This window comes from Necator americanus, chromosome V, assembly GCF_031761385.1.
Source record: "Necator americanus strain Aroian chromosome V, whole genome shotgun sequence".
Lineage (NCBI taxonomy): Eukaryota > Metazoa > Nematoda > Chromadorea > Rhabditida > Ancylostomatidae > Necator > Necator americanus.
In genome coordinates this window covers 32,702,501-32,937,038 of record NC_087375.1, presented here as the reverse complement: position 1 = coordinate 32,937,038, position 234,538 = coordinate 32,702,501, and the positions used below count along the sequence as shown (strand labels likewise).

The 234,538-nt window shown below is 39.8% G+C and overlaps 20 protein-coding genes across 37 annotated transcripts in view; 10 read left to right on the top strand and 10 right to left on the bottom strand.

The window, feature by feature from the left end:
* Positions 1–3,700: 3,700 nt before the first annotated feature.
* RB195_015930 (uncharacterized protein) lies at positions 3,701–8,561 on the top strand (the record flags this gene model as incomplete). 2 transcript variants are annotated; one of them, XM_064206873.1, is made up of 7 exons in its annotated part: positions 3,701–3,855; positions 4,326–4,430; positions 4,511–4,658; positions 4,754–5,188; positions 6,707–6,864; positions 6,920–7,028; positions 8,412–8,561. In XM_064206873.1, 7 exons carry the CDS (start codon positions 3,701–3,703, stop codon positions 8,559–8,561), a joined length of 1,260 nt encoding a protein of 419 aa, XP_064062754.1. The 2 variants fall into 2 exon arrangements, with proteins under 2 accessions (XP_064062754.1, XP_013292614.2); XM_013437160.2 differs by lacking the exon at positions 8,412–8,561 and having other exon boundaries at positions 6,707–6,937.
* A 12,463-nt stretch (positions 8,562–21,024) lies between these two features.
* Positions 21,025–21,383, bottom strand: RB195_015929 (uncharacterized protein; the record flags this gene model as incomplete). Its single annotated transcript, XM_064206872.1, has 2 exons — positions 21,025–21,136; positions 21,259–21,383. 2 exons carry the CDS (start codon positions 21,381–21,383, stop codon positions 21,025–21,027), a joined length of 237 nt encoding a protein of 78 aa, XP_064062753.1.
* Positions 21,384–23,972: 2,589 nt separating this feature from the next.
* Positions 23,973–24,284, top strand: RB195_015928 (uncharacterized protein; the record flags this gene model as incomplete). Its single annotated transcript, XM_064206871.1, has 1 exon — positions 23,973–24,284. One exon carries the CDS (start codon positions 23,973–23,975, stop codon positions 24,282–24,284), a length of 312 nt encoding a protein of 103 aa, XP_064062752.1.
* Positions 24,285–28,675: 4,391 nt separating this feature from the next.
* On the top strand, positions 28,676–57,699 carry RB195_015927 (uncharacterized protein; the record flags this gene model as incomplete). Of its 2 annotated transcripts, XM_064206870.1 has the most annotated exons (14): positions 28,676–28,714; positions 28,810–28,940; positions 41,574–41,664; positions 41,741–41,816; positions 50,085–50,191; positions 52,901–52,981; positions 53,168–53,215; positions 53,306–53,437; positions 54,962–55,098; positions 55,210–55,333; positions 56,970–57,122; positions 57,179–57,298; positions 57,413–57,519; positions 57,591–57,699. In XM_064206870.1, 14 exons carry the CDS (start codon positions 28,676–28,678, stop codon positions 57,697–57,699), a joined length of 1,455 nt encoding a protein of 484 aa, XP_064062750.1. The 2 variants fall into 2 exon arrangements, with proteins under 2 accessions (XP_064062750.1, XP_064062751.1); XM_064206869.1 differs by lacking the exons at positions 28,676–28,714; positions 28,810–28,940 and having other exon boundaries at positions 41,575–41,664.
* Positions 57,700–67,780: 10,081 nt separating this feature from the next.
* On the top strand, positions 67,781–80,978 carry RB195_015926 (uncharacterized protein; the record flags this gene model as incomplete). Of its 2 annotated transcripts, XM_064206868.1 has the most annotated exons (24): positions 67,781–67,848; positions 69,602–69,703; positions 69,779–69,860; positions 73,306–73,389; positions 73,449–73,538; positions 74,087–74,238; positions 74,334–74,411; positions 74,566–74,656; positions 75,447–75,610; positions 75,691–75,842; positions 76,701–76,847; positions 77,070–77,221; positions 77,305–77,400; positions 77,670–77,759; positions 77,867–78,034; positions 78,638–78,841; positions 78,902–78,984; positions 79,134–79,257; positions 79,345–79,475; positions 79,658–79,782; positions 80,321–80,393; positions 80,488–80,656; positions 80,725–80,839; positions 80,941–80,978. In XM_064206868.1, 24 exons carry the CDS (start codon positions 67,781–67,783, stop codon positions 80,976–80,978), a joined length of 2,778 nt encoding a protein of 925 aa, XP_064062749.1. The 2 variants fall into 2 exon arrangements, with proteins under 2 accessions (XP_064062749.1, XP_064062748.1); XM_064206867.1 differs by lacking the exon at positions 76,701–76,847.
* A 210-nt stretch (positions 80,979–81,188) lies between these two features.
* RB195_015925 (uncharacterized protein) lies at positions 81,189–88,796 on the bottom strand (the record flags this gene model as incomplete). Of its 2 annotated transcripts, XM_064206866.1 has the most annotated exons (12): positions 81,189–81,218; positions 81,404–81,565; positions 81,624–81,687; positions 83,354–83,445; positions 83,510–83,581; positions 83,649–83,751; positions 85,069–85,141; positions 85,201–85,341; positions 86,174–86,277; positions 87,502–87,594; positions 87,758–87,811; positions 88,771–88,796. In XM_064206866.1, the coding sequence occupies 12 exons, from the start codon at positions 88,794–88,796 to the stop codon at positions 81,189–81,191; spliced, it is 1,014 nt and encodes a 337-aa protein (XP_064062746.1). The 2 variants fall into 2 exon arrangements, with proteins under 2 accessions (XP_064062746.1, XP_064062747.1); XM_064206865.1 differs by lacking the exon at positions 81,189–81,218 and having other exon boundaries at positions 81,392–81,565.
* Positions 88,797–89,310: 514 nt separating this feature from the next.
* On the bottom strand, positions 89,311–89,613 carry RB195_015924 (uncharacterized protein; the record flags this gene model as incomplete). The annotated part of the gene is made up of 1 exon (XM_064206864.1): positions 89,311–89,613. One exon carries the CDS (start codon positions 89,611–89,613, stop codon positions 89,311–89,313), a length of 303 nt encoding a protein of 100 aa, XP_064062745.1.
* A 1,282-nt stretch (positions 89,614–90,895) lies between these two features.
* RB195_015921 (uncharacterized protein) lies at positions 90,896–114,015 on the bottom strand (the record flags this gene model as incomplete). Of its 2 annotated transcripts, XM_064206860.1 has the most annotated exons (29): positions 90,896–91,018; positions 91,089–91,180; positions 91,320–91,418; positions 91,593–91,767; positions 92,222–92,345; positions 92,438–92,578; positions 92,648–92,742; positions 96,429–96,517; positions 96,623–96,699; positions 97,270–97,342; positions 97,405–97,549; positions 97,612–97,788; positions 98,329–98,403; positions 98,888–98,966; positions 99,113–99,219; positions 99,278–99,370; positions 102,064–102,188; positions 102,252–102,387; positions 104,204–104,326; positions 104,473–104,588; positions 104,655–104,780; positions 104,967–105,107; positions 106,718–106,829; positions 109,395–109,509; positions 110,341–110,473; positions 110,983–111,092; positions 111,975–112,049; positions 112,368–112,462; positions 113,920–114,015. In XM_064206860.1, 29 exons carry the CDS (start codon positions 114,013–114,015, stop codon positions 90,896–90,898), a joined length of 3,267 nt encoding a protein of 1,088 aa, XP_064062741.1. The 2 variants fall into 2 exon arrangements, with proteins under 2 accessions (XP_064062741.1, XP_064062742.1); XM_064206861.1 differs by lacking the exons at positions 109,395–109,509; positions 111,975–112,049; positions 113,920–114,015 and adding an exon at positions 103,695–103,829 and having other exon boundaries at positions 110,355–110,473; positions 112,368–112,417.
* On the top strand, positions 100,545–101,072 carry RB195_015923 (uncharacterized protein; the record flags this gene model as incomplete). The annotated part of the gene is made up of 1 exon (XM_064206863.1): positions 100,545–101,072. One exon carries the CDS (start codon positions 100,545–100,547, stop codon positions 101,070–101,072), a length of 528 nt encoding a protein of 175 aa, XP_064062744.1.
* On the top strand, positions 107,717–107,980 carry RB195_015922 (uncharacterized protein; the record flags this gene model as incomplete). The annotated part of the gene is made up of 1 exon (XM_064206862.1): positions 107,717–107,980. One exon carries the CDS (start codon positions 107,717–107,719, stop codon positions 107,978–107,980), a length of 264 nt encoding a protein of 87 aa, XP_064062743.1.
* Positions 114,016–115,967: 1,952 nt separating the features above from the next.
* Positions 115,968–135,910, bottom strand: RB195_015920 (uncharacterized protein; the record flags this gene model as incomplete). 2 transcript variants are annotated; one of them, XM_064206858.1, is made up of 27 exons in its annotated part: positions 115,968–116,153; positions 116,229–116,320; positions 116,456–116,554; positions 117,812–117,986; positions 118,980–119,103; positions 119,200–119,340; positions 119,410–119,504; positions 119,814–119,902; positions 120,018–120,094; positions 120,549–120,621; positions 120,684–120,828; positions 120,891–121,067; positions 121,604–121,678; positions 122,207–122,285; positions 122,431–122,537; positions 122,596–122,688; positions 123,160–123,284; positions 123,351–123,486; positions 125,661–125,783; positions 125,938–126,053; positions 126,120–126,245; positions 126,849–126,960; positions 129,816–129,919; positions 130,393–130,502; positions 131,047–131,121; positions 131,468–131,562; positions 135,893–135,910. In XM_064206858.1, 27 exons carry the CDS (start codon positions 135,908–135,910, stop codon positions 115,968–115,970), a joined length of 2,967 nt encoding a protein of 988 aa, XP_064062739.1. The 2 variants fall into 2 exon arrangements, with proteins under 2 accessions (XP_064062739.1, XP_064062740.1); XM_064206859.1 differs by lacking the exons at positions 121,604–121,678; positions 122,207–122,285; positions 122,431–122,537; ... (1 more) ...; positions 131,047–131,121; positions 135,893–135,910 and adding an exon at positions 128,432–128,565 and having other exon boundaries at positions 131,468–131,511.
* On the top strand, positions 135,811–136,244 carry RB195_015919 (uncharacterized protein; the record flags this gene model as incomplete). The annotated part of the gene is made up of 2 exons (XM_064206857.1): positions 135,811–135,953; positions 136,148–136,244. 2 exons carry the CDS (start codon positions 135,811–135,813, stop codon positions 136,242–136,244), a joined length of 240 nt encoding a protein of 79 aa, XP_064062738.1.
* A 3,693-nt stretch (positions 136,245–139,937) lies between these two features.
* RB195_015918 (uncharacterized protein) lies at positions 139,938–150,233 on the top strand (the record flags this gene model as incomplete). 2 transcript variants are annotated; one of them, XM_013437151.2, is made up of 9 exons in its annotated part: positions 139,938–140,138; positions 144,312–144,443; positions 144,520–144,681; positions 145,816–146,025; positions 147,690–147,750; positions 147,889–147,994; positions 148,080–148,146; positions 149,193–149,263; positions 150,074–150,233. In XM_013437151.2, 9 exons carry the CDS (start codon positions 139,938–139,940, stop codon positions 150,231–150,233), a joined length of 1,170 nt encoding a protein of 389 aa, XP_013292605.2. The 2 variants fall into 2 exon arrangements, with proteins under 2 accessions (XP_013292605.2, XP_064062737.1); XM_064206856.1 differs by having other exon boundaries at positions 140,019–140,138.
* Positions 150,234–152,769: 2,536 nt separating this feature from the next.
* RB195_015917 (uncharacterized protein) lies at positions 152,770–172,396 on the bottom strand (the record flags this gene model as incomplete). 3 transcript variants are annotated; one of them, XM_064206854.1, is made up of 20 exons in its annotated part: positions 152,770–152,932; positions 152,992–153,136; positions 154,621–154,684; positions 155,154–155,329; positions 155,384–155,453; positions 155,948–156,031; positions 156,095–156,181; positions 157,882–157,991; positions 161,937–162,115; positions 162,172–162,259; positions 166,470–166,527; positions 166,998–167,074; positions 167,133–167,202; positions 167,967–168,050; positions 168,116–168,202; positions 169,292–169,398; positions 169,702–169,866; positions 170,896–171,085; positions 171,745–171,878; positions 172,333–172,396. In XM_064206854.1, the coding sequence occupies 20 exons, from the start codon at positions 172,394–172,396 to the stop codon at positions 152,770–152,772; spliced, it is 2,202 nt and encodes a 733-aa protein (XP_064062735.1). The 3 variants fall into 3 exon arrangements, with proteins under 3 accessions (XP_064062735.1, XP_013292604.2, XP_064062736.1); XM_013437150.2 differs by lacking the exons at positions 161,937–162,115; positions 162,172–162,259; positions 166,470–166,527; ... (7 more) ...; positions 171,745–171,878; positions 172,333–172,396 and adding an exon at positions 159,111–159,165; XM_064206855.1 differs by lacking the exons at positions 152,770–152,932; positions 152,992–153,136; positions 154,621–154,684; ... (6 more) ...; positions 170,896–171,085; positions 171,745–171,878 and having other exon boundaries at positions 161,905–162,115.
* Positions 172,397–176,692: 4,296 nt separating this feature from the next.
* On the bottom strand, positions 176,693–186,999 carry RB195_015915 (uncharacterized protein; the record flags this gene model as incomplete). 2 transcript variants are annotated; one of them, XM_064206852.1, is made up of 10 exons in its annotated part: positions 176,693–176,805; positions 178,779–178,903; positions 178,960–179,062; positions 180,554–180,686; positions 181,100–181,197; positions 181,256–181,325; positions 181,695–181,778; positions 181,844–181,930; positions 182,846–182,955; positions 186,993–186,999. In XM_064206852.1, 10 exons carry the CDS (start codon positions 186,997–186,999, stop codon positions 176,693–176,695), a joined length of 930 nt encoding a protein of 309 aa, XP_064062732.1. The 2 variants fall into 2 exon arrangements, with proteins under 2 accessions (XP_064062732.1, XP_064062734.1); XM_064206851.1 differs by lacking the exons at positions 176,693–176,805; positions 186,993–186,999 and having other exon boundaries at positions 178,687–178,903; positions 182,846–183,001.
* RB195_015916 (uncharacterized protein) lies at positions 185,244–186,669 on the top strand (the record flags this gene model as incomplete). Its single annotated transcript, XM_064206853.1, has 2 exons — positions 185,244–185,292; positions 186,449–186,669. The coding sequence occupies 2 exons, from the start codon at positions 185,244–185,246 to the stop codon at positions 186,667–186,669; spliced, it is 270 nt and encodes an 89-aa protein (XP_064062733.1).
* A 2,252-nt stretch (positions 187,000–189,251) lies between the features above and the next one.
* RB195_015914 (uncharacterized protein) lies at positions 189,252–202,964 on the bottom strand (the record flags this gene model as incomplete). 4 transcript variants are annotated; one of them, XM_064206847.1, is made up of 11 exons in its annotated part: positions 189,252–189,361; positions 189,491–189,596; positions 190,750–190,921; positions 193,354–193,423; positions 196,955–196,988; positions 197,106–197,197; positions 198,244–198,313; positions 198,961–198,969; positions 199,150–199,239; positions 202,790–202,878; positions 202,958–202,964. In XM_064206847.1, the coding sequence occupies 11 exons, from the start codon at positions 202,962–202,964 to the stop codon at positions 189,252–189,254; spliced, it is 849 nt and encodes a 282-aa protein (XP_064062728.1). The 4 variants fall into 4 exon arrangements, with proteins under 4 accessions (XP_064062728.1, XP_064062731.1, XP_064062730.1 ...); XM_064206849.1 differs by lacking the exons at positions 189,252–189,361; positions 189,491–189,596; positions 199,150–199,239; positions 202,790–202,878; positions 202,958–202,964 and adding an exon at positions 190,629–190,691 and having other exon boundaries at positions 198,961–198,966; XM_064206848.1 differs by lacking the exons at positions 189,252–189,361; positions 189,491–189,596; positions 190,750–190,921; ... (3 more) ...; positions 198,244–198,313; positions 198,961–198,969 and having other exon boundaries at positions 199,117–199,239.
* A 685-nt stretch (positions 202,965–203,649) lies between these two features.
* On the top strand, positions 203,650–206,310 carry RB195_015913 (uncharacterized protein; the record flags this gene model as incomplete). 2 transcript variants are annotated; one of them, XM_064206846.1, is made up of 3 exons in its annotated part: positions 203,650–203,703; positions 203,767–203,835; positions 205,480–206,310. In XM_064206846.1, 3 exons carry the CDS (start codon positions 203,650–203,652, stop codon positions 206,308–206,310), a joined length of 954 nt encoding a protein of 317 aa, XP_064062726.1. The 2 variants fall into 2 exon arrangements, with proteins under 2 accessions (XP_064062726.1, XP_064062727.1); XM_064206845.1 differs by lacking the exons at positions 203,650–203,703; positions 203,767–203,835 and having other exon boundaries at positions 205,660–206,310.
* A 257-nt stretch (positions 206,311–206,567) lies between these two features.
* RB195_015912 (uncharacterized protein) lies at positions 206,568–229,302 on the bottom strand (the record flags this gene model as incomplete). 3 transcript variants are annotated; one of them, XM_064206842.1, is made up of 10 exons in its annotated part: positions 220,882–221,074; positions 221,127–221,232; positions 223,467–223,523; positions 223,601–223,796; positions 224,760–224,794; positions 224,852–224,921; positions 224,984–225,067; positions 225,176–225,271; positions 229,097–229,203; positions 229,272–229,302. In XM_064206842.1, 10 exons carry the CDS (start codon positions 229,300–229,302, stop codon positions 220,882–220,884), a joined length of 975 nt encoding a protein of 324 aa, XP_064062724.1. The 3 variants fall into 3 exon arrangements, with proteins under 3 accessions (XP_064062723.1, XP_064062725.1, XP_064062724.1); XM_064206844.1 differs by lacking the exons at positions 220,882–221,074; positions 223,467–223,523; positions 223,601–223,796; ... (1 more) ...; positions 224,984–225,067; positions 225,176–225,271 and adding exons at positions 206,568–207,474; positions 208,013–208,187; positions 210,862–210,931; positions 215,599–215,778; positions 219,233–219,326; XM_064206843.1 differs by lacking the exons at positions 220,882–221,074; positions 221,127–221,232; positions 223,467–223,523; ... (5 more) ...; positions 229,097–229,203; positions 229,272–229,302 and adding exons at positions 206,568–207,474; positions 208,013–208,187; positions 208,723–208,984; ... (4 more) ...; positions 212,894–212,988; positions 215,341–215,512.
* Positions 229,303–232,714: 3,412 nt separating this feature from the next.
* Positions 232,715–234,538, bottom strand: part of RB195_015911 (uncharacterized protein) — a gene marked incomplete at both ends in the record, with an annotated part of 9,239 nt that continues 7,415 nt past the window's right edge. For both annotated transcript variants that reach the window (XM_064206841.1, XM_064206840.1), the window contains 2 exons: positions 232,715–232,848; positions 232,912–233,351. In XM_064206841.1, the coding sequence (XP_064062721.1) occupies positions 232,715–232,848; positions 232,912–233,351 (574 nt within the window). The remainder of the gene's footprint in view (positions 232,849–232,911; positions 233,352–234,538) is intronic.

Genomic DNA, 234,538 nt, shown 5'->3' with positions numbered 1-234,538 from the left:
TTATCATCTCTTGCGTACTCTCTCTCTCTCTCTTTTCTTTTTTTTCCATCGATTTCTCCAAATATGAATCTAAATTAAGTTCGTGGTGGAAATCTTGCAAAGAATATAAGCAAATAAATATTTTATTACATGTATTTCAAAGATTCGCTGTTAACAAGGACATCGGAAACGGAACGATAATTAAAATCCATGTTTTAGAGCTAAAATTGAGTTCATAATAGATATTCTTGCGAATTTTTCACTTCAAAACTTCTCGTACTCGTTGATTTCGTGAATTCTTTTCTACCTTAGTTATTTCTTAACTATACGTACATGATTATCTAGTCTCAAATGGAAAATTCTGCACAGGCTAAGCGTTTTTCAGGATCTGCTTACTTTTTCAAACGATTAAACTTGATGTTTTCCTGATAAGAAGGAGTCGAATGTTTTCTTTGACGTAGCCAAACTACAACGATTGATGTTCATTTCCGATTTGTTCCGATTCTTTTTTTTTCTGTTTCTAATTTTACTTGGTTCGATCGTTTGGTGTTTTTTTTTTTCACCGAGTTTTATACCTTTCTCTTTCTTGTAAATATCTCAATATTTGTAAAAAAAAATACAAAAATAAACTGATAAGAGTTGCAGATTTCGTGTCGAGACTCACTCACTTCGCTTTATGGGGAACACTCAGCTATTCCGAGGATGAATATAAGATCTATTTTCCAAGTAATTTTCTCATCCACACTTTTTGTGGATGTTTACCGCCCAAAGCATGCTCAGAGAAGCTGTCACCGAATGGTACCGTCCCTAATATCCACATTTTTATGCACTTAATTTGTGCTCTAGAATAGCTCGGATGACGTCAGCGTCAGCGTAGTCGCACATCCAGAAGGGAGGCGATACGATGTTTACGCTGACGAGTGACGTGAGCGTTCTGTGCTGTGTGCGTGCGTGTTTGTGTGCGCGCGGTGTGGGGGCTGGGCGCCGCTTCGGCGAGGCGGGGCCCCGCCTTCCCGGCCGAGGCAATTGCTCGGCGCATTCACAGCAGTCGGGCGGTTGCGCTCGACGACCGCTGCGATGCGTGCTGCATCCGGCACGGGCGAGCAGCACTGCTTGCTACATATCGCCGAGGCGGAACACGTACGCATGAGTGACGCACGGATGCCACGAACTACTTTTCGAACGGACCAAGAAATGTAGCGGAATCTGAGGATGGTTGGAGCGCGAATTTCGTCCGTCCGTCGTCAACTGACGCGATCTTTTCCGATCTTTCCTCGTCGAGGTTTCGGATCGTGGTCGGACCTAGTTCGAAAAGAGCGGCGAGCGAGCGCGCGCGTCGATTTTATTCGACGTCGCGGGGACTGGTCCACATCGCTCCGTCATGTTTACGTCCCCTTCCGCTCGTCCGTCGATCGGTCCGATCGTTGTGAAGAAGCGCTCCTCTTCAGCACTCTCCTTTCTCGTATCGTTTCATCTCTGTTCGTATAGCTGATAGATCTCCTTATGAATGTGCATTGGACATTTTCTTCGCGTCTCACAACATTATTCCTCTCGAATTTTCCTCGCTAGCGAAATTCCCCGTAGAGGATTTTGTTCTTGGGCAGCGGTTCAGTCACTCTTCACTATTTTCACATTACCCTCTTCTAAATTCCCCGTGCAGGATCTAGTGCCAGGTATGTGCAAGTTTTTTTTTCTGCTCTCGTCAACCTTAACTCTTTCCTACTAACTGGATTCGTCAGATTCAATAAGATAGAATAATTTATAGCAAGAAAACGACTAACAACATTTATTTTACATGCATTTGCGAGATTTTCGTTCCTACGCATTAAATTTGCATCCGTAGTGCAGTCAAATTCTCCATCTTCACATTTTCGCTCTCGCCTCGCTGATGTCACGGCAAACACGCTTCCGATATTAATTTGCATACGCTTCGACGCTCCTCATCAATGCTTTCGTCAAGTTATTCTATGGAAAGTTAGTCATGCGTTACAATACTGTTTAACGGACGTATAGGTACTCATTTTTCCCCCGTGAGGAATGGGTCTCTGAAGAAAGAATTTCGTCCTCCCATTCTTTGATGATTCAACTATTAGGAGATAGTTTCAGTTGGTCGGTGTTTTCATGAAATTTCTTCGTAAATTTTTCCTATGCGCTGTCCCTAATATGTTTCTTATTTTCTACATACTCTGAGTAACGTTTTAATCTAAGAAAAATGAACTAATATAGGTACAGCAGCAATGAGAATTGTTTTTTTAGGACCGATATGCCTTGCAAATGGTAATTAGCATCGTTATTTCGAAATTTGCAACTAATTTCAAAAGCAACAAGTCCCATAGGACTTCTCGAAGGTTTTGTGTGGAAGTTTCTAGAACCTATGCCGATCTATACGATAGTTGTAATACATTTCCACGATCAATACAGCAAAACGCCGTCGGCACCATCGGCCTCACCATCCCTCGACAAACACTTGCGAATCGTTCGATGGATCGATTGATCGATATGGTCGTAATGATTCCAGCGTCGTGCGACTGGTTCGGTTCTCTCCCCCCTCTAACCACCACACTCCACCCCGTGTACATCTGTGTACGTCTGCACTCCCCACCACTTTTCTCACTCTGATCCTCCTTCCCACACACCCGTCGCGGTCCGGCCCTATTCTTAGGGGCCGCCCCGATGGTGAAAGCATCGACTGCTGTTGTTCGGACTATTCTAGAAGCCACGGATGCTGCTTTGTTCCTTGGAGCGGCCTCCGAATTCATTTCGGTGGTGAGAGCGCTGGAATTTTCTAGAAACGTTCATCCGTGCACGAAATGCAACGCTTGGTTACTTTTTCATTCCCTGGTAACGTTTGTTTCAATTTAACACCACTTGAAGTGCTTGGAGTACTTGGAGCTTTATACATCTTAGCTCCTATCCTTTTTTCTCTTTTCATCTCTTTTCATCTTTTCTCCTTTTCAACTCGTCTCGGTTCCCTTTCATATATCTTTCCATCGTTTCAGTCAGTCTAAAAATAGGTAAAGTGTCATGTAAAGTTCCCATCCTTTTTACTTTTCCTATTCATTATTAGCTCTTCTCATCTTTCACCAATCATTTTATTTCATCCAATTCTTTGTCTCTTCCCATTTCTTTCCTTAATATATTCTGTTCCATTAGTGATTAACTTATATTCTGCTTGTTGAATTCTTTGCAGTGTTGTACTTGAAATCAATTTGCAGTTTTCTTTTCGATCTCACCATTCTAATAAATGATTCAGTCACCATTCAGGTGACTGAATCATTTATTAGATTTTTCTTTACACTTTTACACGCATATTGGAGGAGCGCCGTTTCTAGAACATTCAGTGATTTTAGTGTCATTCCGTTTTCGTTCCATGCTCTATCTACTGGTTCACCTAATCGCGATATGTCTTTACTATTTTATCGTAGTCATTTCGGACTTCTGATCGGGGAAAGGAATTTTCTGGATAGTTCGTGGTTCTCCGTCGATCATTTCCTCATTAATCACTGTTTTCCGCATTCATACTTTCTTCAAAATTCTATGACTTGTTTGAAAAGCTCATGGACATAGAGCTTGATTAAACGTTTTTTCGTTCAAATGTAATCCCAGATCGTTGTTGATGTCGTTCAGTTCGGTTCATGTGTTTTTTTTTTTTTTCATCGGAACAATGGAATATCCCTCTCTTTTTTTTTTACAGAGTATTTAACTATTTCGGGTCGACAACATGGTGTTATGTGCAACCAATAACTCACGTGCCCATTCCTCTTTTCTCCCCTACGACCATGACGACTACGACGATGGTGATGTCTGTCGATACGAGGTGCCTACGAGTATGCCGCGCGGTGTTGTAGTATCCGCAACGCAACCGATTTCTCTCAGGTTTGTTCCGACGATGATGAAAAATTGTGTTTCGCTGCTAAGGTTTGGTCACATGCGCCATGTGATGATACGATGATTTCACTTCTACAAGGACGTTAATCTGTTTGCGTTCTCTGAAATAGGCGCTTACACGCGTACGATTTTCCTCTGCGATGTCACGTGGGTATGAACCTTGCGATCATTTAAATAGGCGAGTAAGAAGGCGCCATCTTCATCTTCGAGTTATCGCTGCTTGCTCAACACTTTTACGTCTAGAAATGCGTATTCATATGGATATGTTGCTGTAAGTCTCATCAACATAGCCATAGTCAGGATTACAATCAGCGTCAACTAAAAGCATTATAATTACAGTGTCGAAAAAATCATGAAATATCATTTGAACTTGGTTTTCCCGAGTAGATGGGAAACTTTGTTTTTGCAGAAAAGCGCAAACTTTGGTATGTCACAGTGATTAAGGGAGTTTGTTTAAGGTCTCCCTATTCTACGGACGATGACTTGGCCGACTCGCCTCCGATGGAGCGACTTTACTCTCCGCTCTCTTCGTCGGCGGAGTCAATAAGCTCCATCAAATCGAGGTTGGTACTATTTATAATTGTTCTATGATCTTATTCTTTCGTTTTTATTGGGATACTCTAACGAGTAATTGCTCGTATAGTTCGTCGTCGCGGTCTTCGGCCGAACGCGAGATTGAGCGACAGCAGCGTCGGCAGTTGCTCGATGCCAGCCTGCTCAAGATGCGCGCCTCTAACAACTTGCCTCTGCGGAAGCATCTGCTCGTGTACAACACCGTCAAACAGCTCCAGGTACTGTTTAAGTGCGCCTGATTGTTTGCTGGACGTGCAGTTTTGCACCCTTCTTTCATCTTGCTCGTCGTGACCCTATGTCTTATCTTTTATAGCGCGATCTGGATCTGCTCGACGACGAGGAGCTCTACTGCAACTTGATGGGCGAAGGCTGCGGCGAACGCATGGATGTGGACGAGCGCCGTTGGCCGTCATTCGTCGGCGGTTCACCGTCAGTGGCAATGACGACATCTACATTGCCATTGACGTCTTCTGACGGTGTCGTGTCGGCGGCGACGGCTGCGGTCACTTCTGCGACAGCGACGGTTGCACCTCCGCAGCTAGAGGAGCGCCGCGTAGCTGAGGAGGCCACTTCTCTTATTTCTGATGATCTCGACATGGACGTGTGTCAGCAGATGCCCCAGCAACAACAGCAGGCGGTGCCGACCTGGTCGTGGACGACAACGGACAACAGCACTTCGGCGCATAGTGCGCCTAAATGCGAAGACGCCACAGCCAGCTCGGACTTCCACTTGTTCGAATCTATCCAGGTGGGTGGCTTGACCTTTCTGCTTTTGTTTGGTTGGGCATAAGTGATCTGGGCTCTCTCCCCCCTCGCGCCTCGTTCTTTTGTCGCGAACCGAGCCTATTTGCTCGCTAGCGCTTTGTCTGCCGGCATCACGCGACTCGCGTATGTCATTCTGCGGCCCTGCTGCCTCACTGTGCTTCGCTTTATGCGTCCTCTTGTTTCTCATCTTCCTCTTGTGCTCTCACCATGCGCAGAGACAACGACTGTGGCAAATGGGCTATCGCAGCATCATGTGACGGGCGCTGTCGTTCTGCGAAAATTGCATTCTGTCAGGAGCGGAGATAATTGTTGTTGGGTTGTGCGGGTGACTGTAGTTAACGTAAAGCGATCAAATCGTGATGCGAAGCAGAAAAAAAGGGATACATGATCATTTCTTCAAACGCTTGAAACAAATGTCCATCATGCTAAAGGCTTTAGGGAACCTAAAATGTTCGGGACAGCGTTTATAATTAATCGGTTCTGCAAAGAAAGGGTTTTCGAGGTGCTAATTCAAGTTGAAGTGAAGGACAAAGGAAATTTTGGTTAATTGTGTTTTCTGCGCGATTTGTATTTAGGGTTTTATGGATATGTGGCATCGTTTTTTGATGAATTAATCAAATTTCTAGCATTCTTTGGAGCTGGTCGCGAAGTGCATGAAACTCGTAGCAGTTTCTAGAATGTATATTTAGAGTCATGCAAGCTAAGCTTTTCTTTAAAGAGGAATTTTGAGGTCCTAGAAACAGAAAAAAGAAAGGCTATGGCGGGCTGCACTCTTGTTTTCGTTTCGCAATGCAAGAAGGGTTTTTTTTTTAATGAATAGGCTAACCTTGCACGTGTTATTTGTTGTTTTTTTCCTCCCTTTCATTCAAGGTCTGCGTGCGTTCTTCAAGTATCAAACGCGAATGCGCTCTAGAATTAGTTTATGAGTCATTGTTTATCTAGACACATATTTGGTTTTACTTCAAAGAGTTTTTACATTAACGTAAATGAGAACACGTTGATCATGGATACCAGCGATTCGTACAACAGTTGTCAGTAGCACCGTAGTCGTAGATGTGTCATCGGCGTATTTATTATTGCGAAAACGCATAGTTTTTGTTATGGAGTACTGTACCGGCGTCCGTATCTTTTTTGTGGAAGATAGTCAAGTGTGAAGCGAAAACTCGAAAACATTTTCTTTTGTCCTTTTGAGCACGGGGATCATTTGTTTGCGGGCTGGTGTGTCCAACTGGTGAAGGGATGTTGGTTTTCTTTATGAGAACTGAATATTTCCTGTTTCCTTTGGGTAGACGTGCTCGTAGCATGGCATAAAAGTGTTCTTTGAATTGGATGAGAATAGAATTAGATAAGTTCCTTTTGACATGACGATTGATTATGCTGAGATGTATGCGGCGCTTTTCAAGTGAAACTTACTTTGGACAATCATCCCAACATTGATTCATTCATTTGCATTGATTTTGGTTCACCTTGTAGTTAATATTATTACTGTTTATTCTTTCAGGATGCCCTGGGCGAGTCGTTTGCAGGCTGGAGTTGGGCGACGAATGAGGCGAACAACAGTTACAGCTCAGATGTTTGGTGGTCTGGCGGCTCGGGCGCGTCGGCGCCGTTTGGCGCAACATCGCGCCTCGATTCGCTATGGGGAGTTGGAGCCGACCCGTTCGGCGCCGCGAACCTGAGCCGCTTCGAGCTGCAGCACCTGTTTCCATCTCAGGTGCTCCTCCAAGCGTAGTCGCCGTCATTCACACGCAATGCTCTCGCTCACACCACGCGGAGTGTGTGTGAATGCTCTCCATCAACAACAACAGCTATCTGCAACCCACGTATGTCTATATTCTACCTTCTCATTCATGTGCATAGTGTAGTTCTAGTTCGATCTCTGGCGCTTAGCCGAGTTTCCCACACACAACCTGCCTGGTTCCGGCTTGGCGCCGGCAATCTATTCGTAACTGGTCCCTCATACCATCCTCATTTCTGATCGTTTTTCATCATCATCGGTGTTTCTTTCTGCGTTCATTTTGTTCTCGTGTATAGTAAGTGTGATTTACGGCTCATTGAGCGTTAACAGTCATTAGAGTAGTGGACTAGTGTTTGTCAGTTTGCCAAAAGTTGCGATACATCTCCATTTGTGATTGTACCAATTGTGATGGTCGGGAGGGTCAGCGGCGGTGTCCCCGCGGCGATCCCCACTGCCTTTTTCTGTCCTTCTGCCTAGCTAAGGATCGCCTCGTGTAGTTGTATACTTATCGCTGCTGACCCGCCTCCTGCGGTCTGAAACCTCATTTTCAAGCGTGTATTAGCTCTCCGGTCGAGGTCACCACCAGCGTAAATTCAGTAGCGTAGTTTTTTCTGTGGTGACGTTGGTTGTTGGTGAGCGATGTCTGTTCTTAGCATCTAGTTTAACTTAGTGTGTCTAGGGTAGTCTCTTGTTGACTTGACACAGTGTGTGTGTATAACGAGTGCAAAAATAAGGTAGAGCTGCGCCACATCTCAAAAATGAGTCCAAAATTATGTCAAGTCGAAATTATCTCCGAACGTGATCATCTCTTTTTTTTCAATGCGGGGTAATCGCAACAATTAAATTGCTCTCTCAATCTGGTAGTCAATTTACTTTGCTTCCTTCATTTCTGATATTGTTCCGCTCGTTATCGTTGTATCGATGGTTAGAAATGTGTATGTGTGTGAGTGCATTTTTCCTCACTTAGTGAGTGCTTCCCTCTACTCTCCTTAAAGCCGGTCACCCCCGTTGCAATGTGGCTGTGGCGCTACTGTAGCGTCTCGTTTTAGCACACACGCACGGTGGGCCCTTAAATGTGTGCGTACCGGGTTACTTGTTACATCCCCAGGGATTTGAACCATCTCCATCCTCCTCCTTGTCCTCTCATCTTTAGCGGGTTATTATTCGTCCATCACAACCATTTTCCTGTCATTACGCACCTCCTTCCATCTCGTTTGTGTTATATGTATGTATGTGTTATGTTTTCATGCTATTTATTTTAATTTCAGATTTTGTATTTTTTTTTCAAATAAGATTTCTATCCTAAAGTTTCTTGTCTCTCAATTCTGATGTGCATTTTTAAGCTCTCAGTCTGAACGGTGTAGCTTTACGTCAATCATTTTCCATTAATCAACCGGTTTTTGTCTCCTCATCATCCATATGCCATTCGAGATGTGAACCGTGTTCGCGTTTTGTTATACTCTTTCAGTCACTCCTCGCCCGCTGCAGGTGTTGGGGGCGGAGCTGTCCCACCCCACCCGGACGCGGCCCCCGTGCTCCCGAATACTGTAGTCTTGTCATGTCACCCTCACAAGAGTGCCCTGGCTCACTAGTGTATCTCCGTAGCCAAACTCAATGAGCCGGGTGCGCTCCGCGGCTGGTGACGTCGGACAGGAGGTCTCCTGTTTTGCATTGATTTCTACACTGAATTAACGAATATCAGCGCTCGTCCGACGTCACCATCCACCCACGCATCGCCTTTCCACTTACTTGTCAATCACAGGTGCAGCATTGTAGAGTTCTATATGATCGATTGATTGTATTTTAGTGCTTAGTCGTCAGTGTGATTTGTACATATACACTCTCTGAGCAACATTCTCCAAATTCCTAGGGGCGCATCTCATACATTTTTCTCTGTGGTGTGTGTTTTGTGCGTATAGAGCATTTGCGTAAGTGACAGACCATTAATTGACAGATTTCACAGACACCAATTCGTTTCGTATTTGTGTTTTTATTTCCACGAGACTCCTTAGGGCCTTCTTCAGCGTGTACAAAGGGTTCTCTTTTTTTTGTTTGTGATTCATTTATGTATGTGTTGTATTATAGCCTATCCACACCCCAGTCATCATCTTCTTAAACATCACCCTCTCTCTCATTTGAATTCCATACATCTTATTATTTGACGTTAAGTCGATAGTTTTGGCTAATATATCGTTATAAATATTTTATTTCAATTAAAACTCTTGAAGAATAAAACTGTTCAGTTAAGATGATTGTGAACAAGATACAATTCCCGATTTCTGCGTTACCGTGACAACAAACAAGCATCGCTGTGTGTAATTACAGTAATAATTTGTTGCTCATTTCCTATCATTAACTACTACTCAATACATCATAAATACTACGTACAACAAACCATTAGTGACCATTATTTATTGCGACTAGTCACATTGAAACTGGAAGCGATAATGTCGTTCGTCATTCGTAATAATCGTAAAGTGGGTTCGAAAACAACTGTAACAAACGGGAGGCAGGAATTAGCTGCAATAATATGCACGATAGCAGGAGTTTACAAAATAATGGTGCTGTTATGTCAGTTGCTGGATGGAATTATATTTATTCACGACGGAGATCTCCGTTTTGTAAGAAACGTGGGAAGAAAATGTGCTGGGTACGGTGGGCATGTCTTTTCTGAAGTCAACCAATGGTGAAACTTTAGCTGAAAGGTCCTGGAATGAAAACTGTGCGGCTAACTAATCATAAGGTTATAGTGCAAAGAGACATTAGATGATGTAGATAGATGCCAACACGTCTGTACGGGTACGGCAGTCTTGATTTTCTATCTAGGACCCTGTGCTTAAGACACATCCTGCTTTTCAGGGGACTTCAATCAGTCCTATTGAGACCCATATAAAGTTATATGATTACTAAACCCCATAGACTTTAGCGTCCTGCGTCTCTCAACGGTAATCGATCCCTCATGTTTACCACTGAAGGTTATCGTGTTGAAAATGGCATTAATAGCAGCGGAGTAATGGTTACCTCAAAGCAGCTGAATACGCATGAGTTGTAGCCGGGTCACGTAGGAACTCGTACAGGTTGCGCAAGAACTCGTCCGGCTTCTTGAGTACGGTATCGAGGGGATATTTTGAGAGTAGTGACGATTTCAAATGGTTTTCACTTGATTCTTTCTTCTCTATTTACTCTTTATTTACTCTTTATTTATTCTTTATTCAATTAAGTTCTTCATTCTCGTATAAATTGACTTTTTGTGTCTTACCTAGGCACAAGTCGTCAAGAAATAATCTGATCTGTGATTTTTGACCCTTGATTGGAAAAAAAGTCAGGGGTGGACGAGTTCGCTTGCAATCATGTGGTGAAAACAACCCCACGTAACTGGATTTGTGTACAGTAATGGTTGTGTTTGGAGTTACTCGAGTATTTTTCACTACGTTCTCCCATTTAGTTTCAATTGGAAAAGTTTTACAAACGTTTCTACAAATTATTATCAAGAAAGAATAGACGAAGAGTTTTCTTCCGTTGAAATTTTCTGGATTCGCTCCAGAATTTTGCTACGCGTTATTCCTAGAGAGTATGGGACTCTGGATTACTATCTTTTCGATGGTGATTAGTGGTTTTCTCAGAATAGCGATGAGATAATCGGATTTGCCTGCTGCTGCTACTACTTCTACTTATATTCCAGTAATCCAGTAATCCTGTGTGTAATCCTGGGATTCGATATGTATGTGCAGCTTCCCACGCATCGTTTCCGATTAAATGCGGTGCTTTCCTCTTATGTACCAGGGTGTTAATGGAATGATTCGACTTAGAAGACTCCCGTCACCTCCGCTGTTTTCCCGTCCAGGGTTCAGATGATCCCGTGATCAGGTTTTAGAAAAATCAAATTTTTTCGATTTTAGAAAGATTTTAGAAAAACGAAGTTAAATTTTAGTGCCATATAATTTTAGTGTCATGAGATCAGATAAAAAAGTTATTCATAGAGAGTATGGGACCCTCGGACTCCGCGTTGAATAAGGAAGGAATGAGAAAACTCGTCCACCTTGAAAACTTGAATGCTGACAGACTCCCACCACAGTACCACAACCGAAAAATCTTACCGCGGATCAGATAGCAGATTTCATCGCTGCAGCACACTAATATCCTAGGATTGAGCTCATCCTGTGAACCTCTTCGCATTCCGGACCGATTCCAGGATGCAACAAAAGTGTTCCATGTGCGAATCACGTGACCGCAATTCGCTTGTTATTTTGGGGTTGGATATTGGATATCCTTGCAGCATTAGTATTCTAAAATTGAGCTCGTTCTTCGGTCCTCTACTAGAATTTTTGCAGGCCAGCTCAAGGATGCACGTACGTATATTGCACGTGCGAGTCACGTGAACACAACTCACCTATTATTACTTGAATTGTTCAAAAAGGTTTTTACTTGTCGAGCGCTACACTAGAAGGATCAATTTCACATGCGCACGTCATTAATGATGTTCTCTGAATGCATTTAACGCGGCGATGTTGACGATGTTGATGATTCTCGTTTTACCGTCACGGACGGCCTCGTCGGTTACGGTATAATTAACTCCGCGTCGTGTCGTGGAGAAGAAAAGAAGAGGTCGATAACGAGAGGATATTCGAGAGGATCTCATCCATGCATCCAAATTACGAAAATCCACTATGGAACTTTGGAAAAATACAACTTCAGCAAAGTTTTAGAAGGAAATCTCGTTAGTACGCGGAGAAAATGTTTTACTTGTGGGGAAATCATATTTTCAAATCACATCATCAGAATTTGAAATTTCTCGCCCGTGACAGCGAATTTTCTCGGAGGAATTTTCTTCTTTTTTTTTTCTTCTCCGCCGATTCCCATCACAATCTTCTGCGAAAACGTTGCTGACATGAGGAGACAGATGCCGAAAATATTCCGAATCGTCGAATCACATTAGCGTGACGTTGCCGCTGCTGACGTTGATGCCCACATATTCCTTTATAGATAGTCGTTTATTCATTCGTATGACGAATGGTTTCTGGAATATTTGAAGCATTCGGGTAGCGGGAATCAATATTAGTATTCCACGAAAATGCATATTTTCATAGTTGGTAGGAATCATCACAGTAATTGGGTGGATATCTTCAGCTGACTGAGATTTCTGGATTTCAGTCCGTCGAAAGATTATCTACAGGATGAGGATACTGTAGAGAGAGTACGCAAAGAGAACAATTCACAAATGTTTCCAATTGAGTTCAGGAGGATCTCGAAATTTTTCAGCTCTCTGAAGACTTTCAGATTCTTTCTTTCTCTGTGGAATGTTCATGGTAGGTCAAATGTTCTGATCTCTCTTCTACACCCATGTTTTTTAAGGTTCTCATCAAGAACCACTTGCTAAGAACTGTTTCTATTGAAAAAAGTGTGTTTGGCATCTTTTTTTTCTGGAAAGGCACACTGGAAAATTGTTTTCCTTGTGGTCCAGGGATCCTATTATTCTTCTAGGGTTCCAGAAAGTGATCAGTACGTAGTGAATAGACTTTGCGCTGGTCTCCCTGTGCAACCAATCAATACATGTTCGGGAGAGGGGGAGGCCAGTCAGTGGAGAAAAATTAGAATAAAATTTGTTCCTAAAAGATCCCCAGTTATGGTGATTTGGTCGCACTTCAACATCATTATCTTTAATATAATAAAATTTTCTTTTTTTCTTCTCGAATTTAAAATTATCTAGGTGAGGATGAAATGGATGGATTCTTCGTTGATTATGAAATGTTCGAACCCAGTAATCGATCCGAGAAATCAGAAATTTATCTAATTTTGATTGAAATTGTGGATAATTTAGGATTACTGAGGTGGATACGGTAACGACAGATCAGCGATGATCTCCTCCATGATCATCCACTCGCCTTATAGGAAATCCACGGAACGCTTCCTGTTCCGTGTCGTTCTCTGCGCCGTGTGTGGTTGTTCTTTGCGCTCGTTTTCTGCACTTTTTCGGTGAAGGTTCGTTTTTATACGTTTCTCAAACATCGTCGCGAATAACAACGCACGAGTTGTTTGCACACGTTCTCATTGAATGCAATGTTTGCAGGAAATGTTTTTTTCTATGTTTGTTTATTTTCCTTGTTCTCGGTTCTCAGCAAACTATAATTTATCATAATTATAACTTTTCACACCATCGTTTCGTTCAACTAACGTCATCCACATGCAATTTAGCATTCAAATTACAAGTTTTGAACAACTAACAGCAGTTTTCTTGAAAAATGCTAATTCAGCTCCATCATTCTTCCCGAAAAACCTTTTTCTCCAGTCTTTTGTGTGTTGCGAAGAAGAGGAGTTTCCAGAAAATGAGCATAAATGTATTCTGGACGAAGAATTTTATTTTTGGAGAACCGGAAACAGAAGTTTAGAAGGAGGCGGCTGTGAATTGCGGTGAAATTCGAGGCTTATAATTTTTTTCTGGAACGGTCTCATCGATCTTTAGCGATTACGCGTAGATCCACTTGATCTATGCAGGTAAAAATTGGAGCATTTACTTCATAAAATATCTGAAAAAAATAAATGTAAAAGAATGAATATAAAAAAGAAATGAATAGGAAAAAAAAAACAAATATGAGAAGAGGAAAGTTGCCTAAACTTTCAGGCAGTGTTTAGCTGAAGCCTTAGAACTCCTTTATTTAATTTTTTTTTACCACAAAAACGCTGGATATGGTAACCTATGGACGAAAAACTCGGAATTTTCACTATGCATTGAAGTTGGAAATAGAAAATTATATTTCTGAGGAAATTTCTCTTCCTAATTGAACTACCTATTTATCAAATTCCACTTTGGATCGTACTTCCAGCCGGCGGAATTCCAGAGTTGAGTAGCTTACGCAGTTTTTCGCGGAAATCTGATCAAATTCGTCCACAGAAAAAAAGACTCAACGACTTTAAATGAAATGGTCATACGTGGGACGCTTTAAAAGTGGGAGATGACCGCCAGCTGTATCGCAACGAAGCTCTCCGCTTTCCGCGCGTGTGTGGAACGCGGAAAGCGCACACGATCCGGGAAGAAAAAACGAGACATTGAATGAAAAGTTAGTGTGTTCGTGTCCGCATGTCTACGTGCGTCCACAAATTTTTGGCCACAGTGACGGATGGATCTCCGAGGTGTACGGTACGTAAAATGAGTCTCAGGGACCGACGGGTACTGGTGGTGCGTATGGTGAATTTTTTCTCTAGCAAATTGGTGTCAAATAATGAATCCGGGTCCCGAGCGGATTTCAACAAGTCTTGATCCAATCTAAATATGTAGAATTAATTTAATAACATGAAGAAACTACAGAGGTTTTAAAATATTTCGATTGATTGTTACATCCTCTGCAATCGCGTTCCTTGTTAAAGATTTAGGATGTTTTTTTTGCGTTACATGATTCCTTTAGTATGTTTTGGATGTATTATTTTTTTTAGAATCTCTTATTTTGTATATTTTGGTTACTAAATCAAATATTTGTTCGGATATGTACATTCGAAATCGTGTCAACACCCAAGTAATTCATAAAGATCATATAAAAAAAAGACAAAATTCTGTTTATTACATTGGACTTTATTTATTTTTGTATGTTTTATTATTTTGTAGCGTTGTTTTTTATTATTTTATTTTGTATTTTGTATATTTTATTTTTTTCATTTTTGAATTATTTTTGGAGCAATCAATAACAACAATATATAGTGTTAACGATTCTTTTTAGGATAAAATGTTATTGTTAAATTAATTATTGATTAATTTTTACATTGTCATCATTATTATTATGATTAATAACGGTAATTTTGTTTTTTTTTCATCCATTCATTGACATAAATCGGGGGATTTTTAATAGGACAATCACCACCGATACATTATCCTGTTTCTTTTCAGGACCACTTTTAACGATCCATTATTGAGAGTGGTTAGTTTTGTTTTGCCTTCGATGTGTAGTGTTGTGTGTATTAGAGTATATGTGTAATATGAGAATGTCTCGTTTGAGTGAAATCCTACCCCGAGAATGGATCGGTGGTGCAGTCAACCCGGAGACTTCTAAGAGAACCCCGTATATGATGGATCTCTGATTAATTGTGGTTGTGCAGCGTTAATGGTCTTCTCTGGATATTTGTGTGAAGGGATTAATGGGATGGATGGATGGATGGATGGATGGATAGGATGGAATGGGTGGGTGGGATGGCCGTTGCGAATAGAAATCTGACTCCCATGAACATCGGTTCGTCGGTTTACTGGATTTATGCGAAAAATCCATTGGAACAAAAAAGAAAACATGCGTGACATGCGTTCAATTATCCACCCCCGGATCCCGTTTTTTTTCTTAATGGAAGATTTTCGTTTGGTAAGGATGATGTACGTAGATTTTCCTCGTTATTCTTACTTATTTTTATAGAGGAAACATAGAGCTAAGTAAGTATTACCTTAGTGCTAGAGAAAAGTTGTAAAGTTATGATTTCATTATTTTTCATTAATTAATTTATTACTTTATCACTCATTTTCGTTTTGAAAGTTTTAATTTATAAGAGAATCTCCTCTCCAAAAAAAATAAAAGAAAGAAAAAGAACTCTGCAGGGAATTTTTCTGTTCTCTTAGCTTACTTGAATATGAACTTTGTGTCACTGTTCTTAATTTTGTGACAATTTTCTGGATATTTGATTTTAAATCTGGAGAAAATGTTTCTCTCTAACTGATTCATAAATACACACATAGTGTTCATAGTTACCATCGGAAATACTTTAATTCTTTCATTTATTTTAGACCGTGCCACCACTCCTTGCTTACAATCAAAATTAGATATTTTCTGATTTCTCGGATCAAATAATGGAATAATGAACATTCCATGAACCACGAAGAACCCATCCACTTCATCCTCACCAACTGCTCATTCACCAATGATTATTAGCGAACTTATTGTGTAACAGTTTGGTTAGTTTCGGCGAAAATTTTTAGAGGATTGCAAAGTTCTTGTAAACATGACTTTCCGTCGTTATTCCCATGTTATTTTTATCGGCACGGTGATGATTTCTCGGCGGCGCGCACAATGGGCTGAGCATAAGAAATGAAAACGTCGACGCAACGCGAATACGCGTTTTCGTCGTCTCGTTGGATTGATTGTAGGGAGCTCGAGAAGACAAAAAAAGAACGAGTGGCGCCTCAGAGTTTAGACGAGTTTTTCTCACGGAGAAAGTTCGTTACATAAAAATGTCAGCTGACGAGGAGGACATCTGTCACTTTTTCTCGCCTCTCAGTCATTCGGTTCGGCCTCGCTTTATGCGTTGAGGTCGTAGGAAAGATTCTGTAAGAAAATACAAAGAAAAAAAGAAACTAAGATTAAGCGTTAACCGTTGCTTCGGTGCTTTTTATCACAACAAACCATCGCTTTCAAGATGTTGCAATTTTGTGAGAAAAATCACGGGACGCAATGTCAGGTCCTGCTACGAAAATTGATTAGAAGAGGAAGGAATCTTTTTGCATCTGGATTTGAGAATCTAACTGGGACATCGTCGAAATGTCGTGAAATATGCATTATTTTATTGTCCCACCTATTTAAACTGAATTATTAATTAATTTAAATTATCGTTCGATTCTTTTTTTGTGATTTGATATCTGTACGAGTGTTATCTGCTACAAATAGTGAAATTCTACTTGGAGTGAGAAATTTCACTCACATTTTCCTTCGCTCAATGGATGGTACTGCTGTGCCAATTTTACCACTGATATGTAATCGCCGGGACATTTGTTGACGCGAACAACCGCGACGCTTCCGCAGCAACACAAATACGGTACATAAGTACTTCCTCTGCTTCAACACGCATTTCCGAAAATGGTTCTAGGACAAAAGGACGGAAAGATCCTCAAGCGGAGGAAAAGACTGAGGCGGAGCGGTTGCGTTGCGGTCGTCAGGATGAACGTGAGTCTCATATGGCTCTAAATAATGCCATAAGATTTTAGGGCGCAAAATGTATCCACGATGACGTTTCCAAAATTTAAACAAAGCAATTATTTTCTTCAACGGTTTCTTCCATCGAACAATATTTTTTTTTGTGAAACACATCGACTGAAACCGATTCTACCAACTACCAGTTTCGTGCGATTTCCAAGGAGACAAATACGGGCTATTTTAAGCGGGCCAAATACAGGAAAGATGTGATTTAATGTGGAGAAAGGAGTGTATTTTTAGCGAGAATGTACTGACAATAAATAACCACCATAATTTTTTTTTCTGTCTGCTCGTTTGCCTCATACTGCAATTATACCAAAAAGGGTTTCCGTTGCCGATTTTTCCATTTGCAACCTTTTATCGATCTTTTTTCACGTTGCGGCAAGATCGTAAACTCGATTTTATTGGGTAAAGAGATTTATTGGGTAGCAATTTTGAGTAATCCCCGGGGAAATCGCGGTTTTTCTAGTCTGTCATGAAGGAATTAGGTACGTAACTAACGTTTGACGTCAACGAACTGAAATGAAGCTGAATATTCACGGGCATGTAAGCGATGATGCGATTTTTTTCGCATTCCTGAAGGAAGCAGACGTAAAAGCGAACGATTTGAAAAATTCAGAGGTTTTTATTGGAAAATAGCACGAAATTCCATGCGTACGAAGGATAAATTAAATTAAAAGTTGAAATGTTGTTTATTTTATTGTTGTTTACTAAAAACTAGTGAGGCAAAGACCTCTATAGCAGAGGATTTTCTTCAACTTGTTTTATTGATTCATAAATAACTCGCTCGTAAAAGAAACCAATGACAAGTTTGTCAAGAAATAACATCGTTTCACATTTTTCGTTCCTCTTATCCCTGACCTCTTGAAAAATTCCCAAAGTTTCGATTTTCAACGAAGTGTCCTCGACTTTTTCCTTTGAAGTCCGTGAAGGACAAGGACTTCAAGTAGATTTTCTCTTACCCATCTACCTGAAATGATGTCACGAATACTCTGACTACTTGTTTTTTTTCCCTCAACTTTTTTATTTTTTCGTTTTTACCTTTTCGTGAAGGATGTAGTTTATAGGAAAGAATGAAAATTTGTGAATTTTTGTCGAGTCATAGTATAGTATCCGGAATAACAGCCTCTGCGGCATATAATCGTAACCCGAAGCTTTTGGACAGGTGCTCTTGATATTTTCTAATAGGAGCTTTGTTTATGAGAGAAGAAAAAAACATCTGCTTTCATACGAAACCTCAATAAGTCTTGTTTTGTACGGTTTTTCTCCGACTATTTATAAACGAAGTGAATATTTCTTTAAAACTCAGAATTGGTCATCCATGCATTCATGTTATCCAGAAAAATTGAAAGACACTGGGACAACGAAATGCCAACGGCGGATGGGAAGGGAAGATGAATTATGAAGCGAAAATTCGAACGTGTTGGTATCCGGAAAAATTCAGAGTTTGGAGATGCGAAGCCGCAAAGACTAGTTATCCAGAGTATAAACGCGAAATTTCCACAGAAAAAAACAGACATGTTTCTGATTACAAAATTATTATCAATATTTTACAAAATTGAACATTTTAATGGTTAGTATTTACTTATAGTAAATTTTTATTTGTTTATTTATGATGTTTCGAGTTACTACAAAGCACTTGCAACAATTTGCGTACGTTTCCCATCCAACTTGTATTCCACCAGTGTCTGACGCGCTCTAATCAAACGCATATCGCGGTTGTGCGAGTGAACATAAGTACAGGGATTCTTAATTCGTCTATACCTAAGAGATATGCAAACATACTTCTCCTATGGGCATATTTTCACTCAGTTCGCCAAAAGGTAGATGAAATGACGTCACGTTTGTTCAGAACCCGTGGAGCTGTAGAAAAATCCAGAGATTTATGGTGGCTCATCCATAGATCAAAAAGTGAGTCAACACAGTGATATATGTCAAAGTATTTGGTGCGCCTTGTTTAATTCCTGCTTTCATTTTTCTTTTTTTTTGGTCCGAAAACTGTCAGCAGTAAGATTGACTTCATAAGAGGCTTTCGTTGACATATGATAGGTCTCTTATGTTATTTTTAGTAACTGCTCCTAGATTGGGCGGTTAAGTGCACATAATGATAACTTAGAGAGGTAATAAATTTTTATCGACGGTCTCGAGAAGTCAAAGTTCTGTTTTATGGTAGACAAAGAAATCAAAGTGCTATATCGTTGTTTCTTTTTTCGTCTCTGTGAAAGATCGGGAAAAGAATTCGGAAAACCCTATGATTAATGAAATTTTTACAAAGATCATCGTTTTTTATCTCATGGCGTAGCACTTTGATTTTTTACTACCGTAAGATAGAACTTTGACTTTAAAAGACCTTCGATAAAAGTTTATTATTATTTATTGTGTTGTCATTATGTGCATCTAGACCCAGTTTATTTAATAATAATAATAATAACAAATAATAATAATAGCATATTAATAACATAATAAATAATAATAAATTTTTATCAAGGGTCTTTTGAAGTTAAAGTTTTGTCTTACCGTAGCAAAAAATCAAAGTGCTAGGCCGTTGCTTCTTTTTTCGTCTCTGGAAAAGAAAACGAGAAATCCTATGATTAGTGGAATTTTTACAAAAATCATCGTCTTTTGTCGTCACGATAAGTCAAAGGCGTTCCAGGAGCTCCTTCTGTAATCAGAAAACCATTTCGGGAGCACCGGAGAAACAAATAACATGCGAGCTGAGCAACCGTCACCCTGCTTTCTCTGCACTGTCCGAAATTTCTCTTCCTCATTCCTCGTCCCAAATTTCAGATTAATAGCAGCAATTGCTGTAAATACACTATCTTTCCACCATTCTTCATTACCCAAAAACTATTTTCCTTCCGGTATTTAATCATCGGACAGAACGAAAACACTTCAACGTTGAGAATAACGTTGACTCGATGCCGGATAGCACAAATGTCATTAGTGATGGACGTTGTTTTCGAAAAACATGCACACAGATGACGTACGTGTACGTATGATGGTGTGTATTTATGTGTGAGTGAGTATGAGTGAGTGAGTGTGAGTGTGTGTGGGAGTTGAAGGAGGCACGGACACGGTAACGGCGCTCCACTTCTGCTTCTGCTGCCGCTGTTGTGCTCTTTTCAAAACAAATTCTTCGTTCACGTGAAACACATCATTTTTTTCCTGTGGTGTAAACGAATAACAAAATCTCTATCACTCCAGTATTCCATTGAAAACGAAAGAGGAGAGGGAGGAGAAGGAGGAATAGGAGGTTTTCTTTCATCGGCGCGCACACACCACACTCACACACACGCGCGCGCACACATGCATAGCTAACGGAAAACAAGTTCTGCTCTCCCCCACTAAGAGGTGTCCGCTTGAAAAACACCAGTGTGGTGTGGACATGGACAGAGAGACAGAATCGAGCGATGGAGCCTGCTGGCCGTCCGAGGCGAATCGAGGTCATTCTATGCTGGTTTCCTGTTGTCGTGCACCAACTAACGCGTCGGCGTCGACGGACGACGGGGACCAGCCCAGCCCGGCGCCACCACTACGATTCTGTTTCCTGAGTGTTCTGGTCACATACAATACGATGCAAGGATGAACAACACTTCTCAAATCATTTGGACAGTCTCAAGGAAGACAAGCTTAGCCCACCATTTTATTGACTTCGGAGGGTTCAAAGGCATGGTTGGCTTCAGCGCGGACTTAAACCATCGACCACGTAGTCACATTCCATCCACTTACCTTACCTACTAAATTACACCTTTCCGATCCTTCCGAATAATGATTTTTTAACCAAGAATTTCAGAAGTCTATCCTGGATGAACCGTTAATGACAATGACAATTTTACGACACGAACGAAAAGCTTCTTCTTATCGCATCTTGCTAGATCATAGAACTAGCTTCCGGCATCCGCCCCTACGATCCTCTGAGGAAGTTTCTGTCCTCGTCGCCCAAAACAATCCATCTTTCCTACAACATCCAACAGCATGAAGAATGAAAAATGATAGACATGTTGGGATTTCAAGCCTGCAGACAAATAAGTCACCAAAAAGCGTTTTAATCCTAAGCAAAGCAGTCACTTCCTGAGAAAAAAAGTTTCTGAAGAGTGAAGTGCACGACGTGCACGATGAATCCATTCTTCCAGGGATACGCGCCTACACGTTCGATTTCAATTCAGAATTGTTTCGGGATTTGTGTACATGGGTCCAGCGCATACAGTGGCTCGCTGGGCCGAGTGGATGTGTCCAGTCAGTGTGTTTGGTCTTCCTGAAAAGTTTCTCACAATTGTATTGACTCCGGAACAATGTTCAAAGACATGTTTGGCCCCAGAGTGGACTTGAACCCTCGATCACAAAGTCGCATTCTATCCCCTTATCTTACCGACTGACCTAAACCTTTCCGATCTTTCCGAATAATGATTCGTTAATCCAGAATTAAAGAAATACCGTGGATTAACCATTAATGACCTTCCAACGACGGCACGAACATCTATTCCGCTCTGTAACGGTGCCATTCCTGGAGAAACACAGAAGTAGAAGCAGAAAACGGGCGCAGAAGGTATATGCGCACTTCTGTGCTGCTCGTATGTATCCGAGGAAAACAGGAGAAAAATGAAATCGGAATGTGTAGGATTTTTCCCAGAATTTTTTAAAGAAATGCTTTTGGTCATATCCTCTTCACTGCGTAAGTATGTATGTAAATCTTCACAAAATATGTATGCGTCTACGTATTTTGTTTAATGTTTTAAAAATACGGATTTTGTGCTGATTCCCACGTCAAAAATCATCTCAGGATCAACCAGGAAATGAGTTCCGACGGTTCCTTTTTTCCTTTTCAAATAAAATCACCCACCAAAGAATCGAGCTGAGAAAAGAAGCTAAAGAAACAGCATAAGAGTTCGGATAATTGCCGGAAACAATCTAATAATTATATATAGGTTAGCGTACGTAATTGCAAGCAATTACATTCAGAGGTATGTACTAAATGTCAGTGTATTTTCCTCTCATGACCTCATAATCAATGAATTCCATTGAGATGTCATAGGAGATGGGATGTAACCTTTGAGAACCATTTTCTTTCTAAAAACTCTCTTTTTTTTCTCGGAATAAAACGTAAAATTTTGTTGAGAATTGAAAAAGACAATGCAAAACAAAAAAGATAAATAAAATCCCTTAGGGAATGTAGCCAGCTGTACAGTACCCCACTGAAAAACAAACACGCCCACGCTCTGACATCTACGTTCATGGTTTCATGGTTTACAGTATGCACAGTATGCTACAGCCATCTTTTTATGGAATATCGCTTTGGAATGACGTTTTACCAAAAAAATCTCCAAATAAATCAAATAATAAATCATAATTCTATAACTTTTATTCTTAGTTATCTTTTAATCTACAAAAATTAATTTAAAAAAATTCTCGAGGGATTCTTGCGTTCGCTTTTAAATAGATTTTTAAATAGAATTTGCTTTTTCAAGAAAATGACACTATGAGCTGTTAATTAATGCCGAGAACATATGAAAAGCCTCAATTAATAATCTTCACCGCTTTAATCGCCACAAGTAGCGCAAAATTAGCACTGGAGCACGTTATTTACACCAGCCGCTAGTGTTTTACTAGTGAAAATGGCTGGAAATTTAGCTGATTCACGAGAATTTCTTACCTAATTACCCAGAAATCACCCGCAAGAAATCCTTCACATCCTAGGAATTCATCTGCGTACTGTAAAGATGTCCATGCCAGTGAATTATTAGTTTTTTGTCAGTTTGAATCTCACGAAATCCTTCTAATCCCGTGAATTTCGCCAGGGAAATGGTACGATACAAATTAGCAAATATGGGAAATACATAAATAAATAAATAGATAAATAGTACGATGCAGTAGCAAATAATGTTCCGAACACCCGACTAGGGAACACTTTCTTTTCTATGACAGAAGTTTAGCGCTCGCCATAAAACGCTACGGACACGTACGATAAGGAATGATAGCGTAGACATGTTTTATTTACGGGGGTTATATGGAGCTGGACAGGACGACCGAACAGTATACGGTAACGGATCTATACGGTAATGGATTTCACCAGATTCTATTTTACTGCCTTGATTACTGTAATTCCAGACATTTGCTGTACCTCAGTTGGACAGTCAGCTGTATGTTTCCAGTAATTTTACCACACAATAAAAATTTCCCTTGTGTACGTGTTTATGTGCGTGTTCGAGATTTTAAAAATAACAATAAATAGAAATAAATAGAATAAATGTATTATGAAAATATATAATTTTCGCACAAAGAAAATCCGGATAGAAATTTCACTGCTGTTCTTCGTATAGGAATAAACAGCAATATAGTTATGGGGAACAATTCTCGCAAGTGGACCTTTTGCCCTTTCTGCAAGCGTGACATGATTTCCCATCACAATTAGGTTATGTGAGAACTGCCTTCTGGATTTTCAGGAAAAAGCCAGGCAGAAATCCTGCTTCGGTTTCAGCATAGTGTTTTTTTCAGCTTTTTTAGCTCACATTTGCTGTATGTGAATAAACAAATAAATAAATGTAAAAAAACACCAACAAACATGGATAATAATTTAAGAATAGCACAAAATGGTCCTCATAATATACAGAAGAGTGATAAAGTATGCGGAAATATTTCTCTGATAATTTTTTTCCTGAAAAAATCCGTAAATAAAGGTCTTGACAATGCAAAGTAAAGAATAGAGAGAATTTTCATACTGTACCGATTTCTTCAGCGTGTTTTTAATTTATTATTTATGTGAAAAATTTTCAAATTCCCCAAATATGTGGTGGTGGTGGAGAAATTTTCACGACTGAATGCTTGATGCACCACGGGGACCGCCACGTTTCCAGCGGCGAAGAGCGCTGAGCCGAAAAATTTGTGTGCGGTTGATGAATTCGATTGGATTTTCAATTGTGGATGGACGTAACACGTTTGAGAAAGAGAGAGCGGTGGAGATGAACGGGAAAAATCCACGAAAAATCAATACGTTACTGGATCGATTGATTTTCTATTGCGTACAACACGAAAACGTCATACATACATCATGTAAGCATCATGAGTTTTCTTTTTCCTTCTTTTCCTAGTTTTCTATGGATGATGAGGTTGAACGAGGGGTAACTGGTAATTGGCTGATGATGATGATGATGATGATTGGAGCAGAGAACCAGATCAATTTGCGATCGACCGATCGAACGAACCGATCACAGCGACCAGGACACCAGGACGTCGTGGATGACGCGGAGACGCCGACAACTAGGCGCCTACGCGATCGATACGCGCGTCATCGCATCGACGGTTTGTTATGCGCGGGCGGTCGGAACAAGCCGACGAACGTGGATCGTTGGGGACCAACTCCGGCACGGAATGCAATCGTATGGGCCCAGCTACAAGTCCGTGACTGATGGAGCTGATGGGACTTTCCCGAATCCCGAACACAAAATACTCGGAAAATACATAAGAAATCAGAAAGAATTCAGAAAGAAAATGAAGATATCATCTTTAGGAAAAATAAGATTTTTCAAAAATCAACAAAAATTAACAGCTAGTTGCGTGGTGGTTGATCAGCACACATTTTTAGCGCAAAGCGATGAATTCCCGGCACGTGATCCAGCGCTGAATGACCTTCCATGTGTGGTTTTTCCCCATAGATGTACATAGATCACGAATCGTTCATTTATGATCTTTGATCTAATTTCTTTTTCTAAGATCTAATATCTTTATTGATCAAAATGATTCCATCTCAATTTGCTGCCGTTCGAGAGTTTAAAATGTGTAAATTTCCCAATTCTTTTATTATTGATTCGTTTTTACTTTCTAATTATTTATACTTTATTTCTTATTTATGTTTTTTTCATTTCTATTTATTTATTTATTTATTTATTTATTCATCAATTCATCCATTCACTTTTTGTTTTTCCATTCTCTCTTTCTTTCCTTATTTTTTAAACTTTTATCGAGCTCTTCATAAATCTTTAAAAGTAACAAGGTAACAAATATCTGTGTCTATTTATTTATTTATTCATTTATTTATTTATTTATGTGCTTTGTCTATTAATATTTTAAAATTAGAAATTACTTAGTTTTTCTCGAACTAGGAAGTTTCTTGCCGCAGCATTTCTCTTCCGCTTCTCTGCAGAGCCTTTTGATTTCAGACTGCTTCCTTATCCGATATTCAGAAGGATTTCTGCTAGGATTTTCAAAATCAACAATGAATTTTCTGACGCTTATTTCCACTACTTTCACCAACTGAACACCCAGCCTGTTCCACGTAGGACCAATGAACTATTTTTGCTGGGGTTTTTCTTGTTGCATAAATGATAAATAAGAGTAATGAGGTGCGGACATTCACCTCATCAAATTTTTCAACCGATACTTCATTAACGAAATATAGATGAAATATAAATAGAATGAGATGAACTTTTTCAATCTTTTTTTCTTCCTTTTTTCCAATATTGCGTCAATAGCGTCTTTTTTCGGATAAATGAAGGCGAATAAATCCATTAAAATGTCTGTAACCTTTCTTTTTCCTCGTTTTTATTTGCTTGCTTTGAGCGATTCGTGAGCAGAGGAAGGGCATGTTATTTCTCTCAACTTTTTTTTTCTCTTCGAAATGTCACAAAGAAACACACGGAATTTTGCAGACATTGCAATGTTTCATCATGCACAATTTCGTGAACGTCTTTTGCAAGACAGATCGCATAGAACCTCCAAAAAAGAAGTTTTTTTTTCCCCTCAAAGGTCATTAAAGACGTTTTTAGGTAAAAAAAAATCACAAAGTAAAAAAGTAAGGTAAAAAAAGTTATTTAGAAATCATGAGGGCATTGAACATATATTGAGTCTAAGGGAAGTTCTTCTTTTTAAAAACACCGAAATCGAGATAAAAAAATTGAAAAATTGATGATTGAAATTGAAAATTGAAATTGAGAAAAAAGCCCTGTTCGAGATTTTTGGAAAGGAAATCCTCGATGCGTCAAAAGGACAAGTAAAAGATAAAGGATAAAGTGTCCGACGCTAATTAATCCTCTTGAGACACGAAAACTCGTCCACTTCAATCGATTGAAGTTTTAGGAACACCTACGTTAACGTTACGCAATGACTTGCGAGCGCGTGGTCCGATGTATCAAGTCAGCGTTTTTATCCTACTAGACAAATCTGGTACCAATTTATTGACGTCGGACAGGTGAAAGGATTGGTTGGCTCCGGGGCGATTTTGAGCTATCGATCGATCGATCGATCGTTGAGTCACAGCGAAACCTCTTACTGCGCTATACCCGCGCCGACGCTACACGTAAAATATCATATAGAAATGGGAAAATTGTTTTGTTTATTTTATTTATTATTATTTTATTATTATCATTTTGTTATTATTGTTTATTATTATTATTTATTATTTTATTATCTTTTATTCGCTATTGTTAATAAAACCACAAGGTTCTGGTGCACTCACTTTGAAACCCCTCGACATCAGCACGGAAATACCACGGATCCACCTTACGTGCAGTAAAATCGCTATTTCTGCGACAGAAGGCAAAAATGACGAGGGTCCGTGTTTTCTTCGATTTTTTTCAGCTTCTTTTTTTTATAAAACTCCTCAAATTTACCTTTTTTCTTGAATAAAATTCCATTTCTTCTCGAAAAATTAGCGATTTTACTGTTTTAGAGTTTGAGAGACCGCAAAAACATTTTCGCCTAGATCTTCCCAGAAATATTAATCTTGTCCTGCATCCTCTTGAGAATTCTCGTCCTCTTCAGACCTATAATTAAAGCTGTGTTCCGCGTTTCTTTACAGGATGCACATAGACTTGCTATTTGCAGAAATTTTGCAGCAAACTAGATTTTCTATCTTGAGTGCTTCCAGGAAAAAAAAGAGGATGACTGACGGCTTTAAAGAGCAAGCTTGCAGAAGGACCAGTCCAAGGGACATGGAGAGATGTTTCATGGGATCAACGCTGGGGGGAAAAAAACCGCACCGTACCGCGTAAACGATCAAAGATCGAATCTTTCACAGAATCTTCGCTAGAAAATGTTTTATTCGTGCGTGTACCCGTCCGTCCGTCCGGGAAACGAACGATCGCACGTCTATGAGGTGACATTGAGGTGTTCGGACGAGAAAAGTGGTTCGATCGCTTCGTGTTGGCAAGGTTTTTCGATAAGAAGAAACACAGTTTGCGCCTGCGTCTACGGGACCTGATAGGGACCGTCGCATCCCCCGTTCCGCTCACATTTCACCTTTCACCCATATACATACAAACAACCGGACAACTTTATTACTTGTTGATCGTAGCAGGTTTTTTTTTCGGCTCACCACTCTCAACGCTGTTCTATGTGTTAAGAATTCCGGTTTCGCACGATAGCTACTGTTGTTTCGTTTTGTTTGCTTTTCGGTTGTTTACATTTCACAACGTTTTCCGGACGTTTTCACACATTTTCTTCAATAACTTGTTCCCTGTTCGATAGTTGTTCGTGTTTTGATGCAGCCGCAAAAAAAAATGAATAGTGCAGGACGGTGAGGTAAACCATAGGTGATCCTTGTTCCTTTTGATAAAAGTAAAAAATAATGGAAAATGAGAAATAGAAGAAAACTGAGACTGGAAAGCATGTGTTTGAGAATTGACTGCCCTCGGTGCTTTAAATGTCCTCCTTCCTCGGGATCCTTTTTTTTGAAGGGAAAAACAAAGAAAGTGAGGGCAGAAACGATTTTTTTCAATTCCCTAAATCCAGGGACTCTTTGGACCAATCTTTGGAGAATAATTGCTGAGGGCTGGGACAGAGGTGAAATTAAAGGGAATAGTTGGGGTAAGAAACACACAACTGTGGTTTAGGGGCAGTTTTCTCTTAATCCTTAGGAAGGATAGAATATTTCGATTGCAGTAAATTCTTCTATGATCTTCAATGATTTTTATTTTTTTCTTACTTCTCTTTGAAGATTAAAAGAGTGGCGCATAGGTAAACTGGATGAAAAGGAAATTTTAGCACATGGGAAGGTTTTCCATATAATTTTAACATTTTTTCCTGAAAAAATCACTATTTAATGAAAGAACTTAGCAAACTTTATCCTGGCATTACAAAGTTAATCCGAAAATTTCAAAAAAAAAAGAACAGAAAAACTTTAGGCTTGAAAGCAGGATAGGTGAAAAATTCTCAAGTTGCTCAAATTTTCAAAATTACAAGAAAAAAACAAAAAATAAAATTTTCCTCGGAACTTTTCCGCTTCCACTTCCCTAAGCTGCTCAAAGCCGTTAGTTTTAATATTTTGTATTTAACATTATTTTATATTTAATGTTATTTTGTATATATATATATATATATATATATATATGTTTAACATTTTATATTTAATTTTGTTTAATATTTTGAATAGAATACAACACATTTATACAGTTATGCAATGTAGAGAGTTTATTTTTGTTTTGTTTATTTACTTGTTCTATATATCTATTTATTTACTTGTAATATAAAGTAAATGAGGTGTTTACAAATTCAATACAGCTCAAGAAAATCAATTAAAAACTATGTTTACAAATTGATTAACACATCGTTGAGCTGCATAGTATATCTACAGTATCTTTTTGTATACTGTACCTGTATGTATAATATAGGTGCTGATCGCGAATAGAATTTCGTTTTTATCTGCTTACCTTTCTTTCTATTTTTTTTTCTAATTTTTATCTTTTATCCATAATTTTCCTCATTTTCATGTTCAATAACTTCTGTTTTGCGAACGTTCGCGAAACGGAGGGAGAATTTCCGGTTTTTTTTTGCTCTGCTATTTTGCGAGAAAAAATAATCAGCTATGCGCTGCGGCGATCTGACCGCCCCACCACCACCGACCGTTGGGGCGCTGTTTGGTCGAACAAACAACGCTATGGAATACGAGCCATAATGTCTAGAATGCTTAGCGTTTTATGTTGACACATATCTTTTCAGATAGGGAAAAGGGAGAAAGGGAGAGACACACCACAACCACCACCGCCATCGCCACCACCACCACCACCACCACACATAAACGCCACTAAGTGGAGGAGACGATCGAGCTGGTTTTGGGGGACGAAGAAGACGTAAATTTTAAGGAAACGCTTCGCTTGGAGGTTGTCCCCCCCCTCCCCGAACAACGATGAATGGATACGTTAATGGATTGTAGCTTGACATATAGACTGAATGTGGGTAGATCTAGGGATCTCAGGAAAAAAATTACTTTATTATTTGTACTATTTACACTTATTCATTTTATTTATTTATTATATATTATATATTTATTACATATTATTTTTTTATTATGTACTATTTGTATTTATTTATTATTATTGTCATTTATTGTAATTATTCACAATCTACTAGAAAAATGAAAAAAACCCAACCTGTAATATATATAAATGGAATTACATACCTGTTCCATATAAAAATAATTCATTTAAAATGATCTTTAAAAATATATCGTTATATCAGATTTATGTTAAATTACAATTATTCCACTGTGGCCAGACTATTAAATCAATATTGTGAATGTTAATGAGTATTGATTGATTCGTTATAATGAGATCAAATATTATTGGTGTATAATAATAATTAATAGTGCCCTGTTACCATACAATAAACACAATACAATTAAAAATTACCTCTATTCTGATCTATTTTTTCTTTATTTTCCATTCTTTTCTTTTTTTTCCTTTTTTTCGTAGTACTAACTATTAGGGTGACAATTTTTTTAACTCATGCTTCTGTCCTATTAGCAAATTAGAAGTTTTCGGTAAAAATTTCCAATACTTTCCCTCAAAATTTCGATTTCTAAAGATTTCTCTAAAAGTCGCAACTGCAACATTGCAATGGATAGAATGTTTCTCTAAAATTTCAATTTCTACATTTTTTTTCTCGGAATTGTGAGTAATGATTTATGATTCCATAATTCAGTCTACTGAAGGTTTTCCGAAATTCTACTCGAAGAGTGGCAGCAGCATCAAAAAACAGTTTTCTATGCAGATTTAGGTCTAATTGGAAATTAATTGATTGGATTTTGATTAGAAAGCAATCGACAATTCGGCATAGTGGATTTTTTGGACTAAAATGCAGTACATTTGAGGATCACCTAAGAAATGCAGGGCTTTCTTGTGCAAACTCTTTGGAAGACAGAATTTCATCTGACATTTGTTTACAAAAGTCAAACGATTACCTCAGCTCGTAAGAATTTATTGATTCGCTAAAAAAAAATCAGGCCATCTCTGAGGTGACAATTTTTTTTGAAACGCTACGTGATGAGTGGTATGTATGATCTCTGGTTTGTTGCAGTACAAGAGCCCCAAAAAATGTTTGTAGATGAAAAAAAAATGATTTAGAGCATTAAGTAGTACTTGTACTATACTTACTTACGGTTGACTGAGGACTGGGCACTATATGTAATTGTATGTAGTCATATTTTGAAGAGAACGCTTGAGTTTCTCCTTAAGAGGAGTTCTCGAGGAGTTTTTTACTTGCAGCATTTTCTGGAAACTGAAATTTACTTCGTAACGAACACACAGACAAAACTAGAAATTCTAATTGAAAATCAAGATTTAGAGGAGTTTGCACGTTTGCAAAAACTTTTTCGATCGCGTCAGAAAATTCCAGAAGCATGGATGTGAAATCTTGCAAATCTTGTCAAATTTTAACTCCAGAAAATTGATGAACGCTGTCAGTCCAGTAGAGATTAAAAAAAATGGTGAGATTTCACTTTTTTTGAGTAGTGATGACGTCATCTCGACGAGTTTTTGACCGTACTATAATTAGGCCCTCAGTAATTAACAGTAGCAATTAGTAATTAACAATTAAACTGACAACTTTACATTTTCAATTTAATTAGGTTTTCTGGATCTTTCTAGAAGATCACAGCTGAGAATTTTGAAAAAAAAATTTGAAAAAAAAATTTTGCTGGATGCTGCAATTATTTTAAAATTACCCTTCAGCGCTCTAACAAGAATCCTTTAAGAATCCACTTTTAATTATAGAGGCTAAGTCATTAGGTATTCATGCTCAATTATATAATTGTTTTTTTTCTCAATTATATAATTATAGAGACTTTTTGAAGAGGGAATTTTGTGCGATCTCAAAGATTTGAACAATTTTGGGAATTTCTGAATTTCTCCCATCGTGGACATCCAAGATCTCGGATCTGAAGTCGCGAAACAGACAGATATTGCGTGTTAAACGGCACTCAGCGCCCGACCGATTCAACGCCCCAATGAACGGGGCGTTGAATCGGTCGGTCGGAGAGAATTGTTAAACGGAGCCATGGATTTAACGCTACGAAATGTGAGAGAAAAGGGAAAATTCGAGAATTTCGAGGATTTCTATGCGCGCAGTTCAATTAAATATTAGTTATGTATTGGAGTTCAGCAGCACAGACTTTGCCAACTTTGAAGTTATCCCAGAAAATTTTTGGGAAATATATTCATTATATGAAATTGAAAAATATGAATATGAATTGAAAAATTACAATCACGACTTTATCTTTTTCCCTTGATTGGACTCCCTGGATCTTTGTAGAAAACCAGAGCTGAGAATTTTCCGCGGGACGTTTCAAATATTTTAAAACTACCCTTCAGCGATCTAAGAAGATTCCTTTAAGAATCCACGTTTAATTCTAGAAGCTGAATTTTTAGTGGAATGCTTTTGAGATTAATGAAGATTTTTTTTTGTCTCTGAAAGATAATTCTTCGGAAAATTTCCCTTCTTCTTCCTCTTTCTTTCTTAAAAAAAACTAAAAAGGGCCTTTAAAAAATGAAAAAAAAAACAGAAAAAAAGCTCCTGAAAAACTTCCTTTCTTGAAAATAGCAGCTATCGGAAGCTTTTTACAGTAGTTAAGGATACTCTGTAACTTTTTTTTTTAAAACGTCAAACGCCTTTTTAAGCGGACCTCCATCAAAATGTTGTAATCTGGTAATCGAATTACTAAATTTTCGAGAATTTTCATAGAATTTATCGTTGAACAATCGCAACAATCCACTGTAAATCGTTTTTCGACTTGAAGAGATCTTTTTACGCGCAGAAATACTCTTGAAATACTCTTCAATTATGTGTGTTCATCAAGTATCCGAAGGAGTCCTGGAATTCTGTGATCTTTCAACGTCTCCACAGAGTACGAGAGTCCACAGATCATATGTAGCTGCACAACGCTAATTACACCACGCTATCAGCAGTTCCAGCCAATCTAATTTCATGCTGGTTGAATGGAGAGCACAGTAGGCGTGTTCCTTAATCCTTGAACGCTCTATTACTATCCTGCAACTTTGATAAAATATAAATACAAGTACAGAAAATACAAAAAATACATAATGAATGAAAATGGAAGTGTAGAAATGCTCAAGAACTCAAAATTTTACGCTTCTACATATATTTATTCCATATATTTCGCATTTTTTAAGTGTACAAGAACCTGAAAGTTTTCAAATAGTATATTTTGTGATAGGGGTAAACGAATCTGCGAGTAAAAGTTGTCCAACCATGACATTGAACTCAAAAAGTAGACAATTTAGAGAAAAAAAAATAGAAAGAGAGGTCATACGTAATGCGGTTGTAAGGGTAACAGTTAGAATATTTTTCAAAAAAAAAAAAACTGTTCTCTTCCGAGTGAAGAAAGTATCCAAAAGTTAAATTTATGACTTTTAGTTTAAAAAATTCGGGTTCAGCGAGATTTTCCAAGGAGATCCTTGCGAAAAAAAAGAACTTACATACGGTCGAGCTCTAACTTTCTACGTACAAAACTCACATAATTCATGCGAACAGCAAAGGTTCACGATTTTTATTTATTGTCATGATTTTGTGTGGCTTCTTTTATTTTTTCGCATCCTTTGAAAACGTACAAAAAGTCGATTTAGAAAAAAATAAAAACTTTAAATCAAATTATATGGAAAAGAAAAATTAACACACGGGTGCGTCACGGGATAATTAAAAAAGTAATTAAATATACAAAAATGAAATAAAATATATAATATATTATCATATAATATATTATTATGGTATATAATGCTATATTATTATATTTTATTATTTTATATTTTATCTTTACTATTTTATACTTCTCGCATTATTATTATATTATATATTTGTATTCTCCGATTAACTCAGCGCTCCTGTCGAACTGTTTCCTTATGAGTTAAGTTGGTTAACCCAAACCCCATTCGCCGCGGTTCACCTGTGGGGTTTTGGAATTGGGAAGTGGACCTCACTTGGGATTTTTTACCACTGGATCTCTTCCAGGAATTCTGACAAAAGAAATGCTAGGTTTGTACTTTGGAGTTTTGACGAAATTGCAGTGATTTCTGTGTTTACTCGTTTTTTTTGTTGGGCGATGAAACGCAGTTGTTTTCAAAGAAATAAAGAACCGTAATAGAAAGAAAACTCGAATGAATAATTATTTGTTTGCTGCATAAAAATCACTCCGGTCACCGTGGTGGCCACAGTTTCGGAAAAAGTACTCTGTGACTGACGAACGAAAATTGCACAACTTTTTCCTGTTGCGGACAGCAAACGCATCTAATTGACACTAATTGTCTACATCGGGGACGGTCGCCAACTCATCAAAAACCAGAAGAACTGGACAATAGCGATATGAACTAAATGATGATGATGTGAAAAGGATGAAATCACCCCGTTGAATTCATCAACAGAACCTGTCGATCCTTCCACAGCACTCAATTGGCGCATAAACGAAAAAAAATCAAAAAATATAATTCTCCCTTTAATTAAGGAGAAAGAAAAAAGTGTCGGGTTGTCCCAAAAGTCTCTTCCAATCACGATTGTCAATGTTTTAGTTCGTAGTAGCCTGAATCCTAGGCAGAAAAAAAAACCAATAATCTATCAAATCGATAGAAGGAAGTTATTTAGTATTCTGCCGATCATACTGTTGATTGAAATATCTTTGTTATTGAGTAAAAAAAAAGCAGAAATTGGAAAGAATCCTGTCGGACAACCTTCTACTTGGATTAATTGGATTTGAAGGCGAATAAGAGGGATAAAACGGTCCATATATCCTAGAAATAAATTTTAAGGAGAGAAAAAAAGAAGAGTTCACCACCAACTCGTGAAAAAATTGGAAGATTTTCGAATAAAAGTATTTTTCAAGAGTTATTATTTTATAGATTAGTGCACATATATCTGACTATACTATATTTTTAAATGAACGGAAAAATTAGATTTATTTGCGAGAAAAGAAAGCGCTGTAGGAAATGACTAGTTGAAGCTTAGAAGAAACTTAAGAAAATGTGGTCGGTAAAAAAAAAGCGAAACCAAAATTAGCCGAGGTCTCCTGAGAAACCGAGGGAAATTTTGTGAAAAAAATCGAGTGCGACACTAATTCACGTGATAAAAAATTGTTGAACCCTTTTTTCGAAACCTTCTACTCACAATCTCCCAATGTTATTTTCTAAATGAAAAGTCAGAAGTTTAAGGCAGAAAATCTCGTGCTAGATCTTAACCTTTTCCCCGTTGTTTAAAGTTAAAGTTAAAGTTTCTGGCGTTAATCAATCCGCTTGGGAGCTGGATCATCACGTTCACTTCAATTGAGAATCCTTTGAGATTTACGAACAAGTAACTAGCTTGTACAATGGTTTTCGGTGGTTAGCCGATGTGTTAAGCCAGTGTTTTTATCCTCCCAGACAAATCTGGTACCAATTTATCGACCCCGGAGGGATGAAAGACTTGGTGAGCACTGGGGCGGATTCGAACCTCCGATCGATCGTGCAGGAAGGGGAACATCTAACCACTACACTGCACCCGCCCATCCCCGTAGTTATGTAAAAAAAAGTAGTTATGTAAAAAAATATTTTTTGATCGTCAATAACCCTTTCACAGCGATATCGAAACGTTTGACGTGTTCATGTATGGATTACACCATCCAATGTACTCCTGTAAAATTTCTCTACAGGTATGTATTAGCAAATTTTTGTCTGGAATTTTTATGCTTTAAGCACGAAAAAAATCCAATTTTCAATCAGTCCACTTTCGAGTTCTGGAACTCATCGATACTGTTCTACCAAAAATTTTAAATTCCCCAATTTTTGAGGAAAATTATAACAATTTATCTACAAATACCATAGATTATGACCATTAAAACCAAATACCATAACTAATAGTTCAGTTTTTTTTGCTTATGATTCTTTAAATTATTTACTTATTTATTTACTACTTAACTAATTTATTTATCATATGTAATTTGCAAGATTTTGCCCACCAGTAGAGAAATTTCTACTACGACAATAAATGGAATCCGTCTTATCAACTACGAAATGGGGGTAACGACAATTCGTCCTCGAATTTTTCAAACGACGAAACAATGTGCAATCGGTCTTCATCAAAAGCGAAACCATTTCCCTTTACGATGTCGTTTATTCCCAGCCAAATTCGTTGATGGTTCAGATAAAAAAACGTATTTATTGAGGGACTAAAATCATCCACCACCACATCACTCAAAATTTATGACTGCACATTTATTGAGATTAATTCGTGTTTTTTCTCTCAAATAAAAAAAGAAACGAAAGAATGCAAAAAATTAATCATTTATGTAGACATTTTATTTCACGGATAATTATAGCAATTAATTTCATTTAGATAATTGTAATTTTCCAAAAAAAAAATTAATTTACTAGTTATTCACACGAAGGAATGGAAGAAATTGTTAAAGAACTATAGTCTATGTATAATAATATTATAATTAGAAGAAAATATTAAATGAAAAAATTAAGGAAAGATGAAAAAATAGATGAAAATATTTGTAGATATGGAAATAATAAAACAATACAATGTAATAAAAAGTAATATTTAAAATATCTATTATTGCTATCATCCACTTTGAAAAAACCTAACGGTTCCACTGTATACGTGTGGAAATTGAATTTTTGCTTTTCGCTTTTGAATTTTTTGAATTTTAAAAAGCACATAATTTAATGTGCTCAGGTTTTTGCAATAGGTTTTAATATTTCTTATTTTTTTATTTCTCAAGTAAATTTTTCTTATTACTGCTACTGGAGGTTATTTCAGATTTCAAATAAAATTTTGCGGCTTTTTTAAATTGTGAAATTTTAATTTTTCTCTTAAATTAGAACTTCTTCTTTCTGGATTTACCTTTTTTTCCTTTGAGTGCATACAGCTATTACATAGCTGCAAAACGCACTTTGTTTCACTAATTGAAGTTCATGCAAAATTTTAATTATACTTAATTGGGTACATCTAATTTATACAGTAAAAATAATAATATGCAAAAATACATGTAGTAAAGTAATTATAACATGCAATAATATATAATGATATAATATAGTGGATAATATAATACGAAGATAATGAAAATATAACAACGAATCAATAAATAACAAGTAAATAAAGAATAATTGGCAATGACCTCAAAATAAATAACAATATAATTATAATTATAAATAATGTTATTATAAGAATTTTATAAGAATATCTGTGATAATTAGGTTTATATGTATTATAGATGTCCTTTTCAGTTAAAATACTACTACACGGATTCTGGAAGTACGATTTTGGATGTAGTTTTGTGAAAAAAAGGAATAAAATACATATTTTATTATTTAGTAAACAAATAAACACGTATTACTATATATTTTTACTCAGTGATGCTAAAACCTGTTCATATCAGTAGCCATTAGGTGATATCTCACAAAACTTTACTTGTTTACATTCTAATAGACAAAGTAAACAAATCGATTCCATGTTTATTATTTTTTTCATCATGGATTAGACGTAATCTAATCGTATATGTACACCACCAGTGTGTACCTAATTTTGGTTGATGTTTACCGCCGTCAGCGTCGTTAGCGCAGCGCTCAAAGCACTTACAGCAGTAAAGCGTCCGACTCGTCCGACGCGTCGGCACGTCTTTGAAGCTTACGACGGCGACCACCACACACACACACATACATAAATCACGACGACGTGATGCGTGCGGCGGTGACGGAGGCGCAGCCGACGACCGCCGCCACGATTCCTAACGCGGTTCCGTGCGCGCACTGCGCAGTCGACTCGCAATCGTCGACGTTCGCGCAAAAAGAAAGGGCCCGATTGGGGCCGACGACGATGTGCAAACAGCGGAGAAAAAGGCGCCGTCTCTCCCATTCTTTGCTTCTCTCTTTGAGAGAATCTTGTCGTCGTCGTCGTCGTCGTCGTCCACGGAAACAGCGGAACTGTACACATACATACACACACGGTGTAGATGTAACGTTTTCCTGGTCCTAGTTGAGAAATATCGAGGGGTTTATGGAATCGCCAACTTTTTCTCGATCTTTCAATGGTGGAAAAAAGTGGTCGAGTCGATACTATGGCGAGGCATTATATAAAATATGATAATAATATAATAATAAAAAATGTTGCAATCAATAAATATTACAATAAATAAATATAAGGTAAATATACGCTAATGCATCAATCATATAAAATTTAATTTACAATGGAAGATTTCTGATTGCTCTGTAGGAAACTAAAATATACTTTACCTTTTATCTTTTACTATAAGAAAACGAGCCGATCACTCCAAGAAAAGTCCGGATCTTATTAGTCTCTTCGGTCATAGCTAATGGAAAAAAATGAGAGAAAAGCTTTGAAAAATATACAAATATATGATAAATGTAAACAAAATGTAAGCAGTTATGTACTTTTGAGAACCTAGGTCAAAACCATTTTTTTTTGCAGCGGTCCTGTAAAATTGGAATATTGTTTTAGGGTTTTCGATATCAGTGCGTTGGTTAACCGTTTATCATTTATTTTTTTTATTATTTATTCCACTTAAATCAAGATTTTGGAGTTTTTTTTTCTTCTTAAAATACTGCTGATGGGAGGAAATTGAAGAGGAAATGAATAGAAGTGGAAATATGCAAATGTATATCGTATATCAAATTTCATAGATTGTATTTTTTCGGGTTTTGTGAGAAATCAAGAGATTTGGTTGTTTTCTTTCCACGTTGATAAGTAATTCTGTGACCATCGTTTCCAAAACAAGGTCCCATTATAACGTTTCTGGTCCTTCGTACATTAAAATAAAGGCAGTTTTTTCAAATTACAGCTCGAATACCATGATTTTTTTTCTATTTTTGTAGGATTATCCGCATATTATCACTATACTCACCTAAAAAAATCGTGATCTTTTACTTTTCTTTACTTACCTTTTTTTTCTCTTTACTCCTAGCAAGTCAGGAAAAGATCAGAGAAAAAGTAGAAAAGATATATAAACATATAAAAATAAATAAATAAAAATAAATAAAATAACGTAAAATAAATGAAATGAAATGAATAAAAAATAAAAAAATTAAAATAGAATAAAATAAAATAAAAAATTATAAATAGAATATAAACAATTATATAAGTGTAAGACGTAAGATTATAAAGTATCTGAGTAATTAAGGTGTATTGATTGATTTAATTAATCCTCTATCCATTCGAGTCATTTAGTTTCCATTTCGTTGAGTGAATTTCGTTTCAGTGAGTTTTTCTCACTCAGCATCGATGGATTTGACGTCAGCGCGATATCCTTCAAGGCTTACTGCCAGCCAGCTGACCATAGAACAGCTGATGTGTATAGCAGTGAAGTGAAGCGGAGCGAAGAGTCGCCGCGGTTGTCGTTGTCGACGTCGTCGTCGCCGTGAATAATCCTAGGAATTTGCGTGTAAACGATGACATTCGTCATAATGACATGCACAAAGGAAGCTCCTACGTTGAGCCATCGAATAACATAGACGGGGACTGAAAATCGTAACCAAACAGCATTTTTTTAGGTCTAAAGGGTAATTATTTTAATTTTTTCATTAGAGTTCCAAAAGAAACAAATTAAAAGTGAAAGAGATATTTTTTATTATTATATTTATTTATACGTCGTTGAAAATCAAACAGTACTTTTTTTAGTTCTAAAGGTAATTATCTTGAAATTTTTTTTATTAGATTTTAAAAAGAAACATAAATTAGAAGTGAGAAGAGATATTTATTTTTATTATTATATTTATTTATATCTCGTTGAAAATCTTAATCAAACAGTACTTTGTTTTATCTCAAAACGGTAATTATTTTAAAATTTTTTTATTAGTAGGAGTCTAAAAAGAAACATAAATTAGAAGTGAAAGAGTTATTTATTTTTATTATTATATTTATTTATATTAAAATGTATTAATATTATATTCATATTATATTATATTCTGTTATATTTGTTATTATTATTTAAAATTAAATTCAGGAATCACAAGATTTACTAGAATTAAAAAAGATAGAAAGATAAGAAATTTGAAAGAAAAATCCAAGATCATGTAAAATTTTCTGTCATTTGAATGGTAGGAAAATCGGAATTGGAATCAAGTGCAAAAAAAAAAACAATATTTGAAACGACTCATCTGGTTATCTCGCTGAATATTTTGCTAAACTTGTAGTTTTAACATTACATAAATTCCTCCCACGGATTCCAATGCTTTAATGAATATCTAAATAATTAAGGTAGCTCGGAAACCTGTCTCCCTGCTCAAAATCCTACACGCCGCTAAAATCCTACCGTTCTTAAGAGTCGGTCAGGTAAAAATTGCTCTTCGACAGTTTTTTTTTGTGACAGAGCATTTTTATGAGAAAAAATCAAAGAAAAAATAAATTAAGCGGCGTAATCAATAGAAATGAAAAAATATAAATGTAATAAAATATTACTAAGATAAGAAGTAGAAAATATAGAAACTTTAATTAATATCGTAACCGTAACTGGTTATTTTCTTTTTTTCTGCTGCCCTTCATCGAATATGAAAATCTATACATAGTAGTAAATGAATAGGTTTTTTGATTTTATTGATTTTCTTTGATTTTAAGGGTGATTTTTCTCGAGTAGTAGAGGAGTGGCGATCCGTAATGTTTCCTGGCTGGGAGTGAAACGATCCGCCATTTCGAAACGTTAGCGTTAATAAAATCAGCTAACTCAGTTTACAACGTAACAAAGATCAATATACGCATTTTTTTGTGGATCGAACGTGATGTACTGCTAGCGTGATGAGGAGAGAAGGCGATTCCAGAAATTATTCCAGCGTAGCACTCAGTTCGAAACTGTGTTCTTTTTTCGATCGATTTGCACTTGTTTCTTCAGGGAATGCGCATATAATCATTGGCGGACAATAATCCTCACATTATTATTTAATTCCGGAAGATGTAAGCAAGTCTTAGAGAGAAATGCGCTGAAATTCACAAGTGATCCCTAATGGGATCGTCAAGGTTCACTTATGTCTACGTCACCGGCACTAACTTGTGTCCTAAAGTCGTTTTCCGGCAGATTAATCCGTAGGATCCGTCGGAAAATGTGGAATCCCGGGAAATTGGCGGGATTAAAGCTTGAAAATGCTACTCAAAGGCAAATAAGGCACTTATATTCAAATATGCTTTCGTTACGCTGCTTGCTTGCTTGCGTTATGGCAACTTTTCCAGCCTCTCGCTCCTCTCACTTGGATTTTCTTGGATTTGGATAAAAATTCTTCTCTTAGGTAACTACGTAGCAGACAGTAAGCAGAACGTATGTCTTAGGTATTGCGATAAAAATCTCGAAAAAAGTTTTCACATCTCTTTTCAAATTCTTCTGAGTATGTGTGATTTTTCATTTCATGGATTTTTCTTCTAATTTCCTGGATCAGCTCCTCCAAAATAAATTTCCATTAGCAGCTAAAAATCTCGGACAATTGTTACGGAAAAACAAGACGATCAATACATACACAAATACATATTTTCGGTCTTCTTTCGTTCTGTTCCGTGCTGACTCAGCCGGATTTTCCTCGGAAAAAAGAGGAGAACTAGATAACTCCCTCCCCCACCTTTATACTTATGTCGTTTACTTTTATGTTATTCCAGATTTTCTGTCATAATTATCCTGTTTTCTATCATCATTCTCCTGTTTCCATTTTTTCCAGCAGTACTTGTCCTTTAAAAAATCCAAGGAGTTATTGATTCAGCCGGGTGAACCGGTTTTTTCCCCCGTTGAAGAGAATCCAAATAACAATTGTCCGAAAACAACAACAACTGTTTCGTAATCCTTAAATTTTCTGGAAATGGCTGGAAAACCGATAGCTGCTGCTTGCGCTGATGTTTTTCTTCGGGCTTTTCGCTGCACTTCTGTTTATCATAAGGTCAACAGTGCAGTACGTCAGTTTCTGCAATCGTGTTCTTATCTTTACAGCCTTTTCACGACGAGTCGGTGAAGAAACTTTCATAATTTTATGGATATTTGTACGTTTCATGGATTATTGTCACTAGATATGACACATTTTTCACCATCTCTTTCTTCCCCGGCTATTTATATAAAATTGATTACTAATCAGTTAGTTATGGTCGGTCGGTCGGTGGTCAACGGGGGGTCAATTCCAGAAAATTTGGGCACATTTCAGGCAGCTGTTAAAATAGCTTCCCGTAAGTAATACTATAACACTGTGACGATGCTTAAATCCCAGACCTTTTCATATTTTCTTCTTTCTCTGGAATCGTGATGCATCAAATCCTTGAAAATTCCGTTGGTTCGGATGTCCGTGGTGACCCTTTCCTTATCGATCGCCGCGTCCGTTGCTTAGTCATACTGGTTCTCTCGTGTGTTCCTCGAAATTCTTATTTTCTTCCCTCATTCCGGTTGCTGTGCTGTTACGAAACGTTACATAACGTTAGGATTACGTAGGTGTTCTCTGTATTTCATGTTTTTCCTCCATTTCCAGGATGTCTCGCTTCGACTTGGTGATTTATGGTGCATCCGGTTTCACTGGTGCTTATATTGTGGAAAGACTTGTTACATCAAAATATTATGAGGTCCGTATGGGTAGGGTGCAGGAATTTTCTGGAAAATTGCAATTTGTGTTCAAGTAACGTATATGTAGTGATTTAGGGTTTGAACTTCGCCGTCGCCGGCAGGAATCAGGCGAAACTACAAAAGGTTTTGGACGAGGTGTCGAAAAAAACTGGTAGGCAAACCTGTTACGTGTTTGAAACGATAGGTTCTTGGAAGAATTGGTTCTGGAAAACTAGGGCGACTTTTTCTCGCTCGTACGGTATCTTTTAGTGTAATTGCATGAAATTGCATGAGTCTCCGACTTGGAACGCGTGGATTTCGTGCGTAAATAAAAGTTGAGAGGATTTTTTTTCCGTGAAGAACGTAACTACCCGAATGTTGCTTATTTTACCGAAACAATCGATTTTTCCTGTTTACTTGTTGAAGCCAATTCTCATATGGTTGCCTATTTTATTTTAATTTATTATTTAGCTTTAAATCTTTAAAAGCTTTAAACTAATTAATAATTAAGCAATTTTAATAATAAAGTGAAAGTTAGTAATTCCTAAAAAATTATTTTCTTTCGATGAAAAAGTGGTTTCGTTTGTGAAATTGATCGGAAAGAGTCGACGTTGTGATAGAAAAACCGTGTTAAAGAGATTTTTTTCTCGGTACAGAAGAAAAAGGGGGAGGGGGAAAATGAAAATTATTGTTTAGTTTTCTGGATTTGCAAAGATCCGAAGGTAAACAATCCCGAGTAAGTCATCCTTTAAACTGTACCTTTATAAAATTCGTAGTTTCGTCCTTCTCCTTATCGTTCCCTGAGCGTTTCCATTGTAATGGCAATCGATCGATCATTACGTATCACGTTTCTGGAAGGGAATTTCTACGGTCGTTTTTCTGTTTCTATGATCATATTTCGTGGATTTGTAGACAGATGCTGAACACTTGAAACTGTACATACTGTAACCTAATACCAACAACATCTGACTGTACTGTGAGTGTAAGATCGTTGATCTCCAAATAATCAAAGGAATGGATGCGATTGATTAACGTCCTATGATCACCGATAGATCAATTTGAGGTCATTTTTTTTTGGGGGGGGGGGGAAATCCGCGATGAGGAGGAGTTTTTTTTTGCCAGATCTCATCTGTAGCTATACTAATTCTTCCTTCACCCTCATGCGGGTAGTGATACTTTCCGATGGGCCCTTCAATGCTAGATGGTAGTAAAATTAATCCAGTATTACACGTATCCGGTATCCAGAAATTTTTAGTATGCACAGGAAGGTCACGAGAAAAAAAGGAAGAAAATGTTCTATGGATCATACCCCTCCTATATGTATGAATATGACGGAGAAGTTTGAAGCGCAAATAACAACTTATAGCCCTCGTAAAATTAAAAAAAATAGATAGATAAAATAGAAAAAATAGAGGACAAAATTAGGAGTAAAATCAGATTAATTAGAAGGTCCTTTTTTGTCTTTAACCAGTAATTTTATATTAAAATTTTTGAAATTTTTGATTTTTAAATTAAAGAAATAGAAGTGTAGAAGAAAACCTGTTTGAACCGTGACGATGAGCTGTCGGTTGCGATTTTTTTTGCACTTCCCTCACTATTGATCATTCAGAGAATGAGAAAGGGGAAGATGGGAAAATATATGTTTTGTTGTCTGTACCAAGACTAGTTTCTCCTTTATTCGTTAGCATTTTGAGGAGAATACAAAGTTACACACCTGATGTCACACAGAATTGAAATGTTGGAGTTTTTCAAGAAAAAAAAATAGAAATAATGAATAATGAACGGATTTTACTGCTTATTTTTTTTAAACCGTAACTGCCTATTTTAGAAGATTTGTGACTAAAAACAACTGTGGGTACTCGGCGTTATTCGCAGAAATAGTCACATATTAATGCGCGACGCAACCGTGAGCGAAATGGCTAGTAATGAAAAAAAATGCTGGAAAATTGTGAAAAAAATAATCCGCTGGAGGTCACGCTATCGAAAACATCAAGTCTGTTGTCATCTCTAAATGTGAGGGGTTAGTCCTCGTTTAGTTATTCATAGCCTTCGATTGGAAAAAAAATTATTATATTAACTTAATATTTTCCGTTTCATTACGGGTACAGATGTAATGTAGGCGGTAGTGTTGTTACGAGTGCACGATCAATCGATGGTTCGAAACCGATCCGGAGTCGATAAATGGTACCAAATTTGACTGGGAGAATAAAAAAAACAGTGTCTTGGTACCATTTCTCGCCCACGCAAGTCAAAGTAAGGCTGTAGACATTTCCACAGAAACCTCAAGTGATTCTCAATTGAAGTCGAGGATTCTTTACTGATGAGATCGGACGGGATGGTGTGTTTTCAACGTGATGTGACCGTAAACGTTTTATTTTCCTCAAATTCTCGCAGAGAAGCATTAGGAGTTTCAGGTGACATTGTTAGCGACTTCTAAATATGATCTAAAACAAAAGCGTTCGATATCTGGGATTTCCTAGAGCTTTACACCAAGTGAGTGTAGTTCAGCAGCAGAACGACTTCAAATTTCACGGGACTAAAGTCTGGATACGGTACCAATCGAAAGAGCATGGTTTTCGTGCTGTATTTTCGTATTTTCTGCCTTAGCCACGTTGAATATCGGACCCATAGGGATTGATCAACGTCCTGCATTTTGTTCCTTACGATAACGTTCCATTCACGACACTGCACTATCAAAATGATGAGGATGCGTGGAAACTGATTCCAGGAAAAAAACAAACATCTGAAGAAGCTCTAGAAGTGGTGTTTGTCTGTATTCTGACTGCTGTTCTGCAGCTGCAAGCTAAAAGAAACTCTGCAATTACTGCAGATTTGATTTCCACGCAAATACAAATTCGATAAATGATATCATACGGAAGTGCGAAAGTTCGACTTTCCTTGAATCTTGACATAGAGATTGCAACTTGTTGATAGTCGAATTTAAGCAACAGCCAAGATTGTTAACAAATTTTATTACGGCTAACGTTTCGGCGTTGTCGCCTTCGTCAGAGCCTGGAAAGTAAGAACATTTGTAATATATCCTTTCAAATGCCTCATCCAGAACAAGTCATCATTCCCTAGGATATCACACCTGGAAACAAAAACCAAAAAAGCACAAATCGTTGTGCCTACCTCAGTAGCCGCGTTGCCGTGATGTTAGCGGATATCCGCGTGGTGCAATCGCTCCGCTGCTACTAATTAGGATGCGACCCGCATATGACCCTGTAGATCAAACCCGCAAAGGTCTTGATACAGAGCCAGCTCGTTGGTCACGGCTAAGCACTCTTTCTTTCTATTCATTTTTGGACCTTTTGCATTTATCCAAAACGCTTCTAAAGTTCTGCGAGCTATAATTACGTTGATATCATACGTTTTGCTTACTTGAGCGCCTGTAAAAGTGCAAAGAACGAACAATTCTCGTCTCGATTACTGTTTACTGAAATGATTAAGCGATTCTTTAGTGGAAGAGCAAGAAAATTTCCCAGCGAAAAGAAAAAAAGTGAAGAAATTTGGTGGAATGCTCAAGGCTGTTATCATTTATTATTTATTATTTGAGAAATGATCACGATCAACAAGAAAAGTGAGACCTACTCTTTTTTTACATGACGTATATGAGGCCAGAATTATCCAAGGGAACTAAATCGTTTATTCATTTGAAGAAAAGGAAGAAAATGTGGATGCGATTCTCAACTAAGAAATCTTTTTTTTAAGTAATTTTATCGTAATTTCTTCCTGCGGAAAAAAATTAGCGAGTTAAATTAAACGATTGGGAACGCGGATTTTTTGTTCCAATAAGTATTCTTTATAAATTTAGCCGTTCGATTGTTGGTTTCAGTTAGGAGCATTGGCTGTTCTATGAAATTTCATGGTCTTTATTGGACAGCAGTGAATACCGGTATTACCGTACCCGCAGGCATATAAAATTCAATTTCTGACCAATCACCTGTAAAAATGCAGCCGAAATATTTATCATTTGACATATATAACTAGAACCTATAAATAATCAGGGAAAAAGAGTAGATCTCGCTTTTCTTGTTGAACGTGACCATTTCTCAAATAATAAACGGTAAAAGCCTTGATCATTCCACCAAATTTCTTCACTTTTTTCTTTTTGCTGGGAAATTTTCTTGCTCATCCACTAAACGGTCGCTCAATCATTTCAGTAAACTGTAATCGAGACGAGAATTGTTCGTTCTTTGCATTTTTGCAGGCAGTCAACTAAGCAAAAAGCAAGATATCATTTGTCGAATGTGTATGTACGAGAAAATTAAATCTACAGTAATTGCAGAGTTTCTTTTAGCTTGCAGCTGCAGAACAGCAGTCAGAATACAGATAAACACAACTTCTAGAGCTTCTCCAGATGTCTGTTTTTTCCTGGAATCAGTTTCCACGCATCCTTATCATTTTGATAGTGCAGTGTCGTGAATGGAACGTTATCGTAAGGAACAAAATGCAGGACGTTGATCAATCCCTATGGGTCTGATATTCAACGCGGCTAAGGTAGAAAATGCGAAAATACAGCACAATAACCATGCTCTTTCGATTGGTACCGTATCCAGACTTTAGTTCCGTGAAATTTGAAATCGTTCTGGATGCTGCTGAACTCTATTCACTCAGTTTGAAAGACTAGGAAATCCCAGATGTCAAAGGTTTTTGTTTTAGAGCATACGTAGAAGCCACTAACAATCTTATCTGAAAGTCCTAATACTTATCTGCGAGGATTTGAGGGATATAAATTTGAGGGGGTTTGAGGGGTCCCATCACGTTGAAAACACACCATTCCGTCCGATCTCACCAGTAAAGAATCCTCGACTTCAACTCAGAATCAATTGAGGTTTCTATGGAAATGTCTGCAGTCTTACTTTGACTTGCGTGGGCGAGCCAACGTCCCAAGACACCGTTTTTATTTTTCCGGACAAACCTGGCACGAATTATCGACCCCGGAGTGATGAAAGGACTGGGTGGCTCCGGGGCGGTTTCGAACCATCAATCGATCGTCCAGTTGCAACCAAACCTTTTACCGACTGAGCTTCACCAGCCATACTAACACATATGAATGAGTAATTTATTGCATTATTACTGCAGTATTTTGCATCCTTTCTGATAAATTTCTCAGAGGAGATTCAAAATTTTTTATCAACTTAAGATATGAATGTTATAAAAAGCGGTCACTATGGCGAAAACTAGTCCCCACAACTTTCGGGTGATATTCTGCTACTTTTTTTAGTGCATATAGGACATACATTGTCGCTACAAATTCCCGTCCAATGGTAATTTCGCAACAAATTCTGTGCAAATTCAATTCGTTCTTTTTTCTTGCCCGGCTGAAAAATTTTGCAAAGATAAAACTATAAATAAAGATTTCTTTAGCGACGGAAAAACCTCGCGCACCAATCAAATACGTTTCGGCAAGAGAAATTGGGAAAAAATTTAACGCTAATTCTTCTTGACATTCTGGAAGAAAAAGGAGGAACCGCTGAGACATTAACGGGTCGTTGTCAATGTTTATTAATGTTTTTCTCTTAACTGATGAGATTCAGTTTACTTAGGAACAAAAACTATTAGGTCGTAACGAGTTTTCTCTGCGAAAAAAAAAAACGTTTCATCGTCGCGGACACACGATCGTTAACGGATGATTTGTTGCGGTGTCCGTTGATAAATCGTTCAGAAAACCGCTTTTTTTTCTCCATGTACGGTAATGTCCTCAATGTTGGTTTCCGTAGTTGGGGATGCTGTGGAAAAATGAAGACTCGACTGGAGGTGTGAATGTGTGGTGGTGAATTAAAGTTTATTTGTTTATTTGTTCACATACACTAATGGTGCACCAAGAAAAAAAAAGAAAAAATACTTTCATGGAATCAGAAATATCTGAAATTTACGGAATTATCCATGAGAAATTGTGAAGCCGAAGGATCATTTCTCGCTAGAGTGCACAAAATTCGTTAGAGCAAAAAAATCTCAAGAAAATTTTAATCTTCCGACTTCCAGAGATACGAGTCACGATTGCCAAATTTCCAAGACACGGGAGATCGACAAAATATCGATTAGCGTGCGCTCCACCAATAGAATCGATTACCTTTAACTTTGATCAACTTTGAGTTATGTGTACATTTTACACACTGAAAAAAAATTAAAAAATAAATAACAACCTACAAATTTTTGCATAAAATACCATCCCCGCATAGCGCAGGATCGCCAAGGTGAGGTTAGCGAAAATTTTTAATTCTTATGGGAAAATTATCGCTAAATCAAAAATTAAAACAAGGCTAAGGAATTAAATTGGGAAGAAATTAAGAAATAAAGGGTTCCCTGTGATAAATATCCCTAATTTTCTTTTCTTTACGTCAAACAACATTCCTTACAAGAGAAAATTTATATCACCAATAATGATAAAAATAATAATAATAATAATAGTCATAGTAGTAATAATAGTAATAATAATAGTAAACAACAGCACAAACGGGGCTTAAATTATTCCTGAAGATTTTAACGGCTTCAAACAAATATTTTCCAAACTACAAATTAAAATCGTTCGCAGAAAGTGTTTTCAGGAACAGTTTTCGTAGGAAAACCAAAAATTAAAATTAAAACTGATGAAAATCTAGTAGGAGGGCAGCGAAAACGTACTATGAAAAGTTTCGTTTGAGAATGCTTACGCTTATGTCTTTTTTTTTTGAAGGAAGTAAAAATGAAACTATTATTTAAATTTTAACATTGGTTATTGGTTGGATTTTCCTGTTGCATTTTTAGTTATGTAAGCCAAATAATTGATTTCGTCGTTGTTGATTGATTAGTTGTTATTTCGCGCATTCATTCGATTATTCATTCACTCATTCATTCGTCAGTTCAATCAATAAATGGAAATATACGCATTCCTTGATCATTTAAACAGAAAGTGATTCCCATAAGATTTCTGTTGTAGCTATGTGTGCACCATTTACATAAAACTAATTTTTATCTTATTGAGAATTAAAAAAAATGCCAGAAATACTGAAAACTACTAGAAATGAATAAAACTTTTTGAAGTTTTTTAGCAATTAAGTTTTTGCAGTTTTTAGCTCCCTCTGCGCAAGGGTTTTTAAAAAAATATCGATCTATATCGACAAATGTTACCATCACTGAAGTAATAATTGTTATAAGCGTTAAAGGTGAACGTATCGCTTCGATTCATTCATAGTTTCGCTACCCTCGTCGTCTATTTTTTTTATTTGCTCTTATTTTTCATTCTAATTTATTGAGGATTTATTTATTTATTTATTTATTTATTTACTTATTATGTTCTGTGGCCGTGGAGGAATGGTCCCAAAAATGATGTGGCAAGGAGAAAATATTTAGAAAAGACTGAAAAGAACGGAAGAAACAGGGATCATTTTTGTTTACGATTCTTTTTTTTCTGTTTTTTCATTGGATTAATTTCAATTTTGGCGAAAAAAGAGGAACTAATAATAAATATAGTGCTAATAAATTAATAATAAATATACTACTACTAGTAGCTAATAATAAGTAAGATGAACTAATTGGACAATTTCCCGTTTTTTTTTGTCATATGCTCTAAAATGCAAATGGATTTCCGTTCGTTTCGTGACCACAAATTCCAATTTTATGCTCTCATCAACGTCATACGACTGCGTTCAGGCGGAGGCCACTTTCACCACGTAAAGCTCGTCATTTCGCTCTTTGCTCGTTGTCATGTAAATTCACATCGGCCGGTCGAAGGCCATGCCGTTTTCATAACCAAAGGCCAGCAGTTCGTTCAGTCAGAGGCGCGTAACGACGAAACGAGGGACCTACCGTATAAAGAAAAATTGCAGTTTCCTAGAATTTTTTCGTCCACAAATCTACGTGCTTCCCTAATTCACTTTCGGATGAATTTCCGGGATTTTTGGGCGCATTCGTATCAGATTTTCTGATATATGATATAGACTTTGCAACTTTTTTTGAACTTTTTTTCGTTGAGAACGGAAGGGAAGCGAAAGAGAACGTGATGAAAATTTCATGGATAATTTCTGTGAAGTTATATCAAAAATATTACCCAATCTATCATATAAAAAGTTCTTAGAATTATTAGAAATTAGAAAAGGCGGGAAAAACAGGAATTAGAATAAACGGGAAAATTTCAGATTGTTACTGCACTTGTTCTTTATCGAATTTTTTTTAAAAACTCTAACACCAGCAGTTTTTAAAAAAATATTTTTAAGAATTTTTCAAGACGCTTAAGTCAATAGTAAATTTATTTATGTTATAATGAAATTTTGTATCAAATATGACCATCTATGACCTTGTTTATGGTAGAAACACCTACAAAAATGATGTCATTTATTGCCCACACTTTCTAAGTGTGAATGAAAAAATAGCCAGTATCCTTCCGAGAATCCTTGCAAAGCTTCTATAGATACACAGGAAATCACATGATTCCCAATTAGATGCACCGCATTTCCAGGTAAAGATATCGTATCGACGCCGATAATCATTGCGGACTCAGCGGACGAGCATTCTTTGGCCGATATGGCTAGGCGAGCGAAGGTTATTGTGAATGCCGTCGGACCGGTGAGCATCGTATTTGTTGCAGCGGAAAACGAATAGAATAAGAAATGTAGCGAATGAAATTCGAACTGCCGAGGTGTTTCGGATCCTTGAACTCTCAGGGGCAGCGTGTCAGGATATCGATTATTTTGTCATACTTCCACGAATTAAAGGTATCACCCCACGAATCTGAGGTGATACGGATTTCAGGTGGAGTATTCGTATACGGGATCGTAGATTATAGAGAGAAGGGTGATTCTCCATGATTTTTGAAGTGAAAACGGCCCGGAAGATACGGCTTCGAGCTCCAGCACGCTATTTTGAAAACGAGTTCGATTCTAGCGCCCGTTCACGCACATCATTTTCAGGATTTTTTGGGGTTAGGAAAAAATGGAAGGAATTGCCACCTCTCCATAATCTACTATCCCGCATACGAAAATCCACCTGGCTGCCGTAGCTCAGATTCGTGGGTTTTAGTGACGAGTAGTTCACGGTGTGGGCTCTCACTACAATTTGGAAAAGATTATCTGATGTGTTTTTCAACACCTACGAAAGTGCTCCTACGTGTTCCACGTCAATTCAGAATCGTTTGAAGTCGATTGAAAAAAAAATTAATATAATAACTTAATATTTTCCGTTTCGTTACGGGTACTGATGTAGTGTAGTCGGTAAGAGGTCCAGCTATGAGTACACGATCGATCGATGGTTCAGTGCCTACCAAGCGCCAACCAAGAATTTTATCTCTCCCTAGTCGATAAATTAGCATCGAACGTGCCTGGGACATTAAAAAAGCCGACTTGAGAGATCGGCTCGCCTCGCAAATCGTTGTAAGGCTGCACACACTTGCCTAGAAACCTCAAACGATTCTGATTTGAAGTCGAGGAGTTTCTTTATTGGCCAATCCGAAAAAAAAACGGACGGTATTTTCAAAGTGGTGTGATCGTAAGCGTTTTATTTCCCCCATATTCTCGCAGATAAGTATTGGGAGTTTTAGATAAAATTGTTAGTGGCTTCTTCATATGATTTCATAAAACAAAAGCTGTCGACATCTGGGATTTCTCAGACTTTCAAACTTAGTGACTACAGTTTTTAATTGATTTCCTTGAGCTGTAGCCAAGATTGGTATTGATCGTCTTTATTAACCAACGGCTAACGTTTCGGCATTATCGCCTTCGTCAGAGCCTGGAAAAATCAAAGCCATTAGTGATTTATCCTCTCAAGCGCTTCATCACCCTACAGAAAGCATTCAAACGATAGGCAAACTAAATAGCAACACATCAGTTAGCGCTTACCTCATTTACTAAATCTGGTTACGCAAAGACCACCACGTACCACAACTATGAGTCACAAGGGTTTTCTATAGGGACCTCACGGCCCGCCCGGTAGATCGAACAACAGTCAAAAATGGGCAATACTTAGTGACTATGTACAGTTAAGCAGCAACTAGAAATATCCCAGATTTTATGGAAGCAAGATCTAGATACGGTATCAATCGAAAGAGCGCGGTTTTTATGCTCTAATTTCATATTTTCTACCATAGTTGCGATGGATGTCGGCCCCATAGGGATTGATCAACGTCGTGCACTTTGTTTCTTCCGTTTACGCTTTCGTTTCGTAACACTGCACTCTCAAAATGATAAGGATACGTGGAAACTGATTTTGAAGAAAAAAAATATCCGAAGAAGTTGCAGCAGTGGTGCTTATCTGTTTGTTGATTGCTGTTCTGCAGCTGACAACTGGAAGAAAATCTGAAATTACTGCAGATTTTTATTTCTATTGTGCACAGAACTAAAGAATAATATCATATTTTTTTTTACGTATTTTACGCGTAACGCCGCATTCCCATAGGGATTGATTAACATTGTGCACTCTACCCTCACGCTTTAATCCGAAAAGATTGATGAAGCAGCTTTGTGTGATCCGTCTACACAACGATGCAACTTATTACGCAATAAAATACGGGTATCTTTGCGTCCTCCAGCGTCTGCAATACAACTAAAATAAACATATAATTATAACATATCCTAGATATGAATTAAGCGGCAGAAGCTGCCCCACCCGCAGAATCGTGGACGTGTTGCGGATCGCCGTTGTTTTATTGTCCGTAATAAGTTGCATCGTTGGAGAGACGGAATCACATAAAGCCGTATCACACAGCTTCTTCTGGATTGCTATAGGTTAGGGGTCATGCTCATTAACCGCACCCTTTCCGTTATCTATTCGTGGAGAGATGCCAACATCAGCAATTTCGTGATAAGCTGCCTTTAAAGGATTTTTTTTTTCAAAATTTAAAACAACAGGAAGGTTGATCTGTGGAGAAAAAAGTAACTGGGATTTAAAACGACGCAAAATAAATATACTTTACGATCCCACAGTGATTGATAGAGGAGAAGGAGGAGGAGGAAAGCTTAGCTTGACCTATCTCAAAAAAAAATAAATAAAAAATAAATATAGATAAAACCAAAACATTCGGCTGCCTGTAAAATATAAAACGAAGTTTTATGCTTACATTTGTTGTCAAATAAACAAAATTTGGTCAAAAATCCGATTTTGTGGAGCAGCTTTGCAGAAACTCTGTTATTATTTATATTTGTATTTATGTTCTCTGTCTTTGCCATTGAATTTTCGAATGCATTTCTTTTACAGTCGATCATTCCCTTCGGCAGCTCCCAAGGCGATTGAACAACTCCAAAGATTTTGCCATTTTATACTTAATTCTTTATCTTTCTTTAGTATCGTCTTTACGGTGAAGCAGTTGTGAAGGCAGCCGTTGAGAATGGCGCCAGCCATGTGGATATTTCCGGAGAACCTGCGGTAAGCATTTTTTTTAAAAAGGAATTCATGAAGTTAAAAATGTGGAGTGGATTAAAAGTTTGGATCGGCGGATTATTCATTTGCTGCTTCATCCATTCATTAGTCTATCCATTAATTCAAGAGTAATCCATACGTTGTGGGTCAAAAAGCTACTTTTTTCTAATTTTTATGTTTTTTCTACTTTAGTTCCTCGAGCAAATGCAGATGTTGTACGGTGAGAAAGCAAAGGAAAAGGTTGGTACGAATAGGAATTTTAATACGACAAGAGAAAAAAAATTGGTTTACATTGACTCATCGCCATTGAGAATTTTATTCTTGCTATAGGGAGTGTATGTGGTTGGAGCATGTGGATGGGACTCAATTCCATGTGATATGGGAGTGAACTTCCTGAAGGAGAAATTCGACGGTGATCTTAATCATGTCGAAAGTTTTGTGCAGATGACTACCGGTCCATCGGTGATTTTTTTTTCATTCTTTTTTTTTCTTTCTCTCTCTTTTTCCCCTAAAATTCCATACGTAAACAATGTTTTTTATTCAAGCAATGTTTATGGGGATAAAATAGAGGGGAAACTTTTCTTTCGAAAAAAAAAACAAGAGACAGTAATCCACAGTAAGACAGTAATTGTACAAAACGCCTGCTAGCACGGACTACTGTAGAAGAAAAATACTGTAGATCTTTTATATCTTGTATTCATCTAGGTGCTGAAAAATAAATACTTCTCCATCGGGGAGACGTCGTGAATGTGGTATGAAGCAGAAAAAAAGTGACCGCGGGGGATTTTTTTTCCCGTTGCAGTGGCACTAGATGTGGAAAAAAGAAATTGACGGAGCTTGAAGAATATAATAGAAGTGGGACATTGTAAGATTGGTGCCCGGCGCCAAAAGCGTTTAAGATAACGAATCGGGGATCAATCGCTGGGAGGTGTCGTCCTCGAAGGCACGAATCTGACGTGGTATGGATTTCCCATGGAAAACTTCTGTACAGGGTAAGAGATTGCGGAAAACCAGATGCTTCCACTTATTTCTTCGTAGTCGCTGTACAAAACGGCCAGGAAGCCTGCTGTTTTTTTTTACGACGGCTTGCATTGCAACGCGCCACCCTTGCGCACGCGCCCCATCAGAGAGCAAACCTTCGAGGATTAATAAGGTCTCTTCACCAGCCCATTCAAGTTAAACTAATCAATAGACTGCTGAGGGGAACGGAACGTGTACATAGAGGCGTGTTCTAACGAACTTCGTAGGAACTAAAGTGATTCTCACGCCGTTTTTTTTACGACGATCAAGGAGAGATGAGCGGAACCACGTGGTTTTCTGCCATCTACGTTCCCGTGTAGAAGCTTTCCATGAGGAACCCATACCACATCAGATCCATGGTATGCTGAATTTAAGCACATCCGTGCCTATCATTTCAACTAGAACTCGTACAAAACCTACCAATCATAATCCAGACGCCCCGCGGCAAACGTTACGTCTCGATTGAGCAGCTTCTTAACGCTTAAATGGACAGTTATATGGATGCACAGTAAATTGGAATGAACATGACTAATTACGGTAGCGAGAGGACTCGTTTTCCAGACTTTTGTTACATCAATACATCATATTCTGTTCACAGGTGCGATAGAGTGGAGCCGGACCCTCCTCAGGTGAAATAGGCATAGCTCATGTGGTGCAGCTCAAATGGTGAGCCTCTCTTTGACAAGCGTTAAAAAATAAAAGGGGTGCCTTCGTGAACCGTCCAAAAATGAAGGGGGTTACCTTCGCCAACGGTCCAAAAGTGAGAGGGGTCAGAGCACCGTCTCCGACTATCGTATGTATGCTTCTGCCTGGATGAGTCCTTGATAGGGTCAATTATTTTCTAAGAATTATTTTCTTGTTTATTTTTAATATATTACCAGTAAATTTACAGTACATGTTGCTGCCAATCATTGTAATTGCGCTTGTCATATTCATTTGATCTTATTTTGATTGGTGAGAATTTAGGGTTACTCTCTCAACGATGGTACATATCAGACTTTGATCCTCGGGATCAGTGGAATGAAATCCGATGGTCTTGGGAGGATTCGACGAAGTATTATGCCTGAAAAAATTGTGAAAGGAACGGTGAAACCACCGAAGAGGTACGATTTGCGCCTCTACTGTTTCTTTGTTACTGTGCAGTAATAGTGGTCTGCGCTATGTTTTTTCTTGTAACAAAATGAAATTTTGTTGTCATTCGCGGTTTTTTTCAGAGGGCCTTTATGGCAAATCCATGAAAAGGAGCTGGACGGTTGGGCGCTGCCATTTATGGGATCAGACAAATCGATTGTGAATCGATCGCAGTACTATGATGCTGTCAACAATGGGAAAAGACCTGTGAGTAGCGATTTTTTTTTCGGTGAATTGGATGTGGGATCGCTTTGCTTGCATTGGAACCATGCAGTTGGATTGAAAGTCCGCGTCTTCCGTAGTCGTTCCATAGTAAAAGGTCAAAATAAACTTTATTTCTCGAAAACTATTCAATGAAAAACCCTACATAAATTAGTAGGATGTCGTCGACTTCCGTGCTGAAGCTGTGCTGAAACAATATTTTCAAGACTTCAATAGGTACGGATGTAGTACAGTGGTTAGAGGTTCCGTTGCGACTGCACAGCCCGTTGGTTTGAAACTGTCGCAATCCAAATAATCCTTTATCATCTTTTCTGGATCGACAAATTCATGTGCCAAACCGGCTAGATAGGATAAGAACTGCTACGTTGATTTTTTTCCACAGCTACAGTTTGGGCTTTGAAACTCTTCGTTTTCCTCGTACATTCGTGAAGATGTTCTACAAGCCGTTCATATTCATCGTCGATGTTGTCCATCATAGGTGCGATAGGGAGAAGCTGGACCCTCCTCAGGTGAAGGGGGTGTAGCTGATGGGGTGCAGCTCAAGTGAAGGGGGTCCTTTCGCCAACCGTCCAAAAGTGAAGGGGGTCAGAGCACCAGCTCCGACTATCGCATCTATGTTGTCCATAACGGCATCTTCTCAAAAACCGAGAAGCAAAGCGAAGAGCTCCCAGTCGATCATTGTTCCGGGAGTTCGCTTAGTGAACTTTGCAGCTTTTTTCCTCCCAATGTAAAAGAAAATCTTCCTCGAAGAAGGCGATGGTCCGATCCCGTATAAACTTTGGCACAGCAGTTACTGTTTCAACAGTTTACGTTGCACCCTCAGTCATAAACGTAAAACGATTTTGAATTAAAGATAATAATTTAACAGTGAATTAATCAGATGAAAATGAAAATACCAATTTATAATACAATAATAATAACTGGCTCTTGCATACGTTGACCAATTTTCTTTCCACCCATATAAAAACAGAGAAATTTATTAACAGAATGTAGAATATGATTTTAATTAAACGATGACGTGTTCCAAAAGGATTAATTAACGGTAAGCATTTTATCTTTTGTCATTAAACTGGTAGTGATTCAACTTGGACTTTGTCTCGGACTAATTAATCCAGACAGGAGTGCAGTACTGTGCTGTACTTTAGGTTTTTCGCATGAATCCCTTCCATTTTTTTAAAAACATCGCCCCACGAATCTGAGGTGGTACGGATTTCAGGTGGAGCATTCTTATGCGCGATCGTAGATTATGGAGAGAAGGATGATTTCGACCATTTCTTCCTAATTGCCGTAAAGAACGGCCCGGAAGATACGGCTCCGAGCCTTCCGGCGCACAATTTTCTACAAGGAGTTCGACTGGAGCGCGCCAGCCTCGTGCACGCGCCGCATCTTCCGGGCCGTTTTTTACGACAATTAGGAAGTAATGGACGGACCTCTCTCCATAATCTACGATCCCGTATAAGAATACTTTACCTGAAAGACGTACCACCTCAGATTCAAGAGAGGTGATGCCTTTAAGAGATTGTAGATTACGAAGACTATAGTCCCAATTTAAGTTTTTTTCTTTCTTTTCTTTCTTTTTTTTCTTAAAAAAGTTCGATCAAATGCACTACATTATTTTCAGGTTCACATCGAGACTTATCTCCGCGTTTCTTCTCTTTTGTGGGCTGTACTGCTCGCAGCGTGGCTCGTCATTTTTGCTCTACTCGCCCAGTTCAAATTCACCAGAAAAATACTACAGAAATATCCGGACATCTGCAGTTTCAACATATTCAAAGTAATATTTCACTTACTTAACATAGAATTTTTATGTGATCTACGATCTTCTTTTAGGCTTCTGGCCCAACTGAGCAACAAATCAAGGAAGCAGGATTTATCTATTGGTTCTTCGGTTATGGATATGCGAATCACAAACCAATGACTGAACAGCACCTGGGGAATCCTGATCAAAGAGTGAGTCAGATCGATCCTGGTTCTCAGATTGATCGCAAGCAAGCTTACTCCAGGACTTCATTTTTGAAATCAACTATCTTTGTTCTGAATCTCTGAAGAGTTTCCTTATTCCAGATGGTTGTTAGCTGCAAAGGTCCGGATGCTGGTTACATGGCCACAAGCGCTTGTGCCCTCTCCGCTGCCCTATCGGTTGTTCGGGACTCGCACAGTCTTCCACATGGGTACGGTATCAAATGGAGCCAAAGCTATTCCATATCCTTATTTCATATCCTTATTTTTGTGCTGATTTCAGTGGCGGAGTCTTCACTACAGCGTCTGCGTTCGCAAAAACAAACATCTACTCATATCTCGACTCGTTCGGCATCACATTCCAAGTGGAATCCGCTCAATCGCAAGTCTGATGCCGCTGCTCAAGGATTTTGGATCGAGAGATGTTTCATGTGTGACATTAAATTTGTTTGTAAGAAATGAAAAACCTTCCATTCACGTATTTTTGGGAGCTAAACTTTTTCTTACAACATGTTGTGCTTCTATTTGGAATACGGTGATTTTTGCATGAAATCTAGGATCTTTATTTTGATTGTGCTAACGCTATCCATGAATAATCAATGAAACATTGTAATTTTCCGTGCCTTTCCGATAGCGCTACTATTCCCGACTTTTTTTTAGAATATAAATTTTTTTCTCTGTTATTAGCGAGTTTCTATATCATCTATGGGTTGTCGTCACAAAATTTGAGTAAGGTCCTCTGTACAGTTCCTCCAAGAAGATTAGAGAAGAATGGTCTCTTCACGGGTTCGTCAATGACCCGACCCCATGATGGGAGAGTCACGCTCCAAATCCGAACTCTTCGATGAATTTGAGAACGATTTTGCCTCGTTTTCCGCTAATCCTACGAATTCTTAAGTAGAAGAGGGATTGAAAGCAAAAAAAAAACCGAAATAATTGACATGAAGTCCTCCTACACTGCTGTTCCTCCTATTTTGTATTTTATTTTTACTTTTTTTTCTGTTAGCAATAATAATTGTTCCCTTTGGATTGTTTTGGTTGTATACAATTAAGCCTACGCTTGGAAATTTTTGAAATTTAGATTTGAAATTTTCAAAATCCGAACGCATTTTTTCCGTACCGTGAAGTACCGTGAAGCTTTCCTTTTGATAAAACTGATTTCATAAACGCTTTTAATTTTGTTACTTCTATTTAGTATATTTTATTTTTGTTTTACTTTTCATTACTTTTACTTTATTTCTTTGTGTTATTTTTATTCTATTTTTGTTACCTTTTTAGTTTTTAATTTTTTTAATTTTCTCTAGTTTGGAAGACCTTTTTTTTTAAAAAAAAAGTTAAAAAGCTGGAAATGATCTGTTCTTCCTGCTCCCTAAGTTACATGTGGAAATTCTTTGTGAATTCTATTTGAAAAAAAAGAAAAGGAGGAGTTCTTTCCTCGAAAATTTCTATTCTGAGCTGCCGTGATCGTATTCAAAATCAATATTACAATCATTTTTCAGTGTAGAATTAACAAATAGTGAAAATAATCGATGATAAGTAATTGTCTTGTTTTCAAATCTGTGTCCAACTGTTCTGTTTCCCAGAAAAAAATGAAATTATTCAAAAACTGAGATTTCTTGATTTTTTTCACATATTGTAATTTTGTTCAGCGAGCTATAACACCTTTGAAAAATTCTTCTTTAGAAAATTTCAATAGATGCTTTTTTGATAGTTAAATCAATCACACTGCAATAAATAGAAATTTCAAAATGAATCCACAAATAACTCGATCGTTGAAAAAAAATCAATTCATTCATTCAATTCGAAAAATTCCCTTTTTTACATAGGAGTTAAGGACTAGGAACCAAGTCCAGAAATAGTCTTCCTGGTCAAAGTTTTGTTCTCCATAGACAAATTCAAATTTCCACTTGTTTAGTAATTAAATTCTTTATTTCATTGGTTCTTGCTGGAAAAGGAAAGGTGGATAGAATCTCCTGAGCAAAGATCGTTTGAAAGAGATAATTCGATCAAATCCTTAAAGTGTAGTTCCTTTCCAGGATTTGGTGGAGACTGATGTCTGTCTGTCTGCAGTGAATAAAATAAAAGGTGATGGAATTTTTCCGGAAATTTAGTGATCAGTGGAATCAAAAAGCAAAAAACTCGTCCAATGTCTAAATTCGAAAAAAACTTCTATCCGCAATATATGTACATATGTTGCGATTTTACGACCGCCTTGTTGTGGACACCATTGACGTCATCGGAGGAGTTTTCTTCACGGGACAGTATCCTTTGGATTCTGGTGCGATTCATCTGATTCACATGGATTTCTGACGATGGAGAGCGAGTTCTTCTTCAGGGTTCCTCATGAAATACAACTTTGTCTCTAAAAACTACAACGTCGCTGCTAACTTGTGTCCGAAACGATTAATCGATCGTCATTGATTGATTAATTGATTGACCTTTGATTAAATTTTTCGGAATGGGCAAAACGAAGTTTTGAAAATACCATTCGAAAGTAAATAAGCTGCTAAATTCAAATACACTTTGAAAATTTACTTCCTGATAATTTTTTTTGTTGAAAATTCCGAAAAGAAACAAAATTTCGCCAAAATTTATTTTTCAAGTTTTCAAAATTTCATCTTAACTGCTTCCCTGTAGCATATCCTATGGATATCCTCTCGTGCGAAGGTGAAGTTATTTATAGAATTGAAGCTTGTTTTCCGAAATTCGACAAAATGAATCAAATTCTTTCTAGAAATTCCTCAAAATTTCATATTACCACTTCGAACCTCAAAGAAAAACCTTTTTTCTCTGAAAAGTACCCTTGTGTTTGCAAAATGCGAGGGGTCTAAACGGACAAAAAGCTCTTTTTTCCTGGAATAAATAATAATAAAACATAATATTTTTCTGGAATATTTCTCAATCCCTTAAACACCCCATGTCCTCGGCTAATTCGCTCGCTCATCGCTAATCGTACATGAAAACGCTTGAAATCCTTGGAATTTGTCCGTGTGTGCGTATTTCTTTCATTGTTACGCAGCGGCGGCGATGGCGTTAGCCATGACGTTCCCCTTCGTTGAGTATCTTGTTTCGGCCGGACCGCCAAGGACGTTAGTTAGCCTGTTGCGCTGCTTATTCATCCAGGATGTTAGCGTATTCAAGTTTTCTGCGCAGCTGCTGCGAGGTGTGGTGGTGGTGAGCGCCGAGATGAACTCGTCGAGCGCCGCCCACCTATCTGGTCGCCGTCGCCGTCGCACGGGTACGCACGACGCACGAAACGATCAGCGACGAATCACCGGACAACGTGATATCTGCGTTTGGCAGAAATCCACATGAATTTCATGGAGGGAGAGAATTACCTAAAAATTAAGCAACATCCACTTGCTCCAGCGAAGGAATCGTTCCAAGAATCGATCAATAGTAGAACAATAGATGTAGAAGAACCAGTTAAATAGCATCTTGTTCGCTAATAGCCAAAACTTGAGTGGAATGGCGCTTAAGCTGGAAGAATGTCACACTGAAAAAGCAGCACAGCTGAATTTTTGCTGGCTGTGGCTTGGATAACGTTCACAAGGATCTTTAATTCTGTTTGACAAAGCAAGAGGTACACAATATTTGACAAAATAGCCTTTCCAATTGAATTAAATGATTTCATTCTCAGTGTCGTAATAATTTCCACCACGTAAATACATGAAATAAAGATAAACAAATGTTCGAGATATCAAAATTTAAATTTCAAAATTATAATCTTGGCCGAGTTTGGATCGTTGATCAGAACGGATACTATGGATTTCGTTATCGTTTTTTAAAGTTCCCAGCAATTAACTTAATCTTTTTACGACACCGCGAACCACCGGTGAACCACGCACAGGGTTATTGTTCTTGATTTTCTAATTTTTAAAAAAAAGTTCTTTGTTTTTAAAAGGTTTATTATCTTTGAGTAATATCACATATAATATGGTCTGTGTGGACGAAAATAGACCCAGCACGTACGCAATAAAAAACGTGATGTCGTCAATGGGTTGTTTTGTTTGAATTATCAGGAAAAAATTAATTTTAAAGGGTAAAAATAAGATAAATGAATTAATAAAAAGTAAATGAAGGGAAAAATACGGAAGGAAATTACTTAATACCATTTTATTATAATCTAAATGTAATGAATTTCAAAACTTGAATTTCTTCACTTCGAATAACAGGAGGAAAATCTGTTTTTAGTAAGTTAAGTGTTTTTTTTTGTTTTTATTAAGTTTAGATTTACTAAATTTTCGAAATTTGCCTTCAAGGCTCATATTTGAGCATATTCGTTCACCAACTCTGTGCTCGTGTCGCAATTCCACACAAATGTTTGAAATCAACGTATCACAAAGTTCAGGATATGCTGACACGATTATGGCATGGAAATTCCCTTCCAATAAACAAAAATCCCGTATCCTTGATCAGTTGATCAGCTCGATTCACCAAGTGTTTCCTTATTGTTATTGTTCGTATCTTTATTAATGTTCTTTCTCTCTTTTATCTCTATCTCTTCAGTTTTTTCGTTTAGAAGATATTAATTGATCAATGAGTGCGTCCCGGGTTTTGTTGAATGTTTAGGCAGGAAACAGGGCGAGAATAATACGAAGCAAGCTTTTTGTGATTATATCTTGTTTCGGCAGCCGATCGGCGATATTCGTAAAGCATTTCTCGGACATATGGTGGGTTTCAGCAGAAACACTAATTGTGCCAAAACGCAAAGCTCAAACAATGACAACAACAATTCACAAATGAAGAAACAAAAATAAAAAGAAAAATTGGAAGAAAAATTGAAAAATTAAAAATTGGCCAACGAGGTATTTTGCTCAAGGTGCTTGAATTAATTCGTTAGTGTTGAAATTATATAGGTATACCTGCTTCTAAAGCCGTAAATCGAACACTAAAATCCATAAATCGAAGCTTGTCTGTACAGTTTGTCAACAATTTGTTTATGAACAAACATGAAAAGATTCACATAAACACAAAAACTATTTGTCGATCTTATTTTTGTTTTATACACAAACCTCTTCGCGTGTGTTTATTAATTCAACCGTGACATATTCGAAGGAAACCATGCTTACCTGAGATTGACTCTCCCCAGCCTTTAACGTGCTCCAATCGAACGCGCAGCGCGGTTGATGAACAGGACATAAGTACTGCCCCTGACATCAGCTCATACAATTTTGCGCTGGGATTTGTGAAGAATTTGAAGTAGACATTACTTTTGTATATATATATATATATATATATATATATATATATATTGATTGGTTTCTTTTGGTGTAATACTATCGTACATAAAGTTGGTTTCAAGATCAAACTATTTATTTATTCATTTATTTATTTACACCTGTGCGTATAAAAATAAAAAATGAAGAAAAAATGAGTAGTACACATATACGTCACTCAATACAAGACAAGAAACTTCAAAAATCAAACTACAAACGCTTTTTCTGTGGGCATCGCTGATTTTCCCCTCGCAAGAACAAAATCAGCTATCAAAATCCTACAAGAAACGACTTTTTTTCCCGACAGAACGCCCTCAATCAAGAACCTCTCCATCAAGAAAAGTCCTCCTCCCTTCCCTCCTTCTTCGTAAAGCGCTTACATTTGCTCGAGACTCGCAACTAACCAGCAAGCAGGGCTGCTTTATCTCGTTTTGGTCCCGCCGACGGTGACGGCAGCAGCAACAGCAGCAGAGGCGGGCAAGCATCGCCACCCGGCCGCCGCCGACGACATCCTTTCGCGCACGCATCGACGGCTTCGCGACAACGACAGCCCTCCGATGAAGTCGCCCGGACATGTTCTAAGTGCGAAAATTCGCGCATTCTTCAAAAAGACTGGTATTCTTGTGTACAGGTAAGCGCTTCTTCCACCTGTGGTGATGGTGACACCCCATTTTGTATACTGTAGCTAGGGTTCTGTGTACTACACAATACTGATTTTACCGTTGCCATTTAACACAACGGGCACTCTATGCTGTGAGTCTGGGTTTATTCGCATTCACGTTTTCTTGTATCTAAACACACTTTTTTGTCTCTTCACTTCTTAAAAAGGTCTTTCTTACTGGTTTTCTCTTTTCTTTCTTCTTTATTCTAATTTCTATTAATAAAAATGCCCAAAGGCTATGATTTTAGTATTGTCGCACTTCTTTAGTTGCTGCCTCCCATCTCAGTCATATATTACTGATGATTCTACTTGTTTCTTTGTGATAATTTCCTCTGCTCTCTTTTTTTTTTGTTTTTTTTTAATTCGAATTAGACTGCTGACACTGGAGAAAATAGGAGTTTTTCTGAAATTTTCCCATTGTTATGGAACTAAAAGCTGAACATTTCGACCACATCCTTTGGCATTCCGTACTTAAAGCTATGGACTTTCCTAGTGATCCGACTTGAGTTGTCCTTTCTTTTTTCCTTAGCGAAGATCCGGCCGATTATCTTTACTGTAACCCATCTGTAGACTACTTGCTAACTTAATCTCTCATTTTTTTCATCTGTCGTCGGCGCTTTAAAGTCGTGCTTATTTTTTTTCCGCCGAATTTTTTTTCCAGTGGGCTTTTTGAGCACCGTAGTCTTTCATTTAATTCTTTATTTATTTATTTTAGTGCTTTCTTTGAAGTGTTGCAGATGATTTCTTGCTTCTAGTTCGTTTTTTCTTCGTTCAACATTCCATATTTTGCTTATTAATAGCTTATTGATGACGTCATGAATTAAATGGCAGTTCTCAAGTGTTTATGCCTGAATACTTCGATAATTCTGATTTTATCTTAGTAATTTCAAGGATCGATCTAGTAAGTATGTAGTAGCATTACATAACGAGTTTTTAGCGCGCCGCTACCCGCTACAATCAGATTCTGTGCTCTAATTCAAAACGAGATTCCACTTTACGAACGAAGCGTGTGTTTTTCGAACTGTTTTTCGCGGTAAACTTTAACTTTGTTCGATTCGAGTCACGTAGAAGTTGTTCTTTTTTGGATTCGAAGTAGTTCTTAGGGATTGATGATGGAAGTTTCCGTTTTTCTTGGATCTCTCAACGAAGATAAGCTTTCGATACTGGTTTCCCGCTAACGTTAGACCTCATCGCGGCGTTTTTGTTCGCTTTGCGTTGGGAAGAAAAGATTGAGAAGATGGTACGAAACACTTGAGGATGCAGCATAAAATACGAATTCGATGGGAAAATTGAGAAATTTCTCCTGCTTAGGATCTTGGAAATCGTGGAATGCAGTAATATGTTCTTCTAAGAAAAAGAAAAGAAAATAGAAAAAAATCTAGGCTAATTCTTATGAAGTGTATTTTGAATAGTGCTTTAAGGAACTGTATGATTCGATGTATGCGGATCTGCACAATATTTTTCCTAAATACAAATAAATATAGGTTTAATGTGTTATCCGCCACGAAAATTACAGCGCCATGTTTCACTGGAAAGAAATTGGGTGCCGATTTTTGTAACATTTTCTTAATCGGATAAAATGTGTTTCCTTTTTTTATTCTTTCTTTTTTGGTGCACTATTGGCGTATGTGAATTGAAAATAAATGAATAATTAAGTCATAATTATAAGTTATTTTTTAAAATCTTATCTGCATTCATTCTAACTACGTAAAATCAACGGTTCCTTGCCTGAACGACCGCGACGATCTTCCAGAGCCCTACTCTCTTGCACCTTTTTCCACATTCCCACTGTCCTCACAGCTTTGCTGTGTGAGAACGCGTGTCGCGGTCGTTCAGGCAAACATAAGTCTCAGCGTCTATAGTTTGCTTTACTCTATGGCTTAAATCTACAGTAACCTTCGATGTTCTATTCATGAGCTAATTCGGATCGAATCTTTTCTTTTCTAACAGCTGTCCTCAGCTCTCTGTCACTTGTGTTTCTATGATTCTGAAGGGAAGGCAGAACCGCTTTTCACTAAAAAAAAAGCAATGGCACTGAAATTACTTACCGAATCAATTCTTTTTCTCTTCTTTCTTCTACAAAAGAAAATTGAGATGGTTGGGTCGAAAAAGTGGAAGACCTGTGAGATTTTCTATGAATTTCTTTCGCTTCAATTGTTTTTATTTCCACAACGTTTGGGAAAAAACACATTTAATGTTGATTTAACGATGATCACGCTGTACCTTTTCCCCGAACTTGACCCCGTCTTCCCAAGACGAACAGTAGGAACAGTAAAGTGGGTACAGTAAACTTTTTTTTTTTACCCATTTTGCACCTAGCACTGCTTGTTCGTAACATGCTGAGAGCGAAAAAGGAAATTTCATCGTTTTACGATTTACGAGCTTATGGCTACGATATTAGCATATACATTCTCCCAACGAGAAACAGCAAACATTCCCGATGTCGTTCTGGTTTTTACGCAGTTATACATGCGTTGTCCAGCGACGTTACGGTTGCCGATTCACAGCGATGCGATTATCCATGCGATAGTCTGTCCGATGGGGCTTGTATCTTTAAGCGACATTGTTATTGGCTATAGTGTTACTGTAATTCTATTCATACTAATGCACGATTAGATCTAGTTATACGATAAGAATAGATATAAAGATTGTGAAAAGCTGTGAAAATAGTCCTTACACAAAACACTAGACATTTTCCGAATGGATATATCAAGGGTGAAGCGGATTCAACCTATAAAAATAGTATAGAAAGAATATCAAAAAGAAAATGAGGATAAAAAAATAGTATATAAGGAGAGCTATGGATACCATCAGGAGACGCTCCGGTACCGTCGAAGCAAAAGCACATATTTAGCGATTAAGTGAACGTGTGTATGGAAATTTTTCATATCCGCTAGAACTTCTCTTTCCACAAGAAAGTTTTCACCGAAAAATTAGAAAAAAGGTTTTACCGGTCTCTCATTACTTCTGAAAAACCTGTAATTAAATTTTATGTAATTAAGATAACGATAACGAAATGTAATTTTTGTAAGTAGGAGTTTTTTGGGGTTAAAAATTATTAAAATTTAAAATTAAAAAAGAATTAAAATTTAGGATTAAAAAGTAACGTTAGCCATCAATCCAGTGCTTATGCATATGGGATGTTTATTTTAAAAAAATTATTTAAAAGTCGTATTTCACTCAAATTGTCTTGCGAATAAGTATATCCTTCTGAGCCTCCCCCCCTTCCCCGGATCAAAATTCAATTGACTCGTTGAGAGATGGCTGATACGACCTGTACTCGTTCTGACTCTGAAAGATTTAATTTTCTTCTCTATGTTATTAAGTTAATTTGTTATTAGCTTGCAAATAAAGTGGGTTTTTTTTTCGTTACAATTTGCAGAAAACAAACTTTTTAAATGCTCTATCTTTTTGTTCTCATTGAATTGGTTTTTGCGTTGGAAAAGGATTGGATCGCGATTCTTCTTTCTTGTCTGGGTTACTTGTCCCCGACTCGTGATTTATTTGTTTTTTGAGTCCTCTCTAGCCATTCAGATGATTTGAACCATTTCTCAATTGCATCTTATCTTTCGCAGTATTTTCTTCACCAGTTCGTAACTAGTTCTTGTGGCGCCTTTTTGATGACGCCGTACGTAGTGAGATGTTTTCAAGTAAGCCTCAATAGCTTCGACGATGATCTGGACACGTTTTTAAGGTCAGAGCAGTTCAGAAATTGGTTTAGTACGATAGTTCTAGATGGATTTACGATGACTTGGATTGAAATTCTAGTTTTCTTGAGTTTGATCGAAATCTCTTGAGTTCCAAGATAATTTCTGGCTGCTGAGTTTTGGCGACATACTCTGTTGACATGAGTACTTCTTGTTTTCTTTTCCTTTTTCGAAGAAACTCTTTTGGCATGCTGCCAGATCCAGTTGAGCATATGGAAGGAAGAACTTCAAAGTCATTCATCTATAGGAGGTTTTTCTTTTCCATTTCTCGACCTGGGCCCGTCCAGACGATCTTCTAATTGTCACTGATCAAACGATTCTTTTTAATTATTATTTATTATTTATTTGTATTTATTTATTTTTATATTTATTTATTTATTTATTTATTACTTATTAGTATTATTGTTCGACCTTGCCAATTTTCTCTCCATTTAGCCCACCCAAATTTCGTGAGAATTTAATTTTTGGTAAGTTTCCATTATTTGACTTGCGCAAATGAATTTTTTTAATTTAAGAAAAAGATTGTTTTCTTTGCGCCATGCTGAGTTTGCTCATTCCTGTCAAAAATTAATCTAATGATTAAACTAAACCTACCTAGATAAACTTTAGCTCTCATTACTATGAAAAAATCGTGTAAGTTTTTTTTTCGTTCCCAGAAAATTTCAAGAATTATCAGCATTTCAATCTCTACATGTTAGTTCTAGAGAACTTCGATAATACTTTTGAAATATAGACATGTTAGCCATATTTAGAATACTCGGGATTTTCAGATGTAGAAGAATTAGGATTGGAGAAATGAGAAATTTTATAAGAAAAAACAGAAAAAATGGAAGATTTCTGTTTCACAAATCAAATACACAATTTACTCATTATATAGGAGGACTAGATGCCAAGAGACTTATGTTCACTTGCGCTGCCGCGATGCGCGTTCGATTGGAGCAGAGCTGATTATCAGTGAGTAGGTAAAAATTAGTGGAAGTGCTTGAATTTCCGTCGAGGTGTTACGGATCCCAGACAAGTAAACATAGATCATCAATGTGCAAATCATAGAATTTTTCAAACATCTACTAATTTCTCTCTTGAGTTAGGACAAAATGGCCGGTGTTACCTCTTTTTTTATTCCTCTATTTATTGTTTCGTTCTCCTTTTTAGTATGTTATTTTTACTATTTATGCTTGTAGTATTTTTTTCTTTTTCTATTTTTTTTATATCTAGAAGGAAAATTTAACTATACTTGAATGAAGAAGTAGTATTCTCTCCATGTTTCCTTCCTGATTCAATACAGTCGGAATCCGAGTGCAGTAATTTCCGTCTCCGCTACTGTTCCTTCCAGGTGTTCAAAGAATTTCCTTTAGCATTGATTTTTTTCTTCCGGAATAGCATGACGACAATCTTGTTTAGCAAGATTGTCCGATAATGTTCCTCTGTTCATAAGATCCGATCGAATATGTAGACCGGTTGCGTGGAAGACAAAAAAAAGACTTCTAAACTAGAACAGGAGAATTCGATTGTTCTTTTTTTCTATGCAGTGCGGATTCTTGATTCGTCATCGTCAGCTAAGAAATATTTAGATGCATGGTGAAAATAAGATAAGTTTACAAAAATATATAGAAGAAATGTCCAAGAAATTATAACCATAAATTTGATTTTGACTATAAATTTTCAAAAAATAAAAGAAATGAAATAAAAAAGGTAAAATAAGCTGTGGAATTGGATTTTTGTGATAATTCCGTGAAATGACGATTAAGTTTTAACACATACATAGTAATAAAAAAGGTCTCAAGGCTTTATTTCAGGATGAATTTCCGTTACTTTATTATTGATTGGTAGACAACAGGGATTTTTCAGAGGAACAACCCTTTTTATGAGGATAATTCAGTCCTTTGAAGAACTTTGCATTCAGCCGGCTATGAATCTCGTTAAGTCCTTTTTTCTGCGAATTGTGGGTCAAAATCACTACTAATTATAACTTATCTCAAATCCTGAAACACCAGGCGTACAATATTAAGAAGCGGTATTTTGTTGTTCTGAGTCTGAAATTCCGTCTCGGAGAAGTTAAATCGTTTGGAAGGCTTTAGAATCCTTGTAAATGAACTTAATGAACTTCTAAGAACTCCCATAGGAAACATTTGAATTGGTGAATTTCAAGAACAATTCCAGAATTTGAATTTCTTTAGAGACATTAAGCAAAAAAAGCGGAACGTTTCGAGTCACCTCTAGATCTTGACTCGCTTGAATATCTTTTATCTGGAATTTTTCTTCTCGAAAAAAAAAACCCGTAGATCCTTGACGTTCATTCGATTCCACTGCGACATACACTCCGATTTTTCCACGAGATGCAGCGATGTGAGCGTAATCCAGGGTATTCAGCGAGATTTTGTCCGTCCTCAGGCTAAATATCGAACTTCAGAAGGCGTATTTGAGATCAGGTGACTTCCATTAATGTTTTTAGAAGTAAATCGTGTCCTTTTGTAACGATTCTGACAATTTTCTGTGGATTTTTCTCTGGTGGGGAAAAAACCGTGGATTTTTGAAGTTCCTTCTTATCTCGATGTTGCTGTAGGGACTCAAGCTATGTAGCAACAGTACTGTACTGTGGTACGGTGTACTTATGCTGTCGAATCGCAATTGCTTGACATTTTGGACTGTTTTTTTTTAATATAAATCGGAAATAACAAAAATAAACGGAATTTCCGAATGTTTTCAGGTATCCTGCACCGTTTTTCTGGATTCCCGTCTGTGTCACACTTTTCAGTGCTTTTGGACTTCTACGATTCTATGAGGAAAATCGAATATGGTATCTATACAGGTAAAAATAGAAGTTATTCATTTTGATTCGGTTGCGTTTTTCCCTAAAGTATGCATGAATTTTGTACATTTTTAGTCCATCCGGTGCAGATTCTCACTATGAACATGCAGTTGCTAACGAATTTTTCAACGATAGAGGAGGAAAATTCTGGCTAGAGGTAGAAGATTTTTTTTTTTTGAAGGCAAAACTTAATTCGTCGATAAAGCACATTTTCAAAGGTTCTGTGCATACCCTTTTCTTGTTTGAATGATAAAATCGGAGGTTCATTTATTTTCACCAAATTCTTCCTACGTTTCTTAAAAAAACGTATTTTTTTGGTTTTGATTTTAAAAAAAATTCAGATTTTTTGTTGTCATGGGCGTCGGTGGACTATACGAAATGTTTGTTCAATGAGGTTTTGTATAGTGGTCCGCTATTCATATCTCCTAGGTGACAAAAGTGTGTATGCAGCATTTTAATTACATAACCTGCCCGATAAACACTTCCTCTGCCAACAACCGTGCTCTAATCGAACGCGCGTTGCGGTTTTCCAGGCGGACATATGTGTGTGAGCACAAGCGCTTATATGTTGGTAGCTTACTCTTGAGTCTTTCGATCTTAACTCAGTAGTAGTTTGGGTTTTTTTTTCAAATCAATTTTCCAGGTTGTTTCTCGATTACGTTGCTTTCTTATCCAAGCTACTTGAACGGGTTCATGCTCTTACGGATTATTTATTTAACAATGCACTTTTACTTTTTCGCAAAGTTTTCTAAGGAGTTAAAGATAAATTTTGTAGTTAGGGATAAGCCTCACCCTACCTCAATCCTTTTTTACAATAAGTTAGCTTCAGAGCGGCTAAACAGCATCCTGGACCGGTTCCTTCTTCTCTTAATTTTCTGAGAGTCTTGTAGGGTCATACAGCTAAGGATTACATGTGAGCTTAGTAAATTCCGATCTTTCAAAGAAAGACATGGATTTTTTTTGAAATTTTTGATTTTTTCTTTCCTATAAAGTTTTTTTCATATGTTTAGACCAGTGGTTTTTTTTAAATTAAAGATCAATAAGGGAGATAAAGAATTTCTTCTGTGCACATGGTGCTTTTTGTTTAGAAACTTAAGTCTAATACATACTTTGAGGTATTTTACAAAATCCGTCATACCGCCTAATTCAGGGGATGACCCACTCAGCGACAACCCGGTTCTCATTATCCACAAGGAACTAGCAGAATTGCTGCAATTCTTTCATATTCATAAATCAGCTTAATAGACACTTTCGTATCGGTTCTCTTTTATGCTTGGGAACATCATAGGTGTATAGTGAAATCCCAAATTAGCTTAAAACCGATCCGATCAGCGCTGTCGTAAAGAGCGAGTATCGGGCTAGCAGGAGAATGCGTTGACGATCGTGTTTCTAGGAAGACTTGAATATCGAGCAGTTTGAGAATCGCTTTGATTGTCGATTGATCGATTTGAGAATCGCTATGGATGTTTGGATGCGCGATTTAGAAGCGGCTCCAAACGACAAATTTGAGGGAATTACCTGAATTTCTCTCCCTTTACTGAAAAGTTATTTGTAGAGTAAGGCGAATGGAGAACTTTCAATACGCATACTATGTTTTGTTTTAGTAATGTATTTGCAGCTAAGCATCAAAATTTCAGATCATCCGGTCTCGAGAAGATTTTGTCAAACTTTCGTTCTCATGAATTTCTACTTCAATTTTTATTTAGCTATGGCTATGGTGTCTTTCCATGTCTTTTTTCCCATTTTTGATTTTGAACTGTTATGCTGGTTTGTTTTGAGAAATTTCTGGAACGGTTCGAGTGTGTTGCTGAACGTTCTCAAAGCCTTCTTTCAAAAGTATTAAAAAGATTTTAAAATTTTTGTGGATTTCCTTCAAAAGTGAAAAAGAAATCGAAAATGGCGAAATCAAAAAAAAAATTGTGCAAAAATCCAATATATAGGTTATTAAAGGAATCTTCGAGCATTATTTACTCACCCTGTTTTTTTTCCTAGCTCAATGGCTCCTAAGTAAATTAGTAGTCTTAAGACAAAAGAGGAATTAGGAAAAAATTTTCTTTAAAAAATCAAAATTTGAATTTTTAATAGCTCCAATAAGAAGGAAAAAGTGAGCTTTTCTCCGCTTTCTTGTTTATGGATAAAACGATAAATGAGCAAAGGAGGTGACATGAAGTACGATCAACGGAAGAAACGCGGAAAAGGATTCGGATTTTGAGATCTTGCAGAACAGCTGAAGAAACCGATACATCGACTATTTTCTGGAATTTTAAGGAGGAAGCTAGCATCCCGAGATTGGTTTGATCAACGGTGGGATGTCGGCTTTTACGTTTAAAAGGGAAAAAAACCCCGGATCTGACCCATCCGCAATGTAACGAAATTCGGACAAATGCTTTGTCGTCCACGTAAATTTTACATCTGCTGCATAAATACATTCATTATTTATAAGCAAGTTGACTTAAAAACGATGTTTGTTACTGTAGGAAGGTCACGTATTTTTGACCACTTGCAATGCTGTGACCCTGCCGGTGGGTCACACTTCAAAATGTTCTTTTTTTTGTAGACGTATGCAATTTCTTAGCAATTTACTCTATTTAATGGTAGATTTTTCTGAAATGTTAACACGTATGGGCAAAATAATGGACCTGTTCTCCCTGTCGGCACACAAACTGTACACCTACTCAAAAACCTCGAAAGCTTGGCTTTTTCGCGTGAACTCAAGCGTGAAGAACGCCTTGTCGTCAAAAGTGTTTATATATACATTCCTGTTCTGTTGAATGCACGTATGGGACAGCAATTGTTGTTTATTGCTGCCGTTGGTTCTTTGAATGGGGGACATGCTCGTTTCGTGTTTGTCAACGTTTATATTAGCAGCGGAGAGGGCCTTGGTTTTGTTAGAACAAGCGGAGTGGAAGAGTCCGATCATCATTTAAAAAAAAAGACGCTCAACAGCTCTTGAACGGTATTCATCCAAAGGGATCTCTGGAAGAAGAACTGAACAGCTAACCATAACCCTTAAAGGCACCTTAACCCCACGAATCTGAGGTAGTACGGATTTCAGGTGGAGTACTCGTATACGGGATCGGGTATTATTATGGAGAGAAGGGTGATTCCGTCCATTTCTTCCTAATTGCCGTAAAAAACGGCCCGGAAGATACGGCTTCGGGCGTTCTGGCGCACTATTTTCTACAAGGAGTTCGACTGGAGCACGCCAGCTTTGTGCGGCGCCACATCTTCCGGGCCGTTTTTTTTTACGGCAATTAGGAAGAAATGGACGGGATCACCCCCTTTTCCATAATCTACTATCCAGTATAAGAATACTCCACCTGAAATCCGTACCTAAAAATAGTTATTTCGAGGGGTGATGCATTTAAGGACTCAAAATGAACTTCGCCAGGCCCCAGACGTGGACATCCTGTGAATTAGCTCAATATTCGAACAAAAAAAAAACTATTCGTCATTTGTTCAGGCATTATATTACCTACGTTTAATTTAATTTGATTTCCTCGTCAAATTCTTGATTTTGACGATGAAAAACTTTTGCGCGAGGAAAATTAGAACGTTTTCAAAGTGGAGCTTGTAAGATCTAGTTCTTTTTTTTTTCTCAGGTGACCATCACTGCGCGTGATTTCGGCAATCTTCTAAGGAGGAGCTATTTTGACGAAGTGGAGTCATTGTCGAATTATTTGCAGGTGAAATAATTCGCAAGAAACCTATGAGTTGAATTGTATAAATATTTGGGAATTTTAAGTACAATTTCACATCGGAATGTTTCGTTGAAGGACGGAAACAGTGCACATTTGCCGAACTCTGCTCAGGAAGCAGCTGTGCAGAGAACCAGGTTAGTGTCTTCGTAGAGTTTCGTGATTCGCAAACTGATGTGTGCAGTTTAATGTGTTTTTGCTTATCTCACTTTTTGAAATTTGAGTTCCTGGTGCACCTTACTCCAATGAAATTGACGACCGATTGATGTTCCTTATTCCATTTCTTCATTTTTCATTCCTTAGTCTGTTCCACACTAGTACGCACCGTTTCTTGTGAGAACCAACAAACAACAACAAAACAATGAACATTCTCAGAGAATTACATGTGAAATTAGTATTCTGCGAAGAGCGCTAATGATTTATTATTGGCCTCAGCTAAAATTTGGATGAAAAAAGAAACTAAATATAAAAGAAAGATTTTAGAAATTATCCGGGCGAAATAACTTGGAGAGTGATACCTTGATGTAGATGTGTTTATGATTCTTCTTCTAGTCTTCTGTTATTTTCCAATCTTTGTTTAAAAAAAATAGTTATTTCTACCGGGGGCTGCTTATTCCTTAAAAATGCAGCACCGCGTATTCGGACTGACAATGCCTGCCTATTTTCTATAATTCCAATGTTTCAGGTTGTGCCACTGTTCAATCTTATATACCGTAACGCTTCCTCAAGACTTCATCCAAATTTTCGACTAACCTATCCGACAATGCATTTGTATAATGACGAATATTACGTAGGGGAACATTTTGCCGGTGTTGAAATTGACAAAAATACGAATAGGTGAGATTTTGTTTTGTTTTTCTACAATCTCGTTTTTTCGAAGCATTAAAAATGAGTAATCTTCGTTGATACTTGTATTGGCGCAGCCTCTTCAGGATTTCCTCCGTGAAAGTCATTGTACTGTATTTTCGAACAGATAGGCAGAATGATGAAGTTGCATCCAGTTTGAGAAGGTATGTTATTTTTCTCGTTTCTTTATGCTTCTTCGAATTCCTCTTCGCCTCTTTGTCTTTCTTCTCTCTCTTTTTTTCTTTTTCTTTGCTAATCTCCCTCTTATTCCCTTTAGAAGTACGAGTATCAAGTAATATTTGACTTGAATTTTTTTAGTTGGGAAACCAGTATGTTTGACTATGTGGAACATTTTCAACATCCAATTCTTAACATTACGTGCAACAGCGACGCCCTGATTGCTAGAGAAGTAGGTTTCTTTACTTCGTCAACTTAGCTGAGTGTAACCTGAAACTCCTTGTCCTATGAGGGATTTTCGGCCATTTTGCCCATTGCAGAACATACGGAATGTTTTCATTTCGTCACCTGAGATCGTTCAGGACCAAATTCCGTCTTTTTTTTCCTTTGAAATATTGAGGTGAAAATAAAACTCTTGGAAAACTTGCTTCTTCTACCACTTCTCAGTATATCCAATGAAGGACCTTTTTTCATAAAATTGGCGTGTAGACGTTCGTAGACGTGGTTACGATGAGCACACTGATGTCTATGTACATACTTCAATTAAAGGCATCACCCCACGAATCCGAGGTGGTGTGGGTTTCAGGTGGGTTATGCCTATACGGGGTCGTAGATTATGGGAAGAAGGGTGATTCCGTCCATTTCTCCCTAATTGCCGTAAAAAACTGCCCAGAAAATGCGGCTTTGAACGTTCCGCGGCGCTATTTTCTACAACGAGTTCGATTGGAGCGCGCCAGCCGTGTGCACGCGACGCATCTTCCGGGCCGTTTTTTATGGGAGTTAGGAAGAAATGGACGGAATCACCCTCCTCCCCATAATCTACGACCCCGTACAGGCATAACCCACATGAAACCCGCACCACCCCAGATTCGTGGGGTGATGCCTTTAACTCGGCGGAGGCTTATTTAAGCTTATTCAGGGCAAATTTCTAGTGGATTTTAGTTTTTTTTTTTAAATTTGTCCAAAAATACCGATTCTTCCATCTGAATTCCATTCTCCTACTCATATCGCTATTTAACCAGGTCCGAAGAAATGGATTGACATGTGTGCCATTCTTCACGATTTCGGTTGCGCTGGTCTACTGCTTTATTTTGATCACAAATCGTCGTGAGCATTTTCGGCTGGCTCATTCGATTTTCATGGCTTTTCTAGGCGTCGCAGGTCCATTGATGGCTGTTGGAACTACGTAAGTGTCCTTCCCCTATTGATTGCTTCTTTAATCCCTGTGATTCCTTTGAAATCTGCTATATCTTCTCTTCTGTCAAGGTTCTGTTTTCTTTTTCTCCTTGGATTCCCCTTCAACTCGATCACTCTTGTGATGCCTTTTCTTATTATTGGAGTTGGATCCGATGATGTGTTCATTATCATCCATGCAATGCGTAAAACAGACAAGAGAAAATCACTTGAAGATCAAATTGGTAAGTGGGGATTTTACTAGCTTTGCCGCCAAAAAAAAGTAGTAATAAAAATGTGGAATCAACGAACAATCTCGAATTTGTATGGATGGTGAGCTCGGAGCGGTGCGGCGGAGGGTAACGGTCAGAATCTAGGGGAGAGCCTTGCTGGGACCATTCCTCGCTGTAGTTCGGGATGATCTCACCTCAATTCTTACCAAGCGAGCGCAGCCGCTTACCGCAGGTGTTTATGTCAAACCTGGGTAATTAAACCTTATACAAACAAAACGAAACGAAATTACAACAAAAAATCAACAAAGCGCAGGTATATATGCATGAGGTCTATGAGGACTCTAATTCTCAAAAGGTCACCGTGATGGATGTCATGGTCCGGAAAGGACAAATTATGTCTTCGTTGCCACACAATATGCTGTTCAGCTGATATTTTTTGATGAGTCCTTCGGAATGAGAAGAGACGTCCTTCACCTTCTCTCACACCCAGCAAGTACATATCGAGTAAAAAAGGATCGCCATTTCCTACTAGTCAAAATTTCAGGAGAAAAAAAAACTTATAAAAATAATAAGGAACGCATTTTTATGGATTATATCACTTATAGCTTTCATGACATATCAGATTATATATCAAGTATCAACTAACTGGTGAGGTGACATGAAGAAACAAATGAATTAAAGGTTAAGTGAGAAAAGATCAATTGATATGGAGTGTAGTGAGCCATGTGAAATGCTCTTTACATGGAACTTTGTTTACTGCCTTGGTAGAGTGAAGTTTTGTTAAAGTTAGCTTATTGAGACAAAGAAAACTTGATAAAGAAATACGAATGCAAAACGATAAAGATGAATAGAACGTATTTGCAAAATCAGAAAATGTGAAACTCGTCCGATTGTTGAGTCTCGTCCGATCGATGCCACGCTGCTCCGAGCGCTCTTTATACAACTTGCTTGGATTCCATGCTAAAATGCCGACGATTTCTACGGAAATGGAGCTTGTCATTAAGACAAGGAGAAGCTGTGAGCAGGCTTGATCGAAAATGACTTTCCTACTGTAGATTTGCCTCTGAACTACAACAATAAACATGAAAAACTATGAAAAATAGAAAATTAAGTAGTCAACATTGTCGACAATCTCGTATTCACCGTACTATAAGTTTTTTTTTTCTGGAGTGCTCCGAGAGGAGCTACAAGAGAACTCTGTACAAGTACTTGTTGATATTGATATAAAATGAATTACAGCAGAAACTATGGAAGAAGCCGGACCATCTATTACTGTCACATCTGTCACAAATATACTTTCCTTTGGAATCGGGATTTTGACTCCTACACCGGCTATTTCAATTTTTTGCCTGTACACTTGTGTTGGCGTCGCTATTGACTTTGTGTACCAGGTTTGACTTTGGTTTATTCCTTAGTTTTTTCTTCCTTTTTTCTTTTAAGAGATCGTTGATTGATCAGAAAACATGCATTTCAGCTTACATTCTTCGTCGCAGCATTGGTGTACGAGGAGATTCGAATCGCAGGTCCAGAAAAACCGCCTATCGAAGATGTGGTGAAGAATAAGGAAATTGTGAGTTGCCCTTCGGGAAAATTTTCCGAAACACTTCCTCTTTTTTCTGTATTTCCCCTGAATTTCTGAAATTCAGGAAGTATGAAGGGGTCTGTCTTTTTTTTTCTTTTTTTTCCGCTCTCATAGAAGTACAGTTATAGTACATATTCTCACTGAGAATAAGGGTAACTTCTTATATCTTTTTATATAACTTCTGGAATTTTCCAGGACTTTTTGAGTTTTTATCATCTGAATTTGCTAAGGTCTAGTTTTGTTCCTACCTTCTTCAGATATCTGCAAAATTATCAGTACGTTCGGTATATCCAGCAGATCCCGACGGGATTGTCGCAAAGTACTGCAGGATATTAAAGACGTGGCAGGTAAACTTAAATATTATTTGTTTTTAACCTTGTATGAATAATTTATTCATGGAGAATTGTAAAATATCGGCATATATCTTTGATCTTTCTGACGAATATTCTTTTAGAGTCGTCTAGCCTTGCTTTTCATTCTAATAATTTACTGGGCTGCTTCAATTTATGGATGTCTAAAGATGGAAATTCGCATGGACACTACGAATCTTGTTTTAAAAGACAGCCCGCTGCACAATGTTGCTTACGTTTATGAGAATTTTCTGTGGAAGGAAGGCCAGCTTGTGAGTTTGTAGTTCTCTGGCAGAGGTTTATTTTCAAAAGGAAGGTTTTGAAAAAGTTGCACGTTTATCAAACAAGAAATGTTAGGGAGATTTCTTCTTTTCAAACTGTCATACAATTATAATACTTTTATAATTTTATGTATAAAAATTCTTATTTATAAAAACTTTTGTACTTACTTATAATACAAGGAGTTTCTGTCTTTAAAGGAATACAAGGATGAGCGAAGCATCGAAGTTACAAAATCCGAAGGGTACTATATTGATCCTGGACCGGAAATCATAGCCTTAGATCAAAATGGAAATTGCCGCATCGCGTTTTGGTTCTCAAATATGAAATCGAAGAGCGGAAAAGGGGAAACGATGGATGGACATTGAAAACGAAATCCGCAATTGCACTGGATACAATTACATGGGATTTTCTTTCTGATTGATTTTGAAGGAGTCATTTATATTTTTGATCGATAATACCTTTCTTCCTCTTTCTTATTAGGATTTCTTTTTTGCTTAGAACCCTTATTTTTGTACCTCTTTGAGAAACAACATCTTATTTTCAGCTTATTTTCAGATCTCTGTCACGAAATTATCCCAGCATGTTTTGTTTAGGTTTTAGTGTTCGTGAATGATCCACCAGATTTATCGAAAGAGGAGAACCAACGGCGCATGTTGGGACTTGTGGGAGAATTTGAAGATTTGCCCTATTCAATGGGGAAAAACTCGACATCGTTTTGGCTCCGGTCTTTTCTTTATCAGTCAGCTTTGTATCAAACAACAGATGGGTTTTATCCGCTGCTCGACGCTTGGCTGCAGGTTTTGTGCTAGATTTATGAAGGCTTAACCTAACCCGAAGGTGATTTTCTCAAATTCTAGGATGCAGAAAGTGGTGGATCGAGATGGAATGACATGATACGTCTCAAACGAAACATGAGTGGAATGGTCATAGGAGTGGAAAAGTACTTTTTTTGTACTAAAATCTTTGTTTTCTGTTGTTTTTTTTTTGTTCTAGAAGATAAAGATTCCTTCTTTGGATTTCTCTTCTCCTATAAACTACTACTGTTACAAGTTTTCTGTCCCCTCGTATCCGTAATATCCGAACTTTTAGGTTCATGTTTGCGACCGCGTCGGCTATGGGCGAGGAAGCCAGTTGGAACACAAGAGCTAAACTACAGCATACATGGCGAGAGGTTGCAAAACGCAATAAACAGTATAATGTGACCATATTCCAGGTATCCATCGTATTTTGGTTTCTTTTTTTTTTTCTTATAAAACATCCTGACTGATGTTTATACGCGACAGACGCTTTTCCTTTCAAGACCTACTCGTTTTACGTGGATCAATTGGATTCCATTGGTGGAAATACACTATCGACTGTAATCGTAGCTGCCATCACAATGGATCTGGCTTGTTTTCTAATGATTCCTAGCGCTAGTTCTATTGTATCTAGGTCAGTTTTTTTCCTAGATATTATTTTCTTGGCCTCCTTTTTTTGAAAGAAATAAACGCAATTTCTTCTCCTACAACTGTTAAGGAACCGAACTTTGAAAAACCATCCTGACAAATAGTTTGGCTTTGTTTGGAAAGGTCAAGATTTGTTCTAACATTAATTTTAAGTGATTACTTTTTCAGCTCTATTGCTATGTTGTCCATCAATGTCGGTGTGTTTGGCCTGCTATCATTGTGGAATGTTAACCTCGATCCGATATCTATGTGTACGACACTGATGAGCATAGGGTTTTCAGTGGATTTCACAGGTGAACTGTTTTCGATCCTCCTTTATTTCATCTGTTTGGCGCACGTGAATATTCACTTTGTTTGCTCGTAAGGCAAGTATTAGAGGTGCTCTAATCGGATTTGGTTGTGCAGGAAGCAAGTGTCACAAGATGCATAACCTAATCCAACACTGGTAAGAGCATCTCTGATATGCGGTTGTAATCAAGTCAAAAAGACCACAATCTTGGTGCTGTTACGTATGCAGGCTGCGCTTGAAGTTGCGCAGTTGGAGCTAGCGACAGCGATTGAGGTGGAAGCCTCACTAATCTCTTCAACCCTATAGCAGCATACAAGGGTTCCGACTTGACTGGAACCGCTAACTACCCCATGCCACTTCTGGCGCATCAGCGTACGCAATTGCACCATTCCTCATGTCATTTTGGTCCGACCGCACTATCCTGCTACTCATTTCCGTGCAGAGCACTTTGTCTTTCTCTCAGTAGATCTGCATTTTCTCACTCCATACGATTCTGCGCCATCGAAATTTTCTTATTGCTTCTTCTAATCCTTCTTTTAAAGCTCATATTAGCTATCACTTCTATCGAAACCCTATCTCTTGGACAACGGATGAACGATTAGCGGATGCTCTCAGGTAAAAACTTTACAACCAAATCTTTTCATAATGTCTAGTTTTCTGAGCATAAATCCCATCGGAAAGAGAGGTTGCGTTAAATGAGATGGTTCAGGTCTATTGGCTGGCCAATGATACAAGCGGGTTTTTCGACGATCCTTTGTATTTCTCCTCTTTTATTGATTGATTCCTACATGGTCTATGTGTTCGCAAAAACTATATACCTTGTTATCGGTCTCGGCCTTTTGCATGGGATTGTCTTCTTGCCAGCTTTGTTACTAAGTGTGAGTTTCCTCTCATTCTGAGTTGTGTAACTCGTGTACTTTGCAAAAATAAGTCCATCTCACAACAGATTGGCTGCGCAGTACAGCCGGTGCATAAGGTCTCTCCCCCTCCTAACAATCTCGTGAAAACTCTGGAAGTAGCAGAGTTGGACAGTACCACACAAAGCGAACAGCTGAAACGAGGTTTGTGGGGAATCGATTCCTTGATTTCTGTGTCGAAAGTAGTTTATTGATCAGTAGGTATTAGTTTATTTACATAATTTATTGAAAATTTCTTGTTTCAGTAGACGACTCAATGCAAAAAGGACGAAAGCAAGGCTGATTTCGTCGCTATGTCACGTAGCATAACAGGTCACTGAATCTCAGTTTTTAGTTTGAGTTCTTTCCTCATGCTATCTCACTTTGGTGCTCAATTCTTTTGTACATAACATAGACATAATTTACCCTGTGATGAACCATCCAGACAGGTCCTTTTTTCCCTATAAGTTCAGTTTTTCGTATGTTTCTGTCTTGATCATTTCGTTTGTTTGCTTTATTTGTAGTTGTGCAGAATTTTGATGACCTAGAGATTTTATTATTATTTCCTTAATAAATATCTGGCAATGGAACAAGTTTTTTTCTGATCGCTCCGATATTTCTTACGCTAGATTTGGAAACATAAAGGTTTACACAGATCGACTGAATGTCTATGTTAAGTATTGATCGTATGCAATGTGAAAGAAATTCTAAAGAACGTCATGTGCGGACACAATGTGTCTGCTTTGCCATTGATTGTTCAATATCGTTCTTCGTTGTTTTTTCTTCGAACATTCGAATTCCTGGAGTCGATACAACGAAATTCATCATGTTACGACCTTTCGCAACGCTGCCAAGAGTTCTTTTGTCATCAGGAACAATCGTAATTGGAATCTAGAAGTGATTTTAAAATGGAGCAGTGTTTCCTTCAATTCAAATATCAGATTTCTACCAAGTGTTTTTTGCTTCTTATGGGTTCTGTGGTATAGTAGATTTCGATGCCATCGGTGTATTTGCTGGAATTTTTCAAAAGTACAGTTTGACATGAAAGTTTTTTATTTGATCATTTGCTAAAATCTTCAAGTTTTCGTGTTCGAATCATTCGAGTAGCAGTTTCGAACGAAAGAGCACCTACGCCTACATGTTGGGATTCAAATTTCGATCCTTTAAGCGTCCTTACACAGGAGTGATGCATAAGCTACGGACTTCAAGCAGGATTTTTCGAAGCGAATTCAGGGCCTGTATTTATTACCATTTTTTCAACTGGATAAACGAGCCTTGTCGCATAAATGGGCCAGCGTTGGATATGTGTTGGTATCTAGTTAAAATTCGTCCGCAGAGAAACTCGTCACACAAAAAATTCACACGTCCACCTGTATTAGCACAGAAATCAACCGAGAGACGGTTGAGTTCCACAAAAGAGGTGTACCGGAGTGGTTTGCGCCAAGAAATCAACCAGATTGTAATGGATAGCAGGTCAAGAAACAGAAAGCGCCGATGACTCCATTTTCAAGGTATTTATCCTCGCAAACAAAAACGTATTGATTGTAGGCACAGGATACTTGGGATACTTAGTCCCAAAAGCATTGAAAGTGCTTAGAACTGAAGACTACCCAAATAAGAATAATAAGCAAAAATGCAAATGCAAATCCCTACGAGCGGGGTCTAAATCAAGAACTTTTTGGACTTTGACCAACAGAATCGATGCGAGGTGTCCTAGTTGCTAGAGATCGGACAAATCGAATACACGCCGCCCAACTAACGTCATGGATTTACGAATATCAAGGCGGATGCTAGTAGTTAGTTTAGTTTTTTCCGTTCATCTGAAGTTGTTTTTGAGTTTTGCATTCTTTGAAAGTTAGAAATTATAGATTTTATAAGAGTATAGGCATAGTTTCCTCAGACTTCTCTCTATGCATAATCTTTAGATGAGTGCTAAATTGTGGTTTTCTTTCTTCATTAGGGCGCTAAAAATTTGTTAAGGCTACATGAGCTAAGTTTTATTTTGATAGGTATAGTAGGGTCGAAACGACATGAAGGACGGTGCAATTGCGTACGCGGCTTATCTTGAGGCGGTGCGGTGGAGCGTAGCGGTTAGGAGTGTACTGGAGCCCTTACTGGCACCAAAAATCGCTGTAGTTTGCGATGGTCCCATTTCGGTTTCAGCTGCTACTTCCACCGCGCCGTTTCAAGCGCGTACGCAAATACACGAGGCTTCATGTCGTTTTGACCTGACTATGGAGGAACATACATAGATAGTTGAACATCTGCGTGTTTCGTTCGAGTACGTATGCAAATATCTTCATACCCGGGTCAAAGCGAGGTCAAAGTGAAATTCGGTGCAGTGCGGTGAAGCGTAGCGGTTAGGATCGAGGGAGCACCCTTGCTATCATCACTCGCTGCAATTTGCGGTGATCCCACCTCATTGCAACCAACCGCTACATTAGCCGCAACTGCACAAATCTTTACGTCCTTTTTACCAGACTTACCAAACTTTTACATTCAAAGTAAATGTATCAAATACTCAAATTCTGGTTTTAATTCCATGCTTCACATTTAGGATCCAGAATAATTTGGGAACAGTTGAAGCAAAGTAGAAGAGGCATCACCGGCGCAGTTATTTTCTGCTCATGCAGAGGAATTTCTTTGGTAGAATTTTCTTCTTGAGAAACAGTTACTTACATTTTCTCTTCAACGACGTCTAATATGTAGCTGACACTGAAATCGGAAGGAAGTTCAAATTCAAGCTTACTGCGTACAATTGTATGACCAGGCTGAAAGTTACTAGCATATATCCAATGTATCCGTTATTATGTACCTTTTCGAAAGAATACTAACCTTCTCAAGTATGACGACCCGAATTTGCAGAAGTTCTGTTGGGACAAGGTTAGTAGATGACTGGTGTTTTGTCTGAACACAGCTATTTAAAAACCTCGTAATTCGTTGCAGTGCATATCCAGATAAAAAGTGGGCTTACCTCAGAATTTATGCCACTATCACTGGACGCCTTTTGCCTTTGAACGATTCCGGGGCTGTGAGGTATGGCTGTGAACGGGTCGCACTTCTGGAGGGCTTCGCGCCTGTCGTGTGATTGCTTTGATTCATGCTTAGATTCAACGCGGACAAAGAATGGTAGTTTGGATGGATGAGACAGGAAGAGAATTTGCTTAGTTTAATGTTTAGTAGAAGAATTCTTCAATGATCATTCTATCTTTACGCTATGGGTTTTTTTTCTTCACAGAAACAGTCGATTTAAAACGACCTAAAGCGTGACGCAATTGTGTGTCTACGACCGTTGTAGCGTAGCGCGGTGAGACCTCCATTTAGTCTGCAGTCAAAGGTCCCACCTGGAATCTAACAGCTTACGCAGTTGGTCCATATTTCAGGTTGTTTTGACCGGCAACGTCTACAAACCTTGTGGCCGTGACAGGTCATGGTCATCTTATTTATATGATACAATATTGGTGAGAAGAGATTCTTCATAATATAGCTGTGTCCAAATTACATGAAGATCGGTACAATTACATAAGCGCTTCAAGCGGTGTGGTGTAGTTACAGTTGAGCTGAGTCGAATTAGTCGTATGAGGTAAGTACAGCGATAAATGGTGGTAGCAAGCGTCCCACCTCGATCCTGACTGCCCTGCTCCACTGCGCCGCTTCAATCGCAGGCGTTTACAAAACTGTGCCGAGTTTCCGGTCCTTTTGATCCGGTTTTATCTCATCGCTTATCTTACCTATGATTACTTTCTACCAAATGACTGCTACGGTGGATGTCGGACGTGTTCAACTGGGGTAATGTGACTTAAAGGCATCACTGCACGAATCTGAGGTGGTACGGATTTCAGGTGGAGTATTCGTATACGGGATGGGAGACTATGGAGAGGGGGGTGATTGCGTCCATTTCTTCCTAATTGCCGTAAAAACGGCCCAGAAGATACGGCTTCAGGCGTTTTGGCGCACTATTTTGTACAGGAAGTTCGACTAGAGCGCGCCAGCCTTGTGCGGCGCCGCATCTTCCAGGCCGTTTTTTACTCCAATTAGGAAGAAATGGACGGAATCAAACCCCTCTCCATAGTCTCCCATCCCGTATACGAATACTCCACCTGAAATCTGCACCGCCTCAGATTCGTGGGATGATGCCTTTAATGTGACGCGACCACAACGGCGCTGTTGATGACTGACTTTTGGCGTTGCTGATCGCCCATGAGAAGCTTCTCGGTGCAATAAAAATTAAAATAAGCGATGAGATATGTTACGCTTCCTCAAGTTTCCTATTTGTTAACGAATCGCAGGAAATATGGTCTCTTCCCACACGCTGCTCCTTTGGAGAGATCGGATTTTTCAAATAATGACATCACTACATGACTACAAACTTTTCAGGAAAAGAAGAATCACACCTATATTCAGCATTCGGTACACGATTGATTAGTGATTCTCGATAACACGTGTCCACGCAACAGCCAGGTGTTCCTGAACACAACGTACGTGCAGAATTTCTTCAATTTGAATCCTGATGAAATTGAAACAACCGTCAGGATTCGGAGCCGACTCTTCTTGATTACAACATTGTGTGCATATCACGTGAGAGCAGTCAGGATACAACATCATTTTTTGGTAGTGATGAAAGCCCTTACATGGTCCGTCGCATTGGTGCAGATCGGTGAGTGACGCTGCAATGGTTAGCGTTTATAGTCAGCGTAGAACGTGTGGTATTGGAATGACGCATCGCCTCCTCACTGGAGGTGTACACTAGCTCCTTTCCACAGATCGCAACAACTTGGGTCACCCTCATACAACACGTTTTACGCCGACTGTATATTCAGATTGGGAGATTGTCAAGTATCCACAGACTTCCTTTACGTTTTCTGTCTCATTACACCGGAGCATTTCAGATCTTCGCATCGACGTGCGGGTGATTGCTGTCTGGGCAGGTTTTGCGTGGAGGACCCACTCAATCTTTGCTTACGCTACGGGTGACCGCTGGGTCGTCTTATGAGGAGAGTCCTCGAACTAGGCAGTTTCGCCTTAAGATCCTCTGAATGGGTGGTCCCCATCAGATCTTTGAAAGTCTGTGGTCGAACGATGGAAACCTCGTAACTTAGTGATTTGTCAACTTTAACTCGCATTCTCTCTCGAGAGCCTCCTAATACCCACGCAAATATGAACAACGACTACCGTACTCAATGAGATATAGCCGAGTTAACATTACATGAAGCTTGGTGTAAGCGGCGTGATGGAGCTATGTGTTGGGATCGAGGTGGGACCATCCCGAACTGCGTTGACGGATGCCGTTAGCAGTGATCCTCCCTTGATCCTAACCCCAATCTCCACCGCACCGCTTCGAGCGTTCACGCAACTACACTTAGTTTCAGGTCCTTTTGACTCAGCTATAACGTTGGATAACAACGATAGTAGTGGCAGCACGGGGAGACAGCAACACCGTAATCAACACAGTTTAATTAGCACTAATTGAACGAAGTTTTCCCAACGAAGGAGACTTACCACTTGCAACAGTTCGATTCTTAATCGATTCTGTGATTGCTTCCCATTTTCTTTTTGCATCCGATGATGAATCCGTCCAACGAATATTAAAAGTGAATAATTGTCTGGAAACTTAATGATTGCCGGAGATTTCAAAATGTAAATGATCTTTAAGAAATTGGGATTGTTGGTAAGGTCATTGCGGAATCCTTCGTGGTTAAAGAAAGGATTTGGAAAAACTTCGGGTTTTCGTTGATTTACCCAATGAAATTAAAGGAAAAGTGTTTGCATGTCCATTCTTTAGTTCTACCTCAGTCACTATTTAATACACTTTTTTGTACTTCTCAGTTCGCTTCATCAGCTTTTCAGATGTTACGATTCCCTCTCTGTTCTAGATCCCAACCAGTAGATTCTTTATCTCAATCACTGGTCGCCAAACGTCTCAACTCAAAATCTACCCGGGAGTTACCACATGACTTCGAATAAGATACCGGTAAGAGGTATCTTTTGATATCATTGTTTTTGTTTTGGAACAAATGGCTTGTTTGCGCGGCCGACCATGTCGTATCCGCTCACCCACTCCGTTTATAGTCGGGTCAAGACGACATGAAGTACGGTTCAGTTGCGGTTGCGCTTGAAGCAATGCGGTGGATCGTAGCGGTTGCGATCGAGCGGGGATCCCTGCTAGCACCGCTCACCGCTGCAGTTCGCGATGGCTCCAACCCAATCTTAACCGCTACTATACTCTGCGTTGCCTCACTTAAAGCCATCATACCATGAATCTGACGTGGAGAGGGAATCCACAGCAAAAGTTAGAGATGGGGTTGTAGATTTTGGGATCAGGGGTGGCTCCGCTCACCTCTCCCTTAACGTCCCAAAAAACAGCGTGGGAACCGTTTTAGTTCCTAAAAAAGTTCTGGGCCACTCAACAACCTATTCATAGGTCTCACTTGAATAGGCAGCCGAGGAGAGCTCACTAGCTTCTGACCGCTGCGCAGCTGGATGCGGCGCGTATGCTAGAGTGGAGCGTTGAAGCTGAAATCGTCGTGAAAAACAAAGTATTTCACGCCGTTTTTTTTACTACGATTAGGAGAAGATGAGAGATACTACAATCTACGATCCCGTATAGAGTTTGTCCATCGGAAATCCATACCACGTAAGATTCGTGGGATGATGCCTTTAAACGTAAGACTCGGTAGCATGGAAGCAGGAATGTCAGTATTTAATCCTTTCCTCCACTGCCGCAAGCAGAGTGTGCTTTTCTTAATTCTTATTAGCAGTGGTAAAAAGGCTCAGTTAGTACCAGTATGGTTAAGAAAGAACATTTTTTGATGCAGATATAGACTTACTTTCCTTTCTCTGCACCACAGTTGAATCCCATTCCACGTAGTTCGACGTTCTTAGAACGTCTGACAAAGTTTGGCAAATGATCATTGACATTTCTAGAAATAGACGACTCTTGACTCTCAAAGTCCTTTGGAATAATTATGATGATTTTGTTTGTTTGGATGTTATTAGTGGTTTCCACGAAATGGTGAAAAGTGTTGTGACAATTTTCTTAAGGTTCAACTATTACCCGTTTACTGAGAAGTTCTTGAGACTTACACATCATCATAGAACTTTGTGAGATTTAAGTTCGATCCCCTTCGTTTTGATGGACTGAAAAGGATTTCTTTGCTGTATGACGTGTGGTTGTACGATCAGATACTCATAAATACTAGAATAACTATGAGCGGGTGTAGCGCAATCGCAAACAGATTCTAGCGGGACTGTACGATTGATCGGAGAGTCGGATCGACGGTTTGGTTTGGTTTTGGTTCGGTGCCAACAAAGCCTTTCATTTTTCCGGGGTCGAGTCCACCAGACTTGTCTGAGAAGAAAAAACACTGAATTGACACGTAGGTTAACCCCATTCCTCAAGTCCTTGTATTGAATAGACACGCATTCGTGCACCTCGAACGATTCTCAATTAAGGTGAATGCATTATTGCGTCTCGAGCGGATTGTTTAAAGGCATGACCCCACGAATCTGGAGTGAAATGGGTTTCAGGAGGGTAATACCTATACAGGATCGTAGATTGTGGGAAAGAGGGTGATATCGTTCACTTGCACCCTGCGATTTGTCGTAAATCCGTTCGGAAGAGGGCGCACGAGCGCAGGGCTCAACGGTTCCACATTGCAACGGAAGCCGTCGTAAGAAACAGTTCCGAGGTCGTCCGTCCACAGTGATACAAGGAGAGATGAACAGAATCACCCTCTTCCCTACAGTCTACGATCAATTATAGGTATTACTCGCCTGAAACCCATAAACCCGGAAACCACCCCAAATTCTTGGGGTGATGCCTTTAACGGCAGGCACTTTAATCTTTATCTACTTTTAACTACAACCCGAGCTGATGAAGTAACGATAAGCGGGTGTCTCTCAGTAGATGGCTGCATCGTTCCATAGGTGGCGCTGGCGGAGTGTAGCCGCCTTCTGATGTGATATTGACGGCAGGAATTTATTGATCGCTATATCCGTTCTTCCAAATTCAGAGCACATTTAAGATGAAGTCGTCATCGTCGAAAAGCATCCTTAACTTCGATGCAAATGATCAATACCATTTAAGTTACACTTACTCAACATTGACACAAGTAGACGACATTCTATCTGCTGCTGCAGTTTGTGCGTTTAAATGAATCCCACCGACTGCTGAGGAATATCACTACATCAACATGTTTTTTGTGAGTGTTGTTCCCTCATGTCATGTTTGCCCTAATGATGCCCTAATGATCAGTTGTGCTCCTGAGATTGAAACTTAGGCGCCCGCGAAATCGGGGCCCGTATCCAATATGTTTTGAAATGCCTTGAAAACGGTGACTCGGTGACTTCTTTTTTCAGCAGTGCTATTCAATATTATTTAGCTATTTCGCTGACGCAAACTCGGTGCAAACACACATCGCTGCTGGACCTAGCCGTGTGTTGCGGAGACATTTTCGGTGCTAAAAGTGGGAATGTACGTCCTCTGTGCAATGCGTCTGTCCGCGGACAAGTCTTTTATTGGACAGCAATGTATCCACTCAAGGCACATTTTTCCGCTACATTTATTCTACTGGAAAAAATTGGATACGGCTCAATTCACCTGGCTGGATAAATGATTGCGTTATTGTATAAGTTCCTCAACAACGGTTTTCCGCCTCATAGTGGCGTGAAGGTGACTCTGGGCGTCGAACTACGATGCACAGCGGAGGTTCGTCCTCCAACAGGATCTCCGAAGCTGAAAAGAGTTCGACACATCCAACACTCCGACTTTCCGGAGTCGGAAGATTAGCTAAGAGTAAACCACTGCTAAGATTCACCCTCGTCTTAGCAAATTGTCGCAAGGTGGCTCCCCGATCCATATAGGTTGGGCCACGATCTGTGGTGAAAGCTAAGCTCGCCGTGGCAGGGCTGCTTAGTTTGGGGAAAAGTCTTTTTGACATGCAGCATATTCACTGGCTCAGTACCCTGCACACCGGGCCCTGCCGTCTTAGACGTCGGACGGTATGACGACTGGTGAGAGGCGTTCAAATCTCAGGTTGCTCAGGACGTCTTTGATTCTGGACCAAGGCGACACACGCACGACTCGTCATGGAGACTACCTCAGATTGTGTACTTACAACGCGAGAACAGTGTGCACAGACGCTAACCTGCATGCCCTTTTCGGAGCTGCAGAGCGTATCAAATTTCACGTGACTGCTCAGCAGAAGACCAAATGCAGAAGGAGCGACGTACAACAGATGAATGACGGTACACTCATCATTCATAGAGAGAAGGTTCCGTCGCGGAATGTAGGTGCACGCGCCGCATCCAGCTGCGCAGCGGTCGAAAGCTAATGAGTTCTCCTCGACTGCCTATTCAAGTAGGTTCCCGAGGGGACCAGAACATATACATAGAGGAACGTTCCAACGTTCTTTGTAAGAACTAAAGCGGTTCCCGCGCCGTTTTTAAGGACGATTAGGGGAAGGTTTAGCGGAACCAACCCTGATCTCGGAATCTACAATTCCTTTTCTAGTTTTTGCTGTGGATTCCTTCACCACATCAGATTCGTGGTATGCTGCCTTTAATACTAACCGCGCTGAAATCGTATGATTCATCGTTTTCTTTAGGAACCGTGGTTTTCTATACTGTTACTGGATTTTATATACATCAACACACGAGGAAAAGTGTTCGAACTTTTTTTCAAGAAACAAGAAAAAATTCCAGAATTTTGGGCAACCTCCTTTAAAATTCTGTGCAAGGTTTTTGCAGGTGATTTAAGAAATCTGCAGGGAGTGTTGAGAATTTTCAAAGGTTTTATTGTATGATCTGCAGAATCCTGGACATAGGTTGACCTGCTAATTGCCTTGGAACGGGGTGCACATAATATTACAAAAATAAACCTTTATCAGGTCTCTCTTATCTACGATACAAACGTTAATTCCTTCTAACTAAAATTACTTTGGGCCAGTGACACTTATCTTTGGTGCGATGGTACCGCATCCACTTTCCTTTTAATATGATACCCCTATGGCTTGTGATGTGCTCCAATCGAACGCGTATCGCGGTCGTCCGGGCAGACAAACGTACCAAGTGCTGTATTTCAACATATAGAGTTAACATGTAATTATAAATAGAGGTGCCTTTCTCGTTACTACAATATTATGAATAAGCGGTGCTATAAAATTAGTATCCGTCGACATTTTTCTTCAACACCGAATAAGTATCATCATCTGGTGTTATTTTTCAATCTTCTATATTCATTTGTGCAGGTTCTGTACTGCTGGTAATAATTGGTTCTTGGATTGGCGGTCGATAAACTCCGCTTGCAGTGCCGAGTAGCCAATAGGTTTCCATGACCCCTTTGCCCTAGAATAGGATTAGTTTTCGAAGGTTCCCGGAGAACTACAGCCTTACAGTTGATAAAGTTCTGATGTACCTTAATTATAACCTCTCCTCTAGGCTCTGTTTGAAATCCTCCGACGACGTGCAGCAGATGATTCGCTTCTGCGGACAAATGAATCATTCCTGCTTGAGTGGAAATAATTATTTTTTAAATGAAAGAAAATTGGTTTGTTGAAAGAACGTGCACAGCAAAGACTCAATCTTATCCTATAAAACTAACTGTATCTGACTCGTGAAAAAAGCGTATAAGGCTTTTGGAACTAACGTTTTCCGTTGCTTTCCATTCGGCTCGCAGTATTCACTGTATCACCAAACAAACAATATCTCGGCATTGTTAAACCAACAACTCCAGCAACCACGGAACCTAAAACATTAAACTCAGACTGGAATATTTAATTTATTTCACTATCGAAGTGCATGAGACGGGCGTATTGTATATATTATTGAGCGCACTGTTGTGAATGGTCAATAACCACCAAAACCGCAGAGCCGCCAAACCGCGCGCCAGCGCGACTGTGAACTCTGCGGGCAGCCTTACCTGTATGAGCTCCTATCCTCAGATTAATCCGCTCCTGCGGCAAATGTGGTATTCGAAAGCCTTCAAGACTTTTTATGAAACCAAGTGACATATTGCATATCGCTTTGATGTGCTCTTGACCGTTTCTGTGGGGTAAACCACTAACGCATAGATAACCATCACCAATCGTTTCGACCTAAAATTTCCCACAATTGTTTGATAAAGAAGAAGTTGTGGCTAAATATTACAGCCGCTACTATCTCACAGTAATATAATAGTGCGTTGTTTTTTTTTTGCAACGACAAACAGTAACTTATTGGTAGTTAATTAAAGCTGCACATCAACTTGCCTTGTACACGTCGTGGGCGTCGATTATACTGTCAAAGACTGTGTACAGATCATTTAACAGATTCACTACCTAAAACATTGCTGCTACATGAAAGTGCTATGATAGTTTTGAACTGTGCGAAAAAAAAAATGAATTTCACAGAAATACTGTTATACTAAAGGTATTTCTTATTTTATGAGTATACTTTATTTTCCTAAACCTAAACGCTAAATTCTTTAAATTTAATTCGAAGGTCTTGACTGTGTTTAAGCGTTACCGAATATTACTTTTCTTTTCGAATAAAAAATGTAAAGAGACTAACTTGTAATGGGGTACCCCTTCCAGCAAGTTTGGTGAAGGACACCACATCTGAGAAGAATACGGTAACACTGTCAAAAGTCTCAGGTTCCACTGACTGACCAAGCTTTAGTTTGTCAGCAACTTGTCTGGAACCAAAAAACATCGGGTTTGAGCAAAATAAAGGTGATATGGCCACCGGAGCTATTTACGTGAATCATGCGCAATTTATTTCGCTTACTTCGGTAACATCCTATAGAGCAGTATGTCACTTTTCTTTTTCTCTTCCTTCAATTCCTTGGTCCTGTCCTCAACCTCAGATTCCAGATTGGAAGCGTACGTCTCAAGCATATTAAACACATGATCCATGAGATTGTCGTTCCTCAAATGACAGCTTATTTCACAGTGATTCTAGTTGTTCCTCCTGAAAGAAACTAGGATCTCTTTTAACCTGTTTGAATTCATTCCTTTCATGAGCGATTTGATCATTGCTATAGTAGGCCTTTCGGAGGGTCGCTCTGCCCAACAGTCACGTATAAGATGGAGCTGAAAATCACTTTGGACTTTTCCGATTCTCTTCAGTAAATTAGTGTTGAATGGGATAATCAAATTAAAGAAAAGGTTATCGAAACAGTTGTGCATAAAAACTGGGCTAATATGTTACGTATTACGTAATTAATTATGTTTACCAGGAATGCTCCAACAAAAGTTCGAGTATACTTCATGTCACGAGCTCTATTTGCCTTCTGAATTCTTCAAATCAAAGGCACATTCTGGTAAATGTTAGTACCGGCGCCTACATGTATCAATTAACCTATGAATAATGAAGGTAACTTTTTGATTTGTTTGAGCTGTAGCCACGGTTGGTACTAATCTTCATTAACATCTAATGCTTCGGTGTTATCGTCTTTGTCAGCGCCGAGAAATCCTAAACCATTAGTGATTTTTGTTCTCAAGCGGCTCATAACCCTACAGAAAGCATTCAAATGATAGATCAACTCAAAGGACAAAACATCGGTTAGTGCTTAGATCATTTGTTGAATTTGACAGCGTAACAGGCCAGTACAAGAAATGCGGGTCACAAGGGGTTTTATGAGATACCTGACTGCCCGCTGGTAGTTGTAAACCCGCACTGATCTTGATATGGGTCTAATTCGTTTGTGATCGCAACACACTCATTCTTTCTGTCCATTTTTTGAACTATTGATAGTTATCCAAAATGCATCCAGCGTTCTGCGTGCTGTGATATTGGACTCTAGAGGTAGCATCTCAGCTTCCACCTCTATTCGGAATTCTGATGGCGTATTCTGCAGTGTGCTCCGAGTGGGGTAGATAGTTTAGATTTTGTGAGCCCATTTGGATGCTCCTTTACCGAATAGATAGAGAGCGTCCCATTTCCCCTATATGATCGTTACCATACGATCTGGATGTGATCCTATACACTATCGCTGATACCGTGTAATCACCCTCTCTGCCACGTGGGCAACCCACGCAGGTGGGAGTTGCCCACGTGTTAGATTCGGTCATATACACGATTATGTACCAGCTGATGCTTGAGATTTCCTGGTGGTATTTCCAGAACCCTCACGTCGTCCTGAATACCCATTTTTAACAGACAGCTCCGCTCTGCTCAAACAATCACATATGTGTATGTATGTCACATACGGAATCCTCTTTTGGCTATCCACATCCACTGCGTTCAAGAGAGTTTTTGTGCTTCTCGACCAACACAGTCTCCAGATGGGTTCCTATTGGATATTCCCCCTCTATGGCCTGATCTACAGATGAGACAAGAAAACAGAATAGCTGAGCAACTATCTATGCCATTTCCTGCGTACAATGTGTAAATCACCGGATCCTATCCCTACTGGGGACAACAAATTCTGAGTGTTTGTAACATGAGTATATTCTGTTTCGAAGCAGCGAAAAAAAACATTGATTCCAACCTCTCTAGTGCGCAACGCCGAAGAATACGTGAGATCCGCAGTCTTTGTGCGTGTGGGAAGACTAAGGTCTCCGTTATAAGGGAGAGTAATTTGTTGTTTTATCACGTGAACTAGACATAGCGATTAAACGTCATGAGGATGACACTATACTTTCCTTTTTCCGCGAATGAATCTAGAAAGCAATATCGCCGTCCAAATACGGTTTGGCTTGAAACAGCTGGCACAGAAGAGCTACCAAAAAATCTTATTATGCGTCTCAAAAATGACTTACTTGTGTACCCAGTCCTATACACTCTAATAAAAACTCACAATCTTTCTGAGAAAGGTCTCGCTTCGAGTAACCCACATGCCTTTAAAGTGAGACCTATAATAAATGGTGTTGGGGAGGGTGCCTACAGATAGGAACTTCCTGGTTGCTTAAATGAGTTGCTCGGATATGTCCCTGCCCACCTTAATAGTTCTAACAGCTTCCTCAAACAAATTCGCAGCATCACCTTCGGACATAACTGCGTCGTATAGTCCTTTGACGTTAGGTCGCTCTATATGAACGTTTCAAACGATGTAGCTATCCAGGCTGCTCACGCAGCATCAGGCTTGGTTAAACATGTACAGATTCAACATTGTGCAGACCATGACCCTGATAAACGAGTGCCTGATTTTCTCTTTTTTCCAGTGGTCGGGAAGGTATTACCGACAAATTAGAGGGGACAAAGGCTGGCACTCACTCTAGCCATTGTTTTCATGCCTAAAATCGAAATGCCTATACTAGACCGCAAACCATTTCTGTACTGCGGTTATATTGATGATTTTTGCTCAATCTTCTCAGGTGTGCACCCACATTAACTTCGCGAGGGAGCATTCGATAGACAACTGCTTAGCTTTCTTAAATGTGCACATTTATTTGTGGAGTGGGATATTAGAGACTAAGTAGTATACACGACCTAATACGGTACGGTCTGTAAATCTGGATCATAAACTGCCAATATTCAATAGGTACCCATCTAGAGACTGTGTTGCTCGACAAGCACGACAACTCTCTCGAAGATCCAACGTAGTGGCTGGCCAAAAAAGCATTCCGTTCTGTTTACCTTACATGTGTGATAATTTTAGGAGAACGGTACGGAGCTACGCGGTCTACGGAACGACGTGAGGGTTGTGGAAATACCACCAGCAAACTTCAAATGTACGTACTGGTACTGGTACGTAATCGTGCATATGACCGAATCTACGCAATTCCCAGCTGCGTGGGTTGCCCACGTGCAGAGAGGGTGATTGCATGAAGTCAGAAGTGTGTAGTATCGCATGCTGACTATTATATAGGGGAAACGGGACGCGTTCATGAATTCATTATAGTGAGGGAGCATCCAAATGAGCCCGCAAAATCTAAACTATCCACGCCACTCGGAGCACACTACGGACTACGTCATCAGAGCTCCGAAATAGAGGTATGTTAAGTTGGTGCTTTTCGGGTCCAATATCATAGCACACAGAACACTGGAGGAATTTTGGATAACTGCCAAAAGCACAAAAATGAAGAGAAAGATTGGGTACATTGCGATCACAAACGAATTAGACTCATATCAAAATCAGTGCGGGTTTAGAATTACGGGCAGTCAGGTCCCTTATGAAAACCTTTGTGACCCGTATTTCTTGTACGTGGTGGTTTGTTACGTTGCCCAATTCAACAAATGAAGTAAGCGCTAAACAATGTTTTGTCCTTTGAGTTGGTTTTTCATTTGAATGGTTTCTGTAGGGTGATGAAGCGCTTGAGAGGAAAAACCACAAATGGCTTCCAATTTCTCGGCTCTGACGAAGGCAATAACGCCGAAACGTTAGCTGTTAAAGACATCACCCCACGAATCTGAGGTGGTACGGATATCCGGTGGAGTACTCGTATACGGGATCGTAGACTATTGAGAGAAGGGTGATTCCGTTCATTTCTTCCTAATTGCCGTAGAAAACGCTCGGAAGATTCTCGAGCGTTCCGGCGCACTATTTTCTACAGTGAGTTCGATTGGAGAGCGCCAGCCATGTGCACGCGCCGCATCTTCCGCGCCGTTTTTTACAGCAAGTAGGAAGACGGAATAACACCTCTCTCCATAATCTACTATCCCGTACACGAATACTCCAGCTGAAATCCGTGCCACTCAAATTCATCGGGTGATGCCTTTAATAAAGATCAGTACCAACACTGGCTACAGCTCACAAAAATCAGTGAAAAGCTTCGTATTCAATATGCTAAGATTCAAAAAACTCAAGTCAAGGACAAAACGTTCTGAAACTCACTAGAGCGGGGCTAACATCGAGGTCAGTATCGACGTTTAACTCAGGTCTTGCTGGCATATGTCCTCCTTTCCTCACCATGTACAAGATTTCTGTGAAAATTCAAATTTTCCCCGTTCTATACTGGCATTGATGTTGAGAAGCGCTTTCTACAGTTATACGATATGCCAAACGAAGTTGATCATGCAGAAACCTACCTTCAGGATCTTCTTTTTTATTGCTAAGGTTCCACGGCGAAGTTTTGGTGATGACTTGTGCACATATTATTCCGAAGCTGGAACAAATTCATGGATGGAAAATCTGGACTAAGAAAGAGTAGCTACTAGACGATTTACTTTTTACCTACATGAAGGTGGAGAGGAAATACGGTAAATCTTCCTTTCTGCATTTTTTTCCTGCTTACCCACTGTAGGACTTTGTTTTTTTCTCTCTTCGGATATGCGTAATGTGGGATCTTGCTACTTAGTTTTCTTCCAACAAGAATGAGAAAATTAGGAACTACTAAAAAGTTTTCAGTGCATATTTCGAGGTTTTTTATGGGTAAAATGTGTTTATTGTTATGACTTTTCATGCCTTTCGCTTCTACTCGCTGTGTTTTCGTCATTACTCTCAGACAACCTTTTCCTGCTCGATCTCATATTTAAGTAAGGCCTAATAATTCCATTCTTTAACGCTGTGATAGGTGATAAGGAAATGTCAGCCACTTCTGTCCTGATTTGAGATTTGAGTAAGGCCTAATTATATCGTTTGAAACTGCATCATGACAAGGAAATGTGCGGAGTTTCAAGAAGCATTACGTGTTTACTGGTTTGTACATTCGTAGCACCGTTTTGAATAATTTCACCTGTAAACATCTCCCTCCTGGCTGCCAGACCGATCGTTCTTACGGAGAAGCTCCGGGGCCGTCCAAAGTAGGTCTAGAATGGCAAAAATGATCCAAATATTACATTATGTGCCTAACTGTTGTGGCAAGTTTTACCTTTAGGAGCGCGGTTATCAAGAGCCCCTATTTTTCGCAATCCATAGTTGGATATTTTAATTTGCCATCGATCGTCAATCAAACAACATTGTGACGTTAAAAAACCGTGGTACTGTAGAAATGAGTTATGGATGTAGGACAAACCCTGAAATCACCATTTTTTAAAGGCGGATTTCCTGAAACTTTGAATGTATTTCGCTAACTCACATTAGAAATGTCGCGAAGCAGCGAAAATATGAAGAAATTGTCCATGGTCATAGATCCTTTCGTAATAACATCGTCGAGACTACCGCGAGCACAAAATTTCCATATTGACATCAGCTGTGGGGCGTCTTGGCACAGACCGATAAATCGATTCAGGTTGTCGTTCTCGATCTCTCGCATCTGCATAATTTTTGCAGCTAAGCTTCTGTATTTTATAGGATTAGAACACTTTATTATTTCAGAATGACATTTTGCCAGTGCAAGATTCGTTATCACTTCATTGTAATATTGTTTCCAAGGGATCATACCATGAATCTGGCGTAGTCAGGGAATTAAAGGGAAAAGCTTGAGATGGGGTTGTAGATTGCGGATCTGCCGTGGTTCCGCTGATCTCCCACTAAAAAAAACGGCGTGGGAGGCGGCGTTCTTTCCTACGAAATCAGTCGCCGTGCGCCGCGTCCACGAGCAGAAGATCAATTATTTGTCTTCACAAGTGCATTCAAATAAAATCAGTGAATAGGCTGGTGAAGTGATCGAGGCGTGTACAAGAGTGTGCATTCTCGTAGGAATTATAGCGGTTCCCACGGTGTTTTTTTTTACGACGATTAGCGTTAAGCTTGCCCTTAAAAATTCGAACTGGCACTTTCAGAAATATTTTCATCAAATTCTCCGAACAATTTCCAATTTCAAAATAATTTCTTAACTAGTGTTTATACATACCTTTCTCATCTCGTGGCAATCCTGAGACTCCATTCTTACCCTAGCTTCGTGTTTCCTGGCAGCAACATTTTCTTTCTGTACAAATTTCTCATTAGAGTTCAACACTAGACCAATCGTCGTTCATATGTTCAGTTCCCAGAAAAATTCTCTATTCCCATGTTTTCAGCATAAATTCACCAATATGAACTTTTTTAATTCAGAATGTTGGCCAGCTCGGGCAAATTTAAGCAAACTTCTGAATTGCTAGTGATTTAAAGTACTGGAACGTTTTGGCCACTTTGAGTGAAGTTTGTTCAGAAGATTTTCTCAACAGATAACCTTAAGATAAGTTCACTGAAATAAAATTATGGTTGTATCTCAATAATTAGTTTATTAGTTGACCTGGTAAAAATAATAGTTGAAATTCCTCGTTTCCCCTTGATTTTCAAATGTTATTCTTGTGGACGTTGAACTTACACCACTTTGGAGAGAACGGTGACTGGCCTCGCCCTTCTAAACAAAGTTTTGTTTCCTCTTAGAAATGTAGGTATTCCTGGAGAGATGAAAATTTAAAAGCTACCTTCTTGCTAACACTTTCCAGAGAACTAAATGGTATTTGCCACATTTGGTTTAAACGTTCAGTCTCTTTCCTTCTTGCTCTGCAAGGAAAATAGAAGGATATGGCAAAAGTTACTCAAATAAATTCCTTTTTCAGAAGAAATTATGTCCGGTCCTGAGGTGAAAAAAACGTTGACGCGTTCGTGAAAGACCGCTGGAAAAATGAAAAAAAAGCAATGTGACTGACTGGATGGAGTAAATTATCCCGAGAAAACCAGCGATTATTGCACAAAGCAAGATAAATGCAGCGACAATGAACCATGCAAGATATTTGACGAGAACATTTTCGGGGCACTGTAAATAGTCAGATAAGCTTTTGCAAGGAGGAAATGCAACGAATGCAATACGTCACCTGTTTCCCACTAAATCCGCAGATAGGCTCATCGAGCGGTGGTCCTCCTCCCCATGACCACCAAATTTCGGTTGCATTTGTAACTTTGAAAAACTAAACAGAGATGGTAATTTCTCATAAATTCTCTACATTTCCTGCTGAAGTTCCGGGTATCACAAAATCTTGGACGTTGGGCTTTCTACACGAGTAAATGGGAGAGGAGTTAGTTTATGTGAGGCGGATCGCTTAATTTTCCACGAATCGAGTAAAACGCGTTTGAAGTAGCCTTGTGCCTTTCTATCTCTTTAACAATGCAGCTTACTATAGCAGATGGGACGCGGACAGGGTGTGCGCATTCGCGAGTGGGAGGGGTAACTTCCGAATGTTTTGATAAAGCTTGCTCAAAAACTTCTCTCTGTTGGTAACTCGTGAACACGCGGAGTTCAATTTCACTTCATTGTTGCGCACCACACGCTATGTATTAGGGTATTCGGAACGTATCTGCCGAAAATTTCGCAGTTGCGCAGATTTTTTGAGATGTTCTGGAAGTTCCTGTTTTAAACGTGTTATATAAGGACACTACCGCTTGTAACCACATATCTGGCTCGCCTATTTCATCCTATAATGGCCAAACATTCCATCCAAATTCGACACGTACTCCTTTACGAGTTCGAATCTGGCCACCCCGCTGCTGAAGCCCATCGAAACTTAACATCGAAACCTCAAGGAAGGCTAATCCAAAAATGGATCGCCTAGGTAGAGGCGAAACGATCCATTTTTGAATTTTATTCTCTATTTTATTTATTTTGATTTTTTAAGTCAAGTATTCGGCACTGAAGCCCCTCCTGAGTGGTCTGTGCGCGCCTGGTTTCAGCGCTTCACAGCCGGAAACAAGATAATCGAAGATGAGCCTCATTCTGGGCGACCGACTGCAATATCGTTAGACGAACTGAAGAATCTGGCGAAGCAGCATCCATATGAAGGTGTGCGGTATTTCGTTGCCGGTTTTGGCTGTTTGCTGTCCACCGTGAGCAATGAACTGCAATCTCTCGAAATGGTGAAAAAGCTCGGTCAGTGGCTCCCACATGCATTGAGCGACGGCAACTGCCAAAGACACTTGGACATCTGCACTCAGCTGCTCCAGAAGCCGCAGATTCCACTGGTTGGACACTATTGTTACTATAGATGAAAAATGGTCCTCTACGTCACCTACACCCACAAACGTGCGTGGTGCGCTGGCGATGAAATGCTGGACCCTTTCGTAAAAGGTGAAATTCATGAGTAGGTCATGCTGAGCGTCTGGTGGGGAGTTCATCGAATCTACCGTTTTGAACTGCTGCCGGATAACACGACAGTTACTGCTGAGGTCCACTGTGCCCAACTGCAAAGACTGGCAGACAAGATCCACAAGGAGCACTCGAAGCTCGACAAAGTTTGCCTGCTGCACGGTAACGCGCGCCCTCGCATCGCGAAGAAGGCTTTCCAGAAAATTCTGGAGCTCGGATTGGAAGTTCTACGGCACTCACCGTGCAGCCCGGACCTAGACTCGAGCGACTACCACCTCTTCCGATTGCTTCAGCATCACCTGGGAGAGAAGCGCTACGATTATCGTGACCACCTCGAAAATGACCTTCAGGCTTTCTTCGTCTCCATGTCGCCGGAGTTCTACGCCAAAAGAAACCGTGATCTTGTGAGACGTTGGCAGAAGGCTGTCGATGTTGATGGAGATATTTCGTCGAATAATAAAATGTTGTTAAAAAGTTGTGTTGCTTTGAAATTTTGCCGTATTTCGGCAGATACTTTCCGAATACCCTAATACTTGTCAGACCCAAGTCGTTTAACTGTTTTCAACTGTTCAACAGTTCAACACGCGAAGAATTGAATTCCAGTAGTCTGCGCCTCCAAAAAAGTTACCGGATAGTGTTCAAGTTCGCGACTCTCACAGCAAAACCTTATAAAAACCTTATTTGTTCCAACGTGTGCGGGTGAAGCGCAGTCGATAAGATATTCGGCTGCCTACGCGTTCGACCTGAGGCTCGAATCTATCCTAGTGCAATGCAAGCCTTTCATCCCTCCGGAGTCGATAAATTGATACCAGACTTGTTTTGAGCATAAAAACAATGAATTGATATTGATACATTGACTAACCCCTGCAAGTCATTGTAGGTACGCTAGGTACGCGTTCGTAAACCTCAATCGATTCTGAGTTGAAGTGAAGGCGTTGACGCCTTAGAAGCGGATTGATTAACGCGAGATTGGTCAAATTATGTCCCAATTTTGTTTGGTATGCGTGTTTATAGTGTTTTCGTACTGTATACACGTTATTGAATCGTGCTATTTTGTGCTTTTTGGAAGGGGATGTGGCCTAGAACGTCACCTTGAGAGTTTAAAAATAGCGTAGCACGACACTGACGTTGCATAGGAACCCCAGGGCAGCATAAAAACATAAAAACTTCCCTAACTTCTTTTCTTCCACAATTTTCTTCCTTTTAAGTGACGTTCGAGACGCATTCTTTTACTTTATCAAATAGTTCCTAAGAGTTCCACGAGCTAAATTAGCGGAAGAAGCACAAATTGCGTCAAACGTGCTGCGGTAACCTGGGCAGACATATAAGTACTCCCAAGTTTGTATGCTCTATAACACCAAACGTAAACGTGCACTAAAGAACACTAGGAAGTACACTGCAGAAAAGTTCTAATATGGTCGCTTTGTTTTATTTTCTCGAATGCTTACTCTTTGTGTTCCCTATGAAAAACTACCTTCGAGAGTAGAGCAAGTGTGCAGAAATTGAGGGCAAGCAACTGACCCCATTATAACCATCTACATCAATTGTGCCATATAATACTTGTTCTCCATTCCTATCCAAGCCATCGAGGTAGAAGACAGGTTTGCGTGTACCACTTTTTCCCATTACGATTTTACCCGACACTCCTTGAACATTATTGTTGGAAATATTCTAAATTTATGCCTATTTAATTGTTAAGTAAAGCTAACCTTGGAATTCCATCACAATATTGCGAATGATCTTAGTTCCATCTCGATACGCCGATGGATCTTGCCTCAGTGTTGCGTTGAGGGCTCGTGCGTAAGCGTAGAATACGTCATTGAGTTGACCCGCATAAGCACCTGCCTGTAACGTTACTGTTTTCAGAAGTGTTTTTTACTGGTTCAAGTTCATCACTTGAAAGTGTTCTAATGAGTTTTTCCAAGTGTACGCACAGGACTACGTACATAATCACTCACTGCATACAGACGGAAACACAAATAGAAATCATTATCTGTGTATGTAAGTCACAATCCATCTATGTAGAGCAATATTTTGTCTGAGAAAACGAGTTGAGTTGTGCTAATGTCACTGATCTCTTTCATAGGTAAACCAAAGTATTAGAAGATAGTATTTCTCCCACACGTTAGAAGTTAGGGGGCGGACATCGTCAACAAGCATCCATTACTTCTCTCAAAATGTAGGGGAGCTCTGCGTCACGACCCTAACTGCTCCCGTCACCTACGCTTCAACGTTGACTCTTTACTCTTTTGCTTCGAGGCCGCCAACAGGTGCACTACCCAGGGGAGGCTGCGAGGTTTACCAATTATAGCTCAGTCCAGTTGCTCGTAATCGATCAACCTGGTTCTAGCTATAACTGCAGGATTGCTGCTATCTTAAATATCAATTGAAAGTTGTGCGAAATTCTCCGAAGTAAATGTCGAGGATGGGCGTAAACTTTTACCATTGAAAAGGAGGAATAGTATTGTCATGAATAAACAATTTACGTTATAAGTATGGCGGCTAACAATCTGCATTTATTGTGTCGTCACTGCTTTCCGAATGATACTGACTTACTGAATTAACTGGGGTAGGGCAAGTAAAAATGACGTGGAGAGAAGAGTTTCAAGTTGCAAGAAGTACGTCAAAGGAAAGGAAATACTTTGCTAAGCTACTTATGCTTTTCCTTTTTGATTGGCTGTTCACTGAGATAACAACGAATAGCTTATCTTTTCTTTATTTCTGATGAAACCTGGTTTCATCTCAGTGGTTAAGTTAAATCAGAGAAAGACAGGTACTGGGCAGCGGATAGCCGTGTCACTTCCACCATACACCACTGGATGGATCAGAAGGTTGATCTGTAATGTGCAGTGTCTGCACGCCGCATTACTGGTTCCATTTTCTTTCATCGGTCGGTGAATTCTGAGCGTTACATTTCCAACATTCTCAATTCATTTGCACTGAGGAGGAAAAGACCTAAAGTTACTTCCAAACTGTCCATTCATTCTGCCGAACCATGGGTCACATTCACACAATCTTCACACTTGAGAAAGTTGTTAGCAGAGGTCAGTCTAATCTCGGTCCTAGTTGGCCACCCAGGTCACCTGTCATTGAGCGATTACTTTTTCTGGGGGACCCCGAATACTAAAGTGTATCGCAACAACCCTCAAAACCTTCAAGAACTGCAATTGAACATTTCTGATGAGACTGCTGCCATTCCAGCAGTCCAGCTTCAATCTGCCTTCCCCAACTTGCTGACCAGGTCTCAAAGCTGCCGAGACTTGAATGCCGTTCATTTTCAACATCTCCTGTAAGCAGGTTAGCGAACTATCTCCTTTTTGATTGTGTACTTGTGTTGGCTTTGAATAATCTGTTTGCTAAGTCGTATCTCGTGGGATGACGAGACGTTTGAGAGAGTAGATTACACGTGTCCTTGATTTTTCCAGGTTCTAAACAAGGCGACGACGCCAAAACGTTAGCCAGAATAAAGATCAATAACAATCTTTGCTCTGCTCAAAAAGTAGTACACAATCAAACTCTATGATGCCAAGATTCAAAGAAGGTCGAACTTGGAACTATCTCCTTTTTGTTGATGTGTTTCTTTGTAACGTGGAATTCTTTTCCCCAGGCCACTTTTATTTGCCCCACCCTTTATACTGCTTCGTAACAAAGAATAACTCACACTCGAATAATTTTCTCCTCTGCACTCATCAGTGCAATTAAATGGAGGATCTTTCATTCGTGAGATAACAAGTTTGCCAAATGCATCATCTTCCTTGTCAAAGACTTCTCCAGCTCCCATATGCTAAGAGGATATCCATTAACGTGTCATCTCATTCCATATATAAATCTAAGAAGGGAAACTATTCACTTTTTTCCTTACTTTCTGCATTGTTTCAGGCGTTTGATCACTATTTTCGAAATTCTCAATGTTCTCATAACAAAACTCACTTCCGAAATAACTAAAGTATGCTGAAATGCCATTTTTGCTTCATCATCCCTTCCGTCTTTTGAATCCATAGTGTCTTCCCAAATACGTCTCTGCTTGCCTCCTTCGAGCATTATCGCTGTAAGTACACATGATTGTCCTACACTGATCTTAGTGACGTCAAGAACACACATTGAGAACTTACTGTATCCTTTAGATTTTGTGTCGGCAAAAATGAACACGTACTCTGAGGTTAGGAACCCTCCATCCTTCGCTGCTAGCATAAACGATCTTTTCAGATCGTTTCTTTCATTCAGGCAAACGACAATAACTGAACCAAACTTCGATATTATTTATCTTTGATTATTAGGTTGGTGCTAAAGTTTTGCATCAAATTTCAAACAATTGCAACTTTATTGTTCATAGATACCAATCAACAAAATGATGATCATCATGACTCACGTATGTCAATGATTCAATTCGTTTGTCCAGCGCTTCATCAGACTATCAAACTCACAAGTCGAGAACTCCAACGGCTGAGAGTCGAAAAAGGACGAACTTTCCAGCTCTTTCTGGTCATCGAATTTCTTCTCCAGTAGTTGCATCTTCAGTGCGCGCAACAAATGGCAGTCAGACGGTACCGAGTTAGGAGAACAACCTGCGACAGAACTTTCCAATCAAGTTTGGCATTTTCCTGGCGAGTAAGCATCACGACAAAACCCCGACCTCACGTGGCAAAGCTTACTCTCTAGGGAATGGCCAAACTTGATTTTAAAGTTCTGGCGCACCCTGCTTGTCCTCCTGACTTGACCCAGTCTGACTGCCATTTGCTGGGCATTTAAGCTGCAACTACTAGAGGAAAATTTTGTTGATCAAAAGGAACTAAAAAGTGAGATTTCGCGCTTCTTTGACGCGCAGCCGCCACAGTTCTGAACTTCTGCAATTGATAGTCTGATGAAGCGATTGACATAAGCAGTGGATCATGATGGTCATTATTTTGTTAATTGATGTCTATCGTGCGACATAATAGCGCGCTTATTGAGTCACATGTGTTTGTGTGTGTATGTGCAACAAATTTCCAGGAATCAGGGTCCCACGCCGTCGAATTTGTGCGTCGCCACCGCAAAGTGGTAAAATGAGGTAGGCGGGTGTTACGGCGTTAAAGTGATATGCCCCTGTGCAGTAACCGCTGCTATAATGCGATAAAATGGGGTGGGAGCGTTGGATTAGCCCGTCGGTGCCAGAAAGCAGTAAAATGGTCACGGCCCCAAGTTGTCGGATTCGTGCGCCGGCAGCAAAAAAATGGTAAAATGGTTCAGATGGTTCTCAAGTTGAATTGATACGCCACGGCGCTAGTACCGCGCAATAACTCCAAGTGAATTTGTGAAGAAGTAAAAGAAACGTTGTAAGCTACTTTATATCCGTGAAAGTAGCTGATTTGTGTTTACGTGCTCCTTCGCATGTCTATTCAAACGGCACTTTTGCCTCATCAGCCTGGTAACATCCATACTTCAGATATTGGAAACGCAAATGCAAATGGCTGATTAAATAGTTGCTAACAGTTTACACGATCTGACGTTAAACCTGATTTTTATCAGTACAGTGATGAAGTTCGTGTTCTTTTATGTTAGTGCATTATTCTGCGCTGACTAATGTGAAGAAAGAGAAGAAAAACTCATGCTTCGAATCATTTTTCCAAATTGTTACGGTATCGAAGGAATATACAATATGTAGTTTGATTGCCCTCCAAACGTAGTATTCGCGCGTTTAGGAAAAGAATCATGAAATCATCACTTCAATTCATCCTCATTCTATGAATCCTTAAATTTCTAAAAAAAAGGACGAAATAAGCGTCATTAGAAAAATACAAATTTAATTTCATGTAAAATGCTACTATATTAAATTTCTATTGATCAGTGAGGTCCGGCGCTAGCGGACGTTCAGACTGCACAACTATAAAGTTATAATTATGTGAAATTTGGTCTAAGATTTTTGGACAACGTAATACTGGAGGGTATGCTACGGGCTCATTTTGGAGAGTAAATGGGAGTAATTATGTTATCAGGAAAAATTATCTTATTCACAGGATGTTTGCGAAGACATTTACGTGTAGGTGCACTTATGTTCGAGTAATTCAGCTTGCAGAAAGAGTTTGAGTTGCCTGGGGTGCTTCACTGTCACTCGCGCAAACATAAGTGTAGGTAAAACGTACATGACACCAATATTACAATGCATCATATGTATAGATTAGTTTTTTCTGATTCTTACTTCTTGCACGTGTGCTGGCATTGTTTAGCGTTCGTATCACATTTGTATCCGTCATGCTCATTAGCTCTGAAGCGTAGGTGAGTGTCACATCATCTGCTTTTGAGAAGACGTTCTGAAACTTTGATTTTAGTGGAGAACTTGCAAATTAAAAAATTTAGAGGTGCCTCAATTTCAGTGATAAAGTAGACCAAAACCAGCTCCCTAAACACTTCTCTTCTCCATATATTTATGTCTATATTCTACTCTATCGGAATAGCTTCACCTCTTGAAGTACATAGGATAATAATGCTGTATATGTTTATGCACAAATTTCTCTATACTGTATTATCCTACATGCAATTACACGTTGATAGGAGAATTTTACGTTTGCTGGGACGAGCGTTCGATTGAGGCAAAAAAGTGGGACTCTGTGTATGTGTATACGTGTAAGTCCTTTTTGACCTGCTAACGTCGACCTCTGCTTGAAACACGGCAATTCGGCCAAATTTTCAACTTCTCCAAAACTTTGAAACTTTAGCTTGGAGTGGTACCAAAATGTTCATAATAACCAGCACTTTACAAATATATATCCAAACGGTGTATTTGAGTGAAAGATCATTTCATCTTAAGGTCCAGTTATCTGAGACTCAGCTCTGGTAATGCTATTTTTCAAAAAAGTCTCTGCTATGGATTCTAAGAACTCTAGTTGAGTTCAGTGGATAATTCTTGAGTTCACAAGTCGATTGATATCAAATAATGGATTAAAAAAGCCAAAATAAGCCAGTTATTGAGAAAAAAAAAAGAAAAAAGACTCCTATTCTATTTTTTTTTGTTTTCTGTCGTGGTTACTCAAAAAAACAGGTAAAAGTTAGGGCATCCGCAAAAGCAGTCGGTCACTCACGGGGCTCGGTGAATGTGGAAGATGTGCGCTAATCTCCGACGTTCCGGATAGTGCGACAACGGGGCAGCTGGGTATGTTCTCGCAGTCTTGTAACATAGCAAGCAGTCGTTAAGACCAACATGGTAACTCGAAACGTTGGCATGTTGTCAGAACGCTCGTGCGATCCAGCACCCGCACTAGGACGGATCAAAACTGCAGTCCAAACGCCAGATCTGAACGACCATGTCCGAGCAATGAAGGATGGCTGTAAATGTCATGGTGGTTTTGGTTATGGAAGTCGGGACTGGGCGCATTCTGGAGATCGCCGATTCGAACAGCCTGGTCATTGCAGACTCAGAAATCCCAAGGTGACAATTCCACCTTGCCCCCTTCTACAACTGTAGCGCAAGGACGCAAATTGACTACTCACTAATATGACATCGCGGACAGAAGTTTGTCAGCAAAGCGAAAGTCATACTTGACGAAACAGTTACAGCGGAACATTGCCCACGTATCCTCACAATCAAAATCACGCACCTAAAGCAGAACCACGATGATCGATGCTGGCCTTTTCTTATTAAGTGGTGTCGAGTAAAGGAGCAAGAAGCCGAGGTCATCTCGCGCATTCAACTGCCACCCATCCAAAACGTCTTAAGCAGGCACATGGCCGCTAGTTAATAGTGAGATCATTGAGACAGCCCGCTTAGTACTCGTTACAACACCATCTGCCCTTCGGAAGTTAGAGAAACTGATGTCGTTATGAACAAAAGAAGCAAAAGCGAAGGTCCGTAAGAGGGAGATTTTGACTCATTCTTCAACAATATGATGCTGAAAAACCTGCAAAATTACAGGAAGACGAAAAAGAACTCGAAGAAAGCGGTGCACTCCGCTAAAGCTGCCCCCTGCCGTCATATCTTTATCGTTGACTCGACTCAAACGGCGGTTCATCTACCAACTCATGAGTTCTAGACACCACCAGACCGAGGATGTCGAAACGTTTTAGGGCATCAACGACAAAAGTGGTAGCTTTCAAGTGGACTTGATAAAAGTGATAAAAGGATAACCTCTTCGAGAGCATTTCAGCAGAAGAGTTCTTCCGATCTACACCGACTTCCCTAAAACTGCCCACTGCGGTCATATCTTTAGTTGATTCGACTCAAACAGCGGTTCATCTACTAACTCATGAGTTCTAGAAACAACCTCCCCTAGCTTTATCTATAGGCGGGGCGGTTCAGCAGATAACCACTGACTTGCCGAAACTGAATCTGCTCTGAAACAACTGAAGGCAGTAAGACGGTAGGTCGATCCGATGGTAGGAACTTGTGAACTGCCTAGTGGATCTTTAGAGGCGTACCACCACTGACATGAAGCTAGCTGGCATCCAACTTGATCAAGCGTACAGACAGGCAAAATGACGTCGTATGTCGGGAAAAGCGGACCTCGTTAGTAGACGGTACGCAAGCCAAAGAAAAAGAAAGATTTACCGTAGTTATTATGTACTGCATTTGTGCATATATTTGTATGTGCGGATGTGAGAGAGGCAGAGAAGGCGAGAGTGGTTTTGCTTCTCTCGCGTAAACATAAATACCGACATTTGTATTCACGTGAGTATGTATACGTGTATGCGTGGATGACGTATGTATATTTGGCTGGTCAGCTATGTGCAAGATTGTCTAAATACCCAGTCCGTCCCTGGATTTCTCAACTGCTTCTGGCCTCGCGGATGTTAATTCACGATTCTTTACTTACTTTAGGAATAATTTTCCAGTTCATTGAAAAATCAAATTTTACCAAAAAGTCTAGAAACTGAAACATTACTTGGACGTCAGTGTTGATGACGCTGCATTTTTCATCATCTCCTAAACTTGAATAGATGAACGCAAACTGCGTCCATCCGAATGACATCAGCACGGTGTTGATCGCAATTCCAAGGCTGTAAGTAGTGATTTCTTCTTTGGGAGTAGTAGTAGAGTATTTATTCAGTGTTAAAGGAACGAAGTAGAGTGAAAATGAACGGAATTTTAAGATTTAGCAGCTTTTAAATTCTCTTTTAAGGGATAAAATTGCTGATAAATCATCTTCCACCTTCGATTAGGCTCCCTAGCTCGGAAAAATTTCAGAAAGTTGCAGAGGGAGTGTTTCTGCAAACACTTACGGAAGAGCCTATCCTCGTATTATTCACTAGAAACCGATAGCACGCAGAGAAACAAGTTGTTGTTTTTTTTTAAATGTTCCTATCAATGTATGTTTCGTTATGATTTTTTTAAATTGCTTTTAATACTGAACCTGCGGGAAAGGTTTTTGTTACCAGGACATCTTCCCTCTCTATTAGGCTCCCTAACTCCGAAAAATTTCGGGAAGTTGCAGAGAGAGTCTTCTTCTTTCATGCTCTTTTTGTTTTTTGAAAGCAGAAGAGAAAGCGTTTACTGATCTAGCTGGTACGGCGGATTCGAGTTAGAAACATAAAGTCCAGGAAGTACTAGGTCCCTGCCATAAAAAACACTATTTTTCTTATTGCGTTGGAAGAATATTCCTCGTCATTGCCAAGAGATTTTTGGAGCAAGAGCATTGATAGTGTACCAGGAAGGCGTCCCTAAGGTTTGTAGAAAATGAATAGTAAATTTTAGCTTAAGAAAATATTCATCTTAATTTTTGAAGAGTAGAGAAAGTGCGCATTATCGCATCATTTATTGAATTATCCAAAACATTCAAAACGTTTTTGCTACAATGCAGGAGAAGTTGTATACTGTACTGTGTCATTTACCTGGACGAGCTGACCGACATTATTGCTGTTGTAGGGAATCGATTCAAATTATCCAACACTGACGAAATGCTCAATCCCCATGTGAAGATCGGAATATTGTAGAAAGCAGCGTTTATGGCTGATGCGACGGCAGCTGGAAGAGCAACAATCAATTTTGGAGAGACACCACTCCTTTGAACTGAGTTTCGCCATCCATTGTGAGCGATGTATCTTCAGTGAAAAAGCCTGTCTTCACTTTTACAAGACAGTGCTATTTCAATCTCTTTTTCCACTAATTTTCCGTATTAGGAGAGCGTTTAAGCACACAATACTTTCTCCATAAATTCCCATCCATTAGCAGGGTTGGTTTTGCTGTGGTTCGGAATACTGTTCCTCGAGTTCAGAATAGTTAAGTTAAGAAAATCACAATTAAAGTGGCTTTATTTTTGTAGTGCTATATTTTGAAAAGAATCAAAATGCTAGGAAATTGTGCCCTAATCTCAAAGGGTTAGGGCGCGTTTATACTAGGATGTAGAGTATAAATTGCGCTTTTACCACTTATCGGTCAAATTCCTCAATGATCTATGGTGACTGGGATTTTGATAAACACGAATAAAAACAATCAGATTTTGATCCACATTTTTTCGTGAAAGGTGAACTCACGGTTACTGCATGTGGGTCCGATAATAGCGTCAACGTTTAGATCACGGATGAATTCGATAGTGAGCCCAGCTGCTTTCTTTTCTTCGCATTGGTCGAACAAGACTGTGAAGCTGAAATTAGTGGATTGATCTGTCTTTGCAGGCGTTCTTATTGAAGGGAAGGCCCATAGTAAGTTTTTCATTCACTTTTGTTTTAGTTGCTATGTTGATTTGTCGGGAAACTGTGAACTTTTTGCTCTTTCTTTTCTTGGAAATTGTAGAAGTTTTTTATCCAAATACATATTATAGTGTTCTCCATTTAATGTTACTGTGCCTGGATTATGTTTTTCTAGTAGTTTACAGGGGGGCTACGAACGGCATAACGTCATTATTAGTAGACAAGCACAAGGTTTGGTTGTATGAGGATGTACGATTTACTGTTGCATTTAAAGGCATCACCCCACGAATCTGAGGTGGTACGGATTTCAGGTGGAGTATTCGTATACGGGATAGTGGATTATGGAGAGGGGGTGATTCCGTCCATTTCTTCCTAATTTCCGTAAAAAACGGCCCGAAAGATGCGGCGCCGCACAAGGCTGGCGCGCTCCAGTCGAACTCCCTGTACAAAATAGTGCGCCAAAACGCCTGAAGCCGTGTCTTCCGGGCCGTTTTTACGGCAATTAGGAAGAAATGGACGGAATCACCCCCTTCTCCGTAGTCTCCCATCCCGTATACGAATACTCCATCTGAAGTCCGTACCACCTCAGATTCGTGGGGTGATGCCTTTAAGGAGTAGGAGATGATGGGAATGCAGTGAGTAGGGGGAAGTCTACCTTCACTTGAGATCCTTGCTGTTTTATCCGTAATTTGAGACAGGTTGTTAGAACTCGATCTCGTACAAGTGTTCTAATTAACTATGCTCATGGGTAGTTTTTGTGATTGTTTCTGTTCTCTATATCCTACACAAATGCCCATGAAGAACAGTGAATGGGAATAAAATTGTACATTTCTTACTTGAATTCATATCCAGGAAGCAGCGTTTCGTTAATTATTCGATCCCTTGCAATTAAAACTGCTGACGCCGTTGTCCTGAACATCACATTAGAAAAGGAACTTACACCAATGTTACAATAGGAATAAGGTGTAAAAATTAGGTTGAAAAAAGTAGTTTTCTTTGAAAGTTTCCTTTAGTACTACTTCGCCCAACTACGGTAGCATTGTTCTTTTGAAAAAAAAAGATGACTTTGTGGCTAGACACCGTTGGGGCTTGAAATACGTTAAAGGATTTGTCTTTTTAAAGAAATTCTCTGTTTTTTATGCAATGAGAACTTTGCGGGGTAAGTATGTAGCCTGAGAAATAAAATACCCATATTGAAGCTTCCTACTTTCACAATAATTGTTACTTACCTGTAACCTACAGCAATTTCTAACGCTGGTATATCTTTCACCATCAACATCCCAATATTCAGGATGCGTGCCGCACTTGGAATTGATGGACATACCTGCAAGAGAACTGCCTTCTCCGTACTTGAAATAAAAGTTATGGGAATACCACAAGTTCAGCCAGCTCCGAATACGTTCGTCTGGGTGAGCTTCATCCGCAACGCATGTGCTTTCCCTTCCACTGTTGGAAGTGCAAATGTAAAATTTCTGCGCCAGTAACAGTGTGTGTCGGTACGCTCGATTTGTGTAGAACAAAGAGAAATTGTATGTCATCCGTGAAAAGGCGCAGGAAGTGCTGCGAATGCGTAGCGGCGGTTGGCGCAGACATAAGTGCCGGCCACCACGACATTTCCACCTCGACGTCCTCACACATCTCATAATTTGTAGGTTTTACTTAGTTAGTGTCGTAGTCATTATTTATCTGCAATGTCTGCTGCCGGTTTAAAGAAAAATCAGCCACAAAGGATCTGGATCTTAACGAAATTGTCACAAAATTCATTCTCCTCAATATGTAATTGTTGAGTACTGGAGCACTAAGGTTGTAACTTAGACTGACAGATTTTTTTTGATGTGACATGACATCAAGACTGTGTTACTCGTCGGTAATTTTGGGTGGCAACGACCGCGTAACTGGTACTGGGTTGCGCTTTAGATTATCATTTTTTTGACAAGTATTCAGTTATAGAGATTTTTTCCCACTAATATCTCGAGAAAAGGGCGGGTGTGGCGCAGTCGGTTAGAGGTCCGTTGTAGCCACACGGTCAAGGGTTCGAAACCGCTCTAATGCAAACCACGCCTTTCATCCCTCCGGGGTCGATAAATTGGTATCAGACTTGTCTGGAAGGATAAAAACACTGATTTGATCATCGACTGCCCCCCGCAAGTCATTGTATGGGCCAACACGCGTTCCAAAACCTAAACGATTACGAATTCTAGTAAAACGCCTTGGCGCATCCCAAGTGAATTGATACGTCAGTGACTTTATCCTTTTAATATCTCGAGAAATCGAATATATTTCCCAGGAAAATGAATAGGAAAACAGTCAACATGAACAGTGGCGATAGAAAAACACTTCATGGAAATGCAATATATAACTTTACTTATGCACTAATTGAAATGTTATAGGATACGTCATTGTTTTTCTGTTTGATTATAAAATCCGTGCACTTACTAGGGGGACATGTACAGCAAAACTCATATTTTATTACAAGCTCTTTGTTATCTTTTCTTGCAAATGAAACAAATGAATCACCAGAATCCAGTAGATAATAATATGTAGGAACATGTAGCGAGTAGCACGTGTCTTCGGATGACATAAACAACACCGTATAGAGTGTGAGTTATCGATGAAGCCGTTTGATAGTATGTAATCCATCTATTATTGCAATGTGAGGATTCCTATGCAGATCGCTTTAGAAGTCCTAGAGTACAATTTTGTAGTATTCTAGAAGTTGGTCTTAGCGTTCACGGTGTATTATGGTACAGAGAATTAGAAAAAAAAAACTATAAAATTTACCAGCAAGAAATGTTTCTCGGATAATATTTTTGAGATTCCGTTGTAGCCAAATGGTCGATGCTCCGAAACCGCCCTCGTGTAAACCAACCCTTTCATCCCTCCCCGGGGTCGATAAATTGGTACCCGACCTGTCTGAGCGGATAAAAAAACACTGCCTTGATTATTGTCTGGCTCCAGCAAGTCATTGTATAGGGCAGCACGTGTTCCAAGACCTCAACGATTACGAATTGCAGTAAAACGCGTTGGCGCATCCCAAGTGGATTGAAACGCCAGTGACTTTATCCTTTTTATTTTTTAATCAATTTTGAGGGATTTTTCGAAACTAGTCCAAACATCTTTTCGAAACAGTACTGGTAGATAACGCCAAAAAGTTAGCCGTTGTTTAATACAGACGATCAATACCAATCTTGGCTACAGCTCAAGAAAATCAATTAAAAGTACAAGTAGAATTAAAAACTAGGTTTCCTTAACACAATACAATGACATTTTGGCTGATTTTTCCAGTTTCGGTTTGGTTTTTTTGGAAGTTTTTTTTTGGAGAGTTGATGTAGCAGTATGAGTGAGTGGAACACATCGGGAAAATCCACTCGTTACTGCTATTTTTACTTCCTTACTGAATGCAAGTAGTTTCTGGATTCACTGCAAGAAATTCAGAAGTTTCGAAACGTAGTCAAACCACTGTGATGTTAGTGTCATTAAAAATAGGAAGTAAAGTGGTAGTAGAAAGTGTGAATAAAAAGGAAATGGAACTGAAATTCATTCTGCTTGCAAACTCTCAACTTTTGTCTGTATATAACTCTGTGGTAGTGCAAAGTGATCTTCATCAGAGCTTGACCTCAGAGGTGTGAGATGTGCCTTTTCGATTGCGATCACCCTTACTCCTTACTCTACCACTATTAATGATAAGTTGCACATGAGTTTTGCGTCGTTGTTTTTTGCGTTGAAGGTGAGGGAAAGGAACACCACAAAAACTCTGTAGTTTGGCTTTAGCCGGTCGTTCAGGCCGGTTCATGACAATAAGTTGCACAATAATAGTCAAAAATGTTAAGTGTTCTACTTCCTCGCGACCTCAGCTGTGAAAGCTTTCGTCAAACTTTTAATACTACATTTATTTCCAGATTTTTTTCCAGTTCTCCAAAATACGGGAAGGATTCCCATATTGCGGCAAGAATGTCCGATTCGCACAGAAACTCAACAAATGTTTGCTGAAATGTCGGATGTGTGAAGGATTTTGTCGAATTGTTTAAAAATCGGGTAGTTTTAAGGATTTGTTGAGAGTTCTCCAGCTATCTTTGCATTAAGGCATCAGAGTTGTTTTTCTGTTAGTTGACTTTCAAAAAATTCGGTCTCAAATATGTGTAGCACAGCCTACAACTCCTAATTGAAGCAAATTGAACTTAGGGAATAGGGCACAAATAGTTTCTAAAACAAATTAAACTCAATTCCGTGTTGAACAATTGTGATTTCTCAACATTTCCTTAGGAAACAAAGAGAAATCTAAACAAAACAAATTCTTACTAACGGAAATGATTTTATTGATATTGATTTTGCAATTCTGGACATAGCTTCTTCCGGGTTTCACAGAATGTCCCCGAAATCCGACTGTTCTAGTCACAAATCTTCCAAACCTAACCTCAGTTTTGCTGCTTATGACGCCTTTTTTTGAAAAATTTCCTCTCCAGTTTTGGAGAACTTTTTCACACGACCTGCTACTTGGTTACGAAAGAAGTGGTCATAATATTACAAAAATACACCTTAATCAGAACACCCTGATCTGCGAAACAAACGCTGATTCAATTAAGAATTACTACTTTGATTAATAATCAATAATATTTTCTAATTAATATTGCATTGGGCTACTGGCACTTATCTTTTTAGTAAAGAAACCGCATCCTTAATACAATATCCGATAGGCTTTCAAAGCGCATCGCGGCCGACAGGCATAAGTACCAACTTCTCTATTTAAACATATTGAAGTAACATGTGATTATAGGTAGAAGTTCCTTTTTACAGTTGCTACAAAGTCATGAATGAGCGATGCTACGAAATTAGAATCCGTCTGCTTTTTTCCTGAACTCTGAATAAATTCCCCCATAGTCTGTTGTTATATTTCGATCTTCTTCGTCCATTTCTGCAGGTTCTGTACTGCTGGTAATAATCGGTTCTTGGATTGGTGGTCGATGAACTCCGTTTGCAGCACCGAGTAGCCAATAGGTTTCCATCACCCCTTTGCCCTAGAATACAATCGTTATTAAAAATTTCCGGAGAATTAGCGTCTGCTTTTTTATGTTAATAAAACCCTGATATACCTTGATTATAACCTCTCCTCTAAGCTCTGTTTGAAATCCTCCGACGACGTGCAGCAAATAATTTGCTTCCGCGGACAAATGAATCATTCCTGCTTGAATGGTGGTAATTATTTCTTAGATGATAGAAAACCAGTTTGTTGAAGATTGTGTGCATTGACCCAGTCTTTCAAACCCGAAGTAGTTGAGTCTGATTAAGAAGAGAAGCGCGTAAAGCTTTTGAAACTAACGTTTTCCATTGCTTTCCATTCGGCTCGCAGTATTTACAGTATCACCAAATAAACAATATCTCGGCATTGTTAAACCAACAACTCCAGCAACAACGGAACCTAAAACATCTAGCAAAGATATATTTAATTTATTTTTCTATCGAAGTGTGGATTACGGTCATTATACTTAGATAATTAGATGTCCCGTCTTTACTGAACGTGCGGGGCCCAACATCTTTTCCATTCGTTTCGTTTCCTCGTCATCGTCATCCAAGATGTTCTCAATTTTCGAGAGTGACGTTGACAAGGTCGCTGACCCATCTCCAGCTGAGTTCTCAGATGGTCCATCCGTGTAGCGAACACATCACATCATCTTGTTGGCGGGCATTTAGCATCTCTTGGGATTCACTCTAGCGTTCTTTTAGTTCATCTGTAGTTGATTCTTCTCTTAATGCGACCGGCCCATCTATGCTTTCCTTTCGATATATATTCCGCTGGGTCGCGAAGACGGTACATTGCCCATGAGTCGTAGCTGCGAAGACCAGCAAGTGCCATGGCGAGCTCGGCTTTTAGCACAGGTCGCCGCAAAACTGTGCGCTATGGCTCAGGGAGGTACCTCGCGACATTGTCCGAAATTTGAGGTGGATCTAAGCAGTCGCTCACTCTTAGCTAAGAGTGCCTAGCTCTTAGCTTAGCTAAGCTTCCGATTCCGAGAATTCGGAATTTCGGAGGTGTCTATCTCCTTCTCAGCTTGGAAGATCCTGCTAGAGGAAGTACCTACGCTGTGCATCGCAGTTGGACGTCCAGAGTCACCTCCACTCCACTTTGAGCCGGTAAACCGTTGTAGAGGATTACGCCCATTACTGTGATGGGGAGTCTTCAGAGTTGACAGAAAATAACAAGGAAATTAAAGGAAAGAAAAAGAAAGAAAGAAAAGCCACTTAATGATAAATAGAGAAATTACAGACACCACGAATTACGTTTGGCCTCACGGTTACGATGTGCTTTCGACAAGCAGAAAAAGCAAGGGAGGGGAGAGTTTGACTCAGTAGAGAATCTGAGTGTGTGTGTGCAGCGAACACAATTTGCAGCAGATGCGCAGCGGTCGCTCATACAAACATATGTCCGTGTCATATGGGTAAGTTAAACTGCAAATCTGAATTGAACGGTCCAGAACACACACATGCTGATGTTGTTTCTGCTACGGATACGTCGTGGTGGCGCAAGTGCATGCATGAGGTACCGACACAGGAAAAATAGCCAAATATCAAATTATTGTGCAATATAAGATTGAAAAGAAGAGGAGTGGGCATGAAAAAGTGTGTGTCTTAGATGTGCTGTCGTGTTATTTGGAATGAGTATAAGAATCTCACTCACCTGTATGAGCTCCTATTCTCAAATTGACCCGCTCATGCGGCAAATGTGGTATTCGAAAGCCTTCGAGACTTTTCATGAAACCAAGTGACATATTACATATCGCTTTGATGTGCTCTCGACCGTTTCTGTGCGGTAAACCACTAACGCACAGATAACCATCACCGATAGTTTCAACCTAAAAGTTATTTGATAAACAATAATTAATTGGTAATTGCTTAAAGCTGCAAAGTAGCTTGCCTTATAGACATCGTGAGCGTCGATTATACTGTCAAAGACTGTGTAGAGATCGTTTAACAAATTCACCACCTGAAAAATTGCCGCTATGTTCATATCCTGAATAGTAATAGATAATAATAATTTCGATTTGTGCGAAAAAGTTTCTGATCGTGGGTTTTCTAATTTCCTAATTCTCTTTATTGTAAATAACTTATTATATATACATATATGTGTATGTGGGATTATGTGGGAGCTGAATTCTTGGGAACGCGTTGTTGGAAAGCTCCTGAGATCAGTGGCGTTCGCAGTATTGAATGTCTTGATACGTATGACCGTGGTACCTGTGTTTACGCGTGCAACCGTGACGCGTCCGCACGCCGCTTTATACACACTCCTCGTATCCTCATCGGATTTTCAAATAAATGCGCTTAGTGCTAGTTCATGCTAGCATAAATACCGGCACCAATGCTTTTTTTTTGGAAGTTCAGTATTATTGTATGAGTCACAAATACGGCCAGATATTTTTTTTCAAAGCACGGGAAATAGGTGAAGTTTTTGTCTACGATATACGGTATTGTTTTGTCTATATAATGGGTAGAATCTAATGTTTTGGAGAGTCACCGAAATATAGGGAAATGAAATCCTTTTTTTGTTGAGATAAATTTTTGAGGAATGAACTATGCGTCATTACTTGTAACTACTGCTCTCACTGCTCTCGTTACTACTGAGTAGTAATACTATTGCATGATTGCTTCAATAATAAATTCCGAAGAAAAATTCCGAAATTTCATAGAAATAGTGTCGTACTGGAGGTATTTTTTATTCCATGAGTAGACCTAATTTTCGTAAAGTTATGCGCTAAATTTTTTAAATTTATTTCAAAGGTCTTGGCCGTGTTTAAGCGTTCCCGAATATTACTTTTCTTTTCGAAAAAAAATCTGAAGAGACTAACTTGTAATGGAGTACCCCTTCCGGCAAGTGTAGTGAAAGACACCACATCTGAGAAGAATACGGTAACACTGTCGAAGGTCTCAGGTTCCACTGACTGACCAAGCTTTAGTTTGTCAGCAACTTGTCTGGAACCGAAAAACATCGGGTTTGAGCAAAATAAAGGTGATATGGCCACTGGGGCTATTTACGTGAATCATGCGCAATTTATGGAATTCGCTTACTTCGGTAGCATCCTGTAGAGCAGTAGGTCACTTTTCTTTTTCTCTTCCTTCAATTCCTTGGTCCTATCTTCAACCTCAGATTCCAGATTGGAAGCGTACGTCTCAAGCATATTAAACACATGATCCATGAGATTGTCGTTCCTCAAATGACAGCTTATTTCACAGTGATTCTAGTTGTTCCTCCTGAAAGAAACTAGGATCTCTTTTAACCTGTTTGAATTCATTCCTTTCATGAGCGATCTGATCATTGACGTGGTGGGCCTTTCGGAGGCTCGTTCTGCCCAACAATCGCGTATGAGATGAAGCTGAAAATCACTTCGGATCACTGTGATTTTTTGCAATAAAATAATGTCGAATGGGATAATCAAGCGTAGGAGAAAAAAAAAGGTTATTGAAACTATTGTGCATGAAAAATGATACGTTACGTATCAACGCAGCTATGTACTTATGTTTACCAGGAAAACCACAACGCGACTACAAAAATTCGAGTTCTACTGGCATTTTGAATTTCTCAAGTCGGTAACACATCCGTGCAAACGTTAGTACCGTCGCCTACACATTATACGAATTAACCTATGTACTTTGTAACATGAAGATAATGTCCTGAAACTCACTAAAGCAGGGTTAACATCGAGGTCAGTATCGACGTTTAACTCAGGTCTTGCTGGCATGTGTCCTCCTTTCTTCACCATGTACAAGATTTCTGTGAAAATTCAAGTTCTCGCCGTTCTATACTTGCATTTTCATTGAAAAGTGATAAAGCGCTTTTCTACAGTAGATAGTATATGCGAAACGAAGTTTGTCACGCAGCAACCTACCTTCAGCATCTTCTTTTCTATTGCTGAGGTCCCACGGCGAAGTTCTAGTGATGACTTGTGCACATATTATTCCGAAGCTGGAACAAATTCATGGACGGGAAATCTGTAGACAGAAAGGAAATTTGCTAAGCGATTCACTATTCACCTTCGTGAAAGTGGAGAGGAACTAAGGTAGATCGTCTTTGTATGCATTTCTTCCTGTTTACATACTTTAGGACCTTGTTTACTTTCTTTACGAGAAGCAATTTGCATTTGCAGAATTTTTCTTTGGTTAACCACGACCACATACAGTCAGGACGGATGTAACGTGGGTTCTTGCTGCTTAGCTTTCTTCTCACAGATCTCACAGAGAGAGGAAAGTGACCAAAGAGTTCTCAGTTCATATTTAGGGTTTTTTATACGAAAAATGTGTTATTGTAATGATTTTTCGTGCTTTTACGCTTCTACTCGCTGTGTCTTCAAGGCGAGTTTCAAGAATCAATGCCTTTCTACCGATTTCTACATTTGTAGCAACGTTCAAAATATTCTCACCTGTAAATATCTCCCTCCTGAGTGCCAGACCGATCGCTTTTACGGAGAAGCTCCGGTGCCGTCCAAAGTAGGTCTAGAATGGCACAAATGATCCAGATATTACATTATGTGCCTAACTGTTGTGACAGATTTTACCTTTAGGAGTGCGGGTATCAAGGGCGCCTATTTTTCGCAACCCATAGTTCGACATTTTAATTTGCCATCGATCGTCAATCAAACAACATTGGGACGTTAAAGAACCGTGGTACTGTAGAAATGAGTTATGGATGTAGGACAAACCCTGAAATCACCACTTTCTAGGGGAAGATTTCCAGAAACCTCAGATTTACTCCGCTAACTCACATTAGAAATGTCGCGAAGCAACGAAAACATAAAGAAATTGTCCATTGTCATAGATCCTTTCGTAATAACATCGTCGAGACTACCGCGAGAACAAAACTTCCATATTGACATCAGCTGAGGACCGTCCAAGCACAGTCCAATAAATCGGTTCAGGTTGTCGTTCTCGACTTCTCGCATCTGCATAATTTTTACGGTTAACTCGTTATTTTATATAAGATATGAGCATTTTCTTACTTCACAATGATGATATGTTGTCACTACAAGATTCAATGTAATTTTATTTTTCAGGCGTCATACCACACACGAACACCGGGAAAAGCTAGGGTTGGGGTTGTAGATTGTGGGATGCGCTGTGGTTCCGCTGATCTCCCCCTAATTGCCGTAAAAAACGGCATGAAAGACGGCGTTGTTTCCTATGAAATCAGTTTCAACGCGCCGCGTCCACAAGCAAGCGGTCGAAAATCAATTATTTGTCTTCACCAGCTTTTTCAAATAAATCCACTGAGCTCACTCCGTTTTTTACGACGATTGAGGAGAGATGACCGGTACTACCCCGGACCCACAATCTACAACTTCATCTCTAAAATTCCCCGCAGATTCCGTCACCACATCGGATGGTATGCTGCCTTTAAAACTCGAACTGGTAGTTTCACAAAAAATCTCATCAAATTTTCTCAACAAGAAAAAATTTTCTAACTTATGCTCACACATACCTTTCTCATCTCGTAGCAATCCTGAGACTCCATTCTTACCCTGACTTCATGTTTCCTGGCCGCAACGTTGTCTTTCTGCACAAATTTCTCATTAGTGTTTAACATCAGACCAGTCGTTGTTCATGTGTTCAGTTCCGAGCAATTGAGAAGAAATCGAGAGCAAAATTCAATCTTCAATTTCATGAGAAACAATTTTCCCGGTTTTTGACATCAATTCACTAATATGAGCTTTTTTAAATTCACAATGTTGGCCAAATTCGGGCAAATTTAAGCAAAGTTCTGAATTGCTGGTGATGTAAGATATTGGTACGATTCAGCTCCTTTGAGTAAACTTTGTGGAGAAAATTTTCTCAACAGATAACTCTAAGATAAATTTGCTGAAATAAAATCATGGTGGTATATCAATAATTAGTTTATTAATTGACCTGGTAAAAATAATAATTGAAATTCCTCGTTTCCGCTTGATTTTCAAATGTTATTCTTGTGGACGTTGAACTTACACCACTTTGGAGAGAACGATGGCTGGCCTCGCCCTTCTAAGCAAAGTTTTGTTTCCTCTTAGAAATGGAAGTATTTTTGGAGAAATAAAAATTTAAAACCTACTTTTTTACTAACACTTTCTAGGGAACAAAATGGTATTTGCCACATTTGGTTTAAACGTTCAGTCTCTTTCCTTCTTGCCCTAGAAAGAAAGTACAAGGTTAAGGCAATAGTTACTCAAATAAATTCCTTTTCTAGAAGAAATTATGTCCGGTCCTGAGGTGGAGAAAACGTTGATGCACTCGTGAAAGATTACTGGAAAAACGAAAAAAAACAATGCGACTGACTGGATGGAGTAGCATATCCCGAGAAAACCAGCGATTATTCCACAAAACAAGATAAATGCCGCGACAATGAACCATGCAAGATATTTGGCAAGAATATTTTCGGGGCACTGTAAAAGCTCAGATGAGCTTTTCTTAGGAGTTAAAGCTGCGAAACCAGAACGCCACCTGTTTCCCAGTGAATCCACAGATAGGTTCATCGAGTGGTGGTCCTCCTCCCCATGACCACCAAATTTCGGCTCCATTTGTGAGTTGGAATAACTAAACAATGACGTTAATTCCTCCCAAATCCTCCGGAATTTCTGTTCAAGATTTAGATACAACGGTAATTTTCGATATTTGAGTTTCTGTAAGGTTAGGTGGGAAAAGTGTTAGTTCGTGGTTGTTGGATTTATCACAACTTTCCACGGAACCAGCAAAACGCGTTTGAGGTAGCCTTGTGCGTTTTGTTTTCCCTAATAAAGCAGCCTACTTCGGTTGACAGAACGCGGGCAGAATGCAGCGCATCCACGAATGAGTTTGGCAGCTTTTCTTCCTGAATATTTTAATGAAGCCCGGCTAAAAACGAACGTTCGGTTTTTCTGACACCTGAGTTGTTCAAAAGCTCCATACAGCAGAAATAGCATTGGATGGTCATTATCCTACTTTTTGAATGATTTCTTTCTCTGACTCTGGCGTGGAACTACCTTTGAGAGGAAACAAGTTGAAACAAACAAACAACAAACAACTCACCCCATAATAACCATCTACATCAATTGTGCCATGTAGTACTTGTTCTCTACTCTTATCCAAGCCATCCAGGTAGAAGACAGGTTTGCGTGTACCATTTTTTCCCATTGCAATTTTACCCGAAACTCCTTCAACATTATGGTTGAAAATTTTTTTTTAAATTTACGCCTATTTAATTGTTCAATACAGCTAACCTTGGAATTCCATTACAATATTGCGAAGGATTTGAGTTCCATCTCGATACGACGATCTATTTTGCTTTAGTGTTGAGTTGAGGGCCCGTGCGTAAGCGTAGAATGCGTCGTGGAGTTGACCGGCATATGCGCTTGCCTTTAACGCCACTGTTTTCACGAGTGATAATATTTCCTTTTTATTCATCAGTTGAAAGCGTTCTAATGAGTTTTTTTTTTGAATGTGAAGGAACAGGGTTACGTACATAATCACTCATTGGATCATACGTTTGAATGCACACCACCCATCCACGCGGGTCGTGTTGTGGTCAATCCAAAGTGGAGCAGATTGCTCAGAGAAGTAAGTTTTCGGGTTTTTTATACTCTAGGGACTTCTATAAAGCTGTCTTAGGTTTTCGCTATTTTTTTTTACAAAGCTGACCGTGAAGTTTTAGTTCCAGTTGATCTTTTAAGGTTATTTGCCAAATTTGTTGGAACGAAAAGGTAGCATGGAGAGAATATTCGAGCACTACATACGCCAGAAGAAACCGGAGCAAAATTAGTTGTTGTTCCCCCGATGCGAATACAACAACACAAGAATAGGATTAAAGCTGAAGGATTTCAACCACCACCTAGGTGAAGCGATATTTAATCTGAGAAAACAAGAAGAGTTCTTGCTAAAGTCATTGATAGCGTTTATAAGGGAAAGAGGTACCCGCGTGTGCCGCTACATGCGCTGCGCAACTAGTACCTAAAATATTTGACATGTGGTTGGTCACGTAGCGGAAGATTTGGCGACAAAATTTACTTCACATTAGCGTCCTGTTTATAGGTGCTTGAAATCTACTTCATTCTAAGTTTCTAAGAAATAGCGATAGGTGTGAAGTTCCTCAAACGAAGTCACCAGGAGACCCAGGGGGTTAGGCGGTGGTGCTCTCTAACTCATAGCCGATTTTCGTGTGTACATGTTGCCGCGCACTGCCTTTATAAAGGATAAAATGAAGGATAAAGTGTCTGGCATTAATCAATCTGCTTAGGATGCGGCCCCACGTTCACTTCAATTCAGAATCGTTCACGAACGTGTAACTGGTCTATACAATGACTTGCGAGGGTTAGCCGATGTGTCAGGTCAGTGTTTTTATCCTCCCAGACAAATCTGGGGCGAATTTATTGACCCCTGAGGGGTGAAAGGCTTGGTGGCACTAGGGCGGATTCGAACCTCGGATCGATCGTGCAGGAAGCGGAACCTCTAACCGCCCACTACACCCTCTTTATAAGTAAGAAAAATGTTATTTCAGTGATCTACATTTCAACGTTGACTCCGTCTTGCTCCAAAGCAAGCAAAAGGCAGCAAACTACGCATTGAAGCCTTCGCCCTTTACCAATTATATTCTGGTTCAATTGCTTTTAATCCTACAACTGCAATGGAGCAAGAGTATTGTCAAGGCTGGACAATTAGCATTGTAACCAATTAGGATCCAAGCTCATCGAATGCATCGCGGTTCGATTAAGATCTTCTGTAACTAAGAGCGATGTAGGATAACAGCAATCCTGCAGTTGCAGTTGGAGATAAATTGATCGACTTGCTGCTAATTTATTAGAATCAGCAGAAAGAAGGCACAATTGTTAAATAGTATGGCTTTCTTTGTGAAGATGACCTCGCGGCTTTATCGCAGCAGTAATATGTCAGAGGCGAATAGTAGGAAGTAGTTAATTAGGCGAATGACCCAGAGTTGCCTTAAAGGGATCACCCCACGAATCTGAGGTGATACGGATTTCAGGTGGAATATTCGTATACAGCATAGTAGATTTATGGAGAAGAGGGTGATTCCGTCCATTTCTTCCTATTTGCCGTAAAAAACGGCCCGGAAGATGCGGCGCGTGCACAAGGCTGGCGCGCTCCAATCGAACTCGTTATAGAAGATAGCCGCCGAAATACTCGAAGCCGTATCTTCCGGGCCTTTTTTTTAAGGTAATTAGGAAGAAATAGTCGGAATCACCCTTTTCTCCATAATCTACAATCCCGTATACGAATATTCCACCTGAAATCCGTACCACCACAGATTCGTGGGGTGATTATTTCAATTCTTAAACAAAGTGGGGTACGCCCTCTTCAAGATGTTCTGCTCCCAATCCTTACTTTGGGCTGAACAACTCCTTAAATTTTGAGGTAAACAAGGGAAGTTATAATACAAACGAATTAGTAATGTAAATAGTGTACGTATTGAAGTATTCAAAACAACTGTTGTTTTTCAGTCTATATTTATATACCTATACCAAAGCAATTAATAGAAAAACAGTCGAAAGTTTTACTTTTCATTACTTATAACTCACAATCGAATATTGTTCTCCTTTGCACTCATCAGTGCAGTTAAATGGAGGATCCTTCATTCGTGAGATGACGAGGCTACCAAACGCTTCATCTTCCTTGTCGAAAACATCTCCAGCTCCCATATGCTAAGAAGATATCTGTTAATCTGCGCCTAGTGAAGTTATTCCATTGAAAATTTTAATTAAGGAAAACCCTTTGCCTTTTTCTTACTTTCTGCACAGCCTCAAGTTTTTTTTAAGCTAATTTTGAAATTTTTTATACTCTCAGAATAAAACTCACTTCGGAAATAACTAAAGTATGCTGAAATGCTATCTTTGCTTCATCATCCCTTCCGTCGTTTGTATTCATAGTGTCTTCCCAAATACGTCTCTGCTTGCCCCCCTCGATTAGTATTGCTGTAAGTGCACGTGATTATTCCACACTGATCTTAGTGACGTCAAGAACACACATTAAGGACTTACTGTATCCTTTAGATTTTGTGTCGGCAAAAATGAACACGTACTCTGAGGTTAGGAACCCTCCATCCTTCGCTGCTAGCATAAACGATCTTTTCAGATCGTTTTCTTCGTTCAAGCAGATGACAATAACTGAATGAAACATCGATGTTATTTCTCTTTAAAGGCATCAACCCACGAATCTGAGGTGGTACGGATTTCAGCTGGAGTATTCGTATACGGGATCGTAGACTATGGAGAGAGGGGTGATTCCGTCCATTTCTTCCTAATTGCCGTAAAAAATGGCCCGGAAGATACGGCTTCGATCAGTCTGGCGCGCTATTTTCTGCAATGAGTTCGATTGGAGCGCACCAGCCATCTGCACGCGCCGCATCTTCCGGGCCGTTTTTTACGGCAATTAGGAAGAAATGGACGGAATCACCCCACTCTCCATAATCTACTATCCCGTTTACGAATACTCCACCTGAAACCCGTATCACCTTAGATTCATGAGGTGATGCCTTTAATAAATTGACGTAAAATATGCTACAGTCTCATTTAGTAAAGTAAATAGGAGTAATTATGTCGTCAAGAGTAATTATTTCATTAGCAAAAGGCAGCAGAAGGCAGACTGTGAACTGCGACGGATGTTTCACTTTCAATTGCTCAAACATAAGTATTGGTAGAAAAACGAGTGTAGATAACACCAATAGTACCATAGCCCTTATGTATGGATTTTTTTTTTCTTATTCTTACTTCTTGCACGTGTGCTGGCATTGTTTAGCGTTCGTATCACATCCGTTTCCGTCATGCTCATCAGCTCCGAAACGTAGGCGAGCGTCACATCATCTGTCCTTGAGAACACCCTCTGAAGTTTTGACTTTAGTGGGAATCTCGCACACCCAGTAATTTAGAGATGTTTGTTTTAGATTCAGCGACAAGGTTGAGCTGAACTAGTCTTCTAAATCCTTTTTTGTATATATTTATTTTTTCAATTACTTCGAAAACATCTCAAGAGTCCTCGCAGCTTTCCACCAACTCCACTAACTCTCCCAACGTATGGGCCTGTTCAACAGGGAAATAATCACGATGCTGAATCGGCTCTGAAACGAATGCAGACGGCGAGGTGACGGGTCGATGCTGTAGCAGGAACCTAGCGCCTAGCGGGATTTCTGAACCGAGTCGTGAAGGAACTAGAATAAGAAAGGGAATGCGAACGAGTGCTTGAAATACTGGCTGATTCGACCTGCTGCCTCATTGCACGAAGATCGTTGAACGGGAATGATCGTAATAGACCTAGATGTATCCGAAAGCGGCCAAAGGGACGGTGGAAACAGCGCTGACTTGATACTCTTCATGCAGACATGAAGTTAGCTGGCGTTTACCCTGATCAAGCACACAGGTGGGAGAAATCGCGTGTAACTAGAAAAGCGGACCTAGCTACTAAAACATACAACGAAGAAGAATAGTCATGATTACTACGTACTGAGTACTGGTTATTTATATCTGTAGATGTGAGATAGGCAAGTAGATAGGCAGAGATAGCGGCAGAGTGATTGTGGATGCATCGAAATCCTCCCCCCAAACATATATGCCGACATTTGTACCCACGTGTGTGTAAATGTGTATGCATTCGGGGATTTATGTTCGGGATGGTCTACATATTCATTCCCTTAGTGGAATTCTCAAATGCTCCTAACTTTTGTGGATGTTTATTCACAATTCTTTATTTTAGAAATGATTTTCTATTTTATTGAAAAAATTGAATTTTACTGAGATCCCAGAAATAAAAACATTACTTGGACGTCATCGCTGATGATGCTGCATTTTTCATCGTCTCCCAAATTTGAATAGATGAACGCAAACTGTGACCATCCGAATGACATCAGCACGGAGTTGATCGCAATTCCTAGGCTGCAAGTAGCGACTTCTTTTTTTTTGGGAGTGGTAACAGATTACACAAATATTTGATGTAAGAGGCATGAAATAGAGTGAAGATGTGCGGACTTTTGAGAATTGACAGCTTTGGAATTCTTTAGGGGTCCTTAGAGGTAGTAAAATTGCCCTTCTTTAGAGGTAGTAAAATTGTTGCAGCATACATGTATAGAAGAGCTCATACTCGTATTAATTATTAATTACTAGTTAAAGGCAGCATACCACGAATCTGAGGTGGTGCGGATCTAAATTGGAGTATCCGTATACGGAGTGGTAGATTATGGAGACCGGTGTGGTTCCGTTCATCTCTCCCTGAATCATTGCAAGCAGCCAACCCATGAATGCTGTTTTGTACGATGCCTTCTACTGCAGCGGGCCACGCCTGCGCGCGTAGCGTCCCTTACTGGCCTATCCGGGTAGTCCGGATTGATTTTCGACGAATCGCAGGGCGGAGGCGGCGCAAGGAGTGGAGCGTTGCAATAGATGGCGTAACTACCCCCGTCTCCATAATCTACGACCCCGTATACGGATACTCCATCTGAAATCCGCACCACCTCAGATTTGTGGTATGCTGCCGTTAAGCGGCTAGGCGGGGAAAAGATTGTTCTACCATTGACAGCTTGTTTCGGAACCTTCCTTCACACTTCTTACAAAAAATCAAATTGAAATCATGTGTTTGTTTTTAAACAAGAGACATTTGGTGCAACTGAATTGGAAAAACAAGAGATCATGTGAAAATTTAGTACGCAAAGAAGCCTTTCATTTCCTCGAGTTCCTAGTGTTCAGTGTATGTTTCTTTCTGATTTTTTTTTCCAGGTTACTGTCAATATTGACACTGTAAGAGAGGTATTTGTTACCAGAACATCTTCCAAAGTCGGTTAGGTTTCGTAGCTCTGGGAAATTTCGGCGCGGTGCAGAAGGAGCTTCCCTTTTTGTGCTAATTTTCTTTTCAGCAGAAGAGAATCCGTTTACTGATACTTAATACTAATAAAGCGGATTTAAGCTGAAACATAAAACTCGGGAAGTATTGTGTCGTCGCACTACGACAAAAGTTTTCTTTTTTGTATTAAAAGAGTACTTTTCGTCACCGGAAAGCGAATTTAGGAGTAAGGGCATTGAAAGTGTAGCAGAAAGATCATAAATGTTGTAGAAAGCGGTACTACGTTTTCGTTTAGGGAAGGTTTCATCTTAGTTTTGAAAAATAAACTATGTCTCATCACAATTGTAGCGTTTTAGTTATGGAATACAGAAGAAGGGGTTGTGTAATGTACTGTATCATTTACCTGGACGAGCTGACCGACATTGTTGCTGTTGTAGGGAATCGATTCAAATTATCCAACACTGACGAAATACTTAGTCCCCATGTGAAGATCGGAATATTGTAGAAGGCAGCGTTTATGCCTGATGCGACGGCGGCTGCAAGTGCGGAAACTCTTTTAAGAGACGAATTACCCTTTCGAACTGATGATCGTTATTTGTTGTAAGCCACGTATCTTTAGTGCCTAAGGTTAAAGGCATCACCCCACGAATCTGAGGTGGTACGGATTTCCGGTGGAGTATTCATACATGGGATCGTAGATTATGGAGAGGGGGGTGATTCCGTCCATTTCTTCCTAATTGCCGTAAAAAATAGCCCGGAAGATGTGGCGCGTGCACAAGGCTGGCGCGCTCCAATAGAACTCCTTGTGGAAAATAGTGCGCCGGAACGCTCGAAGCCGTATCTTCCGGGCCGTTTTCTACGGAAACTAGGAGGAAATAGACGGAATCACCCTTCTCTCAATAATCTACCATCCCGTATGCGAATACTCCACCAGAAATCCGTGCCACTCCAGATTCGTGGGGTGATGCCTTTAATGTCCGCCGCACTTCCGCTGTTGTTGGATTGATTACTCCTAAATTAACAACCAATCCAATCACTACAAACTGTTATAATTAACCTCTTTTCCACAATCAACCTTGTTACAATCAACCTCGAATTATGGCTGTGGGAGATACTAAGTTCTTCACAGTAGACCACGAATATGTATCTATTATTTAACTTTTCAAACAATATATTCATGTAAAAGATCATATTTCCTCACGGCGAAATTATATCGGATTCAGTGCACACGAATCTATTGATGTCCAGAGATAGAGAATAGAGATCAAATTGAGACGAGTTACGGAAAAATACGTGCAACCGCGTCTATCTCGCCTTCTGTCAAAGAATTAGCAATTTTACTGCACTAAGTTGTAGAGTATGAATCGCGCATGGATCATTTCTCGGTACATATCCCTTAATGGTGTACGGTGACCGGGATTTTGATAAATACGGATAAAAAGAGTCAGATTTTGATCCAGATTTTTTCTTGTAAGGTGAACTCACGGTTACTGCATGTGGGCCCTATAATAGCGTCAATATTCAGATCACGGATGAATTCAACCGTGAGCCCAGCTGCCGTTTTTTCTTCGCATTGGTCGAACAAGACGGTAAAGCTGAAATTAATGGATTGATTCGTCTTCGTAGGCGTTCCTATTGGAGGGATGGTCCACAGTAAGTTTTTCATTCACTTTTGTTTCAGTTGCTATGTTGATTTGTCGGGAAACTGTGAACGTTTCACTTTTTTTTTCTTCAAAATTGTAGAAATTCTGGATTTTATCCAAATACATATTCTATTGTTCTCTATTTAATGTTACTGCGCCTGAATTATGTTTCTCTAGTAGTTTACAGGGGGCTACGAACGGCATAATGTCATTAATTGGCAGAAAACCGCTAGACACCGTTGTATATGAATGGATTCATGACGGAAATCCAGAATGCTTCCAATGCCTTCCTAGGAGATATTTCTTTCTTGTGGGCTAATGCTCATATCCTATATTATATTTTATGTTTTTGATGCCTAAATTGTCCAGTAATGCTTGAGTGTACTATTTCCCGGAAACTGCATAGAATACATTGGGAGTATGCTTATACGGTAATAAACACTCTATTCATGAAAAAAAAAACAATAAATGAAAATGAATTTAGAACATCACTTACTTGAAATCATATCCAGGAAGAAGCGTTTCGTTAATTATTTTGTCTCTTGCAATTAAAACCGCTGATGCCGTTGTCCTGAACATTACAGTAAAAACGGATTTTCTACCAAAATTACAACAGAAATGAAAAATGAAGTGTAAAAATTTGGTTGTAAAGATAATTTCAGTTAAAAGGTTTGCTTGAAACTACCATGTGCAATTGCGGTAGCATTATTCTTTAAAAAAGATATGTGGATTTGTAGCTAGATATTGAATTTGATGGCTAGAAAGTGCTAAAAATATGTTATAGGATTCATCCTGGATTCATCCTGGATTCATCCTAGAAAAAACTGTTTTCTGATACGATGAAAATTTTACCGTAACTACATAGCTTGAGCAAAAAGCTCGTATTGAAGCTCTTCCACCACAATTCCTCAACCTACCTATAGCCTACAGCAGTTTCTAACGTTGGTATATCTTTCACCATCAACAGTCCAATATTCAGGATCCGTGCTGCACTTGGAATTGATTGGTATGGCTGAAAATAAAATTTTTCGGTATATTTGAAACAAAAATTGCATGTATGGCAAGAGGTTCAGCCACCGGCCTGGACCAAAATATTCATCCGAAAGGTGGCGACGCCTCCACCACAACGCGTTTGTTTTCCGTGCTCCTGCTGGGAGTACAATTTTGTGGAATTTCGGCGACAATAACAGTGTGTCTCGGTACGTTAGGTATTCGAGGAAGGAACGGAGAGAAAGTATGTGTTGCGCAGAACGGTGCGAGAGTTTCTGGTAGCGATGTCAGTAGCGGTTGTTGATGCAAACATAAGTGTTGGCCACTACATCATTTTCATCCACAATTTCTTCGGATGCTGTTCAAAAATTGGACCAAATAACGAAATAGAGTAATGTTGTAAGTTTGACACTGGAAAAACCAGGCATTTTCAAAGCTAGAAACTTACAATATAAACTATTGTCAAGTACGAATTGTTCACTGAAAATTTTCCAAGGAGATTTTTCACAGCTCGGAAAATAATGGTTTTTATTAGTCTTCGATGGGGCACTTTCGTCAATTTCTGATGAAGGAATGGAAATTTCGAACCAACATATGATGTGGAGCACCAAAATGCTCTAAATAACCTCCTAATTACGGATGTAATATATATTTTGTCCAATTTTGAGAAATAAGCGGAAATCCTATGAATACCCCTTCCTTCCATGCAGATGTATCCGCGGGATATGCCAATGGTAGGATTGCGGAGCGGAGGTGTGAAAGTAATTAACGGAGCTTGAGGGAAATTTGCCCGTTTTCAGGCGACACATTTGTCAAAAGTAAAAGTTCTCCGAGTATATTTGAAATCAGCAGCTCATTTACTTTCAAGTGGTATTTTCAAAATTTAATTTTGCCCGCTTCCAAGAATTCCGACGGTTTGCGACGGATTAATCCGTCGGCGATTTGGGACACAAGTTAGTAGCTGTGTTGTAGTGCAGTTCGCGGATTGACGGATTTTGGCGTGGTTATTAGTTAGTAGCGGTGTTGTGGTGCACTTTGTAGATCTTACACAAATTCTTCCATAGTAGTGCATTTATTATATATGAGAAATATACGGTTTATTTTTTGCTTATTCTAAAATTTTTCCTGTCACAAAGTGTTTAGATATAGACGAATTTGTGTTTAGATTTTCTTTAATTGGCCTCTCAATACATCATTGTTCAGTAGTGAAGCAGAAAGGTTAGATAGGTTTTTTTTCCCTCCAACATCATGTGACACCACGACTGTATTATTCGTCGGTGCTTCTGGATAAGTAAAACCATGTGACCGGATGTGGGTCACACTTTACACGCCCATTTTTCAACTACTTGGTTGTCGGCAGTTTTTCTCACTAATCTCCTATGAAATTGTTGGAAAACTGCCAACAAACATTATGAAGATTGAGCAGCACTTCATAGTAATGCTACTATATATTGAGTCTTTGCATATTTTTTCCCGCTATTGAAAAAAAATTGGATTTCTACAAATTTTATTAGTACAAATAAGGAATTAATAATGTAATTTCCATCACCATTGTCGGCAACAATTAGTCACCTATTAGGAAAACTCTGCAAATCCTTATACCAGAAGGACAGGGACTGCGACGATAAAAAGTCGTATTGATTTAGAGTATTTTTTTTGAGTTCATCACGATTTTTGAAAGTTTTTTTTTTCGCTCAGATCCCGTTTAAGAGCCCTAAACAGGTGATATTCGGATGAGGCAAAGGCAAGGGACGAGCCATAGATAGGGTGGGGCACGGTCGTCCAGCCCAGGCTCTCCAGAAATTGCCGCATGAAAATTTGAGGTCCGTATGAGGTTCCGCGTTCTCGCGCGGCACTGCGACTTCGACGCGTTTTCAGCGTTTTTCACGCACTGTATCGGCCAGCTTCCGGAGTTACCAAATGCGGAGATTACCAAATGTACCAATTGTACCCACTAACCGTTCCAGAATTTTCTCGAAACAAAATACGACAAAAATTTTAAAGCAAAAGTGTTAAAAAACGACATGGAAAAGCCGATCATACAGCGTAATTTAATTAATGCAATTACATAATTAAAATACGAAAGATTGAAGATTGGGCTTATGACTCGTTTAGTTTTATTCGTTTTATTATTATTATTATTTGTTTTATTATTATTTTATTCGTTTTTGAAGGTGAAATATTCGTGCTCATTTCCAGATATTCGGTCCAAAAATCGTTTTTTTTCCTCATCATAACTATTTTTTTAATTTCTGTAAATAAAAGGAATGAATCACCAGAATCCAGAAAATAATAGTATTTGCGAGCATAAGTAGCGAACAGCACATGTCTTCTAATAAAATAAACACCCATACAATATGTAGGGTGTGACTTATCAAAGAAGCCGATTGATAGTATGTAATCCATCTATTATTGCAATGTGCGGATTCCCATGCTGGTGGATCCAGAAGCCTTAGATTTTTTCAATTTTGCATCTTAGATGAGGGTGGAGTGCACCACTTAGTGCACCGAAGCGTATGGTAAAGAGAATTTTTTGGCAAAACCTATGAATTTTACCAGCAAACAAAAAAATTCAGATAATATTTCCTAGACAGCATTATTGCGTCCACATACATGATTTCCCAGTGATTCACGCATTCTTGCTTGTGTAAATTTTAGGGATGCAAAATTTGACTGAAATTTTTCAAAATTTTATTTTTGAACACATTTTTTTTTCAAGCAAAACAACACCAACAACTTAATCATTAGATATTAGCTTATTTCAATTATTTATTATTTACCTTATTTATTGGCTTATTGATATTTATTGGTGCTTTATCAGTGGTAAAAATCAGTATTTTTGAAGTTGATAGGTTATTGATTGACAGTTGTTTGTCAATTGATTGCATCGATTGAACTCGAGAATAACGAGATATAGAAAAATGTTTTAAAATCTGAAAACCTAACTTTCAAATATTGTCCTAAAAGCGACAAAAAGCAGACATATAAATAATAAATAAAATATTAAGTACCAAATAATTACAAATAAATAATAAACAAATAATAAATAAATAATAAAACAGTTTTTGAATAGTTTGTGGCCTTGAAATTTTCCAGAGGAGGCATCAGCTAGCTTTCATAGTTATCATGGATCTCTGGATCACGTTATATTGTTTTTTAAAAAGGAGTTCCATATTTATTTTCATTGAAAAATAAAACACTTTTATAAGGGGATTTAACTAGAATTTTCTTTCCTTGCACATCTCCATCCATTAGCGATTTTGGCAATAACTGACTTTTTCTGAAATATTTTGAAATTTTCAGAAATCTCACTGCAAAATTACAAATTAGAAAGTATTATTGCGTTTCAATAACTTTTGGAATTTTTTTTTCGAGACGAAAACTAGTCCCAGCATCTTTCTGAAACAATTAAGGTTAATTTAAAAATTAAACTTTTATTGCATAGGTTTTTTATATGCTATGACATTTCAGTTACCTACTCTATATAGCTTACTTTATGTACTTTACTTAATAATACTAAGATTGAATAATAATAATTAATATAATATTGAAACGTAATAATACCTTATACTTTGCTCTCTGTTTGAGCTTTTTATCGCTTTTTTGAGCACAATGTTGATGCGGTGGTATGAATGAATGAGTGAATAAATAAATAAATAAATAGATAAAATATAAAATATAGTGAATAAATAAATAAATAAACAATAAAATAAAATAAATAAAATAAAAATATAATATATAAAATATCGAGAATCCAACCGCTGCCCTATTATTACTTACTTACAGGATGCGAGCGTTCTAATAATTTTTGAATCTACTGCAAGAAATTCAGAGGTTTCAAAACGCAGTCAAAAACAATGTAATGTTAAAACTATTAAAAATTGAAAGTAAATGCAGTAAAAATGATGAATAGAAATAAATTGGAACAAAATTCATTCTGCTTGGAAATCCTCAACTTTTCTCTATCTATAACTCAGTAGTATTACGAGACGATCATAATCCGAGCTTGACCTCAGAGGTGTGAGATGTGCCTTTTCGGGTGCGTTGAGCACACAGAACACTACGATGACTGTTTGCTGTGGAAAAAGAGACGGCAGACAGCTTTCCCGGTCAGGCGATGCTAGTTAGTTCAGCTGGTTCAGGTGGTGTTGTGGAGAAAAGTGTCGAGACATCGGGGGCCGTCGGATGTATCATCGTCCTCGGCGAGCGTTCACAGAACCCTCACTCGTATTCTATGCATACAAGGCGATATAGGGGCTACCGCTGTCGAATGCGGCCGACTGTCTCCGCATCCCGACGTGACCTCCGTCGACCTGGAGTATCCGATTGTTCAAGCCACCATCGCCACCTACCATCACCACCACCACCATCACCGCCGCCGCCGCCGCCGCTACAGCGTAGCGGTCTCGATCGGTCAGTCGACAGTCTCCTGTCAATACGCCTATTTCGGTCGACTTTTCTCGTTGGAACGATTTCTTTTCGAGCGTCGTCGTCTCACTAAACTGTCGACGAATCCTCGAAAACGATCCACTGCGCCCGTCCTTCTATCAATTAGTGTGCTTGCGTTGCATGTTCTTTAGCACTAAGCGCCCTTCTCGGTCCTTTAGCCTTTTGGGGACAGTTGCTGTTTTTGAGAGGACGAGACCAGTCCGACGTTGTCCTGCTGCAGCTGAGACGAATTTCCTGGTCATTAAAGCTCTATAAGTCCTCGTTCTTTTGCGCGGCTAGGAATTGTCGTCGTTGTCTATTCCATTGTATTTAGATACGTAAAAATATGTAATTCTCCTTATTGAAGGGGGTTTAATAGATGTTCCTACAGTCATCATTATTTTACGCATTTTCAGTGAATTGCATAATTTTTTACCTCCCTAATTTGACAATTTTTTCTTGAATTCTAGTAGATTTCAGCAATACTTCAGTATTCTAAATCGTTTTAAGTGTATGTTTGTTTTTGTTCAGCGACGCATATTGGGCGAAAATTCATTTCTTTTCTCAGATATTTTCCTTCCTTTCCTTTCTGTTGACGCTAAGAAGTTATTTGGTGCTACGTATGTGAAATTGTATGAACTCTTGTTACTTCCTGTTTTATTTGGTTTAGGAATAATTTCTGGAAATTCATCGTAGAACTTCCTTTAATGTTTTAAGTTGAATCATGATTATTTGGACAGGCCCCACCGTTTCTTACGCTTCTCTTCGTCGATCTAGTTTTTGTTCTTTCTATTTTCAGCAATTTTCAGTGAAAAGTGGTCTCCCAAAAGAATTTAAGAGGGTATTTTTCATTTTATTCTGTATTTCCTAAAATAACATAAGTTGATGTACACCTTGAACCCTACTAAAGTGTTTTTATTTTGAAAGTTTGAAAATAGTCAAGAAATGAATAGTATGTACATAGAACATCTAAAATCACCTTCATATCTACTTAATTTTCCAATGGAAGTTTTTTTTTCCTAAAATTTATTGACTTATAGGCTGCGTATATGACTAAGTACATTACAACATTACATCCATACATATTTGATAAAGTGCAAATTCCGGCGGTATTTGAAAACACGGTGTGGCTGGATTTTTCCATCATGTTTCAAACTGTTCAGGATATAACGTTCGTTCCCTAAGGACACTGATTTTTTTGGGCAGTTAGCCTGGGTAATACCCAGTAGACAATGCTAATTATTTGCTGTGTGGGTTTGACTGATATCCGAGTTTTTGGCACTTCCACTTTGTCCAGTGCGCTTTGTTTAAATATCCTCCTTTTTTTAGCATTAGTGAGATCCTAGAAAACTATTATTTTATCCTCTATTTCCATTATTTGGTGTGTAACGTAAAAACGTAACGTAACGTGCAGTTCCAGCTCCCGCATTTCCAGTAGGTCAGAACGGGTGCTGCTCTGCTGGTGGCCGTATCCCTGTGGTTTCCGGATTTTCAGCCCGGTTTCGATAAAGTTGTTAAAGGCCGGCAAATTCCAATAAAAAAATGCTCAGGCCCCACCTTCACATTGGCAGGTAGTTTCGGTAGTTTCGCGCATATCTATTTAGATATGTATCATTTATTTGCTTATTTATTTATTTACTGCTATTATCTTTACCTATTATATTTATGACTCTCTCCTTTTTGAACTTTTATTTATTTGTTTTATATTTACTCTCATTTATTTATTTCTATTCACACTTGCCTACATTTATGTATACCCGGATGACAGCGACACTTCTCCCAGACCAGATCTTTTCTTCTGTTTGACATGGTCTTACAACCTTTCGTCCTCTTCAAAGCCTGTATTGAGGCTGTTCCCCAGAAAATTAGCGTAAGTAGCGTATAAAGAACTAAATTTAATTTATTCAGCTGAAAAAAAATTTACTGCTATTGTTATTATATTAATAATGTTATTATAACATTATTCAACTAAACTAAATTTAATTTTTTTCAATTTTAAATTTGATGACTTCCGTACTTCTCTTTGTGCTGAGACTATTTTATCATGGTGGAATTATCTTGGTGTAGGAGAAGAAATATTTCTGAAACTAGGAGAAGCAAATTTGCAGGAAGTTTTTGCAACGAGCAATGTTTTTCTTTTTGCGATTTAGTTCCATTTTTTTCACTTTGAAAAATGACGGGAAGGATATTTCAGAGACTGAAATTTGCATCAGGTTGCAACCTCATAAGCTCATAAAAGGATACAAGGAATTTTGAAAAATCCACCTCTTGTGTCCTTAAATGCATCAAAATGGAGATTACTTATTCATCACATTTACGTATTTATACTTAGGAAAGACGCTGAAATGTTTTTTTTTTCGCGCACGTCAATATTTCGGATCAAATTCCCTAACGAACAGTCAGAACAAAAAATAGTACGATAATGCGTCCATCCCTCTTCGTATCCTTAATTCTATTAAATAAATCACATCCCTATTTCGTATTAAATCCTGTAAAGATGGCCCAAAACAAAAAAAAAATAGCGATAATGCAGTCCTCCATGCTCCTACATTAAAAACATTTCTTTCGATCACTCAAAGACGAGACTCTGCGCTAATCGACGTGAGAAATTTCCATGCGAATGCCAATATTTTTTTTATTCGATCCTCTAATACTGTCTGTATCTGTAACTCGCATACGAATGTATGCACTTTCGGATAGTTCGTGTATTTTTCCCTTGTGCTCTCCTCTATGACTCTTGATCTATTTTTTCCTTTCGTCGTGAGCTTCTTTTTTTTCTAGGAATAGCCGATGTCTCGAAAAGTGCACTTTTTTTCAACGAAAAATGGGGACTCAAAGCGATTTTTATTTATTTTTCACATCATTGGCTAAAATATTTATGCAAACAGAGTAAGATGAATCAAGACTTAGCGATTTTCGGTTGGATTGATTTGGATTTACTTTCTGATGAATACTACTAGAAAGTTCCTTCTTTGCAATTTTCAAAATTCTTAGGAGGAAAAATTGCTGTGGATATTTTAATCTTCATATTTTCTTTTGCTACAAAGCCGTCTACAATAGCTTCAAGTGCCTTAAATTAGTCCAAATTTGATGAAGAATGTGGTCCACTTTTTGTTGTATGCAAGAAATTGTGGGACAACATTCTTCTCATATTATTTACAGTACTATGCATAAGAAATGCGGATGCAAGAATTGCTGTGCGTGAAGTAAAAAATCAACGACTAAAATTTTTATCTCAATATTACATGGGTTTTTTTCTTCTACTTCGTTTCTTTTTTTTCGGGTTTGCTCCTGCTTAATTTTCTGTTAAATGAGATCAACTTTGTTTCACACTATTGATTTTCCTTATTTCTGTCCACTTTTAGGTAACAAATAGATAAGTAAATATGTAGATGAGAGATATCTGCGCTTAGCTCAAGAAATCTTTCCAAGAATCAAGGTCAGGATCAAAAGATTAAAAATCAAAGTGAAGAAACTTTTCCATATCCTCGTAATTCAGACATTATTGTCAGATGGATATTTTGCCAGAAGTCTTAACTTTCATTTGGCTACTAAAAAACGCATTCCAACAAATCTAGCTGCAGTTTTTTCTATTTTTTCCTATTTCTTTTGAACTTTTTTCCTCTGAGAATACTTTTTCGGAATTTGCGCCGTAGCGTTGCCCTAAAATTATTAGTGTCGGCAGCGATTTTAATTTTTTTTGACACTTTTCTACTTCATCGCTTTGTTGTTTTCATTATTTTTATGTTACTCATAACTGACTTATCACATTGTGCCCTATGGATTCATCTTGTCGTCGATTGAAAAAAGAAAATTTATTTATTTAAAAAAATCAGGTTTTAAATACTGTTCCAACTGATTTTAAAACAGTCCGTTTTTTTATTCTACTCAAATTTTTCGGTGAATTATTTCCTCAAATTCATCACAATCATCGCAACTAATAGAATCCTTTTTTCTAGACAATCCTAAATGCTTTCCATACTAATATGGATGGCGTCTGCGTTACTAGCGTATTTTCTGCTGAAACGTCTAATCCTCGAACATTTCTATATGGACTATGTCGGGAAATATGTGTTCATCACCGGTTGCGATAGTGGTTTTGGACGATTGTTGACGTTGAAATTGTTGAAAATGGGTGTGAATGTGTTTGCCGGCTGTTATACAGAGCAGGTGAGTATTTTATCCTGAAATTTGAACTGATATTCTCATTTTTAAAATGATTTATGATGTTTGAACTATTGTTACATTATTATGATGCATATTGTTACATTAGTTGACTTTTGGTTTCCGGACACGGCCGGGAAAGTATCAAAGTATGAAAGAAATTATTCTTTGAATGATCCATCGATGTTTCATTTTGATTCATCGCCCTGTCATCGTTAACCGCACAGTTGTTGCATTTTCTTGAGACCATAACTCATTCAATTTTCAATTCGACGAGAATTTTTATGAATTTCTTTGTTCTTTGCTCAGATAAGAAAGAAATCAATGAAATTGAAATGAAATTGTCAATGTGATTTATAGTTCTCCAGGAAAAAACAGGGTCAGTTGTGTAAATTACGAATACGTACGTGACCATGCTCAATTTTTCCTGATCGTACTGAAAAATGGCGTGGGAAACGGCCATTCGAGTTCAAATTTCCCTACGAAGCACCCAACGCGACACCGTTATGATTTCTCCAACGTTCTATTCAAGTAAAGCCAAATAATTGACTGGTGAGGTAATTGAATCGCGCGTTGAAAGGAGGAGTTATAAGTGAAAACGGAGTGGCTTGTAGGAAAAAACGTACGAAAAGCCATTTCCCACGTGGTTTTTCAGGACGATTAGGAGGAATTTTGAGCTTAGTCACGTACATACTCGTAATTTACACCACTAACCCTATTTATCCTGGAGAATTCACAACATCGGCTGCCTTTGCACTGCTGCCGTTTCCAGAAAAATAGGCACTTTAAAAAAAATAATCTGACGTTCTTCATGTCAAATGCACCGCCTCAATTCTGGTTAATTAGCGATTTGATACGAGTTGACGGTAATGAAATCTGAAATATAAAAAAAATTGAAAGTAACTGTTGAGTCCTCTTTTAATGAGAACTGGATTTTGTTTTTTTGCGAGTGCCTCTGTTCTTCTACCTCTTAGGTTGTTATTGAGTAGTTAACTGGCATCATTATCCAGCTTATGGTCATCTTCGGAGGGTTTAAATTAGTTGAAGGTTTTGAAGTTTGTATGTATTTCTAACCCAACCAAACCCGTAGGTTTGTCCAATTTTTAATTTTCAATCAATACTTATGAGATCCTTTACTTTACTTGAATCAAATGAAAAAAAAAAATCGAAAAAAGAGGAATTGGACTTCATTTGCCGTTCTAACCAATGACCGATTACTATCAGAAGGATTCCTACAGCCATATCAACGACTGTTGAAAGATCAGCCCAGGATTTCGTGTAATTTGACTGGATAAATGTGAGATTTTTCAAAACTACCTAGTTTCAGGTGTTTGAAAATGACAGGGATGATTTGCCAGTATAACACTGGAATTTTTCTTACACTTTGTAATCCGTACTATACTTTAGTGTATTTTGTAGTAAAGTTTTTTTTTTAAATAAAATAAATAAACGACCACGGAAGCAGTGATACCGTTTGTGGGCATATTTTTTATTTTGTGACTCGAAACGATTTTCTCACGTCATTTTTTTTTCTTTTCCAGCTTTTCGCATTTTTCATCATCGTGCATTTTTTAAATGTTTCAAACGCTTAGAACCATTTCCAATCTGTAGCTGAGGTTCAAGCAACAAATAAAATTTGAGAAATATCGCGCAACTCTCCATGGTAGATTCTTTTATACGCAGACACGCGGATGCGGAACGTCGCATAAAGATTCCTGTAGGTTTTAACCCCGAATTTAGTTCCAGTATCGGACGACAATTTTTTCTTTTTACTGGGTGATAATCAATGAGTTGGTTGTAGTTGTCAGAAATTGATAGCGGTTCTTTAAAGGCAGCATACCACAAATTTGGGGTGGAACGGATTTCAGGTGAAGTATCCGTATACGGGGTTGTAGATTATGAAGAGGGGGGGATTCCCCCCCTTTTTTCCCCATTTCCGGAAAAAAAAGGTAAAAAAAAGGGGGGGGGAAAAAAGGCGCACCCAACAAAAAAAAAAAAAAAAAATAGCGCAGCCTATTGTTTTCGCAATTAATAACAAATGGACGGAATCTCCATAATCTACGATAACGTATATATGGAATGCCTATGAACAATACCTAAATACTTTTACCTGAAAAAATTGTTCAACTAAAAACTACAAAAATTAAGGTGGAGTATTCGTATACGGGGTCGTAGATTATGGAGAGGATGGTGGTTCCGCTCATTCTCCCTGAATCACTGCAAGCAGCCGCCCCTGAATGCTCTTTTGTACGATGCATTCCATTGCAGCGCGCCACTGTTGCACATGTAGCGTCCTTTACTGGCCTATCGGGGCAGTCCGAGTGGATTTTCGACGAATCTCAGGGTGGAGGCGGCGCAAGGGGTGGAGCGTTTCAATAGATGGCCTCGTACAAAACAGCATTCTGAAGGCGGCTGTTTGCAGTGATTCAGGGAGAGATGAGCGGAACCACCCCCGTCTCCATAATCTACGACCCCGTACACGGATACTCCACCTGAAATCAGCACCACCTCAGATTCGTGGTATGCTGCCTTTAAAACAGGAATCCATATCTATATCGACATATCGATTTTTTCGCCTCAGTTCATCAGTCAGGAATGGTAGCCAGGTTTCACGTGAGCTGTGGTTTAGAAAGGAAAGATCATAGATTATTTTGACACGGAGAGGATCAGGAAGGACTCAGCTCAGAAGCCATTTCTACAATATGGGTGCATTTATCCAGCCGATTGGACCAAAGATTTCGAACAATCTACTTCCGAAGTAGATCTATGGATAAATAGGTGGATGAAGCTGGATTAGTCCAAACTTTTTTTTGGATCAGTGCAAAGAACAAAAAAAGTGTTCCAAGTATAAAGCGTTTTAATAGCAGGCCAGTGAGAAAAAACTGGAGGCTTTCAGGATGGGAAACACGAAAAAGGAGAGCCAGAAAAAAAGAAACGGAGAGGAATGCTTGCTTCTTTCCTCTAGAACAGAAACTAATGCAGTTTTAGATTTCCAGCTGTTCTCTTTCGTATTCTCTTTTTTTCCTCAATAACAAAATAACTGCGTAGCTCGGATAGCAGCGGATAAATGGAAATTCATTATCCAAGTTTCCAAAAAAAAAAAACTATGATGCATTCTTTTTTTGGGTGGAAGGCCGCGGAACTACTTCACCATGTTTTTCGCGCCTTATTCAGGTCAACGATCGACCTTGCCGAAACGAAACATAATTAAGATGGATCCAAAAACATCTACCTTGAACATCTACACGAATGAAAGATCACACTGAATTAGTTGCTGGATGGTTGGGAATGGTTCATAATTTGTTAGGATGGTTCATAATTTGTGCTCATAATTTGTTAGAAATGAGGAATTGTTACGGGTACGAGGAAATATGTCGAAGACTAGCGATCTGGCCTCAAATCGGCGATCTTTGTGCTGTGTTTCGTTCCATTGTCGCGTGTCTGCGTTAGGGGTGTCCACCGTAGGTCCTAGAACTGAGAACTTGCGCTGTCACTGAAGCAAAAAAAGCTAATTAACTTTGCATGCAGCTTGGGAATTTGCGGTACTAAAATGCAATGTGTTTTGTATTTTCTTTGCGCTGTCACTGAAGCAAAAAAAAAAACGCGTTTCTTTTGAGTATGAAAAAAAAGAAAAAAAATCATGTATGGATAAGAAAACACGATCACGAACCGCAAGATTTTGCATTTTCGCAATATTGTTACACAAATCTCTTTTCTCTGTTGAAATCGAGTGGTGTCTGAACTAACATACATACGTTATATCTGCTAAAAACAAAAAATGAATATTTTTAACATATTTTGTATTGTTTTTTACATATTTTAAACAGACGCATGTATGTACGTACTAAGGAGCAGATTTCCAAGGATGACACAAAGTACATAAATGAATCTGGTTAAATTGAATAAAGTAAATTCAAAAGTGAATTTAAATTATTGAAGTAAATTTAAAAAAGATTTTAAAATTCTAAAAATTTTAAATAAATTTTAGCTTAAAAATTTTAAATTTTAAAAAGAATCGTGAAAAAAGTGTCACCACAATATTATGCACAACTCCTTCTTGATATCTCTTTTCATTTAGAATCGAATAAGAAGGTTTTGATTGATTTGTTTGAGCTGTAAAAATAAGGATAATGACGAGTTGTTTAGACTGAAAATACTGAAAGGTTCTGTTTTTTTTAGGGCCTTGAAAGCCTAATCGAACAAGGTCGTAGATTCGGTGCTGGACAATTACATACTGTTCGAATTGATGTTAAAAAAGATGAAAGTGTGAGGGAAGCGTTCATCAAAGTGGAAAAAATTCTCAATGATCAGGTTAGTAGTAGGAGATGGCTGCTGGCTGGCGTTCCCGTAATCCACGTGATTGCCACGAGAAAAAGAAAACATTTAGAATGCTCAACTTCACGGCATAGTGAACAATGCTGGAGTGTTTACCACATTTGGTCCGGATGATTGGTGTTCAACGGATGAATATCTGTCATCGTTGAATGTAAATACGCTTGGTGCCGTACGTGTTTGCCATAATTTTCTACCGTTGGTGAAGCAGAGTAAGGTGATTTGTCAAAACATCTTGGTTTTCAGCTTTTTTTTTTCTATTGCGTGAATAATGAAGTTGGAATTTATTATTTTAATTTTCAAAGTTTACGACAATTTTTAAAATTTTTGAAACATTTCCTACTGTTTGTGTTTTTTCTACTTTTGAAAAGAAATTTTACTCGTTTTTTCTTTCGAAAGAATGGAGTTAATGTGAATATCACGAAATTGACGATGTTGGGGTCTCTGTGGATAAATGTATAGTAAATTACAAGTATGTGAATGACCTCACTCAATCTTCCCCCCTCCCCTAATCTTCCTGGAAAAGTGTTTTTATTCCCACCAGGTACGTGAGTGTGGTGGCATTCACGCCGGTAATCAACTCGGGTTTTTTTTTGCCATAGTTTTTTTCATTTTTCATTTTTTTTTCATCAAAATCGTCAATCTCATGATGTGCTCACTTTAACTGGTTGTAATAAGAACATTAACGGGTTCCTCTTTAAAGACGGAAATAATCCATGCAGTATTTCATTTGACGCAAGCGCTGCTGTCGTTTATAGTTATATTTATGTGAGCGGCCGCATCTCGTTCGTTATAGGTCGCTTAGGAAAATGAAGGAACTACTCAAAAAAATTCAATCCCCCTAAAATCCCGTAAATGAGTCCGCTTGACAAACTGAGCGCGATCGGTATCATTATCACTATCAGTAAATTGTTTAACTTAAATGTTTTTGTTATAATAATTTGTAATTAGAAATTTGAAAAAAAAACTCGTTAGGAAACCACTTTCAGAGAAAAAGACGGTGTTACAGAAAAACTTGCGTCTTTTCGCAAAAAATAAAAGCGGACTTACGGGTTACCAGATAATTTGTTCTCTCAAGGTTACTTAGCTGGTTGTTTTTGGTCTATTACAGTTAACTTCAGGAGGTTCGTATTTTTGTATTTGTTGTCACCTTTCTAGCATTTGTGATGAGCAAAAATTTAAATTTATTAAAAATCAATTTTGATTAGTGAAGTTCGACACTAACCAATGCCGGATCAAATCTGTCAACATTTTTTGAGCTCTTTCTTTTCTGAGCAATTTTATCTCTGAAAATAAGATTCAACATAACATCAGAACAACAACTGGAAAAAAACATCCTATTATTTATTAGGGCCGAGTTGTAACGATGGGTTCGACCGCTGGACGTCTCCACGGTCTCTATGTAGGACCATATGTTACTGCTAAATTTGCTGTGGAAGCTTACATGGATTGCCTTCGACTGGAGATGCGACCATTTGGCGTGTCAGTTCACATTTTGGAACCGGGAGCATTCAAGACCGAATTACTAAGCGAAGATGCGCAACACAGCCGTGTGAATAAGGTATATTTTGGTACAGTTTCTCATTAACTCAGCGATTGTAGCTCATTAGATAGCGGTGAATTTTTGAATAGTTATTTGTTTTCAAAACCTAGAAAAATACTCCCTGAGTGATTTCTTGCACTGCTGCTGACGTATCACATTTAAAATCATGTGTTTCCTGGAAATAAGTCCCAAAAAAATGGTGATAGTCTTTAAAGTAGCACTTATTATAGCATATATGAGATAGACCATATAGACGGGTCAAAACGGCATGAACCACGGTGCAGTTGCGTAAGCGGCTGCGCTCGAAGCGGCGTGGTGGAGGTAGCGGTTGGAATCGAGATGGCACCATCGTGAAGTCAAAAAGGGGTGCGAAGAAAAGAAGAGAGATCAAGAACAGGAAGAGGGCGAAACCAGAAGAGGACCTGATGATCGGTACAGTTGCGTAAGCGGTCGCGCTCGAAGCGGTACGGTGGAACAGGCGATTGGGAGCGGAGTGGGACCATCGCTAGATTCACCCGAGCTGCAGAAATGAACGGTGGACGTCTGACCGCACCGCTTCGAGTTACGACCGCTTACGCAACTGCACCGTGCTTCATCTCCTTTTGACTCTATTATAACTTGCACTATTATGTGTGAAGTTACCCAGATACTTGAAAAAGGTGCTGTTGTCCAGCCAGTAGCACACGGTCAGAGCCCATCAGAAAATGGTCAAACAGCTAGAGCGAGCTAGATTTTATTTCGTCCTCTTCCCAAATAAATGATTGCTTGCGGGAGGGGGATTGTGATTTACAACAGAACATAAGAAGGGTGAAGTAAAGATCGGTGGTCTGTTTTACCACCACCTTTGCTTTAATAATAATGAACTGTTATGGCATCAAACATCGAATACGAAGGGAAAGGATTCTTTGCTAACAACGCTCCGTTTCGAACTGCTTGACATTGCCGACCGGAAGGCATCAGAGTCGCTCGATGTGGATAAGCAGTTCACTAGAACACCAAGTCTTGCGAAAGGACGGCGACGAATGGATGGTTCCTTACATCGAGAATCGAGGGCAGAGCTTCAAGAACGACAAGCTCGACTGAGGTCGATCGCGTCAAGCGATAACGTCAGCTCGTCAATTAGAGTGAAAAAAGGTTGAAAAAATAGCAGTAAAATGTAGAAATCAGCCTTACAGCACATGTATAGAATTGGTGAGCCGAAAATGTCCAAGTACTTGTCGTTAACCACAGTAGGTAAATCCTTCTGCCTTCAAGAATCTTCTTGTCATGTCCTTGAAAGTACTCGAATGACATTTTTATAGTTAGGACTTTTCTCACTTTTCACCGAAGGCTGTATGTAGTTGGTACCAAAGGTGTTCAGCCGGGTCAGAGCGATAGAGACTAACGAGCACTGCGTGTATACGTATCGCATCAGGTTGAATAAACACTTTCGACGGCGACTGTACTAACGGCTGCGGGACAACAGGTACCGGGGAAAATTGGATCTGGTCGCAGCGCCGCGCGTCTCTCGCCGCGACCACCTTCTGCCCTTCCCTCCTTGCCCCTGGACTTTTCGCCGTGCGCGACGTTCGCGTCGCGATAGAGCAATGAGAATTGGGAGGGGTTAGCGCAAAAAAAGTGTTATTTAAGCAATAATTCATTATTTTTTCAATTGTTGTAGGTACCATGCTAGCTCTTTTCAGATATGGGGAAAACTACCGATGTCGGTAAAAAATGAGTATGGCGAACAATTCAAGGAGAACTGTAAGTTGATTAACGCTCGAATAGTTCCTTTCATCTCCCCTTCCATAGAAACAGCTTTTGGGTATGAAAATAGCACTACAGTTATGAAGTCTTCACAATAGCTTCATCTTTTTAGTTTTAGAACTTTTTATTTTTTAGTTAAAATTGCTTGGCAAACTGGTGTGAATCTTGTGGCAAATCCGAATCTTAATTGGGTGGTTGATAGTTACGTTCATGCTTTGTTTTCATTGTGGCCAAGACTGAGGTGGGAGGAAATGTCATATTTTAATTATGGTTTTGCATTTGCTTTTCATGACTACCACAGAACATTTAATAACTTCTTAATTTAGGTATGCTGCAGGCTGGGACGCAATATTTTGCTTTATTCCTCTAAGTGTGCTTCCTACGTGGATACAGGTTAGCGAACCTTTCGTACTGCAAAGTTAAAGGTAGCGTACCACGAAATAAATGATCTTGGGATCACCAATGATGACACAAATGATGACAGGGCATTGACACTACATTAATTGTCCATTCGCTCGCAGACGCCGCACATATGCCTGCTATACGTACCTCGCACGTTTTGAGGTGCCTCGTAGGGAAATTTGACCGATATGGCCATTTATAAAGCATTATGAGGAATACAGCGCCCTCGCGCCAATATTCGTGCACTCCACTGGGTAAGCTGGAGATGTGGTTGCAGATTCCAGAATCGGGGATAGTTCCGTCCATCTCTCCTTAATCGTTCTTTAAAAAAACGGCGTCAAAGACTCCGCTTTTCACGACGATTCCAGTTGCAACGCTCCATGTTTGTACACGCGCCACATCCAGCTGCGCAGCGGTCGAAAGCCAGTGAGTTCTCCTCGACTGCCTATTCAAATGAAACCAATGAATAGGTCGCTGAGGAGACCAGAACGTCTACATACAGGAGCGTTCCAATGTTCGTCGTAGGAATTAAAGTGGTTCCTACGCCGTTTTTTTAGGACGATTAGGAAAGGGTGAGCAGGCAATCCCTAATCCCGCAGGTGTACAACCCTATCTTTTATTTTTCTTCCGTGAATTCCCTAACCACGTTCAGATTTGTGTTATGCTGCCTTTAAGGGTTTTGTGTGAATAGAATGTGTGAATGGATACTACAATAATCGAAATAGCCTAGGAAAGGGAAAATGGGAAAGGTTGTTTGGGAGCAGTTGCCTCGTCAGCGCTGCGAGCTGTAGAGCTCGTATAAGGACACCAGAAGGCAGATTAGTGGGTTTACCAATTAGAACGAGTGATCCTGTTGGTCTGGTGGGGAGGATGGCTCTTTCACAGCGAACTCTTTCCGCAGAAATTACTCGTGAGAGACGTAGGGGATCCCGCTGAACGCGTTAACTTTTATCTTCCAAAAGATCTTATTCATCACCTACAGCATAAGTCTGCAGAGATAGAGACTGTAATGAAAGTTACTGACGGTTTATTTGTAGGATACGATTCTACACTTCATGTACTCAATGCAACCTGGTCCTCCGTTAAATCCAGCATCATTGACAAAGAAGTAAGTTAGACAATGGGCTACAAATTCGCCAAATCATTTCCGATCCTCACTTGAACACGATATATGGATAAAATGTACTTGGGAGGAAGAGGGAGAGGGTGTAGGCACACAGTGGTGCTCTTATTTCTCGAAACAACTAATTTAAATCAATCGGGGCCCCAGGGCCTAAACATTAGTCCATGACATGTAAGTTCAACTTACTAAAAGAAAAAATTAAAGCCATCACCCCACGAATCTGAGACGGATTTCAGGTGGAGTATTCGTATACGGCATGGTAGATTGTGGAGAGGAGGGTGATTCCGTCCATTTCTTCCTGATTGCCGTAAAAAACGGCTCGGAAGATGCGGCATGCACAAGGCTGGCGCGCTCAAATCGAACTCGTTGTAGAAAGTAGCGCGCCGGAACGGTCGAAGCCGTATCTTCCGGGTCGTTTTTTACTAGAATTAAGAAGAAATGAACGGAATCACACTCCTCTCCGTAATCTACTATCTCGTATACGAATACTCCACCTGAAATCCGTACCACCTCGGATTCGTGGGGTGATGCCGTTAAGTTAGTGCGTCGAGAAATGAAGGCACCACTGAGTGCCCTCCTCCCAACTACATTTTCCCCCGATATACATCATTCCATTGCGAGTATGAAAATGGGAAATCGGAATCTGAATCTTGGAATTGGAAATATTTTACTTCTTTAGTTTTTTTATCTGATATATGTTGTGAGTGCAGCAGGAATGAATGGTAAACGTAAAAACACACAAACTTCTCAGTTATATTATCATTCACCTGAACTTCAACTTCTTTTTTTTTGCAGAGAGAGTCTCCCATTGATGGGAAAGTTGTCGCCGGTTTTCGGCAAAGCTGGTCACCTCAGTGTACTGTCCGTGATTGTTGGAACTCTATACGCACGATCGCTGTGCCCTTTTGTGACCGCACGAGATTCTCAACGTGGAAATGACACAATGACGGAATGAAGGAATCAAGGAAAGTAGCAGTTATAGAATCCCGTCGCCGACACTTATAGTACAGGCGGGTCAAAACGACTTGGAGCTCGGTGCGGTTGCATAAGCAGTTGTACTAGAAACGGAGCGGTGGAGCGTAGCGGTTGGGATCCAGAAGTGACTCCGCTAGCGACCACTCATCGACTCAGTTCAGGCAAAGCTAACGATGGTCCCACATCGAATGTCAATTGCCAGTTCCATCGTGCCGCTTCGAGTGTGGCCGCTTACGTAACTGTACTTCAGGTCGTTTCGCCCAAATCATACCTTTCGCGAACATAGTCGAGTCAAAACGACATTAAGCACAGTGCATTTGCGTATGCGCTCGAAACGGCGCGGTAGAGGCGGCAGTTGGAACTGAGGTGGGAACATCGGAAAATGCAGTGGAGGGTGGCGCCGGCAAAGGTTCCAGCACGGTCCTAACCGCTACGCTCCACCGCACCGCCTCGAGAGAAGCCGCGTACGCAGTTGCACCGTGCCTCATGTCGTTCTGACCCAACTATACGTCGCGTCCGCTACATATTTCTTCAGCCTCTCATCTCCTCCCTCCTGTTCCTACTCTAGGTATAGAAAGGTAGGAACTTAGAGTACCTAAGTACCCAGAGTATTCTGGGTCTCCTAGGTCCCTACCTTTCTTTTCCTTGTGCCTCTCTTCAATTCCACATCAGCTTAGCATAAACGTCGTTGCCTACACCTTTATTTTTGTAAAATAGACAATTTCTGGGTAGTAGGAGATTAGATGAATCGTACGCCCTTCCCATAGCATATTTGGTGTATTTTCCTTTAGTTTTCTTTTTTGTCACAACTATTTGATAAGTATTAATTGCCATTGTTCAATGTGCAGTACGATGAGCTTTATAAATATCTATTCTACGTAGATTTTATTTTGGTTTTTTTTTCAACTGGCTAGTCAGTGTAATTGTGAAATCCTTTGTACGAATTGTTATCGTAACGTTGTCGCCAATTTCTCGTTCGAGACAAACTTCACTTATCATTCCGGAATTGGCGAAATTTTCTGAAAATAACTTTTCAGTATGAATAAACTGTCGTTTTTCTTGTGGATAAATATGGACTAAAGCAGGTGGAGTAAGGTCGATATTTGAAGTAGGTACATGTTCCATGTGGGTCAGAATGTGCTGCACATAGGTTTTTCTTTAACCTTCCTTGATTATTCGATTCATGTAAGAACGATCCAGACCTCAATACCTTGCAAAGAATACTTCAATAGATGAGTAATTTTAGAAGCAATTTCCATTCCGCTCATCTCTCCCTAAATCACTGCAAACAGCCGGCCCTTGAATGATGTTTTGTACAATGCCTTCTATTGCAGCGTGCCACCCTTGCACGCGTAGCTTCCCTTACTGGCCTATCGGGGCAGTCCGAATTGATTTTCGACGAATCGCAAGGTGGAGGCGGTGCAAGGGGTGGAGCGTTGCAATAGATAGCGTCGTACAAACAGCATTCTGGAGGCGGTTGTTTGCAGTGATTCAGGGAGAGATGAGCGGAACTACCCCGACTCCATAATCTACGACCCCGTACACGGATACTCCACCTGAAATCCGCACCACCTCAGATTCGTGGTATGCTGCCTTCAAGATCGAAAAGGTACCCTTGCTAGCACTAATCTTCGTTACAGTTCATGATGGTCCCACCTCGATTCCACCTTCCCCACTGCTCCGCTTCAATTGCAGCCGACTACGCAACTGCACCGTTCTTCATGTAATTTTGACAAGCAGTTGCGTATATCGTATTTTTTCACTTTTTTTCCTGCCTTTCTCCTCATTCTATAACCAAATCGAACTGAAGGGAAACCCTATTGTTTTGATGCTAACATCAAAGCTTTAGAACGACATGAAGCACTGTGTATACGCGCTCGAAACGGCGCAGTGGAGGCAGCAGTTGGAACCGAGGTGGGACCATCGCAAACTGTAGCGTTGAGCGGTGCTCGCAAGGGTTTCAATACGCTCCTTACACTCCACCGCACCGCCTGGAGAGTCGCTGCGTACGCAACTGCAGTGTGCTCCATGTCGTTTTGACTCTACTGCACGAATCGTGCGCTAAGTCGTACTGTAAGAAAAAATTCGGAAGTTTAGTATGATTGTGAATTTGGAGATTAGAATGAAGATTAAAATACGCATTTACAAGTGCAACAAAGAGCTGGGATTTCCTGTTCCAAAATTTTTTCTGTGCCTAAAGCGGTTCGCCAAAAACATTGAAGGGCACATTCTTCTTCTTCAGGAAATCACCCACACGATTCATCCTAATCGGAGCTCTAATTTGAAACCCTTTACTGAAGATGGGCACATCTTCAGCAATGTTGTTAACTTTTTTGATTCAATTATTATATTACCGTTGGTGGTCCAGTAAAATGAGGCTAAAACTCCGATGAAACTGGACAGCTAACTGATTTTCATAACGTTCATCTCATGAACATTTTATTCATCTGCTAGAATAAGTAATGAATACATCAGTGACCATCTGTTCTCAATAGAAATCATTTACAATGCTTCTTTTATTTGCTTTTATCACTCTCTTCGCTAAATCTTTTGCTCGATGCTGATTTTCTCGATGATTTCTTTGCCTTTGAATTCTTCCTAATAATCATTAGGAGTAATATTGGGATGACTATAAAAATCAGTATTGCTGCAATTATCGCCAGAATTATGAAAAGAGTCCTGAAAAGGACTCATTTAGCTCAATCTCGTTGAGTTAAAGTTTCGCCGATGATCGTCACCAATCGTAATCGTCGTCTCCCTTCTTCCCATTGAAGTGATTTTCGTTTTCCGAGCCTTTGATTGATCGATCACCAGTATTTTTTCTTTTTTCCGTCGAAGTGTCCGTCGAAGTAGCTTTCGAACCACCACCATCTTCGTTTGTCCCTGAAGAACAGAAAGTAGCGCAGATAGGTAGGTAATTCAAACGCCTACGCTATTGTTATTATCTGTGACTAAGAGATCTAGAAATCTGAATATTTACAATATGTAGGATGTTCATGTTGGACAAAAAACAACGGAGTTGATTGTAAAAACGCAAATCTCAACAAGCAGTTGAAGTTGATGTCGCCTTTAACGGTTGCTACGCTTTCCACCACATTACAGACGCATTGTCCGTGAAAAATTCCAGTATTACCCATGTTCGACCGTTTGGATGCTTTCTGTAGGGTGATGAGGCGCTTGAGGGGATAAATCACTAATGGCTTTGAAATTTCCAGGCTCTGACAAAGGCGATAACGCCGAAACGTTAGCCGTTGTTTAAAATAAAGACGATCAATACCAATCTTGGCTACAGCTCAAGGAAATCAAGTAAAAATTCCAGTATTATTCTCTTCCTCTATCTCATTGCTACATAGAAATATGTACAAAGGTGAGTAGAAAGTCCCGTGATTTTTAAATCAACGAAATGATGTGATTCCTGATTCAAGATCAGGGACCTTATGATTCGTATACGAATCTACTTTTCTTTCTCACTGAAAACCAATAATTTTCTCTTATCGGAAAGATTAAACTCATTAAGTGACTTTATCTACCAATTACTGTTGTCCTTAATGCTTCTGCGACTACAAGAAGGACATTCAGACTGTAGGTGCATTAGAATTACTGCAAAGGAAAACCTTAAAAAAATGTTCGGCTGTACAGACTCATGGGAACCAGAGCTATAAACATTACGCACCCTACTTTCGATAATTTGTCGCAAAAAGACTCGTTAAAGGCATCACCCCACGAATCTGAGGTGGTACGGATTTCAGGTGAAGTATTCGTGTACGGGATAGTATATCATGGAGAGGGAGGTTATTCCGTCCATTTCTTCGTATTTGCCGCAAAAAAAACAGCCCAGAAGATGCGAACAAAGCTGGCGCGCTCCAATCGAACTCGTTGTGGAAAATAGCGCGCTGGAACGCTCGAAGCCGTATCTTCCGGGCCGCTTTTTACGGCAACTAGGAAGAAATGGATGGAATCACCCTCGTCTCCATAATCTACGATCCCGTATGCGAATACTCCACCTGAAATTCGTACCACCTCAGATTCGTGGGTTGATGCCTTTAAAATGAGGCAGAAAATAGACGTTCCAGGATTTCTTGGATTGCAGCTAAGTACGAACCTTCGATCGATCATGCAGGCAGCGGAATCTGTAACCGACTCCGCTACACCCGCCGTCTCCAATAGCAGTTAACGTGAAAATGAATAAATTTTGATGTGTCACTTGCGAAAAGGACTTTTTGAAAGGCGCAACGCTGTTTAAGCCCAACTGCTCAATACAAAAGAAGTGGACCGCTACGTAATGTTTTTGTTCCTTGCTGGAAAAAAAGTTCAAATGGAAGAAGCGCCGATCTATCTTAATAGAAACATTTCTGTTCAAAGCAAACCTGTCGTAGAGACGCCTGTTCCTGTACGCTGAGTTCCAGAATCCGATGAGGAGCTCTCCACGCCCTTAAAAATAAGGGTAAGTTCAATAAAAACATTAATTTAGAAGTTTTAGTTTAATTTAAAGAATTCATAAGCAGCTCTAGAAAGATCCTAAGTCTCCCAAGAAAGTGACAAAGTGCATCGAAGAAATTTATCTGATTCTCCTTTCTTTCCAGGTAAATAACAGTGGAATACTAGTGATTCTTTTTTCAACCCAAAACAGTAGCTCTTCTCGTAAATACTTCTATTCCCAGAGATTCTTAATGGGAAAAGTAGCAGAAACCAACAGGTGTCATAGTCGTTTTGAATATAGTGCTTACGAATCTTAAAGTGTGGCTAATGTTTTTCCTAGAAAAAAAGAAAACGTTTCCGAAATTCCTTTCTACACCACGTACGATACACTGTTTTAGAGAGACTACCATAAGTACTTTTGGACTTTTTCTCCTTTTTCTTAGGAGAATAGCTCTGAGAATATTCAAAAAAAAATCGACACCTCAGGTGCAGGTTTCGAAGATCCACTACCATTTTCTGAAGATCCACTTTCTGAAGATCCACTTCCTGGAGACGTGCCAGATCCGGGTGATCCAGTAGCAGATCCGGGTGATCCAGTAGTAGATCCACCATTCCCATTAGGTTCAGTGGATTCATTGGGTTTAGTGAGTAATATTTCTAGAAGTTTTTAGAGGATAAATAATCAGAAATAAATCAGTGATAAATACTAACTATTCCGTAAGTGTTTTCTCACACAATGTAGCAGCGTTGTATTCTCGTTGGGAGTAGCTTCCCAGTATTCCTAAATACAAGTAAGAAGACATGGTACGGGGATAATTCGCGCATATTTTGCAGAAATTCTTCTATGAGGACGTACGGTTCAAGTGCTCTTAAAAAATCGTGGATAAGTCATGGTTGCATTAGCATATTTTTTTCATATAAAACGATCATGATAAAATCGCACGCTATCTGAGTTCCAGAAGAGTAGTAGGGCTTTGAGCGGAGCTGTAGTCGCGAGAAGGCGACGAGGAGCTCAATGCGGATGCGTAAGCGGTTGCGCTCGAAGCGTTGGTGCTAGCGGTTGTGGTCGAGGTGGGACCATCGTGAACTGCAACAACAGAAGGTGATGATAGCAGAAGTCCTCCATCGATTCCAACTGCTACGTTTCAAACTAACTTTCTTTTGTCACCTTTGATTGTATCAGTACTACCGTATGTATTTTCTGCCCCCCCATTTATTCAATTATTGGATACTGTAGCGCGAAGATATCAGAAATCTTTCATTCGAACCACATACCAGCAGTTTATCGTAGTTTGTATTGCATAGGTCCTCCGTACAGAAACAAACAGCTCGCTCTAACGTCCAGCAATGCTCTGCATACTAAAAATGCAATAGTCAACGAAATTAAATTGAGTTCAATTTTTTCCCATTGCAAAAACAAACCCAAGGATCGTAATTGTAGATGTTATATTCATCCGGTACATCAAAGTAACAAGGATTTCTCGGCTCATACATGCACATATATTTTTCCTAAATATTACTTTATATGAAATGACTGGAGAACAGGTTTTGGTTGTTTTGCTTCCGATCACTTTATTTAGGGTGTTGCTAGTAAATAGATTGTTACAGAACAATTCTTCTGTCATCACGCTTGCGCTGAAATCCCCCAATACCTCTCTGCGTCAACGGTCGTCATTCTGACTATGCCTTTTCGCATGCTAGTTAGCCTCTCTGCCATTTCTACACGTTTTAAACTCTTTCCAGAAGAACAGGATGTATTCTTTTCTCCATCTATTCCTAGTCCACCTCTTCTGGATAATATTAGGCGTATGACGAATGAACATTTTTTCATTCTTTTCTTTGATGGAGAGATAAGATAAAGATAAAGAATAAAGCGTCTGGCGTTAATCAATCCGCTTGGGATGCGCCCCCACGTTCACTTCAATTCAGAATCGTTTGAGGTTTACGAACGTGTAACTGGCCCGTACAACGACTTCCGGGGGCCAGCCGATGTGTCATGTCAGTGTTTTTATCCTCCCAGACGAGTTTGGTACCAATTTTATCGAGCCCGGACAGATGAAAGGCTTGGTGAGCGCTAGGGCGGATTCGAACCTCCGATCGATTGTGCAGGAAGCGGAACCTCTAACCGCTACACTATATTCACCTCCTTTGATGGAAATAATTTCCTAGAATCACATCTTAATCTGTCTATGTAAAGTGTTCGTTAAAGTCCTAAGGGATTTTCTCGGAAGTGGTGACTATTTTAGCCTAACGTATAAGTTAGTGAGGTTGAGAGAAAGATGGTTTGTGAATGCCCTCTAAGGATTCAACATAAATGTCCACTTATATTTGGAAATCATGTTTCATCGTTTCGTTAGGATAAGCATTAAAAGCATCACCCCACGAATCTGGAGTGCTACGGGTTTCACGTGCCTTTGCCTATACGGGGTCGTAGATTGTGGGGAAGAAGGTGATCCCGTCCATTTCTTCCTAATTACCATAAAAAAACGGCCCGGAAGATGCGGCGCGTGCAGAGGGCAGGCGCGCTCCAATAGAACTCGCCGTAGAAAATAGCGCCCCGGAACGCTCGATGCCGCATCTTCCGAGCCGTTTTTACGGCGACTAGGAGGAAATGAGCGGGATCCCACCCGTTTCTGCAATCTACGATCCCGTACAGTGTTTCATACCATCGGTAATCCATGTCACGTCAGATTCGTGGGGTGATGCCTTTAATTGCTTATCTTGCTCTGATCTGATTTCGTACTTATTGAGGATATTGAGGATAAATAAAGCAAAACACAATCTTTTCCATCTTGGCCAAATCTTTTCTTCTCAAATTTTTCATTATCGTGTTTGAAGCTCCTGGTGTATCCTAGACTGTATTTTATGCTTTGTGATGAATAAAATTCATCATGTTGATCATTGATGCGATAGTGGGAGCCGGTGCTCTGACCCCGTTCACCTTTGGACGGTTGGGGAAGGAACCTCCTTCACTTTTAGAGAGTTGGCGAAATTATCCCCTTCACTTTTGGACGGTTTTCGAAAGAACCTCCTTCACTTGAGCTGCACTCCATGAGCTAAACCCACTTCATCTGAGGAGGGTCTGGCTTCTCCCTATCGCACCTATGATGTTGATTCTAAAAGTGGAGTTTAAAAATGGCTCATTTCACTCCTACTCAACCCATCGTGATCGCTATAAAATTGGTGTTTCAAAATTTTGAGGTTCTTACGTCAGCAGTTTCTTCTTTTTCCACCTCACTCAACTGTTCTCCATCAATCCCTTCATAGCATTTCAATGTATGCACAACCAATGGTACGATTGCTAGCAAGGTGACTAGAGCTAAAAAATAGTATTTTTAAAAAGACAGAAAGCTTTGCTACGCGCAATTTTGTCTTCAGCGATTGGTGAGGGTACTCGGCGCAAGGAGCCTTCTTTCTTTACTACTTGTACCACTGGGTGACACGGATTTCGTTTTGCTGATCATTTGTCCTCATTTTACTTACTAATATCTAAACTAGCAGTCCCCAGTAAAAATTTTCCCGTACATTTCACCGTGAATTTCTCGAGACGTTACGTATCTACAACACCGCTACTAACTTGTGTCCCAAAATCCGTCGCAAACCGTCGGGATTCTTGGAAGTGGGCAAAATTAAATTTTGAAAATACCATTCGAAAGTAAATAAGCTGCTGATTTCAAATATGAGATGTATCCGCGGGATATGCCAATGGCAGGATTGCGGAGATGTGAAAGTAATTAACGGGTAAAATATTTGAATAACAAGGATAGTAACTTTAATGTGGATACATTCTAGGAAACGCCGCCATCGTAAATGTTTCGACGTTTTGACTGAACTGTGAGTGGAATTTGCATGAATTCTACATTCACAGACTGTGTCTGAAAGTGTCGGGCGTTAATTAATCTGCTTGGGATGCGCCCCCACGTTCACTTCAATTCAGAAACGTTTGAGGTACACGAATATATAACTGGCCCATACAATGACTGGCGGTGGCTAGCCGATTTGTCAAGTCAATGTTTTTTTATCCTCCCAGACAAGTCTGGCACCAATTTTTTTTGTTGTTTTTTTAAAATGTTTTGGTACCCGAGTTGTCGCCCCTCGCAACAAATCCCCGTCAAAAATGGAATCGTTATCGCCAACGTCCTCGAGGTACAACGGTTTATTTATGATGTTTAGTTTTCAAAGCGATATGATACTTGGCGTGTTCAGGTGTACTCGTTGTACCCTGCCGTCGTTAGCGGCTACGAACAATTTATAGTCGGCCTCATTTTTGCTGCGTAGTGTGTTGATTGTAGAGATTATCATAAAATATGAATTCATCCTTGCTCGAACATTCTAGGAGTAAAATAAATTTAACAAAAGTTTGTCTTTTCTATTACTCAAAGCACGGTCCTGCAACTTTTTCGCTGAGATTCACTCCACAAGCTAAAATAAAACATACGGAACATAACGGCCGAGCTTCGAAGGTATTGAATAGCAATGAACCTGACAGCCATGAAAACCTTTCTCAGTGAAGTTTATCAATGTTTTCGAGCAGAACGTCCTCTTTGCATCACTGATAATTTGCCCCTGTGGTACGGTTTCTCAGATGGACTAGTTCCTATGCATTAAAGGCATCACTCCACGAATCTGAGGTGGTACGGATTTTAGGTGGAGTATTCGTATTCGGGATCGTAGATTATTGGGAGAAGGGTGATTTCGTCCATTTCTTCCTAATTACCATAAAAAAACGGCCCGGAAGAGACGGCACGTGCACAAGGCTAGCGCGCCCCAGTTGGACTCCTTGTAGAAAATAGTGCGCCAAATCGCCCCGAAGCCATATCTTCCGGGCCATTTTTTTTCGACAATTAGAAGACATGGACGGAATCGCCCTCCTGTTTATCATCTACGACCCCCGTGTACGAATATTCCACCTGATATCCGTACCACCTCAGATTCGTGGAGTGATGCCTTTAAGAATCAATTCGCCTTAGTTACCTTCATCAGGTATGCTATACTGTATACCTATTTGCCAGTTCAGCTCGACCTTCAAAATTTTTGGAATGTTCACTTCGCTGTACGCTACAATCCAGGTATACACGCAACTTTACCGTAAAGAAAGGCGTAAATGATCAGTTCTTGCTCTTGCTTCAAAATAAGTTCATTATAGTTGTTGTTAACATTGTTTTTCTCTTCATTCCAAAGCTTTGCACTCCTTCGCTCTGCAACCATTTTTGGATAAAGATTCTACAACTAAGAAATGGGAACTCTATCTATATCTACGTAAATGTTCCTAATCCCCTCTAAGTCGTTTGTTAAAATGTTGGTTGCCTTCTGAAAGGAACGATGACGTCCTTCTTTTCATTTTCCTTTGACCAATCCTTACTTGGTGTAATGTGAAGAATCAGCATACCTATAGGTAATGTACCTTGGATGTTGAACTATAAACACTCAACCTTGCAGCTTTGAGTATCACAGGAAGAGAGGAGGAAGATGATTATAGTCGAAGTCTGTTGCGATTGCACAGGCACTGGGCTTGGACCACGTATGACCAACTAAGCCTTTCATCCTTCTGAAGTCGACAAATTAGTGCTTCAGGCGTTCTGGCGCACTATTTTCTACAGAAAGTTCGATTGGAGCGCGCCAGCCCTGCGCGGCGCCGCATCTTCCGAGCCGTTTTTTTACGGCAATTAGGAAGAAATGAACGTAAGTATAAGGAATAGTAGATTATGGACCTCCTCTCCATAATCTACTATCCCTTATAAGAGTACTCCACCTAAAATCTGCACCACCTCAGTATCGTGGGGTGATGCCTTTAATTGAAGTCAAAGGCGTTGGCACACCCCAAAAAACTCGACGAACACAATTCTCACACACAGTCTCATCCATAAATCAAACATTTTGCACGGTTACAACGGCGGCTGCGCATATATCAAGCTTGTAACTAATTCGCTCCAAACCACCTGCCTAAGCACAGTAGAGTAGGGTCAAAATGATACGAAGCACCGTGCAGTTGGATAAGCGGCTGCGCTTGAAGCGACGCGGTTGAGAACGCGGTTGGAATTGTAGTGGAACCGTTGCGCACTGGAGCGAATAATGACGCTAGCAAGGGTCCCCTCTCGATCCTCAATCGCTACTCTCCGCTCCATTGCTTCAAGCGCAGCCGCTTTTGCTGTTGCACAGTTCATCATGTCGTTCTGACCCTACTATAGTGTCTTCATTGATATGCGCTACGATTTCTTTCAAGTTCACTTCCTTCAACTCAACTAATCAACTTTCTAGGATCCCAATCGCTGTTTCCAGACGAAAGTTCATTCGTACAAAAAAAGAACGGCTGCTGTAAAGGTGTTCCACCGCTGTCGTTCAATCATGTGGTTTGATACGGGAGCAAAGTGAGACTGAACAGTGAGTGGTCTGGCGTTAGGAGTTGCGAGTCATGAGTTAGCTTATTCCTCGAGGAAACTTGTGAGATACGTTGCCGATGGGACCTTGATGTTGTCTTTACAAATTTTATTTCTTACGGGTGAAAAAAAAAACGCAGAATCAGCGCCAGGTTTATTCAAGTCTATTCTTATTCTCCGAATGCCGGCGAAAAGGCTTCTTTAATATTGGATGTTTAGGTTAGATTATTTATTAGATTTTTTATTTGTTGTTATTTATTTTATTTTATTTTATACTTTATTTTACTTTTATTTTATTTATGATTTAATAGGTTTTTTTTCATTTAGATTTAGATATCTGAGCCATAAACATCCAACTGAGTTTGAGGTACGGAAAACTTTCTCGTCAATATATTCCTCTGATCCTGTCAACTTAATGACTTTACTTTTGAGCACAATAATTCCATAATCTGGAGCTTTCATGTGTTTCTAAAACGACATCAACCCACATTCTGAGTTCTGGAATCGTTCTGAGATTTTCATCTCGATTTTTTAGTCGTTATTGTGATATGGTGTCATTTTGTCCTCTACTTTTTTAGAATTTACCTATCTCAAACTAACATTTACTGTAATTTGAAACTTTGATGTGGAAATGCGCACATCCTCGTAAATATTTAGCGCTGCTCTTTTTCTTTGATTCGATTTATTATTATTTAGTGTCTTGTGAAATGGGACTAGAGCTGTTGTGAGCTAAGAGCAGTCAACTCATTTTCACAACTTTCATCTCATAGGCTTCTCATCAATCAGATGCAATCAGTAATGGATAGATCAGTGACCATCTACTCTTTATATAAATGGTTTACATTGCTTCTTCTCTTATTTGCTCTTGGTACTCTTTCCGCTCTTACTTTTGCTTGATTTGCTTTTGGTTGCTCTACTTCTGCTAGGATTTTTCTTCCCACTCGATGCTGACTTTCCTGATGCATTCTTCGCTTTCGAATACTTCGCAATAACCATTATGAGTAATATTGGGATGACTATGAAAATCAGTATTGCCGCAATTATCGCCAGAATTATGAAAAGAGTCCTGAAATGGACTCTTTCAGCTCGAATCACTTTTAACGTTCTCATGATAATCGTCACCAGTCGTAGTCGTCTTTGTCCTTCTTTTTTCCGTGAGAGTCGCCGTCCGAATTTTTGTTTGCCGGATCGTCAGTACTTCCGCTTCCTGCTGAAGAACAGAAAGTACCAAAAATAGATTGGTTATTGAAACACCTACGCAACTGTTATTATCCGTGAATATGAGATTTGAGAATCTGTAAATTTACAATATGTAGAACGTTTATAACGAATAGCGGACAATGACGTTGGTTGTGAAAACGCGAATCTCAACAAGCAGTCAAAGTAGATACAACGTTCAACAATTGTTAATCTTTCCCTTACATCAGAGACGCATTGTTCGTGATGAATTCCAGAACAATTTCTTTCATCTGTCTCATTGCTACACATAAATGTGTATAAAAGTACTTAAATAGTATTGCGATTTTTAAATCACCGGAATGATGTGATTCCTGATACGAGAGCAGCGACCATATGGTACGTATGCAAACCTACTTTTCGTTGTCACTGAAAACCAACGTAGCTACCCCTGCGGAAAATGTGACCACAGGTTGGACATTCAGACTGTACATGAATCAGAGGTACTGCAGAAGAAAACTTTTCTAAAGGTGTATCTATTGATAGTAGATGCAGAAAATGGATTTGTGATCTGCGTGTTCGAATCTGCGCCAGTCGGCGCTTCTTATTAATCGGAGAAACGACCATCATCTTTCTCCTTCCTTCGTTAATAACTTCAGACTTCTCTGACACTCACTTTGCTTGCTTTCAGCAAAAAGCCTTGCCTTGGAATTGTGTTTTTTTTTTCTCAAGCGAAGCTTCTTTCGCACCTTTTTACATAGGTTAATGGGAGATTTTATAAATGTTCTTTTGCTTTCATTTTGCTAAAAGAATCTCAGTATTATACATTTAGAGGGAATTCAAAATTGATTTTACATCTATATTCCCTGATTCCGCCAGAATTTGAAAAAATATTCAAAATATTAAACAAGGTCCTCTCGTCTTTCTACTGGGCAGTTAACACAAAATTATGTGCAAATGCGAAATGGCATGAGGGTCATCATCACGCTGGTAAAAATGAGAGCGCCACATCAGATCACGTAAACTGCTAACCACAATTTGAGTAGCTATCTACATGCATTTAACCAACTTTTCTAGAAAAGGAACTGGGAAACATCTGGCAATCTATAGGTGATTGCGTACAGATTTCCGGATGCTTGCCAGTTCCTATTGGTCTATAGACGTGCGAAAGGGTACATTAAAGGGCATGCGACTGTCACGGTAAAAAAAAAACGGTTCGCTACGTCTCGTTAGCCTTTTGACAAAGTCGCTTGCGATTATTGCGCAGTGTAGGCGCACCAATATTCTCACTGTTTCCAATTTCTGCCGTCATGGATCTCAATCCTGTCTTATTGTTTTCCTGTGACCAGTCAAAAGGGAAGAATTTAAGGTTTCGTTGTGTCACTCAGATGAGAAAAAAATTTGACAGAACGGTTTATGTTTTGATATCAAAGAAATGGGAACTAAAAATTGGGGCCGCTTGCACGAGCCTGAGTGCTACTTGCTCATGGTGTCCTTGCTGTAACTTAACGCAATTAGGCGTTTGAGTGTACACATAGGAAACGTACGATCTACATAACCAGCACTGTTATATGGCGCAAGATTCCCATGCATTGCAAAAAGGTGCTGTCGTCCAGCAACTGCCTGAAGGGAGCATTGGATCTTTGACGACAACCATTCGTTTCGTCACGCTGAACTGGCGAACACTGTCGAGTGAACTCTAACAGACCGCCCTATAAAGGCTTCTGCAATATCTCTCTGTACCATTTGCTGCATTGCAGGAAACACTCATGAGAGATCGGTCCGTTATCAGCATCGAAAATTACACCATATACTGCGGCGATGCTGATGAGAAGAAAGTAGGTGGTTGTGCGATAGGTGTGAGGAAAGATCACAACAACCTGGTGGAGGAATTTGGCTCAACGTCGTCTAGATGCGCCTTTGTACAACTGCGGGATCGCAGAGGACGTAAACTCTGGATGGTAAGCGCCCACGCGCCTACGGAAACCATTGTGGACAACATTAAGGACGCTTTCTACGATGAAATCAATGTGTTGATGTTTAAAATACCCAGCCAGAAGATGGTCATTGTCGGAATTGACGCAAATGTGAAGATGGGACTCGAACAACAACCCGATATGCTAGGAAAATGGCACTCCAATCCCAAGGATTTTTCTCGTCAGAACGAAGTCGAGTCAAAGTTTGAGTTTCACCATGTTGTCCAATGTGCGACGGTGGTCAGAGTCGAAAGCAATGTCCCAAATAGCTCTGGATTTGAACATTGGGACATTGCTTTCGACTCTGACCACCGTCGCACATCGGACAACACGGTAAAACTCAAACTTCGACTCGACTACGTTCTGACGAGAAACATCCTTCGGTCGGATATCCGGAAATCCAGAGCTGTTTGGGATATTGCTTTCGACTCTGACCACCGTCCATTTCTTCTCAGCCTTAAGACACGGTTCCACAAGAGGAACAGAGGAGTACCTACTCAAGAAAAAATTGACATGGCATGTCTGAAGGACGAAAAACGCAGAACGAATTTCCGCCAACGTGTGTCTATTCATGTTGGAGGACGGACCAGGAGGATGCTTTGCGATGCGGATTCCTTTACAAAGTGCATCCAGGACGCTGCAAAGAAAACCCTACCGGTTCAAATGCTGCGGAAGTAGTTTGCCTTTGCATCTGCGAAAACAAGATCCACGTACAATTTTGTATGTGTCGCCCGCATCACTGATGATTTCAACCGGAAAAAGCGTCTTTGAAGAAAGTTGTATCGTCAGCTGCAACAAGGCCGGGATAACGAGTGGACGTCGAGAGCGGATGAGTTCGAGAACTCGTGGGAGGACAAGAACCCGCGGAAAGCCTACGCTTTATCAATGCAGTATAGCGGCAAGATGAAAAGATGCTCTCCAGTCCTCAACAGTGCCAGAGGAGTGAGTGTCGGTGAAGCAACCCTTCCAATTTGGAGGGATCACTTCGAGACCTTGCTGAACAGGCAATCGCCATCAGCCCATGAACTCGAGCACGTTCATAAGCTAAAATATGCGGTTAACGAAGAGCCACCGACCGAGTCGGAGGTTCTGGTCTGTATCCAAAAGAAGAAAAATGGAAAATCTGGTGGAAACGATGGGAGTAGCAGCAGAAATGCTGAACTATTTTCCTTCGTCTGGGATTCGTGAAATGACAATGATCATCGTTCAATATGGATAGACGAAAGGATACCCGATTCGTGGAGACAAGCTATCATAATTCCAAAAAAAAACTCCACAAAAAGTTATCCGTCGCGGGTCCATGGAATTATCGAGGAATCTCCTTGTTGCGTGTTGTGTACAACGTTTTGGAGCGGATTATCCTGGACCGAATTATTAAGCATCGAGAATAAACAACGCGCGACGAGCAAGCTGGCTTTCGTCCTGGCCGATCTGCGACTGACCAGACCTGAAGAACAACGGCAGCTACAAGAGAGATGTTCATCAAAGATGCGCTAAGGTCACTTCTGCATTTAACTCCTTAACGAAATGCCGTGGTCAACCCCATCACCAACGAAGTCAAGCTGCGAGCCTACCTATCCGCAATCCGCCCCATCATGATGTACGGATCGGAGACTTGGGCAGCAATATCAACGGTGATGGAGAGGCTAGACTGCACGGAACGAAAGCTGCTTAGACGGCTGTTTGGCTACCAGGCCTAGCGTATGCCACAAAGAAGAGCTTTACGCGGAAGTCGATGTGGTGTACCGGCGGATGACACGTGGAAGATATCAACGCCATCGGAAGTGGTAAAAGAAAATCGTCCTCACTTCTTTGGTCATATATTAAGAAGACCGTCAGATCGCCTTGTTCAACGAGTTCCGAGGAGTTTGCCGGGACCGAGCTGGAAGAAGCCACCTGGCCGAAAACGAAAGTTCTGGACTGAAATGGTGAAAGAAGACCCGAGGTCACTTTGCGTGGATAGGCAGTCCAGACGAGATGTAAGGTTTCGCAGAATATGGAATAGTGATGAGTGGATTGATTCGCATAAGATCGAGAAAGTTGGGAAGAGCTATGTTCATGGACGACACAAATCGACGAAGATGCGAGTAATCGCGTCAGGCGACGACTTCAGCCCGCCGATTATGTCAAGTCAAAGTAAGTCATGAAAGGAGATGAATGCTAGCCGAGGTTCTTTTTTTGTTAACAAGGTTGAATGGGAGAAACGCTGATTCATCTCAAAACAGAGTCTAACACAAACAAAAGACAAACAAAAGATTTAAAGCAAACCTGTACGACTCGTAGCACTGCTGCCGGTACTCTGATCTCCAGTAGCAGTTGAAGAACCCTCAAAAAAGAATGAGAATCTTGACTAGAATTGCAGCTTGAAATTTTATTTTTAGAAAAAGAATTCTAGCAAGAGTTTTGGAAAGATCCCAAGTGTCGCAAGATAATCAAGCGTAACATAGAAATTTGTCCGACTATCATATCTCTACTTGTAAATAACATTAGAGCACTACCGCTTCTTTTTTCAACCCAAAACACCTATTTCTACTGGCATATACTTCTACGCATAGGGACAGGTGATGGCAAAACTAGCAGAAAGCAAAAGCAGTCGGAACCGTTTTGATTGTAATGTTCAGCGGACGGATTTTGTGGCTCGCGGTCGTCCCTCCCCCCAAAAAAAAGAAAAAGAAAAAAGAAAAGAAGCGTTTCCAGATGTCTTCGTTGCGTTGCGAAACGGTGTGCAAAGCAAATTCGTAATGCGTAGTTTTTTCCAGGCCAAAAATAGCTCTCAGAATATTTAAACATTAACACCTGAGGTTCGGATTCCGATCCGGAGGCACTCGTACCCCCCGTGTTTCCAGCTTCTGTAGTGTTTTGTGTATTCGTTTCTAAAATATTCTTTGAGGACAAGTAACCAGGAACATTTCAAAAAATCTGAGCGGTTACTGTTCTGTATGTGTTCTCTCACACATTTTCTTAACGGTTCATTGACAATTTGAGTAGCTTCCCAGTGTTCCTAAATGCGAAGAGGTAGAAATTTTGTAGTCTTAATACATACGTGCTTCGCAGTAATTTTTGTAGAAGAACGAATGATCTAAAAACGAATGGGATACTGGCTTATATTCTATATTTTGTGTTTTAAATGCGAGATATCGTAGAATTTTTCATTCTACTATGTAAGATACACTAATCATTATCAGTATGTCTTACAATTTCATGGAAGCATGAACTTCAGAAAGCGTTTCAATAGTGCGCAATAAAAGCGCGCGTGATTTGGTTGCCTTAAAGACATCACCCCATAAATCTGAGGTGGTACGGATTTCAGGTGGAGTATTCGTATACGGGATGGGAGACTACGGAGAAGGGGATGATTCCGTCCATTTCTTCCTAATTGCCGTAAAAAACGGCCCGGAAGACACGGCTTCAGGCGTTTTGGCGCACTATTTTGCACAGGGAGTTCGACTGGAGCGCGCCAGCCTTGTGCGGCGCCGCATCTTTCGGACCGTTTTCTACGGCAATTAAGAAGAAATGGACGGAATCACCCCCCTCTCCATAGTCTCCCATCCCGTATACGAATACTTCACCTGAAATCTGCATCACCTCAGTATTCGTGGGGTGATGCCTTTAAGCAGGCCTTAATGGGGTTACCCAGTCAACGGGTGCAAATAAACTTTCTTTGCTACCACTGTTTGCATCAGTACTGTCTTATGCATCTCTAGCTTTTATTTTTTCAATTGTCTGAAACATTAGTATTAGAAATCATTCAAACAAACCACATACCAGCAGTAACTGGTAGTTTGTATTGCATAGGTCCTCCGCACAGAAACAGAAAATTCCTTCTAACTTCCAACAATGGCCTGCGAACTAAAAATGCAGTAGTCCGTAAAACTGAATAATGTTCAATTTTTCTGCTGAGTACAAAAACAAACCCATTCATCGTATCTGTATATGCCATATTGATCAGGCTCGTCAAAGGTACAGGGATGTTTGGGCTGATACGTGCACATATATCTATCCTAAATATTACTTTATACTTAATGAGTGAAAACGAACAGTTTTAGATGGTTGACTAGCGATCGTTCTAGTCAGGATTGTGATAATAAATTATGGGGATGTTGGATGGTTACGCAACTGGCCGTATAATTCTTGTATCGCTACACATGAAGTCTTCACCTACCATCTGTGAAGATTCTCTCAGTTTTGGACCGCATTTAAAGCGCAAGTGATCTCCCTTTCGTGTCTTAATTCTCTACTATTTTATCTTCTTTAAATAAATATGTTCTAAATACTCTTGACAGTGACTGAGGTTTGTTCCGTTTCATCAAAGAAGAAGGTTGTTTATATGGAAAAACCAAAAAAAAAAAGTTTGAGAATTGCCTCCTGCTCCTTTCATCGAATTATGGGACTTTCTACCATTTCCAAAAAAATTATTTTGATTGCAGTTAACGTGAAAAGCGTATAGACATCCTTCACATCAATTGCATTGAAATGGCCCCTTTGAACTGCATGCTCATTCCACTGTATATTCGGGAATCTTGAAGGTATTTTCCCCCAGGGTTGTAACCGGGCTCGCAAGTGACGAATGGCTACAGAGAGCCCGAGGACGTGACTCGCAGCGGCTAACAGCTTCTGCACATTCGCAGAGCAGCTAGTCAGTTTTGTGGCCCGGCGTAGTGAGTAAGCCTTACTGATAGGGGTCTCTACCAGGAATATTACACGGTTTATGCGGGTGACAACCCATAATCGACACCTACGAAACACCATCTGTGTGGCACTTGGACAAGCGCACCCTGTAATGAGGCTAAGCGAGAGAGTGTTTGTTAGCGTGTTTAAGGACCTAAAGTGATTGTGTAGTGTTTTTTAGACATCGTATTTTATTTGATTTGTTATATAAATGTGCGTTTGTCGGTGTTCCTGCTTAGATCTGATTGCGTACTTATTGGAAGGAATCGAAGGAATACCACAGGTGTTGCCCTGCTGCCAACCTCCGGTCAAAAGTTTTCCTTGAAGTGTCGAAATTTCTAAGAAATCCCTTATTTCAAATTCATTAAAGGAACTAGAGTGGAACTAATAAAATCGTTGTTGAAAACCGTTGAGGATCTCACATCATCTGTTTCTTCTTTTTCCACCACTGACAACTGACCATCACTCCCTTCGTAGCACTTTATTGAATGAACAAGCACTGGAGAGATCGTAAGCAAGATGACCAGAGCTGAAAATTATTGCTAAAAAATATAGGAAGCCATTTTCTGCGCAACACTGTACTCGAAAAATCCCACGTTAGCGCTGCTCAATTTACTTATTTACCATCTAACAGGGTGGTGCCCGTGTACTTTAACCGTGTAATTTTAGCTTCTTGTTAAAATGTGGATTGCGATGTGCATTATTATGCTTTGAGACATCAAACGAATAGACCTTAATTCGAATTGCTTGGCTTGCAGACTGAGAAGAACGTTTTTCTTGTCTCCTTCTTTACACTTCCTTGATGCATTTGATGATTGATGCATTTTCTGACCTTCCAGGAATTGCATCAACCAGACTGGGACTCCAGTCTGACGTTTGGAATCCTCCAACATCACTACTCGTGGACGTTGGAATGGATGAACTGGAGGAAGATCCCATGCTTCTTTGATTCGAGAGGGTAGAGCATCATCTAGCCCGAAGAAGGCCGGTCGACGATCTGTATTGCAACGAAACATACATCAAAGGCAGCCTTACGAGCAGACCTTCGGATGTAGCTGCCGAGGAAAAATACTTGGACGCGTCTACCAAGATGGTGCAGGATGTGGATTGCTGCGTCCATTTTGCTGCTGTGAGACATCGCTTGATCCACCTTAATTCGAGTGATTTGGCTTCCAGACTGATGTAGTCGTTTTATTTGTCATTCTTCTCATTCCTTTTCCGTGATCATTTCGTCAAGTCTGACATTAGGACGTGACTTAAGTTCAACATCCGCAGTAGTCGAATAATCTGTACCCGTCTCTGTCCTTTTTATCCAGTGCAAAACCGCTTTAGTTTTATCGGAGTTTTCCTGATGAATGGGACCACTTGTAACCTAAGCAAGACCTCACTATTATTTACATAAGGAGTCAACCGATGTACATCTCGAATCCTTAGTTTAAGACTATTTCCTGGCTTCTTCTTCTCGATACCTCATCCATTTCTTTGTAGTTGTACTGAGAAAGTGAGATAAAAGCGTCTTTCCAGAGGTTTCCTGGTTTTTGCTAAGTCCTTAACGAGTCGTGTTTGCCCTCTATTATATATGTGTTCGACTTTCTTTTCCGATGTTTGCTGCAGGCTTTGATGATTTTGTTCACGAACTGCCGAGTATTTCAGAGGTCATGCCTGAAAGAACTCACATGCGTAAGGTTACCGTCGCCTCCCTCTTTCTCCCTCACAGTAGGCACAGTTTTTGTTTTCTTTCTGTGAGAAATACTTTCATTGTGACGACGAGAGATCAATGCGGCATTAGGTTCTCTTTGGAGTTCACTTGAACAGGTGCGATCGCGTAGCTTGTGTACGCTTCTAATAAATCGTGATTATAGATTGATCAAGAGCAAAATCATCGAGCTTGGTCGATGGCGACGTGCGCAAGATACGTGCTTCCTTCTGTGAGCTGGAAGAATATATTTTCCCTCACAAGTAGTTTGTTGACTTTCTTTTTATTAAGCTTCACGTCCTCCCTTTCACTAACGTCTTTTGAAGACACCTAAAAATGCCAATATATTCGCCTTCTGTCTACTCTGCTGGCATTGATGAAGTTTATTAAAGATAATTCTCCATGTGGGGCAGGCGCCAGCTTCCTTCAATTCCACCGATTCGTAGTGGAGATCATCCGCATCGACATTGATACCCACTGCGGTTGTGTGAGCGTTGTCTGTGAATGTGAACGTCGGTGTCTTAAATGGAAACTGCGCTGAAACTGGAGCGATATGCAAATTCGATTGTTTGAGATGCAATGCGCTTTATATTCGCAAAATAGGACGTGAACTGAGTGAATCAATGAGGATTTAGGCAGTAGGCGGAGAGGAAATCCAACCTTAGCGCTCGGAAAGCTCATCGTGAAAAACTCAATGGTAACGGTTTTAGGGTAGTCTTGAAGATACTAGAAGATAAGATAAGGTAACGGTCAGCACGACAAACACCGGGCATTATGGATTTCTAGCAAGAATGCAAGTAACACTCAGGCACCGCAGCAATTGTCAACGAAGAAACCAGGAAAAGAAAGGATATTTGGTGGTCAAAATTGCAAATGGATTGACGTTTCAAGCATCCAAAGGAGACTTGAGTCTCACGACGTCATGATGTTAAGCATAATCGGAGTTCCTCTTTGTTAGACAATATATTTTTCATTACATGCTATCCAGTCATAGGGCTCCCAGTAGAGCTTGCATATGGGATCGCATAGATGCATCATCATCAACAACCCATTATCGTACAAACTCTACTAGCTGGCAGTGTTCAATCCATATTCGCAATTTCTGGAGGCGTACACAAGTCGTTTCCTTATGACAGTTTTCACATTGTGTAATCTACCAACGACGACCGGTTCTCTCACGTTGTCTTGTCGGAATGAAGTCAGCTTATGTTTTGTTGCTGTTTGTTGACATTTACAGAAAATCTCTATCGAAACTAAAGTCGTTATCATCATTCGAAGCATTCCAGCTCCTCGCAACGGTTGTTTTACAGCTTCTGGAAAGAAGAGATGTTTATATTCGAGTATCAGGTGTGCTCATCATGTCGTGCCGTGGTTTGCCGTGGAGAACAATTTACGTCTGCTCTTGCTAGCTTTCGATTATGAGCGCTTCGAGGAGGAATTATGATTAAATCTACAAGATTTGAGAAATTTGATAGATGTTAGGAGGTAGAGAAGTGGCGCCGCCTCAACTCGTACATATTTTCTTTGAGAACTCTACGACTCATTGAAATAAAAAAGGTGCTTTTGCGCGACAGATATCAACGATCCCGTTGAACGAAGAAATTGTTTATGGTAAGATGAACAAAGTCTTTGAAATTTCATGATTACTTCATTTACGGGGTCATTCGGGAGAAATTTAGAATCCATAAGAATCCAATTTGGAACACGTAGCGTAAGGAATTTGAACGCTATGCCTGAGCTCTACTGAAAGAAGCTAAAAAGACATACGAATCATAGCGACTGAGCTCCGCAACCAATGAATAGCAATGAACATGATGAGCGCGGCAGCCATCTCTGTAAAGCGTATCACTGTTTTTCTACAAGCCGCCGTTTTTGCTTCACTATTAACCGATTGCATGGCTTTTTAGATGGGCTAGCTCCTTAAGAGCATTGAGAATCACACCGCTTTTATTGTATTTGTTTTGTTGTATTATATTGTGTATTTTTTATAACATTTACATTTACATTAAATTACATTTATTTACATTATTTACATTTTACATTCTACGCATGTATGCAACTTCAACAGAAAAAAGCATGCAAGTTTTGGTTTTTCTGTATGTTTGAAAGGAGTCATAGCTGTTGTAAACATTGTTTTTTTTCTATCATCACTCACATTGCTTGCACTTGCTCTGCATTCTAATTGTTCGCTTTGCAACTATCATCAGCTATATAGCAAGCTTCTTCTGCCACGAATTCTGTCATGTTTTACTGATGCTACAACTTCTTTGATTCTGTTACTTTTTGACCTTAGTTTCATAACTTACTCGAATGTCAAGTGCTGTTTGGCGAAAAATTCTGTCATACGGAAAAAGAAAAGGTGCCGCTAAGATGAGCGCATTTGCTACTCGCTTGTTTATTTACACCAATTGTGCGTCCAAAAAAAGAAGAAAGAAAGCATATTTTGCCTGAGTCAGAAAAAAAAAACAAATAGAGAATTCCGCACTCACTCCATTTTCTATAGAACTAGGAGAAGTCCTTCTGGTGGCGTATAAAAATGTCGAACATATTGTTCTTCTCATGCGAAAAGTGTAGAATACTTTTCTGACATTGGTTTCCTTGAAATAGAACTTTTAGTATCAGTCAATCTATCCACCTACTAAGACCGGGATCAAGCGCACGTTGGTATTTTTCCAACGTAGAGTCTTTAGAGGGAGGTGGGAGCAAGAAGAATGTCGTGAGGGACATGTTCATCGTATGCCTTTCAAGTAAAACCGTAAATTATCTGAAAAAATGATTGAGAAAGTCTCGAAACTTGTGTTGCGAAAAGAGTTCAGTTAAGGTGAGAGGACACAAACCACAAAGTGGTAGAAAGTGGTACCTATTCTTTGTACTCTTGGTTACGGAACTAGTGTTCGATATGAATGAAGAATCTTGAGGATGAATGACTCAGCAATTTTTTTGTTGATCCTCCTTCTCCTCTCTAATTTATGTTTGATAACGTCGGAGTCGCTTAGCTGGCTCAGGCCACGCAAAGCCGTTATTCAGCTGTAAATATGAGAAGGAAAATCATCGAATAATTGAATAAACATGTTGCATTATAAATGACGTGATAAAAATTATAAAGGTAATGAAATGAAAAATAAATGGCCTGAAATGTACATAAGTGCCTGAAAATCTCGATCCTTTTAAAAGGTTAGCTCATTGTAGTAACTATCAAATCTAAGCATGACATATTTTTGTGTAATTATTTTATTTAAGAATAACGATCACAAGAGAGGTGACTTCTGCTGATTACTACGAGGCCTTGGCAATGAGTTCTCGTGGATCTCCCTCACAGCGGGTCAATGGCGAGGTTGCGTGGCACGTTCCCAGGTGGCAGATAGGGTCTAACCGCGGAGTAAAAGTGACCTTGTTCCTTCTCCGAGACAATGGATTCAGGTAACTGACTCCCTCTTTTTCTGCAACTAAGTGACTGGGAGATGCGAGGGAGGGGGTTTTAAGTTGAAGTTTCACTGTATAAATTCCATTTGTACACAACGCGAGGATGCATCCTCTTCCAGAATGTTGTGGAATAGATGCCGCTGTACTTGAAATTGTTCTTAGGAACATGCGACAGGAAGAGTTGGTGGAGTGAGGGGCCTGATCAACACGAATATGGCAATAAATGTCCTCTCTTTCGAAAACTGGCGATCCGAGTCGGATGTTTACAGATGGAAATATGTAGATAACATCAGCGTTGACTACCTTGTCACTTATCAGAGAAGTTCCACGTAGAAGATTGTAACTTCTACCAGGTGTTGATTATTTCAACACTAAAGTCGGCCTCAAAAGAACGGAGGAACCTCACATCGGGACTCTTGGCCTACAATAGAACGAGCAGGTGGAGAGGCTTTCCGAGTTTATTCGCAGTTTCAGAAACCCTGTTCTCCACGCTAAACGTGATAGTAGCCCACTGCAGGACACCTGCACGAATGCACGGGGAAGGAGGAGAGTTTTAAGCCATTAGAGACACCTGACTCCGAAAACTATATAGTTAATGCGCTAGCGTGAAGTGGAGTGGAGTAGCACGCACCGCAAGCAACTAGAAACTTACGCCAATCTAGCACAGCCACACGGGAAGGCGATAAAGGAAGACCATAAAGAGAGAGAGGAGTAGAAGTGCTAGCTGAAGTTGTAGAGAAGGGAAAGGGCATTCGCTATGCCCTTTGAGACTTCGCCAATCTTAAGAAGAAGATGACTGCCCTCTGGAACCTCAGTGATCATTGCATCGAAAAGGGAAATGGAGAAAATCATTCACGGTTCCTATTCTAATGTGATTCCGGAGGCAGCATGTTCATCAGAAGCGAATTGGTCGAATTGGATAACCCTGCTGGCTTAACGAACCTCCGGCTCTGTATATCTAAGTCAGGAGATTAACTTGATGAAAGACCTGACCCTCGAGCTCAAGAGAAGGAAAGGAGAAGATTAGGGAGCATATAAGAGCATCGAGGATGTTGTGATGATCGAGGACTATGATCACATATCTCCGTACTCACTTCCTTAACACCATCGTACTTCTTGCTTTTACCTATACTTTGGAAGTCTGGGCACACCGCAGGGAGGAAGAAAATGCAGTCAGTGGCATCAAACGTTTGATAGCGTATAGCACAGCGCTTGATGGATGTTAGGAAAGCGATGATAGCAGAATTCTACTTTACACTAGCAAGAGAGAGGATTGGAAGTTCTGCTCTACGTAATTGATCGAAGTTCGGAGACGTCATACCATTTGTCGAGAAAGTTTGAAAAAGGCGGATGTTTCAACGATACAGGTAGAAACTGTCCAACTCACGAGATGCATCGGAAATACGTGGTTAAAGGGATCATTTTAAGTGATTAGTGGGGTGACATTGGAAATCGCGGCACTGTAGTTTCACGATAAAAAAAGCAAAAAATCCGGATTTTCTCTTCCTCATCGAAGTGTGTGTGTGTGTGACTTCAAACAAAGAACAATGGGTGAGCAAATGTGTTGTGAAAAGTCAAACATCAAATTTGAGTAATAAATGTGACTTTTCCTAAAAGGTTCTTGTTTCAACTTTCACATTTCTATTAGTTCTCTGAGAAGTTATTTCAAAAACAAAACTTGGAGAATCTGCCAAAATTCACAAATTTCTCAACTGACCTTCAAAAAAGCCAGAAGGTCTGTGAGAGGGGCTATTCAACTATTTTACAGCGTAAATTTCCATCTACGAAAGCAACCGTTTCTAGGTTTTTTGGCACTAAGTTGTTAACGTGTATTTCAACTTACCAAAATCCGCAGTAGTCCTGTTTTCATTTAAAAGCAAAGTCAGTGTTCATCGCAATACAACTGTAAATCACACGTAAATCCTGAGAAGTTATTTTTAAGTTTTTAACAACTAAATAATTACATGAACGACTAGAGAATGAGAGGAGTGGGGTCGTTTTTATGAGGATCGTGTCCCAACTATACGTTTAAAAATGACCTGAGCCTGATCTACCAAGCCAGGGGCGTCAAAGGTAAGTTGGGATTCTGAACTATTCAGTCGGGGATACTAATGGCTCAGAGGTCCATCAATTTTCGAGGTCTTCGAACGAACAACTACCAAAATATAATCAGGGAGAGGTCCAGAGCAAATTCGAATGCAAATGCATAAGCTCCCTCTCACTGACTTCCGCATCATCTATTTCTACGGTTAAATGATGCGGAAGTCAGTGAGAGGAAGCCTATGCAGATAAAGTCAAGAAAGGTGCTAAAAGAAAGGAACAAATCTTTTGAAAAAGTATATATGACCAGAAGATATTGGTATTCTGGTTAATCAACTTGATCCATTAAGAAAGTACGCTGGATAAGTTATGAGGAAAGAAAAAGCGTGCGCAGTTAGCTGAAGAAAGATGAACGTCTAAAAACGAGCGAAAAAAGGAGAGAAATGTAGAATACGATTAAGTGGTGTTATTTAAAGGGATCCGGGATAAAGTACCGTTGCTGTGTGGGATAAAGTACCGTTGCTAAACGACACCAAAGTCCTGAATGTTACCAGAGTCAGAGATATGCAGTTAGACGTCACTATTCAAACACAGGCATACACCGATTTTCTTTGGATTTACCTTAAATATTTATTTTACTGTAGCACAAACGTCCGACCTTCCTTTAATCTTGGCATAAAGATTGCAACTTGTCGATAGTCAAATTGAAGCAAGAGCCAAGATTGTCAACAAACTTTATTACGGCTAACGTTTCGGCATCCTCGCCTTCGCCAGAGCCTGAAAAGTCAGATCATTTTTATTCTATTATTTATTCTGCTGTGTTTGGCCTTAGCAACATCACCGGTGATAGCTCCAAATATTTAGGAAAATTTTCTCAAAAGATGTTTTCTTGTTATGCCAATGAGGTTTAGGTAAAACGTTTTTTTATTGGGCCGACGTTTCGACAAACTCGTCTTTTTCAAAGGCCAGTTTCACCGACTAGCGTGGTTGCTAAACCATCACGATATTAAAGATTGTCACCAAGACAAATCTTTAAGAACGCGGTGGTTTGCCAACCGATCCGTTCTGTCTTGGTGACAATTTTTCTCAAAAGAGTTGCTTCTTGCTCTCCTCACTACCTCCGAGGATAGAGACGGAATAGAGATCTCTTACATCCTAACTTTCTTACTCAGATACTTAAATTCCATATAAATCTTTCTTGAACATAAGTATTGAACGTCTATTTCGTATCTTTGCGTAATGTAGGTTGAGACTACCAGCTCTTTCAATAATAAGTTTTGAGTACCAATATTTGGTGGGTCTTCAAACTAGTTCCTTTTTTAAGTACCCAAAAACACCAGACTAGATTTGCGTATATACATCGGTTCTCCAAGCTTTTCATACCTAATTTTTTGAAACGGTCACTGTAAGCAGTCAATTCTTCAGATGGCATTCTTCTGAACAACATAAATTACAATGAATGAAGTGCACGGCGCTGATCAATCCCATGCAGATACGGTTACGCGTTCGACTTTGACTCAGACGTTGTTTGAAGTTAATGAACGCGAGCGCAGCCGTACAATAACTTGCCCGGGCCAGCCAATGTACCGGAGCTGTTTTTCCTTCTGTCAGGTCTGGTACCAACCTATTGACCGCGGACTGATGAAACCCCTAGCTGACACTACGGCGGTTTCGAACTTCCTATGGACAGCCCAACCACAACAGACCTCTAACCAATTGAGCTACACCTGCCCCGTATTTGAAGAACATATGAGCGAAACCTTTCACAACCTTCCACTTTTCCGAGCTTTGCTATGTGCTTCTTCTTTGAGTGGTTCCAAATCTGAGAACTGTATTCAAATTGAGGTAGGATGAACGAACTTTCTTTGCAACATTTTCAACGCACTCCGGAAAGCTGAGACTAGCACCAGAAAAATTGCTGCCTTACCTTGATTTTTGAGAGTTTCTCCTTCAAACTATAATACGACTATTGGCGTGCATTTATGTAGTTTGACACAGAAACGAGGTGGCAATAAACTGATTGTGGTCTGGCGCTTTTTCTGAGGGGCAGCTGGTGAAATGTGCCCGCGATTGCGGCTTGATATTGTCTTTGTGAAATTCAATTGTTACCGAAACATAAGCACGCAATCAGGGACAGGAAGGACTATCCTTACCCTCCCGAATGCCTGCGAAAAGGAGGCTTTCATGGTATCGCACACTTTTTTGCCATTTCGCAATGATCTGAGACAATGATATGAACATCTAAGTTAAGGTTGGAGGTGCAGAAAACCTTCCTGTGCATATGAATAAATTTCTCTGATCCTGCACAGACTGAATCTTTTACGCACTTTCTAAAATGCAGGTCAAAGCTGTTTTTTTGCCACAATTTTGCCACGATATTCGATCCGTTAGTGTGATATGGTGTTCTTTTGCTCTTTGCTTTCTAGAATTCACCTAAAACTCTAGCCTAACTCGAACTCCAGTTCTACCACTGCTTTTTTCTTTGATTTGAGTAATTATTATCTGGAGCCTTGTGAAATGTGATTGATGCTACTGTGAGCTAAGAATGAACTCATTTTCACAACGTTCATCTCATAGACATTTCATACATCAGATGGAATCAGTAATGAAAACATCAGTGACCATCTACTCTTTATATGAATGGTTTGCATAATTCTCTTATTTGCTCCTGCCGCTCGTTCCACTTTTGCTGGTGGTTTTGCTTGATTTGCTTTTGCTTGTTTTTCTACTGGTTCCACTTTTCTTCCCACTCGATGCTCCTTTTCTCGATGATTTCTTTGCTTTTGAATACTTCGCAATAACCATTATGAGTAATATTGGGATGATTATAAAAATCAGTATTGCCGCAATTATCGCCAGAATTATGAAAAGAGTCCTGAAAAAAACTCCATCAACTCAAATCACTATTAGATTTGTGATGAGGATTGCTACCAGTCGTAATCATCCTTTTTCTTATCTTTGTGATGGTCGCCGCTCACATCGCTCCCGGAACCTTGGTTAGAAGCCGGATCACCAGTACTACCTTTGCTTACCTCTGAAAAGTGGAAAGTAGCACAAAGAGATTGGTTATTCAAACACGTACATTTCCACAACTGTTCTTATCTGTAAATATAAGGTTTAAAAATCAAAAACATTACATTGTGTAGTGTTCATACTGAATAGGGAACAGAGTAGTGGTTTGCGAATACAGCTACCTCAACAAGCAGTAGAACTAGACACGACCACCAATAGCTATGTTGCATTCCACTGCATCACAGACGCATCGTCCGTGATGAATTCCATGATTATTTTTCCTTTCTTCTTCATTGCCACATAGAAATGTGTTCACAATAGCGTAAACGCTTGATTTTGGAAACGTGTTCAAGGGTAGCTTGATGTTGTGCGTATGTGAACTATTGCCATTCCAATCTAGTTATCCTGTGATCAGGAATCAGGGCTGATTGCATAATGGGGTGGAACGGATTTCAGGTGGAGTATCCGCATACGGGATCGTAGATTATGGAGACCGGTGTGGCTCCGCTCATCTCCCTCTAAATCCCTGCAAGCAGCCGGCTCTGAATGCTGTTTTGTACGATGCCTTCTATTGTAGCACTCCACCTTTGCACGCGAAGCGTCCCTTACTGCCTATCGGAGCAGTCCGAATTGATTTTCGACGACTCTCAGATCGGAGGCGGCGCAAGGAGTGGAACGTTGCAATAGATGGCGTCGTACAAAACAGTATTCTGGAGGAGGTTGTTTGCGGTGATGCAGGGAGAGATGAGCGGAACCACCCCCGTCTCCGCAATCTACGACCTCGTATACGGATACTCCACCTGAAATCCGTATCACCTCAGATTCGTGGGGTGATGCTTTTAATCTTTCCGCTTGGGATGCGTCACTACGCCCACTTCAACTCAGCATCGTTTGAAGATAACGAACGAGTAACGTACGAAGGCTAGACGATGTGTCAGTCAATCTCAGAAGTCTTCCCAGAAAAGGCTGTCACAATTTTACTAATCCCGGAAGGACGAAAAACTTGACTTGCATTGAGGAGGTTTTGAATCAGCGATTGATCGTGCAATGCGGATCATCGAAACCTTCTACTGACTGCGCTACATCCGCCCATAAGCCTAATATCTTAAGTTTATAGCAGCAATTTCAATAATGCTCCTCCTTTGCAATTTTGACTGGTTGCTGAACGCCTGCAAGCAAGGCACCACAAGACGTCTGTAATTTGGATATATATATATATATACATGTATGTATATATGTATATATTCATATACATCCATTCATTTTGCAGCAATGGAAGAATCTAATCTTTGGCGTGTCATTCGCGGGAGGAAAAAAACTTTCGAACGTGGCAAAGCTGTTTATGCTTTGCTATCAAAGAATTGGGAATTATAACATAGTTGAGATACATGAAAGGAGTGAACTGCTAGCCGAGGTTCTTTTTGGGAAATAAGATTGAATGGGAGGAACGCTGATTCATCTCAAAACAGAAGTATAACACTAACAAAGGACTAACAACAGATTTAAAGCAAACCTGTAGGATTCGTAGAACCGCTGCCACTGCCGCTGCCGCTGTCGCTGTCGCTGCCGCTGCCGCTGTCGCTGTCACTGCCGCTGCCGCTGTCAGTACCCTGATCTCCAGTAGCAGATGAAGAACTCTTATCACCCTTAAAAAAAGAAGGAAAAAAGAAATGATTAGCTTGAAATTTTAATTTTAGACTAAAGACTCTAGAAAAAGCTTTGGAAAGATCCCAAGTGTCGCAAGGAGGTGACCAACTGCAACCGAAAAATTTGTCCGACTATGTATCATTTCCTTGCTACTAAATAACATTAGAATACTACTCCTTCTTTATCACCTCAAAATAGCAGCTCTACTAAAATTATCTTCTACTCCTAGAGATAACCGATGGAAAAAGTAGCAAAAAGCAGCAGAAGCCGTAGTATTTGGCTAGTTTTCAATTGAGGCTTGTGGTTGCTTGTGCCACTCATGACACCCTGCTTTGGAGATTTTTAGGCTGCTGAACTTCTACTTTTTTTAAAAAAACAAAAATAGCTTTTAAAATATTCAGAACATCGACACCTCAGCTCCAGTTGCGGGTTCACCACTCGGATTAGTTCCGTCAGATTGTCCGTCACTTCCCGTGGCACCTGTAGTACTGGATGGTGATGATGATATCTCTAAAATATTTTTTGAGGATAAATTATTTAGGACGTACAAAATAAGCTAAGCGCTAACTGTCTTGAAAGTGTTTTTTCACACAATCTTTTAGCGTTTCATTTTCGTTGGGAGCAGCTTCCCAGTGTTCCTAAATGCATATAAGTAGAGATAATACGCACATCATGATACGTACGGTGCCTTGCAGAAACTTTTCTGGGAAGACTTACGATCCGTAAAAAGAGCGAGATAATAGAATATGTTCCATTTAATCTTGAATATCCTGTGTAGTTTCAAAAGACACATGCCGTAAAATTTTGTTATTCCACTACACCAAGAGCATAGCTTTCATTCATACAGTTGTTTAATGTTAAGTGGGGTCTCCCAATCAACGGGTGCAAATAAACTTTCTTTGCTACCATTGACTTGACTGTACCAGTACTGTCTTATGCATTTTTAGCTTCCATTTGTCCAATTCTTTCGAATGTTGATATCAGAAACCATTCAGAAAAACTCATACCAGCAGTAATTGGAAGTTTTTATTGCATAGGTCCTCCGCACAGAAGCAAACAGCTCGTTCTAACGTCCAGCAACTGCTTGCCAACTAAAGATGCAGTAGCCCGTAAAATTGAATTATGTTTAATTTTTCTGCTGAGCACAAAAACAAACCCATTCATCGTATCTGTATATGCCATATTCAGCAGGTTCGTCAAAGGTACAGGGATTTTTAGGCTCATACATGCACATATATTTATCCTGAATATTACTTTATACTGAATGAGTGAATCCTAACAGTCTTGGTTGCTTGGTTTGTAATCATGTTATTGAGGATAGTGATGCTAAATAGATTGTTACATAGCAGCAAAACAACACTTCTGTCGTTACGATTGCGTGAGAATCGCGCAATACCGTTACGCATCAACGGTCGTCATTTTAACTACGCCTTTTCAGATGTTCGTCAGCCTCTCTGCGACTTCCACAAGCTCTATACTCGTTCCAGAAGAACAGGGTGCCTTCCTCTCTCACTATTCGTAGTCAACCTCTTCTCAATGATACATATTGGGTCTCTTAGGTATGCTTTCATTTAATATCGGCATGACTACCATCCGTGAAGATGATATCAATATGAAAACATATTTAAAGCCTGAGGAAGCCTTATTTCGTATTTATTCCCCACTAATTAATTTTCTCCAAATAGATGTTAGTTTCTTCTGTGCTGATTTTGATTATGGGATTTTCGACGGATCTGATCGATCCCTCAAGTTAGTGTGGGCAGAATCTTATGAACGTGATTGGCAGCTGCTAACAGCTTCCGCACAATCGCAGAGCAGTCGGAGGTTCTTGGGCTCTGGCCAGTGAGTGGGCCTTACTGATAGGGGTCCCTAGCAGGGGTAGAACACGGTTTATACAGGTCACAACCCATAATCAAGTCCTAAACACTTGTGTGGGACGTTGCTAAGCACGCCCAATGCATAATGAGGCCAAATGAGAGGATGTTTTTTAATACCTCTAAAGACCTGAATGTTGTTATGCAGCCATACTTGGACATCGTATTCTACTTGACTTGTCACTAAAATGCGCGCTTATCGATAGTCCTGCTTAGATCTGATTTATTGAAGGAAACAGAGTGAAACTAATAAAATCGTTCTTCAAAATTTTTGAGGGTCTTACATCAGCTGTTTCTTCTTTTTGCACCTCTGTCAGCTGACTTCCATCAGTCCCTTCCAAACACTTCAGTGAATGCCCAAGCAGTGGTACGATCGCCAGCAAGGTGACCAGATCTTTAAAAAAGTATTTGTAAAAGACAGGAAGACGAGTGTTGTTCATGTTCGACTGTCCTTGAATTTTGGCAGATTGAATTCGTAGCTTTTACATTTATTTGCTCGAGCTATAGCCAAGATTGGTATTTATCTTTATTAACAGCGTCTCGGCGTTATCGCCTTCGTCAGAGCCTGAAAATATCAAGGCTAAAAGTAGTTTATCCCCTCAAGCGCCTCATCACTTACAGAAAATATTCAAAAGGCACCTAAACTCAAACAGCAACACAGCGGCTAATGCCCATTTGTTAGATTTGGTAAGGTAACACTGATCACCAACTACGAGTCACAAGTATTTTTATAGGAAGATGAGTGTCTGACGGCCTGCCCCGTAGCTCAAAACCCGCACAGGTCTTGATATGGGTCCAATTCGTTTGTGATCGCAAAGCACTCATGCTTTCTGTTTATTTTTGTACTTTTGGCAGTTATCCAAAATGCTTCTAGTGTTTTGCGCGCTACGATCTTGGACTCCAAAAATAGTGTTGTAACTTTTATCCCTATTTTGGTGTTTTGATGAAATACTATGCGGTGTGCTCCGAGTGGAGTAGAGAGTTTAGATTTTGTTAATTCATCTAGATGCTCCTTTATGCGAATTCACAGTGGGCTCCTGTTCCCCATATGTAATCGTCACCACACGAACTGCAAATCATACGATCCTCCACTCCTATACCATGCAGTGTGCCACTCTACCATGTGGACAAACCACGCTGCTCGGTCGGTCATATGTACGATTGCGTAGAAGCTGACACTTAAGGTTCGCAGCTAATGTTTCCACAACCCTCACGTCGTTCTGTAGACTAGGTTGGCGCAGGCAACTCCGCATCGCTCTGCTCACATTAGATTTATAAGGCACACAGAGTGGAATTTTTTCTGGGGCATCCAGTATTTTAGATTTTTCTTCCATAAATCTGCTCCAGAAAGTGGAACATTCAATGAGTAATCGAATGGAGTTTTGATCTACGGTGCGGGCCGTCGGGTTCCTATAAAACCCTTGTGATTCGTAGTAGGCACGTGATGATCAGTGTTGCGTCATCAAATCTAGCAGATGCATTAGCCGATATGTTGCTCTCTGAGTTTTGGTGCCGTTTGAGTGTTTTCTGTAAGTGATGAGGCGCTTGAGGGGATAAATCACTTTTAGCCTTGACATTTTCAGGCTCTCACGAGGGCGATAACGCCGAAACATCAGCTGTTAATAAAGATAAATAACATTCGTGGCTACAGCTCAAGCAAATAAAAATAAAAGACACAAAGCTATTTTTTTGCGTAGCGCTGCTGTTACTATGAGCAAGCAATATTCTTCCTCTAATATTTGTCCGGCTAGCAGCCGAATTCGCGCCATTGATTAGTTGGTAATGTCTGTTGTGGGGACTCACCTACCTAGTCTTTTAACAACATAATATTAATCATTCGAAAAATTGCGGTGAGTTCCACTCCTGTGGTAAACATTCTGCGACACTGGACGTTGGAATGGATGAACTGGAGAAAGATTCCATGCGTCTTTGATAGGGTAGAGCATCATCTACCCCAAGAAGGCCGTTCGACGATCTGCATTGCAGCGAGACATACATCAAAGGCAGCCTTACGAGCAGACCTTCGGATGTAGCTGCCGAGGAGAAACACTTGGACGCGTCTACGCAGGTGGCGCAGGATGTGGATTGCTGCTTGCATTGTGCTGCTATGAGACTTCACTTGATCCACCTTAATTCGAGTGGCTTGGCTTCCAGACTGATGTAGTCGTTTTATTTGTCATTCTCCCCACTCCCTTTCCGTGATCATTTGGTCCAGTCTGACGCTAACGTGGCTGAAGTTTAACATCCGCAGTAGTCTAACAATGTAGACCCTCCTCTATTCTTAGCTTTATCCACTGCAAATCGGCTTCAGTTTTATTGAACGTTTTCTGGTGGACCTTTTATAACTTAAGCGAGACCCTACTATTTAGAACGTAAACGTATTTGCTACGAAGCATTAACTGTTGAATATGTCATCCTTCGTTTAAGACTTAAGAGCAAGTGGTTGTGGCTCTGGCCACTCCCTGTACTCTTCCTCTCGGTAACCCACCGATTTTCTCACAGCTATACTGAGAAAGTGAGATGAAAGCTTTTTCTCCTGGGTAACCTGGTTTTTGCTACTTCCGTAACGAGTCATTTTTGCCCTCTATAATAGGTCGGTTCAACATTGTTTTGCGACGTTTGGTGCAGGCTTTGACGATTTTGTTCACGAACTGCTGAGTTTTTTTAGAGGAAAGCACTCAGATGCGAAAGCAGACCGTCGCCTCCCTCTTTCTCCTTCATAGTAGGCGCAGTTCGTTGTTTTCTTTCTATTAGAGCTACTTTCATTGTGACGACGAGCCGTCGATGCGGCATTAGGTTCTCCTTAGAGTTCAATTCAATAGCTGCGATCGCGTAGCTTGTGTACGCTTCTATGAATTCGTGATTAAAGGTTGATCAAGAGCAAAGTCATCGAGCTTGGTCGATGGCGACGTGCGCAAGATACGTGCTTCCTTCTGTGAGCTGGAAGGAAATATTTTCCCTCACAGGTAGTTTGTTGACTTTTTTTTTATTAAGCTTCACATCCTGCCTTTCACTAACGTCTTTTGAAGACACCTAAAAATGCCGATATATTCGCTTTCTGGCTACTCTGCTGGCATTGATGAAGTGTTTAACGATATATTCTGGGTTTTTCCGATTTGTAGTGGAGATCATCCGCATCGTGCTACATGGGTTGTGTGGTCTGTAATGTGAACATCAGTGTCTTAAATGGAAACTGCGCTGAAACTGGAGCGATATACAAAATCGATTGTTTGAGATGCAATGCGCTTTATATTTGCAAAACAGAACGTGAACTGAGTGTACTGAGTGAATCAATGAGGATTTAGGCAGTAGGCGGAGAGGAAATCCAGCCTTAGCGCTCGGAAAGCTCATCGTGAAAAACACAATGGTAACGATTTTAGGGTAGTCTTGAAGATACTAGAAGATAAAATAAGATAACGGCCAGCCCGACAAACACTGGGCATTCTGGATTTTTAGCAAAAAGGCAAGTAACACTCAGGCACCGCAGTAATTGTCAACGAAGAAACCAAGAAAAGAAAGGATATTTGGTGGTCAAAATTACAAATAGATTGACGTTTCAAGCATCCAAAGGAGACTTGAGTGTCACGACGTCATGATGTTAAGCATAATCGGAGTTCCACTTTGTTACACACAATATATTTTCATTCTATGCTATGGAGTCATAGGGCTCCAAGTAGAGCTTGCAGAAGGGATCGCGTAAAAGCATCAACATCACCCATTATTGTCCAAACTCTACTAGCTGGCAGTGTTCAATCTATATTCACAATTTCTGGAGGCGAACACAAGTCGTTTCCTTATGACAATTTTCAGATTGTGTAATCTAGCAATGATGACCAGTTCTCTCGCATTTTCTTCTCGGAATGAAGTCAGCTTATGTTTTGTTCCAGAGTATACTGACTCAGACAGGAAATCTCCATCGAAACTAAAGTCGTTATCATTATCGTCTTCGAAGCATTCCAGCTCCTCACAACGGTTGTTTTACAGCGTCTGGAAAGAAGAGATGTTTATACTCGAGTATCAGGTGTGCTCATCATGTCGTGCCGTGATTGCCGTGGAGAACAATTTAAGTCTGCTCTTGCTAGCTTTCGATTATGAGCGCATCGAATAGGAATTATGATTAAATCCACAAGATTTGAGAAATTTGATAGATGTTAGGAGCTAGAGAAGTGGCGCCACCTTATTTTGTACGTATTTTCTTTGAGAACTCAGCAACAGAACGACTCAATAACTGAAATTAGTGAGACGTTCTTGTGCCACACCTATCAACAATCTTGTTGAATGGAGGATTTCGCTGTATCAAAATGAACGAAATCTTTGGAATTTCATGATTACTCCATTTGCGGGAGCACTCTGGAAGAGTCATAACAGTTTATTTTTTTTAATGATTAGCAACTCTGTGACTGAGATGAAGTGAGACAAAAAAAAACGTACGAATCATAGCGGCTGAGTCCAGCAACTAATGAATAACAATGAACCTGACTATCACCGCAGCCCTTTTCAATAAAGTTTATCATTGTTTTCCTACATGGCGTCCTTTTTCATTATTGAGAGTTTTCTCTTTTGAGAGGTTTATTAGATAGATTTTATTAGACGAACCGGTTCCTTTGCACTAAAAATTAATCAAAATCGCTTTCGTTAACCTTACCAGTAGAAATATGTTGTGTATCTATCTATTACTTTTGCTGACGCCGGGCACATAGAATTCTTGCAGTGCTCGCTTTGTTGTTCGCTACATACCAGCCAGTCTCGCGGGAACCAAAAGCGTGCAGCATCTCCTATTTTCTTCTTCAAAGGAGTCCTTGTAGTTCTTGTCATCACTGTTTTTGTCATTATTTTTAGAGCTTGTACTGTCTCATTTTGCGACTACCGTGCTATATAATAACGGAGCTTATTCTGCCACGTGTATCTGTGTGGGTGTGCCTCAGTCACGAAATTCCAAAAAGAGGGTCCGGCGGGTCAGATTGGTGTGCCAGCATCAGATAGCTATAAGAGGAGGTGCGACGGAAAACATGTCGTCGTATTTGTGTACCAAAGCCAGAAAGCTATAGAACGAGATGTGAAGGATCCGAAGGCGTCGCATTGACGCGCCGTAGTGCAGCAGTATCACGCAGTGACTTCGTGTGTATGTCGCAAAAGGTAAATGGGACGTTGCAGCCGTTTTTTAGCCGTGGCCACTGTTCACGTTACGTTTCACCTCTATGAATGCTCCGCGTCTCTAATTCCTTACACGTCTGCCTCAAGTTGGTAACATTCCCTGCTCAGAAAGTGGACACATGAATGAAACTGCTCGAATAGTAGCCAACAGTTCACATCATCTGTCGTGCAACGTTAACTTTATTAGTACGATGATGTCGTTTACGCCATTTTTATGTTCACACATCATTCTGTGATAACTATTGGGAGAAAGCTGGAAGAAAACTCATACTTAGGGTGAAAGGGATAAACTGTTGGGGAAAAAAGGATAAGGTGTCTAGCGTTAATCAATCCGCTAGGGATGCGCCACCAGGTTCACCTCAATTCAGAATCATTTGAGGTTAATGAACGTGTGAATGGCCTATACAATGACTTGCGTGGGCTAGTATCAGGATAGTATTTTTATCCTCCAAGACAAGTCTGGCACCAATTTATCGATCCCGGAGGGAAAAGAAAGGCTCGGTGACCACTAGGGCGGATTCGAACCTCCGATCGTTTGTGCAGACAGCAGAACCCCCAACCGACTGCACTGCCTGAACCCCACCCCTTAACTTAGGGTTATGCTTTCAAATTGTATCTATGTTATGTTGGTATCGGAGGAGTGTTTGAAGCTGAGGTTTGAATGCTCTTCAAATGTTGAAATGACGCGAATGGAAAGAAAACCATGAAATCTTTCTCTTAAATTTGTAGAAAAAAGGGAAGCCGTTGTTAGGAAAGCAAAATTCGAGTTCTGTAGAAAATGCCACTACTATTAATTTTCATTGATCAGTGAAGGCGAGCGAAGGTAACACCACAGAAGGTCTAAAGAGTGGCTTTAGCCGAACGTTCAGACTAATTTTATAAAAAGAACAGTATAATTATTTGACGAAGGACAGTCATTTACAACCGCTAATTCTCCTGCTCTCTTGTTGAAGAGTCAGTTAACATCCGAAAGGTCAAAATGAAGCTTTCTTTTCATGGTTCTCTGTCCCATGCTGGTTTTGTGTGGTTTTGAGATCGTTACCATTACAGTAATAGTTAGAGTGCTTCAGATCTGTTAAACTGTGAACACTTAATTATGTAGATTTGAGTATGCGGAGATGAGAGGAAGAAGGTGAGAATGGTTGAAGAGTTGCGATTGCACTGCAGTTCAAATCGAAATCGTTGGAGAAAGAGCATTGAGAGAATTCACGTTCATAAACCACAAGCGATTTCTAACTGAAGTCGAAGACTTAGGGAAATTTATTTATTTATTTATTTATTTAGATCAGAAAAAAACTCGACAAATATAAGCACTTGCAGCATCTACATGTGTTCTGAACTATTTTCGTTTTTTTTTTCTTTGCGCTGATGGCCGTGGAAACGTGTAGTTCTTAGTTAGTTGGCGCGAAAGCACCTGCCTAACGACATAAATATCTTCTTTCACTGCTTAGTGTATGCTACAATTGTTCAATTCCGATTTCATTACTTTACGCCTTTAATTCCGAAAATTATTTCAATGTCAGTCGCTGTTTGGCGTCAAAAATTTTCTCGTCCGAAAGAAAAGTAGCAGCTGGTGAGTGGACAGTGTTGTTCTCCCCATTTACATGGTTCGATTCGCGAGCAACGATCTGAGAGTGGCCCGGCGCCTGAAGTTGAGAGAAACCATGAACAGAATCAGGAGTAGGTGTATTGAAAAGTGCCTTCTTAATATTTGATGATTTTTTGTCGTTGCTCACTGAACTGCTTATGAAACATCTCATTTAAAGGCAACGTACCACGATTTTGACGAGGTGCGGGACCCACACCGGAGATGTGGAGCTTGAAACGTAGATTGCGGAATTCAGCGTGGTTCCGCTTGTATTTCATAATCGTCGTGAAAAACTACACTACAGAGCTACGTGTTTTGCTTCTAAAAATAGGAAGTTTCAGGCATGTTCAGATTCATATTTTTCTGCGTCTTAGGTGCTACTGTGATTTAAAAACAATGTCTTTTCTTTTTGATTCAGATGCAGAGATCCGCAAAAGCGTTTGTTCCAATTTTTCTCTCAAGCTGCACTGACATTCAATTCCAGACAACTTAATGTCATAAGCCAAACGGTTTTTCATTATCTCGTTTCACCATTCTAATATTTTATTCCTCTTGTTTTGTTCTTTCTCAGTACTCATTCTCAAATTCTGTTTTTGTTCGAAACTAAAATCTGATAACTTCAAAAACCAAGAAATTCTTTGAACCACTTCTAGCCTGCTATGAGTATTTTTTCTGTTGGTATCAGTAGTTTATCAGCGACTCTTAACTCACGACTAATTCCATGACTTAAAAGAGTCCACCTGCATATTAGCATAATTGAAGACGAATTTTAAAAAATCATTGCTTCTGTGTTTTGTTCAACGGAAATTAGAGGTTACGTAGTTAGGTTGACCTTACTCCCTAGCTACCCTAACTGTTGAACTCAGTGTCCTTGGTGGAGTGCCCAGGTGGATCGCGAGCTATTTATTTTGCTACTAACTTTATCTAAGCAAATCAGCTTGGCATTTTTGTGCAGAGCTTTGAAAAAAACTTTGAATAAACATATACAATTTCCTCTTTCTGGAGGCAATGTTGGATACGTCAAGTGGAATTCAACTTTTCTGGAGAGCCCAAATTTTCGAATTGTCAAGGTTTCTATATCCTCAATTTTGTAGCATGGAAAAAAATTTGTTCTGCAACGGAAAGCATGTTTTGTGTGTCAGCATGGAAAGAAACGTAGAAGAACCTTTTGAAAACGAGTATTATTTGTTGTGTTACTCATAAAAACCAGAGCATTGATCGGGTATGCAGCCACTTCATTCAATGATAGATACATCAATAGTTACTAATCGGATGATTGCATGATGGCCTTATGCAGCTGTTAGAACAAGCAAAGTGTGCATACGTCATTTACGTTTTTTTTTATCTTCTCGACTTGCTGTGTTCTCCCTTTCTGCTGCTCCTTGACTCTGTTTCACTTCTATTCTTCTTCAAACTCTTTTCTCCTGATTTTGTGGTTCTGCTCACCGACTCATTTTCCGTTTTCTCGCTGTCCAAGATTTTTGCGCCTTCGTCATCTGCTTGTTTGTTACTTCTGTTTCGATCTCGAAGTGATTTTACCGTGTAACAAGCAATCACAGCCGGAATGATGGCTAACAGCAGAAGTGCAGCGACAATGGTAAGGATCAGGAAAATTATGCTGAAAAAAGAATGAAAAAGTAGTTTTTAAACAATTAAGGGAAGATAAAATATTTGAAGATATTTTCGCAGAAAATCGCACATGCGTAAAACAGTATGCAAATGCCGAAAGCTTTAAGTTAATTCTATGATTAAATTCTTAACTCGATCGTCTTCAATCCATTAATTTACTATGTAAGAAAATTTTCGGTACTTTCAGGTTTTGATGCTAATGAGTAATGATTATGATAGCTATTATATATTGTATAAGTGTTTTATTTCCTGATCAATTTCGTGACCATTTTTTTTTCGATTTAATCTTTAGAGTTGCAAGAAATTATGAAAACTAATGGACTAATGAGTATTTTAATAATCTTCTTTTTTTTTGTTCAAAAGTGTACTGAAGATTAAATTCGAATTAACAAAAGAGCACATAAACACACCCAGACGTTTTTCTTTTGTCTGAATTTCGTGTTATGTTTGTTGTTTTTATTTTGATTTGATATAAAAAAAAATTGACGATATTGTGATCTGTCAACCAACAAGTAGGGATAGAGGTGTGATTTACGAGAATGATTGTGACTATACGTAATCTTTGATACTAGAAAATCTAATCTAGAAAATCGTAATCTAGAAAAACGCCTGAGAAACAGCCAACTGTGATTCCGTTCCCTTAACAATGCAACTAACTACGATTAATAAACTGAGGGCAATCTGCAACGCTTTTACATTGTGTGATCGAAAGAGTTTTTTCTGCTTATTTGAGTTAAATTATTTAGATCACGGATGTTGGAGAAGGACGAAACTGATTGGGTTCTATCACTTTATAAGTAGCGTCGTGGGTGAACGGGTTCACACAATGTTGTTCCACATGTCTTTTTCTGGAGAGCTAAGGGGAAGAAACTGCACCGAGAGCTATCAGGCTCGTACTCACAAACTACATGCATACCCCTACCTGTTCGAGGAGAGGTCACAACATTGCCAATTTTGTTTGCTTAGCAAAATAAACACGTACATGTTAAATTAGATACTCCAAAAGGAACAACGAAGATTGCAAAGGAGATAAAGATTTACAGTTAGGGGCAGCATATCACGAATCTCTAAGGGAATCCATGGAAAAAGCTAGAGATAGAGTTGTAGATTGCGGTATCACGAGTGGTCCCGCTCACCTCTCCCTAATCATCCCAAAAAACGGCGTGGAATGTGTTTTAGTTCCAATGGAGAACATTATAACGCTCCTCTATGAGTGGGTTCTGGTCCCTCAGCAACCTATTCATAAGTTTCACCTGGATAGGCGGTCCAGCACAACTCACTGGCTCTCGACACCTGCACAGCCGGACGCGGCGCGTGTACAAACATGAAGCGTTGCAACTGGAATCGTCGTGAAAAGCGGAGTCTTTGACGCCGTTTTTTTCCACAAAAAATAAGGGGGAGATGAGTGCCTTGATCCCGGAATCTACAACCCCATATAGAGCTTGTCGAGATCCATACCACGTCAGATTTGTGGGGTGATGCCTTCAAGTCAGTACAAAATTAGATTTGTAACTTCTTGGCAATCCAGAGCTCTTCCTTTCAAAGCAAAAGAAATTGAAGGTGTTATTAACCTTTCACAAAGAGATAGGGTTGAGGGTGTGGTTAATGAGTATGACTACTTGATTCTCCTAATTGTTCAGAAAAACGGCGCACGAAATGAGTTTATTGTACCGAACACCCCTACGAGGCACCAAGTGGTGCGCCGTCTCTGCAAGAGCAAGATACGGCAAATTTACTACTACTAGCGGACAGTCAGTGAGATCCAGACGCTGTCTCGCTTCTCGCTGGTGGCAGAAGCGGCTTGTATGCTTTCTCTCGCACACTTGCTACATAATTAGGTGTTTCGTATGAAAGTACGGTTACACAGGTCTGTCTTCAACTTCGATATTTTAGACACTTAGAGGGATTGAGCTTCGTTGCGCTCATATTTGCAAACAACAGTTTTAGCCCTATCTGGATGTGGAAATATCTCGACACCCGCTATTTCGTGGAATACTGCCTTTAAAAGCATCACTCACGAATCTGGGATGCTGCGGGTTTCAGGTGGGTTATACCTATACGGGGTCGTAGATTATGAAAAGGAGGGTGATTCCATCCATTTCTTCCTAATTGCCGTAAATAACGGCCCGGAGGGTGCGGCGCGTGCACAAGGGTGGCGCACTCCAATCGAACTTGTTGTAGAGAAGAGCGCCCGGAACGCTCGAAGCCGCATCTTCCGGGCCGTTTTTACGGCAATCAGAAAGAAAGACGGAGTCACCCTGCTCCCAATAATCACGACCCCGTATAGGCATAATCCTTCTGAAACCCGCACCACCCCTATCTCGTGGGGTGATGCCTTTAAACATGCAGCTTAGCTTTCTACTAGTTTACCACGAATAATTATGAGAATGGAAAAATATATGGAAGTCGTGAATAACTTACAAATTGATGTCAAACGCTTCTTCGTTAGAGTCTTTGTAGTCATAGTGGCCCGCTTGGTGCCTAGCTTGTGCTGAACTGTGGATTTACTAAGGCCCATTCTCTTACTGCTAAACGGAATAGAAAAACAAGACAAAGAAGGAGGCAACGTATCAGCTTCCTTTGAAAGGATTACATAAAGTAATCTCTGAGTTCCTCCAACTGGACACATAGACACATACACAAACTTAATCTGCTGCTATCACGTCATACTGGTAATGCAGTTGCGCCTGTAGGGTTTTCCACACTATTGCGATGTGGTAGAAGGGGAGTCAGACGAAAGAAATGTATGGTCGGGCCAAAATTTCATGAAGCTCGGTGTGGTTGCGTAAGCGGCTGCAGTGTGGTGAAAAGTAGCGATTAGGATCGAGGACTCTAGTTGGCACCGCTCTTCGCTGCAACTCGCTATGGTTCCACTTGGATCCCAGCGACTAGCTCCTTGCGCACCGCTTCGAGCAAAACTGCTTACGCAACTGCACCGAGCTTCATGACGTTTTAACAACGCCGACTATGACAGTTTTGGTATTGTTGTCGACGAGCACGAATAAATAGCGGCGCAGTGTCGTGTACACTTAAATGGGTGGGAGGGAAAACTCTGAGAATGTTGAAGAGGCAGAATTGCTGAAGTGCACATTCAGATACACACTTGCTCTGCTATAAACTCAAGATCTCGCCACAACCTTAGCTAAAACCTGAGGCCCTCCTTGTTCCTGGGAGGTTTGCTTCAACAAACACCTTTTGGAAACGATTTTTGGTAAGATTGATTTTGGAAACGATTTTCGGTACGAATGTCGAAGACTAATTGTCGAATTCTTTGTGGAAGCAACTGTCATCGGGTAATTCATAAAAAATGTAGCGGAAAATTCTTTTCTATCGGTTCTTCGCTTCGGCTGTAAAAGTAAGAAAATATTTCTTCTTCTTTCATCATCCTTTCTTTTCTTCATTCCACTTACGAATGGAGGGAATTCTTTTTCTAACAGTCCATGAGAGCGGATGCATAAAAAGAAATCGGAAATGCAGTTAACCATTTGAGTGACATCTGTAGAAGAACATCCATGTTTGATTACCTTGATTACCTTGACTCCCGCTGTTCTTCGAACTGGTCGAGTGGGGGCCAGTAATTTTTCCATTTGTCTTTATCGTGTTCAGAGTCGCCCCGTGGTTCCTCGTGGGACACAAAGAGCATCAAATTTTTCTTTGGAGGACTCCGTAAACAGATCTGACCATCGCGTTGGTCGGTCTTCCTGTAGTGGGCTCAGTATCTCGTGGAACCCCGTAGTCATGACTCTGGTCCAACGGTTGTCGTTGAATCACGTCATTGAATCGCGCATCACGTGTAGGGCCCACTTTATTTTACTTTCATTGTTCATCTTTTTCAGATTTAGCTTTTTGGATCTTCTTTGGATTACCGATTCGTCTTTTTCAGATTCAGCTGAAGATCGATGCATCCGCATGCTCCGTCGATTTCTGACCGATTCTTCAGCTGAAAGGTGATTTGGTCTTCAGTTGAATCTAGAGAAGACGATGTTCTAGATGTGGTCAAAGTGGGTCAATGTGGAGTCATCAGAAGGCGAAGATGGTGTTGCTGTCGACAATCAACCTTCACTACTATGTCGTCTCATCCCACCTTTCGCACTGCGTTCTCGAAAGTGGCCATGAATATTGTAGGTGTGACCCTATTAGGGCACTCTCTTCACGTCGATGATGATATTCTTGTAAAAGTGCGAAATTCCGGTGGTGAAGTTACTGCTTACTGTTACTTACTGTTTCCAGTGATGAACTCTCGAAGTATTTTAATGTAGTGAGTAGATTGGTTCGCTTTTGTTATGCAAGGCTTCCATGACCGCTTCCGTCTCAACTAAAAGAGTCGAAGGCCTTCTTCAAGTCGATAAAGATGAGACAGAGCGGCATTCCATGTCCTCGCGATACTTCTATGAGTTTTTTCCATGAGTTGAAAAGGTGTGCGTATGGTCATACTTGCTGAACCTCCTTCAAAACACTGCTTGTCGCATAGCTGTCCTTCATCCAGAACTTTTTTAATCCTATTAAGGATCACTCTTGTAAAGAGCTTGTAGATGACGGATTGTAGATTATGCGGTAGTTGCCGATGTCTTGTGGATCTCCCTTCTTATACAATAACACGGTCTTGCTGGTCTTCCACTGTTTATGAACCTTGCGTTCTGACAGGTAGCGTGTAAGGAGCCTCACCAGAGTGTTGATGAGTACTGACGGAAGGCTCTTCAGGTGTTTTGTTCTTATTCTGTAGGGACCAGGTGCCTTGCGATTTCTTATCGACATGATAGCATATCGTACATCCGACGGGAGAACCTCTGGAATGACATGTTTGTTTGCCCTCAGATGGTGAGGAGGCAAGTGGACATTGTTCCCTTTGGGTTCCAAAGAGCAGTCATCCTCGTCTTGCGATTGGCGAAGTCTCGAAGGGGATAACAGACGCTTCTTCATGCCTCTGCAGCTTCAGCCAGCACTTTTGCTCTTCTCTCTTAGGTCTTCCTTTATCGCCTTTCTGCAAAGCCTTGCGAGCTCGAAGGTGGGTATTTTGTTGCTTGCGGCTCGCGCTGCTTCACGCTGGCGTATCACCTCAAACGTTTTGAAAGACAGGTGTCTCTTTATGGTTTTGAGACCCTCAGCCTTCTTCGTATAGTCGTGAAGGTGTTCAACGAGCTGGTCGTATTCCTCGTCGATGTTGTCCATTGCGGAATCTTATCAAAAATCCGGGTAGGGTAGCGAAAAAGTAACAGGTTGTGACAATTCTGAGAATTTGCTTTGCGAGTTTTGCGGCTTTATCTCGCTTCCATGTGAAGGAAAATCTCCCTCGGAGGAGGCAATAGCCTGATTCCGCATAGAGCTTGGAGCAAAAGCGACATTATGTACAACCTTTTACTGAGGAGGATGTGGTCAAGTTCGTTAAGGTACCATCTACCGGGTGATTCCCAGCGTTCAGCGTAGAGAGGAGGGCTTGCGAGTTCCCATTGGTGGTCTTAGTCGTCATAAACGTGAATCCACGTTAATCCAAACATTGATTCACTGGACTTCTCAGTATGGTTTGGTCAGTGAGGTTCATATGTACGTTTGAAAATATTTTGGTGTTATGAAATCCTTGTAGTAGAATTTCGGATTAACACTGTTGCGAGTGTAGCTCAGTGAGTAAAAACACTGAGCTGGGCACCTGCAAGTCATTGTAAGGCTGCACCCGCGTTCGTAAACTTCAAACGATTACGAATTGAAGAGAATTCGGTTGCGCGCTCGAAGCGGATTGATTGACGCCAGACACTTTAGCATTTATTCTTCTATCAACTCTGCTTCAGCGAATGTTTTGTATGGAACTGCAGGGAACATTTGATGGATTGTTTCGCACATCAAATCCGATGCACTGTTCGAAGCTGATTGCTGCCTTTAACTGCATGCTCATCAATTGAACTGAATTTTGTGGTTAGATATAGTTTTTTTTGTTGTATCTGTACATATACACGTGCGTTATTATATGGGAAAAATTGTTTTTACGATGTCCTTCTCCGCTGCCAAACGTTCAAACAAACAATCTTACCTCTTGCTAATTGTATATCTCCAGTTGTGTGGTCCTGAAAATAAGTTAAAGAATATTAAACGAATCTGTTGTTTCAAATATTGTATTTTAAGTTATCGATCTCTAAACGTAATTCTAAGGATTTTCTATTTTACATATAAAATACCTTTACCTGCACGGACTCCGTTATCAAAGTTTCAGTTGTAGTCTCGGAATCCGTTGTCGAAGTTTCAATCGTGGTCTCCGGATGGGGTAGGCCAGGAACTTAAAACCCATTTTCCTTTTAAATGTAATATTAATGATGAACATATGAGTTTGGGAACTTATGTTCCCAGTAAACTATGAAATTTCATTTCAACGAAGTTTGTTGCGAACTTATTGGGATTCAGTTCAAAAGTTGACGATATTCTTGGAAGTTCTATTAAAGATCAAGATGGTCAGTATTGTGTCAGTATTACGAGTAGTAAATGTAAAACCTTTCTTTACACGTGATTTTTCCGAGCCAAATAACTAATAATGGACTTTTTGCGGAATTGATTATAGTTTACCGGAAGTGGTTATGATTTACGGGCGCTGGTCATGATTCCTCGCTGTATAGTCGGGTCAAAACGACATGAAGCACGTTGAAATTGCGTATGTCAGGAGTATCTTACGAATCATTTTCAAAAAAAAAATTAGTTGAAGCCGCGTAATTATGTACAACTGGAGCATATTTTTAGAAGAAAACAGATGAGGATACTGTATTTTTCACATGTTGCAATAAGCAATAGTCGCAAAAAGTGCATAAAATAAAATTTCGACTTTTCTAATCACTTGATGGCTACTTTGAAACGGCATTCTTTATCATGTAAGGAAAATAACAACTAATGAAAAACGGATAATAACGATCAACGACTCACCGGGGACTAATGATATTCTAGTTTAAAGGCATCACCCCACGAATCTGAAGTGGTGCAGCTTTCAGGTGGAGTATTCGTATACGGAATGGGAGACTATGGAGAGGGGGGTGATTCCGTCCATTTCTTTCTCCCTAATTGCCGTAAAAAAAACCCGGAAGATACGGCTTCAGGCGTTCTGGCGCACTATTTTCTACAAGGAGTTCGACTCTTGCGGGCCGTTTTTTACGGCAATTAGGAAGAAATGGACGGAATCACCCCCCTCTCCATAGTCTCCCATCCCGTATACGAATACTCCACCTGAAAGCTGCACCACTTCAGATTCGTGGGGTGATGCCTTTAAGGTGCGTTTTTTACAGTTTTTTAGTTGAACATTGTCCTGTAGGATTTTTCTTAGATAAGGTCAGAACTTACGTGTTTTCAGGTATTCCGTTACGCAGTCGAAAATGGTTTGGTTGTCAACCGTAGATTTTGACCACCTTTTCTGTAATTTTTTGGTATCAATTTTTACGCATTCAACTATACGAATATATGTCATATGTTTTTTAGCAATTTAAATCTCTATTTATATCATAGGGCTTAGAAAAGTATTGAATCTTGATGTACAGGGTAGTCGGCCGCGTGTGACACAATCGGTAAGAGGTTCTGTTGTGAGCGCACGATCTATCGATGGTTCGAAGCTAACTAATGCCAGCCAAGTTTTTCATCTCTTCGACGTCAATAAATTGGCACCAGACTTATGCGAAAATGAGGAGCCAACCCTAGGTTCTTTTGTGCCTATGAGCTCGTGTGATGCATAAGGGCGCTAATAATTTTCCTTCTCACCTCGTTTTAATTACAGAAGTTTGTAAAAGCTGATTGTTCAATTCTCATTCCCAGTTTATAGAAAAAAGAACTCGGTTTAGTTACCCTAACTTGGACAGGTTGTCAGGTTTTGTGAAAGTATGATTAATTCTTTTCTTCCTTAGACTGTGTGTACACAAATCAATCTATTCGGTCGCTTCTTACCACCTAAACATTGTGACAGAAAGAACAAGCCTGCCATCTTGAAAATTCTTCATTCGTTTCTGTCGTTTTTCTGAACTCAGCGCAAAGAATCCTAAGAACAGGGTGAAAACAAGTGGCACTCACCCGCATGAGCTCAATATTTCCGTTGCACAAATCAGATCTGCACGAGCAGACGAATCGGTCACGAGCAGCCCAACAACGTTTGGCATACCGAAATTATAAGTATTTTGTTCAACATCGTTGATTTTTTGAGCAGAAGAGCTAATCTTCGCTTTACTTCTAGATTTTGTTCAAAATCTGTGGAAAACTTACATAGGGATCCACATCGAACACATGATATAAAGGAGGGTGTTGAAATTCACACGGTCCTACGGGTTCAAACGAGCACATGAAAGCTGATGGCTAAATTTACACGAGTTGATAAGAGCTATTCAAATATAGGTGATAATTCTATAGTTAGAATGTATCACTGGATGGACTCTCAATTGAAGTACCTAAAGAACTTCTTCTCTTACTTCTACGTCTACAATTTATAGCTGACCATCTTTGTAAACAAAAAAATTAAAAACAATTGTGCCTTTTGGCACAAACTAAGTGACTGACAGTAGCGAATAACGAATTTTAGTGTATACGAGATCTATACGAACAATTACAGACGTTTGTAGCTACTTTTGTTTAAATAATAGGCTTAAGTCACCACACCTCTTTACTACGTTATGTTCTAGAAAGATCAACTTAACAGGATGCGGAGGAACGTAACAAAAACTACTGTATTAAAAGGTTAAAATACAGGTGGACGTGTTATTTCGCTTCTAATTTATTTCGGCGAGAATACACAAAGTGTATTTTCGTTTGGAAGTGTGGATACAGCAGGATCAGAACGACATGAAGCACGGTGGAGTTGCGTAAACGGGTGCGTTTGAAGCGAAGCGGAAGAGAAAGCGGTTGAAATCGATTTGGGACTATCGCGAACTGCGGCTAAGAATGGTACTACCAAGCGTCCCTCCTCGATCTTATCCGCTTCTCTGCACCTACCGCATCGAGCGAGCCGCTTACGCAACTGCACTGTGCTGCACGTAGTTTTGAACTTACTATACAGATTCAGATTCATTACACATATTACCCACATAGAACCCACTTAGGTGGATCTTCTTTACCGGCCCTATGAACCCCAGCATTATTTTCATTCATTTCTTTCTCTCCCAATCGTCATCTAAGAAATTCGTCAGTTTTGTAAACAACGTTAAAGAGGTCCAGATCCTTAAGCCCTATCCAGCCGAGAGACACTGCTCCATCCGTGTTGCAAAAATTCTCTTGGCGGTCCCTCTTGTGGGAATTTGCAATATTAAAACAACTCTTTAGTTAATCTATTGCAGCTCGTCCTCAGAGTCACTGAACTGTTTCAACTTAGCATCGAATTTGGTGACAAAGAGAGGACATTTTCCCCAGCTCAGGAAATTGGGAAAACCAGTGGTTATTGTGTTTGCTGGTTAAGCATAAACACACATTAACCTCATAAACATCTTTCAAGCGCTGTGCTGCTGGCAGGTCAATTCTCAGTTGCGGCAAAACTATTAGTAACCCCACTGCAACACGCAGGAGCGCTGGAAGAACTATCGAATTAAAAGCGTTAACGCAAAAATCTTGGTTCGATAGTCTGTCCACAGCTTTCCTGATTGGCCCGAACACAGCCACACTGCTCCTATTCTTCTGTTGAATTTTCAAGGCACTAGAAGAACTATCGAATTGAAAGCGTTGACGCAAAAGTTTTTGTCCGGCAGTTAGTCCACAGCTCACATGTGGAGCCTCCGTTATTTAGGAATCTTTTTGTTGTGTTCCTGTTCTGTTGTTTTTTATTACAATGGACTTCAAGTCGAACTTCGGCTTTAAGGTTTTATTAACCCGTTTTGGACAACACTGTGATTTGCGGGAGTTAGTCCAGATGTGTCAAGCCAGTGTTTTTAGGAGATCTATAAATTAAAAACCTTGCGAAAATATCGGTTTGGGGGTCAAATATGTTGCGGCGTGTGCTTACACTCACAGCGCAGCCACTCACGACATGCAAAATGATATTGGTTCTGATTTATATGTCTTTTAGGTTTCCCAGCTCCCGTCCAGCGTTTCTTTTTTTGTGAGTTATTCGTTTTATGGGTTTCCTTTGATATCGTTTGTTGTACCTTCTACCATCCTTTGTTGTTGCATGTACATGATCATCCGAACAATTGGATGCTAGAGAGGGGAAGCGTAACGCGTACTTGAAACGTTCTTACCAGATAATTTCATTTTGAGGGTCCGAAACAAGTAATAAACATGCTAGAAGAAACATGTAAACCTCAAAGCAAGCAATCATCTAGTGTAGTTTCTAACCAAGCTATAGTAGGGTCAACACCGCAGCAGCTTGAAGGCATCACCCCACGAATCTGAGGTGGTGCAGATTTCAGATGGAGTATTCGTATACGGGATGGGAGACTATGGAGACGGGGGTGGTTTCGCTCATCTCTCCCTGCATCGCTGCAAACAGCAGCCTCCAGAATGCTGTTTTGCACGACACCATCTATTGCAACCCTCCACCCCTTGCGCCGCCTCCGCCCTGCGATTCGTCAAAAATCAATTCGGATTGCCCCGATGGGCAGTAAGGGACGCTACGCGTGCAAGGGTGGCGCGGTGCAATAGAAGTCATCATGCAAAACAACATTCAGGGCCGGCTGCTTGCAGTGGTTCAGGGAGAAATGAGCGGAACCACCACCCTCTCCATAATCTACGACCCCGTATACGGATACTCCATCTGAAATCCGTAACACCCCAGATTCGTGGTATGCTGCCTTTAAGATCGAGGTGGGACCTTTGCGAAATTCAGCGGAGAACAGCGATAGCAAGGGCCCCCACACGATCCTAACCGCTGCGCTCTACTGCACCGTTTGGAGCGCAACCGCTTACGTAACTTACAAAGTGTTTTCAGTTGTTTTTCAGTGTATGATTCCATTCCACCAATGCAGTTCTTAGTTTTGCAGCTACGCGTTGTACCATATAATCAAGTCTACGAATGTAGGGAGTGTGAGACGTCTGCAACGAACCATGCAAACACTTTTAATGTATGCGATCTCCTCAAGTCATTTTAGCTCTCACGACTGATCGCACGCGTGAAACTGTGTGCGATCTTTAATACAGCGATCTATCACGTTTGAAGAGATCTATGAAAACAGTTTGGACTGGGTATAACGTACTCGGTAAGAGGATGGGTTGTGACAACACGATCTATCGATCGTTTGAAATTGGCCTAGTCCCAGCGAAGCTTTTGCCTATCAGAGTCGAGAAATTGGTGCCAGATTTGTCTAGGTTGATCTGATTTGAGACATCTGCTCTCCTTCGCAACTAATTAGAAGGGTGTACTCGTTCTTGAAACTCCAAACGATTCTGAATTAAGTTTATAAGCGTGGGCGCAGCCCATCAGGGATTGGTCATCCCTTCCTTTTTCATGAAAACAGCTGAAGTTTGAATTTTTTTTCCGAAATTAAATTTCCCTTCGGCTTACTTAGTATCCGGGATCGACCACAACCAGTTCGTTGCAATATCGGCACGAATTACCAACTGCGTTTTCATTTTTGATATGTGCTTATAATTTTAGTGTAGGGAATTGGAACGGTGAATGTTAGTCGCCATCGCCAACGATGTAGTGTAGCCTTAGCCTCAGATGTGGCGGCCTTCTATGTAGCAACCAACAAGTTGCCCTTTGGGTCCTTTGATTTCAAGTGTTTCTGTTTTTGTGAATTTTCTTGTATGTATCATAGAATGATTCCACCTGACAGGTACCTTCCTTTCTCTGGCTCTCCGGTGGTTTCTAGTAAATCTTGCATTGTTCTAGTCATAATGGAAAATAGATGTACCGTAGAAGTGGGCGAATATATTAGTTGGTCTTATGCACCTTTCCGCATACTGGATCAACTCCACTTACGTTTACTTCCACCGTCACAACTTCTGCTCCTTTCCCTTTGTAACAATGGAGGCAGTTCACGTTTAGAGGTAAGAGCAATACTAGTAGAGCTAAAATTTTTTGCATGTAGCATGAGTAATCCTCATTTTCTAATGATTCTTGTTCAACCACTGAAAAATTGACACTCACGAATCATGAAGTGCCGCTAATTCTGAACTGTGGATAGAAATGAATCTAACCTTCCAATTGTTCTGAGTGACTATCTCAAGTGAAACGATATCATTTAGTAGAGTTAATTTGAATTGTCGTTAAATCTTCGGATGTTGGATGATCAACGTTGACTAGATTGTTAGGAGGATTATTAGGTCGTTGTTGTTGTCAATCTCTGGTAGCAGTAATCATCTTTAAAAGGACACAGAAAATTAGCTCATAAGTGATTTATGCTCTCCAGTCTCTCACCTCGATCTATACAGAACTCTCGAACTGTTAGCGCACTTAGAAAACAACAAATACAAGCCACTGTTAATCACATGAAAAGAAACTGGTAACAGCACCTAATAAACGCAATCACCCAACCAATTATTTCAAAAAATTCTACCAGAAGTTTTATTTGCAAGAGTTTTCATAGGATTCCCAATTGGCTGTCCTGTAGGTTAAAGCCGGAGCAGGTCTCGATGGATTGCCGTGTAGTTCGTTTTTAATGAACTATTTCTGTAGGATAATGAGGCGGTTCTTTTTCTTTCCAGGTTCTGACAAAAGTATAATGCTGAAATTAGTTTGGGATGAAAACTAGAAACAAAAACATATACAGGAGCGGTTTCCTAAAAAGAGCGAAATATTGCCTTTAAAACAAATGAGGAATTGAAGACTTTTCGCGGCGAATGACTTGCGATTTTGCGGAACTGAACCAGCTATTTTTGATGTGTAATTTAAAGGTAGCTTATCCCGAAACTGACTATGTTGTGGACTTTGTCGACAATGTAGAATTCTGGGTGTAGACTAAGACCGTGAGTGTTACCGGCTATCTTCCGCTAATAGTCCTAGAAGAAGGCGTTTGTCCTCACAAGGTAGGTTGGAAGCGTTGTTCACGCGGCACCCTTGTGAACGTGCTGCATCTACGTCGTAATGGTCGTAGATCAGTGAGTTGTGCACACCAGCCTATTCAAATGCAGCATACCATGAATCTGAGGTGGTGCGGGTTTTGTACGACGCCATATTTTGGAACGTTTCACCCCTTGCGCCGCCTCCGCTCTGCGACTCGTCGAAAATCAATTCGCACATACCCGATAGGCAGTAAGGGACGCTGCGCGTGCAAGGGTGGTGCGCGTTCCTTACTGCCTTAAAGGAAAAATCACGAATTTGAGGCGGTGCGGATTTCAGATGGAATATTCGTATACGGGATCGTAGATAATTGAGAGAAAGGTGATTTCGTCCATTTCTTCCTAATTGCCGTAGAAAACGGCCCGGAAGATGCGGCTTCGAGCATTTCGGCGCACTATTTTCTACAAGGAGCTTGATTGGAGCGCGCCAGAATTCTGCACGCGCCCGATCTTCCGGACCGTTTTTCGCGGAAATTAAGAAGAAATGGACGGAATCGCACCCCTATCCATAATCTACTATCCCGTATACGAATACTCCACCTGAAATCTGTACGACCTCAGTTTCGTGGGGTGATGTCTTTCATAGAAGGCATCGTACAAAACAGCATTCAGGGGCCGGCTGGTTGCAGTGATTCAGGGAGAGATGAGCGGAACCACCCTGGTCTCCATACATCCCATACGAGCCCCTATACGGATATTCCACCTGAAATTCGTACCATGCTCATACTCTACACCCTGAACTCCACATTTCCCCACCGAAATCCCACTTACACTAACTTCGAGATACGGTGCCTTTTAACGGATGAAATGAGTAGAAGTTTCGCTGTAGCCTTTTCAAAAAGTTACAAAAACCAATTTCCGTAATTTTCTTGCTTAATTTATATTTATGCAAACAGATTGTGAACAACGAAAACATATGTATACGTGCGTAAACTTTTTTCTATAAGTGTTGCCTTCCTTTGGCGTCAAATATCGGCATTTTTGCGTACAGTACAACTGAAGCAACAACGATTTTCAGTCTATATGATTGACCACATGTTCACAATTGCCAGAAAAGGGCCTGTAAACACTAACCAATTTCGTCTATTTACTGTCAAATTTACAACAACGGTTATTTCAGTCGCTATTTTCCCTTGCCTCCTTACATGTTCTCTCTTTTCTTCTTCTTTTTCAATAACTCTACGTATCTTATCTTTATATCTTTGCCATTTGTTCACGTTTGACCTTGAGAATACGAATGTCATATTTGCATGGGAGAATGGGTATTTTTTGGGAACTAGAACTGTTCGGAAAGTATCTGCCGAAAATTTCGCAATAACGCAGATTTCTAAAGATTTTCTGGAAGTTCCCGTTTTATATATATATATATATATATATATATATATATATATATATTATATAAGGACACTACCGCTTGTATACACACAACATATCTGGCTCCCTCTTCCTTGCCTATTTCATCCTATAATGGCCGACCTTTCCACCCATATTCGACACGTACTCCTTTACTAGTTCGAATCTGGCCACCCCGCTGCTGAAGCCCATCGAAACTTAAGTTAAGTATTCGGCACTGAAGTCCCTTCTGAGCGGTCTGTGCGCGCCTGGTTCCAGCGCTTCAAAGCCGGAAACAAGAAACTCGAAGATGGGCCTCGCTCTGGTCGGCCGACTGCAATATCGTTCGACGAACTGAAGAATCTGGCGGAGCAGCATCCATATGAAGGTGTGCGGTATTTTGTTGCCAGTCTTGGCTGTTCGCTGTCCACCGTGAGCAATGGACTGCGATCTCTCGAAATGGTGAAAAAGCTCGGTCAGTGGCTCCCACATGCATTGAGCGACGGCAACCGCCAAAGGCGCTTGGACATCTCCACTCAGCTGCTCTCCAGAAGCCGCAGATTCGACTGGCTGGACACCATTGTCACTGGAGATGAAAAATGGGTCCTCTACGTCAACCACACCCACAAACGTGCGTGGTGCGCTGGCGATGAAATGCCGGACCCTTTCGTGAAAGGTGAAATCCATGAGAAGGTCATGCTGAGCGTCTGGTGGGGAGTTCATGGAATCTACCGTTTTGAACTGCTGCCGGATAACACGACAGTTACTGCTGAGGTCTACTGCGCTCAACTGCAAAGACTGGCCGACAAGATCCACAAGGAGCACCCGAAGCTCGACAAAGTTTGCCTGCTGCACGGTAACGCGCGCCCTCACATCGCGAAGAAGACTTTCCAGAAAATTCTGGAGTTCGGATGGGAAGTTCTACGGCACTCACCGTGCAGCCCGGACCTGGCCCCGAGCGACTACCACCTCTTCCAATCGCTTCAGCATCGTCTGGGAGAGAAGCGCTACGATTATCGTGACCACCTCGAAAATGACCTTCGGGCTTTCTTCGTCTCCAAGTCGCCGGAGCTCTACGCCAAAGGAATCCGTGATCTTGTGAGACGTTAGCAGAAGGTTGTCGATCTTGGTGGAGATTATCTCGTCGAATAATAAAATGTTGGTAAAAAGTTGTGTTGTTTTGAAATTTTGCTGTATTTCGCCAGATACTTTCCGAACACCCTAATAATTGAGGCCACGTTTTCTGTTTATTCGGAACCAAACTTGTTGAATTTCGCACATTATAAGATTTTTGTCATACAAACAAATAAATTGAAAAGCTTTATTCAGAGAGTATAATGCGAACTTATTACATTTTGATTTTCTTTTTACACCGGCATGGGACTATTTGTTCTTCTTCCAAGTATGAATTTTTTCGTTAACTTTTTTTTATTATTGTTGTTCTGCCCTGTTTTTTGCTTTGCTTGCACCTTCTCTTTTTGCTTGGTCAAAATGATCTTTTCGGACACACTTGAAGTACTCGTACTACTATCTGAACTTCTTCTTCGTTCTTTTGATATAGTCTTCATTCTCTTATTTACCCTTCTCCCTCCTTCTTTTGACGTGGTTTTCACCTTTCTATTTTCTATGCTCCCTTCTTTTGAAGTAGTTTTTTCATCATCGGTTCCTTTTTTCGTAATAGTCTTCATCTTCCATTCTTCCCTACTTTTACTTCCTCCTTTCGAAGTAGTCTTCTTCTTCCTGTCTTCCATACTCCTACTTCCATCTTTCAGAGTAGTTTTCACCTTTCCCACTTTCATATTCTTACTTCCTTCTTTCGAAGTAGTTTTTACCTTGGTCACTTCCATATTCTTATTTCCTTCTTTCGATTTAGTCCACAAACTTTTATTTATCATACTTTTGCTCCTCCCACGAATTCCTCGGCTTGGTATAAGCGTAGGATTTGTTGCTGGTTTGTACCTATTTTGGAGCGGATTTTGAATACTAGATTTAGGTGCCTCCAACGCAGTCGATAACTGTGTTCGTTCATTACTCATAGTGGACTTCAAAGCTTTTGTATTGTCTCTTGTCGTCCTCATTTGGGATGCATCTAGCATTATTGACTTTGCGGCTTTTCTGTGCGGTCGATATGCTCCAGCGTATGTCGGTGCAAATTTTGCATTTTCCTCTCTTCCAACATTTGGACGAGCCTTAATTAATACACAGGCAATTAGCACAGGAAGCAGGAGGCAGAGGAGAACAGCTGCGGCCGCTATCAACACACCGTAGGCAAGTCTGAAAAATGTGAAATTCAAGGAAAAAAAACTGCTGGAATTAACCACCAATTATGTGTTTTTTTCAGTTTCCCTAAGAAAACACTTCATATATTGTTCCATAATGGCTGTATCATCAACATAAATGTCCTTCCGTGAAAATTTTGACGCGAAGTTTACCGTTTTTATCTCAAGTAATTGTAGTGATGATTTGATTTTAATTCAATATTTTATTGGAATAGAACAAAGGTGATTGTTCATTATTCGGAGTTAAAGTTAGCTCCTTTTTTAATGAAAGAATTGAGAATTAAGAATGTTTTTTAAAGATGCAAATTCTACAAGGTGCTTTCTTTGCAGAGGCCACCAAAACGCACGCAATAGTGTTTAAAGGCATCACTTCACGAATCTGGGGTGGTGCGGGTTTCAGATGGGTTAATCAACAACATAATCAACAACCCCTTAGAGGCATAACCCACCTGAAACCCGCACCACTCCAGATTCGGGGGTGATGCATTTAAAAAAACATCACGGTCATTTTCTTTTTTCAAAGTAAGACTTACAGTTTAACAGGAAGCGGTGACAGGCTTTTCCTTGATGTAACTCCGATCCTTCTCGAAGTAGTGGACTCCCGGTTTTGAAAAGGCGTTTGAAGTGACTGAGTGTTAGGTGGTCTAGTCGATATTGTTCTTTTTATATGTGTTGTTCTTCGTGATTGAGAAGAAAGATGTGATACTACTAAAAGAACAGTAATATACAATGATTTGATCAATTTCTAGGATAACATGATAGTTTCCAACAACTTTGCATGCGAAAGCTGTTTTTCGGCTAACTTTTCTGCTCTGTAGTTCTTTTATTCACTGTAAAACATTTAGGTAAAAGTTTTGTGGGATAAAAATGCCTTTTAATAATTTTTATTAGTTTCTAAGAGAGCAAACACATGCTTAAAGGCCTACTCCTTTTCTGTCTAATGTATGACCTCCAGAATAAGAATCTTTCATGTATCTGCTCCCAGAAAGTACCCTATTATTGAGACAGTGTTGCAACGTTTTCAACATTAGTAATGCAATTTTGCGAAGAAACTGTGGTTTTTCCTCCAATATTTCGCGCTCTACTCTGTTTTACATCCACATTTCTCGGGATATGGGGATATGATGTGGAAAATGGAAATTGTTTGAGGAAATGTTAAGTGAAAATTTGAAAAAATTCTCCATCTCTGAGAGTAGGAGACAACTAAGATTTTTACTTCGACACAAATGGTTATTGAACGTACTCGGACCAACGCTCTTGTTCTCAACTTTTGTCGTCTGTTCGAGCTTCGATACTGTGGATCTCTGGTTTGTCGTGGTTGTATTTCCATGTGTAGTAGTCTTCAACAATGGAATCGTCTGTGTGGATCTTTTACTTGTCGTCGTCGTTGTCGTTGTCGGTGTCGTTGTCGTTGTCGGTGTCGGTGTCGGTGTCGTTGTCGTGGTTGTAGTCGTAGTCGTAGTCGTTGTCGTTGTCGTTGTCGTTGTCGTAGTTGTCGTCGTTGTCTGTAACTGAATTAGAACTGTGAAGCGTGATGGTGTAAAGTGAAAAAATGACAATGAGAACCAAACTATTGCCTACTTTTTCAAAAACGTAAACTAAAAATTCAGACTGGAGCGAGCTCAGATTTCAAATGAAATATTTCTGTTCCAATTATTTGTATCGTTTTTTCCATCACGTAACCATCATTTTTTGTATTGTACCGTTTTTTTTCCATCACGTAACTTCATTAATACAATAAGCTGTGAACTTGAAAATCTTGCAGTTTTCTTTACCAGAAGTTTTTGATTTTCCTCGCTTTCCAATTTTTCTTCTCATGTGAGATAGAAATAACATAAAGAAAGCTGTAACCAGAGAATTAATGTAAAAGAAATAAAAGTAGCTGAAGAATATTTGCCGCAGTAAGTGAAGAGCTCTGAGCGCGTACGAGCTTTACAATCTACACAGCCTTCACAGCTATGCGATGGAATTTTCCCAGATATTGAAAAAAAGGTGCTGCTGTCCACCAAGAAAAGGGCTCAACCCAAATACCTCAATAAACTAGAAGTGGTGTGCAATTTTGTCCCCCAAGGGAACTCGGGTTAATCGGTCTCGATAGGCAGTTCACACGAGACGCAAGGTCTCTACACTATGGAGCAATGATAAATCAATGATTTTTTGCGAGCCATTGCTGTAGGCCAATAAGGTTGGGCAGAGTTATGTCCATGGATGACACGCATCGGCAAGGAGAAACCGCATCAGGAGAAAATACCACCACGCGATTAAAGGCATCACCCCACGAATCGGGTGGTGCGGGTTTAAGGTGGGGTATGCCTATACGGAGTCGCAGATTATGGAGAAAAGATTGGTTCCGTCTCTTCCTTCCTAATTGCCGTAAAAAAACGGCCCGGAAGATACGACTTCGAGCGTTTCGGCGCGCTATTTTCCCCAACGAGTTCAATTGGAGCGCGCCAGCCTTGTGCACGCGCAGCATCTTTCGGGCCGTTTTTTACGGCAACTGGGAAGAAATGGCCGAAATCACTTTCCTCTCCATAATCTACGACCCTGTACTGTCCACTTGAAATCCGCACCGCCCCAGATTCGTGGGGTGATGCTTTTAAGTCAAAAAGTGAGCAGGTCAATGAGGCTGCATATTTTTTTGTGGAATATATGTTAAATGCGTGACATTCTGACTCTTGCTTTGTCTTTATAGGTCTGCGCAGAGATTGATTCGAACGATCTGACGTTTACTTCGGCAAACACCGCGTTACCGCTTCAATGGTCGTTCAAATTGCTGGAGCGGAAGCACTGACGAGAGAGAAATTGTGTATTGGTTTCTTGGAAGAAACTTCTCAAGAATAATAGAAATGAGTTTTTGTCGATAACGGAGAAGTTCTTTTCACTTGTACCGCTCTGCTTGCTATGAATGGTAATGAATACGTAACTCTTATGCCACATAGTCGCTGGTCCTACACAACAATACTTATTCGTTTGTATAACTGGGGGTGACATATACCTGCTATCACCTGTTTCGTATTCGATGAATCGCCATGACTAATCAGAGTTTGCTTTATTTTCATCTGCACTACCTTAATCGGCAAGTTAGCAATTGACGTGATGTGTAAGCATGCGATTGTTTATATTATCCTCGGCTCGAGTCTTTGAAGACGACGAACGAGCCGAAAAGTGAAGCGCCTGGTAAAGATTCCACCTCATTATTAAAAAATATGGACGGAATCCTCACTGTTGTTGAATTCGTAACAATCCTTTCTGTCGCTTTTGTGTGATCCAAATTTTCTTCTAAAAATGTAATAAGTATTGCTGAAATCAGGTAAAAGACTGCTTCTCTAGTTTTCATGACTGTGAGATTCCAATATTTTATGCATAAACATTTGTAACTTACTACTTCTCAGATATTCTTTGACGCAGTCGTACTCCGTTTTATTAGGATGTGGTGTATTTTCCCATCGTTCCTATGACAAGAATTAAATATATGTACAAAGTCTCCGTAGAGTCATGGTGCACTTAAGACCGCTCTCAGCAAAGCAACAAAACAAGATAGAAATGTGAAATCATGACCAAATAAAAAGGAAACTTTCTAAGGTCGCGCAGTATGATGCAGAAGTGTCTGCGCACGCAAGTGATGACGCAACACAACGGGCTGCGCGGCAGCAGAGCAGCCAGTCGAGAAACGGACGGTACGAAGCAAAGTCCAGTGTTTTATGTGGCTGGCTACGTTTGAATCCGTGAGCAAAATTCAGCGTGAATATAGGTGTGTGTACAACGAAGTGACACCCCATAGGAATAAGCGGTGGATAGGCAGGGATTCTTTCAAGCCATGGCCAGAACGATCTGCGAATCTGTTTTTCTTTGACTTTTACTTGTTGGATTATTTGAAGCAACATGTGTACAGTAAATGTATCAACGACATCAATTATTTGAAGCAGAGAGTCACAGACGTTACTTTGTCGCAGAGCTCAGAGCCGCGCGAGTGCGCGCTTTGGCGGCTCCGTGGTTTCGGTGGTTATTGAGGATTTCGCTATTGTGAATAGTCAAGAACCACCAGAACCGCAGAGCCAGCAAACCACGCGTGCGCACGGCACTGAACTCTCCGGGCAGTCTTGCACCAGACGTACTTAACGGTGTGTGGGAAGAACTTGCGTATGATTTGGATGTGTGTAGAACAATGCCGTTTACATCAAATTGCGCTGAATAGGTGAGCAATTGGAACAATTTTTATTTGATGAAGATTGTAGGTTTTTATCTTCTTCCGTTGCTTTGCTGTCACCGGTCAAGATGCACCATGACTTTACGAACACCTAGTCATTTGAGGCATTTACTTAAACTACATTAGTAACACAAATTTCATGTTATTAAGTACAATCCAGGATTCAGAGTATTGAAAAGTGAAGGCAGGAGGTGCGCAGTAGCTAAGAGATTCGGCTGTGACTGCATAATCAGTGGTTCGAGATCGGTCGAGCGCCAACCAATCCTTTTATCTCTTCTGAGTCGATAAATTGGTGACAGATTGATCAGGGAGAATGGAAGCACCGAAGCACATTGGCTCGTCTCCGCACTTCGTTGTACAGACCAAAACGGGTTCATAAGCCTCAACTATTTCCAAATTGTATTCGAACGCGTTGAACATCCCAAGCGGATCCATGCGCTAGAGCATTTTGTTTTAGTATTTTTGTTTGAAACGTTCTCAGATGAAAAATCGCTTCTGATGCAGAAAAGGTGCTACAAGACAGTCTTCTTACCACATATCGTGCTTTAATAAACTTAGCGGGATGTATTCTTTTTGTAGGTGCTAAGCCTAAATTGCCTGTCACATTAGCCTTAAAACGGAGGGGAGGGGGGCTCTGCGGCCGAAGCGGTGCGATGAGTGTCAAAGGAGCTGGCACCATTCTTCGTTGCAGTTTGGGTTCGCCTCGGTTCCAACCACTTCCTCCTTTGGAACACTTCGAGCGTAAACGTTTACGCGACTGCACTGTGCTTTATTTCGTTTTGACCATAGTGCAGAGCATAGGAAGCAGAAGATCAGCTAAACTGACTGAGACTAATTACTACAAAAACATACCAGCATAAGTGTGAAATTTCCATTACATAATGCTGAAAAACAATAACAAATTGCGCGACTATTTTTGTTGTAACAACTTTTGGCGTACTGAAATAGTGTCTTCGTCACAAGTCCGTATCCCATGTAGGTTGTAAAATTTACCTGTGAAATAAATGTAACTGTCCGGTAATTATAGCCGCCAATTGGTGGCTCTTTAAAATCACATGGACGATTTGTTTCATATACACACATTCTGGAGGTCTGCATTAAACAAAGTTAATTGTGTAAAAAATTTGTTTGTGTTTTTAGGGAACATTCAGTGATATTGTGGGTTCATTTCGACTAATAGTTGCAAAGAATGGCACATAAAACTAACATGCAAATTTATTGTGACCACTGATTCTTCACTTCCATTATAGCACCGTAGAGATAATACAAGTAAAGGGGCCATTGTCACGAGTGCCAAGATAACTGTAAATAATAATAATTTTAAAAAAAAAGTTTTGATCCCAGCGTAAGGGTTCTATTCAATTTCAGATGGCGGCTTCTCGTCGCGGTTGTAGGCTAGTGTCTATATCTGTGCCTATAATCGAGTTAATATGACCTGATCTAGTTTGCAATAAGGGATAAGCGCTGCCTTCGAAGAGACGCCGTTCTGTGTCTGTAGCCTACCAAATTTCTACAACTGGATAAGCACACTCTAGCACAAAGCAGAAAGCAGAAGCAAGAGCGGGTAGCTGAAATAGTCCGCGGATCCATGTATCGTGCAGCGAGAATACGCTTCTACTCGATTTAGCACAAGTTTCTTCTGCAACAGACGGCTAGGTCTCGCGGTAAAGTGCCGTTGCACCGAGTTAGCGTCGCCAAGCCTACCAAATAATGTTGGATAACACGATTGGAAGTAAGTCACCGATAGTTCTATTTCCATCTCATTTGTCCTTAACTTCTTAACGAAATGCCTGTGGTCGAGCTCCATCACCAACGAAGTCAAGCTACCAATCTGCTCATTCCCAATTCGTCCTATCATGATGTACAGATCGGAAAATTGAGCAACCTACGATGATAGAGGGTCTTGATTGCATGGAAAGAAAGCTACTTAAACGGTTGCTTGGCTACATCTGGCACAATGGACATCTCCGCGCGGAAAACGATGCGGTGTATTGGCGAATAACACGTAGAAGACACCAACATCTTGCCTTGTCTTCTGAAGTAGCCATGGAAAACCGTTTTCGCTTCTTTGGTGATATACTGAGAAAGCCAGCAGATCGCCTAAATTAACGAGTTTTGAGAAGTTTCTCGCGTTCAAGCTGGGAAAGGCTACTTGGCCGAAAAGGGTAGTCTTAGTCTGCTACGGTGAAAGAGGACTTGAAGACACTCGGCGTTTATAGGCAGTTCAGGCGAGACGTAAGGTTTTGCAGGATATGGAATAGCGACGAATGGGTTCATTCTGTGCAAACCCTCGCAGAAGATCAAAAGATTCTGAAGGTTGGGTAGACCTCTGCTCAAGGACGACACACCTCTGCGAAGATGCATGCAATCGCGTCATGCAATAAGTTTAGCCACCGATCAAGTCAAAGTAATTGAATGCCTCAGAAACCGGTTTGTTTTCTGTTCTTGTTTTGATGGAAATGGTTGAGCACAATTCTCCTAGCTGTAATTCCCAGAAGAGTTGTAGTGTAAGGAAATGAGTGCGAAACATACACAAAAAATGTGTATGCCTCGCAATCATTTCCGAAGTCCAGCTCATAACTGCTGTATCACATTTCCGAACAGAAATGTGCTGGAGCAGTCATGAGTTCGGATCAATCGATATTGGGTGGTCTTCTCCCCCATGTGCATTTTTAGCTTGTATTCTCGTGTATTTGTGAGCATTTGAAATCAAAAAGAATCACTGCAGTCCTTGTTATATAGACGGGGCAAAGCAAGCAGGGGATTCCCATCAAGTTGGGATATTCGCTATCTTCACTCATCACTGCAGTCGAAGTTGAGCCAGCGATGCTCTTACCTTGATTGTTACAGCTGGCTCTTCCGCGAGGCTTCGAGCTCAACCACGCAACAAAACGAAACCTCAGGTCGTCTTGATGTGTACATACAAATACACAGAATATGCTTGCTATCCGTATGTGCCAGCATTCTGCCCTACTAGTATTTCTGACCAGAGAACAAGGAGAGGAAGAACACTCAGAAACGTTTGAGAGGTCTTAAAAGTTTGCTGAGCAATTAGCGAAGGAGTATATCCTGTGGAGATTCACCGTCGTTGCCACCCAATAAGCTGACTTCGCTTACGTACGGCTGATCATACGCTGCATTACCGGCTAGGATACGAGCTATTAAACTGTTTTAAAAAATCACACACATCCAATCGAATTTTGTTGTGGGAATTTTGAGCAAAAATATTGTCGTGAAAGATGATCTCAAATTGTTAACCGTACCAGGAGCAATAGAAATAAGTGAAATATGAGTGAAAATGGTATCTAATAGCGTCAAATTACAATAAGCTCAAGTTATGTGAAAATTTTCGTTAACAAGAGGGAAAATTCTAGATTAAAGGTAACGGGAATGAGAATTATGATATTACCTGTGAAAATAATAAAACGGAAGAAACTGGTAAAACGCTGGTAGTATAGTTTGTAAATAGGCGCTTGAGAAAGGAACTTTCTGTATTTTTCAAAAGAAGAAGTCTCTGGACGTTAAGAAGGCTATATCTCGAAGAAATTCACTCTCTCTCTCTCTCTCTCTCTCTTTGTAGATCAACACACCAAATGTAATGTATTATTAAATACATTGTTTTTTAATTGATTTAGTAATGTCAACAACTCTTACCATTCTTCTTTTCATATTTCCTCGTTATTGTGTAGTTCTCTGCGTCTGTATGGCCAACAAAGCATCTAAGACGGTCGGGTATGTGTCCATAAGGAACTGAAGCGTGGCTTCGTCGAGAGATGTTGATGTCTCCTCGAGCATATTCACCAGATATTAAATGTTTCCGTGGCATTATCTTAAAAGTCGACGGGAGCCTCTTTACCCTTCTCCAACATCTTTACCGTTCTCCCGAGCAGGATGGGGTGAAGGAACAGGAACCCAGAATACAACCCAACCGGCTATTTCTGCGAATAGAGATGTGGGCGTGGCATTATCATGGCATTGCTGGGAATTCAAGGGATACGGCCGGTGTATGGGGATATGCTCTACGCGTTCTTCAAGGCCAAGAAACCTAGAAGTAGGGCACACAAGTGCTGACATCTGAATATCTTCCTCTCCCTAGAATACTCCCTAGAACCACAGAAATGTAACATTTTTTTCAGTTTTTTCCCAAGTAGAAGATAATACATCTGGTACTTTATCAGGATCATGTTGTAGTTCTTTTGGGCCACATCTTTGGGTGTAAGCCTAAGCCGATTGGTTTTTGCTGAAGTGGAACAGGTAGCATTGCTAAAAATGGATTGTCTAGAGATAGTCAAAACGATACACTTTTTTCACTTTCAGGATCTATCTTTGCTTTTATGATATTACTTGGCAGGCATTGAACTCCAATTTTTGTTTTTTTTTATTTTTTGTACCTTTACACCTTTTATCTAGTTGCTTTTTTTGTGATGATCTGCAAGGCAGACAGTTGGCAACTCTTTTGATACGTCATTATCAACACAAGGTATAGCGACACTCCTATTTTTCTTTCTGTTAAAGACTTGTATTTTTGGAGAATTGCAGCCGTTTTTGTACCCGGTGACGACCGAACAATGTTTTCGATAGTGTCACCACTCCGACAGGCCTTTTTTGTATTCAGATCATCACATCTTGGATACATTGAGTCAAAGAGAAAGGAAGAAATCTATGAAAGTCTAAGTACTAACGTTGCATCACGTTTCATCAATAGGCCGAATGTTGGGAAGGTTGTGCAAAAATGAACCACACCCCCGCGGATGTTGCCATGGAAGTTAATCATCACAATCTCCTATGAAGATGTTTTTTTGGAACATTTTTTTTGGAATTGGAATTAAGTGGGAAAAAGTGAAAATTTTGCGTAATTCTTTGGATTTTTTCTTGTACTTTTTTTCTTGTAGATTCGAAGTTTAGAGAAATGTTGCTGTTGTGTGCTTCTTTAGACTCTCTACCTAAGTGTAATGGTAACCTTTAATACATGGTACAGTGTTTCCATGTGACTTTTCATATTTGACACTTCCCAAGCTTTTCCTTTTTTTCTAGCATTTATGGGGTTATTCGGAAAGTAATTGGGATTTCTGAAAATAACTTTTTAAACGCTCGTTTCGAAAGATTGTTATTACTTGCCATTATTGTTTGTTTTTATTTGATATATATTACAAGGATGTATTTGTATTTCTTTTTTTTTGAAAAGTGCACAAATTTTATTTCCATTTGTATTTTCATTGACATGACGGTCAACTTCGATCAATGCCATCAAATGATCATTGATCATGATCATTTGATGGCATTGATCGAAGTTGACCGTCACGTAACCTTACAAGAACTTGCTGACAAGACCAACGCATCCATTGGAACAGTTCACGAGCATATCAAAAAATTGGACGTAAATAAAGCTGGCTGTTTGGGTGCCAATTGAATGGAAGGAAATTTCCTTAACGCAGCGAGATAGTATCTGCAATTTGCACTTAAACGCAATGAAGACGACCCATTTTTGAAGCGAATAGTAACTGATAATGAAAAATGGATCCTTAGCAATAATGTTACTCCTAAACGATCATGGTCAAAATCGAATGAACCTGCTCAAAGGATGATCTGCAACAAAAGAATGTCGTACTATCAGTTTGGGGTGGGTGTAGTGTAGCTGTTGGAGGTTCCGCTTCCTGCACGATCGATCGGAGGTTCGATTCCGCCCCAGTGCTCACCAAGCCTTTCATCCCTCCGGGTCGATAAATTGGTACCAGACTTGTCTGGGAGGATAAAAACACTGACTTGACACATCGGCTGGCCACCGTAAGTCATTGTAGACTCCAGTTACACGTTCGTAAACCTCAAACGATTCTGAATTGAGGTGAACGTGGGGGCGCATCCCAAGCGGATTGATTAACGCCAGAAACTTTATCCTTTATCCTTTACTATCAGTTTGGTAGGACTGCAAATGTGTGATATAATTTGAGGTGCTTTCAAGGAACAAGAATGTCAATTCGGACCTCTACTATCAACAAGTGATGAAATTAGACGTAGGAATTTAAAAAAAAACCGGCCAGAATTAGCGAGCGAGTGCTCCTCGTCCACCAAGACAAAGCTAGACCGCATACATTTTTGGCGGAAATTATTGGAGCTTGGTTGGAAATTAATGTTGCATTAACCATATAGCCCTGATCTTGCGCCATGCGCCTACCACTTATTTCGATTGCGGAACTCCTTGAATGGGAAAACCTATACTGAAGATGAGGATATCAAATTCTATGTAGCCCAGTTTTTTTGCCGAAAATGACCGGAACTTCTACGAGAGAGGAATTATGAAATTACCACAAAGGAGGCAAAAGATAATGAAGAAAATAGAAAGTATATAATTGATTAATGTTCTTTCATTGTGAGAAAATAAATTTTTTTGAAACGCTTAAAAATCCGAATTACTTTCCGAACAACCCAATAGATTCAGTAGTGTTTATTACAGTAGTATTTAGATGAAACACAGGCGAGAAAATGTCACTTTTTCCAGTTTTTCCGCCTGCGTTCTACACGAATTTCAAAGAAAGAGGTCTCAAAAACTGTAATTTAAAAATTTTGTACAGCGAGGTTTCTTCACAGAAATTTGTCTAAAGTATTTCTCAAAGTGTTATTAGTATGAAGCTATTACAATCTTTTAATCTTTTTAATGTTTACACAATCTGAGCGTTTTTAGCCATTTTACTGAATCTAATTCACGTCTCGTAAATTCTGGAGTATAATATTAATTTTCCATATTTTAAGAGCAGTTCTAAGTTTTTCAGTAAATTCTATATGTAATTTGCAAGTCTATTTAATCTAACCTCGAGACACCTCTACAGGGAAAATCCGATCACCTTTTGAGTAGATTACGAATCAACAATGCACAACCACTAAAGGCCGTAACCCTTCATGGCAGGAGTGAACGCAACACTTTTTGTAACGAGGATATGCTATCAAATGTGTCTCGAATGACTGTGTTAGGAGGACTCAAACTTTCGAAGAATGCGCGGTCGTTTTTGGAATTGCATCCTAGTTTTTTTTTTACATCGCAGCCCATTTCAACTGTACTTCTGCGCAAGATCACTTGTGCATGAAGTTGAAGATAGGATCCGCAGGAAATCCAATTTTAACAGCAGTGAAAAAACCAAAGATCGCTCATAGGGAGTTTGTCGATGCCTTTTCCATGTGTGTCCTTTAATTAACAAGACGCTCACCCAGGTACAGATGCGACATTTCGCCTCTTTGCTAACGATGTATATAAAACGGTAACTCGATTACGTGAGAATTGAACTAGGTCCAACAGTTCTCTTGAACAAAAGCAAGACATTAAAGAAGTTCGAGAGTTGATTAGACAAACAAGGTTATTCACAAGTGATAAAGGTGGGGAGTTTGTGGTCATTCTACACTGCCGAATATTACAGTAACACAAAGACACTTGCAAGATGCGTCACTATATCGTTTATCCTCCGATTGTGAGTTCATGAAGAATTGCCGCTTTCTAAACGACTTATGGGTTAGGATAGCAAAATCCGCTGAGTTCTCTCCCTCTTCCATTGCTCACCTTAAGATTGACCTGTCCACCTGTCCAATGCTCTATCTCCTTACCAATACGCACAAACTCCAGTCCAACAGCGATCTGGCCTCCACTGACCTCCCTGCTACATTCAAAGTGAGACCTATAATTAGTAATGTAGGAGGTCCTACGGATAGGATAGGGTGAACATGAAGACAATGTTATTACATATACAGTACACAGTATTGAGCCATATACCTCCCCATTTGACAAATACCCACCAACGCACTGCGTGCTACGACTGTAATATCTTCAAATGGTCACGAAAATACATTGCAAAACTCACGGGTTTGGCTATTTGGCAGAGATTGGCTCCCATCTCAGCTATTTCATGCCAAAATTGAAGTACCTATAATTGGAACTCGTCCTTTGTTCTACTCTCGGTACGACGTTCTCTCGACAATTGGTTTTCATTGGTCAGTTGGTTGTGGACGAAGCGATGATGGACAAACGATTTGAATGGTTGGACCGATAGTCCGAACACATAAAACTTACTAGGGAGAAATCAGAGGTCTAATTGGCTTCCTTTTTTAAACATCCAAGTCAGCATCTCAAACGGAGCATACCAAACGAAATGCTATTGTGAGTCTAGTAAAATGAACATCTTGATTCATTTTCTCTTTGCTCATCTATTTCAAACAAGGAAAGCTGTGAACTGTGAAGTGAGCTGTGAACTATTCAGTGTGGTCGCTAAGTCGGTGATTGAAAAAACTAAGCATAGAGTTTATGTGCTTAGTTCTGCAGAAGTTTAGTCGTGTGAATTGTGAATTGAATCGCCCATTTCAGGCTCTTAAGAAAGCGATTTTGCTCTAACGTTAGCAAATAAAATTATTTAACAACCTTGCATCCAGATTATCAAATATCAATACTACATCGAACATAATTGAAGGCCTAGGTTCATTGAAAGTCAAACTTTTCAGCTGCTAAGTTTTTCAGTTTTTTTTGTTGCAAAAATTTGATCGGGCGAAAATCAGACCCGCGAGACTATTGCTGTCTCCGTTGCCCTAACCCATACTATATTGCTTGCTTATAAATTTGGAAGGAGGAAGGAGGTTCTTTGTTCTTATGCTCTCATGACCCGTCACCACGCATGACCCTGTTTACATCCTTAAGTTTCTCATTAGGTCTGAGCAAGAAGCAAGCTAAAGTGAACTTAAGCTTTAACTAACATTTACTAGAATAATGCAAAAATGACTTTTTCAAAGGTTTTTTTGGTAGAGAGTAACCGTATATAGTGATGTTATGTTGAGTCCAAGTGGGGTGTTAATAAACATAGCAATTCAATAGCAAAAGTGCAGCCAGCCAAGTAAGCCAGAACAAAGTTCCACTCCTTTTTCGCATTGTAGATTTGGGGGATGAACCACGTTTTTAAAACTAAATATGACTAGAAGGCTACCTTATCGGTGGTTTATGGAGGTGAAAATCGCATAACGAACAATCTCCTATGTTCAGTTTGATTTGCTTCACTGCCTATCAATTCTTCATGTGGTGCAGACTATTCGTTTGAGATCATAGAACTGTTCAAACATTGAAGTACACAAATCATAAATGTTTATTAGAAACCTACACATATTTGTTTTTACTCCAAGAAGGATTTATTGCAAGAGTTGAGGAGAAGATGCTGTGTTAGTCTAATACTATTGTTTCCCTACACTTCCTGACTTTCTCGCATTTGCTGGGCTACTTCCTTGTTTAGTGGGTTTCTTCCCTTTTCGCTTTCGCATTAGGTCCTTCTTTTGAACCTTCCTATTTTTTACCACATATATAACTGCAGGCACTATGAGACACACCAAAATTGCAGTTCCAACTGCGATGATAACGAACATTAAGCTGAAAAAAAGAAGTTTTGGAAAAAAAACTCGGAGTTGGCATATTAACTTACATGTCGGACTGTGTCCTATCATGCGGCTCATAATCAATCGGTCGTTGCGAATATCCAGAATTTTCTCTATTTAGATCTGGAGCTTGATCAGTGTTTTCGCCATCTCCTTAACATAAAGTTTTACGTAAATAATAATAAGCGCGTTGTGTGTTTGGAAAAGAGCTGATAACTCGTGTGTCTTACACACAATATAGTATTTTGTATTCGGATTGAAACGACATGAAGCTTGATCCAGTAGCGTAAGCAGCTGCGCTTGCTAGCACCACTCGCTGTAGCTTGTGGGGATTCGGCTAGATCTAACTGCTGGCTATACCGTGCCGCTTGCGTAACTCCATCGAGGTGCACTGCGTTTATCTCTTTCTTCTTTGACCCGACTGTATGCTTCATTGATGTGGCGTCAAAACTGATGGTAGGTACAGTTCGGGGATTTGGGTATCAAAACGGCTTCTACATTGTTATATGTACGTTTGAAGTTTGAGGTTTGGTCAAAATCGCACGGTTGATGTGGAATACCAGGTCTGTTATTTGCTTCAGGTAAGAATTGCACCGATGGAGTTCATTTTATTCCACTTGAAATAGACTGAACTCCTCCTTTTTTTGGAGTCAATTGCTAAAAAAATGGGAGGGGGAGCTGTGGGAAAAGAGATATCACGAGACACCATTAATTGGTTCGGTGTATTTCTCTGTCTAATTTCGAAGAATGCTTTCGAAACAGTTAAGGTTTACAGTGCAATTAAAAGGCATTTCAGAAGCGAAGCCTCGGATGCTGGGAAGAAAATAATAACTGTAAATTTTACTAAAGACCTCTCCATGTCCCCTAAATTACTATTGGGTTCGCTGTGTCCATTTGAGTTGCAAAGGAGTCTTTCTTCAAAGAAGATGTTGCAATCCTAACTATAACCCCTGGTTGTTATTGCTAATTTTCAGAGAGCTACCCCAGATTTTAGAAGTTTGCTGATTATAAGGAGTGATTTTCAACACTTGTCGGAATTCCTAGAGAGATATTTCCAGACTCTCTCCTTCATGTGGGTTTGATTCAGCCCTGAGATCTACAATCTCCGAGATCGTAGACTTCAAGTCTCAAGGCACCCAAGAGAGTCTCAAAGCAGATGATCTTACCAAGTCTCAAGGCAGATGATCTTACCAGTACATTGTGAATAATGTCTCCCATTCCAGTGGTCTTATTCTCAGGATCCAATAGAGAAGAAGTAGATCCAATCTACTATTCCGAAATATTTTCTTTCTTTGAACACAACACACTACTCAAGTGACAATGTTAGGACCTCTCCAAAATATCGAGATAAGGATGTCGATTACGGATACGAGGGTCTTCACGCTCAATACTCTCCAATCATGAGAAATGGAGTTAGAAACGGCCTTGTTAGTTTTTTTTTTTCTACGAGGCACGTCGCAGCACCCTGACACTGTAGAAGAGCCGCGTCAGCGAGGAGAAAACACTCAGTGAGGTTTCCCCACCGGCCTGTTCGAATAATACAAATTTTTAGGTTGCTGATGGAAGTTGTGAAGTACGAGGGTGGCGTTATAAGGTATTGATTGGCCTTGGATTGGTGCGTCGACGCCAGAAAGTGATAAAATGAGGTAACACGGGTCTCACGGCATCGGATTGGCGCGTCGATGCCAGATGCTATAAAACGTATTGGCTTAGTGCGTCGACTCCAGGAAGTCACAAAATGGAGTGGAACGGATCAAACGTCGTCGTCTTGATGCATCTCATAAAGGTTGAATGTGGATAGCGTGTATTCAGCTATGAGCATTCCACGTCTTGCGTTTCACCTCTATGACTTTCCCGCACTAATATTTCCTATTGGTATCGAAGGAGTGTTTGAAGCTGAAGTTTGAATATTCTCTAAATGTAGAACTGACGGGTTTAAAAAGAAAACTATGAAATATTTCTCTTCTGCCGGAATTCCGTTTGAAAAAACGAGAAAAGCGTCGTTAAAAAGAAAATAACTCTTATTTTACAAATAATGACAGTGCTATTGGTAATTTTTGTTGATCAGTAAAGGCAAACAAGGCGAACACCACAAAAAGGTCGAAGTCCGGCATTAGTTGTACGTTCAGACTGGTGAAGAATACCGTAAGGAACCTCTGACAGTGACTTCAAAATGAATGGGACTTTTTCCAGTTCGAAGTTAACTTTAGATTTTCTATCGTTGAATCTTCTACCGAATTATTCTACATCGTAAAGCACATTGAAAATCGGTTTAAAAAGAGAGTGTCTAAAGAAATAATAGAATTTCAAAAACATTCGGGCCAGGTGTCCTCGCTCGGCTGATCTCAATGGTATTCGACTAAAACATGATAATCTTCTAAACACACCTGATTTGTCATTGGTTGTGCTTTTTTCGGGTGTACCAGTGGTTTGAGCCGGTCGCCCTAGATGTATAGAGAAATATTCAGAAGTTCTTGAGATGGCGATAGGCTATAGTTCACTCCACAAATTCCTCTCTTACTTGTAGTGACCTTCTTCCTTGTTGCAGAAGTTGGAATCACTGATAAGGTGGCATTCTTTATTTTCTTCTCTAGAGTTGTGTTGGATAGTGAAGATTTGGATGGTTGTGGAGGTCTTGAATACGTCGGTGAAGGTGAAAGTTTAGAAAGAGGCGACGGCTGCGTTTTTGGAGATGATGTTGCAGGTTGAGATTTGGACTAAAAGTTAAGCATTGTTTTTTGTGTGTATTTTTTTGTAACAAAGTATTTTTTTTTATCAAAGACCAGTGTCAGTTATATGTGGAAAAATGAGACGTAATTGACGATGAGTAGACTAGAGATGAGTAGACGATGAGTAGAAAATGTCAAGGTTAATATTTAGGTAACCTGATACGTCTTCACTTTCACTTTTGTAAACCAGTATGAACTTAGTTCTATATTTTAGAAAAAGGGAAATTAATTTTGAAAAAAAAAACTAACGTAAACTATAACTTTATTTGGTTTTGAACTTTTTGTGTGGCTAGGTTGAATTCGCTTATGGCATGTCTCACCGCATAAATTATGTAATTTTCAAAAATGATGCTCACTAAAAATGTCCAATCATTACGTTTTGGAACGCAGTGGTTCACCTGCCTCGCTAGTAGGTGAAACTAGTCAGTTTGTTTTCCTTCCGGAGTTCTTGCGTAGTGTACTTGGAACTATAGCGAGGCTTCGCAGGGAGAGAGGAGGAGTTTGATGGGAAATGCATAGCGTCAAAGATATCGAACCATTTTTAGGCCTTTGATAAGGACGAAGTTCTCGAAACTTCAGGTCGCCCAATATTAAAGTTTAACCAAAATCTCGTTAGCATGACAAAAAAACCAAAAATTAAGTCCAGAGATTATCCTTGGTAATCCTAATCATCAAAATGTCCGACATTTCACTCGAACATTTTTAGTCATGACTGAATGATCTACAGCCGGCACAGCTTTTTTAGTGGGGTAGCGCAACGAAAATGCGTGCAGTGTGCTTGTGTGCTGATCCATACAAAGGAGTTTCGCTGCCTGAATAGCTCTGTGGAGCACCAGCTCCTTCTTGTGTCACGTCCTCACGCGTCGACCTGGCTGACTATGTTCTGTTTTTTTGGTGCATACTGTTTTTCAGGGACATTCACATCAATCACAAACTATTAAATTAGCCAACCGTTGAAGACTGTGGCGGAATTTGGTCACGTGCCCCTGTAAAAGCATTAGGATAAAGTCGGCTCAATTCCAAAGAGTCTTGTCGAGACTTACTTTTTTCAATGTGTTCTTTAACACATCTGAATAACGTTTGATTTCTCACAGGAGATTGAATCCATTTTTGCTGAACAAATTTACCCTCTTTTGTCTTTTCCACTTTAAAATTAGAGAGTTAAAGAGTCGTACCAGAAAGACCGTGTAGTTTTGATTGCACAAATCTGATGAGCAATAGCAAATTGCTCGACCTCTTTGCCCAAAGCATGAAGTCACCTGTCGTAAAATCACAGATAAGGGAGACAAACCAATGATTCGATAGGATTTTAGTTTTTTTTAAAGCGATTTCTGTAGTGTTTAGTAGACTGCATTGTTGTAACATACTTTGGCTTTTAATTCAGCTCCTCGAAAATTTGGACTCTTTGGTCTTTGAGTAAAATCGCACGGCACCATTGTTTCATATGCACACATCCACAATTTCTGTAAATGAAGGATTTTTCCATACTTTCTCTTCTATACGGCCTGGAGTTTTCACTAATTTAATCATTTTAAAATTGAGACCATTTTATTCGATTTAAGAAGCAAAACAAGTTGAATTGACCTAACGAATAATTTTACATGGACGTATATGAATAAAGGAGGAAGTGTCTGTCGTTCATGTACCACCCGCTTAGGATATGTCTATGAATTCGACTTCAATTCAAAGCAGCTGTAGTTTTTATTAACGCGTATGAGTTTTGTACAATGACTTGCTGGGACCAGCCGATGTTTGTATCAAGTCATTGTTTTTATCCTTCTAGACAAGCTTCGTAACAACGTATCAATTCCGGATGACGAAGTGCTTGGTGTCCCAGACGAGCTATGATCTCTCGACCGTGCAGTTGCAGCAGAAGCTCATACCACTCTAGTCGTGATGATCAGCTTGGGAAATGACCTTTGGATTCAAGTTCAAGATTTTCTACGAGGCAACTTTTAACGGGCAACCTCTGTACACGCATCGTGTATGCGAGCGAATAGACGATAATCAATAAGCTCTAACCGCCAACCTATTCAACTAAAACCAGTGAACAAGGTACGTACTCAAAGGTTGCGTGTTGAGGTGCTTCGTAGGAAAATGTGAGCTAGAAGTTCGTTTTCAACGTTGTTTTTAAGGAAATTCAGCTCAAGTTCATGCTCTCACGAGGAGTGCACATCAATAATCAACCTTATATTTTTGAAGAAAGGTCCCATCATCGTCAATTTCAAGGCATGCTGCCTTTAGAAATGACTCTGACGAAGGTTCCCAGTTAATAAAGCGTCCAATTGAAAATGAAGTGACCAACAATGGTAATAGGTGGTGTGTTATTTTACCGACGTGACGATCTCTCATCTGATTTTATTTCAGACTCACAGTGATGTGGCAATTTCCTCCATTTCGTCTTTCAACGCATTTCTGTGTGCTACGACACAATGTCATGATCCTATCGTAATAATCTTCCTCATCTCGCGAATAGAAGTCGTTGGGATAAGAAAGCAAAATGACAAACATCATCACTCGAATTTTGTTGGATTTGCTAATGCGAGTTGAAATTGAAGATCTGCGTTTAGTGGACTAGGTGAAAAAGGATATGGTTCGGAATAGGGATGAACAGTAATGAGAGGAGACCAAATAAAGGAACCAAGAGGAAGTGCACAAGAGAATTTTCTTTTCCACTTGAGGTGAAATAAGAGATTGTCAGTTAATTTTGCACTATATAGAGAAAATCACAAATAACTCTGTAAAGTTAACGTATGTGTTACCAATACCGTTAGTGTAGTGCTACCAGTGACATAAATGTCAAGCTCACAAAACTATTTCCGTTACTTATGAATTGTGAAAATAACTGACACTTTCATTTTCTTACTTCTCTTTTTTGAAAGTGCAGGGACATACACGTGATGATATCTGATAATTCACTCCTTTCCCAGGTAATTCCGTTCCGAGAGATCTGACGGATTACAAGATTTTCACTGTTCGATCTGTTCACAGCGTTTATTAAATCACATCATCAGCAGAACGAATGCAGCAAATCGCTGTACATCGATGTTAGGTCGTTATTCACAAAACCGCTGATGGAAGGAATAAGTTTGGGTTACAATGGGTTCGAACCAGAAAGAAATTGCGCATCAGCTTATCGTATTGTCTAAGGTACGACCACTGCTACTTCTATCGTTTTTAATTGTACTCTTCATTAATAAAAACAGACCGTCATGCTCACGTCGAGCTTTCATTTTTCCCTTCCACACTCCATTCGCTCACATGGTAGCTATGCTCAACATCCACTCCTCAAGCTAACCTGGGCAGTTGCAAATGTTTGAATATTTTTGTATCGACTGAAGAGAACCGCACTCCATTCCTCAACCTCGCAAAAGTCTTTTCACCGGGAATCATGACTTTCTACTTCGACTGACAAATGTATCCGATATCAACTTCAGACTTAAGATGGTAAATTGAGCGCAAATTAACACAAGAATGCTGAAATCTGTCGTCGTCCTTGTGGAATTCGTGAGATGATCGCATTTCTTGAACAAGGATTGACGGAAAGATACCTGGGTCGTACAGAAATGCCATCATCCATCCTTTGGTATAGATTGCGACGGAATGTTCTGCTATTTTCTTGCTGGGAAGGTCGGTATTACACTTAGAAGGATCTCAAGCTAAATTTTACATTTGTATTGCCGATACTGTTATAATCTTGGGGACTATTCGAAGTATCACAGAAAGTTTCCTTTTCTATCCAGTAGTCGACATAGAATATCTGTCTCTGAACTTGTGCACGTCCAACGACCGACAAACGGCGCGGTCAGTGAAGAACCGATGAGGGAGTTGGAGGTTGTGATCTTGTATCCAAGAAACAAAAGATTGGAAATGTGGCAGAGGCGGTGGAATTAGCTCAGAAATGGTGAAATTTGTTCCTTCTTCTGAGATTTGTGAGATCATTAGATCATTTTCTAACAGAGATCGACGAAAGAACACCCGGCTCGTGCAAAAACGCTATCATAATTTTCTTCTACATAGAGCTATCCTTTGCAAAAGCGCAAGGTCATGGAGCGAATCCTTCCAAATCGGCTTATCAAATATCGCGAAGAATCAACCTGTGACGAACAAAGCAGTTCTCAATCGGCGATCGGCGATAGGACAAAAGGATTTCCCTCAGGAGAATGATTGAAGTGCGGCAGCGGTTATTATAGACTATGCAGTTGGTTTTTTTTCGAAACGGCCCTCAAATCTTCTCGTAGAGGTTGTCTTATCAACGCTCTCCGCGCTGATGGCATTCTAAGAAAATTTTCACGCTCAGTTGGTGACTTGAAAAAAGGAACAACGGCTGCTATTAAAATTCTGGCTTGAAATGAAGACTGAAGAGAGTAGAGGATTTGTAGCGGGACTCTTCCTTTTTACCATGCCTGTAACACCATGGAAAGAACAATAGCAGTGTCCTGTCAATTTCGTTTTGACACCATCACCTACCCCTTGGTCAATCTCGAATACACACGCGATGTAATAATTCTCACTTTTAGCTGCGCAGAGTTGCAAAGTATTGCGAACCTTGTACAAATTAGCTGCAGCCCATAGACTGCGCCCCCATTCCGACAGATGCAAGCGGACATAGGTCTCTTCGCGACCACTATTGGAATCAAGATGGACGAACAATCTACTGAACTCGTGGAAGAGCTTTGCTGCTTAGAATGTATTCTGAAAAACGATGGCAAAAAGACTGAGATATTCAGCAAAGATGGGCTAAAGCCAACTTAGCATTCAACTCTTTGATCAGGTGTCTGTGGTTGAACCCCATCGCCAATGAAGTCAAGCTGCGAGGCTACTTATTCAAAATTCGCACTATTACAATGTGCAGAGACTTGAGCAGTTCCGTCTAGCGGTGTCTGTTTAGGTGATAGACAAAGCTTTACTACCATCTTTTGGCTAATTGCCATAGAACCTGACGCATAAGTGGATATGGTATACCAGCGGATGGCCAGCATCTTCCCCAACCTTCTATAGTGGAAAACGGTTACTTTTCATAAAAGAACGTTTTGGACGGAGATGGTAAAAGAAGAGTGGAAGAAACTTAGAGTTGACGAACGGTTCCGTCGAGACCTAACATTCCCGTCGCTATTCCTTTGGGCTGATTACAGAATCAAGCAAGCGCGCACACACTGCCTTTTTACTTCAGATGGTTCGACTATTGTTGTCTCAACCAGGAACTGATTACGTAATCTTTCCATTGGAAAAAATTTTCCACAGAAAAAGTCTTATCTGTCTTAAATGATACTCAGAAAAACTCTTACAGAAAAATCGTCGTGTTCGGTTACTTTGGTTTCCCCTCCTTCGTAGCCTGACAGACATTTTAGGCATTCCACCAGCAGATGGTTGTTCGCCACTATTATTACCAGAGCTGAAATCTGATCTTCTCCCCTTAGTAAATGCAAACATGTCATGAAAAAGAAAGTTATAGATACTGACACAGTTCAATTCTGCATGCTTTCCACCTCATCTCATGGAGAATAGATAAAAATGAGTGTATCCCGGCATAATCATCAAAAAAGGCCCTTTGCAATCAATATGATGTTTTGTTAAACATGAAACTGAGTTTTTGGAAGCGGCCATTTTTTAGATACATGGGTGAGTAGAAGCACCTTTTGAGCCCACTGATACTAACACCGTGTCACAGCGAAGCCTATCCAATAATGGATAATCACATTTGGCTCCATTCCCCAAGCTCAGTAACAAGTTCGTCATTGTCACATTATCTATTTGTACTCCATCGAGACTATTACTCTTCATATTCTGGAAAGTGAATGGCTAAAGCCGAACTTCGGACTTTCTGTGGTGTTCGCTTCGCTCATCTCCACATAGACAATTGATAGTAGTGGCATCTTCTGTGAAATTAGAATTTTGTCTTTCTAATAACGCTTTCTTCGTTTGTTTCAAAAATTAATTTAGGGAGAAATTTCATATTTTTCTTTGTGAACGCGTTAATTCCACACATTCAAACTTCAACTTCAAAAATTCTTCAGGCACCAATATAATATAGACACATAATGAAAGCATTACTCGCACATTATCAAAGAACCAGTCTGAACGCCCAGCTAAAGCGGGACTTCAGACTGGTTCTTTGATCACTGAAAATTAATCGTAGGGGCGTTTCCTCCAAAATTAGAAGCGTGTATTTCTGACAACGCTTTCTTCTTTTTTAATGATAAATTAAGGCGAAAAATCTTTTAAGTTTTTTCTGTTTGCGTCATTTCTTCATTTTTGAAACATTCTAACTTCAGACACTCCTTCGATACCACCATCTAGATACAGTTCGAAAGCATCACCCTTAGCATGCGTTTTCCTCCTCTTTTTACCACAGAATTATTTTCAACATAACATGATGTGAACAATCTCATCGTACTGATAAAGATACCGTTCTAAGCCAGATCACGTAAACAGGTTCGCCATTATTAAAGCAGCCATTTTAATTCGTATTTCGACTTTTTGAGGAAGCCATGTTACCAACCTGAGGCAAGTGTGTAAGGAAATAGAGAGGCGGAGGAGTCATAGAGGTTCGATGCAGGGCCGTGGCTATGAAACGGTTGAAACGTCCCATTTACGTTTTACGACACGCACAGGAAGTTACTGCGCGATACTACTGCAGTGCGTTGCAGCAATTCCACGCCAGTGGATTCGTCACACCCAATCTTATAGCTGTCTGGCGTCGGCGCAACAGTGGAACCCGTTCCATTCCGTTTTGTAGCTATCTGACGTCGGTGCACCAAATGCACCATGATGAAGTGTTAACATGAAATGACGTGGGCGATATTACCTTACTGATAAAGATAACGTTCCAGGTCATGTAAACTTTTGACTACTTTTTAAGCAGCCGTTTACGTGCGTGATTCCAGTGTCTCAAGGTAGGGTCGGACCTACATAATGAAGGGAAAGTGTGGTAGAATGGACATGTGGTTGAGCACAATGAAGTTGAAGGCAACAAATGCAGTTTTCACATCTATGAGGCAGTTCGCACTTCTTACTTATCTCTTTACAAATTCACTTGGAGTTATTGTGCGCTACTACGACACTGCCTCGCACCAATGCCTTGCTTACTGCATCCCATCTTCTGGTTTTCTTCCCCGACCCCCGGGACCCCACTTTATAGCTTTCTGAATGATTCAGCAATCCGACGCAATAGAACCTGTCCAACGCCATTTTATAGTTTTTTGGCGCCCTCGCACTAATCCGATGCCATACGACCCGTCTTTCTCTCTTTCTCCACAAAAAAAACCGCAAAATCCCTCAATAATGCTAATACTTCTCAAAAGACTTAGCGATGACTATCTCCAAGGATCGTCTCGAAAAATTAAGTATGAGCAGCTTGAGGAACAGACGTATACACACCGACCTAATCTTCTGTTTTCGAATCCTCAGAAATGAAACCAAATTAGCGTCCAGCAAGTATTGGTGCTTCAGACCTACTAGTGAAAGAACTGGAGGTTTCTATTTACATTACGCTAAAATACAGCTTAGAAACTTTGATCTGATGTTCAATAACTTCTTCTATAGAGCTGTAGATGATCGGAGCTCTTATCGCGTGATGTTGTTAAAGCCGAACATAGTAGCATATTCAAGGAAAATTTGAAGAAAATTGACATAAGGAGGTGTTTGAATATTGATGTCTGACCGCATGCCTCTGATTCTAGCAACTCTCTGATGTCTTATGCCTTTTGCACAGGGCATGGAACTGGATTATAAGCCAAGCTAATGATAAGCGTTCTGGAATGGAGAGTAGATGTCATAAGAGGATTCTTCACCTTCTGGAGAAGGAGAACGACACATTTGACATGTTGAACTTGTTATCCGCCGCAAAAAAAGACAACGCTAGTTTTCTCTGACAATAAATTGAGTTCCGGTTTTACTAAAGTTTGTAAAATTTTTTTTTGTTCGTAAGATTTTCTGAGTCGGACAAAGTGTGTTCCATTTTTTATGTTTATTTTCTGGTACACCATTGGTGTATGTGAATGAATAAATAAAATAAATGAATAAAAGATAAAAGACTACCGTTATTTGAGAAAACAACAGAGAAACGAGAACAGAAAGCTATAATTCTGTAGCAGAAAATAAAAGAAAGGATTCCTACTTTTGTTAACCACTGAAGACAAAGGACACCAAGCCTTTTCTGCCCCAGACCAGCTTCCTTATGTAACCTTAGATGAAGCATATGACGCACAGTCACCCCATTGACCGTGGACTCTCCAAAAGCAAACAATCGAATACAAATTTTCCATCTACATGTACTCGAACATCACCAAATACCTTAAGAAGTATAATAAATTTTAATGCGCAGCAAAAAAAAACAGATGTGATCTGTTTTTTTTTTGCTGCGCAGTAAAATCATCTATCTATACCTATTCTGTGAATGTCGCTTTTTTTGGCTTCTTGACATCAGAAGTCAAACAAAAACAACTTCATTTCTGGTCTATATGATTGACTATGTGTATACGAGTACACACAAAATGCCTAATAACATTAATTAAATTTTATCAAGTGACTATCAAATTGCAACAACGAGTGGTTAAGTTTCATTTTTTTCTCCAACTCTTTATAACTTCTGTTCCGTTCTCTATGTTTCTGTTATATGTTTACATAAGATCATAAGACTACCATTGCCATATTTACTCAATTCAAGTCAGAGGAAAAAAGAGGTTTCCCCAAAATGTTCCCTTCTTTGCTAGAAGTAGGAAAGACAGTTCATTAAGAAGGACTACACTTTCTAATTGAAGAAACACTGTTTGTTTATCTGAAATCAAATTCGTTGAACGTTGTACATGATAGGTTAATGAAGTTTTTTTCTTGTATACCATCAGTCGAATTGAAAAGCTTTATTTGGAGAGTATAATGCAAACCTATTACATTTTTGATTTTCTTTACGCTGGCATGGGACTGCTTGTTCTTCTTCCAGTCGTGTTTTTCTGCTTACTTTCTTTCTTTGCTTTCTCCTTCTCTTTTTGCTTGGGTAACGTGAGCTTTTCTGACGAACTTCCCATAGTCGTACGTCGATCTGAACCTCTCCTCTTTTTTTTTCTTTTGATACAATTAGTCTTAATTCTCTTACTTTACTTACTTCTCCCTCCTTCTTTTGACACGGCCTTCACCTTCTTCTCTTCCGTACTTCTCCCTCCTTCTTTTGACACGGCCTTCACCTTCTTCTCTTCCGTACTCCTTATTTCTTTTGAAGTAGTTTTTTCATCATCGGTACTTCTGCTTCCTTCTTTCGAAGTAGAGTTTATCTTCCTCTTTTCCACACTTTTACGTTCTTCTTTCGACATAGTTGAATCCAGAGTTTTTGTATATTCTCTTTCTGTTCTCATTTGTGATGCAACTGGCATAGTTGATTTTGCGATTATGCTGCGCGATCGACGTCTTTCATCAAATTTCGGTGCAAATTGTGGACTGTTTCTTCCAGCATTTTGACGAGCCTTAACTAATGCACATGCAACTAGCACAGGAAGCAGTAGGCAGAGGAGGACAACAGCGGCCACTATCAACACACCATAGGCGAGTCTGAAAAATGTGAAATTGATAGAGACAAAACTACAGGATTTTGAGTCCTACTACTATTGAATTTTGTGTGTTTTTTTAAAAATTTTGTTGACGAAATTCTTCTTCTTCTCTTCTTTTCTCCATTCTGATTGATACATTAGAGGTTTCTCTAAGAAAATTTTGACAAAACACGAAGCTTATACATTTCTATCCGCAAGTAATTATAGGGGTTTTTTTCTTAAGTTCATTTTATCTACAATAAAAACAATCATGGTATATAATAACGGGCTTATTCTGTCACTGTGTGGCTCAGTAACGGAATTCCAGAAAGCAGTGAGACACATTTAACGGCGTGGAATTGGCTCGTTGGCGCCAGAAAGCGGTAAAATGGGGGTGGGACAGGCTCAGTAGGGTGTAAACGATTTGTCCGGATGCAGTAGCATCAAAAAGTCCATATTTGTTCGGGAATGAGTACGTGAGATGTTGTGATCCGTTCTATAACCGTGACCACCGTATGTGCTACGTTTCATATCCATATCTACTCCTCCACATAGCCTTTTCCGAGCACGTTTGCTTCACGTTGGTAATATTCCTTCTTCAGAAAGTGGAAAAACGCATGCAAACGTTTTGCTTAGATGCCTGTCAACAATTTACGTTACCTGACGTAGGACACTATCTTTATTAGCATGATGAAGATATTTACGTCATTTTATGTTAGCACATCATCCTCTGTTAATTGTTGAGAAAGAAGAGAGAAAAGTCATTCTTTAAATAATGTTCTCAAAGTGTGGAGGTCTCAAAGAGTTACAAATGTAAAGTCGGGTTTGAATGCTCTCCAAATGTAGAACTGACGCTTTTAACATTAATATTAACACTAAGATTATTTTTATTTTAACATTTAACATTAATTTTTATTGATCAGTGAAGGAGAGGGAAGAAAAATTCTGAAGTCCAACTTTAGCCGAATGTTCAAACTGGTAATTCAATAAGCTGCGGGTATAGTGCAGTTTGTAAGAGGATGCGCTGTCTGAACAATTGATAGGAGGTTCGAGTTCGCTGTAGCGTTAACTATGCGCATCCTTTCGGTGTCGACAAACTGGTAGCATACTTGTCTGGGAGAATAAAAGCACTGACTTAACACATGGGCTAGTTACACTTTTTTCTACAGTTCGTAAGCCAGCTACAGTTCGTAAGCTTTAAACGATTCT